Source organism: Lithobates pipiens, unplaced genomic scaffold (assembly GCF_037356315.1).
Source record: "Lithobates pipiens isolate NorthernLeopardFrog02 unplaced genomic scaffold, aLitPip1_a1.2 Scaffold_37, whole genome shotgun sequence".
Lineage (NCBI taxonomy): Eukaryota > Metazoa > Chordata > Amphibia > Anura > Ranidae > Lithobates > Lithobates pipiens.
Window position 1 is genome coordinate 1,023,387 of NW_027507825.1, and position 288,358 is coordinate 1,311,744.

Here is a 288,358-nt window from a genome sequence, read left to right on the forward strand (position 1 = left end):
GCCAGACTAGACTCATTTACACAACAGACAGGTGGCTGGAGTTGATGTCATTAGCATCTAACAGTTTGTGTCCCAACAGTGTGATTCAGTCTATTGCTAATATGGCAAATACATATCCAGAGTCGGTGTGTCTTGGGGGGGCATGGACTTGAATCCAAGTAACACCACCTCAGGGGTCCCCTCCAACAGTTGGAGGGGTCGCATTCTGTCCCCTCCAACAGCCTCTCTCCATAGGAGGACCTACCATAGACAGTCCATAGGAGGACATACCATAGACTGGTCCATAGGAGGACATACCATAGACTGGTCCATAGGAGGACATACCATAGACTGGTCCATAGGAGGACATACCATAGACTGGTCCATAGGAGGACATATCATAGACGGGTCCAGAGGAGAACATACCATAGAATGGTCCATAAGAGGACATACCATAGACAGTCCATAGGAGAACATACCATAGACTGGTCCATTGGAGGATATACCATAGACGGGTCCATAGGAGGACATACCATAGACGGGTCCATTGGAGGATATACCATAGACGGTCCATAGGAGGACATACCATAGACGGGTCCATAGGAGGACATAGCATAGACTGGTCCATAGGAGGACATACCATAGATGGGTCCATAGGAGAACATACCATAGACTGGTCCATAGGAGGACATACCATAGACGGGTCCAGAGGAGGACATACCATAGACGGTTCATAGGAGAACATACCATAGACGGGTCCATAGGAGAACATACCATAGACGGTTCCATAGGAGGACATACCATAGATGGGTCCATAGGAGGACATACCATAGACTGGTCCATAGGAGGACATACCATAGATGGGTCCATAGGAGAACATACCATAGACTGGTCCATAGTAGGACATACCATAGACTGGTCCATAGGAGGAAATACCATAGATGGGTCCATAGGAGAACATACCATAGACTGGTCCATAGGAGGACATACCATAGACTGGTCCATAAGAGGACATACCATAGACAGGTCCATAGGAGAACATACCATAGAATGGTCCATAAGAGGACATACCATAGACAGTCCATAGGAGAACATACCATAGACTGGTCCATAGGAGGACATACCATAGATGGGTCCATTGGAGGATATACCATAGACTGGTCCATAGGAGGACATACCATAGACTGGTCCATAGGAGGACATACCATAGACTGGTCCAAAGGAGGACATACCATAGACGGGTCCATTGGAGGATATACCATAGACCGTCCATAGGAGGACATACCATAGACTGGTCCATAGGAGGATATACCATAGACGGTCCATAGGAGGACATACCATAGACTGGTCCATAGGAGGACATACCATAGACTGGTCCATAGGAGGACATACCATAGACTGGTCCATAAGAGGACATACCATAGACGGTCCATAGGAAAACATACCATAGACTGGTCCATAGGAGGACATACCATAGACTGGTCCATAAGAGGACATACCATAGACGATCCATAGGAGGACATACCATAGACGGTCCATAGGAGAACATACCATAGACTGGTCCATAGGAGAACATACCATAGACTGGTCCATAGGAGAACATACCATAGACTGGTCCATAGGAGGACATACCATAGACTGGTCCATAGGAGGACATACCATAGACTGGTCCATAGGAGGACATACCATAGACTGGTCCATAAGAGGACATACCATAGACGGTCCATAGGAGGACATACCATAGACTGGTCCATAGGAGGACATACCATAGACTGGTCCATAAGAGGACATACCATAGACGATCCATAGGAGGACATACCATAGACGGTCCATAGGAGAACATACCATAGACTGGTCCATAGGAGAACATACCATAGACTGGTCCATAGGAGAACATACCATAGACTGGTCCATAGGAGGACATACCATAGACTGGTCCATAGGAGAACATACCATAGACGGGTCCATAGGAGAACATACCATAGACTGGTCCATAGGAGGACATACCATAGATAGGTCCATAGGAGAACATACCATAGACTGGTCCATAGGAGAACATACCATAGACTGGTCCATAGGAGGACATACCATAGACGGGTACTAACACAGAAAATTTTGGACACCTCCAAGGATCCCAAATAGCCAAACCACTTCAACCACCCAACAAGTCCACCATCCACAAAGGCAGGAGGGTGGGAAGCTTCTTCTTCGTTAATTTCTTCCAAGTGCCCCATCGAATTAACGGCCCTTCCTTACCATACATATTTACCCACTCACTGTCTCCACACGTTGACCCACTCCTGACGATATTCTATTAACCCTCTAATTGCCAAACTGCCCTGCTAGCCTAGGCCTGCCTGCCCTTTGCCTATTTATTGATTTTTTCCTTCGGTCCTTTCTCTCTCTGTAAATGTGTGTGACCATCCCCCGTGCTGCTACAGAATGGGCCTCAGGCGGTGTCGTATTGCAGGTGTGATGTACAGGATATCCGATCAGATCTGCTTCAATGGCATCATCCGCTCGATCGCTGAAACCGGCTCTGCTGACTGCACTAGATATATATATTTTTAGACAACTTTTGTCTAATTGGAACCTTAGTGGGGGGATGACAGAGAAGGAAGGGGAGGGGCAGCTCTGACATCTAAGTAATAATATATGTATATAATAATATGCATTTTAGTTTGAGCTAATGAGCTCTGTAAACAGGCTTTTTTTACATCAGACGGTAAGGAGATGTTCTGAAAGGGAGCTGAGAGCTCCACCTACTGGATTCATATGAAATTATATTCATATAATGACAGAATACAAATTCCCCAGTGTTCTAGATATATATTCATAGATAAGACGGGTCATGTGACTCTGCAGAGCAGGTTCTCCTCTAGGGGGGAGATAAGAGGGGTCATGTGACTCTGCAGAGCAGGTTCTCCTCCTGGGGGGGAGATAAGACGGGTCATGTGACTCTGCAGAGCAGGTTTCCCTCTAGGGGGGAGATAAGATGGGTCGTGTGACTCTGCAGAGCAGGTTCTCCTCTGGGGGGAGATAAGACGGGTCATGTGACTCTGCAGAGCAGGTTCTCCTCTGGGGGGGAGATAAGACGGGTCATGTGACTCTGCAGAGCAGGTTCTCCTCTAGGGGGGAGATAAGAGGGGTCATGTGACTCTGCAGAGCAGGTTCTCCTCCTGGGGGGGAGATAAGACGGGTCGTGTGACTCTGCAGAGCAGGTTTCCCTCTAGGGGGGAGATAAGACGGGTCATGTGACTCTGCCGAGCAGGTTCTCCTCTGGGGGGGAGATAAGATGGGCCATGTGACTCTGCAGAGCAGGTTCTCCTCTAGGGGGGAGATAAGACGGGTCATGTGACTCTGCAGAGCAGGTTTCCCTCTAGGGGGGAGATAAGACGGGTCATGTGACTCTGCAGAGCAGGTTCTCCTCTTGGGGGGGGGCTAAGATGGGTCATGTGACTCTGCAGAGCAGGTTCTCCTCTGGGGGGGAGAAAAGACGGGTCATGTGACTCTGCAGAGCAGGTTCTCCTCTGGGGGGAGATAAGACGGGTCATGTGACTCTGCAGAGCAGGTTCTCCTCCTGGGGGGAGATAAGACGGGTCATGTGACTCTGCAGAGCAGGTTCTCCTCCTGGGGGGGAGATAAGATGGGTCATGTGACTCTGCAGAGCAGGTTCTCCTCTGGGGGGAGATAAGACGGGTCATGTGACTCTGCAGAGCAGGTTCTCCTCTGGGGGGAGATAAGACGGGTCATGTGACTCTGCAGAGCAGGTTTTTCTCTAGGGGGGAGATAAGATGGGTCATGTGACTCTGCAGAGCAGGTTCTCCTCTGGGGGGGAGATAAGACGGGTCATGTGACTCTGCAGAGCAGGTTCTCCTCTTGGGGGGGGGCTAAGATGGGTCATGTGACTCTGCAGAGCAGGTTCTCCTCTGGGGGGGAGAAAAGACGGGTCATGTGACTCTGCAGAGCAGGTTCTCCTCTGGGGGGGGAGATAAGATGGGTCATGTGACTCTGCAGAGCAGGTTCTCCTCTGGGGGGGAGATAAGACGGGTCATGTGACTCTGCAGAGCAGGTTCTCCTCTGGGGGGGAGATAAGATGGGTCATGTGACTCTGCAGAGCAGGTTCTCCTCTGGGGGGGAGATAAGACGGGTCATGTGACTCTGCAGAGCAGGTTTCCCTCTAGGGGGGAGATAAGATAGGTCATATGACTCTGCAGAGCAAGTTCTCCTCTGGGGGGGAGATAAGACGGGTCATGTGACTCTGCAGAGCAGGTTTCCCTCTAGGGGGGAGATAAGACGGTCATGTGACTCTGCAGAGCAGGTTCTCCTCTTGGGGGGGAGATAAGACGGGTCATGTGACTCTGCAGAGCAGGTTCTCCTCCTGGGGGGGGGAGATAAGACGGGTCATGTGACTCTGCAGAGCAGGTTCTCCTCTGGGGGGGGAGATAAGACGAGTCATGTGACTCTGCAGAGCAGGTTCTCCTCTGGGGGGGAGATAAGACGGGTCATGTGACTCTGCAGAGTAGGTTCTCCTCTGGGGGGAGATAAGACGGGTCATGTGACTCTGCAGAGCAGGTTCTCCTCTGGGGGGGAGATAAGATGGGTCATGTGACTCTGCAGAGCAGGTTCTCCTCTGGGGGAGAGATAAAATGGGTCATGTGACTCTGCAGAGCAGGTTCTCCTCTAGGGGGGAGATAAGACGGGTCATGTGATTCTGCAGAGCAGGTTCTCCTCTGGGGGGGGGGGAGATAAGACGGGTCATGTGACTCTGCAGAGCAGGTTCTCCTCTGGAGGGGAGATAAGATGGGTCATGTGACTCTACAGAGCAGGTTCTCCTCTGACAGGGAGATAAGATGGGTCATGTGACTCTGCAGAGCAGGTTCTCCTCTGGGGGGGGATACGATGGACCATGTGACTCTGCAGAGCAGGTTCTCCTCTGGCAGGGAGATAAGATGGGTCATGTGACTCTGCAGAGCAGGTTCTCCTCTGGGGGGGGGGGGGATAAGACGAGTCATGTGACTCTGCAGAGCAGGTTCTCCTCTGGCAGGGAGATAAGATGGGTCATGTGACTCTGAAGAGCAGGTTCTCCTCTGACAGGGAGATAAGATGGGTCATGTGACTCTGCAGAGCAGGTTCTCCTCTGGGGGGGGATACGATGGACCATGTGACTCTGCAGAGCAGGTTCTCCTCCTCTGGCAGGGAGATAAGATGGGTCATGTGACTCTGCAGAGCAGGTTCTCCTCTGGGGGGGGGGGGGGGGGGGATAAGACGAGTCATGTGACTCTGCAGAGCAGGTTCTCCTCTGGCAGGGAGATAAGATGGGTCATGTGACTCTGAAGAGCAGGTTCTCCTCTGGGGGGAGATAAGACAGGTCATATGACTCTGCAGAGCAGGATCTCCTCTAGGGGGAGATAAGACGGGTCATGTGACTCTGCAGAGCAGGTTCTCCTCTGGCAGGGAGATAAGATGGGTCATGTGACTCTGAAGAGCAGGTTCTCCTCTGGGGGGAGATAAGACGGGTCATATGACTCTGCAGAGCAGGATCTCCTCTAGGGGGGAGATAAGAGGGGTCATGTGACTTTGCAGAGCAGGATCTCCTCTGGGAGGGATGATAAGACGGGTCATGTGACTCTGCAAAGCAGGTTCTCCTCTGGGGGGGGAGATAAGACTCGGTCATGCGACTCTGCAGAGCAGGTTCTCCTCTGGGGGGGGGATAAGATGGGCCATGTGACTCTGCAGAGCAGGTTCTCCTCTGGCAGGGAGATAAGACGGGTCATGTGACTCTGCAGAGCAGGTTCTCCTCTAGGGGGGAGATAAGACGGGTCATGTGACTCTGCAGAGCAGGTTCTCCTCTGGGGGGGAGATAAGACGGGTCATGTGACTCTGCAGAGCAGGTTCTCCTCTGGCAGGGAGATAAGACGGGTCATGTGACTCTGCAGAGCAGGTTCTCCTCTGAAGGGGAGATAAGACGGGTCATGGGACTCTGCAGAGCAGGTTCTCCTCTAGGGGGGAGATAAGACGGGTCATGTGACTCTGCAGAGCAGGTTCTCCTCTGGGGGGGGAGATAAGACGGGTCATGTGACTCTACAGAGCAGGTTCTCCTCTAGGGAGGAGATAAGATGGGTCATGTGACTCTGCAGAGCAGGTTCTCCTCTAGGGGGGAGATAAGACGGGTCATGTGACTCTGCAGAGCAGGTTCTCCTCTGGGGGGGAGATAAGACGGGTCATGTGACTCTGCAGAGCAGGTTCTCCTCTGGCAGGGAGATAAGACGGGTCATGTGACTCTGCAGAGCAGGTTCTCCTCTGAAGGGGAGATAAGACGGGTCATGGGACTCTGCAGAGCAGGTTCTCCTCTAGGGGGGAGATAAGACGGGTCATGTGACTCTGCAGAGCAGGTTCTCCTCTGGGGGGGAGATAAGACGGGTCATGTGACTCTACAGAGCAGGTTCTCCTCTAGGGAGGAGATAAGATGGGTCATGTGACTCTGCAGAGCAGGTTCTCCTCTGGCAGGGAGATAAGACGGGTCATGTGACTCTGCAGAGCAGGTTCTCCTCTGAAGGGGAGATAAGACGGGTCATGGGACTGCAGAGCAGGTTCTCCTCTAGGGGGGAGATAAGACGGGTCATGTGACTCTGCAGAGCAGGTTCTCCTCTGGGGGGGAGATAAGACGGGTCATGTGACTCTGCAGAGCAGGTTCTCCTCTAGGGAGGAGATAAGATGGGTCATGTGACTCTCCTCTGGGGGGAGATCTGTGCAATGCTTCTGCTGCGCTCCTTAGTGAATAGCACGGGGGAGCGCAGACTATTGCACATGTGTGGATATCGGCAAAGCAGTGGGTGATGTCTCACTATCTCTGCACAATGAATGAATGAGAATGCATTCAATAAAATCACACATTCCTCCTCATTCACAAACTGAAGCCTAGTAAACACAAATTCCTATGCTTCAGTTAGGAATGAAGACAAAGCGCAACTGGTAGAGATCACTCACTGTGTTCATTCAGAAGAGGAAGGATATTTAATTTCCCCCTCTCCATCCCAAAACATCCCCACAGCAGTCTGAGGGAGGGGAGAGGAGAGGAGAGGGAAGCTGGCAGCACGGGGGGGGGCGCCAGGAAGCAGGGGAAATCAATGCCCAGGCACACCCCGCACACCCTGTGCACACCTCTATGGTAAATAGACAGTAAGGGAGATTCGATTTACTGTTTTTAAAAGTCCTCTTTAATGTCATCCCTGAAGTCTTCATAGGAGGAGGAGCCACAATGATGTCATCCATCCCGGAGTCTTCATGGGAGGAGGAGCCGCAATGATGTCATCCATCCCGGAGTCTTCATGGGAGGAGGAGGAGGTGCTACAATGATGTCATCCATCCCCGGAGTCTTCATGGGAGGAGGAGCCACAATGATGTCATCCATCCCGGAGTCTTCATGGGAGGAGGAGGAGCTACAAGGATGTCATCCATCCCCGGAGTCTTCATGGGAGGAGGAGCCACAATGATGTCATCCATCCCCAGAGTGTTCATGGGAGGAGGAGCCACAATTATGTCATCCATCCCCGGAGTCTTCATGGGAGGAGGAGGAGGAGCTACAATGATATCATCCATCCCCAGAGTCTTCATGGGAGGAGGAGAAGCCACAATGATGTCATCCACCCCGGAGTCTTCATGGGAGGAGGAGGAGCCACAATGATGTCATCCACCCCGGAGTCTTCATGGGAGGAGGAGGAGCCACAATGATGTCATCCATCCCCAGAGTCTTCATGGGAAGAGGAGTCACAATGATGTCATCCATCCCCGGAGTCTTCATGGGAGGAGGAGAAGCCGCAATGATGTCATCTGTCCCTGGAGTCTTCATGGGAGGAGGAGGAGGAGCTACAATGATGTCATCCATCCCCAGAGTCTTCATGGGAGGAAGAGCCACAATGATGTCATCCATCCCCAGAGTCTTGATGGGAGGTGGAGCCACAATGATGTCATCCATCCCTGAAGTCTTCATGGGAGGAGGAGGATCCACAATGATGTCATCCATCCCCCGGAGTCTTCATAGGAGGAGGAGGAGCCACAATTATGTCATCCGTCCCCCGGAGTCTTCATAGGAGGAGGAGGAGCCATAATTATGTCATCCATCCCCGGAGTCTTCATGGTAGGAGGAGGAGCCGCAATGATGTCCTGAGCAAAGGGCAGATGGATTCCAGGAAGTAAATGCCCATTCGCAGCTGGAAATGTTAAAGGGGTGTTTTACAAAGTAATTTTTCAGGAGAATAAAGTATGGAGACATGGATGGATGGATGGATGGGTGGATGGATAGAGACGTGGATGGATAGAGACATGGATGGATGGATTGATAAAGACATGGATGGATGGATGGATGGAGACATGGATGGATTGATAGAGAAATGGATGGGTGGATGGATGGATGGATAGAGACATGGGTGGATGGATTGATGGATGGGTGGATGGATAGAGACATGGATGGATGGATTGATAGAGACATGGGTGGATGGATGGATGGATGGATGGATGGATGGAGACATGGATGGATTGATAAAGAAATGGATGGATGGATGGAGACATGGATGGATTGATAGAGAAATGGATGGGTGGATGGATAGAGACATGGATGGATGGATGGATGGGTGGAAGGATAGAGACATGGTTGGATGGATGGTGGATGGATAGAGATATGGATGGATACAGACATGGATGGATGGATGGATGGCTAGAGACATGGATGGGTGGATGGATGGATAGAGACATGGATGGATGGATGGATAGAGACATGGGTGGATGGATGGATGGAGACATGGATGGATGGATAGAGACATGAGTGGATGGATGGATGGATGGATGGATAGATGGATGGATGGATAGAGACATGGATGGATGGTTGGATAGAGACATGGGTGGATGGTTGGATAGAGACATGGATGGATGGATAGAGACATGGTTGGATGGATGGATGGATGGATGGATTGAGATATGGATGGAAGGATTGATAGAGACATGGATGGATGGATGGATGGAGACATGGATGGATGGATGGAGACAATGATGGATGGATGAATGGATGAAGAGAGACATGGATGGATGGATGGATGGAGACATGGATGGATGGAGACATGGATGGATGGAGACAATGATGGATGGATGAATGGATGAAGAGAGACATGGATGGATGGATGGGTGGATGGATAGAGACATGGATGGATGGATTGAGATATGGATGGAAGGATTGATAGAGACATGGATGGATGGAAACATGGATGGATGATGGAGACATGGATAGGTGGATGGATGGATAGAGACATGGATGGATGGATGGAGACATGGATGGATGGATGGATGGAGACATGGATAGGTGGATGGATGGATAGAGACATGGGTGGATGGATAGAGACATGGATGGATGGATGGATAGAGACATGGATGGGTGGATGGATAGAGACATGGATGGGTGGATGGAGACATGGGTGGATGGATGGAGACATGGATGGATGGATGGAGACATGAATGGATGGATGGATAGAGAAATGGATGGATGGATGGATAGAGACATGGATGGATAGATGGATAGAGAAATGGATGGATGGATGGATAGAGACATGGATGGATAGATGGAGACATGGATGGATGGATGGATGGATAGAGACATCGGTGGATAGATGGAGACATGGTTGGATGGATGGATGGATGGATGGATTAAGACATGGATGGATAGATGGATGGAGACATGGATGGATGGGTGGATGGATAGAGACATGGATGGATGGATGGATGGATGGATGGATAGAGACATGGATGGATAGATGGATGGAGACATGGATGGATGGGTGGATGGATAGAGACATGGGTGGATGGGTGGATGGATAGAGACATGGATGGATGGGGGTGTTTGAATGAATAAAATGGGGTTCTGAGATTGTGGTGCTCAGACGTTGGGTAGTTCCACTTTTTATTTTTTTTATTATAATTTTTATATTTATAGAATGAAGCGACTCCTTTAGGATGGCAGCCCTCTCTGGCCAATCAGTGGAGCTGGTTGCATTGTCCATGGAGGAGAAGGTGTCCGTGGTGTCCATGGAGGAGAAGGTGTCCGTGGTGTCCATGGAGGAGAATGTGTCCGTGGTGTCCATGGAGGAGAAGTTGTCCACGGTGTCCATGGAGGAGAAGTTGTCCGTGGTGTCCATGGATGGACCTGTGTCCTTGGTGTCCATGGAGGAGAAGGTGTCTATGGTGTCCATGGAGGAGAAGGTGTCTATGGTGTCCATGCAGGAGAAGGTGTCCGTGGTGTCCATGGAGGAGAAGGAGTCCGTGGTGTCCATGGAGGAGAAGATGTCTGTGGTGTCCATGGAGGAGAAGGTGTCCATGGAGGAGAAGGTGTCCATGGTGTCCATGGAGGAGAAGGAGTCCATGGTGTCCATGGAGGAGAAGCTGTCCATGGTGTCCATGGAGGAGAAGGTGTCTATGGTGTCCATGCAGGAGAAGGTGTCCGTGGTGTCCCTGGATGGATGGATGGACCTGTGTCCTTGGTGTCCATGGAGGAGAAGGTGTCCATTGTGTCCATGGAGGAGAAGGTGTCCATGGTGTACATGGAGGAGAAGCTGTCCATGGTGTCCATGGAGGAGAAGGTGTCCGTGGTGTCCCTGGATGGATGGATGGACCTGTGTCCTTGGTGTCCATGGAGGAGAAGGTGTCCATTGTGTCCATGGAGGAGAAGGTGTCCGTGGTGTCCATGGAGGAGAAGGAGTCCATGGTGTCCATGGTGTCCATGGAGGAGAAGGTGTCCATGGTGTCCATGGAGGAGAAGGTGTCCGTGGTGTCCCTGGATGGATGGATGGACCGTGTCCTTGGTGTCCATGGAGGAGAAGGTGTCCATTGTGTCCATGGAGGAGAAGGTGTCCGTGGTGTCCATGGAGGAGAAGGTGTCCGTGGTGTCCATGGAGGAGAAGGTGTCCATGGAGGAGAAGGTGTCCGTGGTGTCCCCGGATGGATGGATGGACCTGTGTCCTTGGTGTCCATGGAGGAGAAGGTGTCCATTGTGTCCATGGAGGAGAAGGTGTCCGTGGTGTCCATGGAGGAGAAGGTGTCCGTGATGTCCATGGAGGAGAAGGTGTCCATGGTGTCCATGGAGGAGAAGGTGTCCGTGGTGTCCATGGAGGAGAAGGTGTCCATGGTGTCCATGGATGGACCTGTGTCCTTGGTGTCCATGGAGGAGAAGGTGTCCGTGGTGTCCATGGAGGAGAAGGTGTCCGTGGTGTCCATGGAGGAGAAAGTGTCCGTGGTGTCCATGGAGGAGAAGGTGTCCGTGGTGTCCATGGAGGAGAAAATGTCCGTGGTGTCCATGGAGGAGAAGGTGTCCGTGGTGTCCATGGAGGAGAAGGTGTCCATTGTGTCCATGGAGGAGAAGGTGTCCGTGGTGTCCATGGAGGAGAAGGTGTCCGTGGTGTCCATGGAGGAGAAGGTGTCCATGGTGTCCATGGAGGAGAAGGTGTCCGTGGTGTCCATGGAGGAGAAGGTGTCCGTGGTGTCCATGGAGAAGAAGATGTCCGTGGTGTCCATGGAGGAGAAGATGTCCGTGGTGTCCATGGAGGAGAAGATGTCCGTGGTGTCCATGGAGGAGAAGCTGTCCGTGGTGTCCATGGAGGAGAAGGTGTCCGTGGTGTCCATGGAGGAGAAGGTGTCCGTGGTGTCCATGGAGGAGAAGGTGTCCGTGGTGTCCATGGAGGAGAAGGTGTCCATTGTGTCCATGGAGGAGAAGGTGTCCGTGGTGTCCATGGAGGAGAAGGTGTCCGTGGTGTCCATGGAGGAGAAAGTGTCCATTGTGTCCATGGAGGAGAAGGTGTCCGTGGTGTCCATGGAGGAGAAGATGTCCGTGGTGTCCATGGAGGAGAAGGTGTCCATTGTGTCCATGGAGGAGAAGGTGTCCGTGGTGTCCATGGAGGAGAAGATGTCCGTGGTGTCCATGGAGGAGAAGATGTCCGTGGTGTCCATGGAGGAGAAGCTGTCCGTGGTGTCCATGGAGGAGAAGGTGTCCGTGGTGTCCATGGAGGAGAAGGTGTCCATGGTGTCCATGGAGGAGAAGGTGTCCATTGTGTCCATGGAGGAGAAAGTGTCCGTGGTGTCCATGGAGGAGAAGTTGTCTGTGGTGTCCATGGAGGAGAAGGTGTCCGTGGTGTCCATGGAGGAGAAGGTGTCCGTGGTGTCCATGGAGGAGAAGGTGTCCGTGGTGTCCATGGAGGAGAAAGTGTCCGTGGTGTCCATGGAGGAGAAGGTGTCCGTGGTGTCCATGGAGGAGAAGGTGTCTGTGGTGTCCATGGAGGAGAAGATGTCCGTGGTGTCCATGGAGGAGAAAGTGTTAATACAAATTTATGGAAATATTTTCACATTTTCCTTCTTTTTTTTTTTTTTTATGGTAATTTCCTCCCACAACTCATTTTGCTGTGTTTTTTTTTTTTTTTTTTTTGGATGGTCGCCAATCTCCAATCGATCGCCTTTAGTACAGGCGGCTAATTGCATGGAGTCATTGAGACTAATTAAAACATGACCTTCTCTGATATCTGATTTTAAAAAGGCAAGTGCCAATTTTCCATTATGTGGCCAGGAATGAGCACACGGGGAGAGCGGTACACAGCGCAGGGTTCAGTGAGCGCGCACATTCCGTGTGACATTGATGATCAATACATCGGAGCTCCACCCAGAGACCATCAAAAGTCATTTCATTTAGACGGGAGGAAGCCAACGCTGAACCGCCTCTACAGTTGGGTTGGTGGCGTTCACATCATTGAGGCTGAGGTGGAAGTTCAGGATGTTGCTACCTTTGGTGTAGAGTTCCTTGGCCAACGATTGTCCTTGAGGACCTCCTCCCAGGTTCTGCATACAGATGACAAGGACAAGAATCTTCTCAACTTTTCCATCCGAGCTCCTCTTCCTCACAATATCCAGAGACAACAAAGTTGTTTTTTTCTCTAGTTCATGAAATTCTTTCTGGTGGATTTCTCCCGAGATACTGAGGAGACAAACTGAACCAAAAAGCAGAAAAACTTCAAACTAGATCCAAGAGACCTTTTCTAATTCTAAACCGAGACCTGGAGCGGTGAGTCTGAAAACGACAAAGGTTGCGGAACATCCCAAACAAGATGTTTCTGAGGAATAAAAGAGGAAAAATCAAATTTCGCCTCAGTTCCTCCTCTTCAGACATCAGCCAACAAAGCCAGGAGACATCCAACCTCAACTCCGCCAGGGAAGACGGCCGCCACAAACTCCAGTTTTCCAAATTTCTGGACGAAGTGACCGCCAGCGTCCTCAACCCAATAAATCAAAATTCGTTTGATGGCGAGAAATGTAAAGATACTCTGAAGTACAGCGCAAAAAGTCTGGAGGACGTCCACCGACCCAAAAACAGTACAAAGTGGAAAGAAGACGCCATTCATAAAGACTTTCTGGTGACAGATAAAAGTGGGGTGAGGATGGAGGAGTCCATGGCCCAGGCCCGGAAGGTTCTAGACTCTGACACTGGCCTGTTCCAAGGCGGCTTCACTTCCCGGAGAGTCGTATCCGGGAGCCTCTGCAAGCTGGACGGGACTTATGAGAACGACTTTCCGATGTACAGCAGAACATTCATCACCGAGGCCCCGAATATGGTGAGTCCAGAGATTGCCTATAGATTGAATATATACTGAATGTCGTATTGTGTGTGTATGAACCTATGGCTGGGTCTTCCTTCCTTCTTTCCCTTCCTCCCTTCCTTTCCTTTTCTTCCTTCCTTCCTTCCTTCTTTCCCTTGCTTCATTCCTTCCTTCCTTCCTTCTTTCCCTTCCTCCCTTCCTTTCCTTTCCTTCCTTCCTTCCTTCTTTCCCTTCCTCCCTTCCTTTCCTTCCTTCCTTCCTTCTTTCCCTTCCTCCCTTCCTTTCCTTTCCTTCATTCCTTCCTTCCTTCTTTCCCTTCCTCCCTTCCTTTCCTTTCCTTCCTTCCTTCCTTCCTTCCTTCTTTCCCTTCCTCCCTTCCTTTCCTTCCTTCCTTCCTTCTTTCCCTTCCTCCCTTCCTTTCCTTTCCTTCCTTCCTTCCTTCCTTCTTTCCCTTCTTCCCTTCCTTCCTTCTTTCCCTTCCTCCCTTCCTTTCCTTCCTTCCTTCTTTCCCTTCCTCCCTTTGTTTCCTTCCTTCCTTCTTTCCTTCCTTCCTTCCTTCCTTCCTTCCTTCTTTCCCTTCCTCCCTTCCTTTCCTTTCCTTCCTTCCTTCTTTCCCTTCCTCCCTTCCTTTCCTTTCCTTCCTTCCTTCCTTCTTTCCCTTCCTCCCTTCCTTTCCTTTCCTTCCTTCCTTCCTTCTTTCCCTTCCTCCCTTCGCTTCCTTCCTTCCCTTCCTCCCTTCCTTTCCTTCCTTCCCTTCCTCCCTCCCTTCCCTCATTTCATTTCCTTCCCTTACTTTCTTTTCTCCCTTAATTTCCTTCCTTCCTTTTTTCTTCCTTCCCTTTATTCCTCCTTTCCACCTTCCCTTTCCTTCCTCCTTTCTTTCCTCTCTTCCCTTCATTCCTTCTTCCTTCCTTTTCCTTTCCATATCTTCTTCTTTCTTCCCTCCCTTTGCTTCCTCTTCCTTTCTCCCTCCTTCCTTCTACTTCCTTTGTTTTCCTTCATTCCTTCTTCCCTTGTTCACCTCCCCCCCTTCCCTTCTTCCTTCCTTCCTAGTAATTGGTGATCCTGCCACAAAGGCACTTCCTGTTATCAGGTGACAACGCTCTGATTGTGCTCCTGTGTTGTCACCCTGTCACATGGTCTTCAAGCAGCTGGTTCAGGACACATGACACAGCCATGGGCCACCATCAGGAAACCTGCCTGAGAAATGCTGAGCAGCCACCACTGGAGTGTATGGGGACAGGAAGCGGCTACAAAGAGCCTGCAGGAGATCAGCAGCTCTGAGATGGAACAAGGTGGAAAGAAGTGTTTTATAAAAAGAAAAAACAAGACGATTGTTTGATACATAATGCCTATGCAAGCCGAACGTTCTCCAGTCAGGCCTTATTTCTGGGAGAACGTGGGAACTGGGAGTAACAGTGAGAAATGGGAGTATCAGTGAGAAATGGGAGTACTGGTGGGAACTGGGAGTATCGATGGGAACTGTGAGTACTGGAGGAAACTGGACGTTTTGGTGAGAACTGGGAGTACCGATGGGGAACGGGAGCACCGTCCGGAACTGGGAGTACTGATGGGAACTGGGAGTACTGATGGGAACTGGGAGTACTGATGGGAACTGGGAGTACTGATGGGAACTGGGAGTACTGATGGGGACTGGAAGTACTGATGGGGACTGGGAGCACCGTCTGGAACTGGGAGTACCGGTGAGAACTGGGAGTACCTTCGGGAACTGGGAGTACTGATGGGAACTGGGAGTACCGGTGGGAACTGGGAGTACCGGTGGGAACTGGGAGTACTGGTGGGAACTAGCAGTACAGTTGGGAACTGGGAGTACTGGTGGGAACTGGGAGTACAGATGGGAACTGGGAGTACAGGTGGGAACTGGGAGTACAGGTGGGAACTGGGACTACTGGTGGGAACTGGAAGTACAGATGGGAACTAGGAGTACTGGTAGGAACTAGGAGTACAGGTGGGAACTGGGAGTACTGGTGGGAACTGGGAGTACTGGTAGGAACTAGGAGTACAGGTGGGAACTGGGAGTACAGATGGGAACTGGGAGTACTGGTGGGAACTGGGAGTACAGGTGGGAACTGGGACTACTGGTGGGAACTGGGAGTACTGGTGGGAACTGGGAGTACAGGTGGGAACTGGGAGTACTGGTAGGAACTAGGAGTACAGGTGGGAACTGGGAGTACAGATGGGAACTGGGAGTACTGGTGGGAACTGGGAGTACAGGTGGGAACTGGGACTACTGGTGGGAACTGGGAGTACTGGTGGGAACTGGGAGTACAGGTGGGAACTGGGACTACTGGTGGGAACTGGAAGCACAGATGGGAACTAAGAGTACTTGTAGGAACTAGGAGTACAGGTGGGAACTGGGAGTACTGGTAGGAACTGAGAGTACAGGTGGGAACTGGGAGTACTGGTGGGAACTGGGAGTACTGGTAGGAACTAGGAGTACAGGTGGGAACTGGGAGTACTGGTAGGAACTAGGAGTACAGGTGGGAACTGGGAGTACAGATGGGAACTGGGAGTACTGGTGGGAACTGGGAGTACAGGTGGGAACTGGGAGTACAGGTGGGAACTGGGACTAGTGGTGGGAACTGGAAGTACAGATGGAAACTAGGAGTACTTGTAGGAACTAGGAGTACAGGTGGGAACTGGGAGTACTGGTGGGAACTGGGAGTACTGGTAGGAACTAGGAGTACAGGTGGGAACTGAGAGTACAGGTGGGAACTGAGAGTACAGGTGGGAACTGGGAGTACTGGTGGGAACTAGGAGTACTGGTGGGAACTGGGAGCACTGGTAGGAACTGGGAGTACTGGTAGTAACTAGGAGTACAGGTGGGAACTGGGAGTACTGGTGGGAACTGGGAGTACAGGTGGGAACTTTGAGTACTGGTGGGAACTGGGAGTACACGTGGGAACTGGGACTACTGGTAGGAACTAGGAGTACAGGTGGGAACTGGGAGTACTGGTGGGAACTGGGAGGTGGGAACTGAGAGTACAGGTGGGAACTGGGAGTACTGGTGGGAACTGGGAGTACTGGTGGGAACTGGGAGTGCTGGTAGGAACTGGGAGTACAGGTGGGAACTGGAAGTACAGGTGGGAACTGGGAGTACAGGTGGGAACTTTGAGTACTGGTGGGAACTGGGAGTACAGGTGGGAACTGGGACTACTGGTAGGAACTAGGAGTACAGGTGGGAACTGGGAGTACTGGTGGGAACTGGGAGTACAGGTGGGTACTGGGAGTACAGGTTGGAACTGGGAGTACTGGAGGAAATTGGGAGTACTGGTGGGAACTGGGAGTATAGGTGGGAACTGGGATTACTGTTGGGAACTGGGAGTACTGGTGGGAACTGGGAGTACAGGTGGGAACTGGGAGTACTGGTAGTAACTAGGAGTACAGGTGGGAACTGGGAGTACTGGTGGGAACTGGGAGTACAGGTGGGAACTGGGAGTACTGGTGGGAACTGGGACTACTGGTGGGTACTAGGAGTACTGGTAGGAACTGCGAGCACAGATGGGAACTGGGAGTACTGGTGGGAACTGGGAGTACTGGTGGGAACTGAGAGTGCTGGTAGGAACTGGGAGTACAGGTGGGAACTGGGAGTACTGGTGGGAACTGTGAGTACTGGTGGGAACTGGGAGTACTGGTGGGAACTGTGAGTACTGGTGGGAACTGGGAGTACTGGTGGGAACTAGGAGTACAGGTGGGAACTAAGAGTACTGGTGGGAACTGGGAGTACAGGTGGGAACTGGGAGTACTGGTGGGAACTGGGAGTACAGGTGGGAACTGGGAGTACTGGTGGGAACTGGGACTACTGGTGGGAACTAGGAGTACAGGTAGGAACTGCGAGTACAGGTGGGAACTGGGAGTACTGGTGGGAACTGGGAGTACTGGTGGGAACTGGGAGTGCTGGTAGGAACTGGGAGTACAGGTGGGAACTGGAAGTACAGGTGGGAACTGGGAGTACAGGTGGAAACTGGGAGTACTGGTGGGAACTGGGAGTACTGGTGGGAACTGGGAGTACTGGTAGGAACTGGGAGTACTGGTGGGAACTGGGAGTACTGGTGGGAACTGGGAGTACTGGTAGGAACTGGGAGTACAGGTGGGAACTGGGAGTACTGGTGGGAGCTGGGAGTACAGATGGGAACTGGGAGTGCTGGTAGGAACTAGGAGTACAGGTGGGAACTGGGAGTACTGGTGGGAACTGGGAGTACAGGTGGGAACTGGGAGTACACTTGTGAAACTGGGAGTACTGGTGGGAACTGGCAGTACAGGTGGGAACTGGGAGTACAGATGGGAACTGGGAGTACTGGTGGGAACTGGGAGTATTGGTAGGAACTGGGAGTACTGGTGGGTACTGGGACTACTAGTAGGAACTAGGAGTACTGGTAGGAACTGCGAGTACAGGTGGGAACTGGGAGTACTGGTGGGAATTGGGAGTACAGATGGGAACTGGGAGTGTTGGTAGGAACTAGGAGTACAGGTGGGAACTGGGAGTACTGGTGGGAACTGGGAGTACTGGTGGGAACTAGGAGTACACGTGGGAACTAAGAGTACTGGTGGGAACTGGGAGTACAGGTGGGAACTGGGAGTACTGGTGGGAACTGGGAGTACAGGTGGGAACTGGGAGTACTGGTAGGAACTAGGAGTACAGGTGGGAACTGGGAGTACAGATGGGAACTGGGAGTACTGGTGGGAACTGGGAGTACAGGTGGGAACTGGGACTACTGGTGGGAACTGGGAGTACTGGTGGGAACTGGGAGTACAGGTGGGAACTGGGACTACTGGTGGGAACTGGAAGCACAGATGGGAACTAAGAGTACTTGTAGGAACTAGGAGTACAGGTGGGAACTGGGAGTACTGGTAGGAACTGAGAGTACAGGTGGGAACTGGGAGTACTGGTGGGAACTGGGAGTACTGGTAGGAACTAGGAGTACAGGTGGGAACTGGGAGTACTGGTAGGAACTAGGAGTACAGGTGGGAACTGGGAGTACAGATGGGAACTGGGAGTACTGGTGGGAACTGGGAGTACAGGTGGGAACTGGGAGTACAGGTGGGAACTGGGACTAGTGGTGGGAACTGGAAGTACAGATGGAAACTAGGAGTACTTGTAGGAACTAGGAGTACAGGTGGGAACTGGGAGTACTGGTGGGAACTGGGAGTACTGGTAGGAACTAGGAGTACAGGTGGGAACTGAGAGTACAGGTGGGAACTGAGAGTACAGGTGGGAACTGGGAGTACTGGTGGGAACTAGGAGTACTGGTGGGAACTGGGAGCACTGGTAGGAACTGGGAGTACAGGTGGGAACTGGGAGTACTGGTGGGAGCTGGGAGTACAGATGGGAACTGGGAGTGCTGGTAGGAACTAGGAGTACAGGTGGGAACTGGGAGTACTGGTGGGAACTGGGAGTACTGGTGGGAACTGGGAGTACTGGTAGGAACTGGGAGTACAGGTGGGAACTGGGAGTACTGGTGGGAACTGGGAGTACTGGTAGGAACTGGGAGTACAGGTGGGAACTGGGAGTACTGGTAGGAACTGGGAGTACTGGTGGGAACTGGGAGTACTGGTGGGAACTGGGAGTACTGGTAGGAACTGGGAGTACTGGTGGGAACTGGGAGTACTGGTGGGAACTGGGAGTACTGGTAGGAACTGGGAGTACAGGTGGGAACTGGGAGTACTGGTGGGAGCTGGGAGTACAGATGGGAACTGGGAGTGCTGGTAGGAACTAGGAGTACAGGTGGGAACTGGGAGTACTGGTGGGAACTGGGAGTACAGGTGGGAACTGGGAGTACACTTGTGAAACTGGGAGTACTGGTGGGAACTGGCAGTACAGGTGGGAACTGGGAGTACAGATGGGAACTGGGAGTACTGGTGGGAACTGGGAGTATTGGTAGGAACTGGGAGTACTGGTGGGTACTGGGACTACTGGTAGGAACTAGGAGTACTGGTAGGAACTGCGAGTACAGGTGGGAACTGGGAGTACTGGTGGGAATTGGGAGTACAGATGGGAACTGGGAGTGTTGGTGGGAACTAGGAGTACAGGTGGGAACTGGGAGTACTGGTGGGAACTGGGAGTACTGGTGGGAACTAGGAGTACACGTGGGAACTAAGAGTACTGGTGGGAACTGGGAGTACAGGTGGGAACTGGGAGTACTGGTGGGAACTGGGAGTACAGGTGGGAACTGGGAGTACTGGTGGGAACTGGGAGGTGGGAACTGAGAGTACAGGTGGGAACTGGGAGTACTGGTGGGAACTGGGAGTACTGGTGGGAACTGGGAGTGCTGGTAGGAACTGGGAGTACAGGTGGGAACTGGAAGTACAGGTGGGAACTGGGAGTACAGGTGGGAACTTTGAGTACTGGTGGGAACTGGGAGTACAGGTGGGAACTGGGACTACTGGTAGGAACTAGGAGTACAGGTGGGAACTGGGAGTACTGGTGGGAACTGGGAGTACAGGTGGGTACTGGGAGTACAGGTTGGAACTGGGAGTACTGGAGGAAATTGGGAGTACTGGTGGGAACTGGGAGTATAGGTGGGAACTGGGATTACTGTTGGGAACTGGGAGTACTGGTGGGAACTGGGAGTACAGGTGGGAACTGGGAGTACTGGTAGTAACTAGGAGTACAGGTGGGAACTGGGAGTACTGGTGGGAACTGGGAGTACAGGTGGGAACTGGGAGTACTGGTGGGAACTGGGACTACTGGTGGGTACTAGGAGTACTGGTAGGAACTGCGAGCACAGATGGGAACTGGGAGTACTGGTGGGAACTGGGAGTACTGGTGGGAACTGAGAGTGCTGGTAGGAACTGGGAGTACAGGTGGGAACTGGGAGTACTGGTGGGAACTGTGAGTACTGGTGGGAACTGGGAGTACTGGTGGGAACTGTGAGTACTGGTGGGAACTGGGAGTACTGGTGGGAACTAGGAGTACAGGTGGGAACTAAGAGTACTGGTGGGAACTGGGAGTACAGGTGGGAACTGGGAGTACTGGTGGGAACTGGGAGTACAGGTGGGAACTGGGAGTACTGGTGGGAACTGGGACTACTGGTGGGAACTAGGAGTACAGGTAGGAACTGCGAGTACAGGTGGGAACTGGGAGTACTGGTGGGAACTGGGAGTACTGGTGGGAACTGGGAGTGCTGGTAGGAACTGGGAGTACAGGTGGGAACTGGAAGTACAGGTGGGAACTGGGAGTACAGGTGGAAACTGGGAGTACTGGTGGGAACTGGGAGTACTGGTGGGAACTGGGAGTACTGGTAGGAACTGGGAGTACTGGTGGGAACTGGGAGTACTGGTGGGAACTGGGAGTACTGGTAGGAACTGGGAGTACAGGTGGGAACTGGGAGTACTGGTGGGAGCTGGGAGTACAGATGGGAACTGGGAGTGCTGGTAGGAACTAGGAGTACAGGTGGGAACTGGGAGTACTGGTGGGAACTGGGAGTACAGGTGGGAACTGGGAGTACACTTGTGAAACTGGGAGTACTGGTGGGAACTGGCAGTACAGGTGGGAACTGGGAGTACAGATGGGAACTGGGAGTACTGGTGGGAACTGGGAGTATTGGTAGGAACTGGGAGTACTGGTGGGTACTGGGACTACTAGTAGGAACTAGGAGTACTGGTAGGAACTGCGAGTACAGGTGGGAACTGGGAGTACTGGTGGGAATTGGGAGTACAGATGGGAACTGGGAGTGTTGGTAGGAACTAGGAGTACAGGTGGGAACTGGGAGTACTGGTGGGAACTGGGAGTACTGGTGGGAACTAGGAGTACACGTGGGAACTAAGAGTACTGGTGGGAACTGGGAGTACAGGTGGGAACTGGGAGTACTGGTGGGAACTGGGAGTACAGGTGGGAACTGGGAGTACTGGTAGGAACTAGGAGTACAGGTGGGAACTGGGAGTACAGATGGGAACTGGGAGTACTGGTGGGAACTGGGAGTACAGGTGGGAACTGGGACTACTGGTGGGAACTGGGAGTACTGGTGGGAACTGGGAGTACAGGTGGGAACTGGGACTACTGGTGGGAACTGGAAGCACAGATGGGAACTAAGAGTACTTGTAGGAACTAGGAGTACAGGTGGGAACTGGGAGTACTGGTAGGAACTGAGAGTACAGGTGGGAACTGGGAGTACTGGTGGGAACTGGGAGTACTGGTAGGAACTAGGAGTACAGGTGGGAACTGGGAGTACTGGTAGGAACTAGGAGTACAGGTGGGAACTGGGAGTACAGATGGGAACTGGGAGTACTGGTGGGAACTGGGAGTACAGGTGGGAACTGGGAGTACAGGTGGGAACTGGGACTAGTGGTGGGAACTGGAAGTACAGATGGAAACTAGGAGTACTTGTAGGAACTAGGAGTACAGGTGGGAACTGGGAGTACTGGTGGGAACTGGGAGTACTGGTAGGAACTAGGAGTACAGGTGGGAACTGAGAGTACAGGTGGGAACTGAGAGTACAGGTGGGAACTGGGAGTACTGGTGGGAACTAGGAGTACTGGTGGGAACTGGGAGCACTGGTAGGAACTGGGAGTACAGGTGGGAACTGGGAGTACTGGTGGGAGCTGGGAGTACAGATGGGAACTGGGAGTGCTGGTAGGAACTAGGAGTACAGGTGGGAACTGGGAGTACTGGTGGGAACTGGGAGTACTGGTGGGAACTGGGAGTACTGGTAGGAACTGGGAGTACAGGTGGGAACTGGGAGTACTGGTGGGAACTGGGAGTACTGGTAGGAACTGGGAGTACAGGTGGGAACTGGGAGTACTGGTAGGAACTGGGAGTACTGGTGGGAACTGGGAGTACTGGTGGGAACTGGGAGTACTGGTAGGAACTGGGAGTACTGGTGGGAACTGGGAGTACTGGTGGGAACTGGGAGTACTGGTAGGAACTGGGAGTACAGGTGGGAACTGGGAGTACTGGTGGGAGCTGGGAGTACAGATGGGAACTGGGAGTGCTGGTAGGAACTAGGAGTACAGGTGGGAACTGGGAGTACTGGTGGGAACTGGGAGTACAGGTGGGAACTGGGAGTACACTTGTGAAACTGGGAGTACTGGTGGGAACTGGCAGTACAGGTGGGAACTGGGAGTACAGATGGGAACTGGGAGTACTGGTGGGAACTGGGAGTATTGGTAGGAACTGGGAGTACTGGTGGGTACTGGGACTACTGGTAGGAACTAGGAGTACTGGTAGGAACTGCGAGTACAGGTGGGAACTGGGAGTACTGGTGGGAATTGGGAGTACAGATGGGAACTGGGAGTGTTGGTGGGAACTAGGAGTACAGGTGGGAACTGGGAGTACTGGTGGGAACTGGGAGTACTGGTGGGAACTAGGAGTACACGTGGGAACTAAGAGTACTGGTGGGAACTGGGAGTACAGGTGGGAACTGGGAGTACTGGTGGGAACTGGGAGTACAGGTGGGAACTGGGAGTACTGGTGGGAACTGGGAGTACAGGTGGGAACTGGAAGTACAGGTGGGAAATGGGAGTAAAGGTGGGAACTGGGAGTACTGGTGGGAACTGGGAGTACAGGTGGGAACTGGGACTACTGGTAGGAACTAGGAGTACAGGTGGGAACTGGGAGTACTGGTGGGAACTGGGAGTACAGGTGGGTACTGGGAGTACAGGTTGGAACTGGGAGTACTGGAGGAACTAGGAGTACTGGTAGGAACTGCGAGTACAGGTGGGAACTGGGAGTACTGGTGGGAATTGGGAGTACAGATGGGAACTGGGAGTGTTGGTAGGAACTAGGAGTACAGGTGGGAACTGGGAGTACTGGTGGGAACTGGGAGTACTGGTGGGAACTAGGAGTACAGGTGGGAACTGGGAGTACTGGTGGGAACTGGGAGTACAGGTGGGAACTGGGAGTACTGGTGGGAACTGGGACTACTGGTGGGTACTAGGAGTACTGGTAGGAACTGGGAGTACTGGTGGGAACTGGGAGTACAGGTGGGTACTGGGAGTACAGGTTGGAACTGGGAGTACTGGAGGAAATTGGGAGTACTGGAGGGAACTGGGAGTACAGGTGGGAACTGGGATTACTGTTGGGAACTGGGAGTACTGGTGGGAACTGGGAGTACAGGTGGGAACTGGGAGTACTGGTAGTAACTAGGAGTACAGGTGGGAACTGGGAGTACTGGTGGGAACTGGGAGTACAGGTGGGAACTGGGAGTACTGGTGGGAACTGGGACTACTGGTGGGTACTAGGAGTACTGGTAGGAACTGCGAGCACAGATGGGAACTGGGAGTACTGGTGGGAACTGGGAGTACTGGTGGGAACTGAGAGTGCTGGTAGGAACTGGGAGTACAGGTGGGAACTGGGAGTACTGGTGGGAACTGTGAGTACTGGTGGGAACTGGGAGTACTGGTGGGAACTGTGAGTACTGGTGGGAACTGGGAGTACTGGTGGGAACTAGGAGTACAGGTGGGAACTGGGAGTACTGGTGGGAACTGGGACTACTGGTGGGAACTAGGAGTACAGGTAGGAACTGCGAGTACAGGTGGGAACTGGGAGTACTGGTGGGAACTGGGAGTACTGGTGGGAACTGGGAGTGCTGGTAGGAACTGGGAGTACAGGTGGGAACTGGAAGTACAGGTGGGAACTGGGAGTACAGGTGGAAACTGGGAGTACTGGTGGGAACTGGGAGTACAGGTGGGAACTGGGACTACTGGTAGGAACTAGGAGTACAGGTGGGAACTGGGAGTACTGGTGGGAACTGGGAGTACAGGTGGGTACTGGGAGTACAGGTTGGAACTGGGAGTACTGGAGGAAATTGGGAGTACTGGTGGGAACTGGGAGTACAGGTGGGAACTGGGATTACTGTTGGGAACTGGGAGTACTGGTGGGAACTGGGAGTACAGGTGGGAACTGGGAGTACTGGTAGTAACTAGGAGTACAGGTGGGAACTGGGAATACTGGTGGGAACTGGGAGTACAGGTGGGAACTGGGAGTACTGGTGGGAACTGGGACTACTGGTAGGTACTAGGAGTACTGGTAGGAACTGCGAGCACAGATGGGAACTGGGAGTACTGGTGGGAACTGGGAGTACTGGTGGGAACTGAGAGTGCTGGTAGGAACTGGGAGTACAGGTGGGAACTGGGAGTACAGGTGGGAACTGGGACTACTGGTAGGAACTAGGAGTACAGGTGGGAACTGGGAGTACTGGTGGGAACTGGGAGTACAGGTGGGTACTGGGAGTACTGGTGGGAACTGGGAGTACTGGTGGGAACTGGGAGTACAGATGGGAATTGGGATTACTGGTGGGAACTGGGAGTACTGGTGGGAACTGAGAGTACAGGTGGGAACTGAGAGTACAGGTGGGAACTGGGAGTACTGGTGGGAACTAGGAGTACTGGTGGGAACTGGAAGTACTGGTGGGAACTGGGAGTACTGGTAGGAACTGGGAGTACAGGTGGGAACTGGGAGTACTGGTGGGAGCTGGGAGTACAGATGGGAACTGGGAGTGCTGGTAGGAACTAGGAGTACAGGTGGGAACTGGGAGTACTGGTGGGAACTGGGAGTACTGGTGGGAACTGGGAGTACTGGTGGGAACTGGGAGTACTGGTAGGAACTGGGAGTACAGGTGGGAACTGGGAGTACTGGTGGGAACTTTGAGTACTGGTAGGAACTGGGAGTACAGGTGGGAACTGGGAGTACTGGTGGGAACTGGGAGTACTGGTAGGAACTGGGAGTACAGGAGGGAACTGGGAGTACTGGTGGGAACTTGGAGTACTGGTAGGAACTGGGAGTACTGGTGGGAACTGGGAGTACTGGTGGGAACTGGGAGTACTGGTAGGAACTGGGAGTACAGGTGGGAACTGGGAGTACTGGTGGGAGCTGGGAGTACAGATGGGAACTGGGAGTGCTGGTAGGAACTAGGAGTACAGGTGGGAACTGGGAGTACTGGTGGGAACTGGGAGTACAGGTGGGAACTGGGAGTACACTTGTGAAACTGGGAGTACTGGTGGGAACTGGCAGTACAGGTGGGAACTGGGAGTACAGGTGGGAACTGGGAGTACTGGTGGGAACTGGGAGTACAGGTGGGTACTGGGATTACTGGTAGGAACTAGGAGTACTGGTAGGAACTGCGAGTACAGGTGGGAACTGGGAGTACTGGTGGGAATTGGGAGTACAGATGGGAACTGGGAGTGTTGGTAGGAACTAGGAGTACAGGTGGGAACTGGGAGTACTGGTGGGAACTGGGAGTACTGGTGGGAACTAGGAGTACAGGTGGGAACTAAGAGTACTGGTGGGAACTGGGAGTACAGGTGGGAACTGGGAGTACTGGTGGGAACTGGGAGTACAGGTGGGAACTGGGAGTACTGGTGGGAACTAGGAGTACAGGTAGGAACTGCGAGTACAGGTGGGAACTGTGAGTACTGGTGGGAACTGGGAGTACTGGTGGGAACTGGGAGTGCTGGTAGGAACTGGGAGTACAGGTGGGAACTGGAAGTACAGGTGGGAACTGGGAGTACAGGTGGGAACTGGGAGTACTGGTGGGAACTGGGAGTACAGGTGGGAACTGGGACTACTGGTAGGAACTAGGAGTACAGGTGGGAACTGGGAGTACTGGTGGGAACTGGGAGTACAGGTGGGTACTGGGAGTACAGGTTGGAACTGGGAGTACTGGAGGAAATTGGGAGTACTGGTGGGAACTGGGAGTACAGGTGGGAACTGGGATTACTGTTGGGAACTGGGAGTACTGGTGGGAACTGGGAGTACAGGTGGGAACTGGGAGTACTGGTAGTAACTTGGAGTACAGGTGGGAACTGGGAGTACTGGTGGGAACTGGGAGTACAGGTGGGAACTGGGAGTACTGGTGGGAACTGGGACTACTGGTGGGTACTAGGAGTACTGGTAGGAACTGCGAGCACAGATGGGAACTGGGAGTACTGGTGGGAACTGGGAGTACTGGTGGGAACTGAGAGTGCTGGTAGGAACTGGGAGTACAGGTGGGAACTGTGAGTACTGGTGGGAACTGGGAGTACTGGTGGGAACTGGGAGTACTGGTGGGAACTGTGAGTACTGGTGGGAACTGGGAGTACTGGTGGGAACTAGGAGTACAGGTGGGAACTAAGAGTACTGGTGGGAACTGGGAGTACAGGTGGGAACTGGGAGTACTGGTGGGAACTGGGAGTACAGGTGGGAACTGGGAGTACTGGTGGGAACTGGGAGTGCTGGTAGGAACTGGGAGTACAGGTGGGAACTGGAAGTACAGGTGGGAACTGGGAGTACAGGTGGGAACTGGGAGTACTGGTGGGAACTGGGAGTACAGGTGGGAACTGGGACTACTGGTAGGAACTAGGAGTACAGGTGGGAACTGGGAGTACTGGTGGGAACTGGGAGTACAGGTGGGTACTGGGAGTACAGGTTGGAACTGGGAGTACTGGAGGAAATTGGGAGTACTGGTGGGAACTGGGAGTACAGGTAGGAACTGGGATTACTGTTGGGAACTGGGAGTACTGGTGGGAACTGGGAGTACAGGTGGGAACTGGGAGTACTGGTAGTAACTAGGAGTACAGGTGGGAACTGGGAGTACTGGTGGGAACTGGGAGTACAGGTGGGAACTGGGAGTACTGGTGGGAACTGGGACTACTGGTGGGTACTAGGAGTACTGGTAGGAACTGCGAGCACAGATGGGAACTGGGAGTACTGGTGGGAACTGGGAGTACTGGTGGGAACTGAGAGTGCTGGTAGGAACTGGGAGTACAGGTGGGAACTGGGAGTACTGGTGGGAACTGTGAGTACTGGTGGGAACTGGGAGTACAGGTGGGAACTGGGACTACTGGTAGGAACTAGGAGTACAGGTGGGAACTGGGAGTACTGGTGGGAACTGGGAGTACAGGTGGGTACTGGGAGTACTGGTGGGAACTGGGAGTACTGGTGGGAACTGGGAGTACAGATGGGAATTGGGATTACTGGTGGGAACTGGGAGTACTGGTGGGAACTGGGAGTACAGGTGGGAACTGGGAGTACTGGTAAGAACTGGGAGTACAGGTGGGAACTGGGAGTACAGGTGGGAACTGTGAGTACTGGTGGGAACTGGGAGTACAGGTGGGAACTGGGAGTAGAGGTGGGAACTGGGAGTAGAGGTGGGAACTGGGAGTGCAGGTGAGAACTGGGAGTGCTGGTGGGAACTGGGAGTACAGGTGAGAACTGGGAGTACAGATGGGAACTGGGAGTACAGGTGAGAACTGGGAGTACTGGTGGGAACGGGGAGTACAGGTGGGAACTGGGACTACTGGTAGGAACTAGGAGTACAGGTGGGAACTGGGAGTACTGGTGGGAACTGGGAGTACAGGTGGGTACTGGGAGTACAGGTTGGAACTGGGAGTACTGGAGGAAATTGGGAGTACTGGTGGGAACTGGGAGTACAGGTGGGAACTGGGATTACTGTTGGGAACTGGGAGTACTGGTGGGAACTGGGAGTACAGGTGGGAACTGGGAGTACTGGTAGTAACTAGGAGTACAGGTGGGAACTGGGAGTACTGGTGGGAACTGGGAGTACAGGTGGGAACTGGGAGTACTGGTGGGAACTGGGACTACTGGTGGGTACTAGGAGTACTGGTAGGAACTGCGAGCACAAATGGGAACTGGGAGTACTGGTGGGAACTGGGAGTACTGGTGGGAACTGAGAGTGCTGGTAGGAACTGGGAGTACAGGTGGGAACTGGGAGTACTGGTGGGAACTGTGAGTACTGGTGGGAACTGGGAGTACAGGTGGGAACTGGGACTACTGGTAGGAACTAGGAGTACAGGTGGGAACTGGGAGTACTGGTGGGAACTGGGAGTACAGGTGGGTACTGGGAGTACTGGAGGAAATTGGGAGTACTGGTGGGAACTGGGAGTACAGATGGGAATTGGGATTACTGGTGGGAACTGGGAGTACTGGTGGGAACTGGGAGTACAGGTGGGAACTGGGAGTACTGATAAGAACTGGGAGTACAGGTGGGAACTGGGAGTACAGGTGGGAACTGTGAGTACTGGTGGGAACTGGGAGTACAGGTGGGAACTGGGAGTAGAGGTGGGAACTGGGAGTAGAGGTGGGAACTGGGAGTGCAGGTGAGAACTGGGAGTGCTGGTGGGAACTGGGAGTACAGATGGGAACTGGGAGTACAGATGGGAACTGGGAGTACAGGTGAGAACTGGGAGTACAGGTGGGAACTGGGAGTACTGGTAGGAACTGGGAGTACAGGTGGGAACTGGGAGTACTGGTGGGAACTGGGAGTACTGGTGGGTACTGGGAGTACTGGTGGGTACTGGGAGTACTGGTGGGTAATGGCAGTACTGGTGGGAACTGGGAGTACTGGTGGGAACTGGGAGTACTGGTGGGTAGTGGGAGTACTGGTAGGAACTGGGAGTACTGGTAGGAACTGGGAGTACTGGTGGGTACTGGGAGTACTGGTGGGTAATTGGAGTACTGGTGGGAACTGGGAGTACTGGTGGGAACTGGGAGTACTGGTAGGAACTGGGAGTACTGGTGTGTACTGGTAGTACAGGTGGGAACTGGGAGTACAGGTGGGAACTGGGAGTACTGGTAGGAACTGGGAGTACTGGTGGGAACTGGGAGTACTGGTGGGAACAGGGAGTACAGGTGGGAACTGGGACTACTGGTAGGAACTGGGAGTACTGGTGGGGAACTGGGAGTACTGGTGGGTACTGGGAGTACAGGTGGGAACTGGGAGTACAGGTGGGAACTGGGAGTATTGGTGGGTACTGGGAGTACTGGTGGGAACTGGAAGTACTGGTGGGTACTGGGAGTACTGGTGGGAACTGGGAGTACAGGTGGGAACTGGGAGTACTGGTGGGAACTGGGAGTACTGGTAGGAACTAGGAGTACAGGTGGGAACTGGGAGTACTGGTGGGAACTGGGAGTACTGGTGGGTACTGGGAGTACAGGTGGGAACTAGGAGTACAGGTGGGAACTGGGAGTACTGGTGGGAACTGGGAGTACAGGTGGGAACTGGGAGTACAGGTGGGAACTGGGAGTACAGGTGGGAACTGGGAGTATTGGTGGGTACTAGGAGTACTGGTGGGAACTGGGAGTACTGGTGGGTACTGGGAGTACTGGTGGGAACTGGGAGTACAGGTGGGAACTGGGAGTACAGGTGGGAACTGGGAGTACTGGTGGGAACTGGGAGTACTGGTAGGAACTGGGAGTACAGGTGGGAACTGGGAGTACTGGTGGGAACTGGGAGTACTGGTGGGTACTGGGAGCACTGGTGGGTACTAGGAGTACAGGTGGGAACTGGGAGTACAGGTGGGAACTGGGAGTACTGGTGGGAACTGGGAGTACAGGTGGGAACTGGGAGTACAGGTGGGCACTGGGAGTACAGGTGGGAACTGGGAGTATTGGTGGGTACTGGGAGTACTGGTGGGAACTGGGAGTACTGGTGGGTACTGGGAGTACTGGTGGGAACTAGGAGTACAGGTGGGAACTGGGAGTACAGGTGGGAACTGGGAGTACAGGTGGGAACTGGGACTACTGGTAGGAACTGGGAGTACTGGTGGGAACTGGGAGTACTGGTAGGAACTGGGACTACTGGTAGGAACTGGGAGTACTGGTGGGAACTGGGAGTACTGGTGGGGTGTCTGCTGAGGAGACATGACAGGGACGATTTAATTGGATAAAATAAGAAATAATCAGGTAATGCTTCCAAAGCTAAATCTTTGCTTCCTCCGGACCATGGAGGAGGTTCCATGTGTTTTATTTTATAAATGATGTTGTAAAGCTCAACTGCACTATAGAAATCCTGTATAATAATCAGCATTAATCTTCAAGATTACCCCCTATGCATAAATCCCCCCTCCCAGTACAAATCCCCCCCAACACTCCCAGCTCAAATCCTTTCATTCCCCATATGCCCCCAGTACAAATCACCCCTCCCCCCAAAAATAATTGCCCACTCATAGTCGAAATCTTCTACCCCTCAAATTTCCCCTCTGAGCACAAATATTCTCCCCCAACATCAAATCAGCCCCACCCAGCACAAATTCTCCACAATCCCCCACCCTAGCACAAATACCCCCCCCCCCCCATCCCTCCATCACCACCATATTACCTTTTCTAGCTTAAACTCCCCTAAAAGTCCCCCTCCTAGCACATGTCTTCTTCCCCCATCCCCCCTCGCAACACAAATCCCCTCAAATCACCACTCCTAGCACACCTCCCCAAATTCCCCTCCTAACACAAATCCCCTCCCCTCAACCTCCTTGTGGTGCCCCCCCACCTCACATTATACCAAAGTGCCCAGGGCAACCTCCCCCCCTTGCCCCGTCCCTGAGAGCAGCTCATGGATGAGCTATGAGTGAGGACATTGGGGACTTAGTACAATGAATGGGACTTGTTTACAAACAAAGCCCAGAGAGATGTGCCCGGCGGGGGGGTAATTTGGGGAATCCCCCCCCCCCGTGATGAAGGCTTCTCATGGAGAAATTAGAGGACGATTGTAATGGAATTTCAGCAAACACTAAACTTTCCGCCTCCTTCCTACTCCTCAGGTGACATGCAGCCTGTTCATTCTGAGTTTGTCCCCCTTCAGCACAATTCAGAAAACCCAGGAAGGAAAATGGCGAAGGACCGGCGTGTTCCCTCCCCGCTGGCAGCAGCCGGACGCTCGCTGTCCGATCGAATCGCAAGCCGCGCGTTCCGTCCGGAGCGTCCCGGGAAAATCCAGCCATCGTTTCAGGAAGCGATATTTCAGCGGCCGGCGTTTCCTATTTTTAGAGTGATTAGGAATTGTGTCGTTGATCGGCGGTGTGGAAGGTAATTGGTTTTTTTCTACCTTCCACAATCCCCGGCCACATCCTGAGCCCCTCCCCCCCGCCGCTACCACCTCCGTCTCAGTGGTCGCCCGCTCGCCCGCCAGGCGGCTTTATTCTCAGACAATGGGGCGATTATTCCAAGCTGCTCAGATTTACAGAACATATTGCAGTCCTGGGAGGTCTTTATTCATTTCTTGGCTTCCACCACAATCAATCGAACGTTTAACATCCACTTTCCATTCAGCAAAATTTTATTTCATTCTTTTTTTGGGGGGGGGGGGGGGTGAAAACAGAATATTTCTGCCATTTCTCTGGTGCACAGTGCAGCTCACAGCAGTCTGAGGAGAGAAGCAGAACACCGAGGGGGGAGGCCCTCCGACCACTTCCAACACACACATACAATACAGACCAAAAGTATTCACAGAGCTTCACTTCTTCCACATTTTATAATGCTACAGCTTTATTCCAAAATGGATTCAATTCATTCTTTTCCTCAAAATTCTACAAAAGTTTGTTTGAAATCTTTGCACATGTATAAAAAAAAATCCCCATTTATATATATACAGTGGGGGGGGGAATAACGATCGTCTCCCCTGCGGATTGTGTACATTTTGCCCACTTACATAGAAATGAAGGTCTATCATTGTTATCAGAGGTGTATTTTATATGATGGAGACAGAATATCAACCAAAAATCCAGAGAAATCACACAATACAAATGTTATAAATGGAGTAAAAATAGGATTTTTATATACAGCTTACCTGTAAAATCCTTTTCTTGAGAGTACATCACGGGACACAGGAGCTTCATTACATAGTGGGTTATATAGGCACCTCTGGTGATTGGACACTGGTTGACCCAATTAAAGAGAATTCCTCCCCTATATAACCCCTCCCATCAGGGAGGCACCTCAGTTTTGTAGCAAAGCAATAAGAAACCACGTAAAACCCAAGAGGGGCGGGAGCCCTGTGTCCCGTGATGTACTCTCAAGAAAAGGATTTTACAGGTAAGCTGTATATAAAAATCCTATTTTCTTGATCATACATCACGGGACACAGGAGCTTCATTACATAGTGGGATGTCCCATAGCAATGCTCAGGTTGAGGGGAGGGAGACACAGATCATGAATCTAGACCGCCAGGGACCTGAGGACCTAAACTGCAGCCTGCAGTACACTGCGCCCAAAGGCGATATCCTCCTGCCCTCTGACATCCACCTGATAGAATCTGGTGAATGTATGGACTGATAACCAAGTCGCAGCCTTACAGATCTGAGCCAGGGAGGCCTGGTGATGCACTGCCCAAGAAGCACTTACAGCCCTAGTAGAGTGCGCTCTCACCTGAAAAGGAGGAATCTTCCCCTTTAAGTCATAGGCCTGAGAAATAACCTGTCTGATCCACCTCGAAGAGTGGACTTTGACGCTGCCTGACCCTTTTTAGGGCCTTCTGGCAGAATAAATAAACAGTCAGTCTTTCTTATCTGAGCAGTTGCCTGAAGATAAAGACTGATTGCTCTAACCACATCTAAAGTGTGTAAGGATTTTTCCTCTGTGGACTGAGGGTTTGGAAAAAAGGATGGTAGGATTACATCCTGATTCAGGTGAAAACCTGAAACTACCTTAGGTAGAAAGGACCTGTTGGGACGCATAACCACCCGGTCCTTATGGATAATTAAATAGGGCTCTTTACAGGAAAGAGCTGCCAATTCTGATACCCTTCTAGCCGTGGATATGGCTACTAGGAATACCAGCTTCTTTGTCAGGAGAGTTAAAGAAGCCAGATGCAGAGGTTCAAATGGTTGGGCTTCTAAGGCCGAAAGAACCAAATTCAGATCCCAAGGGCATACCGGAGGTTTGACTGGCGGTCTCATCCGCATAGCCCCCTGGATAAAAGCCCGTACTAGGGAATGTGATGCAAGCGATCTTTGAAAAAAGACCGATAGGGCCGAAATCTGCACCTTGATGGTGCTTATGGCCAAATTCATTTCAAGGCCTGATTGGAGAAAGGCCAAGATTCTGCTAATGACATACCTTCTAGGATGCCATCTCCTGGGTTCACACCAGGAAACATATGCCCTCCAGATCTTGTAATAGATACGCCTGGAGGCCGGTTTTCTGGCATTGACCAGAGTGGAGAGGACTGGCCCCGAAAGACCACGGCCTCTCAAAATGTGGGTCTCAGCAGCCAGACCGTCAAATTCAGACTGCGTAAAGCAGGGTGGTAAATTGGACCCTGTGAGAGCAGATCTGGCCGGAGAGGGAGGGTCCATGACCTGCCCACTGCCAACTTCATGATTTCTGCGAACCATGGTCGCCTGGGCCAAGCCGAGGCCACTAGAAGGACCGGCTTCGTCTCCCTCTTGACCCTTCCCAAGAACCTCGATAACAGCGGGTTCGGGGGGAAGGCATAGATCAGATTGTACTGATCCCAGGGAACTGTCAGAGCATCTGACCCCTGAGCAAGTGCATCTCTTGTCCTTGACACAAAGTTGTCCAGTTTCCTGTTGAATCTGGACGCAAACAAATCCACGTCTGGAGTGCCCCACTTGTGACATATGTCTTGAAACACATCGGGGTGCAGAGCCCATTCTCCTGGGCACAACTGCTGGCGGCTGAGATAATCTGCCTGCCAATTCTCCACTCCTGGAATGAAGACTGCAGAGAGGCACGGAACATGCTCTTCTGCCCAGACAAGTATGCGATTCACCTCGTTTTGGGCCACCAGACTTCTGGTACCGCCCTGGTGATTGATGTAAGCCACTGCGGTGGCATTGTCGGACTGAATCCGAACTGGGAAACCTCGCAGTCTGTGAGACCACTCTCTGAGTGCCATGTAAATTGCCCGAATCTCCAAGACATTTATGGGCAGCAGACTTTCGGTCGCAGACCATTTTCCCTGCGAGCATGTTTCCTGCAACACGGCTCCCCAGCCTGTCAGGCTGGCATCCGTGGTGACAATCTTCCATGAGAGGGGAAGAAAGGTTTTGCCTTTCAGCAAATTTTTGGTCTGTAACCACCAGACAAGACTTTTGCGTGCCCGAGGGGATAAACGCATAGGAAGATCCAGGGATTGGGGCTTCCTGTTCCAAATCGCAAGGATGCATCTTTGCAGGAGCCTTGAGTGGAACTGGGCAAATGGAACGGCCTCGAAAGAGGCGACCATCTTTCCCAACAGTCTCATGCACAACCGAATGGAGGAGAATCTTCTGCCCAGAATCAGGCGCACCAGATCTCCAATGGCCAAGGCCTTTGGCTTTGGAAGGAACACCCTGCCCTGAGCGGTGTCGATAATCAGACCCAGGTAATCCAACCTGGTGGTCGGTTGTAAAGACGACTTTTCTAGGTTTATAATCCAACCTAGGCGGCCCAGATGTTCTAGCGTTTTGGTGACGCTGCGACTTAGGCATGTTGCAGTTCTCTCTACGAGAAGCAAGTCGTCTAGGTAAGCCATGACGGCTATGCCCTGAACTCTTAAGATTGCTAAGAGAGGGTCTAGAATCTTCGTGAAGACTCGAGGGGCCGTGGCTAGGCCGAACGGCAGGGCCACAAATTGAAAATGGCGCTGCTCTACCGCGAACCTCAGAAACTTCTGGTGTGCGGGAAATATTGGCACATGGAGATATGCGTCTTTGATATCTATTGATGCCATGAATTCTCCTCCTTGCAGGGAGGAGACCACAGTGCGTATTGACTGCATCCGGAAGGTCTGGATGTGTAGAAACCGGTTTAAGTCTCTCAGATCCAAGATAGGTCTGACACTTCCGTTTGGTTTTGGAACGGTGAAGAGATTCGAATAGAAACCTGAACCCTGATCTCTCGGGCTCACCTCTACTATCACACCTTGGGATAGTAATTGATCTAAGGCCAGAAATAGCGGTTTCTGCTTTATCGGATCCCTGGGGATCCTTGACCTTAGAAAACGGGAAGGTGGAATCTCCTGAAACTCTAGCCTGTAGCCTAGAGATACTGAAGAGATCACCCATTTGTCCTGAATCTCTACCCGCCAGGCGCCTGCAAACTGCAGGAGCCTTCCCCCCACTCGGCCGAGCGGGGGCGCCCCTTCACAAGGATGTCTTGGAGGACTGCTTGGCAGGCTTCCGCCCCCAAGTCCTTTTCTGTCCCTGGGCTCGGCCCTGAGGCTTTGCAGCCGAGGAGGGCTGAGAAGGCCGTCGCCACTGTGAAGGACGTTTACTCTTCTTGACTGGAAGGAGTGTAGATTTACCTCCTGAAATATTTTGGACGAATTTATCTAATTCCTCTCCAAACAACCGTTCCCCTTTAAACGGGAACCCAGTCAAATGCTTCTTGCATGACATTTCAGCAGCCCAATTTTTTAGCCATAGAGCCCTACGCATATGTACCAGCATGAGGGACAAACGTGATGCTTGTTGGACAGAATCCAAAATCGCATCAATTATGAAACATAAGATGTGAGGCATCTCTGCATATTTCTCTACTTCCTCATTAGGAAGAAGTTCAAACATCTGTTTAACCTGTTCCTTAAGGAACTGACACAACCCCACGGCTGCGACTGTAGGTTGCACCACAGCGCCGGCCATGGAAAAGGAGGCTTTTAACAAGGTTTCCAGCCTTTTGTCAGCTGGGTCCTTAAATACCTGCGCATTATCCAAAGGACAAGTTAGGTTTTTATTCACACAAGAGATAGCCGCATCCACAGATGGGGCCCCCCATTTCTTGGTGAAGCTTTCCTCCACGGGATAATACATAGAAAACCTCTTGGGAGGAGTAAACAGTTTATCGGGATGTCCCCAGTCCTTATACATCAAGTCAGCCATTAAAGGATGAATTGGGAAGGAACAAGCAGTCTGTGGAGCTTTCCTGACTCCCAGGGAAGAGACAGAGGATGTAGCGACTTCAGCAGCTGGCATTCTGAACGTGGTACGCACCAATTCAGTATAATACTGCACCTGCTTTCTGAGTGCCTGGGAGGAGGGGACTGACTCCTCATCCTCTGACTGATCCGACTGCTCATGATCCCTTTCCAAAGATAGGGATCTCTCCTCATTTTCAGAACAGCTGTCTGAGAGAGGGATTTCAGCAGAGGGAGGGGATCTACCCCTTTTCTTGCTATCTTCTAGGGAAGCAGAAATAAAATTCATTATCCTCCCTTCAAAACTCTCCAATGAAGCCCTAAGGGAGTCCTCAGTGACATATACCGGGGCTGCGACATTAGGAGAGGCTGCAAAGCCTGAAAGGGGCACTGACTCGTCTTGAGATGCAGGCTCCACTCTTGCAGAGGGGGATGGTAATCTGCATGCACCTTTAGAACCCCTGGACCCAGGCGGTGACCTGCCAGTGCTTTTGTTACCTGCCCCTGAAACCCTCTTACGAGGAGACATAGTACTGAGCTACAAAGCAGAGTTACTAGTGTAAAATGCAATCACTTTGTTGTGCTTAAAGTCTCACAATAAATCAATATAAGCTTAACTGCACAATATGATGCCGAGTAGGTGTCTTAAGGTTCGCCTGGATCCAATCCCACGGATGCTTACAGCCCACAGCTCCTGTGTCTCACCTTACAGTCCCCTGACGCTCTGGGCTTTTAAAATCGGCCGTTTTGGCGCCTGCATTGCAGTCTGGAGCACTTGATTGTGCACAGCTGGCAACCACACCCCCCCCCCCTTTCCCTATTAGGCCGGGAGCGCGCCCGGCGCGCGTGCACGCGCCCGCGCGCGTGCACGAGGACCGCGGGATCCGGGGGGGGGAAGGGGAACCCAAAAGGAGTGACCTGAGACCCCCCGATCTGCGTGGGACCCCTTTTTTACTTATATTGTGGCAGGGACTGCAAGGAGACGTGAATAGCTGGGAGGACCAGGCATTTCACTGAGCGTGTTTTGTTTGAAAGGCATGTAAGTATGCATCAGGCTTGCTCTTACTCCCTCAAGTGGTGGAAACCAGGTAAGACATACAACTACTCAAAATGAAGAAATCCATTCATATATTAAAATATATAGGATGACTTCCCATACCTGTTCCCCGCCGCAGGAATTGCTGATTTCAGACCAATTCCAGCCTTCACCCATCACGGCGGGTATTGTTAGCCAACCTTCAGGCGTATCTGGGAATCTTACGAAAAGATTCTCCTACCTGGGCCTTGTAAAAAACTCTGCCAGAAACTTACGGGCGCCCTGAGTAAACAGTACCCCAAGTCTGGTTGTCCCAGAGTCCAGTCTTCCAATGGAGAGGACTTACAGGCAAAACCTCGTGTCTTCGGCAGACGAGGCCCGGGTACCATACCATCTTGGGAGTCAATTATCGGCCCGAGGTATGGATCCGGTTTGTTGTAGCCCTTCGGCCCTCGCCGGGACCCGCATAGAGCTAAGTTTTACGTGACCATCGACCAGACACTGGCGAAAAAACTGAGGTGCCTCCCTGATGGGAGGGGTTATATAGGGGAGGAATTCTCTTTAATTGGGTCAACCAGTGTCCAATCACCAGAGGTGCCTATATAACCCACTATGTAATGAAGCTCCTGTGTCCCGTGATGTATGATCAAGAAATAAGTATTTGATCCCCTCCCCCCACAGACTGGCTCCAGTAGGTGCTCATGTGGTGCACAGATCAGTCCTGACAATGTAAGAAGGTTCTCCTAATGACAACTCGTTATGTGTATAGAAGACTCCTGTCCACAGAATCCCTTCCCTCCAATCCTCACCATCATGGGGAAGAGCAAAGATCTGTCAGAGGACGTCGGGGAGAAGATTGGAGACCTGCACAAGGCTGGAATGGGCTACAAGACCATCAGCAAGAAGCTTGGTGAGAGGAGACGAGTGCCGGAGAGATTATTCACAAATGGAAGAAATACAAAATAACCATCAATTGTCCTCAGTCTGGAGCTCCATGGAAGATTTCTCCTCATGGGGTGAGGATGGTCATGAGAAAAGTGAGGGATCCGCCCAGAACTACATGGGAGGAGCTTGTGAAGGATCTCAAGGCAGTTGGGACCACAGTCACCAAACAAACCATTGGTGACACAATACACCACCATGGATTGAAATCCTGCAGCCCCCGCAAGGTCCCCCTCCTCAGGAAGACACATGTACAGGTCCTCCTCCTCAGGAAGACACATGTACAAGTCCCCCTCCTGAGGAAGACACATGGACAGGTCCCCCTCCTCAGGAAGACTCATGTACAGGTCCCCCTCCTGAGGAAGACACATGGACAGGTCCCCCTCCTCAGGAAGACTCATGTACAGGTCCCCCTCCTCAGGAAGACACATGTACAATTTCCCCTCCTCAGGAAGACACATGTACAGGTCCTCCTCCTCAGGAAGACACATGTACAGGTCCCCCTCCTCAGGAAGACACATGGACAGGTCCCCCTCCTCAGGAAGACTCATGTACAGGTCCCCCTCCTCAGGAAGACACATGTACAATTTCCCCTCCTCAGGAAGACACATGTACAGGTCCTCCTCCTCAGGAAGACACATGTACAGGTCCCCCTCCTCAGGAAGACACATGGACAGGTCCCCCTCCTCAGGAAGACACATGTACAGGTCCCCCTCCTCAGGAAGACACATGGACAGGTCCTCCTCCTCAGGAAGACACATGGACAGGTCCCCCTCCTCAGGAAGACACATGTACAGGTCCCCCTCCTCAGGAAGACACATGGACAGGTCCTCATCCTCAGGAAGACACATGGACAGGTCCCTCTCCTCAGGAAGACACATGTACAGGTCCCCCTCCTTAGGAAGACACATGTACAGGTCCCCCTCCTCAGGAAGACACATGTACAGTTCCCCCTCCTCAGGAAGACACATGTACAGGTCCCCCTCTTCAGGAAGACCCATGTACAGACCCATGTACAGGTCCCCCTCCATGGGAAGACACATTTACAGGTCCCCCTCCTCAAGAAGACACATGGACAGGTCCCCCTCCTCAGGAAGACACATATACAGGTCCCCCTCCTCAGGAAGACACATGGACAGGTCCCCCTCCTCAGGAAGACACATGTACAGGTCCCCCTCCTCAGGAAGACACATGTACAGGTCCTACTCCTCAGGAAGACACGTGTACAGGTCCCCCTCCTCAGGAAGACACATGGACAGGTCCCCCTCTTCAGGAAGACACATGTACAGGTCCCCCCTGTTTATTGTAAGTAGGTCTAGTGTGCCACCTAAGGGTCTTTCACCCATTGTTGTTTGTGCTAATTAACTCTGCTATTGTGTGAAGGCGTTCTGTGTTTATACTTATCATAATGTGTATTGTAGTTTGTGAGCTAGGAGACGGCAAGTCTGACCTGGAAGGTTAGACCTCGGAGTCTTCCAGGGGGTTAATTAACCTCATGTTTATAGTATATGTCTGTTGTAATTATATTCCTGTGTGCAGTTTGTATTGTTAGGGCTCTTTCACACATCCATGTCCGTTTTCACGGACTCCACTTGCTCAGCAGGGATCGCTCTGTTGATCCCCGCTGAGCTCACAGATGAAAGGTCCGTCTCTGCTCACTGTGCAGGGACGGACTTGTCAGAGCCCCGCTCACCTCTATGGGGGATCAGATGAAAATGTATCTGCCTTTCCATTTTTATCCTATCTGCCAGACGGATGGAAAATAAGGTTTCCATCCGTCTGGATCTAGCGTAGCGGATCAGATGTCAGCGGACATTTTCACCGCTGACATCCGTCGCTCCATAAAGAATGCATTGAGCATCCGTTCAGGCCTGCATGAAAAACTGACAGGTGGATCTGAATGTATGTGTGAAAGGACCCTTAGGGTAATCTGATCAGAAGGGGGAATGTCCTTCCCAAGTGTATAAAAGCCTGTATTCTTGTTCAAATAAACAGTTCTTATTCTGGTTTACTCCAAAACTGGTACTGCCTGGTTCTTGGGGTAACTTATCCAGATCCACTGGTCTCGTGTTCCAGAGCTTAGGACGGGATATACTGATGGAAGCACTCAAGCGGAGTGTGGGAAGTGATTCCGTCACATTGGTGGCAGTGGTCGGATGCTTCCTGAAGTATGGGATATCCAAACCTTCACCGGGATCCAAGATCGGGATAGCAGACTTCAGCCACCCCTCGGAGATATGGATCTGGCATCAGAATTCCCAAGGCTGCTGCAGTGCATCCTTTCAGCATACACCAGGACTGTGTCTGCGGATGAATACCTGGAGCTCAGGCAGCAGATTCCGGTAGGGCTCTGGATTAGAGCCCTCAAAGTCACTGATATACAGCAGGGCAAGTGCTTTCTAACCCCAGAGCAACAGGCCAGTGACCAACGGGATTTGTGGATGGAGCAATGGGTGACTGAGTTGGACAGGCTGGTCCAACAGGAGATAGAGCTGGACAAGAGCCTTACAAATGTTGGAGGTGAAAGGGAACCTACCCTTGAGGACCTGCAAGAATACAGAGAGGCTATGCTCAGTTTTGTAGAGGTCTCAGAGCTTAAACCAGATCTGGAATATCTGCTAAGGAAAGAACAGCATCTGGAAAGGGCATGCGGGGAACTGCTAGAACACGTTTAGCAGCATGCCAGAGAATCGGCAGCAGGAACTCCAGAGATGGCCACCCCCAAAGCTCAAGTGCTGACAACAGGGCAGAGCTCTGCTAACCTCTGCCCAGCACCAGTAACATCTTCTGGGTTGTAAGGACAGGAGATGGTGAACCTCTATCCCCAGACACCAGTTCCAGAGACTGGAGATTTCATCAACTTTTCCGCTGAGGAAGAACAACCTGGTGAGCCTCCAGAAGAAGGGGTGGCATCAGGGCCAAACAACACTGAGCTCTGCCCAGCACCAACAGTGGCTTCGGCCTTCTTGAGAGAAGAGGCAGTCAGCCTTTCTCCCAAAACACTGACAGGGACATGGGATTTCCCTAGCTGAAGCACCAGCGAACGGACAGAGGGTCCAAGACCTCTGCCCCACACCTGCGGCAGTTCCGGAGGTCCAGGGTGAGAAGAAGGTGGTCAGTTCCCAGCAGCGGATCAGGATCGAGGGGGATAAGGAGATGATCACTTCCCAGCAGCGGATCAGGATCCAGTGGGAGAAGAAGATGGTCAGTTCCCAGCAGCGGATCAGGATCCAGGGGGAGAAGAAGATGGTCAGTTCCCAGCAGCGGATCGGGATCCAGGGGGAGAAGAAGATGGTCAGTTCCCAGCAGCGGATCAGGATCCAGGGGGAGAAGAAGATGGTCAGTTCCCAGCAGCGGATCGGGATCCAGGGGGAGAAGAAGATGGTCATGTCCCAGCAGTGGATCAGGATCCAGGGGGAGAAGAAGATGGTCAGTTCCCAGCAGTGGATCAGGATCCAGGGGAGAAGAAGATGGTCAGTTCCCAGCAGCGGATCAGGATCCAGGGGGAGAAGAAGATGGTTAGTTCCCAGCAGCGGATTAGGATCCAGGGGGAGAAGAAGATGGTTAGTTCCCAGCAGTGGATCAGGATCCAGGGGGAGAAGAAGATGGTCAGTTCCCAGCAGCAGATCAGGATCCAGTGGGAGAAGAAGATGGTTAGTTCCCAGCAGCGGATCAGGATCCAGGGGGAGAAGAAGATGGTCAGTTCCCAGCAGCAGATCAGGATCCAGGGGGAGAAGAAGATGGTCAGTTCCCAGCAGCGGATCAGGATCCAGGGGGAGAAGAAGATGGTCACTTCCCAGCAGCGGATCGGGATCCAGGGGCAGAAGAAGATGGTCAGTTCCCAGCAGCGGATCAGGATCCAGGGGGAGAAGAAGATGGTCAGTTCCCAGCAGTGGATCAGGATCCAGGGGGAGAAGAAGATGGTCAGTTCCCAGCAGTGGATCAGGATCCAGGGGGAGAAGAAGATGGTCAGTTCCCAGCAGTGGATCAGGATCCAGGGGGAGAAGAAGATGGTCAGTTCCCAGCAGCGGATCAGGATCCAGGGGGAGAAGAAGATGGTCAGTTCCCAGCAGCGGATCAGGATCCAGGGGGAGAAGAAGATGGTCAGTTCCCAGCAGCAGATCAGGATCCAGGGGGAGAAGAAGATGGTCAGTTCCCAGCAGCAGATCAGGATCCAGGGGGAGAAGAAGATGGTCAGTTCCCAGCAGCGGATCAGGATCCAGGGGGAGAAGAAGATGGTCACTTCCCAGCAGCGGATCAGGATCCAGGGGGAGAAGGGAGATGATCACTTCCCAGCAGCGGATCAGGATCCAGGGGGAGAAGGGAGATGAGGATGTTGTCCTCCCTTCCCAACAGTCAGTCAGAGTGGAGGAAATTGTCTTCACTCCCCAGCCAGGAACCATGCACCTGGGAGACAGTGACAGAGAAATGTCATTACAGCCGCCAGATGAGGTAATGAAAGAGGAAGCAGTCGGCTCACCTCCCCAAAGGGAGCTACACATTTTGGAATAGACAGAGGTCTCCTTCTTCCCCAGCAGCAGATCCACAGTCTGGGAGTGGAGGAAGCCGGCCTCCCATCCCAACCGTTACTCAGAATGGATGATGTGGAGTTCCCAGCAGAAGTGCTGGCAACAGGGCAGAGTGCTACCAACCTCTGCCAAGCACATGCAACATGCAAATACTGCGGAGTTCCAGGGAGCCATGGCAGTCGGCCCCTCTCTCCAACGACAAGCTGATGTAGTGAAGCTTCTGCTCCCAGCTGAATCTCTGGCTACAGGGCAGAGCGCCGCTGGCCTCTGCCTAGCACCTATAGTGCCTCCACAACTTCAGGGAGCTGGGGCGATCGGCCCCTCTCCCCAGCAGACCAAGCCCCAGATTGTTAAAAACCACCCAACTGAAGCGCTGGCGGCCGGACAAAGAGTCAGGGTCCGTTCACACAGGGGCAACACGACTTGTAGGCGACTTGAGTCAGGCAACTTGGACACGACTTGAGTTGAGATCACAGCGCGACTTGGGACGACTTCAACACGACTTGTGATGACTTCAACGCGACTTACAAGTCGCCCTAGGCCAGGCGACTTTTGCCGCGGCCAATCAGAGAATGAGCTCTCAAGAGGGCACTCCACGCCAAATTTATGAATAAAAATTTGGCGTGGGTTCTCCCTCCGAGAGCATACCAGGCCCTTAGGTCTGGTATGAATATTAAGGGGAACCCCCTTCGCCGAAAAAAAAACGGCATGGGGGTCCCCCCCAGATCCATACCAGACCCTTAACCGAGCACGCTACCCGGCCGGCCAGGAAAGGGGGTGGGGACGGGTGGGCGGCCCCCCCCTCCTGAGCCGTACCAGGCTGCGTGCCCTCAACATGGGGGGGGTGCCTTGGGGGAGGGGGCGTGCGGCCCCCCCACCCCAAAGCACCTTGTCCCCATGTTGATGAGGACAAGGGCCTCTTCCCGACAACCCTGGCCTTTGGTTGTCGGGGTCTGCGGGCGGGGGGCTTATCGGAATCCGCGAGCCCCCTTTAATAAGGGGGCCCCCCGATACCGGCCCCCCACCCTATGTGAATGAGTATGGGGTACAATGTACCCCTACCCATTCACCTGTGAAATAAAGTACAAAAAAAAAACACAACACAGGGTTAAAATATTTTATTGCACAGCTCCGGGGGTCTTCCGTCTTCGGGGGTCTTCTCGCCGGACTCCTCCGCTATCTTCTTGTAGCTCTTTTGCTAGCGGAGGAGTCCGGCTTTCTTCCTCGCCGCCGGCCTCTTCTTCCGACTTCGGGGGTCTTGTCCCCCTCTTCGGTTCTTCTGCCGGGCCACCGCGCCTTCTTATAGCTCTTTTACAGGCCGCCGCCTTCCGTTCTTCTTCTTCTTCTTCTTCTCCAGGAGATGTTGACTCGACGCTCTCTCCGGCCACAATGCCAGGGACGCGCTCCGCTGCCACTTATATAGGGACAAGGGGCGGTGTCACATGGCTTTATGTCACATGGGTTGGTCACATGGGTTGATGTCACATGGGTTGGTCATATGGGTTGATGTCACATGGGGACTATGACATCGTAAGGGGGCGGGGTCACCATGTGACACCAACCCATGTGACATAAAGCCATGTGACACCGCCCCTTGTCCCTATATAAGTGGCCGTGCAGCGCGGCCCTGGCATTGTGGCCGGAGAGAGAGCATCGAGTCAACATCTCCTGGAGAAGAAGAAGAAGAAGAAGAAGAACGGAAGGCGGCGGCGGCGGCGACAGAAGACCGGGCCACCGCCTGTAAAAGAGCTATAAGAAGGCGCGGTGGCCCGGCAGAAGAACCGAAGAGGGGGACAAGACCCCCGAAGTCGGAAGAAGAGGCCGGCGGCGAGGAAGAAAGCCGGACTCCTCCGCTAGCAAAAGAGCTACAAGAAGATAGCGGAGGAGTCCGGCGAGAAGACCCCCGAAGACGGAAGACCCCCGGAGCTGTGCAATAAAATATTTTAACCCTGTGTTGTGTTTTTTTTTGTACTTTATTTCACAGGTGAATGGGTAGGGGTACATTGTACCCCATACTCATTCACATAGGGTGGGGGGCTGGTATCGGGGGGCCCCCTTATTAAAGGGGGCTCGCGGATTCCGATAAGCCCCCCGCCCGCAGACCCCGACAACCAACGGCCAGGGTTGTCGGGAAGAGGCCCTTGTCCTCATCAACATGGGGACAAGGTGCTTTGGGGTGGGGGGGCCGCACGCCCCCTCCCCCAAGGCACCCCCCCATGTTGAGGGCACGCAGCCTGGTACGGCTCAGGTGGGGGGGGGGGGGGCGCCCGCTCGTCCCCACCCCCTTTCCTGGCCGGCAGGGTAGCGTGCTCGGATAAGGGTCTGGTATGGATCTGGGGGGGACCCCCACGCCGTTTTTTTTCGGCGTTGGGGTTCCCCTTAATATTCATACCAGACCTAAGGGCCTGGTATGCTCTCGGAGGGGGAACCCACGCCAAATTTTTATTCATAAATTTGGCGTGGAGTGCCCTCTTGAGAGCTGATAATTCTGTCAGAGTCGCCTCCGTATAGACGGAGATCCGACTTGGAGGCGATCTCCATTGAAATCAATGGGTACCGGTCGCCTACAAGTCGGATAGAAGTAGTACAGGAACCTTTTCTGAAGTCGGAGCGACTTCAGTAGCGTGCATTAAGACGGCTCTCATTCACTTACATTGATTTTTAAATGTTGTCCGACCTGAGGCGACTAGGGGCGACCTGAAGTCGGATCCCAAGTTGCCCCTGTGTGAACCGGCTCTCAATGACCTCTGCCCCACACTTATTGACAACAACTATTCCCTAAACTATTCCTTGCAGCCAAGAATGGGGATCATGCGAACTGACTACCCTGTTTCCCCCAAAATAAGACCTGGCGTGATTGTCGGCGATGGCTGCAATATAAGCCCTACCCCCCAAATAAGCCCTAGTTAAAGTCCTTGTAGGTCTTATTTTCAGGGTAGGGCTTATTTTGGGGGAAACAGGGTATGTGAGTTCACTCTGCCCGACTAACACATGTCCAGACCAGGTGGAGGTCTGGGACCTTGTTAGTCAACTTTTGATGGGGGAGAAATGTGATAGACTCAGCCGGGACAGAGGCTTTTGGAGGGGACTGCATGCTAGCCTCTTGCCCACCGACTATGGGCCCGGGCATTTGAGGGAGCTGCAAGCATTTGGGAAGATGTTCTGTTATGTAATACAAAAGGACATTATTAAAGAGGCCATGATGGTCTCTGCCAGCTCAGGACTCATAGCTGATGTCCTCAGCAAGCCACCTGTCTGGGCCCCCCTGCCGTAATGCGTTTATTGTAAGTAGGTCTAGTGTGCCACCTAAGGGTCTCTTAACTCTGCTATTGTGTGAAGGTGTTCTGTGTTTATACTTATGATAATGTGTATTGTAGTTTGTGAGCTAGGAGACGGCAAGTCTGACCTGGAAGGTTAGACCTCAGAGTCATCCAAGGGGTTAATTAACCTCATGTTTATAGTATATGCCTGTTGTTGTAATTATATTCCTGTGTGCAGTTCGTATTGTTGATGATGATAATCTGATCAGAAGGGGGGAATGTCCTTCTCAAGTGTATAAAAGCCTGTATACTTGTTCAAATAAAGAGTTCTTATTCTGGTTTACTGCAAAACTGATACTGCCCGGTTCTTGGGGTAACTTAGCCAGATCCACTGGTCTCGTGTTCCAGAGCTTAGGAATTGATATACTGATGGAAGCACTCAAGCAGATTGTGGGAAGCGATTCCGTCACAGGGACTACCCCAGACAATTGGTATGAATGCAGTGGTAGCTTGTGTATTTCTGGTTTGAGGGTCCCATGAGCTCTGTAATGTGGGAGCTGGCGGTGCTCCATTACTTGGCGTGCCACTGACGGGGAGCCCCAACTTTCCTGGTTTCAGACATGCTTGGGATTAGTTGCTCGTGGACGAGGAGCTGTCTAATCTTTCCATGGAGGTGGTGCGAACCGTCCCAGCGGCATTTATACAATATGAAGGGTCGGCTTCTTCTGTTGTATGGAGCCCCCCGGCTACCCCAGTGACCCCAACTCTGCACTGAGCTGGCTTGTCTGTCAGATGCCTGTAGGTCAGGTTGCATCGGCCATTTTATTTATTTATTTTTTAACTTTACTAAAAGAATGTCACCACCACCAAACCTATTCAGGGCAAAGTAACCGTGTCTTTGCACAGGACCCCCTTGGCCCTCTAATGCACACCTTGCCAGAGGTCCCCCGCCGCTCACCCCCCCCCCCCCGCCCCCACAGCAGATGACAGAACCAGGTGCTTTCAGGTGTGAGGGATCATGTGACCTCCTACCAGCGCTAAAGTTGAGCAGCCAATCACTAGGCCTGAGCATTGAGGATAAAGGAAGTGACATCATCGCTCCCCCTAGTGGCTGACAAAGGAAGGAGCACTAGTAAGGTAAGTATATGGGGCCGGGGGAGTCCTTTATATAGACAATGAATGGGGGGGTCTCTGGCGAGAAGGGGGGGGGGGGACTGGGGTGGCAGGAAGGGGGAATTGAACTTTAACAGTGAACTTTTTTTTGCCATTTTACAAAGAGCAAAATTTTACCAAAATATTCAGATTTTTCACCCAATTTCAGGAAACAGAAGTTCTCTGATCTCTTCCATCCTCCTCTCACTTCCACCCTCCTCTCACTTCCACCCTCTCACTTCCACCCTCCTCTCACTTCCATCCTCCTCTCACTTCCACCCTCCTCTCACTCCCACCCTCCTCTCACTTCCCACCCTCCTCTCACTTCCACCCTCCTCTCACTTCCCCCTCCTCTCACTTCCACCCTCCTCTTCACTCCCACCCTCCTCTCACTTCCACCCTCCTCTCACTTCCACCCTCCTCTCACTTCCACCCTCCTCTCACTTCCACCCTCCTTCTCACTTCCACCCTCCTCTCACTTCCACCCTCCTCTCACTCCCACCCTCCTCCACTTCCACCCTCCTCTCACTTCCATCCTCCTCTCACTTCCCACCCTCCTCTCACTTCCACCCTCCTCTCACTTCCACCTTCCTCTCACTTCCTCTCACTTCCACCCTCCTCTCACTTCCACCCTCCTCTCACTCCCACCCTCCTCTCACTTCCACCCTCCTCTCACTTCCACCCTCCTCTCACTCCATCCTCCTCTCACTTCCACCCTCCTCTCACTTCCACCCTCCTCTCACTCCCACCCTCCTCTCACTCCCACCCTCCTCTCACTTCCACCTCCTCTCACTCCCACCCTCCTCTCACTCCCACCCTCCTCTCACTTCCACCCTCCTCTCACTTCCACCCTCCTCTCACTTCCACCCTCCTCTCACTTCCACCCTCCTCTCACTCCCATCCTCCTCTCACTTCCACCCTCCTCTCACTTCCACCCTCCTCTCACTTCCACCCTCCTCTCACTTCCACCCTCCTCTCACTTCCACCCTCCTCTCACTTCCATCCTCCTCTCACTTCCACCCTCCTCTCACTTCCACCCTCCTCTCACTTCCACCCTCCTCTCACTTCCATCCTCCTCTCACTTCCACCCTCCTCTCACTCCCACCCTCCTCTCACTTCCACCCTCCTCTCACTTCCACCCTCCTCTCACTTCCACCCTCCTCTCACTCCCACCCTCCTCTCACTTCCACCCTCCTCTCACTTCCACCCTCCTCTCACTTCCATCCTCCTCTCACTTCCACCCTCCTCTCACTTCCACCCTCCTCTCACTCCCACCCTCCTCTCACTTCCACCCTCCTCTCACTTCCATCCTCCTCTCACTTCCACCCTCCTCTCACTTCCACCCTCCTCTCACTTCCACCCTCCTCTCACTTCCACCCTCCTCTCACTTCCACCCTCCTCTCACTTCCACCCTCCTCTCACTCCCACCCTCCTCTCACTTCCACCCTCCTCTCACTTCCACCCTCCTCTCACTCCCATCCTCCTCTCACTTCCACCCTCCTCTCACTTCCACCCTCCTCTCACTTCCACCCTCCTCTCACTTCCACCCTCCTCTCACTTCCACCCTCCTCTCACTTCCACCCTCCTCTCACTTCCATCCTCCTCTCACTTCCACCCTCCTCTCACTTCCACCCTCCTCTCACTTCCACCCTCCTCTCACTTCCATCCTCCTCTCACTTCCACCCTCCTCTCACTTCCACCCTCCTCTCACTCCCACCCTCCTCTCACTTCCACCCTCCTCTCACTTCCACCCTCCTCTCACTTCCATCCTCCTCTCACTTCCACCCTCCTCTCACTTCCACCCTCCTCTCACTCCCACCCTCCTCTCACTTCCACCCTCCTCTCACTTCCATCCTCCTCTCACTTCCACCCTCCTCTCACTTCCACCCTCCTCTCACTTCCACCCTCCTCTCACTTCCACCCTCCTCCCACTTCCACCCTCCTCTCACTTCCATCCTCCTCTCACTTCCATCCTCCTCTCACTTCCACCCTCCTCTCACTCCCATCCTCCTCTCACTTCCACCCTCCTCTCACTTCCATCGTTTTGCTCGGAACATTTCTTTCTGTGGAATAATTGGGTCATTTCTGTAAAAAAAAGAAAAAAATGTAAAATTGTAGCAATGTCTCCTCCTTCTCTGGTCTCTGACCTCGGAGATTTTGCGGGAGGCTGACTGTGCGCCGGCCTGGGCCAAGCTCTGACCCCCCGGGGGGCGGTAATCCCCCCGGCAACATCTGCTCATCATTTCCCCCTTCTGGTCACATTTCTCTGAGGAATTCTTCAATCCCGGAACATCTGCTTTGTGAATTGTATGATTTCCGCACAATGCACAGGTCACGTTTCCAGAAAAATCGGGACGTTTTCAGTTTAATTTCCTCCTCACAGTCTCCATGGAATGTAGCAGTGTAATAGAGGTGTAGTAGAGATGTGGTAGAGGTGTAGTAGTGGTGTAGTAGAGATGTAGTAGCTGGGTAATAGTGGTGTAGTAGAAATGTATTAGCAGTGTAATAGCGGTGTAGTGGTGTAGTAGTAGTGTAGTAGAGGTGTAGTAGAAATGTATTAGCAGTGTAATAGCGGTTTAGTGGTGTAGTAGCAGTTTAATAGCAGTGTAGTAGAGGTGTAGTAGCAGTGTAATAGCTGTGTAGTAGAGGTGTGGTAGATGTGTAGTAGTAGGGTAATAGAGGTGTAGTAGAGGTGTGGTAGAGGTGTAGCAGTAGGGTAATAGAGGTGTAGTAGAGGTATGGTAGAGGTGTAGTAGCAGTGTAGTAGAGGTGTGATAGCAGTGTAATAGAGGTGTAGTAGAAGGGTAATAGAGGTGTGGCAGAGGTGTAGTAGCAGTGTAGTAGAGGTGTGGTAGAGATGTGGTAGAGGTGTAGTAGTAGGGTAATAGAGGTGTAGTAGAGGTGTGGTAGAGGTGTGGTAGAGGTGTAGCAGTAGGGTAATAGAGGTGTAGTAGAGGTATGGTAGAGGTGTAGTAGAGGTGTGATAGCAGTGTAATAGAGGTGTAGTAGAAGGGTAATAGAGGTGTGGCAGAGGTGTAGTAGCAGTGTAGTAGAAGTGTGGTAGCAGTGTAATAGAGGTGTAGTAGAGATGTGGTAGAGGTGTAGTCATGGTGTAGTAGAGATGTAGTAGCAGGGTAATAGTGGTGTCGTAGAGGTGTAGTAGAAATGTATTAGCAGTGTAATAGCAGTGTAGTGGTGTAGTAGCAGTGTAATAGCAGTGTAGTAGAGGTGTAGTAGAGTTGTAGTAGCAGTGTAATAGCGGTTTAGTGGTATAGTAGCAGTTTAATAGCAGTGTAGTAGAGGTGTAGTAGCAGTGTAATAGCTGTGTAGTAGAGTTATAGTAGCAGTAAAATAGCAGTGCAGTAGAGGTGAAGAAGAGGTGTAGTAACAGTGTAATAGTGGTGTAGTAGCAGTGTAATAGCAGTTTGGTAGAGGTGTAGTAGTAGGGTAATAGTGGTGTAGTAGAGGTGTAGTAGCAGAGTAATAGAGGCGTGGTAGAGGTGTAGTAGCAGGGCAATAGAAGTGTAGTATAAATGTAGCAGCAGTGTAATAGCGGTGTAGTAGTGGTGTAGTAGCAGTGTAATAGTAGTGTAGGTAGTAGAGGTGTATTAGTGGTGTAGTAGTGTAATAGCTGTGTAGTAGAGTTATAGTAACAGTAAAATAGCAGTGCGGAAGAGGTGTAGTAACAGTGTAATAGTGGTGTAGTAGCAGTGTAATAGCAGTTTGGTAGAGGTGTAGTAGAGGTGTAGTAGCTGTGTAATAGCGGTGTAGTAGAGTTGTTGTAGAGGTATAGTAGCAGTAAAATAGCAGTACAGTAGAGGTGTAGTAACAGTGTAATAGCAGTGTAGTAGAGGTGTAGTAGCAGGGTAATAGAGGTGTATTAGAGGTGTAGTAGCAGTGCGGTAGAGTTGTCGTAGAGGTATAGTAGCAGCAAAATAGCGTAGTGTAGAAGAGGTGTAGTAGTGGTGTAGTAAGGATGTAGTAGCGGTGCCTATACAAATTTGCAGGTCCGGTATATACATAGTTTCTCTAAGCTGGAACAATGTAAACGTGTGTAAGATTGGTGAGGTGATGGGGGAATCTGCTGAGGGGTGTATTGGGGAACTCCGCCATTCCCTTCTCTGGGTATTTGGTTGTGATTCTATAGATTACAAACCCCCCTCAGTGTCGGTATTTGGCAGAAGAAGAAATTCCGGATAGTTGAAAGAAACTTCGGAACAATATAAGAGCCCATCGTTCCTCCAACAACCCCGCCTTCCCTTCACCTTCTCCATGGACTTCGGTGCATCCTGTATCTTCCTCTCTACTCATTCAGCTCCTCGGTACTTCCTGGGCTCTGATTGGCCGGATTGTGAGCATCTCGTATTGTCTATTGAAGAGAGAATCAGAATGTTCTGAGATGATGATGATGAAGATGAGGATAATAATGATGATGAAGATAAAGATGGTGGTGATGATGAAGATGATGATGATAGATGATGGTGATGATGATGATGATAGATGATGGTGATGATGATGATGATAGATGATGGTGATGATGATGATGATATATGGTGGTGATGATGATGATGATAGATGATGGTGATGATGATGATGATAGATGGTGGTGATGATGATGATGATAGATGGTGGTGATGATGATGATGATAGATGGTGGTGATGATGATGAAGATGATGATGATAGATGGTGATGATGATGAAGATGATGATAGATGGTGATGATGATGAAGATGATGATGATAGATGGTGATGATGATGAAGATGATGATAGATGGTGGTGGTGATGATGAAGATGATGATGATAGATGGTGATGATGATGAAGATGATGATGATAGATGGTGATGATGATGAAGATGATGATAGATGGTGATGATGATGAAGATGATGATAAATGGTGATGATGATGAAGATGATGATGATAGATGGTGATGATGATGAAGATGATGATGATAGATGGTGGTGATGATGAAGATGATGATGATAGATGGTGATGATGATGATGAAGATGATGATAGATGGTGATGATGATGAAGATGATGATGATAGATGGTGATGATGAAGATGATGATGATAGATGGTGATGATGATGAAGATGATGATAGATGGTGATGATGATGAAGATGATGATGATAGATGGTGATGATGATGAAGATGATGATGATAGATGGTGGTGATGATGAAGATGATGATGATAGATGGTGATGATGATGAAGATGATGATGATAGATGGTGATGATGAAGATGATGATGATAGATGGTGATGAAGATGATGATGATAGATGGTGATGATGATGAAGATGATGATAGATGGTGGTGATGATGAAGATGATGATAGATGGTGGTGATGATGAAGACGATGATAGATGGTGGTGATGATGAAGATGATGATGATAGATGGTGGTGATGATGAAGATGATGATGATAGATGGTGGTGATGATGAAGATGATGATGATAGATGGTGATGATGATGAAGATGATGATAGATGGTGATGATGATGAAGATGATGATGATAGATGGTGGTGATGATGAAGATGATGATGATAGATGGTGGTGATGATGAAGATGATAGATGATGGTGGTGATGATGAAGATGATGATGATAGATGGTGGTGATGATGAAGATGATGATGATAGATGGTGATGATGATGAAGATGATGATAGATGGTGGTGATGATGATGATGATGATGATGATGATGATAGATGATGATAGATGGTGATGATGATGAAGATGATGATAGATGGTGATGATGATGAAGATGATGATGATAGATGGTGATGATGATGAAGATGATGATGATAGATGGTGATGATGATGAAGATGATGATGATAGATGATGATGAAGATGATGATGATAGATGGTGATGATGATGAAGATGATGATAGATGGTGATGATGATGAAGATGATAGATGGTGATGATGATGAAGATGATAGATGGTGGTGATGATGAAGATGATGATGATAGATGATGATGAAGATGATGATGATAGATGGTGATGATGATGAAGATGATGATAGATGGTGATGAGACGTTTCCGGGGTTGTTCAGATCAGGGGCCACAGGCTCAACCGTAAGCTTTCCATCCCAGAGTTTTCCTGGCTTTCGGTTATTTAGGGACATTACGGCCATTTTTGCTCATCACCAGGCGGTGATAATCTGGAGCAAAATTTGGGCATGAGCTGTTTTGCCGGCATTGCTGGGCTGATGTCGCCAGTTTGTGTGACCTGCCAGTTGTCCTCTCATACCATGTACTGGGGCCCCGAATACGGAACTTCCCATTGTACCGGGTACATCCAGAGCCAGCCTGTTCCAGAATTAAATTGCAGTCACTGTTCGGCATGCAAACGATTGCCATGGGGATCATTCCCCTGGGTCGGTCGTACATTTCCCGTTTGTTGGCCTTGTTATCCTTAGGCCCGGACTCATATTCTCGGGTCATGTTAGATTGTGCGGCTCTATCTGACTTGAGTATGTGGGACGAGTTCCTTCAACACTGGAAGGGGGTCGCCGTGTTCATCAATGCAGAGTCGTTTTTTTTCCTCCTGAAGGTTTTCGAGTCATGCAGCAGCCACCAAAGGCTATGCGGCTATTGGCACTCACTGGCAAGCTGGGCCATGGCCAATCGAGATCTTATATATTCCAGGGGTGCCGTGATATCATCTTTATTTGAGATTTACCCCATGGTGTCAGCATGGCCATCTTTAATATTGATTGGACCCTGGGCAAAATTTTTCTTGGGGGCCCCCCCCCATACAATTTCGCTCTCCACCTGCTCTGAGACATACAATAAATAGCAGCTAGACTCAAAATCAGTTTACTGAATCAGATCAGGCAGCTATTGCGATTGGTTGCCAGAGCTTACAGTGTATCATTACCGCTCACTGACTGGTTGCTAGAGGTTACAGCACATCATTTCTGCTTGTTAATTGGTTGCTAGAGATTACTGTTCATCAATACTGCTTATTGATTGATTGCTATAGGTTACTGTACATCATTGCTGCTTACTGATTGGTTGCCAGAGCTTACAGTGTATCATTACCGCTCACTGATTAGTTACTAGAGGTTACAGCACATGATATCTTCTTGTTGGCTGGTTGCTAGAGATTACTGTGAATATGACCTCAGGAGGGCATGGTATACATATCAATGCCGCTGCTATTTATGTATAAATGCCACCTTTATTTACATATGAATGCTGGTTATTTACATGTAAAAACAGAGTCTGCAGGTGAGTCATCTGTACACAACAATAGGGCTGAGCTGGGCAGCATTAGTAGCAGAACTTCACACTGAGATATTGGGACACAGCATGGGACTAAAACCTTAAGGGACCAGGGAATTTAAACCAGGATAGTTGACAAGTATGAGGCGCTGCTTTGGGCCCCACAACAATGACAGGGCCCAGGGCAGCTGCCCCTTTTGCCCTGCCTTAAAAATGGCCCTGGGTTTCGGCAGTGCCGGCGCGGGGTCACTTTTGGATTGGTGGAACAATGGCTTTCTCCACGGACAATCAGGCAACTTCAGAAATTGTTAAGAAAGGCAGATCCAGGTCTCGCTCATCATGTCTTCTGTAGGTAGGTTCATGTCTTTCCACACACACTGTAGGTTCATCAGCGGATGTTCTGTCTCGTTTTAAACTACCTGATATTTTCCCGACTGTCTCACACCGTCCCGCAGTTCTCGCTTCTAACTACGGACTGGATTCCCACTGGGCCGACGCAGCAGTTTTGATCAGCAAGTCGTTGTCAGTTACCACACCGTCCCGCAGTTCTCGCTTCTAACTACGGACTGGATTCCCACTGGGCCGACGCAGCAGTTTTGATCAGCAAGTCGTTGTCAGTTACAGTAAGGAAGGCGTATGACACGGCCTGGAGTACCGTCCGGGCTTTCCAGTCTAGGTATCCTACGAGTGATCGCCAACACTCATTATCTACTTGCTTTTGTTGCTTTCTGTCACTCACAGCTCAAGCTGTCCTACAGCACTATCAAGACATATCTGTCAGGTATCCAGCATTTCTGGTCCTTACGGGACCCTAATAGACCATCCATTTTGCAGCACATCCCATCAAGGCCATTCTCAAGGGGAATCAGATGAGTAGCCCCCCCCCACCCCCCACCCCCCACGTGGTTAGCAGACTTCCCATTAGAGGGTATATTTTCCGGAGCATGTCCGATTTACTCTCCAGGTCTCCTTTCGGGCTGCTACCCAGCTTGGTCCACAAGGAGGCCATGTATCTGGCCTTCTATGGTTTCCTCAGGCCAGGTGAGTTCACTCGTATGGGGACGAGGTTCCGCATGCTCTTGATCTATCAGTTAGTTAGGTACCCCGTTCATTTCCGGTTGCTTCTGGACACTTGCAAGACGAAGCAGACAGGAGCCGGTACTGACGTTAGATATTTCGAGACCAGCGATACCTGGTCCCTGTTCACCTAATCATGAAGTTAGGTAGGTGGAATTCAGCATGCTTCCCCCTAATATATATCCCGGATCCACGTGTGGAGAGGTCACGGTATTCATGCATTTGGCTGATTTATGCTGCATACGGTGACTTCCAATAAATCTGTTTGGCTAGCTCATCCTACTGTCTTTATTTTTGCCCCCTGACCACGTGATTATGGTACACCCCAAGTCACGTCCCGTTTTCCCTTCGTACCTTTCCTAATACGGTCTACTAGAGACTCCGAGTACAGGTGTATACTTGAATAAAACCACATCAAATAGTTTCTCCATAAAAGTCCATGTACAACCTTCCCCATCTCCTGGAGCTATCGTGCAAATAGGCCAACGCGTTTCGAAAAGTTCCTCTTCCTTTAGAGCCTCAGGCTGGATTCCTCCCCTCAGGGACAAGACCCAGAGCTCAGTGTGCTCTCATAATAAATACAGTCTCCCAGCATGCCTTCAGAGCCTGCCTCTCCGGGATAGGCCAGGGCTGTATTGATTTTCATGCTGCCATCTGCATAGCTCCACACCTATCATCCAGAAACTTTGGGGCTGTTTCTCTGATAAAGGTCCAGGCCGACTTTGTTGCATTGAGAGGCCAACGGACGGGACCATGTATCGTAAGATCTTGGAGGAGAACCTTCTTCCCTCATCCAGAACACTGAAGATGGGTCATGGATGGGTCTTCTAGCACGACAATGACCCAAAACATATGGCCAAGGCAACAAAGGAGTGGCTCCAGAAGAAGCACATTAAGGTCATGGAGTGGCCCAGCCAGTCTCCAGACCTTAATCCTATAGAAAATGTATGGAGGGAGCTGAAACCTTAAAGATTTAGAGAAGATCTGTAGAGAAGAGAGGAGAAAATCCCTCCTGAGATGTGTGGAAACCTCATCACCACCTACAAGAAACGTCTGACCTCTGTGATCGCCAACAAGGGTTTCTCCACCAACTACTAAGTCATGTTTTGTGAAGGGTTCACATACTTATTTTACTCACTGAACTGCAACTCCATTTATAACATTTGTATTGTGTGTTTTTTCTTGATTTTTGGTTGATCTTCTGTCTCCATCATATAAAATACACCTCTGATAACAATTATAGACCCTTCATTTCTATGTAAGTGGGCAAAACTTACACCATCCGCAGGGGAGACGATCGTTATTTCCCCCCATTGTATCTAGGAGAAGATCACTGCAAAGTATAGGGGGAGGGGCTGGTTCTTGGGACTCAATGTGAAGACCAACATTGTGATCACATGGCTTTGTTGTAAATAAAGTCGCCATCTCAGCACTGACTTGGCGATCGTGTTGCTTGTTTAGCGGACTCCTCCTATCAGCGATCGATGGGTGTGACCCCAGAGAGGAAAACTTTGCTTCAATTTTGTTAAAAAAAAAATTATTTAAAGAAATGTAAAGCTGACCAGCCAATGGAATGTCAGACGAAAAGGTTCTCCCCAAGTCCCTCCCCTGAGGTCCAGTAATGGGCGGGGCATATTCTCAGAGGAGGCGGTGCTGAGGGACCACCTGATTTTTACAGATAATTCTCGCTGTGGGCAGGAAAGTGGCCCTTTTATTTTTCTGAAGTGTGATTTGACAAATGAAGTGTGGGGTTTGATGAATGAAGAACGAGGTTTAATGGATGAACTTTGACATGGTTGGCCAGAGAAGTGCCGTAGTGCAAATGGTTAATGTTAGTTTGTTGCCATTCCACGATTGTGCGCAATTTTAAAGCGTGACGTTAAGTGCGGTTCATATCAGCACAGCCAATCAGAGGGTGAGGGTTCGTCATTAACAATTACTATTTATAATTTATCTTAGGTAGTATTTCATTTCATCTTTTTTTTTTTAATCCATCGTCGCATCTCAGCGCTGCTGATCTCCTGCATCCTCTTTGCAGCCACTTCTTACCTATATACACTCCAGTGATGGCTGCAGGGCATTTCTCAGGGCGGGTTTCCTGATGGTGACTCCGGTGGACCATCTCTGTGTGGTGTGTGCTAGAACGGCTGCCTGTAGTCCCCTCTGGAAGTCCATGTGATGAGGTGACAACACAGAAGCACGGCTGGTTGTGTCTTTTCTTCAACCTGACTATGTAAGTGGAGGAAAGGGACGGAGCGTTGTCACCGTATAACAGGAAGTGCCAAAACCTTCCTAGAGGGGCCCCCCCGGGGGACCGCCCTGAAATAAGAGATCTCTGGAATATCAGGATCGTGCTGAAGGTTGTGTGAGATTTTGGCGGTTGGTTTGTATCAACTTCAATAAAAGGAAACGCTATGTATCAATATATATAAATATGTACCAATATAGATCAATATGTACCAATATAGATCAATATGTACCAATATAGATCAATATAGATCAATATAGATCAATATAGATAAATATATATCAATATGTATCAATATGTATCAATATAGATCAATATGTATCAATATAGATCAATATGTATCATTATGTATCAATATATATCAATATGTATCAATTAGACATGCACACACTGAAATATTTTGTTTCAGAATTTTGTTTTCATCCAAAAAATACATTTATTTAGTTACTTCCGAAATTTGTTTATATTTAGTTTGTTTAGTTAAAAGATACATTCGTCCGAAAATCGGGAATAATGAAGGTGGAATCGATCACTGAAGGTTTATGGTGTCTGTGGAAAGTTCTAAGAAGATTCGATGGAGCGGCTGAACTGTAGGACGCGGCGATCGTCCATTTCCGGGCGAATGTTCCGCCTACAAGCTATAGTAGAATTCTAATGTTGGATGACATTAGTAATAATTATATTTATTAATCAGTCACCCAACATTAGAATTCTTCTATAGCCTGTGGGCGGAGCTTTTCCCCATAAATGTCCGCTCACGGCGTCTGCTTCATGGAATCTTCATGTGGAATCTTTTCTCTCTTTGTAGAATAATCCTGGACTAATAGAGATAAGGTTGGGCACATTCGAGCTCAGGTCCGATGGACACCGATCGTTATTGATCAGCGTCATGTGGAATCTCCTCTCTATATCCAACTTTTGTCACAACAAAAACAAAGATAAAGCATTTGTTTATGTCGGATCTTTCCGTTTTCGGATTCTGCACCTTTGTTATCGTTTGTTAAAACAATAACAAAAATACCTGAAATTCGAATGAAAACGAATGCACATGTCTAGTATCAATATAGATCAATATATATATATCAATATCTATGTGTCGATATATATGAATATGTATCAATATATATCAATATTTATGTATCAATATGTGTGAACATGTATCAGTGGGGTGGATTTACTAAAGGCAAATAGACTGAGCACTTTGCAAAGTGCATTTCCTCCGGAGCTTAGTAAATGAGGGAGAGCTGTGCTGACTTCCATCATCCAATCATGTGAAAGCAAAAATGCGTTTTTTTGCCCCCCCCCCCTTGTGTGTGATTGGCTATTCTTTGCAAAGTGAAGCTCCTCCTCCATTTACCAAGATCTGGAGCAACTGCAACTTTGCAAAGTGCCCAGTGTATTTTCCGTTAGTAAATCAACCCCAATATGTATCGCTATGTATAAATATGTATCAACATGTATCAATAGGTATCAATATGTATAAATATGTATCAACATGTATCAATAGGTATTAATATACATAGATATGTATCAATAGATATCAATATGTTTAAATATGTATCAATAGGTATCAATATGTATAGATATGTATCAATAGGTATTGATATGTATAAATATGTGTCAATATGTATAGATAGATGAGCAGCCCAACGGTTCCAGATAAAGTGCAAAAACAATCAGACCGTCCCACTGGTCATATATAGAAAATTCAAATAAGAATTTCTGCACTAATTATTATTATTATTATTATTATTATTGTTATTATTATTGTTATTATTATTATTATTATTATTATATTATTATTGTTATATACATTAGAAAGTGCAGCAATCCTTGTTTACATTTTCAATATATATCATTATGTATAAATATATAGCAATAGGTAAAAAAGTGTATCCTTATTTATTGATATGTATGGATATCTATCGATATCTATGGATATGTAATCAATACGTATGGCTATCTATGGATATGTAATCAATATGTATGGATATGTATTGATACGTATAGCTATCTATGGATATGTATGGATATGTATTGATACGTATAGCTATCTATGGATATGTATGGATATGTATTCATACGTATGGCTATGTAATCAATATGTATGGATAAGAAATTAATACGTATAGCTATCTATGGATATGCATGGATAAGTATCAATCCGTATGAAGTTTAGCTGGAGGAATGGACGAGCGCAGAACCTGTTACTCGCTCTCTCTCTCCTTTTTTTTTTTTCTATATTCCGTCTTTGCTCTACAACTGAGTCATTCGCCTGCTCTTGGCTCTGGGGTATAGATGGGTTGTGCAGTGTGGCGGCGGCGGCGGCGGCACTCCTGAGTTGAGCGGCACAGCGTTGCTCTCTGCTGATGCGGATGTGATTGTGTTCGCAGCTCTACAGAAAAAAAAAAAAAAGGAAAGAATCATCGGGGATCGTCAGTAGGGCTGGAGCGATGCATAAATGTGCGGAGTGAAGCTTCTCGCCATCATTCATATGATCCTCCTCTCTGCTTTCTTCTAGGCCTCCGTCACCGACATGGAGAAAATCAGGTAAGTGCCATTTTATTTCCATTTTCTGACCCAGCCGAGCGTTCCCTGGGAGTCCCCGGAGAGGGGGCTGATTATTCCAGGGGGGGGAGTCCCTGGGAGGGGGCTGATTATCTGGGGGGGAGTCCCCGGGAGGGGGCTGATTATCTGGGGGGGGAGTCCCCGGGAGGGAGCCGATTATCGGGGGGGGGGGGGGGGGGATTCATGGCCAGGACAATAGGCAGCCAAGTGTCCAACTCAATTCATTTCCTGCAATTTCAGGAGGAATGTTTTTTTTCATTGTGATAATCAGAGCACCAATCTGCAAAGTGGTTGCCACGGGATACGGCGAGCGGTTGAGCCTTCTCATTGGTTGCCGTGGGTGACGGCTCTTTGCAGATTCGCTCTCTGCTTTATTGAATGGGTTCAGTGCAGCCGATGTTTGAGGTTGGCTGCGTCCAATGGCGTGCTTTGCTTTGTGTGGCGTGTTTTCTGTACATGTGTGGCTTGGTGTTTGTGCCGGGTTGTCATCATAGCGTTGCCCGTGGAGACGCCAGCTCGCTTGTGCTGCTAATCATCTCACATGGTTGTCTCGGTATAAATCCGCCTCCTCGCGGTGCAGGGCGCAGGGGCCGGTGACCCCGGGAGTCCTCACAATGCAGTTCACAGCGGTATGCAAAGTGCGCAACCCCATGGCGACCAATCACGTTTCAGATCAGTTGGCTGAATGGTGGCCGGTTGCTAGGGGTTTCTGCACTTTGTCGCTGCTCTTGGTTACGTTGTTCCCGGTACGTTGGCGGTGCTCTTGGCATTACTTTACTGAATAAGGAAGCAATTGTGTCCAATGCCGAGGCGGGTCACAGCGAAGGAACAAAACAGAAATAGTTTCTCCTTATCGGACTGCCGTCATTGCTGAGTAACCAGCTGTGTAAAATCAGAGGAATTGTATTCTGTAGGAAAAACTCCCAAAGCGGAGTGTAGCCAGGAACAATGGGCACTGCGGGACGCCCCCTGAATTTATTGGGGTGTTCTAATAAATGTTATAATGGGCTTTAGATAATTATTGAGCTGCTGCAGGTCTGACCCCTTCTTGGTGAGTGATAGCCTGGAAACCTTCCTCTCATCTCAGGCTCAGTATCTTCAATTCTTCTGATGTCTTATCAATCACTTAAAGCGGAACTCCGGACACTGGAGTTCAGGGATACAGCCTGGTCCAGGACACACCTCTAGATTTTGATTGGACAGCTGGGGAGCAGCACACCACATCGCAGGAAGCACCTTGTGTTTGATGTACAGTGTAGAAGAACCTGATTGGCTGCTACTGCTGCCCCTCCCTCTCCCAGTCTGAGTGCTGCTGTGATGAGGATTGTAAGGAAGGAGGATTGTATCAAGAGAGGTTCAGGTGCTTAGACAATCTACTGCTCAATCTACGGCCCTCCAGCTGTTGTGGAACTACAAGTCCCATCATTCCTCTACCTTTGGGAGTGGTGCTTGTAACTGTCAGCTTTGCAATGCCTCATGGGACTTGTAGTTCCCCAAGAGCTGGCGGGCCGCAGGTTGAGCCCCCATGTCGGTGACTCTGTATTATCTTTCCAAATGTCTTTATATTTGACTATTTAAGAAACAAATGTTCCCATTGTAACCAAACAAAGTGCCCACCCAATGACAGCCGGGGGGGGGGGGGAGGGGGGCAAGGAAGGAATTTCCCACCAGGACCAGGGCAAATAATGTTCTAACCGCCCCCCTTATATAAAATCCCCCCCAGGATTTCAGAGTCATCACCGAACTGTCACTCTCCAGTATAAGAAAGAAAAAATCCAGGAACTGTCTGTGACCTCATAGATATAAAGACGAGGCCACGCCGGAACGGGTGAGCACCACGGACTGTCCCATCGAATTCTACTCCTTCGTTTTCCCAGGACACTCAGTGACCAAAGAATAAGGTCAGGGCACCCCTTTATCCCTGAGTCCAACTGTCACATGGCGCACCTTCAACGGAGACCTACCTCATCCCCAACATGTCCCCTTCAACGGAGACCTACATCATCCCCAACATGTCCCCTTCGACACAGACCTACATCATCCCCAACATGTCCCCTTCAACACAGACCTACCTCATCCCCAACATGTCCCCTTCAACACAGACCTACATCATCCCCAACATGTCCCCTTCAACACAGACCTACATCATCCCCAACATGTCCCCTTCAACACAGACCTACATCATCCCCAACATGTCCCCTTCAACACAGACCTACCTCATACCCAACATGTCCCCTTCAACACAGACCTACATCATCCCCAACATGTCCCCTTCAACGGAGACCTACCTCATCCCCAACATGTCCCCTTCGACACAGACCTACATCATCCCCAACATGTCCCCTTCAACACAGACCTACATCATCCCCAACATGTCCCCTTCAACGGAGACCTACCTCATCCCCAACATGTCCCCTTCGACACAGACCTACATCATCCCCAACATGTCCCCTTCAACACAGACCTACATCATCCCCAACATGTCCCCTTCAACGGAGACCTACATCATCCCCAACATGTCCCCTTCAACACAGACCTACCTCATCCACAACATGGCCCCTTCAACACAGACCTACCTCATCCCCAACATGTCCCCTTCAACACAGACCTACATCATCCCCAACATGTCCCCTTCAATGGAGACCTACCTCACCCCCAACATGTCCCCTTCAACGGAGACCTACCTCATCCCCAACATGTCCCCTTCAACACAGACCTACCTCATCCCCAACATGTCCCCTTCAACACAGACCTACATCATCCCCAACATGTCCCCTTCAATGGAGACCTACCTCACCCCCAACATGTCCCCTTCAACGGAGACCTACCTCATCCCCAACATGTCCCCTTCAACACAGACCTACCTCATCCCCAACATGTCCCCTTCAACACAGACCTACATCATCCCCAACATGTCCCCTTCAATGGAGACCTACCTCACCCCCAACATGTCCCCTTCAACGGAGACCTACCTCATCCCCAACATGTCCCCTTCAACACAGACCTACCTCATCCCCAACATGTCCCCTTCGACACAGACCTACCTCATCCCCAACATGTCCCCTTCGACACAGACCTACATCATCCCCAACATGTCCCCTTCAACACAGACCTACATCATCCCCAACATGTCCCCTTCAACACAGACCTACCTCATCCCCAACATGTCCCCTTCGACACAGACCTACATCATCCCCAACATGTCCCCTTCAACACAGACCTACATCATCCCCAACATGTCCCCTTCAACACAGACCTACATCATCCCCAACATGACCCCTTCAACACAGACCTACATCATCCCCAACATGTCCCCTTCAACACAGACCTACATCATCCCCAACATGGCCCCTTCAATACAGACCTACATCATCCCCAACATGGCCCCTTCAACACAGACCTACCTCATCCCCAACATGTCCCCTTCAACGGAGACCTACATCATCCCCAACATGTCCCCTTCAACGGAGACCTACATCATCCCCAACATGTCCCCTTCAACGGAGACCTACATCATCCCCAACATGTCCCCTTCAACACAGACCTACCTCATCCCCAACATGTCCCCTTCGACACAGACCTACCTCATCCCCAACATGTCCCCTTCGACACAGACCTACATCATCCCCAACATGTCCCCTTCAACACAGACCTACATCATCCCCAACATGTCCCCTTCAACACAGACCTACCTCATCCCCAACATGTCCCCTTCGACACAGACCTACATCATCCCCAACATGTCCCCTTCAACACAGACCTACATCATCCCCAACATGTCCCCTTCAACAAAGACCTACATCATCCCCAACATGACCCCTTCAACACAGACCTACATCATCCCCAACATGTCCCCTTCAACACAGACCTACATCATCCCCAACATGGCCCCTTCAATACAGACCTACATCATCCCCAACATGGCCCCTTCAACACAGACCTACCTCATCCCCAACATGTCCCCTTCAACGGAGACCTACATCATCCCCAACATGTCCCCTTCAACGGAGACCTACATCATCCCCAACATGTCCCCTTCAACGGAGACCTACATCATCCCCAACATGTCCCCTTCAACAGAGACCTACATCATCCCCAACATGTCCCCTTCAACGGAGACCTACATCATCCCCAACATGTCCCCTTCAACACAGACCTACATCATCCCCAACATGGCCCCTTCAACACAGACCTACATCATCCCCAACATGTCCCCTTCAACACAGACCTACATCATCCCCAACATGTCCCCTTCAACACAGACCTACATCATCCCCAACATGTCCCCTTCAATGGAGACCTACCTCACCCCCAACATGTCCCCTTCAACGGAGACCTACCTCATCCCCAACATGTCCCCTTCAACACAGACCTACCTCATCCCCAACATGTCCCCTTCGACACAGACCTACCTCATCCCCAACATGTCCCCTTCGACACAGACCTACATCATCCCCAACATGTCCCCTTCAACACAGACCTACATCATCCCCAACATGTCCCCTTCAACACAGACCTACCTCATCCCCAACATGTCCCCTTCGACACAGACCTACATCATCCCCAACATGTCCCCTTCAACACAGACCTACATCATCCCCAACATGTCCCCTTCAACACAGACCTACATCATCCCCAACATGACCCCTTCAACACAGACCTACATCATCCCCAACATGTCCCCTTCAACACAGACCTACATCATCCCCAACATGGCCCCTTCAATACAGACCTACATCATCCCCAACATGGCCCCTTCAACACAGACCTACCTCATCCCCAACATGTCCCCTTCAACGGAGACCTACATCATCCCCAACATGTCCCCTTCAACGGAGACCTACATCATCCCCAACATGTCCCCTTCAACGGAGACCTACATCATCCCCAACATGTCCCCTTCAACAGAGACCTACATCATCCCCAACATGTCCCCTTCAACGGAGACCTACATCATCCCCAACATGTCCCCTTCAACACAGACCTACATCATCCCCAACATGGCCCCTTCAACACAGACCTACATCATCCCCAACATGTCCCCTTCAACACAGACCTACATCATCCCCAACATGTCCCCTTCGACACAGACCTACATCATCCCCAACATGTCCCCTTCAACACAGACCTACATCATCCCCAACATGTCCCCTTCAACACAGACCTACATCATCCCCAACATGTCCCCTTCAACACAGACCTACCTCATCCCCAACATGTCCCCTTCAACACAGACCTACCTCATCCCCAACATGTCCCCTTCAACGGAGACCTACATCATCCCCAACATGTCCCCTTCAACGGAGACCTACATCATCCCCAACATGTCCCCTTCAACGGAGACCTACATCATCCCCAACATGTCCCCTTCAACAGAGACCTACATCATCCCCAACATGTCCCCTTCAACGGAGACCTACATCATCCCCAACATGTCCCCTTCAACACAGACCTACATCATCCCCAACATGGCCCCTTCAACACAGACCTACATCATCCCCAACATGTCCCCTTCAACACAGATCTACATCATCCCCAACATGTCCCCTTCGACACAGACCTACATCATCCCCAACATGGCCCCTTCAACACAGACCTACATCATCCCCAACATGACCCCTTCAACACAGACCTACATCATCCCCAACATGTTCCCTTCAACACAGACCTACATCATCCCCAACATGTCCCCTTCAACACAGACCTACATCATCCCCAACATGTCCTCTTCAACACAGACCTACATCATCCCCAACATGTCCCCTTCAACGGAGACCTACATCATCCCCAACATGTCCCCTTCGACACAGACCTACATCATCCCCAACATGTCCCCTTCGACACAGACCTACCTCATCCCCAACATGTCCCCTTCAATGGAGACCTACCTCATCCCCAACATGTCCCCTTCAACGAAGACCTACATCATCCCCAACATGGCCCCTTCAACACAGACCTACCTCATCCCCAACATGTCCCCTTCAACACAGACCTACCTCATCCCCAACATGTCCCCTTCGACACAGACCTACATCATCCCCAACATGGCCCCTTCAACACAGACCTACATCATCCCCAACATGGCCCCTTCAACACAGACCTACCTCATCCCCAACATGTCCCCTTCAACACAGACCTACCTCATCCCCAGCATGTCCCCTTCAACGGAGACCTACAATATCCCCAACATGTCCCCTTCGACACAGACCTACATCATCCCCAACATGGCCCCTTCAACACAGACCTACCTCATCCCCAACATGTCCCCTTCAACACAGACCTACATCATCCCCAACATGTCCCCTTCAACACAGACCTACCTCATCCCCAACATGTCCCCTTCAACACAGACCTACCTCATCCACAACATGTCCCCTTCAACGGAGACCTACATCATCCCCAACATGTCCCCTTCAACGGAGACCTACATCATCCCCAACATGTCCCCTTCAACACAGACCTACATCATCCCCAACATGTCCCCTTCAACGGAGACCTACATCATCCCCAACATGTCCCCTTCAACACAGACCTACCTCATCCCCAACATGTCCCCTTCAACACAGACCTACATCATCCCCAACATGTCCCCTTCAACACAGACCTACCTCATCCCCAGCATGTCCCCTTCAACGGAGACCTAACTCATCCCCAACATGTTCCCTTCAACACAGACCTACCTCATCCCCAACATGTCCCCTTCAACGGAGACCTACCTCATCCCCAACATGTTCCCTTCAACGGAGACCTACCTCATCCCCAACATGTCCCCTTCGACACAGACCTACATCATCCCCAACATGTCCCCTTCAACACAGACCTACGTCATCCCCAACATGTCCCCTTCAACACAGACCTACATCATCCCCAACATGTCCCCTTCAACACAGACCTACCTCATCCCCAACATGTCCCCTTCAACACAGACCTACCTCATCCCCAACATGTCCCCTTCAACACAGACCTACCTCATCCCCAACATGACCCCTTCAACACAGACCTACATCATCCCCAACATGGCCCCTTCAACACAGACCTACATCATCCCCAACATGTCCCCTTCAACAGAGACCTACATCATCTCCAGCATGTCCCCTTCAACAGAGACCTACATCATCCCCAACATGTCCCCTTCAACACAGACCTACATTATCCCCAACATGTCCCCTTCAACACAGACCTACATCATCCCCAACATGACCCCTTCAACACAGACCTACATCATCCCCAACATGATCCCTTCAACACAGACCTACATCATCCCCAACATGGCCCCTTCAACAGAGACCTACATCATCCCCAACATGTCCCCTTCAACACAGACCTACATCATCCCCAACATGTCCCCTTCAACACAGACCTACATCATCCCCAACATGATCCCTTCAACACAGACCTACATCATCCCCAACATGTCCCCTTTAACACAGACCTACATCATCCCCAACATGGCCCCTTCAACACAGACCTACATCATCCCCAACATGTCCCCTTCAACACAGACCTACATCATCCCCAACATGTCCCCTTCAACACAGACCTACATCATCCCCAACATGGCCCCTTCAACACAGACCTACATCATCCACAACATGTCCCCTTCAACACAGACCTACCTCATCCCCAACATGGCCCCTTCAACACAGACCTACATCATCCCCAACATGACCCCTTCAACGGAGACCTACATCATCCCCCACATGTCCCCTTCAATGGAGACCTACATCATCCCCAACATGGCCCCTTCAACACAGATCTACATCATCCCCAACATGTCCCACTCAACGGAGACCTACATCATCCCCAACATGACCCCTTCAACACAGACCTACGTCATCCCCAACATGGCCCCTTCAACACAGATCTACATCATCCCCAACATGACCCCTTCAACACAGACCTACATCATCCCCAACATGTCCCCTTCAACATAGACATACATTATCTCCAACATGACCCCTTCAACGGAGACCTACATCATCCCCAACATGTCCCCTTCAACACGGACCTACATCATCCCCAACATGATCCCTTCAACACGGACCTACATCATCCCCAACATGGCCCCTTCAACACAGACCTACATCATCCCCAGCATGTCCCCTTCAACGGAGACCTACATCATCCACAACATGTCCCCTTCAACGGAGACCTATATCATCCCCAGCAAGTCCCCTTCAACACAGACCTACATCATCCCCAACATGTCCCCTTCAACACAGACCTACATAACCAGCATGGCCTCTTCAACACAGACCTACCTCATCCCCAACATGACCCCTTCAACACAGACCTACATCATCCCCAATATGGCCCCTTCAACGGAGACCTACATCATCCCCAACATGTCCCCTTCAACACAGACCTACATCCTCCCCAACATGTCCCCTTCAACACAGACCTACATCATCCCCAATATGTCCCCTTCAACGGAGACCTACATCATCCCCAGCATGTCCCCTTCAACACAGACCTACATCATCCCCAACATGTCCCCTTCAACACAGACCTACATCATCCCCAACACGTCCCCTTCAACACAGACCTACATGATTCCCAACATGACCCCTTCAACACAGACCTACATCATCCCCAATATGTCCCCTTCAACGGAGACCTACATCATCCCCAGCATGTCCCCTTCAACACAGACCTACATCATCCCCAACATGGCCCCTTCAACACAGACCTACATCATCCCCAACATGGCCCCTTCAACACAGAGCTACATGATCCCAAACATGACCCCTTCAACACAGATCTACATCATCCCCAACATGTCCCATTCAACGGAGACCTACATCATCCCCAACATGGCCCCTTCAACACAGACCTACATCATCCCCAACATGATCCTTTCAACGGAGACCTACCTCATCCCCAACATGACCCCTTCAACACAGATCTACATCATCCCCAAGATGTCCCCTTCAACGGAGACCTACATCATCCCCAACATGTCCCCTTCAACGGAGACCTACATCATCCCCAACATGTCTCCTTCAACACAGACCTACATCATCCCCAACATGGCCCCTTCACCGGAGACCTACATCATCCCCAACATGTCCCCTTCAACACAGACCTACATCATCCCCAACATCTCCCCTTCAACGGAGACCTACATCATCCCCAACATGTCCCCTTCAATGGAGACCTACATCATCCCCAACATGTCCCCTTCAACACAGACCTACATCATCCCCAACATGTCCCCTTCAACAGAGACCTACATCATCCCCAACATGTCCCCTTCAACACAGACCTACATCATCCCCAACATGGCCCCTTCAACACAGACCTACATCATCCACAACATGGCCCCTTCAACACAGACCTACCTCATCCCCAACATGTCCCCTTCAACACAGACCTACATCATCCCCAACATGGCCCCTTCAACACAGACCTACATCATCCACAACATGGCCCCTTCAACACAGACCTGCATCATCCCCAACATGTCCCTTTCAACGGAGACCTACATCATCCCCAACATGGCCCCTTCAACACAGACCTACCTCATCCCCAACATGACCCCTTCAACACAGACCTACATCATCCCCAACATGGCCCCTTCAACACAGACCTACACCATCCCCAACATGGACCCTTCAACAGAGACCTACATCATCCCCAGCATGTCCCCTTCAACAGAGACCTACATCATCCCCAGCATGTCCCCTTCAACACAGACCTACATCATCCCCAACATGTCCCCTTCAACACAGACCTACATCATCCCCAACATGACCCCTTCAACACAGACCTACATCATCCCCAACATGATCCCTTCAACACAGACCTACATCATCCCAAACATGGCCCCTTCAACACAGACCTACATCATCCCCAACATGTCCCCTTCAACATAGACATACATGATCTCCAACATGGCCCCTTCAACACAGACCTACATCATCCACAACATAGCCCCTTCAACACAGACCTACATCATCCCCAACATGGCCCCTTCAACACAGACCTACATCATCCCCAACATGTCCCCTTCAACACAGACCTACATCATCTCCAACATGGCCCCTTCAACACAGACCTACATCATCCCCAACATGTCCCCTTCAACACAGACCTACCTCATCCCCAACATGGCCCCTTCAACACAGACCTACATCATCTCCAACATGGCCCCTTCAACACAGACCTACATCATCCCCAACTAAGCCCCTTCAACACAGACCTACATCATCCCCAACATGATCCCTTCAACACAGACCTACATCATCCCCAACATGTCCCCTTCAACACAGACCTACATCATCCCCAACATGATCCCTTCAACACAGACCTACATCATCCCAAACATGGCCCCTTCAACACAGACCTACATCATCCCCAACATGTCCCCTTCAACATAGACATACATGATCTCCAACATGGCCCCTTCAACACAGACCTACATCATCCCCAACATGACCCCTTCAACACAGACCTACATCATCCCCAACATGACCCCTTCAACACAGACCTACGTCATCCCCAACATGGCCCCTTCAACACAGACCTACATCATCCCCAACATGGCCCCTTCACCGGAGATCTACATCATCCCCAACATGTCCCCTTCAGCACAGACCTACATCATCCCCAACATGACCCCTTTAACACTGACCTACATCATCCCCAACATGATCCCTTCAACAAGGACCTACATCATCCCCAACATGGCCCCTTCAACACAGACCTACATCATCCCCAGCATGTCCCCTTCAACGGAGACCTACATCATCCCCAACATGTCCCCTTCAGCACAGACCTACATCATCCCCAACATGTCCCCTTCAACACAGACCTACCTCATCCCCAACATGGCCCCTTCAACACAGACCTACATCATCCCCAACATGGCCCCTTCACCGGAGATCTACATCATCCCCAACATGTCCCCTTCAGCACAGACCTACATCATCCCCAACATGGCCCCTTCAACACAGACCTACATCATCCCCAACATGGCCCCTTCACCGGAGATCTACATCATCCCCAACATGTCCCCTTCAGCACAGACCTACATCATCCCCAACATGGACCCTTCAACACAGACCTACATCATCCCCAACATGACCCCTTCAGCACAGACCTACATCATCCCCAACATGACCCCTTCAGCACAGACCTACATCATCCCCAACATGACCCCTTCAGCACAGACCTACATCATCCCCAACATGGCCTCCTTCAACACAGACCTACATCATCCCCAACATGTCCCACTCAACGGAGACCTACATCATCCCCAACATGACCCCTTCAACACAGACCTACCTCATCCCCAACATGACCCCTTCAACACAGACCTACATCATCCCCAGCATGTCCCCTTCAATGGAGACCTACATCATCCCCAACATGTCCCCTTCAATGGAGACCTACATCATCCCCAACATGGCCCCTTCAACACAGACCTACCTCATCCCCAACATGACCCCTTCAACACAGACCTACATCATCCCCAGCATGTCCCCTTCAATGGAGACCTACATCATCCCCAACATGTCCCCTTCAATGGAGACCTACATCATCCCCAACATGGCCCCTTCAACACAGACCTACGTCATCGCCAACATGGCCCCTTCAACACAGACCTACATCATCCCCAACATGACCCCTTCAGCACTGACCTACATCATCCCCAACATGATCCCTTCAACACAGACCTACATCATCCCCAACATGGCCCCTTCAACACAGACCTACATCATCCCCAACATGTCCCCTTCAACACAGACCTACATCATCCCCAACATGTCCCCTTCAGCACAGACCTACATCATCCCCAACATGACCCCTTCAACACAGACCTACATCATCCCCAACATGTCCCCTTCAATGGAGACCTACATGATCCCCAACATGTCCCCTTCAACACAGACCTACATCATCCCCAACATGTCCCTTCAACATAGACCTAAATGATCCCCATGACTCCTTCAACACAGACCTACATCATCCCCAACATGTCCTATTCAACACAGACCTACATCATCCACAACATGTCCCCTTCAACACAGACCTACATCATCCCCAACATGTCCCCTTCAACACAGACCTACATCATCCCCAACATGTCCCCTTCAATGGAGACCTACATCATCCCCAACATGTCCTCTTCAACACAGACCTACATCATCCCCAACATGTCCCCTTCAACACAGACCTACATCATCCCCAACATGACCCCTTCAGCACAGACCTACATCATCCCCAACATGACCCCTTCAGCACAGACCTACATCATCCCCAACATGGCCCCTTCAACACAGACCTACATCATCCCCAACATGTCCCACTCAACGGAGACCTACATCATCCCCAACATGACCCCTTCAACACAGACCTACCTCATCCCCAACATGACCCCTTCAACACAGACCTACATCATCCCCAGCATGTCCCCTTCAATGGAGACCTACATCATCCCCAACATGTCCCCTTCAATGGAGACCTACATCATCCCCAACATGGCCCCTTCAACACAGACCTACGTCATCCCCAACATGGCCCATTCAACACAGACCTACATCATCCCCAACATGTCCCCTTCAACACAGACCTACATCATCCCCAACATGTCCCCTTCAGCACAGACCTACATCATCCCCAACATGATCCCTTCAACACAGACCTACATCATCCCCAACATGGCCCCTTCAACACAGACCTACATCATCCCCAACATGGCCCCTTCAACACAGACCTACATCATCCCCAGCATGTCCCCTTCAACAGAGACCTACCTCATCCCCAACATGTCCCCTTCAACACAGACCTACATCATCCTGAACATGTCCCCTTCAGCACAGACCTACATCATCCCCAACATGTCCCCTTCAACACAGACCTACATCATCCCCAACATGACCCCTTCATCACAGACCTACATCATCCCCAACATGTCCCCTTCAACACAGACCTACATCATCCCCAACATGTCCCCTTCAACACAGACCTACATCATCCCCAACATGTCCCTTCAACACAGACCTACATCATCCCCAACATGGCCCCTTCAACACAGACCTAAATGATCCCCATGACTCCTTCAACACAGACCTACATCATCCCCAACATGTCCTATTCAACACAGACCTACATCATCCACAACATGTCCCCTTCAACACAGACCTACATCATCCCCAACATGTCCCCTTCAACACAGCCCTACATCATCCCCAACATGTCCCCTTCAACACAGACCTACATCATCCCCAACATGTCCCCTTCAATGGAGACCTACATCATCCCCAACATGTCCTCTTCAACACAGACCTACATCATCCCCAACATGTCCCCTTCAACACAGACCTACATCATCCCCAACATGTCCCCTTCAACACAGCCCTACATCATCCCCAACATGTCCCCTTCAACACAGACCTACATCATCCCCAACATGTCCCCTTCAATGGAGACCTACATCATCCCCAACATGTCCTCTTCAACGGAGACCTACATGATCCCCATGACTCCTTCAACAGAGACCTACATCATCCCCAACATGTCCTCTTCAACACAGACCTACATCATCCACAACATGTCCCCTTCAACGGAGACCTACATCATCCCCAACATGTCCTCTTCAACACAGACCTACATCATCCACAACATGTCCCCTTCAACACAGACCTACATCATCCCCAACATGTCCCCTTCAACGGAGACCTACATGATCCCCATGACTCCTTCAACAGAGACCTACATCATCCCCAACATGTCCCCTTCAACACAGACCTACATCATCCCCAACATGTCCCCTTCAACACAGACCTACATCATCCCCAACATGATCCCTTCAACATAGACATACATGATCTCCAACATGGCCCCTTCAACACAGACCTACATCATCCCCAACATGGCCCCTTCAACACAGACATACATCATCCACAACATGGCCCCTTCAACACAGACCTACATCATCCCCAACATGTCCCCTTCAACATAGACCTACATCATCCCCAACATGTCCCCTTCAACATAGACATACATTATCTCCAACATGTCCCCTTCAATGGAGACCTACATCATCCCCAACATGGCCCCTTCAACACAGACCTACATCATCCCCAACATGTCCCCTTCAATGGAGACCTACATGACACTACTTCAGTATCTGAGCACACAATCTGAATAACCGGGAGGAGCCGGTATGGGAGAAAAGTCACATCTATTTATATTTTATTATAAACTCTTTGGGCTTTAGCAGTAGACTAGAGGCAAAATGGGCAAGAGTCAATAATTAGGTAATGAGCAATGATTGGGTAATATTTGGGTAATATTTGGGTAAGTACTGTAAGTTGTATTTATTTAATAAGTGGGTAATAATTAGGTTAGAGGGCTGTGATTAGGAAGTCTGAAGCATAAGAATAGAAGAAAGATTGGGCTTGATGCCGCCGGCTCCATCTTGGGGTGTCTCGGTTGTTTGGGAACCTCTTTGCTGGTATCTGGTCCATGTACAGCCTGCACATTGGGCACATTGGTGGGTGAGGCTCTTCTACATCAGTTTCTTATGTCTCATTGCGGACTGACGCATCTTCCGTTATTGGGCCGCCATGTATAGAAGGTCCAAAGGATTTGTAGAAACTCAACTTTTTTCACTTTCATGAGATGAGTTGAAAGCCCAACCAAACGTTCGGTATAAATCAAATAACTACATTCCAGGTCATCCTTCCATCCATCCGTTCTTCCATCCATCCTTCCATCAGTCCATCCATCCTTCCATTTGTCCATCCTTCCATCCATCCTTCCATTCGTCCATCTATCCTTCCTTCCATCCATCCGTCCTTCCATCCATCCTTTCACCCATCCATCCTTCCTTCCATCCTTCCACCCATCCATCCATTCTTCCATCCACCCATCCATCCATCCTTCCATCCATCCTTCCTTCCATCCTTCCACCCATCCATCCATCCTTCCATCCTTCCACCCATCCATCCTTCCTTCCATCCATCCATCCTTCCATCCTTCCACCCATCCATCCTTCCATCTGTCCTTCCATCCATCCATTCTTCCATCCATCCACCCATCCTTCCATCCGCCCTTCCATCCTTCCTTCCATCCATCCTTCCATCCATCCGTCCTTCCATCCATCCTTCCTGCCATCCACCCTTCCATCCATCCATCCTTCCTTCCTTCCATCCATCCATCCTTCCATCCATCCGTCCTTCCATCCATCCGTCCTTCCATCCATCCTTCCATCCATCCTTCCATCCATCCTTCCTTCCATCCATCCATCCATTCCAGGTCCATCAGAACAAAAGGTGTGCAAAGTCTTACCATTCATATTTCTTTAGAAAGAAGCCACAGCCTGAGGAGGAATTCCGGCCCCCTGCCAGCATGCTGCAGAGTGGGACCCTGGCTGTTTGCGGGGAAGCAGTGGTCTCTCTGCAGCGGTCTGGTATGCCCCCTGCTAAGTCAGAATATAGCTCTCTAATCAGCTGAACTCCTGCTCCCTGCTGATTGGAGGACTGTAGCTTTAGGCATGTCAGACCTCTGCAGAGAGACCCCTGCATACAGACAAGTGACCACGGCTACATCTCTGCAGCTTGCTGGCAGTGGACAGGCTTTTCTGCTTTCTAGTGAATGGCTTTTGTTTTGATGCTCCTGGAATGAATTTGGTGGATTTATACTGAAGGTTCAGTTGTACTTTGGAGCAGTTCTGTGGTTTTCTTTGCCTCCCTCCCCTCCCCCATTCCCAGCAGTACATCCCTGCCTTCCCTTCCCCCATCGCTGTGCTCAGTGCTGAGAGATAAAGGAAACTTCCAGTACTTCCAGGTACAGAGGAGCATGTGACCTGCTCCATGTGACAGTGCTGGCCCAATCACAGCTGTCACACACGGAGCCCTGTGGGCTGCCAGTCATGTGACTTGCAATCTATACGGGATTCTGCTGTGTTCAGTATGACATCATCCAGGAAGGGGGTGGAGCTTACAGCACACCTATCAGAAGCTTTATTGTAATGCTGCTGTCTGGACAAATAGAGAAAATTGTCTTCTAGCCAGGAACAGGCTGATGGTTGCCAAATATCCGCGGAATATATAAATGAACCTGTATATGTACCGGTGTTCAGCCACAACCCGGCACCCCTGCCAGGCAGCACAGCCAGGTCCTCCACTGTCACTGCAGCAGCACAGCTCATGTAAGAAACCCCCATCACCAGACTAGCATGTGGGCACAGCGGGATTGTCCTTCCCTCCGCCAGTCTGCTTGGTTCAGGAGAGCCGGAAGAGCCGGATGTTAGAATGTATCTAAAGCCAACGTTTTCTTATTTTGGAGAGACTAAGGAAGAATAAAACCCATCGGATGTCTTTTTATTGATCTGGGTCCCATTGGGGAGATTTCTCCTCACTTCCTGTGCTAGAGATAAACAGGAAGTGAGAGGAAATGTTCCCAGTGTCCGTAAAGGCTCAGTCCGCCTTTCATACCATGTTACATGTTAAAGACATATTTAGGGTGTAAGAGGGGCACCAAGATGCACCCGACGGGACCCCCTCATCCCCTCATACAGGATTGCAGAGTCCCCCCCCCCCGGTCACTATTCACAATTTACATTGCTCCACCCACAAAGCTGCATCATCTATTATCTGTGAATGAATAAACTACAAATCCCATCCCCCCCACCCCTTCCCAATTGTAGTAGTAGTAGTAGTAGTAGTTCTCAGTGGAAGGCTTCACACTCATCGCCCCATTGACGGTTCCTCCTGTGATCTCTGTGAGGAGTGACACAGACACAATACTCAGCATGTTCCTCACATGAGAAGATACAGTATATCTAACACTTAGTCCTCCTTTTTTTTTGGATAAACTCTGTTTATTAGCGGCTTTTATATTCCAGATTTCAGCTTTGCTTCGATCCGGCCCTATCTTCCTGTCTCCCCTCCCCCCACTATGGGTTCCATGTTGTATAAAGTTGTATAAAGCTGGGTGAAGGCTTTTCATGGACTTGTCTGGAGGAAATATCTCCCTGGCATTCCTCAGGCCTCACCTCCTCCATAAAAAGTGATAAAAAATTCAGAGCGTTCTTCAATAATAGATGACGAGAACCTTCCGGATCAGAGACTTCGTTCCATCATAGACTTTGCCAACTTAATGGGCGTCTTTCCAGCTCCTGATCATACTGTGAGAGCTGGCAGACGCGGGGACCCCCATTCCACATTGGGGGCCACGCTGCGGGGACCCACCATTCCCCTCTAGTCCTGTTCTGGTGACAACTCATTTGGATTCTCCATCTCTTTCAGTCCCGTGACATTAGGACAATAAAGGGTAAATCTCCCTATCGGGGGCCACACAATATAAACCTGGTATGAAGAGTCTAATGAGAGCACCAGACCAAGGAGCCAAAACAAGAAGACATGAAATGGCCGATGTGATTTGGGGGCTCACAGACCTCCCCTCCTCCAGGGCTCTATGAAGTTAGGAGGCCTCGGAATGGCCCAGAAATAATGATTTGGTGGATGCAGAGTGATGAGTGGCAGGAGCCGTGTAGCAGCGGCATGCATTTTGGGCATTAGAACATTGCTGGAACATTTCATAGCACTTCTGTGTTTTAATTACACCGGCGCCTTCTGGGACCCTGTAGAATCATAGCACCCCCCTCCCTGCTGTCACACATCATGTCTGGGTGATAATTAGGTCAGAAAGGAGAGAAATGATGGTGAGATGAGATAAATGCCGGGACTCAACACAGGACCTTCATAAAACCAGCCGAGGGTGACAACTGACCAATGTCTGACCAAAACCGGCCAAGGGTGACAACTGACCAATGTCTGACCAAAACCGGCGAGGGTGACAACTGACCAATGTCTGACCAAAACCGGCGAGGGTGACAACTGACCAATGTCTGACCAAAACCGGCCAAGTGTGACAACTGACCAATGTCTGACCAAAACCGGCCAAGGGTGACAACTGACCAATGTCTGACCAAAACCGGCCGAGGGTGACAACTGACCAATGTCTGACCAAAACCGGCGAGGGTGACAACTGACCAATGTTTGACCAAAACCGGCCAAGTGTGACAACTGACCAATGTCTGACCAAAACCGGCCAAGTGTGACAACTGACCAATGTCTGACCAAAACCGGCCAAGTGTGACAACTGACCAATGTCTGACCAAAACCGGCCAAGGGTGACAACTGACCAATGTCTGACCAAAACCGGCCAAGGGTGACAACTGACCAATGTCTGACCAAAACCGGCCAAGGGTGACAACTGACCAATGTCTGACCAAAACCGGCCAAGGGTGACAACTGACCAATGTCTGACCAAAACCGGCCAAGGGTGACAACTGACCAATGTCTGATCAAACTGGCCGAGGGTGACAACTGACCAATGTCTGACCAAAACCGGCCAAGGGTGACAACTGACCAATGTCTGACCAAAATCGGCGAGGGTGACAACTGACCAATGTCTGACCAAACTGGCTGAGGGTGACAACTGACCAATGTCTGAGCTGCCTTTACAAGGTTCAGAAATGTGCTTCCATAACCCCTACATCTTACAACACTTATCTTAGGTCTCTGCCTTTCTCCAGCCATGTGAGGTCTGAGCTTCCCAAATCCATGGTGTCCCCATCAGTGCCATGTAGGTTTCTATTCCTCTTCCTGCCATCTCCCTGATTTTCCCATCAGGAAGGCACTGATGATGTAACTCCATACAACCGTAAGTTACATTATCTTCACTCCCGGCATCTAGATAAAGACAGGTGTTACAGTACTCATAGGATCCCTGCCGGTCTTCCAGGACTCCTAACAGGATCCCTAATGGGACTTCCAGGATTCTCACAGGGTCCCTAATAGATCCTCCAGGATTCCTCGTAGGATCCCTAATGGGTCTTCCAGGATTCCTCGTAGGATCCCTAATGGGTCTTCCAGGATTCCTAGTAGGATCCCTAATGGGTCTTCCAGGATTCCTCGTAGGATCCCTAATGGGTCTTCCAGGATTCCTCACAGGATCCCTAATAGGTCCTCCAGGATTCCTCACAAGATCCCTAATGCATCTTCCAGGATTCCTGTTGGGTCTTCAGGATTCTTTGCAGGACCCCTGCTGGGTTTTCCAAGATTCCTAAGACCTCCTCTACCTGCAGGACTTCCAGAGTTCCCAGTAATGACACTGGCCATGTTCTCTGATCAAAAAGGTATTTCAAGTAAAACTAAAAACTTACAAGAAAAAAATTGTTAGCAGGCTTTATATTGTAGGAGAGACTGGAAATGGAGCGAGTGCAAAGAAGGGCAACAAAGCTAATAAAGGGTCTGGAGGATATTAGTTACACGCTATGTATGGTGGTATGTAGTCAGGTTATGTATGATGCCTAGATAGACCTACTCCCTCTCCTTCCATGACCTCTGCATTAACCTGACTACCCACTCGCCTGCCTTCTGTATCAACCCGCGGCACAGTGGTGTAGTGGGCGGCACAGTGGTGTAGTGGTTAGCACTCTCACCTAGCAGTAAAGGTTGCTGGTTCGAATCCCAACCACGACACTACCTGCCTGGAGTTTTCATGTTCTCCCTGTGCCTGTGTGGGTTTCCTCCGGGTACTCCGGTTTCCTCCCACACTCCAAAGACATGCAGGAAGGTTAATTGGCTTCTGTCCAAAAATTGGCCCTAGTATATGAATGGGGACCTTGGATTGTGGCTCCTTGAGGGTAGGGACTGATGTGAGTGCAATGTACAGGGATGGGGACAATTGTAGACACTCACTCAGGTTGAACTGGATGGACTGGTGTCTTTATTCAACCTTACTAACTATGTAACTATGTAACCCCATCCCCTTGTTGGGCAATCCTAAGACCTGGTGCCAGATACATCAAAGAAAATTGCAACCACTAAGGGTTCCCGGCCATCTCCACCATCAAGAGCTCTGGTGAGGACTTCCCCTTATATTCTGCCTCCTCAGATTAGCCTGCATCACCCACCATGGGGTACGATATCTTCAGGATTGTATACTGTGCATGCACCACAATCGGCGTGCAGATATTAGGAAATTATTACCAGGTAAGTACATTTTTTGGCTGAAGAAACCTATAAAGTCCCTTCTATCAATAGACCTGACCCGCTGACAAGGTTTAGTTTTTCAGGTTTACTTCCACTTAAAATCCTTTGAAAAATGGTTGTAAGTTGTGTGTTCTATGGTTTGCCCCAAGCCCTGGGAGTTTTGCGGGACCTCTTGGCCTCCATGTAGATGTGGAGAACCTAAGGATGTGAAATAAACTAGGAATCCATGTAATGAAAGCTTAGATTGTGGCCCCGTACGGCTCCCGCATACAATATTCCTCTCTATAGTGCAGATCTTTGGCTGGCGTGCCTCGGGCTGCATCTGCTACACATCCATCCAACACCCCGGTGAGCGGCCTGTCAGGACATTGCGCCATATATCAGGCCGTTCCCAGGGTGAGGACCTTTAAGCAAGATGCAATTATTTGGAGCCTCCGGACAAAACCAAAAGCCCAGAATGCCAGAGAGATGTGCAATTTGTGGGCCACAGGTGGGAAAAAGCTTCTTCTGATCTGATGGTGCAACTGCAGAGGAAGCTTCTTCCCGGGTAATGAGCGAGCGTGTGAGCGAGCGTATTCTTGGTCGCCATGGCGATAGCTGTCACGAAGCTCCACTTGTTTATGCTGGAAGGATAGAGTGCGGTGCTAGGAAGCAGGATGGTGCTTTGCTGGGGGGGGGGGGGGATCATTAACGGTCAATCGCATTCATGTACCAAGTGCAGATTCTGTCCACCAATGCCACCCATCGCCAGCGCCCTCGTGTCACCTCTGCGGGTTCGGAAATTACATTTTTTTTTACTTCTCTCACCAATTGTTCGATTTTTCACATCAACAGTGTGTCTTCATTGAGGCCATCATTGGATGCCTTGCATTATACAACGTTCCTGCAGAGGAGCGGTCCTGTTGTGGAGCTCGTCCCCTGCACTTGGCATGGCCCGCCATCAAAGTCCGAGAGGGCAGGATCATGGGAAGGGACACCGGCTTTGGTTGTTGCATAGCAAAGAACCATGGTGTCCTGCTAAGTTAGCGTGTATGTCTACCATGGGGGGGGGGGGGGGGTATCTGCGGGTTTTTACTGCTATCTTAGGAGAGAGGTTTTTATTTACCGTTCTGGGACAATGGCTTTGCCAGACAGAACGTGGAGGAAAATCTTCAAGAGAAAAACAGAAATAAAAATATACAGTACTGTGCAAAAGTTTTAGGCAGGTGGTAAGAATGCTTTCAGAACTATATATGTTAGACGTTTCTTGTTTTATCACTTAAAAAAAAACACAAAGTGAGCAAACAGAAGAAAAATCCACATCAAATTAATATTTGGTGTGACCGCTCTTTGGTATCAAACCAGCACCAGTTCTTACACTTGCACACTTTGTACACTTGTACAGGGTCAGGGATTTTGTAGGATTGGAGTCAGCTGTACCATTAACCGATTAGACCAAGAGGGAGCTAATGATCATCAATTTCATATGTAGGTTGAAACGCAGTCATTAAATGAAACAAAAACTGCTGTGTAAGAGGCTAAAAACTGGGTGAGGAAAAGCCAAACTCTGCTACTAAGGTGAGGTTGTGGAGGACAGTTCCATGTCACATCACAGGTCGTACACCAAGACTGAGCACAGCAACAAGACACAAGGTAGTTATACTGTATCAGAAAAGTCTCTCCCAGGCAAAGCTTTCAAAGCAGACTGGGGTTCAAGATATACTGTGGTCGGTTAACTTTGAGGAGTGTAGATGTAGTGGTCAGGTAACGTTGAGGAGCATAGATGCAGTGTTTGGATAACGTTGAGGAGCCTAGATGCAGTGGTCAGGTAACGTTGAGGAGCATAGATGCAGTGTTTGGATAACGTTGAGGAGCCTAGATGCAGTGGTCAGGTAACGTTGAGGAGCATAGATGCAGTGATCGAGCAACGTTGAGGAGCCTAGATGCAGTGGTCGGGTAACATTGAGGAGCCTAGATGCAGTGGTCGAGCAACGTTGAGGAGCCTAGATGCAGTGGTCAGGTAACATTGAGGAGCGTAGACGCAGTCGTCTACTAACATTGCAGGGCGCAGACGCAGTGGTCAGGTAATGTTGAGGAGCGTAGATACAGTGGTCGGGTAACGTTGAGGAGTGTAGATGCAGTGGTTGGGTAACATAATGGGGCGCAGACGCAGTGGGTGAGTAATGTTGAGGAGCCTAGATGCAGTGGTCGGGCAACGTTGAGGAGCCTAGATGCAGTGGTTGAGTAACGAGGAGCCTAGAAGAAGTGGTCAGGTAACGTTGAGGAGCCTAGATGCAGTGGTCGGGTAACGTTAAAGAGCCTAGATGCAGTGGTCGGGTAACGTTGAGGAGCCTAGATGCAATGGTCGGGTAACGTTGAAGAGCCTAGATGCAGTGGTCGGGTAACATTGAGGAGCCTAGATGCAGTGGTCGGGTAACGTTAAAGAGCCTAGATGCAGTGGTCGGGTAACGTTGAGGAGCCTAGATGCAGTGGTCGGGTAACGTTGAGGAGCCTAGATGCAGTGGTCGGGTAACGTTGAGGAGCCTAGATGCAGTATTCAGGCAACGCTGAAGAGCCTAGATGCAGTGGTCGGGTAACGTTGAAGAGCCTAGATGCAGTGGTCGGGTAATGTTGAGGAGCCTAGATGCAGTATTCAGGCAACGCTGAGGAGCCTAGATGCAGTGGTTTGGTAACATTTCGGGGCGTAGACGCAGTGGTCGAGTAATGTTGAGGAGCGTAGATGCAGGGGTTGGGTAACATTGAGGGGCATACACACAGTGGTTTCGTAACGTTGAGAAGCGTTGCGGGGAGCAGACGCAGTGGTTGCGCACCGTTTAGGAGATATTTGCCCTGCATGCGGCCAGTGACATCATTGGTGCATGCGCTCTGAAGGGCCGGCATACCTTGCCGGAACTTCAGAGCTTCATTCCCGAACAGAGGGCTCCCACGCACCTGTGCGGGAGTGACGTCATTGTGGCTCCAGCCAATCACAACGCCGGAGCTCGCGAAACCCGGAAGAAAGAGGGGGGAAGATGTCAGACCTCTCAATGGTGACCTTACAGTGTTGGAAGGCTTCAATCCGAGGTGAGTATTTCATAGTGTGATAATATGCGATGCACCTCACACATTGTGACATTGCCTTGCAGGTTGTTTTTTTTTTACATCCACGGTTTACAACCGCTTTAACTAAAACGCAGGGTGAGCCCCTTTCATTTGGATGCCACGTTGAGCCCCTTTCATTTGGATGCCATGGTGAGCCCCTTTCATTTGGATGCCACGTTGAGCCCCTTTCATTTGGATGCCACGTTGAGCCCCTTTCATTTGGATGCCATGGTGAGCCTTGCGGTGTTTCTATGGAATGGCGATTAGGACTTTCTAGGATGGGGAATCATCCGGCACAGCAGGGACCGTTCGCTCCTGAAAACCGCAACTGTCACGCCAAAATAGATGGCTGAGCGGAACCAACAAAGGCGCACTGTGTTCCCCGAGTTAATTAGCTTCTGTTTCATATTAACCGTTGAGTTGCAATTCCACGCGCTGAGAAGACAAGAGAACAGAGCTTGCCTAACGTGGACCTGTTACTACAACGTGTCACCGCGGCAAAGTCACCGAGGAATTCGTATAATAAAGGAAAAGAATTCCGTCTTTCATTATTAATATTTAAGAAATGTGAAAGAAACCCGAAATCACTGAGACAGAAATCATTCCCATTTGCTTTTTCTTCATCTTTTGTTGTACCTCAGTCTGGCCGAATGGGGGGAGGGGTTCACCGGTGACATCTTTACCTATATATATATAGATATGACCATATATGATCAATGATGTCACTGGGGACAAAAAAATAAATATGTTAGCATTGGTACATGAGTCCATATTCCCACCGCACCCGTTCCTGGGGTACCGCTTGCTGCCCGCGACCACCAGCTGGACACTGGAGCATACACGGCACAACGTAAATATTCACCGCCACACCGCGGATCGTCAGTTACATCCAAAAGAGAGATCACATGACAGTGTGCTGCAACCTTTCAAAGCCGCAATCATCACATGCCTGACGGAGGGTCCGAAACGTGGCACTACACATACATGTTTGTGATGTGAACCTTCTTCAATAAAAAACGTTTGGAGGCAATTGAGGATCTGTGGTGATCTGGTGAATATATACAGTATCTCACAAAAGTCAGTACACCCCTAAGTGAAAATCTCCAAATTGGGCCCCAATTAGCCATTTTCCCTCCCCGGTGTCATAGTGTTACAAGGTCTCAGGTGTGAATGGGGAGCAGGTGTGTTAAATTTGGTGTTATCGCTCTCACTCTCTCATACTGGTCACTGGAAGTTCATCATGGCACCTCATGGCAAAGAACTCTGAGGATCTGAAGATAAGAATTATTGCTCTACATAAAGATGGCCTAGGCTATATGAAGATTGCCGAGACCCTGAAACTGAGCTGCAGCACCATGGCCAAGACCATACAGCGGTATAACAGGACGGGTTCCACTCAGAACAGGCCTCGCCATGGTACACCGAAGAAGCTAAGGTCACGTGATCAGCGCCATATCCAGAGGTTGTCTTTGGGAAATAGACGTATGAGTGCTGTCGGTGCTCAGACCATATGCCGCACACTGCATCAAATTGGTCTCCATGGCTGTCATCCCAGAAGGAAGCCTCTTCTAAAGATGACGCACAAGAAAGACCACAAACAGTTTGCTGAAGACAAGCAGACTAAGGAGATGTAAATATTCAATGGACTCCTGCGCTTAAATGGGATTTGTGAGGAATGCTCTTATTTAGTGGATGCCGCAAGCACTTTCATGAGACACCAGCTCATGTATATAGACTAAAAGAGAAAATGGTGGTGGTGGTCGTGTGTGGGGGCAACCAGGTGAGGAGGACAAAGACAAGTGTGTCTTGTCTACAGTCAGGCATGGTGGTGGGGGTGTCATGGTCTGGGGCTGCATGAGTGCTGCCGGCACTGGGGGGCTACAGATCATTGAGGGGACCATGAATGCCAACATGTACTGTGACATACTGAAGCAGAGCATGATCCCCTCCCTTCAGAGACTGGACCGCAGGGCAGTATTCCAACATGATAACCACCCCAAACACACCTCCAACACCACCACTGCCTTGCTAAAGAAGCTGAGGGTGAAGGTGATGGACTGGCCAAGCATGTCTCCAGACCTAAACCCTATTGATCATCTGTGGGACATCCTCAGAAGGAAGGTGGAGGAGGGGAAGGTCTCCAACATCCACCAGCTCCGTGATGTCATCATGGGGGAGGGGAAGAGGGCTCCAGTGGTGACCTGTGAAGCTCTGGTGACCTCCATGCCCAAGAGGGTGAAGGCAGTGCTGGAAAATAATGGCGGCCACACAAAATATTGACACTTTGGGCCCAATTTGGAGATTTTCACTTAGGGGTGTCCTGACTTTTGTTGCCAGCTGTTTAGACATTAATGGCTGTGTGTTGAGTTATTTTGAGGGGACAGGAAATTTACACTGTTATACAAGCTGTACACTCACTACTTTACATTGTAGACAAGTGTCATTTCTTCAGTGTTGTCATATGAAAAGAGAGAAGAAATGTGACTTAGGGGTGTACTTACTTTTGTCAAATACTGTGCATTGGTACATGTTCCCCAGGGCAGTGCCAACCAACCCCTTGCCTATTAGCCCAGAAAATAAGCATTTATAAAATGACAGTTCTGGCTCCTCTTGGTTTGGGTTTGCCGTACTTTTCTCAGCCCGTCGTCATCACTATAGGTGACTGCAGAACAGCCAATCCTGAGATACTTTGCAAGTCCCGGCTGTGGAAATAACATAGTGGCACAGGAGCAGTGGCGGGGGTAGGGAGAGCAGATTTTGGGGCATATCTCCTTCGCCCCAATGTCCTCAAGTATCTCATTTTTAAAGGCCGGCCTCCATGATGTGTTACATCTACCCTGATAGGACAACCGCAACCAATAGGAACCCTGGGATGGAAAACCCAGACCCTCCAGAGAATGGTGCTATTCCTTACTCTGTCTATATAAAGCCAACATCTTGTATTATTATTTATTCTATTATTAATAGTTATGGATGGAGAGGGGCTTTTTTCTTAGACAGTAGGTGCAGGAACTCAACCACATCTGTACCGCCTTCCCCCCTGGTGCATCAAATAGTGGGTGTGGCCAAATTGCTCTAAAAGTAGGATAATGGGAGTAAATTACACACAGGGTGCAGGGTTCAAGAGTGCACTACATACAGAATGCAAAGTTCAGGAGTGCATTGTGCACAGAGTGCAGGGTTGAGGAGCATACAGAGTACAGAGCTCAGGGTGTGCTATGTACAGCATGCAGGTTTCAGGAGTGAATTATGCACCGGGTGCAAGGTTCAGCAGTACACTACATACACAGTGCAGAGTTCAGGAGTGTGCTGCCTATGGTGTGCAAAGCTCAGGGGTGTGCTGCATACGGAGTGCAGGGTTCAGGAGTGTGCTGTGTGCAGAGTGCAGAGTTCAGGGGTGTGCTGTGCTGAGTGCAGGATTTGGAAGTGTGCTACATCTGCAGTGCAGAGTTTAGGTGCCTGCTATATACAGAGTGCAGAGTTCTGAAATGTGCTACATACAGAATGCAGAGTGCAAAAGTGTGCTATACACAGGGTGCAGATTTCGGGAGTGTGCTATACACGGGGTGCAGAGTTCAGGAGTGTGCTATACATGGGGTGCAGAGTTCGGGAGTGTGCTATACACGGGGTGCAGAGTTCGGGAGTGTGCTATACACGGGTGGCAGAGTTCAGGAGTGTGCTATACACAGGGTGTAGAGTTCAGGAGTGTGCTATACACAGGGTGTAGAGTTCAGGAGTGTGCTATACACGGGATGTAGAGCTCAGGAGTGTGCTATACACGGGGTGTAGAGTTCGGGAGTGTGCTATACACGGGGTGCAGAGTTCGGGAGTGTGCTATACACGGGTGCAGAGTTCGGGAGTGTGCTATACACGGGGTGCAGAGTTCAGGAGTGTGCTATACACGGGGTGCAGAGTTCAGGAGTGTGCTATACACGGGGTGTAGAGTTCAGGAGTGTGCTATACACGGGGTGCAGAGTTCGGGAGTGTGCTATACACAGGGTGCAGATTTCGGGAGTGTGCTATACACGGGGTGCAGAGTTCGGGAGTGTGCTATACACGGGGTCCAGAGTTCGGGAGTGTGCTATACACGGGGTGCAGAGTTTGGGAGTGTGCTATACACATGGTACAGAGTTCGGGAGTGTGCTATACACGGGGGGGGCAGAGTTCGGGAGTGTGCTATACACGGGGTGCAGAGTTCGGGAGTGTGCTATACATGGGGTGCAGAGTTCAGGAGTGTGCTATACACGGGGTGCAGAGTTCGGGAGTATGCTATACACGGGGTGCAGAGTTCAGGAGTGTGCTATACACGGGGTACAGAGTTAAGGAGTGTGCTATACACGGGGTGCAGAGTTCGGGAGTGTGCTATACACGGGGTGCAGAGTTCGGGAGTGTGCTATACACGGGGTGCAGAGTTCGGGAGTGTGCTATACACGGGGTGCAGAGTTCGGGAGTGTGCTATACACGGGGTGTAGAGCTCAGGAGTGTGCTATACACGGGGTGCAGAGTTCAGGAGTGTGCTATACACGGGTGGCAGAGTTCAGGAGTGTGCTATACACAGGGTATAGAGTTCAGGAGTGTGCTATACACGGGATGTAGAGCTCAGGAGTGTGCTATACACGGGGTGCAGAGTTCGGGAGTGTGCTATACATGGGGTGCAGAGTTCGGGAGTGTGCTATACACGGGTGCAGAGTTCGGGAGTGTGCTATACACGGGGTGCAGAGTTCAGGAGTGTGCTATACACGGGTTGCAGAGTTCGGGAGTGTGCTATACACATGGTGTAGAGTTCAGGAGTGTGCTATACACGGGGTGTAGAGTTCATGAGTGTGCTATACACGGGGTGCAGAGTTCGGGAGTGTGCTATACACAGGGTGCAGAGTTCGGGAGTGTGCTATACACGGGGTGCAGAGTTCGGGAGTGTGCTATACACGGGGGGGCAGAGTTCGGGAGTGTGCTATACACGGGGTGCAGAGTTCGGGAGTGTGCTATACATGGGGTGCAGAGTTCAGGAGTGTGCTATACACGGGGTGCAGAGTTCGGGAGTATGCTATACACGGGGTGCAGAGTTCAGAAGTGTGCTATACACGGGGTACAGAGTTCAGGAGTGTGCTATACACGGGGTGCAGAGTTTGGGAGTGTGCTATACACGGGGTGCAGAGTTCGGGAGTATGCTATACACGGGGTGCAGAGTTAAGGAGTGTGCTATACACGGGGTGCAGAGTTCGGGAGTGTGCTATACACGGGGTGCAGAGTTCAGGAGTGTGCTATACACGGGGTGCAGAGTTCAGGAGTGTGCTATACACGGGGTGCAGAGTTCGGGAGTGTGCTATACACGGGGTGCAGAGTTCAGGAGTGTGCTATACACGGGGTGCAGAGTTCGGGAGTATGCTATACACGGGGTGCAGAGTTCGGGAGTGTGATATACACGGGGTACAGAGTTTAGGAGTGTGCTATACACGGGGTGCAGAGTTCGGGAGTGTGCTATACACGGGGTGCAGAGTTCAGGAGTGTGCTATACACGGGGTGCAGAGTTCAGGAGTGTGCTATACACGGGGGGCAGAGTTCGGGAGTGTGCTTTACACGGGGGGCAGAGTTCAGGAGTGTGCTATACACGGGGTGCAGAGTTCGGGAGTGTGCTATACACGGGGTGCAGAGTTCGGGAGTGTGCTATACACGGGGTGCAGAGTTCGGGAGTATGCTATACACGGGGTGCAGAGTTCGGGAGTGTGATATACACGGGGTACAGAGTTTAGGAGTGTGCTATACACGGGGTGCAGAGTTTGGGAGTGTGCTATACACAGGGTACAGAGTTCGGGAGTGTGCTATACACAGGGTGCAGAGTTCGGAAGTGTGCTATACACGGGGTGCAGAGTTCAGGAGTGTGCTATACACGGGGTGCAGAGTTCGGGAGTGTGCTATACACGGGGTGCAGAGTTCGGGAGTGTGCTATACACGGGGTGCAGAGTTCGGGAGTGTGCTATACACGGGGTGCAGAGTTCAGGAGTGTGCTATACACGGGGTGCAGAGTTCGGGAGTGTGCTATACACGGGGTGCAGAGTTCGGGAGTGTGCTATACACGGGGTGCAGAGTTCGGGAGTGTGCTATACACGGGGTGCAGAGTTCGGGAGTGTGCTATACACAGGGTGCAGAGTTGTGTGTTGGGGTGGGTTGTCTTGAAAAGGCACGGTGGGCAAAAAAATTTAAATTTCCCTGAAAATTTCTGCAAAAATCTGGAGGCTTAAGAGAAATTTTCCCATTTTGGGAGTCAATGAGCAAACCGCAGGTCATCTTATTCCAGCTATCCAAGACCTTCTCTTGAGGGACTCCTATTTAGCTGTAGGGTTTACACTGGCGGCCAGGGAGCAGTAAAAACAGGCAGCTGAGCTGCGGTTGTATTGTTCCCCTTCCCGGCTGCCCACCGGAATTCTGACAGGCCGGCACACATGTAGTAGCTGAAGAATTTGACAGGCGGCACGACCTATCAGACTTGCCCCCTGAGATTCATGGGGCCACACCACAACCACGAAGGCAAGAACTACTGCCAGTGTGTGCAGCAGACGCGTCTTTGCTGGCGATGAGGAGGCGACTCTCAGAAAAGCTTCTGGGGACAGATGGAAGTTGGGAAGGGCCTTTTTCCATGAAGTATGGAGTGGAAGAATGAGGAGCTGAGCTGTTAAATCACTGCTGAGAGGGGGATCAGGGTGAACTGAACTAATGAATCCTTGCTGGGGGAAGGGCAGGGGGTCACAGTCTGAGCCACTGCTGGGGGGGTGGAGCTGGATTTGCTGAATGGCAGAGCTACTGCTGAGAGAGAGGGGAGCTGAGGATGCATCATTGCTGGGATGGGGAGCAGGAGGAGCTGAGCTGCTGAGACATTGCGGGGGGGGGGGGGGGCAGGAGGTGCTGAAGAGACATTGAGGGGGGCAGGAGGTGCTGAGGAGACATTGCAGGGGGAGGGCAGGAGGAGCTGAAGAGACATTGCAGGGGGGGCAGGAGGCGCTGAAGAGACATTGCAGGGGGACAGGAGGAGCTGAAGAGACATTGCGGGGGGGGCAGGAGGAGCTGAAGAAGCATTGCGGGGGGGCAGGAGGAGCTGAGGAGACATTGCAGGGGGACAGGAGAAGCTGAAGAGACATTGCGGGGGGGGGGCAGGAGGAGCTGAAGAAACATTGCGGGGGGGCAGGAGGAGCTGAGGAGACATTGCAGGGGCGGGCAGGAGGAGCTGAAAAGACATTGCAGGGGGGGCAGGAGGAGCTGAGGAGACATTGCAGGGGGGGGGGGCAGGAGAAGCTAAAGAGACATTGCGGGGGGAGCAGGAGGAGCTGAAGAGACATTGCAGGGGGGTAGGAGGCCCTGAAGAGACATTGCGGGGGGGGGCAGGAGGAGCTGAGGAGACATTGCGGGGGGGGCAGGAGGAGCTGAGGAGACATTGCAGGGGGGGGGGGGCAGGAGGAGCTGAGGAGACATTGCAGGGGGGGAGCAGGAAGAGCTGAGGAGACATTGCGGGGGGGGGGGGGTAGGAGGAGCTGAGCTGAGTCCCTGCTGGGTGGGGGAGAAGGTAAACTAAACTGCTGAAAGTAAACTGACTTACGTTCTGCTGTATACTTTGAAAAATAATTGCCCCCCCCCCCCCCAGTGATTCCTCTGTCAGGGAAGGTGGTGACAGTAGAGGGAGTTTGACTATAGATGGACAATACTTCTCTGGATGTAGTTAGAAGGATTGATGAAGGATTGATGATGGATTGACGAAGGATTGATGAAGGATTGATGATGGATTGATGATGGATTGATGAAGGATTGATGATGGATTGATGAAATTGATGAAGGATTGATGAAGGATTGATGATGGATTGATGATGGATTGATGAAGGATTGATGAAGGATTGATGATGGATTGATAATGGATTGATGAAGGATTGATGATGTATGGATGAAGGATTGATGAAGGATTGATGATGGATTGATGAAGAATTGATGATGGATTGATGAAGAATTGATAATGGATTGATGATGGATTGATGAAGAATTGATGATGGATTGATAATGGATTATTGAAGAATTGATGATGGATTGATGATGGATTGATGATAGATTAATGAAGGATTGATGATGGATTGATGATGGATTGATGAAGAATTGATGATGGATTGATGATGGATTGATGATGGATTAATGAAGGATTGATGATGGATTGATGATGGATTGATGAAGAATGGATAATGGATTGATGATGGATTGATGATGGATTAATGAAGGATTGATGATGGATTGATGATGGATTGATGAAGGATTGATGATGGATTAATGAAGGATTGATCCTGAATTGATTATCTGATCACTATCGGCTGGGTTAAAGAAGGATAACCCCACCCCCCAGTGGGAGGATTAATTGGCTGCTTGATTCCTCCCGGGGGGTTTTATATTCTTCAGGATTAGAATGGGGTGCGGTTGGTGAACTTTGATCTAATTTCATCATTCAGTGACATTCGATGGTTCTCCGGCTTGCGGTCCACATTATATATATATTATATAAACCCGTCTCCAGCATGGGTGGGATCATTTCTCACTGTGTACGCTTTTCCTTCTGCTGTAGATTTTCTTGCCCGGAGATCCTGCCAGTAACATCGCTTCCTGTTGCTCGGTGACAACGCTAATCCACCAACAGCGTTGTCACCGTCTTCACTTGTCCATTAAGGTCTGAGCGTGTCTCCGGGTCCCCTGATAGACAGTCTAATGGAAAACCACAACGGGGGAAACGGCAGGCTGACAACATTACTACTAACACTGAGTTGGCGTTGTCATCCTGCAACAGGAAGTTCTGTTACTGGCAGGATCTCTAGTAAGAAACTTTGTAACAGATTGACAAAAAATGATTTGCCTAAAGAATCTGTATATAGTGAGGCGTGTAGCCAAATATACTGAGAAATAGACTTGGGGTTTACACACACACTTTACCATTCGCACCATGTGGAGGGGCTTTATAGATCGGAGTTATTGCGATTGTTAATGTTTTAGTGAATGGGATTGGCCGTGTTTTTCCTTCTCCGTGCCTCGCTGTCGGTACAGCGGTTATTAGTATGCGGAGTCTGGTGTATAGCGTTGGAGCAGTGCTTAGAATTTGATGGCCTCGGTCACGCCGGCTTCTCCTGACTCCGATGTAATTGGCAGAGATTTTCCTGGAGCCGGAGAACAGGGTGAGTCATCCAGGGAAGCGATTGAGGGTTTCCCATGCAGACCCAGCGCAGCCCTCCAGTCTTCCCCTCTCCGCAGTCTCACATCTGACTAGCGTAGATCTGTGCTGCACTACCAGGGCCAGGAACACTCCCCATCCATGGAATGTATATCCATGGTGGGATCCTTGGGATGTATATCCATGGTGGGAGCCTTGGGATGTATATTCATGATGGCATCCTTGGGATGTATATCCATGTTGGGATCCTTGGGATGTATATCCATGGTGGCATCCTTGGGATGTATATACATGGTGGGAACCTTGAATTGTATATACATGGTGGGATCCATGGGATGTATATCCGTGGTGGGATCCTTTGGGATGTTTATCCATGGTGGGACCCTTGAGATGTATATTCATGATGGCATCCTTGGGATGTATATCCATGGTGGGATCCTTGGGATGTTTATCCATGGTGGGATCCTTGGGATGTTTATCCATGGTGGGATCCTTGGGATGTTTATCCATGGTGGGATCCTTGGGATGTATATCCATGTTGGGATCCTTGGGATGTATATCCATGGTGGCATCCTTGGGATGTATATACATGGTGGGAACCTTGGATTGTATATACATGGTGGGATCCATGGGATGTTTATCCATGGGGGGAGCCTTGGGATATATATACATGGTGGGATCCTTGGGATGTATATACATGGTGGGATCCATGGGATGTTTATCCATGGTGGGAGCCTTGAGATGTATATCCATGGTGGGATCCATGGGATGTTTATCCATGGTGGGATCCTTGGGATGTATATACATCCAACCTTTCCAGCTCTCAGCCAATAGCCGTCCGATCCTTTACTGCTCTCGGCCAATAACCGTCCAATCCTTTCCTGCTCTCGGCCAATAACCGTCCAATCCTTTCCTGCTCTCAGCCAATAACCGTCCAATCCTTTCCTGCTCTCAGCCAATAACCGTCCAATCCTTTCCTGCTCTCAGCCAATAACCGTCCAATCCCTTCCTGCTCTCAGCCAATAACCGTCCAATCCTTTCCTGCTCTCGGCCAATAGCCGTCCAATCCTTTCCTGCTCTCGGCCAATAGCTGTCCAATCCTTTCCTGCTCTCGGCCAATAGCCATCCAATCCTTTCCGGCTCTTGGCCAATAGCCGTCCAATCCTTTCCGGTTCTCGGCCAATAGCCGTCCAATCCTTTCCGGCTCTCGGCCAATAGCCGTCCAATCCTTTCCTGCTCTCGGCCAATAGCCGTCCAATCCTTTCCTGCTCTCAGCCAATAGCCGTCCAATCCTTTCCTGCTCTCGGCCAATAGCCATCCAATCCTTTCCGGCTCTTGGCCAATAGCCGTCCAATCCTTTCCGGTTCTCGGCCAATAGCCGTCCAATCCTTTCCGGCTCTCGGCCAATAGCCATCCAATCCTTTCCTGCTCTCGGCCAATAGCCGTCCAATCCTTTCCGGCTCTCGGCCAATAGCCGTCCAATCCTTTCCTGCTCTCAGCCAATAGCCGTCCAATCCTTTTCCTGCTCTCTGTCATGTTCCTCTGCAGTAGGCAGGCATGCTCTGCTGTTGTGAAGGTCAGAAAGAAATGATGTGCAGCTGACACTGAAGGGAAATCATCTAGACAGAAAATGGCTGAAAAAGACCAAAGGAAATCAGCAGCCCTGGGATGGAGAAAAAAACTGAAATGAGGTAAACACAGTAGGACTGTGAATTAGGAACTATGGACTATAAATTAGGGACTATGGGGTTTGTAGTATGCATAGAGCAGTGCACTTGACTGCGGTGAACCTGCGCTGCTCCTTGCAAACAAACAGAAGTGAGGGGGATATGAGAGGTTCAAGAGCTCACAGAGGATTTTACAAGACAGTGGAGGATCTTATGATCAGATTGATTTTCTAACTTGCATGAATGCCTACTTCAGAGGGTGCAGATCTTTTTTACATTTCTGAGTTAGATTGAATAATTAGAAGTACCGCTCTTCGTTGCAGTCAGGAGAGGAGCTCAACGCGCTAGTGTAGATGAGACCTACCTTCCAGATGTTCTTGGGGGAAGTATCTACCTGCCTTTGGCCAGCCTCAGTAACTATTCATTTTCAGGTATGGACAAAGAATGTAGATCCAGCCTCCCAATGATGGAGTTCAGGGGTCTCCAGTGAGGGGTCCTGTGATCCTCCATCATACAAAGACATTGCGGACAATTGTGCTCTTCCAATCTTGTGGTAACAGGTTGGTGAAGACCCTTTTCTGTTCCAGCATGACTGTGGCCGCCTTGTGTACAAAGCCAGCTCCATAAAGGCATTATGTGACCAGCTTGGTGTGGAGGAACTCAAGTGTCCTGTACAGAGCCCTGACCTCATCCCTACTGATCACCTTTTGGATGAATTGGAATATTAATGGCAAGCCGGGTCTTTTTTTTTGGTGCCCAACATGTGAGCCAGATCTTTTCACCCAACACTGCAGACACCCTCCAAAATCTTGTAGGAAGCCTTCCCTGAAGAGTGGAGGCAGCTCCATTAAGACATGGTGTGACCAGTCTGGTGTGGAGGAATAAGAGTGTCCTGCACAGAGTCCTGACCTTGCCCCTACTGGGGTGGTTTGTGAGCCAGGTCTTCTGGTCCATCATCAAAACCTGACCTTACAAATATTCCTTTGAATTATTGGACAAAAATGTTGACAGGCATACTCCGCAGTGTTGTGGGAAGGCTTTCCTGAAGAGCAGAGCCAGCTCCTCAAGACATGGTGTTACCAGTTTGGTGTGGAGGAACTCGAGTGTCCTGAGCAGAGCCCTGACCTCATCCCTACTGATCAACTTTGGGATGAATTGGAACCCCTATTGTGAACCAGGTCTTTTTATCCAACATGAGTCCTGTCTTTGCAGGCTCATGATAAAATAAATCTACTATTAGTAGTATTAGGGTCATCTATCTTCAAACTGATGCCCAAAGTCCATAAACCCCCCTCCAGATTAGAGTCTAGGTGTCTCCAGTGAAGGCTCCTGGTAATCACCCATCATACATAGACATTGTAGACAATTGTGCTCTTCCAGCCCTGTGGTTGGTGAAGAGACCTTTTTATGTTTTCCCCCCATGACTGTGCCCCCCCCCCCCCATGTACAAAGCCAGCTCCATAAATACATGGTGTGACCAGTTTGGTGTGGAGGAACTGACCTCATGCCTACTGAACACCTTGGGGTGAATTGAAACACCAATGGTGAGCCAGGCCTTATAAATGTAAAACAAATTCTCGCAAACCCCCTCCAAAATCTTGTGGAAAGCCTTCCCAGAAGAGTGGAGAATGTAAAAGCCACTAAGGGGGAGACTCCACATTAATGGGAGGGAGACGCTGAGCCCCGTCCTCAACCCTACTGAACACCTTTGGGATGGAATTGGAACACCGATGGTGAGCCAGGTCTTTTCATCCGACATCAGTACCTGACCTCACAAATGAACACAAGTTCCCATAGACGCTCTCCAACATCTTGGAGAAAACCTCTCCAGAAGAATGGAGGGTGTTACAGCCACAGAGGGGGCAACTCCTTATTAATGGTCATGCAGGGAGGGGCACCTCCATATTAATACCCTCGATTGGGAGGGAGGGGGGTGGGAACTCCACATTAATGGCCATGGTTTTGGAATTGAATGTCCTTCCGTCACGTGTGTCCGAAACTTTTGGCCATATTGTTAAGCCCCATACACACAATAAGTTTTTCTGCAGAGTTTTTCCTTCAGATTTACCAAAACCGTATAATATGAGGTCACACCTCAGGAGTTTCAATTTGTATGTAATCAGGCCGGCCCTTCACTACATGGTTTCTGTAAACCTGAAGGAAAAACTCAGCAGAAAATCTGATAGTGTGTGGGGGGCTTCACTCTTTTCGGGTGTAATAATTCATTTATTTTCAAGGTCTGGAATTTCTGCAGCAAAATAATGTCAGAGTTGTTGGCGCCACTCTCCGGCACCGGCAATACGTCTGCCCTTGGGGGAAGCGGAGCCATTCATTGGTTGCATTCGGAATTGTCGAGTGACCAGCAGGCTGATGATGACTTGGAAGGAAGAAGAAGGTAGATTTGGAGATGTGCGTCTATAGCGGGAATAATCAAACGCCTGAGAGCCTGAACAAAATCCAGCGTGAAACAAGATTATTTCTATGAAAGTGTTATGTGTTGTAAATACGGTAGTGTGGCGAGGGGACTCGGGGAGAGCCGTACCGACGCCTCTTATTCTATGCTAAGGAAATGCAAATCCTTGTAAGTGATTGTATCGGGGAAGTTTATTGAGCGCTGCACAAGAGATAAAAGGGATTGAGAACTAGCCAGGCTATGTTAAGATATCATCCTAATTCTTCACCGATAAGAACCACGACGCGTTTCACAAACATTTCAAAGGGAACCCTGTAAAGGCCAACACAATGGCTGCCGACTTGTTTTCTAAGGTGCCCAGCCCAGGGCTCATCCTTCTCCCTCACTGCTTAGTAATTAACTGGCTTGGTAACAAGCATGTGCAGAGATGTCCTAATAACTGATAATCTACAGACTCGGTTCCGTGATTCCTCGTGTGGAGAAGAAAGGATAAGAATCCCGAACCTCCAAAACGGTCAACATGGCAGCTTCCACATGTCCATCCTCACAAGTTCCTTTTTATATTTCAATATTTTTGTTGGAGTTACAATAGTAGAAAATGCAGCAATGATTTGTCAGGTCATCGTTGTAACAGAGAAATGAGATCTTTAATACAGCCAACAATAGCAAGTCAAACATCAGTCATCAGCAAAACGAAGCATGGAAGTATCCTCAGACAAGGACTGGCATAGGAGGAAAGGTTACGATCTTTGGCAGAGGAGGCACAAGGGGCCCAGACAGGGCCACCAATATGGCAGTGCAGCCAGTCCACCTGTTCCAGGCCCCATCAGTTCCAAAGGGGGGGGGGGGGGGCAGGTAGGGAGGAGCAACAGCTGTACTGCCTTATTGCCCATTCTTGTGGCTCTGCCAGCTTTTCCTCCTTTTTCTTCCCCTGGCTGCACTGCAGGGGGAATGGTATCTGCATTCCCACCCCCTGCTGTCCGGGCCCCCCCCGCAATGTCCGGGCCCCCCGCATTGCCAGCTTTCCTCTTCCTCCTCTCCCGCCAGCAGCTGTTGAGGGCACACAGGGGGGTGAGACCCAGGGTGTGCAGTAAATGTGCTCTATATGCCAGCCCCTACCTTTCCTGAATGAACCCAGCGAGCAATTGGCACCGATCATTCACTGTGTCCAATTATCACTGAAGCATTGTAAATTGTGTCTACTATGCTTCAGTCTGTGAATTAACAGGGAGCCTCAGAGCACTTTACATTCATTCTGTACTGTGCAGCTGGGGCTGCAGAGAAAGGGACCGGAGAGTCGCTGTCTTCAGTCCCGTTCTCTGTCCCAAATGTGAGAATTTGGGTCATTGTTGGGGGGCCCAAAGCAGCTGCCTCATACTTGCCAACTATCCCAGTTTAAATTCCCTTGAAGTTTTAGTCCCGTGCTGTGTCCTGGTATCTCAGTGTGAAGTGCTGCTACTAATGCTGCCCAGCTCGGCCCTATTGTTGTGTACAGATGACTCACCTGAAGGCCCTGTGTTTACATGTCAATTACCGGTATTCATATGTAAATAGTGGCGGCCGGCAGCATTGATATGTATATCATTGCCCCCCTGAGGTCATATCCACAGTAATCTCTAGCAACCAATCAACAAGCAGAAATCATGTGCTGTAACCTCTAGCAATTAACCAGTGAGCTGTAATGTGTGCTGTAACCTCTAGCAACCAGTCGGTGAGTGGTAATGATACACTGTAACCTCTAGCAACCAGTCAGTGAGTGGTAATAATACACTGTAACCTCTAGAAACCAGTCAGTGAGCGGTAATGATACACTGTAACCTCTAGCAACCAGTTAGTGAGCGGTAATGATACGCTGTAACCTCTAGCAACCAGTCAGTGAGAGGTAATGATACACAGTAACATCTAGAAACCAGTCAATGAGCGGCAATGACACCCTCTAACCTCTAGCAACCAGTCAGTGAGCGGTAATGATACACTGTAACCTCTGGCAACCAATCGCAATCGCTGCCTGATCTGATTCAGTAAACTGATTTTGTGTCTAGCTGCTCTTTATTGTATGTCTCAGAGCAGGTGGAGAGCAAAACTGCACGGGGGGGGGGCAAGAAACGTTTTGCCCAGGGTCCAATCAATATTGGAGGTGGCCCTGGCCATCACAAATAAATTAAACTGAGTGTCCAAAACCAAAATCTGGTCACTATAGGGCAGTGGCCATCATCTCCGGTCCTCAGGACCCACTAACAGGCCAGGTTTGCCGGATAACTGAAATACATGACAGGTGATCTCATTTGCTGCTCAGTGATTGCCATATTCTACTCTTCATCTCCCCCCAAGGAAATACATCATTCCTGGCCTGTTAGTGGGCCCTGAGGACCGGGGTGGTGACAACTGCTATAGGGCATTACCACCAGATATCATGCATGGTCCCCATTTGTCTGCACCGCCGGAGACAGGCGGGTGATGCGGTCGGGTGTATTTTTGCGATGCGGTTAGGGACCAAATACCATCACAATAGTGTCTTATAATTCGATTCTATTAAAGTTGTGTAAAGAGATATTTCAGACAAAGCGCGAGCAACGTCGGGCCAACTGAATTATTCACATAAGTGAGATTTAGGCCCCGTTCCTGCTGGACCATATGAGGCTTGTGCTGGAGACCGCACTGGACTGACTGGATTGGTCACTAGTCCTGAGTGGGTGTTCATGTAACCCGACTTCTCATCAAGAGCGATCTATACCGGGAACCTTATACCGTGTGCACATGACCGGACTTCCTGATGGACTTCCTGATGGACTTCCTGATGGACGTTCGGCAGAGTTACATAGTTAGTAAGGTTGAATAAAGACACCAGTCCATCCTGAGTGAGTGTCTACAAGGGGCGGACTGACCATTCAGCCACTCGGGCACTGCCCGAGGGCCCTGTGCCATTAGGGGGCCCCATCAGGGTTGCCAGCCTCAGTAAAACCAGGGACCGTATGTAAAAATCGGTGTTTTTTTTGTTGTTTTGTTTTTTTACATCTGTCTCTGAAATGTCCCTTACCAACATCCTTTTGGTCTAAAAATCCAGAGATTATAGCTGCCCCACCTCTCCAGTACCTTCTCAGCCAATAGAAACATGTCTGTGTATACTGTATGGCCCCATAATCTCCTATTGCCCAGGGGCCCCATGAGTTGTCAGTCCGCCCCTGGTGTCTACAATTGTCCCTATCCCTGTACATTACACTCTCATCGCTCCCTACCCTCAAGGAGCCACAATCCAAGGTCCCCATTCATATACTAGGGACAATTTTGGACAGAAGCCAATTAATCTACCTGCATGTCTTTGGAGTGTGGGAGGAAACCGGAGTACCCGGAGGAAACCCACACAGGCACAGGGAGAACATGCAAACTCCATGCAGGTAGTGTCGTGGTTGGGATTTTAACCAGTGACCCTTTCTACTTCTAGGTGAGAGTGCTAACCACTACACCACTGTGCCGCCACCCACTACACCGCTGTGCCGCCCACTACGCTGCTGTGCCGCCCCACTACACCGCTGTGCCGCCCCACTACACCACTGTGCCGCCCCACTACACCGCTGTGCCACCCCACTACACCACTGTGCCGCCCCACTACACCGCTGTGCCGCCCCACTACACCACTGTGCCGCCCCACTACACCGCTGTGCCACCCCACTACACCGCTGTGCCGCCCACTACACCGCTGTGCCACCCACTACACCGCTGTGCCGCCCACTACACCGCTGTGGCGCCCACTACACCGCTGTGCCGCACCACTACACCGCTGTGCCGCCCACTACAACGCTGTGCCACCCACTACACCGCTGTGCCGCACCACTACACCGCTGTGCCGCCCACTACAACGCTGTGCCACCCACTACACCGCTGTGCCACCCACTACACCACTGTGCCTCCCACTACACCGCTGTGCCGCCCCACTACACCGCTGTGCCACCCACTACACCGCTGTGCCACCCACTACACTGCTGTGCCACCCACTACAACGCTGTGCCGCTCTAAGTTCTGATGGACTTTCCGAATGAAAGGACTTGGCCACACACAATCACACCAAAAGTCCCACAAATTAGACCGTGATGAGGTATGACGAGACTAGAATAAGGAAGTTCACAGCCAGTATCCAATAGCTGTCCCGGCGTCGGTTTTTGGCCGTCAGACCAGCACACAGACAAGCAGATTTCTCCATAGGGACTGGGTCCGGCGGAAAGATTTGAAACTTGTTCTATTTCTAAAGTCCGTCTGATTTTTGGGCAGCGAAGGTCCGATGGGCGTGTCCACAGCCGCAATTCTACCCTTTTTTTGCTTTCAGCAGGTGTAGCGCTTCCTGACTGTGACCCATTCAAGTGCCCCACAACTCCGCAAGTACCCCACAACTCCGCAACTGCCCCACAACTCCGCAAGTACCCCACAACTCCGCAAGTACCCCACAACTCCGCAAGTACCCCACAACTCCGCAACTGCCCCACAACTCCGCAACTGCCCCACAACTCCGCAAGTAATCGCGCAAGTTGATATTGTGGTAATCCTATAAATAAATCCACCTGGTTTGCCATCAATATCACCCTCACGTTTATGATGGGGGGATGTGTTCAGATCAAAGTTATGATGTAATCCTACATGCCTACTAATGGGCGTTTCCATTTTACATTTGGAAATTAGGGAAACGTGGCCCCCAATCCTGCAGAAAAGGGGATGTCATTATGTATGTATACAGCTCCAATGGATGGGCAAGTGGTTCTGTATCTGGGAGTCCAAGTTGTGTTATTGGGAAGGAAAACACTGTTCCCTTTCAAAATAAAGGGACAAGAGTTACATTCTCCATATGGATATGAGCCTAGTGTCTTACCTATATCATTGGTTTTGTGGTGGCTGCTCACTGGTGTAAAACAAGCTCTGGACTGCCACACTCTTCAGAAAACCTCTTTCTTTTATTGGAAAATAAAAGAAAGTGTTCTTCTGAAGAGTGCGGCAGTCCAGAGCATGTTTTTCGTCTGTTGCTAGTGGTAATAGCCAGCACCTGTGGCTTCCCATCCGAAGAGACAGTTTACAGCCTGCATGTTTGCTCCTGGAGCTGTGAGATCCCTTCTCCTTCATATCACTGGTGTATCTCACAGGGATATTCATCTTTTATAAGTGATTTCGGGCTAAAGTTTAATAAATTTCAAAATCTTCTGGTCCACAGGTAAAAGATACCAACATTTTTTATATATGTACTGCGTACTTTGCCATGCTGTCGATTGTACTTGGTAATGATTTGTGTGGATGTTGTTGGTGTATCTCTTCTAGTTTTGTAAATGAGTGTCTATCCTGAATTGTAACCCTGTCTGAAAGCCTTTCCCGGGCATGTCTTGCTGTAGCCCCAACCAGGAGGCGTTTCTCGCAGCAGATCTGCTTCCTTCTGGAAGTCCTCATGCTGGGTACAGTTATGTTTTATTCTAAGGAATTGACTGTAAGGGATGCTCTTAATTGTTCCGGATGCCAACTACTTGCATGTAGCAAGCTGCTTCCAGCTGAAGGTTTCCTATATAGTGTGGAACACAGGACTCCCATCTCATTAGTAAAAATTTACACGTATAAGAATGGAATCCTTTTCTGCTCAAAAGTATACATAAACATAAGATTATATATGTTTTGCTGTAAGCTGTCCAAAAAATGTAATCAGATTGTCCTTTGATCCTGCCCATACCATGAAGACGTCATCGATATAGCTGTGCCAAGATAAAATTTGTCTGATTTCCACTGCTTTAGATTCACCTGCAAACAAGTCCCGTTCCCCCCCCACCCCCACCCCCAGGTATAGGTTGGCATACGATGGAGCACATTTCGCCCCCACAGCAACCCTCTGCACCTGGCGGTAATGGGAACCTTTAAAGACAAAAATGTTGTGTGTGAGAGTAAAACTCAACATTTGTGCAATGAATTTGTTATATTTCTATGAATCCAGATCTCGTTCGTCAAGAAATTCCCATACAACTGTAACCCCTCGTGTGTGTGTGTGTGTGGAATAGAGTTATAAAGGGTCTCGATATCTATTGCGACCAGCCAAGCCCTTTGCAGGACTTGTAGTCCATCTATAATCTTGAGTAATTCGATAGAGTCCTTCACATAAGAAAAGAGGCCTTTCACATGTGGATATAGGTACTCATCTATAAGTTGACTTACTTTTTCAGTGAGTGACCCACAGCCCGATATGATCGGTCGACCGGGGGGGGGGGGGGGTTTTGGCTATCTAAAAAAATTAAAAGTGTTCAAATCAATGAATCCCTTATGGTATGCCCCAGCTATAATGTGCTTTGTATTGTTTTGTATAATAATCAATATGGGACATTGGTACTGATCTGTACCATTGTGTGTTGCGAATTATATCGTAACACATCTTCTCATAGTTCTGCATGTCCATTATAACAAGGCTACGACCTTTATCCGAAGGTTTGACTATAATATTTTTTTTAGCATTAAGGGATTTTAAAGCCAGTTTCAAATGATTTGGCAAGTTGGAGAATGGGTCCTCATGGGTCCTCATCCCAATTTGTAGTTTCTGTTTTCTTAGTGACCTGAATAATGAAAGCCCATATGTTGGAATTTCCTTGCAGGATGGGAAATTTGGGTTTGTAAGATTTGGGTACACCGAATGTTGAAATGGGGGGGGGGAGAGGAGGAGGAACCTGAGACTCCCCAGTATTACCTCTTGAGGCGTTGAATGTCCATCCCTCCTCCTCTGGGTTGCTTTCATCCCAGAGTTCCATCAAGTCCTGGAGGGCCTTGAGATCTTCAAGGGTAAAGTTTTCCAAAGCTGAATTATCCTGTCCAGAGATTTAGGTAACACCTTGATCTTTATCATATAGAAACTTTATACATCAAATGCCTAGCAAACAGATGTCCTTTTTATGGATTCAAATTTGTCTGCCTCCACATCCAGATAGAAGGTAAGGCCAAGTTGCGAAACCCTGGACTCCTCTTATGATAGTGGATAGGAGGACAGATTAATAATATCGTAAGCTTCTCGATTCTCAACCTGTGTGGAATCAGTACAAACTTTGGGGGGGGGGGGGGGGGGTGTCTCGCTGTGCACATAGGTGAGGGTGAAGATTATGGTACCCTCTAAAGGCCCATACACACGATCAGACTTTTTGACAACAAACATGCAAATTAGCTGTTTTGGAGCAACATCCGACTGTGTGTACGCTCCATCGGACAAACTTTTTTGGTTTTCATCTGACTTTTGTTGGCTGTGCGAACGGACAAACTTTCTGGCAACAAAAGTCTGATGGAGCAAAGTCTGATCGTGTGTACAGAAAACCATAGGACTTTTGTACAAAGTGCAAACAGGCATGCTCAGAACCAATGCAAAAGATCAGACAACAATACAGAAGTTGACCAAAGGTGGCGGTAAAGAGCAGAAAAACCACGTGGTTTTGTGAAAGTTGGCTGAAAAAGTCCTGCTGTGTGTATGCAATACAAGTTCAGGGCCGACGCCCTTTGTACAAAAATCCAAGGGAAAGTTTGTACAAAGTCCTATCGTGTGTATGAGGCTTTAGGGTCGGTGAAAGTACTTAGGTGCCATACGTATGTCCACAGGGGGACCTTGTGTTTGTATACGTTGTTCTATCGTCTATTGAGACATTGGTCACGTAGGCAGTGAGTTAATAACAACTGTGGGTGAGGTAAGTGACATTAGTGAATGGTTTAGTACATTACCTGACATTGGTGTATTTGGTGTTCGGTTCTGTGAACGTTGGGAACACGATCTTTTATCTTTATGTGAAGCATGCTCTGTTTGGACTGCCCATGTGATCCACTTTCAACTTCATTCTTCCTTTTCTTTGATGCATTGCGTGTGCCATCAAAGCGTGTATCTATTGGGACGCTGAGGATGAAGATGAAGTATCTGATTCGACTATGTCAAGATTAGTCTCTATATAGGAAACCTTCAGCTGGAAACAGCTTGCTACATGCAAGTATTTGGCATCCGGAACAATTAAGAGCATCCCTTACAGTCAATTCCTTCGAATAAAACATAACTGTACCCAGCATGAGGACTTCCAGAAGGAAGCAGATCTGCTGCGAGAAACGCCTCCTGGTTGGGGCTACAGCAAGACATGCCCGGGAAAGGCTTTCAACAGGCTTAAAATTCAGGATAGACACTCATTTAGAAACCTAGAAGAGATACACCAACAACATCCACACAAATCATTACCAAGTACAATCGACAGCATGGCAAAGTACGCAGTATATGTGTAGCGGATGACATTTGGGATGAAATGTCACACGCATTGTAAATTTAGTTTTTGGCCTCGGGACAATAAAGGTTCTGAGGGTTAATTATTGTAGGTGGGCCTAACACCAGTCTGGCCAGGCTGTGTTTAGAAGTTCTGCCTGGTCATGTGAGCGGTGAGGTGTACATGACAGGCTAGAACCAGGCCTGGTTGGATGTTTGGGTATCAGCCTTCTCGGGGCCAATCAGCGGGAGTGACGGGGCTCGCTGAGGAGTCTGGGAGGGGTACTTAAACAGGTGTGGGTCACGTGTTCGGGGTTCTGGAGTTGTTCGTGAGGCCCGTGTGGTCTGTTCTGGTTCCAGGACCGGGGTAGCCCCGTGGGGGTCCCGTGTCACGGGGTGTTCGACATCCCACAACATGTTCCTGTTAGTGGCCCCTGATAGACCTGCCTGGTCTGGGGGAGGGATCCGTCTGTTCCCGAGTCTCGGAACCGGCTGGTCCGAGGAGAAGTAAAAGAGTCCGGGTGCGCTCTCGGCTTGGAGGGACACCACAGCTCGTGGAAGTGATCGGGGGAGGACTCTTCGGAGGAGGGCCGGCAAGTGGCATCCTGAGAAGTGCCTGGGTACTGAGTTGGGAAGGACATTGATGAATCCACAACTTTCCAGTACCATAAAGGAAGTGGGAAACGTTCCAGGTACGGTTGGAAAAAGATTCCTGTAAACCCTCAGTTGATCGAGTTTTGAGTCAACGTGCTGACTGCCATGACCTCTGGCTAGAGATCTGTTCAGCCTTGAAGGGCCCAGCTGCGAGTGGCTACTCTTTGGGTGGAAATAGAGACTTTACTAGACCTGCAGTTCAAGGTGCCTGAGTTCTTCACCCCGTGCCCCTCTGTTCCCTAAAGAGAGACTGTGTTTGTGAAAGTTCTACTGCAAAATAAACCTTTTTGAAAGGACTTCATCTGTGTCAGTGTACAAGTCGTTGGGTATCAACCCTGGGAACCCCTAGAGGAGGAGGAGCGGGCCAGGAGAAGGTAACCGGTAAGCCCATTAAGTCAAGGCCGCCCTGCAAAGGGAGTGGCCACTATATATATATATTATAATGTTGGTATATTTTACCTGTGGACCAGAAGATTGTGAAATTTATTAAACCTTATCCCAAAATCACTTATAAAAGATGAAGATCCCTGTGAGATACACCAGTGAGCAGCCACCACAAATGATATAGATAAGACACAAGACTCATATCCATGTGGAGAATGTAACTCTTGTCCCTTTATTTTGAAAGGGAACAGTGTCTTCCTTCCCAATAACACAACCTGGACCCCCAGATACAGAACACAACCTGGACCCCCAGATACAGAACACAACCTGCACCCCCAGATACAGAACACAACCTGGACCCCGAGATACAGAACACAACCTGGACCCCGAGATACAGAACACAACTTGGACCCCCAGATACAGAACACAACCTGCACCCCCAGATACAGAACACAACCTGGACCCCCAGATACAGAACACAACCTGGACCCCGAGATACAGAACACAACCTGGACCCCCAGATACAGAACACAACCTGGACCCCCAGATACAGAACACAACCTGCACCCCGAGATACAGAACACAACCTGGACCCTGAGATACAGAACACAACCTGGACCCCGAGATACAGAACACAACCTGGACCCCGAGATACAGAACACAACCTGGACCCCCAGATACAGAACACAACCTGGACCCCGAGATACAGAACACAACCTGGACCCCGAGGTACAGAACACAACCTGGACCCCGAGATACAGAACACAACCTGGACCCCGAGATACAGAACACAACCTGGACCCCGAGATACAGAACACAACCTGGACCCCGAGATACAGAACACAACCTGGACCCCGAGATACAGAACACAACCTGGACCCCGAGATACAGAACACAACCTGGACCCCGAGATACAGAACACAACCTGGACCCCGAGATACAGAACACAACCTGGACCCCGAGATACAGAACACAACCTGGACCCCGAGATACAGAACACAACCTGGACCCCCAGATACAGAACACAACCTGGACCCCCAGATACAGAACACAACCTGGACCCCGAGATACAGAACACAACCTGGACCCCCAGATACAGAACACAACCTGGACCCCGAGACACAGAACACAACCTGGACCCCCAGATACAGAACACAACCTGGACCCCCAGATACAGAACACAACCTGGACCCCCAGATACAGAACACAACCTGGACCCCCAGATACAGAACACAACCTGGACCCCGAGATACAGAACACAACCTGGACCCCGAGATACAGAACACAACCTGGACCCCCAGATGCAGAACACAACCTGGACCCCCAGATGCAGAACACAACCTGGACCCCCAGATACAGAACACAACCTGGACCCCCAGATGCAGAACACAACCTGGACCCCCAGATGCAGAACACAACCTGGACCCCCAGATGCAGAACACAACCTGGACCCCCAGATACAGAACACAACCTGGACCCCGAGATGCAGAACACAACCTGGACCCCCAGATGCAGAACACAACCTGGACCCCCAGATGCAGAACACAACCTGGACCCCCAGATACAGAACACAACCTGGACCCCGAGATACAGAACACAACCTGGACCCCCAGATACAGAACACAACCTGGACCCCCAGATACAGAACACAACCTGGACTCCGAGATACAGAACACAACCTGGACCCCGAGATACAGAACACAACCTGGACCCCCAGATACAGAACACAACCTGGACCCCCAGATACAGAACACAACCTGGACCCCCAGATACAGAACACAACCTGGACCCCCAGATACAGAACACAACCTGGACCCCCAGATACAGAACACAACCTGGACCCCCAGATACAGAACACAACCTGGACCCCGAGATACCGAACCACTTGCCCATCCATTGGAGCTGTATACATAATGACATATTATATAGGAAAGACGTGTCCCCTTTTCTGCAGGATTGGGGGCCACGTTTCCCTAATTTCCAAACGTAAAATGGAAACACCCATTAGTAGGCATGTAGGATTACATCACAACTTTGATCTGAACACACCCCCCCATCATGAACGTGAGGGTGATATCGATGGGCAAACCAGGTGGATTTATTAGTTACAAGAGACCCGATGCCCCCCCTCAATGAGGGAATTGGTTCTCAGCCGTTCCTGTAAAAGTTTTTTGGCAATTTGTGGTTTTCCACTCTACTGGACTCTATTTGATACCTGGTGGCGCTTTCTGTCCGTGTCCCCCGTTCTTCTCCCTTAGACTCGGCAATATCCCGGGATGGGTTTGCCGGTATCCGGTCCTTATAGCTGCTACCGTCTTTATTATCATTTTTGTCTGTTCTGTGCCGAGGTAAGTACAATATATTGTTTGTACTCCATATTCTTCTCTTTAATAGCTGTCATGGGTTGTATACCCTTGTCATATTTAGGGTGCTTTATTTGAATTTCTGTAATTGTGCATGGCTGCATTTGTCCATTTGGCGAGACCCCCCTAGAGGGCGCTATGCATTTCTGCTCTGCTTCGGCACCACTTTTTGTCCACTTGCTTTGGGTCCCGTACCGACACCCGAGGGCGTTCATGGGATCGCCCCGATTATCTTTGGGGTTCCCCTGTGCACGCCCGCTCCGAGGTGCCCCTGTGGCGTGGCCTTCCGGTTCCGTGGTGTGTGGTGGTGGCGTCCCACTTACACTCAGAGGGAGCAGTCTCTGGTCTCCGCCCTATGGGCGAGTATACCTTGACACCCTCTGTGTGTGGATGCAGTGCATTATGGGACCCCACTCCCACATGGTATGTACTAATGATGGGATTCTCCGTGTCGATCTCACGGTATGTACTAATGATGGGATTCTCCGTGTCGATCTCACGGTATGTACTAATGATGGGATTCTCTGTTTTCGATCTCGCGGTATGTACTAATGATGGGATTCTCCGTGTCGATCTCACGGTATGTACTAACGATGGGATCCTCCGTGTCGATCTCATGGTATGTACTAACGATGGGATCCTCCGTGTCGATCTCACGGTATGTACTAACGATGGGATCCTCCGTGTCGATCTCACGGTATGTACTAATTAAGAGTACATAACTACTGAAGAAGGGAACGGGGATAATTGCACTTTTCTTCCCGGGGATGTGCAAGGTTTTGTCTTGTGGAGCCGCCATGATATCACATGACCCCCGCTAGTCAACCGCTGTCAGCCATTGTCTTGTGAGATTATCTGCTGCCATGGCAACCGTAAATCATTATTCCACGGCTTTTGTTTAAAATAGGGTTACCCTAGTGACTGAGTCTATATCAGCGAGAGCTCAGGGAGCCGATCGCGGAGCGTACTCGGGATCCAGCGCTTCAGATTATGTACTGAAAATTGGGATCACCAGAGAACCGCCGATTGTCTTCATGAAGTGCCTTTTATTCCATTTCATCATCTCCTGGTAAAGAGAAGCCTAAAGAATCTGCCACCCGGGGCAGCTATACTGTATGGGGGGATAATATGGAGTATTATATGGGGTAATATACACTCCCCCGCCACTTTATTAGGTCCCCCTTACTAGTCCCGGGTTGGACCCCCTTTGGCCTTCATTCTTGGTGGCGTAGTTAAAACAAGGTGTTGGAAACGTTCCTCAGAGATTTTGCTCCATAGTGACATCATAACATCACACAGTTACTGCAGATTTGTTGGCTGCACATCCATCATGCCGAATCTCCCTTTTCACCACATCCCAAAGACTCTCTATTGGGTGAGATGTGGTGAGTGTGGAGGCCATTGGAGGACAGGGACCTCATTGTCCAGTGGTGAGATGATTGGAGGACAGGGACCTCATTGTCCAGTGGTGAGATGATTGGAGGACAGTGACCTCATAGTCCAGTGGTGAGATGATTGGAGGACAGTAACCTCATAGTCCAGTGATGAGATGATTGGAGGACAGTGACCTCATAGTCCAGTGGTGAGATGATTGGAGGACGGGGACCTCATTGTCAAGTGGTGAGATGATTGGAGGATAGTGACCTCATAGTCCAGTGATGAGATGATTGGAGGACAGGGACCTCATAGTCCAGTGGTGAGATGATTGGAGGACAGTGACCTCATTGTCCAGTGGTGAGATGATTGGAGGACAGTAACCTCATAGTCCAGTGATGAGATGATTGGAGGACAGTGACCTCATAGTCCAGTGGTGAGATGATTGGAGGACGGGGACCTCATTGTCAAGTGGTGAGATGATTGGAGGATAGTGACCTCATAGTCCAGTGGTGAGATGATTGGAGGACAGGGACCTCATTGTCCAGTGGTGAGATGATTGGAGGATAGTGACCTCATAGTCCAGTGATGAGATGATTGGAGGATAGTGACCTCATTGTCCAGTGGTGAGATGATTGGAGGATAGTGACCTCATTGTCCAGTGGTGAGATGATTGGAGGACAGGGACCTCATTGTCCAGTGGTGAGATGATTGGAGGACAGGGACCTCATAGTCCAGTGGTGAGATGATTGGAGGACAGGGACCTCATTGTCCAGTGGTGAGATGATTGGAGGATAGTGACCTCATTGTCCAGTGGTGAGATGATTGGAGGATAGTGACCTCATTGTCCAGTGGTGAGATGATTGGAGGACAGGGACCTCATTGTCCAGTGGTGAGATGATTGGAGGACAGGGACCTCATAGTCCAGTGGTGAGATGATTGAAGGACAGGGACCTCATTGTCCAGTGGTGAGATGATTGGAGGACAGTGACTTCATAGTCCAGTGGTGAGATGATTGGAGGACAGGGACCTCATTGTCCAGTGGTGAGATGATTGGAGGACAGTAACCTCATAGTCCAGTGATGAGATGATTGGAGGACAGGGACCTCATTGTCCAGTGGTGAGATGATTGGAGGATAGTGACCTCATTGTCCAGTGGTGAGATGATTGGAGGACAGGGACCTCATTGTCCAGTGGTGAGATGATTGGAGGACAGGGACCTCATAGTCCAGTGGTGAGATGATTGGAGGACAGTGACCTCATTGTCCAGTGGTGAGATGATTGAAGGACAGGGACCTCATTGTCCAGTGGTGAGATGATTGGAGGACAGTGACTTCATAGTCCAGTGGTGAGATGATTGGAGGACAGGGACCTCATTGTCCAGTGGTGAGATGATTGGAGGACAGTGACTTCATAGTCCAGTGGTGAGATGATTGGAGGACAGTGACCTCATTGTCCAGTGGTGAGATGATTGGAGGACAGGGACCTCATTGTCCAGTGGTGAGATGATTGGAGGACAGTGACCTCATTGTCCAGTGGTGAGATGATTGGAGGACAGTGACCTCATTGTCCAGTGGTGAGATGATTGGAGGACAGTGACCTCATAGTCCAGTGGTGAGATGTTTGGAGGACAGTGACCTCATTGTCCAGTGGTGAGATGATTGGAGGACAGGGACCTCATTGTCCAGTGGTGAGATGATTGGAGGACAGTGACCTCATAGTCCAGTGGTGAGATGATTGGAGGATAGTGACCTCATAGTCCAGTGGTGAGATGATTGGAGGACAGGGACCTCATTGTCCAGTGGTGAGATGATTGGAGGACAGGGACCTCATAGTCCAGTGGTGAGATGATTGGAGGATAGTGACCTCATAGTCCAGTGGTGAGATGATTGGAGGATAGTGACCTCATAGTCCAGTGGTGAGATGATTGGAGGACAGTGACCTCATTGTCCAGTGGTGAGATGATTGGAGGACAGGGACCTCATTGTCAAGTGGTGAGATGATTGGAGGACAGGGACCTCATTGTCCAGTGGTGAGATGATTGGAGGACAGGGACCTCATAGTCCAGTGGTGAGATGATTGGAGGATAGTGACCTCATAGTCCAGTGGTGAGATGATTGGAGGATAGTGACCTCATAGTCCAGTGGTGAGATGATTGGAGGACAGTGACCTCATTGTCCAGTGGTGAGATGATTGGAGGACAGTGACCTCATTGTCCAGTGGTGAGATGATTGGAGGACAGGGACCTCATTGTCCAGTGGTGAGATGATTGGAGGACAGGGACCTCATTGTCCAGTGGTGAGATGATTGGAGGACAGGGACCTCATTGTCCAGTGGTGAGATGATTGGAGGACAGTGACCTCATTGTCCAGTGGTGAGATGATTGGAGGACAGGGACCTCATTGTCCAGTGGTGAGATGATTGGAGGACAGGGACCTCATAGTCCAGTGGTGAGATGATTGGAGGACAGTGACCTCATTGTCCAGTGGTGAGATGATTGGAGGACAGGGACCTCATAGTCCAGTGGTGAGATGATTGGAGGACAGGGACCTCATAGTCCAGTGGTGAGATGATTGGAGGACAGGGACCTCATTGTCCAGTGGTGAGATGATTGGAGGACAGGGACCTCATTGTCCAGTGGTGAGATGATTGGAGGACAGGGACCTCATTGTCCAGTGGTGAGATGATTGGAGGACAGTGACCTCATTGTCCAGTGGTGAGATGATTGGAGGACGGGGACCTCATTGTCCAGTGGTGAGATGATTGGAGGACAGGGACCTCATTGTCCAGTGGTGAGATGATTGGAGGACAGGGACCTCATTGTCCAGTGGTGAGATGATTGGAGGACAGTGACCTCATTGTCCAGTGGTGAGATGATTGGAGGACAGTGACCTCATTGTCCAGTGGTGAGATGATTGGAGGACAGTGACCTCATTGTCCAGTGGTGAGATGATTGGTGCTTTGTGACATTATCCTGGTGGGAGGAGCCATTGGAAGATGGGGACACTGTACCCCCCCCCCCCCCCCGAGTTTTGTTACATTGTATCATTGCTGGGATAGGCAGATTCCAGTGAATGATATTTGTAGCAATCTATGAGATCTCCGATTCCAACATTCACTTTTATACTTTGTAGCAGACGGAGGACATGAAGTTCACCGGGTAAAAGATGAAATTCTATGACATTTTTGGCTGCGTTTCCTCATCTGGCCGGATATGTTTCAGACAATAAATTATTGCCATTAACGAGTGTCAGTAGCAATATGAGTCTGCATCTGGCTGCGGGCGTCTCCGCAGTCACAGCCTTGTTTTATATAATGACTTGTGAAAAGCCAAGATTTGCACCTTCATTCCGGCTGATGAATTGCCAAGGAAATCTGCAACAAAGCGAAGACATGTCAGAGCGGCCGATCGTTACAGCCCCCCCCCCCCCGAGCGTTCACAGCGCCATTCCACAAACGGCGATAGAAGAGGTTGTGACATCACCGTGTCCCCCCCCCCTCCCTGGACAAGGCTGAGCTGTCACCTCCTGGAATGAGCTGCAGGGACTCCTCCGAACAAAGTCCTTCCAGAGATTAGAGCTGAGCTCCGGGCAGATGGGAGGGACACAGATGAATGGACTTCCATGTTTATTCATTTCATTGTGTTTTCTGGATTTGCCCCTGAATTTGACTTGGTGCTCCCAAATACACCAAGCGCTATTGGCTCATTCCTGCTGGACATGTGTAACCCGGGGTGACGCACTTTAATACTAACCGTCGATCTTCAGTTCTGCTGGGACTACGAATGTTCTCAGTCCACTTACCTGCTGTAAGATCTCAGGAACATTTCTCGGAGCGGTTCCTCTCTGGATGTTCAGAATGATGGGCGCCACTAACTTTAGAAGACTTTAAAGGAGAAGTACGGGGGAAGCTCTTTTGGCCATACTTCTCCGGGGGGTCCCATGAGGGCACTTTGTTCTGCACTCCGGTGACTCAAATTTAGCCTGTCATTGGCTGATATCACTCAGCCAGTCCAGACTCTGGAGCAATCCCAACTTTATTGTTGGGATCCACCCAGATGCCTGGACCAGCAGCTGGCTCAGCTTCTTCTCAGCACCTGAGCCAGCCACTCCCACCTCCTCCACCGCCTGGAGCTCCAGTGAGCTCTGGAGGGGCTGAGTACAGAGTGGTGACTGACCATCGCGGCTCTCTGCTCACTAAAGATGAAGAACTGAGCGATCAGGAGGTTATGCCGCGTACACACGATCGGACTATCTGGCAGACTTGGTCCGCCGAAAAATCCACCCGTCTGTGTGCTAGTCCGCCGGACTTTTGAAATGAACGGACTTGCCCACACACAGAGAAAAGTCCGTTCATTTTGAACGTGGCTCCAGGTAGATGGGACTACTGAAGGAAGTGAATGTCACCACCTCCATCGGCGAGATTGACAACTCGCTGGCCCCGTCACCTGGTATGGACTTAAAGGGGAAGCCCTATGCTGAAAAAAATTTGTGGGGGCGGTTTGTCCATCGGATAGTCCGATCATGTGTGTGGCATTAGTGTCACCTACATCAGGAGGCCAGATGAAATAAACCAATCCCCACAGATATGGGAAATAATTGAACACGTTAATATAAGATCTGTGGAAGTCTGTGGCTTCCTGGGGACTCCTTGGTTACAGTGTTGGTGACCATGCTCCTTCTGTATCTGCAGTAATTGGAAATGGCCTCAGTCACCTTAATGAAGAAGCATAGTTTACCCCGTGAAACGCGTAGATCCCTGGTTCAATCCCGTATTAGCCAATTGATAATGTGACCAATGAATGTTCTTCTGAACAGGGGTACACATATTGTATTATGGTTGTATTTAATGGGTGCTGGGTAGGGATCTGTTTGTGATGGAGGGATTACAATGACTGTTGGTGGCCGTACACCTTTTTATAACAGAAACTTTTTATGTGTAGCGCACCCCCTAAGGAGCCGCAGGTAAACTGGGATCCCCCACCCTGCACAGGCACTCCGAAGACAGAGAACAGTCCATGACTTTGTTTTTGTGTTTTACTGAGGGTAATAACTTGGATAGGGATGGAAGGTTATGGGATGCCCACTTGACTATAGCAAAACTTCAGGGACACTCTTCCTATATACAGTCTATATACAGCTCCGACCTCTTCCTCCAGCACTCGCTTGCTTGCAGAACCCAGCGGAATCCCTGTTTGGATATCTGACAAACTCTCAGTCAGACTAGTGGAGCAGGGAGCTGACTATCTTATCTGCAGTATCAGAAGACACTCTGCAACATTGTTACATTTCCCTCTAGTGCCAGCTAAGGCTCTGTGTCATCACATCCTGTCAGCAGAGTGATTACCATCAAGGAGCAAAGAATAAAGGAAATTTAGCTCCAGCACTCAAGTTTCACATTCAGATTGAACTGTATGGAACTACAAGAGCCAGCATGCTCTGGAGAAGAGGAACTAAAGACTCCATCTTGCTTTTCTGCGAGATTTTCCGACAACACAAGGCAAGGGAAGAGATTAGTCCTAGAAGGAGGGGGTCTGCCTCCCAGGTCAGCCCACCGCGTAAATTTCAGGCATCCACAGACAGTCGGGACAGCCTGAGAGAGGGGATCCCAGGTGCATATCCAGATGCACCTTCACCGACGGTGTGACGCGTCCCAGTGTGAGGTGACCAGTCGGGCCACTAGAAGAGCCTGTCTGTTCCAGGACCTGGGTTTGGGTCTTGACCGCAGGATTCGGTGAGAGGGCTTTTGCCCATTTGCAGGAAACAAGGACACTACACACAGAGTTGTATGGACACTGTATACAGACATCATTGCTCTTAGTCACCTTGCTGACACCTGTAGTCCCGCTGGACACAAAGCCATTCAGATACAGAGACACTATATATAGACATCATTGTCCTTTCACCGTGCTGGGGAAGATCCTGCATTCTTTCCTTGATAATCTGGGCCTGCTGTGATGTTTGGCCCTGCTATTCAGGAGTTTAAGTGCACCAACGAGAGTGACTAGCTGAAGATACACCTCACCTTTCTTCAAAAGAACTGAAGCTATTAGTGCCATACAGACCCGCACCCACAAAGTCAGGGCTCTGTATATGCAGTGGGTGTGCAGGGTAGTTTTGGGGCTCGATCCATTGAATGTTGATTTGAATACAGTGCTTGTAGTTGGGCCTGTGGTGTCAGGGGACAGAAGAGAGAGGTCTGACATAGAGGGTCCTGCCTCTGCTCTCCTCCTGTCTGGTCTCATAGAGCCACATTTGAGTAGAGGTAACCAATCCGATACAAAGCGTCATATTGGGATTTATTTGGCATTTATTTGTGCCTCTGCTCTTGGGGACATTCTCAGGTTTGGAATGGCCTGAAAGCAGCCTGAATATACTATTGGGCTATATTGTTCCTAATCACAGTTATTGCTCTCCAGTTGATTACTTGAATATATATATATATATATATATATATATATATTGCTACTGTCTGTTATTCTTCCACAGAAATATTGCAGTAAAGACAATTTCTATGGTTTATCATCATGTCTGTTTCTGATTGGCCATTGCACTTACACTATTACCAGGTGTGCCAAGAGGGGCGGAGACTGTCATTTGGGTTATTGGGGGTGAGAGGCAGAGTACGCAAAAAACATACTTAAGCGGCTCCTGCGGGGATAGTGATACATGTGGGGGCTCGTCCGGGATATTACCGCTACTCTGCAATCAACTTCTCAAGACAGCACCCCTAAAGACACCAAGATGGACCCTGCTGCTGTGACCCAGTAGTGTACAGAAGAAAACAGCCAAGTGGAGCTGTGTGCGGGGATTGAAGTTCCTGGCAGTGGCTGGACTGAGGATCCGGTCCATGAAGCCCTGGATGCCTTGGATCTGGGCCAAAGAGTAAGCATTTTGGATATGAAGGCAGATCATAGCTCAGATACTACCTCTGTTTTGACAGAGTGGAAGAAGGGAGTTCCCAACGCCTTGTGGGGGAGTTGTCCTCCAACTAACGGCGAATGTCAACGCCTTGTTGATCCGTCCAGTTGATTACTTGAATATATACACTGTTATTGGCTGTTACATTTCTACCGAAATATTGCAGTAAAGAAAATTTCTGTGTTTTATCATAAGGTGTGTTTCTGATTGGTCATTGCACTTAAGCCCCATACACACTATCAGTTTTTCTGCTGAGTTTTTCCTTCAGGTTTACCAAAACCATGTAGTGAAGGGCCTGCCCTATTTGCATACACATTAAATGCCTAAGGTTTGACCTCATATTATATGGTTTTGGTAAATCTGACCTCATATTATACGGTTTTGGTAAATCTGAAGGAAAAACTCAACAGAAAAACTGATAGTGTGTATGGGGCTTCACATTATTACCAGGTGTGCCAAAAGGGTTCACACTATGGTGAACCCTTGAAGGCCACAGCACTACATCTCCATATCTGACTCCTCTTCTGCTGGTATGACTCATGTCTATCTATGAGGTGCCCTACCCCCTGCCAGCCCTTTATTGGGGGGTTGGCTGAGGCCCCTTATAAATGTTCCAAACAGTTCCTCCTAACCTCCACCCACTACCTCTAGAAGTTTTTACAACCTTCTAGTCCAGGGGGAGGCACCAGAGGAGCTGTCAGGAAGAGTCCATCAGATTTTATATGAATGTAGGTTGCAGTGTCTCGATACCGGAAGTGTCTGTCCTTCGTTTCCATCTATAAAATCTACACTTAGCATACATGGTATGAGATATGCTGCTGGTATCTCTGCGGGGCAGAACTTGGCGTTAGGTTCATCTATAAAACTTGACGTTTAGGTTCATCTATAAAACCTACACTTAGCGTATGAGATATCTGCCGGTATCTGAGCAGGGCAGAACTTGGAGTTTGTTCACAATAGGTGCGGTGTGCAAAAATTGCCTTCTGCGGAGGGTCGTGGATGCCATTGATCCCCATTGGCACCCCCCACACATCTTTATTTACACCCATCAGACTGCACCGCGGTACTATGCGGTTCGGTACGGCGCAATTTTAAAAAAAAATGAGCCCTTAGCAGCAGAATTCAGGCACCAGTCAGGAGGCACAGGGGAGGGGACACTGCTAGAGGAATAATAACAGCAAAGACTGGATGGAGATAAGATGACGGACAGATCCGATCTATGAGTGGGACGTCTCACCGACCACTAGACTGTATTTTACGACCGGACTGCGACGTTCGCTGACAACGTACTGACACTCCATTGAACTGAGTAACGTTCGATGATGATGGGGTTCTATTGATAGGTGTGTTAGTCCCTCTTCCCTTCCTAGTCCCTCAGTGGATTCTGTGAGTGCGACATGGCAGGTGTTCCCATAGTTCCCTCATTAACTATTGATGACTCAATCTACATCATGAATCTCCAGCCTGGAAGAGGTGGCGGCGAATGCTAAGCCGGGGGAGCGCGGCGTTCCCGGGCAATACATCATCTTAATGATGGCACTCTGATGAGGTGCCAGAACAAACGCATTGATTTCATAAAGTGATCTGCAAACCTGGGTGGTTATTACCGCTCTTCATCATTATGGGAGATCAGGAACAGTTCTCAGGTGCTGTATCCGCTCGGGCGTGCGGGGGTGGGGCGGGGGGGATACCAGATATGTGCTGGACCAACAATAACATTTTATTACAACTCCACTTAGCAATCCTTAATTAGTTTTCTTGTTGCAGGTTTTTTTCCCCTTTAATCCTGTAAACAAAGCACTTCCTGTCCTAAGGTGACAACGCCCACTTCACTATATCCATGGAGGGAACCATGGTTGTCACCCCAGGCTGCTCTCCTGATTCAGACTACTAACACGTCTTTCTCTCAAGGTCTATTAAATTGGGAGGGGGGGGGGGGTGATTAGTAGTTTACATTAGATAGTTCAGAGTAAAAAAAAGTTTGTGATGATTTCATCACAACTCGCAGGAAGTGACAAGGACACGTCATTTCTGGCAGGATCAACCATTTTTCTCTGTATATGATGTTCTTAGCCTTAAAAAGAAAAAAAAACGAATGCAGCCGACACATCCAGGGTGTCATGTACCTAGTTAGAGACCAAAGTGATGAGAGGGTTTCCCTTGCAGCTCTAGTCTGAACCCCCCTGGAGGTGGTGACAGGGAGTGTAAGTCACAAAGCGGTGCCGAAGGCTCAGTTCATCATTGGCTCCTCCTGGAGGTGGTCAGCAGGGTGGTTCTCTAGGCAGAAGATGGGAGCCTCAGCGGGATCATGGAGAGACACTGGTTGGGCCCAGCCGATGGGAGCATGCTGACACCCACCACAGGCACAGATGATGCAGGATATGGCCAAGGTCTTACATAGGTGGTCAGTAGGAATTGGATGAGAGTCATGGCTGGGAGGCAAGACAAGATCATACATAGGAGGTCAGTTGGATGGAGATGGGAGAGTCATGGTTGGAAGCCAAACCAAAAGGTATACACAGGTGGTCAGTAGTAATGGAGATGTGAGTGATGGTTGGGAGCCAAGACAAGGTCATTCATAGCTGGTCAGTAGGAATGGAGATGAGAGTCATGGCTGGGAGGCAAGCCAAGGTCATACACAGGTGTTCAGAAGGATCGAAATGATAGAGTGATGGTCGGGAACCAAGCCAAGGTCATACACAGGTGGCCAGTTGGATGGAGATGGGAGAGTCATGGTTGAAAGCCAAACCAAAGGTATACACAGGTAGTCAGTAATATTGGAGATGGGAGTGATGGTTGGGAGCCAAGACAAGGTCATGCACAGGTGGTCAGTAGTAATGGAGATGGGAGTGATATTCGGGAGTCAAGCCAAGGTCATACACAGGTGGTTAGTTGGATGGAGATCAGAGAGTCATGGTTGGAAGCCAAACCAAAAGGTATACACAGTTGGTCAGTAGTAATGGAGAGTGATGTTCGGGAGCCAAGACAAGGTCATACACAGGTGGTCAGTAGGAATGGGGATGACGGAGTGGTCAGGAGCCAAAGAGTGTTTGGTGCCAGATCTGGAATTGTGCTCTCCTGTACATTCAGATCTCTGTGCAATGCACCTGAATGTGTTTCGGAAATGGGCGTGTCCACACAGGATTCTGCGGGGAGTTCCTAGTCTTTTGCTGGCCATACACTATATGAAAAATCGACCCGAAATTCGGTTATTTGGACAGTTGATTCATTTTTCGGACAGTTAATGGGTACAAATCGGTAATCGGTTGGGACATTTTTAAGCCAAAAAAACAAAGGACAAGGTTGGAAATTTTCTGCCAAGTGAACGATAAATTGAAAAGTTAATGTCTTCCCCGTCTAAACTGTTTGCACCGGATGTATGTGGAAAAAATGAACAAAAAATGGATTTATTTATGTCTGTTGAAGGATTTATCGGTCATTACGTGATGCCATTATCGCTTGCTCTCATGGCAGAACGTTCTTTGAAAATGGGTTTGAACGATTTTCCGCATAGTGTATGGCCAGCAGTTGTTTTTGCAGGTCCTGACACAAAGACGAATAATCTTCAGAATGTGACCTCCTTGGGTGAAGAGCGCTCACACGCCCCGGCGCTGAGTCTTGCGCTGACCTAAAATCCAGATAGCCGCCCAAAATCTGCGAACTCATCACCCGGGAGGGAAGAGATCCGACCCCCCCGACCGATCTTATGTCACGCTCGGATATCTCCCTCCCACCGCTCTCCATAAAACATACAATCTCCTCTCTATGTTCTGTTTGTATGACCCCCCAACCCGCGTTCCACATGGCGCCCGATATCAGGGAAGATCACAGCCGCTCCCAACTGACAAATATTTTCTCATTTCCTGCTGTGAACACATTTCCACATCGGCATTTCTGGGAGCGTTTATTTCACCCGAACCACGCAATTTACATTTCAAAGACGACTTTACATCGAAGTTCATAGAAAACGCTGCTTTCCGCTGTGAGGAGGTGAGGAGGGGCCCTTCCCAGGATGGCGGTCTGCCCTGAACAAAATACACGTCTGTACGTACATACAGTATCTGACAAAAGTAAGTACACCCCTCAGTGACATTTCTTCTCTCTTTTCATGTGACAACACTGAAGAAATGACACTTGTCTACAATGTAAAGTAGTGAGTGTACAGCTTGTATAACAGTGTAAATTTCCTGTCCCCTCAAAATAACTCAACACACAGCCATTAATGTCTAAACCGCTGGCAACAAAAGTCAGGACACCCCTAAGTGAAAATCTCCAAATTGGGCCCATTTAGCCATTTTCCCTCCCCGGTGTCATGTGACTCGTTAGTGTTACAAGGTCTCAGGTGTGAATAGGGAGCAGGTGTGTTAAATGTGGTGTTATCGCTCTCACTCTCTCATACTGGTCACTGGAAGTACAACATGGAACCTCATGGCAAAGAACTCTCTGAGGATCTGATATAAGAATTGTTGCTCTACATAAAGATGGTCTAGGCTATAAGAAGATTGCCAAGACCCTGAAACTGATCTGCAGCACGGTGGCCAAGACCATACAGCGGTATAACAGGACAGGTTCCCCTCAGAACAGGCCTCGCCATGGTCCACCAGAGAAGTTGAGGTCATGTGCTCAGCGTCATATCCAGAGGTTGTCTTTGGGAAATAGACGTATGAGTGCTGCCAGCATTGCTGCAGAGGTTGTAGGGGTGGGGGGTCAGCCTGTCAGTGCTCAGACCATACGCCACACACTGCATCAAATTGGTCTGCATGTCTGTCGTCCCAGAAGGAAGCCTCTTCTAAAGATGATGCACAAGAAAGACCACAAACAGTTTGCTGAAGACAAGCAGACTAAGGAGATGGATTACTGGAACCATGTCCTGTGGTCTGATGAGACCAAGATAAAGGTATTTGGTGTCAGATGGTGTCAGGCGTGTGTGGGGGCAACCAGGTGAGGAGGACAAAGACAAGTGTGTCTTGTCTACAGTCAGGCATGGTGGTGGGAGTGTCATGGTCTGGGGCTGCATGAGTGCTGCCGGCACTGGGGGGGCTACAGATCATTGAGGGGACCATGAATGCCAACATGTACTGTGACATACTGAAGCAGAGCATGATCCCCTCCCTTCAGAGACTGGACCGCAGGGCAGTATTCCAACATGATAACCACCCCAAACACACCTCCAACACCACCACTGCCTTACTAAAGAAGCTGAGGGTGAAGGTGATGGACTGGCCAAGCACGTCTCCAGACCTAAACCCTATTGATCATCTGTGGGACATCCTCAGACGGAAGGTGGAGGAGGGGAAGGTCTCCAACATCCACTAGCTCTGTGATGTCATCATGGGGGAGGGGAAGAGGACTGTGAAGCTCTGGTGACCTCCATGCCCAAGAGGGTGAAGGCAGTGCTGGAAAATAATGGCGGCCACACAAAATATTGACACTTTGGACCCAATTCAGACATTTTCTCTTAGGGGTGTCCTGATTTTTGTCAGACTGCATTCTCAGTGATGTCATCACTCTCTAGTGAATGGATAGGCTGCATTCTCCGTGATGTCATAGGTCTCTAGTGATTGAATAGGCTGCATTCTCAGTGATGTCATAGGTCTCTAGTGATTAAATAGACTGCATTCTCAGTGATGTCATCACTCTCTAGTGAATGGATAGGCTGCATTCTCCGTGATGTCATAGGTCTCTAGTGATTGAATAGGCTGCATTCTCAGTGATGTCATAGGTCTCTAGTGATTGAATAGGCTGCATTCTCAGTGATGTCATCGCTCTCTAGTGATTGGATAGGCTGCATTCTCAGTGATGTCACCACTCTCTAGTGATTGGATAGGCTGCATTCTCAGTGATGTCACCGCTCTCTAGTGATTGGATAGGCTGCATTCTCAGTGATGTCACCGCTCTCTAGTGATTGGATAGGCTGCATTCTCAGTGATGTCATCACTCTCTAGTGATTGGATAGGCTGCATTCTCAGTGATATTCTGGATATATTTGGCTTCCATTGATATATTCTGGTGAAGATTTAGCGGTTAGCAGTGAGAAGCAGGGATATCTCTGCCGAGGTCCTTCTTGGTGGGTATTTCGGATCCTCGGCTCTATCATCCTGGAGTCGCACTGAGTTTGGCTCACATATGAATATTTTGCATTGCTAATTCTGTGGCCTCCAGCTGCCCGTGTTCTGCATTATTTATCGCTCGCCTTCTTCTAGTAGTGTTCTTGTTAAATCAGCGCACCTCTCTTGTCATACCGCAGGAAGTTGGATTTTGCCAGCTGCCCTTAAGGATTTCTTGTGCTGCCCCGGGGAGGTCTAATATGTCTGAACCTCCAGTGATTGCTCTTCGGGGCCTGGCGAGGAGACTGGAGGAGATCGCAGGATAAACCTTCAGACAAGATCAGCTTCATTTAAAGGGGAACCCCAACTTACCCCGTTCCGGGGTCACGTTCACAATATTGTTGACCGCCATGCAGTGCCAGTCACCTATAGCCGAGGGCGAACATGCCAAACTGCACCCCCCCCCGTTAAAGATTTATGAGCATTATGTGTCAACAAAAATACCCCCCAAAACAGCACTAATCTGCATGCTTACCCCTAAGCATAAATTTCCCCCTCCTCCCAGGAAATATCCGCCCCCCCCAAGCTGGAATCCCCCATAACAGTACAGCTATTTGACCCCCCCCCCAATCTTTCTTCTACCCATAAAATGTCCTCTCCAAGTGTACATCTTCTCATATATCCACTCTAAATCATCCCCCCCAATCCCCCCTCCTAGCACAAATCTTCTTCCCCGCATCCCTCCTCCCAACACAAATCCCCCCAAATTGCCCTTCCTACAACAATAATTACCACCTGCCACCCCTCGAATTCCCCCTTACAACACAAATCTCCTTCAATATCCTTGTGGCACCCTCCGCCCCCCCCCCCCCCCCCAGTGCCCAACAAGAAGTGTGAGGAATACTCTTGGTTGTCACCATAATGTGCTGCTATTTGAACATTCCCCCCCCCCCCATCTGTAACATTTCATATTTCTCATCACTTTGTGATTGAAGGATTATTCTCTCAAGCCGGAACACAGAAGGCCATAAAGATCTGACAGAGGCTCTAACCCCCCCCCCCCCCGCCACTCTGTCCAAATTTTGATCCCTATAAACATTTAGATACAATTTAATGAGTGTTTTTTCGTTCCTTGTAGAGAGTTTATTCTATAGATCTGATTTATAAATTAATTATGACCCCCTGTACACTGCCTTGCTGCCCCCCTGTACACTGCCTTGCTGACCCCCTGTACACTCCCCTGCTGACCCCCTGTACACTGCCCTGCTGACCCCCTGTACACTGCCTTGCTGACCCCATGTACACTGCCCTGCTGACCCCCTGTACACTGCCCTGCTGACCCCCTGTACACTGCCTTGCTGACCCCATGTACACTGCCCTGCTGACCCCCTGTACACTGCCCTGCTGACCCCCTGTACACTGCCTTGCTGACCCCATGTACACTGCCCTGCTGCCCCCTGTACACTGCCCTGCTGACCCCCTGTACACTGCCTTGCTGACCCCCTGTACACTGCCCTGCTGACCCCCTGTACACTGCCTTGCTGACCCCCTGTACACTGCCTTGCTGACCCCCTGTACACTGCCTTGCTGACCCCCTGTACACTGCCTTGCTGACCCCCTGTACACTGCCCTGTTGACCCCCTGTACACTGCCCTGATGGTCCCCTGTACACTGCCATACCGACTCTTGTATACCCCTCTGCTGATCCCCTGTATACTGCCATACTGACTCTTGTATACTCCTCTGCTGATCCCCTGTATACTGCCATACCGACTCTTGTATACTTCCCGGCTGACCCCTATCCTCTGCCCTACTGACCCCTATCCTCTGCCCTGCTGACCCCGCATCCTCTGACCTCCTGACATTTTCTACTGCACCCCCACATCAGAAAATCTAGATCCAGCCCTGATGCCTACTTTCTTCTATAATCACTGATGACTTCCACGGAGAGCTGAGTTCCTTAATACAAAGAAATGAGCTCAGCGGTCCTTATAATGAAGGTGGTCTTGTGTCTAATGACGCCCACGTTCTTCTATAGTCTCTGATGGCTTCCAAGGAGAGCTCAGCTCTTTCACTTTCAGCTGGCTCAGCATTCTGGGAGCAGCGGTGGCACCTGCGCCTCATAATAAGTCACTCAATACGCCGGGATCATTACCTGACAGAGCCGTGCCGAGCCTCGCATTCATCTCTGCCGGTGACAGCTGACAGCCGCCTATGGCAGCCAGGAGGCCTCACGCAGATCTCCAGTCACCGGCACCCATTGTGTGATTACAGACTCTGAGCGCTCACATTCTAACTCAACTTTTCTGCCGACGAGGGGAAAAGAAAGAGAATGAGGCTTAAATTTCGCCCTTCGTTGTATTTATTTATAACACGTGTACGTAGATCTGGAACAGACGTGGCGGCGGTGATAAGGAATGCTTTGTACCTCTCACCGGGGGAACGGCTTCACACTGAATGCGGGGGAGAACGCCAAGTGCCATGCTGGGTCTAAGTACAAATCATGTCTTTGTGCCTTAAGACCTTGTTCATCGTTCACATTGCCCGTCTGCCACATCCATCCATAGGATACACAGGTTCCCCTCCTCCAGCCTTCAGGAAGAGTGTGACCCCCCCCCCCCATCTCCCCTTCTGTGGCCTTTATTTGGTCCAATAGACAAGGTGGCCATCTTTTGTGGATGTGCAGGTGGAGGTCACCCATCGTAGATGGTGTTTTTTGGTCTTCAGTAAGTCAACCCTGATAGGTGGGGAATCTGTGACTGGAGGAAAATGGGGGGGGGGGGCACTATATGCTGCATGAGAACAAAAGTGTCCTGGTACGGGGTCTGTAGGGCTCGATCAGTGACCCTTTACCTTGAGGCATGAGCAGTCCATCTACCATAAACATTTGATCCACCTAAATCCCTCTGTTAAGGGACAGTTTCCTCTCCTGCTAGTCTTTTGGAAGATTGCAGCCTCCCATCTCCCCTTCAGTGGCCTCTACATGGTCAATAGGCAAGGTGGTCATTTTCTGTTGATGTGGAGCCTTAGAAGGTCACTATTCATAGAAGGCATTTTACAGTCTTCGGTAAGTCCGCCATAATAGGTGGTGGTGCTCCAGATGGGGACTCTGTGACTGGAGGAGGATGGGGGGAACCCACTGCATGCTGCATAAGAAGAAAGTGTCCTGGTAAGGGGTCTGTAGGGTTCAATGAGTGAATCTTCACCTTGAGGCATGAACATCCACCATGAACATTTGATCCACATATCCCTTTCATTTCACTCCTTCTAACCACCTAACATCCAGCCTTTGGCTCACAGCCACATATCAGACTCCAGGGTGGGTATACAACGTGTATAGGAGCCGTGTGTACAGAAATCTTTTCCTAAGCATTCGCAAAGCTTTCAGCAAGCTTCAGACACCATTGTTGTGTAAAGCACCCTTCAGGTCCAGGTGGAAGATGCTCAATGCAGATGGAAGCAGAGGTGGTGTAGTGGTTAGCACTCTCACCTAGCAGAAAAAAGAGTCACTGGTTCGAATCCCAACCACGACACTACCTGCATGGAGGTTGCATGTTCTCCCTGTGCTTGCATGGGTTTCCTCCAGGTTGTCTGGTTTCCTCCCACACTCCAAAGACATGTCAATTGGCTTCTGTCCAAAGTTGACCCTAGTATATAATTGTGAGTTGGAGACCTTGGATTGTGGGCTCCTTGAGGGTAGGGACTGATGTTAGTGTGCGGAGTGCGGTGCTATATGGGTGCCTTAAATAAATAATAATACGTTTTCTCTTTGCTGAAGGAGATCCAGTTTTCTGCCTATCCTTAGAAACTTACCAAACCCCTGGAAGTATCTGTTGAAGCCTCTTCTCCAAGCATTTTCTTAAAGCGGAGGTTCACCCTAAAATGTACCTTCCGCTCATCGGATTCCTCCCCCCCTCCGGCGCCACAATTGGCACCTTTCAGGGGGGAGGGGGGTGCAGTTACCTGGATAATCCAGGTAAATGCACCCACTTCCGGGCTAGCTCTCTGCGGAAAGGGGCGTACATTACGCCCCTTTCCGCAAGTGCCCGCCCCCTTCCGCAAGTGCCCCGCTGCCTGCTGGGAAACACACAGATCCCAGAGGCAGCGGGGACCGTCCTCATTGCGCAGCGCGGCTCGCGCATGCGCAGTAGGGAACCGGGAAATGAAGCCGAAAGGCTCCATTTCCTGATTCCCATACCCAAGATGGCGGCGGCAGCACTCAAGTGTCGATCTAGAGATCGGCTTCGGGTGCCGACATCGCGGGCGCGCTGGACAGGTAAGTGTCACTATTTTAAAAGTCAGCAGCTGCAGTATTTGTAGCTGCTGACTTTAAAAAAAAAAAAAAACGCGGAGTCCCGGCGGACTTCCGCTTTAAGTGTCCTCTCTCTACTATATCTACAAACCCCCCTACTAAATTTGTATAACATCCCTACCTCACGGACCAGGCCCTACACACTCCACCGGGAAGCCGATTCTACTTTTGGTAATATAGTGTGTACTGTGTACTGACCCCGGGCCCCGGTGGTTAGTGGGAGTCCTGGGCCACCATGGGTTAGTGGGAGTCCTGGGCCACCATGGGTTAGTGGGAGTCCTGGGCCGCCATGGGTTAGTGGGAGTCGTGGGCCGCCATGGGTTAGTGGGAGTCGCTGGCTGCCATGGGTTAGTGGGAGTCGTGGGCGCCATTGGTTAGTGGGAGTCGTGGGCCCCAATGGTTAGTGGGAGTCGCGGGCCCCAATGGTTAGTGGGAGTCGTGGGCGCCATTGGTTAGTGGGAGTCGCGGGCCCCAATGGTTAGTGGGAGTCGCGGGCGCCATTGGTTAGTGGGAGTCGCTGAGACCAAAGGGCCCCTAGGACTGCAGATTGAGAAACTCATTCAGTAATATTCCATCTCTGCACCCTGATGCTGTATAGTCGCTGCGTGTGTTCCATGTCTGTCACATGCAGAACGCTGAGCCTGTCGTCCCGCTAAACGCTGACGTTGGTCGCCAATGACCGCCATGTGTCTGCTTTATTCTTCAATGGGCTTGAAATCTCCGTGGCTTTGTTTGTTTGTGGCGCATCTTTTGCAGATTTCCTTCAGAATGTGAAATAATTGGTGATAGAATTTTCAGAATCTCTAGAATTATCCTGATGATTGCAATTCTTTGATCTGCTTACCATTATCATTGAAATGAAAAGAAAATCACAAATTAGGAGTCACCAGAACACTAATAGAGGGGAAATCTTCCAATGGGGACACTAGTTCTTGTCTTTTAGTTGCATTTTCAGTAAAAACTGCATGTCAAAAAAAGATGCAGAGATATGGGCAGCTGAAGTCATGTGAAAATCTCCTCTTTCTGCAAAAGTCAGACTTGGCCGTGCATCTCAGGTCTTCCCATTGTTCTGCTAATATAATGGGCAAACTTAGTGACCAATAGGGAGGCTCGGAACAGGAGGGTATAGGGGCCAGGCTTCTTTCCATTGACCTGCTAATAAAAGGGGCAACCTCAGTGACCAATATGAAGGCTTAGAGCAGGAGGGTGTGGGGGCCAGGCTTCTTCCCATTGGCCTGAGAATATAAAGGGCAACCTTAGTGACCAATAGAAAGGCTTGGAGCAGGAGGGTGTGGGGCCAGGCTTCTTTCTATTGGCCTGCTAATATAAAGGGAAACCTCAGTGACCAATAGGAAGGCTTGGAGCAGGAGGGCATGAGGACCAAGCTTCTTCCCATGGAGGGTGTGAGGGCCAGGCTTCTTCCTATTGGCCTGCTAATATAAAGGGCAACCTTGGTGACCAATAGGGAGGCGGAGCAGGAAGGCATGAGGGCTAGGCTTCTTCCTGTTGGCCTGCTAATATAAAAGCAACCTTGGTGACCAATGGGGAGGCTTGGAGCAGGAGGGCGTGAGGGCCAGGCTTCTTCCCATGGAGGGTGTGAGTGCCAGGCTTCTTCCTATTGGCCTGCTAATATAAAGGGCAACCTTGGTGACCAATAGGGAGGCTTGGAGCAGAAGGGCGTGAGGGCCAGGCTTCTTCCCATGGAGGGTGTGAGGACCAGGCTTCTTCCTATTGGCCTGCTAATATAAAGGGCAACCTTGGTGACCAATAGGGAGGCTTGGAGCAGGAGGGCGTGAGGGCCAGGCTTCTTCCCATTGAGGGTGTGAGGACCAGGCTTCTTCCTATTGGCCTGCTAATATAAAGGGCAACCTCTGTGACCAATAGGAAGGCTTGGAGCAGGAGGGTGTGAGGCCAGGCTTCTTCCCATTGGCCTGCTAATATAAAGGGCAACCTTGGTGACCAATAGGAAGGCTTGGAGCAGGAGGACATGAGGACCAAGCTTCTTCCCATGGAGGGTGTGAGGGCCAGGCTTCTTCCTATTGGCCTGCTAATAAAAAGGGCAACCTTGGTGACCAATAGAAAGGCTTGGAGCAGGAGGGTGTGAGGGACAGGCTTCTTCCCATGGAGGGTATGGGGCCAGGCTTCTTCCTATTGGCCTGCTAATATAAAAGGCAACCTTGGTGACCAATAGGAAGGCTTGGAGCAGGAGGACATGAGGACCAAGCTTCTTCCCATGGAGGGTGTGAGGGCCAGGCTTCTTCCTATTGGCCTGCTAATAAAAAGGGCAACCTTGGTGACCAATAGAAAGGCTTGGAGCAGGAGGGCGTGAGGGCCAGGCTTCTTCCCATTGAGGGTGTGAGGACCAGGCTTCTTCCTATTGGCCTGCTAATATAAAGGGCAACCTTGGTGACCAATAGGGAGGCGGAGCAGGAAGGCATGAGGGCTAGGCTTCTTCCTGTTGGCCTGCTAATATAAAAGCAACCTTGGTGACCAATGGGGAGGCTTGGAGCAGGAGGGCGTGAGGGCCAGGCTTCTTCCCATGGAGGGTGTGAGTGCCAGGCTTCTTCCTATTGGCCTGCTAATATAAAGGGCAACCTTGGTGACCAATGGGGAGGCTTGGAGCAGGAGGGCGTGAGGGCCAGGCTTCTTCCCATGGAGGGTGTGAGTGCCAGGCTTCTTCCTATTGGCCTGCTAATATAAAGGGCAACCTTGGTGACCAATAGGGAGGCTTGGAGCAGAAGGGCGTGAGGGCCAGGCTTCTTCCCATGGAGGGTGTGAGGACCAGGCTTCTTCCTATTGGCCTGCTAATATAAAGGGCAACCTCTGTGACCAATAGGAAGGCTTGGAGCAGGAGGGTGTGAGGCCAGGCTTCTTCCCATTGGCCAGCTAATATAAAGTGAAACCTTGGTGACCAATAGAAAGGCTTGGAGCAGGAGGGTGTGAGGGCCAAGCTTCTTCCCATGGAGGGTATGGGGCCAGGCTTCTTCCTATTGGCCTGCTAATATAAAAGGCAACCTTGGTGACCAATAGGAAGGCTTGGAGCAGGAGGACATGAGGACCAGGCTTCTTCCCATGGAGGGTGTGAGGGCCAGGCTTCTTCCTATTGGCCTGCTAATATAAAGGGCAACCTTGGTGACCAATAGGGAGGCTTGGAGCAGAAGAGCGTGAGGGCCAGGCTTCTTCCCATGGAGGGTGTGAGGCCCAGGCTTTTTCCTATTGGCCTGTTAATATAAAGGGCAACCTCTGTGACCAATAGGAAGGCTTGGAGCAGGATGGCGTGGATGCCAGGCTTCTTCCCATTGGCCTGCTAATATAAAGGGCAACCTCGGTGACCAATAGAAAGGCTTGGAGCAGGAGAGCGTGAGGGCCAGGCTTCTTCCCATGGAGGGTGTGAGTGCCAGGCTTCTTCCTATTGGCCTGCTAATATAAAGGGCAACCTCGGTGACCAATAGGGAGGCTTGGAGCAGGAGGGTGTGGGGCCACACTGTACTTTTCCTTGAGGCATAGAACTTCGTCTGCTTATATCTCTGGATCTGCTGGTCACTTTACATGCAGTGTTCTCTGGAGATGCCCTCTGCTTCCTCATATTTTATTTGTACACTCTATGTGAATTGCCCCGCTTTGTGACAGATTTACCCTTTATATGGCTCAGGTGCTTTACTACTAAAATAAGACCATACCCCTCCCCCCCTGGTGGGATGTAAAGGACAGGTTCTCATGCACAGTGTTGACGTTGAGGGTAGACGGTGGTGTTCTGATATCTGTTATGTATGTCCCACATTTAGCCATGGTTTATCCTTTATGCTGCAGGGTACGAAATTCCTGGGTGCCCACCTGTCTGTGGCAACCTAAAATTCTCCAAGACAGTCACGCCAAATCTTCTCCTAGCTTCTGGGACAGGTAACTACATGTGATGTTCTGTGTATTTCTGTCATTCCAGGGCTCTAGTAGAGAGACTTTCTGCACCTATTATCCATACATACAATAGAGACCGAAGGACGCTGACCGGGAAATCCGGCACTTTCTATAAGATCAGGTCACATGTTGGGTGGGCACAAGTGTGGGGGGGGGGGGTCAGGCTTCCACATCTAATATAGACATGTGCAATACGTTTCGGTCTGAATATAAATTTAGACACATTTTGGGTAATTCGGAGATTTGGATGTATCTGAATTCCTGAATAAAATAGTAATAAACTCATCAGCTGTCAGCGGTCTTCCCCTCTGACAGCTGAAATTTTAAACAATGGGAAAATCTAAAAAAAAAAAAAAAAAAAAAAAACTGTGTGGGGCCCCCCCCCAATACAATGCATTTTAATGGTAAAAAAATTGTGTGCCCCACCCCCCAAAATCAATACCAGACCCTTATCTGAGCATGCAGTCCGGCAGGCCAGGAAAGCATGGCGATGAGTGAGCGCCCCCTCCTCAAACTATACCAGGCCATATGTCCTTAACATGGGGGTGTTTCGGGCAGAGGGGCCTTCCCCCCCAAAGCACCTTGTCTCCCTGTTGATGGGGACAATGGCCTCTTCCCCACAACCCTGGCCCGGTGGGTGTGGAGGGTGACCCATTGTAATCTGGAATCCCAGATCCCGCCCCTCCCACCCATGTACCCCACCTATTCACCAAAAAAGTAATAAACACAACAGCAGTTTTTGATAATTCCTTTATTACAGAACAAAAAAGATCCCACAAAAATAAAAGTCTCCCACAGTAAATCCATCGTCAATCATGATGCCGCCGCCCCAGAACAAAAAAAAAGCTCCGCACCCGAAAGCTCCCACCAAGTGCCAGCTCCGCCCTCTGACAGTTCTTAAATAACTAAGGGGCGGAGCCATCCAATGATGTCATTGAGTGTCCCCCGCCCCCTTGTGACGTATTTGACTGGGGCATGCTGGTTTGATGGCGTCACAAGGGGGCAGGGCGTCACACCATGATGTCATCCAGTGGCCACACCCTTTAGTAGATAAGAGCTGTCAGAGGGCGGAGCTGTCAGACGGTAGGAGCCTTCAGGTGCAGAACTTTTTTCAGGTCGGGGGACATTCTTTTATTTTTTAATAAAATAAATTGTCAAAAACTGTTTTTATTAACTTTTTACACTTTTTTGGTGGGGGGGGGGCCCTTGTTAAATGGCACTTCCAGATTCCGATAAGTCACCCCCACAACCACCGGGCCAGGGTTGTGGGGAAGAGGCCCTTGTCCTCCTCAACAGGGGGACAAGGTGCTTTGGGGGGAACCCCCCTACCCCAGAGCACCCCCCCATGTTGGGCGCATGTGGCCCGAAATGATTCAGGAGGGGGGACTTGCTCACCCCCCCCCCTTTCCTGACCGGCTGCAAGCTCAGATAAAGGCCTGGTATAGATTTTGGGGTGTGACCCCACGCCAATTTTTTTTTTTTTTATGGTGTGGGGTACCCCTTAAAATCTCTACCAGGCCTTAGGGCCTATTAGGGATTATTAGGGATTGGGGGAGGCCCCACATTGTAGAAAAAAAATGAATGCTATTCTGAATAAACAATGCTAAATATACAAAACAAATTCAAAAATTCTGAAAACAAATTGGTCCGTTATCGGAATATTGGATCGTTAGTTTTGCATCGGCTTTCCTTTTGTATGTTCAGAAATCAGAATAGCTGGTTGTTAAGGAGAGGGCGGCCGCCGGCGTCCCTAACAACCATAACTCGTCTGCTGTCAGGGGGATTCCTCACAACACATGGAAAAAAACTGTGGGGGTCCCCCTCCCAAACCATACCAGGCCCTTCGGGTCTCCTATGAATTTTAAGGGGAACCCCACACCGAATTGTTTTAAAAAAAAATTATGTGGGTCCCCCCCCCAAAATCTCTGCTCTGCCCCCTCCACAAAGCACCCTGTCCTCATGTTGGGGCAGGGGGGGGGCTTTTATTGGAATCTGGCAGTCCCCTTTAACAAGAGGGCCTCCGGATCCCGCCCTCTCCCCCCCCCCATGTGAATGAGTATGGGGTACATACTACCCCTACTCATTCCCCAAGAAAAAGTGTAAAAAGTAAATAAAAAAACAGACAGTCCTTTATTAAAAATAAAAATATAAACGTCCCCAGAATTAGATCCGTCATCAATCAACACCGCCGACCCACCAACGAAGGCTCCCGCCTTCTGACAGTACTTAAATAACTAAGGGGCTGGGACCACCCGATGGTGACCCTGCCCCCTTGTGACATCATCGACTCAGCATGCCCTGGTCAATGATGTCATTGGGTGGCCCCGCCCCTTAGTTATGTAAGAACTGTCAGACAGCAGGAGCCTTCGCCGGGTGCAGAACTTTCTTTTTTACTTTGGCGTTAATCTGGATCTACTTCGAGGGACGTTTATCTTGTGTTTTTTTAAATAAAGGACTTCTCAAAGTGTTGTGCTTGAGGGGGCTTCTGGATTCTGATAAGTCACCCCCCCCCGCACCCCCATTAATGGGGGGGAAAAGGTGCATTAGGGGGCTGAGCCCCCTGCCTCAAAGCACCCCCCTATGTTGAGGCATGTGGCCTGGTATGGCTCAGGAGGGGGGTGCACTATTCCTCCCACTGACACCAATGATGGGGCACTATTCCTCCCACTGACACCAATGATGGGGCACTATTCCTCCCACTGACACCAATGATGGGGCACTATTACCCCCCACTGACACCAATGATGGGGCACTATTACCCCCCACTGACACCAATGATGGTGCACTATTCCTCCCACTGACACCAATGATGGGGCACTATTCCTCCCACTGACACCAATGATGGGGCACTATTCCTCCCACTGACACCAATGATGGGGCACTATTCCTCCCACTGACACCAATGATGGGGCACTATTCCTCCCACTGACACCAATGATGGGGCACTATTACCCCCCACTGACACCAATGATGGGGCACTATTCCCCCCACTGACACCAATGATGGGGCACTATTCCTCCCACTGACACCAATGATGGGGCACTATTCATCCCACTGACACAAATGATGGGGCACTATTCCTCCCACTGACACCAATGATGGGGCACTATTCCTCCCACTGACACCAATGATGGGGCACTATTCCTCCCACTGACACAAATGATGGGGCACTATTCCTCCCACTGACACAAATGATGGGGCACTATTCCTCCCACTGACACCAATGATGGGGCACTATTCCCCCCACTGACACCAATGATGGGGCACTATTCCTCCCACTGACACCAATGATGGGGCACTATGCATCCCACTGACACCAATGATGGGGCACTATTCCTCCCACTGACACCAATGATGGGACACTATTCCTCCCACTGACACCAATGATGGGGCACTATTCCTCCCACTGACACCAATGATGGGGCACTATTCCTCCCACTGACACCAATGATGGGGCACTATTGATCTTTTATTAAAAAGAATCAAGTGACCAATTTTATACAAAAGTAAAAAACAAAACCATATTATAAAACGTCAACAGAAAACAAAGGAATACACATCAACGTCCAGAATATATACAATATATACATAGCCAATAGCAAAACATGAAAACTATTTACATAAAGCAGCAGAGAGGGCCTGAGAGGCACAACCCATCACCTATGTACACAGCTATTTATCAAACATGAATGATAAGTGATAAAATCTCGGGTGATAAGAGACAGACGGCCACACCCGGGAAAGAGACTCCTGGCAGTCAGGGAGGCTTGAAACCCCTCCACACCTTCACCCAAGCCCCCCGACTCCGCTTGTCTCTCTCAAGCCCCCCGACTCCGCTTGTCTCTCTCAAGCCCCCTGACTCCGCTTGTCTCTCTCAAGCCCCCCGACTCCGCTTGTCCCTCTCAAGCCCCCCGACTCCGCTTGTCTCTCTCCAGCCCCCCGACTCCGCTTGTCCCTCTCAGGCCCCCCGACTCCGCTTGTCTCTCTCAGGCCCCCCGACTCCGCTTGTCTCTCTCCAGCCCCCCGACTCCGCTTGTCTCTCTCCAGCCCCCCGACTCCGCTTGTCTCTCTCCAGCCCCCCGACTCTGCTTGTCTCTCTCAAGCCCCCCGACTCCGCTTGTCCCTCTCAAGCCCCCCGACTCCGCTTGTCTCTCTCAAGCCCCCCGACTCCGCTTGTCTCTCTCAAGCCCCCTGACTCCGCTTGTCTCTCTCAAGCCCCCGAATCTTCTCCACCTCATGCAGAATGTCATACACCACCACCTCAACAGGAAGGATTTTATGCCGAATGCTGACCTGACACCGTGCGTTCCAGGTGACATAACGGACTACTAGGCTAACTAGAAAAAGTGTATCCAAACAAAAACCCCCCCAGTATTGAATGCTCCGTACCCCCACTCAGCATAACCCAGCCTGGAGAGGAAAGGGACACCGAGGGCCCGTCCCACCTGGTTGTACACCTCTATGTTAAAGGGGCAATGAAGCAGAAAATGGTCCATAGTCTCCTCCTCACCTGCACACTCCTCCCAAGGACAGCTACCATCCACCCCACTGCGGAATTTCAAATTGCCCCGAACATAGAGCCTCCCATGGAAGCACAACCAGGCCAGATCCCTAAATTTAGGGGGGACTCTGTCCAAATTAATCAATCTTAACCCCACCCTCAAAACTGGGCCTGGGCAATCCCTCAAGGCCAGTGGGTCATGAAAGACTTCGCTCAAGACTCGACTCATAAGGACTTTCCTCGGAACCGATCTGAGATCTTCAGCTGACAATCGCCACTTCAGGCACGGAGCAACATAGGCTGGTAGCTGACCACCATGACCCCTGAGATTCTTCACTTGGCCACCTTCTTCCCAAAGTCGTAGAAAAGGCCTAAACCAAGATATAAATATGCCTACCCATCCAGGAGGTTCCACTGCAAGCATATTACCAATGTTACATTTGAGAAATAGCAGTGAAAAGAAAAGAACTGGGTTGACCATACCTAAGCCACCCTCCCTCCTGGATAGATAGGTGACATTCCTCTTGATGGGGTTCAGTCTGTTCCCCCACAGCATCTGGAAGAACACACTACTGACCCTAGCATAGAAAGACACTGGCAAGATGCAGACAAAGCTGACATACAAGAAGATCGGAATCAGGTAAGTCTTAATCAGATCAACCCTTTCCCTCAGAGATAACTTCCATCTCTTCCAGCTGACCACCTTAGTATTGGCAATTTCCAGTCTGCCTTCCCAGTATTTGAGGCCATAATCGCCGGGTCCAAATTCAATGCCTAGAATCTTAATTCTTTCCTGGGGCACTGGAAAGGTGTCCGGGAGATCAAACCCCTCACCTTCCTTTCCCATCCAGAAAACGTCACTCTTTTCCTGATTGATCTTGGAGCCTGATGCTTCAGAATACCGTGATGTCAGAGAGACCACCTCCTCTGCTTCATCTGCCCCAGTGACAATCACCAACACATCATCCGCATAGGCAACAACCCTCAAAGGCGCCTCACCCGGGAGCCACACTGGCACCCCACAAAACATGCCGCTCTCTAGCCTCCTGATGAAGGGGTCGATTGCAAACACATAGAGCAGGGGACTCAGAGGACAACCCTGGCGCACCTCGGAGCCAACCTCAAAGGACTGCCCAACCCAACCATTAACAAGAGGAGAGCTTTCTGCCCCCTTATACAAGACCTTTAACCAATCGACAAAACCACCCGGCAGACCGTACTTACTAAGGAGCAACCACAGGTACTCATGGTTAACACGATCAAAAGCCTTTGCCTGATCCAATGTCAGCAAATACTTTCCCCAGCCTGCAGCCCTGCACCGCTCCAAGGCCTCCCGGACAGCTAAAACCGCTGTGAAGGTGCTTCTACCCTGGACCGAACAGTGCTGATGGCGAGAAAGCAAAGACTCTGCTACTGACGATAGGCGCCAGAAAATAATCTTTGCCAGTATCTTTCTATCGACATTAAGAAGGCTGATGAGGCACTATTCCTCCCACTGACACCAATGATGAGGCACTATTCCTCCCACTGACACCAATGATGGGGCACTATTCCTCCCACTGACACCAATGATGGGACACTATTCCTCCCACTGATACCAATGATGGGGCATTATTCCTCCCACCTAGACCAATTATGGGGCACTATTCCTCCCACTGACACCAATGATGGGGCACTATTCCTCCCACTGACACCAATGATGGGACACTATTCCTCCCACTGACACCAATGATGGGACATTATTCCCCCCACTGACACCAATGCTGGGGCACTATTCCTCTCCTCCCTCTCCTCCCACTGGCACCAATGAATGTGGCACTATTCCTCCCACCTACACAAATTATGTGGCACTATTCCTCCCACCTACACAAATTATGGGGCACTATTCCTCCCACTGACACCAATGATGGGACATTATTTCCCCCACTGACACCAATGATGGGGCACTATTCCTCCCACCTACACAAATTATGGGGCACTATTCCCCCCACTGACACCAATGATGGGGCACTATTCCTCGCACTGACACCAATGATGGGGCACTATTCCTCCCACTGACACCAATGACGGGGCACTATTCCTCCCACTGACACCAATGATGGGGTACTATTACTCCTCCTGCTGACTATAGGTGCTAGGCCACATTATTTTTTGCAGCTGACCATAGTGTGACCCCTTTGTTTCGGAGGTTTGGAGACCCCTGATATAAGGTATCTCAGCTCAGTGAATATAGTCTGGGGGGTTGTCATCAGAGAAGAGAGATACAGTGTATATATATCGTATTATGTTTTATTGTACAGTTTATATATATATATATATATAAACTGTACAATAAAATAAAATCTTTTGAGGGGGAGTAAAAATAAAAAACTACAAAAAATGTAAGTAATGGGGGTGTGTACATGGGGGGTGTCGATATGGGGGGTTGTATATGGGGATGTACATGGGGGGTTGTATGGGGGTGTGTACATGGGGGGTTGTACATGGGGGGGTGTAGATATGGAGGTGTGTACATAGGGCGTGTAGATATGGTGGTGTAGATATGGGTGGTTGTACATGGGGGTATGTACATAAGTGTATAGATATGGTTGTGTGTACATGGAGGTGTATACATGGGGGTGTAGATATGGGGGTGTGTAGATATGGAGGTGTGTACATGGGGTGTGTAGATATGGTGGTGTACATATGGGGGGTTGTACATGGGGGTGTAGATATGGGGGTGTGTACATGGGGGTATGTACATAAGGGTATAGATATAGGGCTGTGTACATAGAGGTGTATACATGGGGGGTGTAGATATGGGGGTGTGTACATGGGAGGGTGTAGATATGGGGGTGTGTACATGGGAGGGTGTAGATATGGGGTTGTGTACATAGGGGGTGTAGATATGGGGTTGTGTACATGGAGGCTGTACATGCGGGTTGTACATGGGGGTGTAGATATGGGGGGTATAAATATGGGGGTGGTGTATAACAGGGCAGCACAGTGGTGTAGTGGTTAGCACTCTCACCTAGCAGTAAGAAGGGTCGCTGGTTCAAATCCCACCCAGGACACTACCTGCCTGGAGTTTGCATGTTCTCCCTGTGTCTGTGTGGGTTTCCTCCGGGGTACTCTGGTTTCCTCCCACAATCCAAAGACATGCAGGTAGGTTAATTGGCTTCTGTCCAAAATTGCCCCTAGTATATGAATGGTGACCTTGGATTGTGGCTCCTTGAGGGTAGGGACCAACATGAGTGTGCAATGTACAGGGATAGGGACAATTGTAGACACTCACTCAGGTTGAACTGGATGGACTGGTGTCTTTATTCAACCTTACTAACTATGAAACTATGAAACTATATGGGGGTGTACCTACAGATGAGGTTGGTGATGTAGCTGGGGGCGATGTTGTGGATGACTTTGTATGTAGGGATGAACCGAACACCCCCTCTCGGTTCGGTTCGAACGGGCAAAATATTTGTGCGAACACCATTAAAGTCTATGGGACACAAACGTGAAAAATCAAAAGTGCTAATTTTAAAGGCTAATATGCAAGTTATTGTCCTAAAAAGGGTTTGGGGACCCGGGTTCTGCCCCCAGGGAAGTGCTTGGGGACCCGGGTCCTGCCCCCAGGGGAGTGTTTGGGAACCCGGGTCCTGCCCCCAGGGGATATGTATCAATGCAAAAAAAGTTTTGAAACAATAAAAGTGAAATATTCCTTTAAATTCTGTGCCTGGGGGGTGCCCTTAGTCTGCCTGTAAAGTGGCTCATCTTTCCCGTGTATATAACAATACCGCAGCAAAATGACATTTCTAAAGGAAAAAATTGAATTAAAAACCGATTGTGGCTATAATGTATTGTCGGATCCCGGCAATATAGATAACAATACAAAAAATACATAAAAAAAAAAAAATACATACCCTTCAGGTCTGGTATGGATATTAAGGGGAATCGCACCCAAATTTTTAAAAAAATTGAGTGGGGGTCCCCCAGGCACTATATACTCTGAACAGCAGTATATATACTATATGGCCTGCCCTATATACTCTGCAGAAAATTGAGCCTTGGGTGGTGGTGGTACCAGAACACTGTAACCCCTCACAGATACTCTCAGTGGGCACAGGAACGGGCCCTGCTGTGAAATATTATATCAAGAATTGTAATTACATGTCCCTGTTAAACGGGGGCAGAAAAAATGGGCCTTGGATGGTGCCCTAAACCAAATATATTGTTGGAAGTTATCATCATCATGATTGAGGAGGAACAGGATAGTCTTCAAGGGATCCCCCATCCATAGCAAATTCAATCAGTTACATCAGCATCAGGTATCGTATTTATCGGCGTATAACGCGCACCCCTAGTTTAGGAGGAAATTTTAAGGAAAAAAAACATACATTTAAATGCCCATCAATGCCGCCTTATCAGTGTCCATCTGAAGCCTTGCCAGTGTCATTTGCAGCCTTCTCATGCAGCCTGTCCTCATTGCAGCCTTGTGTGAGAAGGGCCGAAGGTGGCTGAAAGCCGCCCAGAGCCCAAAAATCGCTGAGAAATCACGGAGGATCGGCGTATAATACGCACCCGTGATTTCCCCCTGATTTTAAGGGGAAAAAAGTGTGTGTTATACGCCGATAAATACGGTACTTGAAGAAGTGAATACGCTGTTTCATGGTGTTGTTAGTCAGGGGCAGATTCTTGGAAGGACAGAGCCTTGGAAGGGAGGACAGAGCCTTGGAAGGGAGGACAGAGCCTTGGAAGGAAGGACAGAGCCTTGGAAGGAAGGACAGAGCCTTGGAAGGACAGAGCCTTGGAGGTGAGCACAGAGCCTTGGTAGCAGGACAGAGCCTTGGCAGGAAGGACAGAGCCTTGGCAGGAAGGACAGAGCCTTGGAAGGACAGAGTCTTGGAAGGAAGGACAGAGCCTTGGTAGGAAGGACAGAGCCTTGGTAGGAAGGACAGAGCCTTGGAAGGAAGGACAGAGCCTTGGAAGGAAGGACAGAGCCTTGGAAGGAAGGACAGAGCCTTGGTAGGAAGTAGAGAGCCTTGGTAGGAAGGACAGAGCCTTGGTAGGAAGGACAGAGCCTTGGGGGTGAGGACAGAGCCTTGGTAGGAAGTACAGAGCCTTGGTAGGAAGGAAAGAGCCTTGGAAGGAAGGACAGAGCCTTGGAAGGACAGAGCCTTGGAAGGAAGGACAGAGCCTTGGAAGGAAGGACAGAGACTTGGAAGGACAGAGCCTTGGAAGGAAGGACAGAGCCTTGGAAGGACAGAGCCTTGGAAGGAAGGACAGAGCCTTGGTAGGAAGGACAGAGACTTGGAAGGACAGAGCCTTGGAAGGAAGGACCGAGTCTTGGAAGGACAGAGCACTGGAAGGAAGGACAGAGCCTTGGAAGGACAGAGCCTTGGAAGGACAGAGCCTTGGTAGGAAGGACAGAGCCTTGGTAGGAAGGACAGAGCCTTGGAAGGAAGGACAGAGCCTTGGCAGGACAGAGCCTTGGAAGGAAGGACAGAGCCTTGGAAGGACAGGCAGAGCCTTGGAGGGAAGGGCAGAGCCTTGGAGGGAAGGGCAGAGCCTTGGAGGGAAGGACAGAGCCTTGGAGGGAAGGACAGAGCCTTGGTAGGAAAGACAGAGCCTTGGTAGGAAGGACAGAGCCTTGGTAGGAAGGACAGAGCCTTGGTAGGAAGGACAGAGCCTTGGTAGGAAGGACAGAGCCTTGGAAGGAAGGACAGAGCCTTGGAGGTGAGGACAGAGTCTTGGTAGGAAGTACAGAGCCTTGGTAGGAAGGACAGAGCCTTGGTAGGAAGGACAGAGCCTTGGGGGTGAGGACAGAGCCTTGGTAGGAAGCACAGAGCCTTGGTAGGAAGGACAGAGCCTTGGTAGGAAGGACAGAGCCTTGGGGGTGAGGACAGAGCCTTGGAAGGAATGACAGAGCCTTGGTAGGAAGGAAAGAGCCTTGGAAGGAAGGACAGAGCCTTGGAAGGAAGGACAGAGCCTTGGAAGGACAGAGCCTTGGAAGGAAGGACAGAGCCTTGGAAGGACAGAGCCTTGGCAGGAAGGACAGAGCCTTGGTAGGAAGGACAGAGCCTTGGAAGGAAGGACAGAGCCTTGTCAGGAAGGACAGAGCCTTGGAAGGACAGAGCCTTGGAAGGGCAGAGCCTTGGAAGGACAGGCAGAGCCTTGGAGGGAAGGACAGAGCCTTGGAGGGAAGGACAGAGCCTTGGAAGGAAGGACAGAGCCTTGGTAGGAAGGACAGAGCCTTGGAAGGAAGGACAGAGCCTTGGAAGATAGGAAAGAGCCTTGGTAGGAAGGACAGAGCCTTGGTAGGAAGGACAGAGCCTTGGTAAGAAGGACAGAGCCTTGGAAGGAAGGACAGAGCCTTGGAGGTGAGGACAGAGCCTTGGAGGTGAGGACAGAGCCTTGGTAGGAAGTACAGAGCCTTGGTAGGAAGTACAGAGCCTTGGTAGGAAGGACAGAGCCTTGGTAGGAAGGACAGAGCCTTGGGGGTGAGGACAGAGCCTTGGAAGGAAGGACAGAGCCTTGGAAGGAAGGACAGAGCCTTGGTAGGAAGGACAGAGCCTTGGTAGGAAGGAAAGAGCCTTGTCAGGAAGGACAGAGCCTTGTCAGGAAGGACAGAGCCTTGGAAGGACAGAGCCTTGGAAGGGCAGAGCCTCGGAAGGACAGGCAGAGCCTTGGAGGGAAGGACAGAGCCTTGGAGGGAAGGACAGAGCCTTGGAAGGAAGGACAGAGCCTTGGTAGGAAGGACAGAGCCTTGGAAGGAAGGACAGAGCCTTGGAAGATAGGAAAGAGCCTTGGTAGGAAGGACAGAGCCTTGGTAGGAAGGACAGAGCCTTGGTAAGAAGGACAGAGCCTTGGAAGGAAGGACAGAGCCTTGGAGGTGAGGACAGAGCCTTGGAGGTGAGGACAGAGCCTTGGTAGGAAGTACAGAGCCTTGGTAGGAAGTACAGAGCCTTGGTAGGAAGGACAGAGCCTTGGTAGGAAGGACAGAGCCTTGGGGGTGAGGACAGAGCCTTGGAAGGAAGGACAGAGCCTTGGAAGGAAGGACAGAGCCTTGGTAGGAAGGACAGAGCCTTGGTAGGAAGGAAAGAGCCTTGGAAGGAAGGACAGAGCCTTGGAAGGAAGGACAGAGCCTTGGAAGGACAGAGCCTTGGAAGGAAGGACAGAGCCTTGGAAGGAAGGACAGAGCCTTGGCAGGAAGGACAGAGCCTTGGAAGGAAGGACAGAGCCTTGGCAGGAAGGACAGAGCCATGGGAGGAAGGACAGAGCCTTGGAAGGAAGGACAGAGCCTTGGAAGGAAGGACAGAGCCTTGGAAGGAAGGACAGAGCCTTGGCAGGAAGGACAGAGACTTGGAAGGACAGAGACTTGGAAGGACAGAGCCTTGGAGGGAAGGACAGAGTCTTGGAGGGAAGGACAGAGCCTTGGAAGGAAGGACAGAGCCTTGGTAGGAAAGACAGAACCTTGGTAGGAAGGACAGAGCCTTGGTAGGAAAGACAGAGCCTTGGAAGGAAGGACAAAGCCTTGGAGGTGAGGACAGGGCCTTGGTAGGAAGGACAGAGCCTTGGGAGGGAGGACAGAGCCTTGGAAGGAAGGACAGAGCCTTGGCAGGAAGGACAGAGCCTTGGTAGGAAGGACAGAGCCTTGGTAGGAAGGACAGAGCCTTGGAAGGAAGGACAGAGCCTTGGAAGGACAGAGCCTTGGCAGGAAGGACAGAGCCTTGGAAGGACAGAGCCTTGGAAGGAAGGACCGAGCCTTGGTAGGAAGGAAGGACAGAGCCTTGGAAGGAAGGAAGGACAGAGCCTTGGAAGGAAGGAAGGACAGAGCCTTGGAAGGAAGGAAGGACAGAGCCTTGGAAGGAAGGAAGGACAGAGCCTTGGAGGTGAGGACAGAGCCTTGGTAGGAAGGACAGAGCCTTGGTAGGAAGGACAGAGCCTTGGAAGGAAGGACAGAGCCTTGGAGGTGAGGACAGAGCCTTGGAAGGAAGGACAGAGCCTTGGTAGGAAGGACAGAGCCTTGGTAGGAAGGACAGAGCCTTGGTAGGAAGGAAAGAGCCTTGGAAGGAAGGACAGAGCCTTGGAAGGAAGGACAGAGCCTTGGAAGGACAGAGCCTTGGAAGGAAGGACAGAGCCTTGGAAGGAAGGACAGAGCCTTGGCAGGAAGGACAGAGCCTTGGCAGGAAGGACAGAGCCTTGGCAGGAAGGACAGAGCCTTGGAAGGAAGGACAGAGCCTTGGAAGGAAGGACAGAGCCTTGGCAGGAAGGACAGAGACTTGGAAGGACAGAGACTTGGAAGGACAGAGCCTTGGAGGGAAGGACAGAGCCTTGGAGGGAAGGACAGAGCCTTGGAAGGAAGGACAGAGCCTTGGTAGGAAAGACAGAACCTTGGTAGGAAGGACAGAGCCTTGGTAGGAAAGACAGAGCCTTGGAAGGAAGGACAAAGCCTTGGAGGTGAGGACAGGGCCTTGGTAGGAAGGACAGAGCCTTGGGAGGGGAGGACAGAGCCTTGGAAGGAAGGACAGAGCCTTGGCAGGAAGGACAGAGCCTTGGTAGGAAGGACAGAGCCTTGGTAGGAAGGACAGAGCCTTGGAAGGAAGGACAGAGCCTTGGAAGGACAGAGCCTTGGCAGGAAGGACAGAGCCTTGGAAGGACAGAGCCTTGGAAGGAAGGACCGAGCCTTGGTAGGAAGGAAGGACCGAGCCTTGGTAGGAAGGAAGGACAGAGCCTTGGAAGGAAGGAAGGACAGAGCCTTGGAAGGAAGGAAGGACAGAGCCTTGGAAGGAAGGAAGGACAGAGCCTTGGAGGTGAGGACAGAGCCTTGGAGGTGAGGACAGAGCCTTGGTAGGAAGGACAGAGCCTTGGTAGGAAGGACAGAGCCTTGGAAGGACAGAGCCTTGGTGGGAAGGACAGAGCCTTGGAAGGAAGGACAGAGCCTTGGAAGGAAGGGCAGAGCCTTGGAAGGAAGGAGAGAGCCTTGGAAGGAAGGAAGGACAGAGCCTTGGCAGGAAGGATAGAGCCTTGGAAGGACAGATCCATGGAAGGACAGAGCCTTGGCAGGAAGGACAGAGCCTTTATGTATATAAATCCGATCGAAGTCTCTCTATTTTTACTTCTCTCTGTGTCTGGGGAGGTTCCCCTTCTCTATTGTCCTGGTGACCGTCTTCCCTGGACAGAAAGTGAGAGGAAATTGTCCAATGGGGACTCCTGTTACAGGGACGATCTTCCTCTCACTTCCTGTTGTGTCTTTGGGACAGGAAGTGAAGGGAAATCTCCCCAATGAAGGACCACCCAGAAGTAGATTGTACGGTGGTGCCCAGAGACCCCCCCCCGGCACTCGCCTCCCCAATGAGAAATGGCGTTTCATTCCAAGATTTTCTGTCTCGGATTGTACAGATTTGTTGGATTGTTTGGAAACTTCTTCAGCTTCACTCATTTATTTAATCATTAATAATATCGCCGGTCCCTGGAAGTCCCGGGAGGTCCCTGGTGGTCCTCCTGACACGTAGCGGACTTCTCTCCAAACACAAAATATAATGTGAGGCTGAAATTCAAATCAATAATGTAGAAGTCTCCGGAACATTCTTCCAGGCTTGTCCCTCCTCAGTTGGTCCTTCCACCTTTTCTGCAGACTGCAGGGGGGACTGCAGAGGGGAGCGGGGACTGCAGAGGGGAGAGGGGACTGCAGAGGGGAGCGGGGATTGCAAAGGGGGCTGCAGAGGGGTGCGGGGGCTGCAGAGGGGACTGCAGAGGGGAGCGGGGACTGCAGAGGGGAGAGGGGACTGCAGAGGGGAGCGGGGATTGCAAAGGGGGCTGCAGAGGGGTGCGGGGGCTGCAGAGGGGACTGCAGAGGGGAGCGGGGACTGCAGAGGGGAGAGGGGACTGCAAAGGGGGCTGCAGAGGGGTGCGGGGGCTGCAGAGGGGACTGCAAAGGGCAGCGGGGACTGCAGCGGGGAGCGGGGACTGCAGAGGGGTGCGGGGGCTGCAGAGGGGACTGCAGAGGGCAGCAGGGACTGCAGAGGGGGCTGCAGAGGGGTGCGGGGGCTGCAGAGGGGACTGCAGAGGGGAGCGGGGACTGCAGAGGGCAGAGGGGACTGCAGAGGGGAGCAGGGATTGCAAAGGGGGCTGCCGAGGGGTGCAGGGGCTGCAGAGGGGACTGCAGAGGGGAGCGGGGACTGCAGAAGGGAGAGGGGACTGCAAAGGGGGCTGCAGAGGGGTGCGGGGGCTGCAGAGGGGACTGCAGAGGGCAGCGGGGACTGCAGCGGGGAGCGGGGACTGCAAAGGTGGCTGCAGAGGGGTGCGGGGGCCGCAGAGGGGACTGCAGAGGGCAGCAGGGACTGCAGAGGGGACTGCAGAGGGCAGCGGGGACTGCAGAGGGGAGCGGGGACTGCAGAGGGGAGCGGGGACTGCAGAGGGCAGCGGGGACTGCAGAGGGGACTGCAGAGGGGAGAGGGGACTGCCGAGGGGACTGCAGAGGGGAGCGGGGACTGCAGAGGGCAGCAGGGACTGCAGAGGGGAGCGGGGACTGCAGAGGGGACTGCAGAGGGGAACGGGGACTGCAGAGGGGGATGCAGAGGGGTGAGGGGACTGCAGAGGGCAGAGGGGACTGCAGAGGGCAGAGGGGACTGCAGAGGGCAGAGGGGACTGCATAGGGGAGCGGGGACTGCATAGGGGAGCGGGGACTGCAGAGGGGAGCGGGGACTGCAGAGGGGAGAGGGGACTGCAGAGGGGAGAGGGGACTGCAGAGGGGAGCGGGGACCGCAGAGGGGACTGCAGAGTGGACTGCAGAGTGGACTGCAGAGGGCAGAGGGGCCTGCAGAAGGGAGTAGGGGCCTGCAGAGGGGAGTAGGGGCCTGCAGAGAGGAGCGGGGACTTCCGAGGGGACTGCATAGTGGACTGCAGAGAGGAGCGGGGACTGCAGAAGGGAGAGGGGACTGCAGAGGGGACCGGGGACTTCAGAGGGGACTGCAGAGTGGACTGCAGAAAGGAGAGGGGTCTGTAGAAGGGAGAGGGGACTGCAGAGGGGAGCGGGGACTGCAGAGGTGAGCGGGGACTGCAGAAGGGAGAGGGGACTGCAGAGGGGAGCGGGGACTGCAGAAGGGAGAGGGGACTGCTGAGGGGAGCGGGGACTGCAGAAGGGAGAGGGGACTGCAGAGGGGACCGGGGACTTCAGAGGGGACTGCAGAGTGGACTGCAGAAAGGAGAGGGGTCTGTAGAAGGGAGAGGGGACTGCAGAGGGGAGCGGGGACTGCAGAAGGGAGAGGGGACTGCAGAGGGGACCGGGGACTTCAGAGGGGACTGCAGAGTGGACTGCAGAAAGGAGAGGGGTCTGTAGAAGGGAGAGGGGACTGCAGAGGGGAGCGGGGACTGCAGAGGTGAGCGGCGACTGCAGAAGGGAGAGGGGACTGCAGAGGGGAGCGGGGACTGCAGAAGGGAGAGGGGACTGCTGAGGGGAGCGGGGACTGCAGAAGGGAGAGGGGACTGCAGAGTGGACTGCAGAAGGGAGAGGGGACTGCAGAAGGGAGAGGGGACTGCAGAGGGGAGCGGGGACTGCAGAGGGGAGAGGGGACTGCAGAGGGGAGCAGGGACTCCAGAGGGGACTGCAGAGGGGAGAGGGGACTGCAGAGGGGAGTGGGGACTGCAGAAGGGAGTGGGGACTGCAGGGGGGACTGCAGAGGGGAGCGGGGACTGCAGAGGGTAGAGGGGACTGCAGGGGGGACTGCAGAGGGGACTGCAGAGGGTAGCGGGGACTGTAGAGGGGACTGCAGAGGGGAGAGGGGACGGTAGAGGGGACTGCAGAGGGTAGAGGGGACTGCAGAGGGGACTGCAGAGGGTAGAGGGGACTGCAGAGGGTAGAGGGGACTGCGGAGGGTAGAGGGGACTGCAGAGGAGAGCGGGGACTGCAGAGGATAGAGGGGACTGCAGAGGGTAGAGGGGACTGCAGAGGGAAGCGGGGACTGCAGGGTTAGGATTATGGTAGGTACCCCAGACCATGTGTAACAGTGACAGGTTCCCCCGGTCAGGATGTGTGGGGATCATTCCTTACAGAACTTTACCCATAACAACCTGATCTAAAATAATATTCTTTAGCCAGGCCCACACATTCCACATTAATATTCATTCTACAATAATCAGTGTGTGCTATAAATCTCCTCCAGCATGGCTCCTGCTGCTTCTTGCTGGAATCAGCCATTTTGTTGAAGCCCAGAGCAGATACTTTCTTATTGGGAACTCTCCTCTCTCCTTGGACTCGGAAATTACGTCACCTTTCGTATATAAAATGTGTGCATTTCCAGCTAGGCTCAGCTAGAGAGGAAGGCTGACAGGCCGTGGCTCAGCTAGAGAGGAAGGATGACAGGCCGTGGCTCAGCTAGAGAGGAAGGCTGACAGGCCGTGGCTCAGCTAGAGAGGAAGGTTGACAGGCCTTGGCTCAGCTAGAGGAGAAGGCTGACAGGCCTTGGCTCAGCTAGAAGGGAGGGCTGACAGGCCGTGGCTCAGCTAGAGGAGAAGGCTGACAGGCCGTGGCTCAGCTAGAGAGGAAGGCTGACAGGTCTTGGCTCAGCTAGAGAGGAAGGTTGACAGTCCTTGGCTCAGCTAGAGAGGAAGACTGACAGGCCGTGGTTGAGGAAGAAAGGAGAGAATGTCAGGGAAAGAAGACACTCTCATAGCCAGCCATAAATCAGATTTAAGCTGTTTCAGCAGGGACCAGCCGAGATTTGATCCATCTATGGGCAAGCTGGTTGTACTGAAGTAGACAACCAGGCTGTCAGATGTTTTGCACGGGATTACTGCTAGTGGCTACAGCACCACCAGTAATCATTATGCTCTGCCAGCAGGAAAGGCTCCCTGTTAGGGTTGCCGTCTGTCCAGGATTCACCCAGACAATCTGGGTTTTCAATCATGTGCCCGAGTTTGACTGCCTAATAACCAGACTGTTTTGACTGTGGCTCCCCAGCAGGGCTGCTGGCTGCAGTTGTAAGATAAGAGTATCTGTGACTCTCACACACGCTACCCAGAGCCAGTGCTGACCCCCCCCCCCCACACTTCTCCTACTCGATGTGCTTCTCCTCCTCCCGTTCCTCCCATCCTGTGTCTGCCCCGCCCACACTCCAATCTCCAGCAGTGCTGTGCCTCAGTGGATGAGTGGGCAGGAAAATTGAAGACCAGCAGCCGGAAGGGGGAGGGGGCTCTGATGTAAGGGGTGCTCTGTGTACTCTGGTGTAAAGGTGCTCCCCTTATATCAGAGCCCCCTGTACAGTGTAAGTGGAAATTCTGCAGACTTAGATGTAAGGGGGGCTCTGTGAACCCTGATTAAAGGGGAATGCTGGGAACTGTGGTGAAAGTGGGGATTCTGGTTCCCAGAGACCCTCTTACATCAGAGTTCTCCTTTACACAAGAGTCTGCAGGGTAACATCGGAGTTACCTCCTTACATCAGATTTCTCAGTGTTCCTAATTTAATTCAGACTCCCCAGAGTTCTCCCTTACAGTAGATTCTGCAGAGTAACGGAACTCTGCGTATTCAGATGTAAAAGGGGAACTCTGCGTATTCAGTTGTAAAAGGGGAACTCTGTGGATTCTGATGTAAAGGGGAACTCTGTGGATTCTGATGTAAAGGGGAACTCTGCGGATTCTGATGTAAAGGGGAACTCTGCGGATTCTGATGTAAAGGGGAACTCTGCGGATTGTGATGTAAAGGGGAACTCTGCAGATTCTGATGTAAAGAGGAACTCTGCGGATTTTGATGAAAAGGGGAACTCTGCGGATTCTGATGAAAAGGGGAACTTTGTGGACTTAGATGTAAAGGGGAACTCTGTGGATTCTGATGTAAAGGGGAGCTCTGTGGATTCAGATGTAAGGGGAGACTCTTGTGATTAACTCCCATATGATTAGAAAAAGTATTTAATCACAAAATATTATCCTCATTATATAAATCCCCAGTAAATTTTGCTGTGTTCAGGTTTGGCTTGAAGGAAATGTGGGAACCTCACTCCCTGCACCCCTCCCCCACATCTCCCCTGGCAGTGCCCCCCATATCCTCTGGCAATGCCCCTCCCCATGTCTGCCCTAACAGTTCCCCCCACCCCCCATGTCTCCCCTGGCTGTGCCCCCTCCTCCATGTCTCCCCTGGCAGTGCCCCCTGCATGTCTCCCCTGGCAGTGCCCCCCTCAATGTGTCCCCTGATGGTGCCCCTCCCCCATGTCTCCCCTGGCTGTGCCCCCTCCCCCATGTCTTCCCTGGCAGTGCCCCCTGCATGTCTTCCCTGGCAGTGCCCCCTGCATGTTTCCCCTGGGAGTGCCCCCCTCAATGTATCCCCTGATGGTGCCCCTCCCCCATGTCTCCCCTGGCAGTGCCCCGCCACCCCCTATGTCTCCCCTGGCTGTGCCACCGCCATGTGTCCCCTGGCAGTGCCCCTCCATGTCTCACCTGGCAGTGCCCCTCCATGTCTCACCTGGCAATGCCCCCTCCTCCATGTCTCCCCTGGCAGTGCCCCCCTCAATGTATCCCCTGATGGTGCCCCTCCCCCCATGTCTCCCCTGGCAGTGCACCTCCATGTCTCCCCTGGCAACCAGGATTTGCTTCCCATTGACTTCAGTGGGGTTCACATGAAAGTCTGCAGATTTTTAGATGTATTTGCAGGAAGTGCCGGTCAATCCCACCCAATCAGATCTGCCCGTCACTAATCTCCCGCTAATGTGACACAAATGGGGCACAAATCCCATCCACCATCCCCCGACTGCAGACATGGAGGAGGGGGAGGGGGGGAGGAATTTTCTGTGAAGTAAGTCTGCGTCGTGCCAATTAAAGGCGAGGAAGGGATGAATAGTTAATGAGCGTTGTGCATGGCGGGGAGCGCGCAGCGAGCGTCGGGCAGACGTCTTGTGCCCAGCCATTCGCTGCCTCTGATAATCCCATTTCTTGGAATTTCTCGTCTTTCTCCAGCAGCTTGCAGGACCAGAAGGAGGAAGTTCAGAAACGATTGTCCTACACGACGCACAAGCTGGAGATGCTGGAGAGCGAATTCGATTCCACCCGCCAATACCTGGAGACGGAGCTGAGGAGGGCGCAGGAGGAGCTGGAGAAAGTCACCGAGAAGCTGCGCAGGTCAGTCCGCCAACCTACCGCCCTTCTGTGTGGGTGGAGTCACATCACTTCTGGGCGGAGTCTGGAATCACATATCTATATGGGCTCTAATGACATGAAACCCCCACAAGGCACCCCATACACAGATTTGGTTCCTTCCTGACCAGTTACCCATGGGCACTCCCCCTCCCCCTTCCTGACCACCTACCCGCGGGCATTTCCCTCCACCTTCCTGACCACCTACCCACCGGGCACTCCCCTCCCCCTTCCTGACCACCTACCCACAGGCATTTCTCTCCACCTTCCTGACCACCTACCCACCGGGCACTCCCCTCCCCCTTCCTGACCATCCTACCCACGGGCGTTCCCCTCTAACTTCCTGACCACCTACCCACCGGGCACTCCCCTCCCCCTTCCTGACCACCTACCCACCTGGCACTCCCCTCCCCCTTCCTGACCAGTTACCCACCGGGCACTCCCCTCTACCTTCCTGACCACCTACCTGCTGGGCACTTCCCTTCCCCTTCCTGACCACCTACCTGTGGGCACTCCCCTTCCTGACCAACTACCCACGGGCATTTCCCTCTACCTTCCTGACCACCTACCCACCGGGCACTCCCCTCCCCCTTCCTGACCACCTACCCACTGGGCACCCCCTCTACCTTCCTGACCACCTACCCACCGGGCACTCCCCTCCCCCTTCCTGACCACCTACCCACCTGGCACTCCCCTCCCCCTTCCTGACCAGTTAACCACCGGGCACTCCCCTCCCCCTTCCTGACCACCTACCTGCGGGCACTCCCCTCCCCCTTCCTGACCACCTACCCACGGGCATTTCCCTCTACCTTCCTGACCACCTACCCACCGGGCACTCCCCTCCCCCTTCCTGACCACCTACCCACCGAGCACTCCCCTCCCCCTTCCTGACCACCTACCCACCGGGCACTCCGCCCTACCTTCCTGACCACCTACCCACCGAGCACTCCCCTCCCCCTTCCTGACCACCTACCCACCGGGCACTCCGCCCTACCTTCCTGACCACCTACCGACCGGGCACTCCCCTCCCCCTTCCTGACCACCTACCCACTGGGCACTCCCCTCTACCTTCCTGACCACCTACTGATGAGCACTTACCGATGGTCACTTTAGTGGCACTGTAGAGCACAGATGTGGCACTGATCGGGCATTGCTGGGGACTGACGTGGCACTAATGGGACACAGATGGGGCATTTTAGAGCACTGATGCGGCACAGATGTGGTACTACAGGGCAGGGCCGGTGCTAGACTATTTTGCACCCTATGCAAGACCAGCTATTTTGGGGCCCCTTACATCAGAGTTTACCCCTTTCATTAGGGTCCACAAAGTTGCCCCCCCCCTTGAATCAGGGTTCCCAGAGTTCACCCTTACAACAGAGACCCCACTTTCAATAGGATCCTCAAAAGTCTTCCCTTACTGTAGAGTCCAAAGTCCCCCCTTACATTATGGTTCCCAGAGTCCCCCTGGCCGTGGCTGTGCCCTGGCCAGCAGGGCACCCTAGGCGGCTGCCTAGTGGTAACACCAGCCCTGCTGCTGGGCACAGATGTAGCACTGTTGGGTACTGATGTAGCACAGATCTGGCATAGATGGGCACTTCTGGGGCACAGATCTGGCACATATGGGCACTGCTGGACACTTGCGATTTGGGGAACAAATCCCCATTTCGGTGTGAGCAGCGGAGAGACCCGGACATAATGCCACCGGTTTGTTGACAGTGATCGCTCCGTCATTGGACAGAGCCATCACATGGTAAAGGGCTGCTCTCATTGAGCTCCGTGTGCGCACCATGGGGGGGGCGCGATTCTGGGAGGACGTCATAGTATTCCCTCCCAGAGTTATTAAGCCAAGCTGTAGCCGTCATTCGGCTGTGACTCGGTTATCAAGTGGTCAAGGAAGATAATGATTTCAGGTCATTCCGAGTCATTTTATACGTATATCATAGTTGCCAACTGTCCCCGCCGGCCGCCATTTTAAAGAAGACCAAAAGCTGGTCTTTAATAGAGATGCTGCTGTGCCGCCCACCCCCGCTGCCAGTGTCTGTGAAGTGCAGTTCAAAGTCTCCGCACGGCAACGACGGCATGCCACGTCTGGAGGATGTGTCGGGGGGCCAGTCTGAATGTCGGGGGCCAGTCTGTGTGTGTCGGGGACCAGTGAGTCTGGATGTCAGAAGGGGCAGTCTGGATGTCAGAGGGACACCAGATGTAAGGAGGGGCTCCGCTGATGGACACAGATGTGAGGAAGGTACCTCTGATGGGGCACCTGATGTAAGGAGGGACTCTGCTGGGGCACCTGATGGAATCTGGTGGCAGGCAACGTGGCTAGTGACAAGCTCAGGGCTCCCACTGATTTATGGTGAGTTGAACGATTTCATTTCATTTTAAAATTTAATAATAGAAATAATGCGCTTCAATCATCCTGACACCATAACAATCATGGCGCCGGGATGATTGAAGCGCCAACACCAGGTATTTGGAGTATCTTTAGCTGCTGATTGTCAAACTCTGGAAAGCACACATTGCTATTGTGGTGTAGGATCTGGGGCTGCTGTCCCTCCACCCCCCCCCCCTTCCCTCTCCATCCCGCATTTATCTCAGACTATAACCACACCCCTTTGAGCCACACCCCATGTAAGCCACGCCCACTATTTTACATAAACCAACCCCAGATTTTGCAGAATTTTCACCTTTTCCTATGCCACACTTATAACCGCATGCCACGCCCCCTAATTATAACACAACTCCGCCTACTGCCAAAAAAGTGCCCCAACATTTTTTTTTACAATGTTGGCAACTATGGTATATATCTGTTTTGAAATTGAGAAGAGAGCAGGAGGAGCTCCATTTCAGACTCTCTGTCTCTAATTGACACTTTAGATGGAGCCCTAAAGAGAGGGGGAGGAGTCACTGTTCTGATTAATACAAATATGTGTTATAACCCAACTCCAATATAAAAAAAGTGTAATTCCCCCTCCCATCCCCCACTCCTTGCACGGTGCAAAATGACAGCCGGTAGGTACTTTGAATTACACAGCCGGAGCTGTCAAAATGCAGCCACTCCTGTAAGTGTCACCCGCAGAGAGCCTGCAAGTGTCACAGAGGAAAGAAATTATATGTAAATGAGGTGTGGCCCTCACTATGACATCACTGGAGGAATCTGTACGTTTCACAACTGCTGCATAGTACCGCGCCATAGTACCGCCCTATAGTACCGTGTCATAGTACCGCCAGTGTTGCCAACCTAACAGATTGAAATTTACTGACATGACACCCAAAATTTACTGGCATTTCCAAAAGTTACAAAATTACAGTTTTAAGTACAAATTTCACTATTTAGACTACAAACAAGTACAATATATAATTAGCAATGTGAATCAAGGTAAATAAGGAAAAAACATATTTCTTATTTTATTTTCGATATAGTAAGTAGCTCAGGGACAGGACTCAGGAGGGCAAGAAATTAGAATGGGCGGCACACACATGAAATTGACTCTCACAGTGATACTGACAGCCAGGGGCATTACTAGGGGTCTACAAGAGATCTGGGGCCAGAGCCAATAGCAGCGTAGTAAATAAAGTCATACGCTTGGGCGGGCATACACATCTATATACAGTAATATATGTGTGTGTATATATGCCCAAAGAGCTCCCCACTTACATCAGGGTTCCCAGAGAGCCCCCCACTTACATCAGGGTCCCCAAAGAGCCCCCCACTTACATCAGGGTTCCCAGAGAGCCTCCCCCTTGCATCAGGGTCCCCAGAGAGCCTCCCCTTTGCATCAGGGTCCAGAGAGAGCCCCCCTATGCTTCAGGGTCCAGAGAGAGCCTCCCCCTTGCATCAGGGTCCCGAAAGAGCCTCCCCTTGCATCAGGGTCCCCAGAGAGCCCCCCCTTGCATCAGGGTCCAGAGAGAGCCTCCCCCTTGCATCAGGGTCCCCAGAGAGCACCCTCTGCATCAGGGTCCCCAGAGAGCCCCCCCCCCCTTTGCATCAGGATCCCCAGAGAGCCTTTCCCTTGCATAGGGGGGCCCAGAGAGCCCCCCTTACATTAGGGTCCCCAGAGAGCCTCCCCTCTCCTTGGGGTCCCCTGCAGAGGCTATGGCCCCAAAAGCCACCCCCTAGTGACACCACTGCTAACAGCAGTGTGCAGTAGTACAGATTACCGACAAGACACGTCCCCTCTGTGATGTCATACGTTTCCCCATCACCTCTTCTCCTCCCTCCTCTGTGATGTCATACGTATCCCCATCACCTCTTCTCCTCCCTCCTCTGTGATGTCATACGTTCCCCCATCACCTCCTCTCCTCTGTGATGTCATACGTTTCCCCATCACCTCTTCTCTTCCCTCCTCTGTGATGTCATACGTTCCCCCATCACCTCTTCTCCTCCCTTCTCTGTGATGTCATACGCTCCCCCATCACCTCTTCTCCTCCCTCCTCTGTGATGTCATACGTTCCCCCATCAGCTCCTCTCCTCCCTCCTCTGTGATGTCATACGTTCCCCCATCACCTCTTCTCCTCCCTCCTCTGTGATGTCATACGTTTCCCCATCACCTCTTCTCCTCCCTCCTCTGTGATGTCATACGTTTCACCATCACCTCTTCTCCTCCCTCCTCTGTGATGTCATACGTTCCCCCATCACCTCCTCTCCTCCCTCCTCTGTGATGTCATACGTTTCCCCATCACCTCTTCTCTTCCCTCCTCTGTGATGTCATACGTTCCCCCATCACCTCTTCTCCTCCCTCCTCTGTGATGTCATACGCTCCCCCATCACCTCTTCTCCTCCCTCCTCTGTGATGTCATACGTTCCCCCATCAGCTCCTCTCCTCCCTCCTCTGTGATGTCATACGTTCCCCCATCACCTCTTCTCCTCCCTCCTCTGTGATGTCATATGTTCCTTCATCACCTCTTCTCCTCCCTCCTCTGTGATGTCATATGTTCCCCCATCACCTCCTCTCTTCCCTCCTCTGTGATGTCATACGTTCCCCCATCACCTCTTCTCCTCCCTCCTCTGTGATGTCATACGTTCCCCCATCACCTCCCTCCTCTGTGATGTCATACGTTCCCCCATCACCTCTTATCCTCCCTCCTCTGTGATGTCATACGTTCCCCCATCAGCTCCTCTCCTCCCTCCTCTGTGATGTCATACGTTCCCCCATCACCTCCTCTCCTCCCTCCTCTGTGATGTCATACATTCCCCCATCACCTCCTCTCCTCCCTCCTCTGTGATGTCATACGTTCCCCCATCACCTCCTCTCCTCCCTCCTCTGTGATGTCATACGTTCCCCCATCACCTCTTCTCCTCCCTCCTCTGTGATGTCATACGTTCCCCCATCAGCTCCTCTCCTCCCTCCTCTGTGATGTCATACGTTCCTCCATCACCTCTTCTCCTCCCTCCTCTGTGATGTCATATGTTCCCCCATCACCTCCTCTCCTCCCTCCTCTGTGATGTCATACATTCCCCCATCACCTCCTCTCCTCCCTCCTCTGTGATGTCATACGTTCCCCCATCACCTCCTCTCCTCCCTCCTCTGTGATGTCATACGTTCCCCCATCACCTCCTCTCCTCCCTCCTCTGTGATGTCATACGTTCCTCCATCACCTCTTCTCCTCCCTCCTCTGTGATGTCATATGTTCCCCCATCACCTCCTCTCCTCCCTCCTCTGTGATGTCATACGTTCCCCCATCACCTCTTCTCCTCCCTCCTCTGTGATGTCATACGTTCTCCCATCACCTCCTCTCCTCCCTCCTCTGTGATGTCATACGTTTCCCCATCACCTCTTCTCCTCCCTCCTCTGTGATGTCATACGTTCCCCCATCACCTCTTCTCCTCCCTCCTCTGTGATGTCATACGTTCCCCCATCACCTCTTCTCCTCCCTCCTCTGTGATGTCATACGTTCCCCCATCACCTCTTCTCCTCCCTCCTCTGTGATGTCATACGTTCCCCCATCAGCTCCTCTCCTCCCTCCTCTGTGATGTCATACGTTCCCCCATCACCTCTTCTCTTCCCTCCTCAGTGATGTCATACCTTCCCAAATCACCTCTTCTCCTCCCTCCTCTGTGATGTCATATGTTCCCCCATCACCTCCTCTCCTCCCTCCTCTGTGATGTCATACGTTCCCCCATCACCTCTTCTCTTCCCTCCTCTGTGATGTCATACATTTCCCCATCACCTCTTCTCCTCTGTGATATCATACGTTCCCCCATCACCTCCTCTCCTCCCTCCTCTGTGATGTCATACGTTCCCCTATCACCTCTTCTCTTCCCTCCTCAGTGATGTCATACATTCCCCCATCACCTCTTCTCCTCCCTCCTCTGTGATGTCATACGTTCCCCTATCACCTCTTCTCTTCCCTCCTCAGTGATGTCATACGTTCCCCTATCACCTCTTCTCTTCCCTCCTCAGTGATGTCATACATTCCCCCTTCACCTCTTCTCCTCCCTCCTCTGTGATGTCATACGTTCCCCTATCACCTCTTCTCTTCCCTCCCCAGTGATGTCATACGTTCCCCTATCACCTCTTCTCTTCCCTCCTCAGTGATGTCATACATTCCCAAATCACCTCCTCTCCTCCCTCCTCTGTGATGTCATACGTTCCCCCATCAGCTCCTCTCCTCCCTCCTCTGTGATGTCATACGTTCCCCCATCACCTCTTCTCTTCCCTCCTCTGTGATGTCATATGTTCCCCTATCACCTCTTCTGGTATTGGTCATTCATTGGTGTCAGTGGGAGGAATAGTGCCCCATCACTGGTGTCAGTGGGAGGAATAGTGCCCCATCATTGGTGTCAGTGGGAGGAATAGTGCCCCATCATTGGTGTCAGTGGGAGGAATAGTGCCCCATCATTGGTGTCAGTGGGAGGAATAGTGCCCCATCATTGGTGTCAGTGGAGGGAATAGTGCCCCATCATTGGTGTCAGTGGGAGGAATAGTGTCCCATCATTGGTGTCAGTGGGAGGAATAGTGCCCCATCATTGGTGTCAGTGGAGGGAATAGTGCCCCATCATTGGTGTCAGTGGGAGGAATAGTGCCCCATCATTTGTATCAGTGGGGGGAATAGTGCCCCATCATTGGTGTCAGTGGGGGGAATAGTGCCCCATCATTGGTGTCAGTGGGAGGAATAGTGCCCCATCATTGGTGTCAGTGGGGGGAATAGTGTCCCATCATTGGTGTCAGTGGGAGGAATAGTGCCCCATCATTGGTATCAGTGGGAGGAATAGTGCCCCATCATTGGTGTCAGTGGAGGGAATAGTGCCCCATCATTGGTGTCAGTGGGAGGAAGTGAAGCACATGGTTAGAGCCAGGGAATCTAGTAGGCTTCAAAAAAGGGTGGGCTCGGGGCATAGAGCACTGACCTCTGAGCCCACCCATTTGTGTGATAATAGCAAATGAGTAACACTGATTCTGCTTCTCAGCCAATCGGGAAGCGGGTCCTGAGACCCATTTCCAAATTGGCCGAGGGAGGAGACGCACATGATACAGAGTAGGAAACACAGGGGAATCCAGCAACCCATTGCCCGGAGGGAAGCACTGGCCATGGCAAGTTTTGTGGTTGACAACCGGGGGTGGTGCACTATTTGCCACCACTGCTTGGATCTATAACTACAGCCATTGGAGGGGATACAGGTGTGATCATTGGAGGGGATACAGGTGTGACCATTGGAGGGGATACAGGTGTGACCATTGGAGGAGATACAGGTGTGACCATTGGAGGGGATACAGGTGTGACCATTGGAGGAGATACAGGTGTGATCATTGGAGGGGATACAGGTGTGACCATTGGAGGGGATACAGGTGTGACCATTGGAGGGGATACAGATGTGACCATTGGAGGGGATACAGGTGTGACCATTGGAGGAGATACAGGTGTGATCATTGGAGGGGATACAGGTGTGATCGTTGGAGGGGATACAGGTGTGACCTTTGGAGGAGATACAGGTGTGATCATTGGAGGGGATACAGGTGTGACCATTGGAGGGGATACAGGTGTGATCATTGGAGGAGATACAGGTGTGACCATTGGAGGGGATACAGGTGTGACCATTGGAGGAGATACAGGTGTGATCATTGGAGGGGATACAGGTGTGACCATTGGAGGAGATACAGGTGTGACCATTGGAGGAGATACAGGTGTGATCATTGGAGGGGATACAGGTGTGACCATTGGAGGGGATACAGGTGTGACCATTGGAGGGGATACAGATGTGACCATTGGAGGGGATACAGGTGTGACCATTGGAGGAGATACAGGTGTGATCATTGGAGGGGATACAGGTGTGATCGTTGGAGGGGATACAGGTGTGACCTTTGGAGGAGATACAGGTGTGATCATTGGAGGGGATACAGGTGTGACCATTGGAGGGGATACAGGTGTGATCATTCGAGGAGATACAGGTGTGACCTTTGGAGGAGATACAGGTGTGATCATTGGAGGGGATACAGGTGTGATCATTGGAGGGGATACAGGTGTGATCATTGGAGGGGATACAGGTGTGACCTTTGGAGGAGATACAGGTGTGATCATTGGAGGGGATACAGGTGTGACCATTGGAGGGGATACAGGTGTGATCATTCGAGGAGATACAGGTGTGACCATTGGAGGGGATACAGGTGTGACCATTGGAGGGGATACAGGTGTGATCATTGGAGGGGATACAGGTGTGATCATTGGAGGAGATACAGGTGTGATCATTGGAGGGGATACAGGTGTGACCATTGGAGGGGATACAGGTGTGATCATTGGAGGGGATACAGGTGTGACCATTGGAGGAGATACAGGTGTGACCATTGGAGGGGATACAGGTGTGACCATTGGAGGGGATACAGGTGTGATCATTGGAGGGGATACAGGTGTGACCATTGGAGGGGATACAGGTGTGACCATTGGAGGGGATACAGGTGTGACCATTGGAGGAGATACAAGTGTGACCATTGGAGGGGATACAGGTGTGACCATTGGAGGGGATACAGGTGTGACCATTGGAGGGGATACAGGTGTGACCATTGGGGGGGATACAGGTGTGACCATTGGAGGGGATACAGGTGTAATAGTATATGACAGTTTGTATACATTGTAGTCCCCGGTATAGTATATTATGGGATGTCGTCCTCCTGTGTATAGGACAGTTTGGATACATTGTAGTCCCCCCTGGGACGGGAGTCACTTTGGACAGGGGACCTGTGGAACCCGGAATCCCTTGGGGTGGTTGGGAAATCCTTGTTTCAGCTCCTCATGCTCCTCCTATGTCTAAGTCACTCTGTGTCTCTAATAGGGGCAACAGGGTGACCGAGAACCCCAAACTGATCTGTACTAATCGGACTTGCTGTACAGCCACACTGGAATGTTGTGTGTGTGTGTATATATATATATATATATAGTATATTGTCTGATTTTGTTGTGTACTGTGTTGGGTTGTTGGGGTGTGGCTGTTTTCCAATGTTCTATTGAGTCTGCCTGCCTTGGATATTATGGGATGTGTATGTAGACTAGCTGTGAGAATGGTGGGGGGGATTCCTCCTACAGCTCTCACTGCTGGTTGGACAGTCTACCCCACCTGGAATTCAAAGGGGGGGGGGGGGGGAATGGGGAATTGTCCAGAGTATTACCTGTGTACCTGTGCTTTCAATGAACAGTCCATGTTTAGCAACCAAACGAGTCTCGTCTTGTTTTGTGGTTGTCAGCGGTTGGAATATCTGATATCTATATTCAGACTGGGAGGAAGTGGTATATGACGGAAGCACTCAGGCGGAGTGAGGGACGTTTCGTTACACCCCCCCCCCCCCCCCCTGTATAGTATATTATGGGATGTCCCCTGCTATGGTATATTATGGGATGTCCCCGTATAGTATATTATGGGATGTCCCCTGCTATGGTATATTATGGGATGTCCCCTGCTATGGTATATTATGGGATGTCCCCGTATAGTATATTATGGGATGTCCCTGGTATAGTATATTATGGGATGCCCCCTGCTATGGTATATTATGGGATGTCCCCTGCTATGGTATATTATGGGATGTCCCTGGTATGGTACATTATGGGATGTCCCCGTATAGTATATTATGGGATGTCCCTGGTATAGTATATTATGGGATGTCCCCTGCTATGGTATATTATGGAATGTCCCCGTATAGTATATTATGGGATGTCCCCTGCTATGGTATATTATGGGATGTCCCCTGCTATGGTATATTATGGGATGTCCCCGTATAGTATATTATGGGATGTCCCTGGTATAGTATATTATGGGATGCCCCCTGCTATGGTATATTATGGGATGTCCCTGGTATGGTATATTATGGGATGTCCCCGTATAGTATATTATGGGATGTCCCTGGTATAGTATATTATGGGATGTCCCCTGGTATGGTATATTATGGGATGTCCCCTGCTATGGTATAATATGGGATGTCGTCCTCCTGTGTATAGGACAGAGCTGAGCTCTTTAACAGTAATTCGCTTTATTTTATGCCCATGTGGCATTAAGCCGCCAATAAAAGTGCAAATCAAGGTGAAATGTTTACGATGGCCCCGCGCCCCTCATCTGTCGCAGAGTCCGCGTTTATTATCCGTCCCAGGCTGCCTGCACCTTAATGATCCCCGTCTGGCGGAATTTTTCAGAGCTGACAGGCCCGTCGGTGATTCATTGTTTCTGCGGCATTTGGAATAATTGGTGGACACAAGAACTCATTAAGGAACCAGCGAGAAGTATCGCTGCCGTAACCCCCGCCAGAAAGATTTCCCCGCGCCGCAATGAATATTCATCACCTAAAGCAGGTTTGTCAACAGAGATTACGCGGGACATTTATATCGGCTCAGCTGTGGCTTCACCGCCCTGACACCGCGGCCCGGGCGGGCACAGCTCGTCGCCAGGGGCGGGGCTCAACGTCAGGGAAATCAATCCGTTCGTGAGAATGTGAAACCAGATCATAGAGGAGCACGGGGGAGGGGGGGGGGGGGGGGTTTGGTAATACAGATATCAGCATATTAAACATTTAGAAATGTCTGACACGATCGCTTTACATATAAAATGGAAGTTCTTATTTCTGATCGATTTTTCTTTTTTTTCAGAATACAAACCAATTACATGTCCCTGCAGAGAATAAATCAGGAGCTGGAGGAGAAGCTGCACCGGATGGTGAGAGAACCTTCTATGGATTTATCGCTGTTGCTGCATTTTTAATATTTGGAATATTTTTACTGCATTTGATTTTTTTGAGAAGCACAATTATGGGGGCTGACTCGCTTTCACTGGTGCCGGTTCCGGGGCTGCCACTGACCTGGAACAAGCATGTAGACAGGAAAGTCTGAGCTCCCCTGCGGTCTGCTTGCTCTGGGTCAGGGTACGGCTGACAGCACAGAGCCTGCACATAAGTCAGGTGCAGCCCCTGTATATCCCCGCCCCCACCCTGTGATTGGTCTGTGAAGGAGCAGCAGAACACTGATTAGTTCTCCCTCTGCTCTGTATGTTGCACACTTGATTCTTCTGCTATACAAGAAGCTGATACTGAGACATTCAGGGAACTTTGTATTTAAAAATGATCTCCATGGAAGTTTCTGCTACATAAAGTAAGAAAAGGCGGAAATGAAAAGTATCAGCTGGAGAATTTTTATATCTCTCTAGAGATGAGCTTTAAAGGATATTTGTTTTTCTGTAGTTATTCTTTAAGTTAGCCCTTCGATGTGCAGCAGTACATATACATTCACAAAAGTCAGTACACCCCTAAGTGAAAATCTCCAAATTGGGCCCAAAGTGTCAATATTTTGTGTGGCCCCCATTATTTTCCAGCACTGCCTTCACCCTCTTGGGCATGGAGGTCAGCAGAGCTTCACAGGTCACCACTGGATTCCTCTTCCCCTCCCCCATGATGACATCACAGAGCTGGTGGATGTTGGAGACCTTCCCCTCCTCCACCTTCCCTCTGAGGATGTCCCACAGATGATCAATAGGGTTTAGGTCTGGAGACATGCTTGGCCAGTCCATCACCTTCACCCTCAGCTTCTTTAGCAAGGCAGTGGTGGTGTTGGAGTGGTTATCATGTTGGAATACTGCCCTGCGGTCCAGTCTCCGAAGGGAGGGGATCATGCTCTGCTTCAGTATGTCACAGTACATGTTGGCATTCATGGTCCCCTCAATGATCTGTAGCCCCCCAGTGCCGGCAGCACTCATGCAGCCCCAGACCATGACACCCCCACCACCATGCCTGACTGTAGACAAGACACACTTGTCTTTGTCCTCCTCACCTGGTTGCCCCCACACACGCCTGACACCATCTGACACCAAATACCTTTATCTTGGTCTCATCAGACCACAGGACGTGGTTCCAGTAATCCATCTCCTTAGTCTGCTTGTCTTCAGAAAACTGTTTGTGGTCTTTCTTGTGCATCATCTTTAGAAGAGGCTTCCTTCTGGGACGACAGACATGCAGACCAATTTGATGCAGTGTGCGGCGTATGGTCTGAGCACTGATAGGCTGACCCCCCCACCCCTACAACCTCTGCAGCAATGCTGGCAGCACTCATACGTCTATTTCCCAAAGACAACCTCTCGATATGACGCTGAGCACGTGACCTCAACTTCTCTGGTGGACCATGGCGAGGCCTGTTCTGAGGGGAACCCGTCCTGTTATACCGCTGTATGGTCTTGGCCACCGCGCTGCAGCTCAGTTTCAGGGTCTTGGCAATCTTCTTATAGCCTAGGCCATCTTTATGTAGAGCAACAATTCTTATCTTCAGATCCTCAGAGAGTTCTTTGCCATGAGGTGCCATGTTGTACTTCCAGTGACCAGTATGAGAGAGTGAGAGCGATAACACCAAATTTAACACACCTGCTCCCCATTCACACCTGAGACCTTGTAACACTAAAATGGCTAATTGGGGCCCAATCTGGAGATTTTCACTTAGGGGTGTACTGACTTTTGATGCCAGCGGTTTAGACATTAATGGCTGTGTGTTGAGTTATTTTGAGGGGACAGGAAATTTACACTGTTATACAAGCTGTACACTCACTACTTTACATTGTAGACAAGTGTCATTTCTTCAGTGTTGTCACATGAAAAGAGAGGAGAAAAGTCACAGAGGGGTGTACTTACTTTTGTCACATACTGTATGTATGCGTGTGTGTATATATCAATATATATATATATAGTTCTCCCATCCCCCACAGTGTACAGACCCCTGACCGGTCTACATACGGAGACTGCTGTGTATTTCTCTTGTATAGAGGATTGGGGTTTTTCGGTAGTCCTGGCATTGAACCGGCACACGATGTTCCTTCACTTTCCATCCTCTCGCTGTACAGAAGGAGTTGGAAGGGATCCCCTCCCCCCGGCTCCTTCTTCTCCGGTCTGGGATTGGCTCGGAGTGATGAAGGTATCTAAGTGAAGATGTGAGACGTCTTCCTGGCTGGAGATGCGGTCAGAAGGCCCCGGAAGCTCTGAATTTTGTTCTGAGGGATCGTCTTCCACCTTCTCATCTCCTGACTGCGGCTTCCAATCTTCTGTCCTTTGAGCCGCTCGCCTTCCATTCCGTCATGTTTTAGCTTTGGATAGTGAGGAAGGGTTAGAACCTCAGTCCCCTTCTGCTGCTGTCTATCCCCACTCTCCGTCATAGAGAACAGGAAGAGATAGAAAATTTCCCTGTGACAGCAGCGGGTCAGATCTCCATGTGCCACCCATATGTGATGACGTCACCCTCAGCCTCACCCGCAACAAAGACTTTCCAGCTCGCGGGACTGCAATCTAAGAGAATGGTTGTCACCGGGGTCACCACAAGTTTTATTGGAAGTGCAATCCGTTCACAATATCTGAAATAGAATGTCATCTGTGATACAAACTGCCACACCAGACAGGGAGCGCTCAGAGGTCACAATGTAGCGGCGCTCTTCCAGAGACGCGGATTCTCTAGTCATGCCATATACAGGACCATGTCATATACTGTACAGGACCATGCCATATACAGGACCATGCCATATACTGTACAGGACCATGCCATATACAGGACCATGCCATATACAGGACCATACCATATACAGGACCATCCCATATACAGGACCATGCCATATACTGTACAGGACCATGTCATATACTGTACAGGACTATGCCATATACAGGACCATGTCATATACTGTACAAGACCATGCCATATACAGGACCATGCCATATACAGGACCATGCCATATACTGTATAGGAGCATGCCATATACAGTACCATGCCATATACTGTGCAGGACCATGCCATATACTGGACCATGTCATATACTGTACAGGACCATACCATATACAGGACCATGCCATATATTGTACAGGAGCACTCCATGCCCAGTATAGGACCGAGCCATAACCTCAGTGTGATCGGTACCAAATGACTCTTGGTCCACAACATTTTCCCCTCCCATTTTGTATCTACACCTCCCCTGGTGATTGGATGGGGGTGTTGGGGCCCATGTGTGTAGATATTGGGAGAACTTTCTGACACTCATTAGAAATGAAGATGTGGAAGGAGTTGTGGGGGGATGGAACTCGGCTTCATGGAACGCGTTCTTCCCTTGCTGATGCCCGACGCGTTTTGTTGAGAGGTTTTAAGTGGCGGCACAATTATGGGTGACAAGTACTCAGCGCAATCAGCTGCCTGATGTCCTGTTCTGCCCCTCGCCGCTCGCTCCTCCGCCGTTTCTTGGTCTGTGATGAGGCGAGAGGAGCGCCGGGATGGAAATGGGAACGTTCCTGGGTGCGCTCTCGGACTTGGGTGCTGTAGCAACAACCAGCTGGATACGGGTTCAGGTCACGGTGAAGATATTTGCCGGCACACCATGGAACGACAGAAATGGCGTCCAAACGGGTGATTTATTGCATGATCACAACACGAGGCTTGTGCAACGTTCCGGAGCCACGCAGGGCCCCTTCATCAGGCTTGTGATGACATGTGATGACCTGCCTGATGAAGGGGCCCTGCGTGGCTCCGGAACGTTGCACGAGCCTCGTGTTGTGATCATGCAATAAATCACCCGTTGGGATGGAAATGGGAAGTACTTCCGTGAAATCGGTGAATTTGGGGAAGTGATGAGGAAAATGGTGAGCTTTGAGTTCTTATTGCGGAGATGTGGATTTCTGGCGGGACGCCTGTCTGGGGGTTTCCTGCCTCCTTCTACGGCTTTGAAATGTCTGTTATAAAAATCGATCGCTGAGATTTGATGAATGTCGCTGACAATTGAGCAGCTCCAACAAAAGATTTTTGCCTCAAGCCGGCCATACATGGATGACAGTCCTGCGGGGAGCGCACAATTTCCATGTGTGTGGGCAGGCTGGTTGTACACAAGTCTTCCTATTCATCTATCGATCGACTTGTGTACAACCAGCCTGTTGGGAAATGATCTTAGTCAGAACCGCCGCCGCCACTGGCTATATGGTATTTACAGTGCTGTGAAAAAGTATTTGCCCCCTCCTGATATTTTATTGTTTTTTATATTTGTCAGACTTCAAGGATTGCGATCATCAATGTTATGATTACACAGAGATACCCGAGGAAATACAAAATGCCGTTTTTTTATACAACGATTTCATTTATTAAAGGAAAAAAAATCTCCAAACCTGCCCGGCCCAAAGTGATAAAATAACCCCCACCCCCACCCCAAACCTAAAAACCGGTTGGGCCACCCTTGGCGACAACAAACTGCAATCCAGCGTTTGCGATAACTGGCGATGCGTCTCTCACATCGCTGTGGAGGGATTTTGGCCGACTCTTCTTTGCAGAATTGTTTTCACTCGGCCACACTGAAGGGTCTTTCAGCATGAACGGCCCGTGTGAGGTCATGCCACAGCATCTCAATGGGATTTAAGTCAGAACTTTGACTAGGCCACCCCAAAACCTACATTTGTTTTTTTTTAACCAATCAGAGGTGGACTTGCTATTGGGTTTTGGATCATTGTCCTGCTGCATAACCCGAGAGAGCTTGAGGTCAGGAAGTGATGGCCGGACATTCTCCTTCTGGATTTTCTGGTAGAGCTCAGAATTCATGGTTCCATCAATGATGGCAAGTCGTCCAGCCCCAGACCATCCCCCTTCCACCACTATGTCTGACTGTTGGGATGATGTTCTTGTTATGAACTGTTGTGTTAGTTTTACACCAGATGTATCGGGACGCTCCCACCTTCCAAAAAGTTCAACTTTTCTCTCATCAGTCCACAGAATATTTGCCCAAAAGTCTTGGGGATAATCAAACGTGAGATGAGCCTTGGTCTTCTTTTTTTTTGGTCAGCAGTGGCTTTGGCCTCGGAACTCTCCCATGGACGCCATGTTTGCCCAGTCTCTTTCTTATTGGTGAATCCTGAACACTGACCTTACCTGAGGTAAGTGAGGTCAGCAGGTCTTTTAGATGATGTTCTGGCTTCTTTTATGACCTCCTGGATGAGTCCTCGTGCTCCTTGCAGTCATTATTGGTTGTCCGGCCACTCCAGGGGAGGTTCACCCGTTCCAAGTTTTCTCCATTTGTGGATAATGGCTCTCCCTATGGTTCGTTGCAGTCCCAAAGCCTTATACCGCGTACACACAATCGGACTTTCCAGGGGAACAATCTGACTAAGGCCGCGTACACACGGGCGGATTGTCTGCCCAACTTAGTCCGCTGAACCGTGTTTCAGCGGACAATCGGCTCGTGTGTGGGCTTCAGCGGACTTTTTCAGCGGACAGTCTGGCGGACTTTGTCTTTCGGAATTTCCGTAATTTTGTCTGCTGAAACTTGGTTTTGCCCGTCCAAACTTGGTTTCAGCGGACAGTCCGCTCGTGTGTAGGCAAGTTGGACGGACTAAGTATGGCGCATGCTCAGAAAGGATTTACACGGCCGAAGGTTGCATTGCAGTGTATTGGACGTCGTTTTTCTAGTCCCGTCGTACGTGCTGTACACGTCATCACGCACGTTTTCAGCGGACTGTCTGTTCATCGTGTGTGGTCAAGTCTGTCGGATTGTCTGACGAACTTAGTTGGGCAGACAATCCGCCCGTGTGTATGCGGCCTAACTTTGCAGCTGAGGTCCGCTGGACTTTGAAACGAACGGACTTGGCCACACACGATAACTCCAAAAATGTGATGACATAGAATAAGGAAGTTCATAGCCAATAGCTGCCCTAGCATCAGTTTTAGTCCATTGGACCAGCACACAGACGAACGGATTGTCCGCTAAAAGCCAAGTCCGGCGGACAAATTTGAAGCCAGTCTTATTTCTAAGTCCACCGGACATTTGGGAAGAAAAAGTCCACTGGAGCCCACACGCGATCGAATTGTCCGACAGCCTCTAGTCCACGGGACCAAGTCCACGGAAAGTCCAATCGTGTGTATGCGGCATTAGAAATGCCTCTGTTACCCTTTCCAGACTGATACATGTTAGTTGCTTTGTAACTTTATCTTTTATTGTGCTTCACTTTGTCAGACAGCTTCTATTAAAGTGACTTCTTGATTCAACAGGTCTGGCAGTAATCAGGTCTGGGTGTGGCAAGTGAAATTTTAATAGACGTGTGCAGAATGAAAAATATGTGTTTTGTTTTTCTTCGGATAGATTTGTTATGTCACTAATTTCGTTAAGTTGGAATGGAATTTGTTTAGTTTGGTTTCGGAATTTGTTTAGTTTTATTTTGTTTCCGTTAAATTTCGTTTTGTTTTCATTAAAATTTGTTTCATTTATAAATTTTCCAATGAGTTACAACTTTTCAGAATGATTAGAATTCTGGTCGGTCGAAAAACAATCACCAAAAAAAGTATCAAAAAAGAAACACAGGAAACAGTTTTTGACCTTTATTAAAAGAAAAAAACAACAAGTGTCCCTCGATGTCCTCGGCCATCACGACGCCCGCCGACCTGAAACATAGAAGAATGTCAAAAAGTGCTTCACCTCCTAAGAGGCTACCCGCCGACTGCCCTCACTTCACAGCTCTTATATAGGGGGTGTCACCCTGCAGCACTGCCCCTTCTGACATCACATGAAATCACGTCAGAAGGGGGCAGTGCCACTGGGTGGCGCTCCTTGCCTATATAAGAACTATCAAAGCCAAAGTGAGGGCAGTCGGAGGTGAAGCGTTTTTTTTTTTGCTATTTTTTCTATTTTCCGGGTCGGCGGGCGTTGTGATGGGTGGACATCAAGGGACACAAATATTATTATTATTATTTTATTAAAGGACTTGCCAAAAACTGTTTCCTGTGTTTCTTACTTTTTGACACTTTTTTTGGTGAATGAGTACGATGTACCCCGATACCCATTCACATGGGGGGGGATCGGGATCCGGGGGCCCCTTTGTTTAAGGGGGCTTCCAGATTCTGATAAGCCCCCCGCCCGCAGACCCCGACAACCACAGCCCAGGGTTGTCAGGAAGAGGCCCTTGTCCCCTCCAGAGGCTGCATACTCAGATAAGGGTCTGGTATGGATTTTGGGAGGACCCCACGCCATTTTTTTTTTTCATTTTGACGTGGGGTTTCCCTTAAAATCCATACCAGACCCGAAGGGCCTGGTATGGACTGGGGGGGACCCTACGCCATTTTTTAAAACTTTTTTTTTATTGCCGGCAATTGCCGAGATTCTTTATCTTTCTATTCTTCTGTCGGTGGAGAAGCCCGCTGACAGCTGATAACTGATGGTCGCTAAGGACACGGGAGGCCGGCTTCCCGGGCCGCTGCTCAACAACCAGCTATTTCTTCACACAGAATTTGAATCGTTCGATCGTTTCAGACCGATCTGAATTCGAATTAATTTTGTTGTCTTCAACAATTGGGAAAAAAAGTGAAACCTCCCAGAATAATCGTCTTTCACCATGTATTGGGGGAGGGGGCTTTTCTTATTGGTGTTGTGCAGTTTGGTGGATGTCGGGTGATGTGGATGGAGCTTTGGGGTTCACGCGGCGCATTGTCTGTCTCGAGGCGTCTACACAGGAGATGCTCCAATATACATACCTCGGGGAAGGGGTGAGAGTGGAAGTATTATACATGAGGCGGTCTCCAGGATCGTTGGTTTTCCAGCAGACTGCAGCACATTAGGTGTCCCTGGTGCTTCAGGAGATGGGGGGGGGGGGGTGTTCCTGTATCTGACTCCCCCCTTATAACTACATTGTGTCCCCAGGGGATGGTGGTGCCATTGGACCATGTAACACAATTGTACAGTCCAGCTTCAATGATTGCATAGATACTGAACATCTGCAGAGTGGTTGCTACCAATGGGAAATCATTTACCACAGATTTAACTGCACCTTGATAGCACCAAACCCGCCCCACCCCCATCTTCTACTCATCTTTCCCAGATCCTGTGAGATATTGTCCATGAAGACGCCAGGCCCACCACACATACGAAGGATCTCTCTATTCATTCTTAGGATGGGTTTGCCAAGTCCCCTAAAGAGGCAGGGTGAGGGTCCCAAACCCAATGACTCCATGACCTCAAACCTACAAAACACCCTTTGGGAAGACTTCATCCTAAAGGTGTTCAGTAGGGTTGAGGTCAGATACTAATGTTGGATGAGAAGACCTTATACATCTTCCAAAAGTAGGAATGAGGTCAGGGCTCTGTACAGGACACTAGAGTTCATCCTTGACCTCAAACCTACAAAGCCTTTTGCGACGGCTTCATTCTGAAAGGTGTTCAGTAGGGTTGAGGTCAGGTACGAATGTTGGATGAGAGGACCTTATACCAAAGATCTTCCAAAAGTAGGGATGAGGTCAGGGCTCTGTACAGGACACTTGAGTTTCTCTACACCAAACCGGTCACACCGTGTCTTTATGGAGCTGGCTTTATACATGGGGGAAGCAGAAAAGGGTCTTCACCAAATTGTCACCACAAGCCTGGAAGTGCACAATTGTCTACAATGTCTTTGTATGATGGAGGATTACCATAACCCTTCACTGGAGACACCTGAACTCATCATTGAAGGGGGTTCACATACTTTTTACAACGTACGTTACGGTTGCTCCTTGGAAAAAATCAATGTACAGTACATGTTCTCTTTAATGCCAGAATCTCTTCTTGCAAGACGTAGGAGCTAATTATTTTCTTGCATTGACTTGCTTCCCAAATCTGCCTTCTCTTTCTTCCCTTTCTGTGCGCCGAACGATACGTGCGAAATAGAGCAGCTGCTCCTCTTCCTTCTTGGCCCGGCGCAGATGGGCTTCATGAAAAGCCAGAGAAGCCAATCAAGCTGAATATTTGTTAAAGTCGTAGAAGAAGACAATCCTCCTTTTTTGCATCCTTCTTCTTCTGTGCAGTGGAGGAGCTGCATAATGAGGTTTGGGATGGAAGACATGAATATTGAAGTCGGAGATAAAGACGCAAAAGGGGGGGAGGGGGGCAGAGGAGAAGAAAGAGGTCCGGCAGGACTTAATTGGATGACAAGTCTTGTTGCCTTATAAGGTCGGCACAGCTGTGCGTAGACAAACGCTGTCACAACAAAGAGCGAGCAAATCGGCATCCCGGTATTCAGTGTGGAAATATGATAATTCGAGGGAGCGCTGTGTTCTTCACGGGAACCGCTTGAAAGGAAACACTGTCTATCTCCAATGCGGCAGCACCACACGGGGATAATGAATCTAAACGGAGAGCGAACAAAGGAGAAAGATGTGCGATTCATGACTTTGTATCTCTCCTCAGAGGAAGACTTGAATATTCCGACCTCATTATCATGGGGACTTGAGGAAGAACTCCAACTCCGCTACAACTTGTATATTGTGAAGTCCCTCTTGTGGCCGGGGCCCTTTTCTATAAGCTCCACCCCTTGTGTCATGTGATTATATTGATCCATAGGGACCGGCAAACAGAAGAATGGAGAGTTTTCTTAGTTTTAGGGTTAGTGTAGATGTTTCCAGCACACCTCGGATCTTCAGATTGAGTCCAATCCGCCTAACTGAAGTATGACCACAAACAAGAGCGTGACGCGTTTCGGAGTCAGGCATGTGATAAGTGATTTGATGTTTGACAGTTTTTGTTGAGAGCACAAGCAACTGTGAAAGTTAGTACTCCTGCCATGCCAGGAAAGTATTTTTGAAACTGTTAAATCGATGGGTTTAGTTCCACTTTAAGTGAAAGAAATGAAAAAACATTGTAGGGTTGTCAGTCGTAGACGTGTGGAAGAGTTCCTATAAATGTATCTGTCTGGTCACTCTGCTGTGCCACGGCTACCTGCGATTGGCTGGCTTTTCTCTGCGCTCCGCCCTGCTGACATCACAATGAAAGTTTAATCTTCCTCAATATTCCCCAGACCACAAAGACCCAACAGAGGTCCTTCCACCCCCCCGTCCATCTGTGTCCTTCCACCCCCCATCCATCTGTGTCCTTCCACCCCCCGTCTATCTGTGCCCTTCCACCCCCCCGTCCATCTGTGTCCTTCCACCCCCATCTATCTGTGTCCTTCCACCCCCCCCATCTACCTCTGTCCTTCCACCCCCCGTCCATCTGTGTCCTTCCACCCCCCCGTCCATCTGTGTCCTTCCACCCCCGTCCATCTGTGTCCTTCCACCCCCCGTCTATCTGTGTCCTTCCACCCCCCCGTCCATCTGTGTCCTTCCACCCCCATCTATCTGTGTCCTTCCACCCCCCCCATCTACCTCTGTCCTTCCACCCCCCGTCCATCTGTGTCCTTCCACCCCCCCGTCCATCTGTGTCCTTCCACCCCCGTCCATCTGTGTCCTTCCACCCCCCGTCTATCTGTGTCCTTCCACCCCCCCGTCCATCTGTGTCCTTCCACCCCCGTCCATCTGTGTCCTTCCACCCCCGTCCATCTGTGTCCTTCCACCCCGTCCATCTGTGTCCTTCCACCCCCCGTCCACCTCTGTCCTTCCACCCCCGTCCATCTGTGTCCTTCCACCCCCGTCCATCTGTGTCCTTCCACCCCCCGTCCATCTCTGCCCTTCCACCTCCATCCATCTGTGTCCTTCCACCCCCCCGTCCATCTGTGTCCTTCCACCCCACGCCCATCTCTGCTCTTCCACCCCCGCCCATCTCTGTCCTTCCACCCCCGTCCATCTCTGCCCTTCCACCCCATCCATCTGTGCCCTTCCACCCCCCCACCCATCTCTGCCCTTCCACCCCTCGCCCATCTCTGCCCTTCCACCCCCATCCATCTGTGTCCTTCCACCCCCCTGTCCATCTGTGTCCTTCCACCCCCCTGTCCATCTGTGTCCTTCCACCCCCCCACCCATCTCTGTCCTTCCACCCCCCTCTCCATCTCTGCCCTTCCACCCCCGTCGATCTGTGTCCTTCCACTCCCCCGCCCATCTCTGCCCTTCCACTCCCCCGCCCATCTCTGCCCTTCCACCCCCCACCCATCTCTGTCCTTCCACCCCCTGTCCATCTGTGTCCTTCCACACCCCTGCCCATCTCTGCCCTTCCACCCCCCGCCCATCTCTGCCCTTCCACCCCCCGTCCATCTGTGTCCTTCCACCCCCCACGCATCTCTACCCTTCCACCCCCGTCCATCTGTGTCCTTCCACCCCCCCGCCCATTTGTGTCCTTCCACCCCCCGTCCATCTGTGTCCTTCCACCCCCCGTCCATCTGTGTCCTTCCACCCCCCGTCCATCTGTGTCCTTCCACCCCCCGTACACCTCTGTCCTTCCAATGTGGTATGTGAGGATCGTCCTTGGCGGGTAATGAGAAAAGCTGCATCTAGATATTCCATCCTCTTAGAATAGAGGGACGTCATCTGAAATGTTCTATTTAAAGATGATTTCTCCTCATTTACATGGAAGATTTTTTGATTTAATTGACTTTGATTTTCTGTAGATTAAATGCATCAAATCTGTCATTAAACGGCACTCCGAGCCGCACGCTGAGCTTTTAATATTCAATTAGAAGCCATTAGCGCTGTTAATGAATCCAGTCCGGACGTAACCCTCCATTTTACCATGAAGTGGGGTCAGATGTGGAGGGGACGCCGGTGACGTCTGCACTGTGCAGGGATATGGAGGTGCGTGGCCCCTTCTGTGTGGGGCCCCATCTGTGTGGGGCCCCGTGTGTACGGGGCCCGTAGTGCCTCCATGATGGTAATTATATAGGATACATCAAGCGGAGATGAGTGCTGCCTGTGGCCATCAATTAGATTCCAGCTGTCCTGGTTTTACCTCGGGATGCGGCAGCGCTCTGGTTGCCACGGGCAATGCTGATGGGCTTTCTGGTGGGCGGAAATTTATAAATCTCTCCATATCTCCGGTGATCAGGATCCAACGTTCACAAAATCTCCCAGCCCAACCCTCAGAACATTATTTCCACTTAAAGCAGAAAGTGATAAAACAAGAAAAGAAGCTCCGGCTGCCATCTTCACCTTAAATTCAGAGCTGTCCCTGCAGTACCTCTCCTTCATGACAAGATGTCCTTTCCTCAGGGTAGAATGACATCCAGCATCAAAATCATTTCTGACATCTTCTCAGTTGTTACTCTGAGGACTCATTTCCATTCTTGTGTTCTGCAGTAATTTACTTCTTTCCTGTCCCGGTGACGACATTTCTCTTCTTTCTTGTCCTGGTGACAACATCACCCTTCTTTCTTGTCCTGGTGATGACATCACCCTTCTTTCTTGTCCTGGTGATGACATCACCCTTCATTCTTGTCCTGGTGATGACATCACCCTTCTTTCTTGTCCTGGTGATGACATCACCCTTCTTTCTTGTCCTCATGATGACATCACCCATCTTTCCTGTCCCGTGACGACATTTCTCTTCTTTCTTGTCCTGGTGACAACATCGCCCATCTTTCTTGTCCTCATGACATGACATCGCCCTTCTTTCTTGTCCTCATGATGACATCGTTCATCTTTCTTGTCCTCATGATGACATCGCCCTTCTTTCTTGTCCTGGTGATGACATCGTCCATCTCTCCTGTTCTGGTGACAACATCGCTCTTCTTTCCTGTTGGTGACAACATCGCCCTTCTTCTTTCCTGTCCTGGCGACATCACCACCATCAGGACACAGTCTGGTGAGGGGCTGGATGAGTCTGCAGAGGACAGCTCTGGAAAGGAGGTGAGTACAACAGCAAAATCAGCATTTGTTTAATTATTTTTGGCCACTTACCTTTAAATCCTGTAAAATGGAGAGTTGAGTTTTGGGAAGCCGCGTCTCTCGGATCCTGCAAAGGTCTCGGGGGCGGCGCCTCCTCTTGGAGTTTAATGTGGCCTGAAGCTCCATTCCGCTAGAACTGTCAGCCAGATGATGAATTGTTGTAAATAGAGCAAATCTAATTAAACGGCCGTTCCCGGCATCTGTCAGTCAAACGCTCCGTCTTGTGCCGCAATCAGTGGATGCGGTGCCGCCTGCTTCACACTGAGGACCTATAGACTCCTCCATAAAGGGGAACTCTGCCCACACACCTCCTTTAATATCCGAGAATTCCATCAAATATTGAGAACACTTTCCGGGCAGTACGGCGCCTTAACCCCTTCATCACCAAAGTCCTATCCAACGTCACAACTCTGACATGTGTTAGTAAATCGCACATTTCATCATATCCAATTAGTGTACCCGGGCGGATTATACCGCCTTTCCTCCAGGACAGATCGGCTTTCATTGGCTGGAAAATTTTAATAGATGTCTCCTGATATTATTTTATTATCAAAGGAAAACTGACCCAAAATCGATCGCGGCGATACCATACACGTGTGTGCGATATTTGGAGGCCCAAGAAACAATAGTATGCATTGTGTCTTTGTTCTACCTAAAGACACTGACACCAACTGACACTGAAATACTGACACCAACTGACATTTAGACTGACACTGACAGCAGCACTAACACTAAACTAGATCCAGGCCTGATGGAGTTAATGTTTATTGTTGGACAGACTCCTCCTCCTCCTCTGGATACAATGTACAGACTCCTCCTCCTCCTCTGGATACAATGTACAGACTCCTCCTCCTCCTCTGGATACAATGTATCCTCTTCATAGAGGAGAAGCAGCACTGGGCGGGTCATCACACAGTTCCACTAATGATCACATGATCAGGATCCGGTTCCCCCAATTCCGATCATTAGATCCGGAGTTCTCACCAACAGTTCAGTCTCAGTGCTGGGAGTGAGCGATCGACTGCAATTCCAGCACCATCACAGGAACTATATGACCCCCAGGAATGAAGGCCACTTCCTGTGTGCTAGGTGTTCATAAAGGCATGCCAGTTTTGGCAACAGTACTACCGCCAGATTCAAAAAGAATTACCGCCAGTTTGCTTATTTGCAAAGTCTAGAAGGACAAACTCTGAGCTGCCAAATGGAGAGACTCCGGTGCTCACAGCTGAGCCCAAGTCACTACCATCACTGATTCCCATTCCTGGTTCTTAGGACACTGGCGGCTGCCATACTGAAGCCTGTTTCTCTTTGTTGCTGACCTGGACCACCTGACCCCTCCCTCATCTTCTCCCTTGCCTTCTACTTGTTGCTGACCTGGACCACCCAACCCCTCTCCCATCTCCTGCCTTGTCTCCTTATTTGTTGCTGACCTGGACCACCCGACCCCTCTCCCGCCTTGTCTCCTGCTTGCTTTTTGCTGACCTGGACCACCCGACCCCTCTCCCGCCTTGTCTCCTGCTTGCTTGTTGCTGACCTAGACCACCCGACTCCTCTCCCATCTCCTGCCTTGTCTCCTGCTTGCTTGCTGCTGAACCAGACCACCCGACCCCTCTCCCATCTCCTGCCTTGTCTTCTGCTTAATTGTTGCTGACCTGGACCACCTGACCCCTCTCCCATCTCCTGCCTTGTCTTCTACTCACTTGTTGATGACCCGGACCACCCAACCCATTTCCTGTCTTGTCTTCTGCTTACTTGTTGATGACCTGGACTGTCTACCTATTTTCTGCTTGCTGCCTGTTGGGACCCCTTTCTTGATCCTGCCTACACGCCAGTCTCCTATCTCTACACCATGGCTTCCTTGTCCAAACTCCTCCAAAACTTATCTCCATCATCAGGGGCTCTGGTGAGAACCAGCTGGTACTTAGACTCCACATTTCCAGTGAATCCCACATCAGCCACCAGGGGGTGTAGACTTAAGAAAAGGCTCCCATGATTGACAGTCAAAGGAGAATGGCCAGAAAGGATGTCCACAACTGCCCCGACTCCTTCTTTTTACAGCAGTGCTGAGCAGAAAGGTTTTTCTGAATAGAGGAACCTTGAGGACACAGTACACTACAGATCCCAGCAAGCTGCACAGTCTGGGCACTAAGGATGGGAAAATGAGACTTCGGGGGAGGGCACAGGGTCACCAAAACCGGATGAGTCCAGACTGGAGAAAGGTTTGCTGGTCTCATTTTCTGCTGCAACTTGCAGATGGCCAGCTTGGAGTTTGGTGAACCCTTTGGGATGGGGTGGAGTCAGAAGTTCACCAATGTGAAGCCAACAAACCTTGCAGGATCTGAATTGACGCTCTATGACTCAGGATGGAGGAAAGCCCCTAAAGAACATTTTCTGCTCCTGGCTGAATTTTCGGGGCCTATTCACCTTGGAGCGTTCCTTTGTTACACACTGAATATGAAGTCTGGGCTTTAGATACACTCTGTGAAGAATTCCCCTAAACAGAAACCTGTGGTAATGGAGATGTATGTGGTCTCCTTTACTGATATTCTTCCTCTAACATCCTGGTTGCCTGGCTTTCACCATTCTAGAACAAATAGGAAGCCACAGACTGTCAGGCAAGCAGCATTATCACCAGGGCTTCAAGTGCACAAAGGTGTTGCTTTAACCCCAAATTCCGGGATAATAAATCCATCAGTCATGTGACTTCTGGAATCTTCTCCCAGATCTGTGCCGTCATCCAGTGTGAGACTTCCTGGAATAAGGACTGCTGCCCTCTCTCCTTATGCAGGGGGACCGGTCTTGTCTCCGCCCCCTCCTGTAGTGGGTGGAGCCTGCTGGGCCCCTCCCACAGCTCTGCCCTCTCCTTGTGCAGTGGAACTGGTCTTGTCTCCGCCCCCTCCTGTTGTGGGTGGAGCCTGCTGGGGCCCCTCCCACAGCTCTGCCCTCTCCTTGTGCACTGTGACTGGTCTTGTCTCCGCCCCCTCCTGTAGTGGGTGGAGCCTGCTGGGCCCCTCCCACAGCTCTGCCCTCTCCTTGTGCACTGTGACTGGTCTTGTCTCCGCCCCCTCCTGTAGTGGGTGGAGCCTGTTGGGGCCCCTCCCACCTTTCTGCTCTCTCTCTTCTTGTGCACTGTGACTGGTCTTGTCTCCACCCCCTCCTGTAGTGGGTGGAGCCTGCTGGCCCCTCACACTTCTGCACAGGCAATGCTATATTTACAAGCTGATATCTGGGTTTGCAGAGGTGTTTGGTGGAATTCTGGATGTTTATTGAGGAATGGATGTGAATGAACGCTGTGCCCCCGTAGTCTGTCCTCTCTGAAGTTGGGGTTGAACCCCATAAACTGACCGTTGGCCTCCCGTGTCTCCGGATTATCCCCCAGTGATGGCGGCACCAATTATCTCTCACAATGAATATTGGATGATGACTTTGAATAATTTAGTAGAATTGACGTTCCATGACACGCGGCAATCCGTCACTGAGAATGGCGGACAGCGGAGCGCGGTGTAAGGAGCAATCATTGGATTCATTATAGAGAAATGTCTCCATCTTCCCCGAAATATCCCGGTGTTCTGGATCTATAATACAGGGGACACACGGGGGACACGCAGGGGACACGTGATCAGGGGACACACACAGGGGACATGTGATTGGGGGACACACAGCGGACACGTGATCGGGGGACACATGGGGGACACACAGGGGACACGTGATCAGGACACACTGGGGATGGATGATTTGGGCACACAGGGGAAACGTGATTTGGGGGCACACAGGGGACACATGATTGGGGCACACAAGGGACATATGATCGGGGGAACACACAGGGGGCACATGATTGGGGCACACAAGGGACACATGATCAGGACACACACAGGGGGCACATGATTGGGCACACACGGGGGCACGTAATCAGGGTACACACAGGGGACACATGATTGGACACACACAGGGGACACAGGATTGGGGGACACAAAGGGGACACATGATTGGGGGACACAAAAGGGACACATGATTGGGGGACACATGATTGGGCACACACAGGGGACACATGATTGGAGGACATAAAGGGGACACATGATTGGGGCACACACAGAGAAAACATGATTGGGGCACACACAGGGGACACATAGAACACGTACTGGCACAGCACACATACAATCAGAACATAATAGACATATTACCAGATTTTAAATCAAAATGTATACAGCGCTGAGGTATAAACAAACGTTTTGTAGTGAATTGTAGCAGCAACTAATTATGTGAAAAGTTTTGGTGACATATAATACATCAATAACAAAATCAATAATCCATAAAAGTCCATGAAGGAAGACATCACATAGGACGAAACATGCCGGGCGGAGCTACATGCCGAAGCTGTCACATCCCTCATTAACTTGGAAGTGTGGGTGGAACTGATTGTGTGCCGGCAAACACATTTTACTAAAGGCTCGCTTTTGATTTTACAATTGTAAGTAGGTTTTTGACTTTTATAGAAACGTAGTTCTTATTGTAGTACACTGCTGGAACCCCTTCCTTCTTCACAGACCCATCGTATCTGCTCATCAGCTTATCAGCTCCTCAGCCAAGGGAGTGGGGGGCTCCTAAGAACACCACCATGAATAAAGAATGGTCCAAGAACCTCCTCCAAGAGCAACTTCTCCCAACCATCCAAGAACAGTTTGGTGAGGAACAATGCCTTTTCCAGCATGATGGAGCACCTTACCATAAGGAAAAAGTGATAACTGTCTTGGAGAACAAAACATGGAAATTTTGGGTCCATGGCCAGGAAACTCCCCAGACCTTAATCCCATTGAGAACTTGTGGTCAATCCTCAAGAGGCGGGGGGAACAAAAAAAAACACAAATTCTGACAAACTCCAAGCATTGATTATGGAAGAATGGGGGGGGGGTGCCCATCAGTCAGGGTGCGGCCCATCAGTCATGGTGTGGCCTGTCAGTCATGGTGTGGCCCATCAGTCATGGTGTGGTCCATCAGTCAGGGTGCGGCCCATCAGTCAGGGTGTGGCCCATCAGTCATGGTGCGGCCCATCAGTCAGGGTGCGGCCCATCAGTCATGGTGTGGCCCATCAGTCATGGTGCGGTCAATCAGTCATGGTGCGGTCAATCAGTCATGGTGCGGCCCATCAGTCATGGTGCGGCCCATCAGTCAGGGTGCGGCCCATCAGTCAGGGTGTGGCCCATCAGTCAGGGTGCGGCCCATCAGTCAGGGTGTGGCCCATCAGTCATGGTGCCACCCATCAGTTAGGGTGTGGTCCATCAGTCATGGTGTGGCCCATCAGTCATGGTGTGGCCCATCAGTCATGGTGTGGCCCATCAGTCATGGTGCGGCCCATCAGTCATGGTGCGGCCCATCAGTCATGGTGCGGCCCATCAGTCATGGTGCGGCCCATCAGTCATGGTGTGGTCCATCAGTCATGGTGAGGCCCAGAAGTTGACTGACAACATGATGGCATGCGAACTGTAGAGGTCTTGAAAAAGAAGGGTCACCACTGCAAATATTGACTCTTTGCATAAACTTCATGTCATTGTCAATAAAAGTCTCCGACACTCACGGAATGCTTGTAATTATACTTCAGTATCCCATAGTAACATCTGACACTTATGATGTCATAATACTTCAGTATCCATAGTAACAACTGACAACACTAAGCAGCAGACTTTCTGACAATGAATATTTGGGCGGTTCTCCGGCCCCAGCTGTACCCCCCTCTTCTGTATGTCTGGGTGGGCGGGGGTGGGGGTTCCTGGTCGCCCCCCAGCCTGCGATACGTAGAAATCGAACGATATTACACGAAGGTGTATTTGTCTTCTCGCTGGGAATTTCAGGCCCCTCATTAGGCCTGATGCTAATTCCCAGGTACGTTTTATACAAGTATCTCCCCGCCGTTGGCGTTTGGATCTCGCGGGGGATTGGAGGCGCCCCCCTGCACAGAGCCGGTGAGGAGAAGTCAATTCTGACAGAATCAAGTCGGAAGATCTTCTGCGGCTCGGAGCGCCGAGGTGAATTAATGAGCGGGATTCCGGGAAAAGCGGCTAATTTTAGAGCAAGACTGGCAGAGCTTTTGGCAGGAAAAATAAACCTTCCATCTTCCTGGAGGGCTTCAGGTCCTTTTATGAGCGGTGATGAATGCTGCGCAGGCTCTGGAAGTGACCAGGCCGGCCTGAGGGGGATTTTGTGGGTCAAATTAAAGTGCAGCCAAGGCCAAGAACTTTCTATTTTCATTTTGGCTCCAGAAAGGAAAAGAGAAAACCTGTCAGATTTTTGTACAATTTATTATACTGGATCACATGTCAGACTTGTATTGGGTTGTGGGGCCAGGGCTGTGGCACCCCCTGCAGGGCTAATGGAGAACTCAGGAATATCACTGTATTGGAGTTCTGGGATGTCCCTGGTGAAGACGGTAAACACAGAGAATGGGGTGCAATGTCATTGGATGAAAAAATAATGATGTCATGTGGCGGGCTGAGGGACAATAGAATAATGGAGTGTGGGATCCTTGGCAAAGCCGTAAGTCACTGACCCGCAGCAAACGATCCATCCCAACACCCCTGTGCACCTTCCCGGAGAGCAGACTCCAATGTCACATGACAGCTCTGGGTCTGCCTGGTGTACAGGAACCAATCAGCATTATTGACGACCGCGAGAAATATGACTGTCATCACATGTCAGAGCTTCATCCGTAGAGGATCGCTGGAGCTGAGGGGCGGCGCCCTCTGTTACGTGAAAATAGGATTTTAAAACATTAATAAAAAATTTTTTTCTAATTTTCCTTCTATAATAAAAACCTGAGCAGAGTAATTCTTACCCACTGGCTTATGGAGCGTCGCCCCTCCCCCCTTCCTGCCCAGACCAATTTTCAGCTTTCAGCACTCTCACACTTTGAATGACAATTACTCCATCATGTGAACCCATATGACATATTTTTCATTTTTTTCCCACAAATAGAACTTTCTTTTGGTGGTATTTGATCACTGCTGGGGTTTTATTTATTTTTTGCTAAATACAGTATCTGACAAAAGTAAGTACACCTCTCAGTCTCCAGACCTAAACCCTATTGATCATCTGTGGGACATCCTCAAACGGAAGGTGGAGGAGGGGAAGGTCTGCAACATCCACCAGCTCCGTGATGTCATCATGGGGGAGGGGAAGAGGACTCCAGTGGTGACCTGTGAAGCTCTGGTGACCTCCATGCCCAAGAGGGTGAAGGCAGTGCTGGAAAATAATGGCGGCCACACAAAATATTGACACTTTGGGCCCAACTTGGAGATTTTCACTTAGGGGTGTCCTGACTTTTGATGCCAGCGGTTTAGACATTAATGGCTGTGTGTTGAGTTATTTTGAGGGGACAGGAAATTTACACTGTTATACAAGCTGTACACTCACTACTTTACATTGTAGACAAGTGTCATTTCTTCAGTGTTGTCACATGAAAAGAGAGAAGAAATGTCACCGAGGGGTGTACTTACTTTTGTCAGATACTGTAAATGAAAAAAGATTTTTCTTAATTTCTGTTATAAAATTTTGTAGAGAAGTCATTTTTCTCCTTCACTGATAGGAGGCAATGGTGGGCACTGATAGGTGGCAATGATGGGTACTGATAGGTGGCAATGATGGGCACTGATATGTAACAATGATGGGTACTGATAGGTGACAATGATGGGCACTCTTTATTATTATGCTGATTATCAGTGTAGATGTCCCCTGTGTGGATTTGCTGGTTATCGGCTCTCCTTTTCTCATATGGTGTCAGTGTGAGGAGAAGACTTCCAATAACTGGCAAATCCTGTGTGCACTGTGATCAGATTGGCTCTTTACCCCGGTCTGTGATGAGCAGTGATTGGCTCTTTACCCCGATCTATGATCAGCAGCGATTGGCTCTTTACCCCGGTCTGTGATCAGCAGTGATTGGCTCTTTACCCCGATCTATGATCAGCAGCGATTGGCTCTTTACCCCGGTCTGTGATCAGCAGTGATTGGCTCTTTACCCCGATCTATGATCTGCAGTGATTGGCACTATACCCCGATCTGTTATCAGCAGTGATTGGCTCTTTACCCTGATCTGTGATGAGCAGTGATTGGCTCTTTACCCCGATCTGTGATGAGCAGTGATTGGCTCTTTACCCCAATCTGTGATCAGCAGTGATTGGCTCTTTACCCCGGTCTGTGATCAGCAGTGATTGGCTCTTTACTCCGATCTGTGATCAGCAGTGATTGGCTCTTTACCCTGATCTGTGATGAGCAGTGATTGGCTCTTTACCCCGATCTGTGATAAGCAGTGATTGGCTCTTTACCCCGATCTGTGATGAGCAGTGATTGGCTCTTTACCCCGGTCTGTGATCAGCAGTGATTGGCTCTTTACCCCGGTCTGTGATCAGCAGTGATTGGCTCTTTACCCCGATCTGTGATCAGCAGTGATTGGCTTTTTACCCCGGTCTGTGATCAGCAGTGATTGGCTCTTTACCCCGATCTGTGATCAGCAGTGATTGGCTCTTTACCCCGATCTGTGATCAGCAGTGATTGGCTCTTTACCCCGATCTGTGATCAGCAGTGATTGGCTTTTTACCCCGATCTGTGATCAGCAGTGATTGGCTCTTTACCCCGATCTGTGATCAGCAGTGATTGGCTCTTTACCCCGATCTGTGATGGTCTGATCTATATAGTTGTATATTGTGACGGGGGGCCTGTGGAACCCAGAATCCCTTGGAGAGGTTGGGAAACCCGTGTTTCAGATGCCCATGCACCTCCTATGTCTAAGTCACCATCCTGGCACAGGGTGATTGAGAAAATATGACTTGGATTATTTAAAATGGGACAGTAACATGTATCCACAATATCTCCCAGGATATATGTAAAGAATATTCTTGGTTTGTTTGATTCTGAACTCAACATGTTAGTTGAGAGAGCCGATCACCTCTGTACAATGTAGGAGACGGGCGACTCCTGCTGGAGCTCCTGCTATTGTGAGCAGGTGTCCTGTGTTTATACCTATGATAATGTATAATCTATTGTGTGAAACTCGGTGACAACAAGTCTGACCTAAACAAGTCTCGTCTTGCTTTGTGGTTGTCAGCGGTTGGAATATCTGATATCTATATTCAGACTGGGGGGAAGCGGTATATGATGAAAGCACTCAAGCGGAGTGTGAGACATTCCGTTACATATATAAAATGCACTTTTTATCTATCAAAAAGTGTTCTCCAGCACTAAACCATTCATCTGATTTCTGAATTGTTGCATTTGTAAATTGCAAAAGCAATATAAAGTGATATTAATGGTAAAAAAAGCATTTTGTGGGTTTAACCAATCTTGTTTTTTTTTTGTACAATTCTCCTTTAATGGGGTGTGGCAGGGGGTGTGTCCTATGCCAGCATACTTTTACTGATAGGTGTCCCTCATTCCCATCTCAGAATGTTGGGAGGTGTGATTACTGTCAGTTACTGAGTGAGCAGATAAGTCTCTCCACTTGTTATATGAAAGAATCAGCAAACTCTGCTTTCGAGATCATCGGGGGGGTTGAATCGAGAACGCATTTTTTTTTTTAACGATTAATTGTGCAGCTCTAGATGTATTATAGTTCCAGGCACTGTGAATTGCATGAGAAGCAAACAGACTTTGTCACATTTTTATCTTGATATTTTTACAGATTTTATAGGAGAGAATTCTCTATTGTTTGCTTACTTTATTGATTGGTTACAGTTTTTTACAGATGGGAGATTTTGTGATGTCATAATTGTGTTATTTACAGACAAAATGAAATCACTTCTCCATAACCATCAGCAAGTGTGCGGCTGCATCCCTACCTCTAGAGTACAGGGGGCACACTGTGCATGGTGGAGGGGGCTCTCAGATCCAGAGGGGGGTATGTATAGGAGGTCATTGTGGGAATGTTGGAGGGGGCTCTCAGATCCAGAGGGGGGGGGTATGTATAGGAGATCATTGTGGGAATGGTGGAGGGGGGGATCTTGGATCCGAGGGGGGGTGTATAGGAATTAATTGTGGGAATGGTGGAGGGGCTCTCAGATCCGAGGGGGGCTATGTATAGGAGGTCATTGTGGGAATGGTGGAGGGGGCTCTCGGATCCGGGGGGTTTATAGGTAGTCAATGTGGGATTGATGGAGGGGGCTCTCAGATCCGGGGGGGGTATGTATAGGAAGTAATTGTGGGAATGGTGGAGGGGGGTCTCGGATCCGAAGGGGGGGTATGTATAGGAAGTCATTGTGGGAATGGTGGCTCAGTTATCAGTGGATGTTATGGAGTGGTGGGGATTGAGAGGATGTTCGGTGTCCCCGGCTCATATCTTGCAGATGTTTGGTTGAAGAACACATTAATGATATTGTAAGCCAAGACTTGACCTACCTCCATCTTTTAGAAGGTTAGTCGGGCACAAGCAAGAATTGGTTGCATTACCAGCACCTTATAGTCCAGTAGCACATTGCCCCTCCCCATTGGTCAGCCTTCAGATATGAGGAATGTTTCTAGATCACCAGATTGTTGGGGGAACAAAGATCCTCACTGGCTGTAGCCCCGTCCGGTTGGACATTCTTTCTATACAGAACAAGGACAAGAACAGGAATGTAGAACCAAAATAAATAGACTAAATCACATATAAATTATGATGAAACGAAAAAAAAAAAGTCCAATATGTGAAGAGAAAAACAGAAATGATCTTCCTCTTCTATATTCAATTATTTGTAAATGTGCAATAAATCTCCACTACCAACAAAGGTCATTGGACCCGTGAGGCCACCAGCACATGGGAAGAGTACACACTCACCAGCTGTAGTCTGACCTCCAACTGCGCTTCCAATAGGGCACCCAGCCCCGGATCGCCTAATGGTCACTCCCCCGGCTCCGCCTCGTGTGGGCGGTTATAACTGGTTCTCAGTTGGGCATCGCCCCGTATATGTGATCAATGAGAGTATATAAAGAAAGGAGAGGGTCCGATCGTGTAAAATGTGAGTTATCTGTGAGCTGATCAAAGATGGGCCGTCCTTCTGACCTCTGATCACGTGCGGATGACTTCTCTTTAATTAGGGGGTCACAGTACAGCTGGTGAGTGTGTACTCCTCCCATTTGGTGGCCTCACAAGTCCAACAACCTTTGTTGGTAGTGGAGATTTATTGCACCTTTACCAATAAATGAACATAGAAGAGGATCATCTCTTTCTCTTCACATATTAGACTTTTTTATTTTATTTTTTCATTATAATTTATATATGATTTAGTCTATTTAGTTTATGGTTTTTTTTCTTATCGCTTCTCAGTGCGACTCCTTTGCTATAAGAGTTGGACTGTGTATGGTATATCACGGGGGATTTGCTGCTCAGATCCACATTTATCTCACACGGGATTTCTTTTTTGGAATTTAGGAATGGAGATTGTCTTCCTGAGTATGGAGCTCCTAGGAGAGCCGAGCTTCTCCCTCCTCTGGGGTTCCAGGCTTTCAATGTAAATTAGGTTTCTGTGTCCGGATTGGACGCAGATCTCCATCCATCCCCATCCACCATTAATTGCCTCATTTTACCTCGATTGCAGCGGAGGGACAACCCATTCTCTAATGCCAGTGTATTTCCAGGGACAGCATTATGAAGAGGAGAAGAGAGCTTTGGGTCACGAGGTGATCGCGCTCAATAATCATCTGCTGGAGGCCAAGGTGACCATCGAGAAACTCTCCGAGGACAACGTAAGTGGACAACCAATAAAATCGAATCCTCCATAGACAGATAAAACATTACCAATCATTAATCACTAAATATAAGAAATGAATGTCTCTTATCTTTGTCTGCCATAGAAGATACAGGAACAGTGTGGCTGGAGGTGTGACCGGGGGGGGGGGGGGGGGGGGGATTTATTAAAACTGGAGAGTGCAAAGTCTGGTGCAGCTCTGCATAGAAACCAATCAGCTTCCAGGTTTGATTGTCAAAGCTTCATTGAAGAAGCTGAAGTTATAAGCTGATTGGCTGCACCAGATTCTGCACCCTCCAGTTTTGTAGTAAATCCGAACTGCAAAAACATGGATGAAAGTCGCATATGGGAGATGGTTTTTACCTGTAAAAAGGTTTGTATTTCTGTCCATTCAGTCCTGAGATTTACACAGGTCTGCCACAAAGCTTAGCCATGCAAAGTATTCCAATTTCTCCATTTGCTTTATATCGAGTCTTAGAGCTGCACCATGACACCATATAATGGGGTACAAGGCGGGTCTTAGAGCTGCACCATGACACCATATAATGGGGTACAAGGCGGGTCTTAGAGCTAAACTATGACACCATATAATGGGGTACAAGGCGGGTCTTAGAGCTGAACCATGACACCATATAATGGGGTACAAGGCGGGTCTTAGAGCTAAACTATGACACTATATAATGGGGTACAAGGCGGGTCTTAGAGCTGAACCATGACACCATATAATGGGGTACAAGGCGGGTCTTAGAGCTAAACTATGACACCATATAATGGGGTACAAGACGGGTCTTAGAGCTGAACCATGACACCATATAATGGGGTACAAGGCGGGTCTTAGAGCTAAACTATGACACTATATAATGGGGTACAAGGCAGGTCTTAGAGCTGAACCATGACACCATATAATGGGGTACAAGGCGGGTCTTAGAGCTAAACTATGACACTATATAATGGGGTACAAGGCAGGTCTTAGAGCTGAACCATGACACCATATAATGGGGTACAAGACGGGTCTTAGAGCTGAACCATGACACCATATAATGGGGTACAAGGCGGGTCTTAGAGCTGAACCATGACACCATATAATGGGGTACAAGGCGGGTCTTAGAGCTAAACTATGACACCATATAATGGGGTACAAGACGGGTCTTAGAGCTGAACCATGACACCATATAATGGGGTACAAGACGGGTCTTAGAGCTGAACTATGACACCATATAATTGGATACAAGGCGGGTCTTAGAGCTGAACTATGACACCATATAATGGGGTACAAGACGGGTCTTAGAGCTGAACTATGACACCATATAATGGGGTACAATGCGGGTCTGATCCATTATAGAGAATACAGAATAGGAAGGAGATCTGGGCACTCGTCATTGCAGGTCTGTATTCATTAATACAAGCATCTAAGATTACCTTGTATCAGTCTCCTGCAATCTTCTTTACAGCAGAGCTCAAACTAGGGTAGGGAGAAGCAGCACAGGGAGCCAAACAATTTCACTGCAGTGCGCAGAGCATGCTGATAGGAGGAGAAAGCAGAGTGACAGAAAGATGAGGTACTGTCCAGGTCCACATGGGTTAGGAGGGACTTCTAATGGCAGAAAAAAGTATTACATGGCAAAATCTCTGACCTGAATGTAAATATTGCAGCAAAAGCTGTTTGCTCCCATGTACAGCAATATTGCCTTTGATCTTGTTGTGTGACCTTCGATCTTGCTGTGCAATCTTTGATCTTGCTTTGTGACCTTCAATCTTATTGTATGTTCACTCTTTAGGAGCTGTATCGAAAAGACTGCAACTTGGCCTCTCAGTTACTGCAGTGCAGCAAAGGCTTCTACAGAGCACACAAGCTGTCTGAGGTTGGTGGTTCATGACTAAGTGATAGGGGGTGGAAGCATGCGGGTGGTTTTTCTTGGCATTGGGGTGGAGGATGCGGGTGGTTTTTATTGGTATTTAGGTGGAGAATGCGGGTGGTTTCTCCTGGAATTGGGGTGGAGGATGCGGGTGGATTCTCCTGGTATTGGGGTGGAGGATGCGGGTGGTTTCTCCTGGTATCGGGGTGGAGGATGCGGGTGGATTCTCCTGGTATCGGGGTGGAGGATGCCGGTGGATTCTCCTGGTATTGGGGTGGAGGATGCCGGTGGATTCTCCTGGTATTGGGGTGGAGGATGCGGGTGGATTCTCCTGGTATCGGGGTGGAGGATGCGGGTGGATTCTCCTGGTATCGGGGTGGAGGATGCGGGTGGATTCTCCTGGTATCGGGGTGGAGGATGCGGGTGGATTCTCCTGGTATCGGGGTGGAGGATGCGGGTGGATTCTCCTGGTATCGGGGTGGAGGATGCGGGTGGATTCTCCTGGTATCGGGGTGGAGGATGCGGGTGGATTCTCCTGGTATCGGGGTGGAGGATGCGGGTGGATTCTCCTGGTATCGGGGTGGAGGATGCGGGTGGATTCTCCTGGTATCGGGGTGGAGGATGCGGGTGGATTCTCCTGGTATCGGGGTGGAGGATGCGGGTGGATTCTCCTGGTATCGGGGTGGAGGATGCGGGTGGATTCTCCTGGTATCGGGGTGGAGGATGAGGGTGGATTCTCCTGGTATCGGGGTGGAGGATGCGGGTGGATTCTCCTGGTATCGGGGTGGAGGATGCGGGTGGATTCTCCTGGTATTGGGGTGGAGGATGCGGGTGGTTTCTCCTGGTATCGGGGTGGAGGATGCGGGTGGATTCTCCTGGTATCGGGGTGGAGGATGCGGGTGGATTCTCCTGGTATTGGGGTGGAGGATGCGGGTGGTTTCTCCTGGTATTGGGGTGGAGGATGCGGGTGGATTCTCCTGGTATTGGGGTGGAGGATGCGGGTGGATTCTCCTGGTATTGGGGTGGAGGATGCGGGTGGATTCTCCTGGTATTGGGGTGGAGGATGCGGGTGGTTTCTCCTGGTATCGGGGTGGAGGATGCGGGTGGATTCTCCTGGTATCGGGGTGGAGGATGCGGGTGGATTCTCCTGGTATCGGGGTGGAGGATGCGGGTGGATTCTCCTGGTATCGGGGTGGAGGATGCGGGTGGATTCTCCTGGTATCGGGGTGGAGGATGCGGGTGGATTCTTCTGGTATCGGGGTGGAGGATGCGGGTGGATTCTCCTGGTATCGGGGTGGAGGATGCGGGTGGATTCTCCTGGTATCGGGGTGGAGGATGCGGGTGGATTCTCCTGGTATCGGGGTGGAGGATGCGGGTGGATTCTCCTGGTATCGGGGTGGAGGATGCGGGTGGTTTCTCCTGGTATTGGGGTGGAGGATGCGGGTGGATTCTCCTGGTATCGGGGTGGAGGATGCGGGTGGTTTCTCCTGGTATCGGGGTGGAGGATGCGGGTGGTTTCTCCTGGTATCGGGGTGGAGGATGCGGGTGGATTCTCCTGGTATTGGGGTGGAGGATGCGGGTGGTTTCTCCTGGTATTGGGGTGGAGGATGCGGGTGGATTCTCCTGGTATTGGGGTGGAGGATGCGGGTGGATTCTCCTGGTATTGGGGTGGAGGATGCGGGTGGATTCTCCTGGTATCGGGGTGGAGGATGCGGGTGGTTTCTCCTGGTATTGGGGTGGAGGATGCGGGTGGATTCTCCTGGTATTGGGGTGGAGGATGCGGGTGGTTTCTCCTGGTACCGGGGTGGAGGATGCGGGTGGATTCTCCTGGTATCGGGGTGGAGGATGCGGGTGGATTCTCCTGGTATTGGGGTGGAGGATGCGGGTGGATTCTCCTGGTACCGGGGTGGAGGATGCGGGTGGTTTCTCCTGGTATCGGGGTGGAGGATGCGGGTGGATTCTCCTGGTATCGGGGTGGAGGATGCGGGTGGATTCTCCTGGTATCGGGGTGGAGGATGCGGGTGGATTCTCCTGGTATCGGGGTGGAGGATGCGGGTGGTTTCTCCTGGTATCGGGGTGGAGGATGCGGGTGGATTCTCCTGGTATTGGGGTGGAGGATGCGGGTGGATTCTCCTGGTATTGGGGTGGAGGATGCGGGTGGATTCTCCTGGTATTGGGGTGGAGGATGCGGGTGGATTCTCCTGGTATTGGGGTGGAGGATGCGGGTGGTTTCTCCTGGTATCGGGGTGGAGGATGCGGGTGGATTCTCCTGGTATCGGGGTGGAGGATGCGGGTGGTTTCTCCTGGTATCGGGGTGGAGGATGCGGGTGGATTCTCCTGGTATTGGGGTGGAGGATGCGGGTGGATTCTCCTGGTATCGGGGTGGAGGATGCGGGTGGATTCTCCTGGCATCACACCGATCTATTTTAGGAAGAAGGTGACCTGACAGAAAATAATTTCTTTTCCCCTCTTCCAGCCTGTGGTCTGTATGCGGAGCTCCATGCTGAGGATACATTAATAAATGTTTTGACAGCCATCAGATGGCACATTGCATGGCTGCTACTGACAGTTTTGTCCCCTCTAACAATCAGGAACCAATCAGATTCTTCTTGATCATGTGATCACTATGTCAGCTACTCTATGACATATTGGGATCATATTTAACCTGAGGCTTGATTAAGGAAAAGGTCTTTTAGATGGCAGTGTGCTTCTGTTCAACATTGTCATTTTCTGATACAGAGAGGGAAAAGTATTCGATCGGCTGCTGATTTTGTACATTTGCCCCACTGACAAAGAAATGATCAGTCTATAATTTTATTGGTCGGTTTATTATAACAGAGAGAGAATAACAACAAAAATATCCAGAAAAACACATTTCAAAAAAGTTATAAATTGATTTGCATTTTAATGAGTGAAATAAGTATGTGAACCCTGATCAATCAGCATGATTTCTCCCTCCCAGGTATCTTCTATACAGGTAAAAAGCTGAGATTAGAACTCTCTTAAAGGGAGTGCTCCTAATCTCAGCTTGTTTACTGTATAAAATGCACCTGTCCACAGAAGAAATCAATCAAATTCCAATCTCTCCACCATGACCAAGACCAAAGATCTGTCCAAGGATATCGGGGAGAAGATTGGAGACCTACACAAGGCTGGAATGGGCTACAAGACCATCGACAAGCAGCTTGGTGAGAGGTGACAACAGTTGGTGGGATTATTCACAAATATAAGAAACACAAAATAATGGTCAGTCTCCCTCGGTCTGGGGCTCCATACAAGATCTCACCTTGTGAAGGTTCAATGATCATGAAAACGGTGAGGAATCCACCCAGAACTACACGGGAGGATCCTGGAGTTCCCGCAAGGTCCCCCTGCTCAGGAAATCACATGTACAGGTCCGTCTGAAGTCTGCTAATGAACATCGAATGCTGCCTATGACCCCAAGAACACCATCCCCCACCTTCATACATGAAGGTCCTATGACCCCAAGAACACCATCCCCCACCATCATACACGGAGGTCCTATGACATATGTGAAAATCCTTAGTTGGAGAGATTAGTCGCAGAGTCCAGGGAAGAGATGTTTACTGTCCCTGTTACATTTTGGACAACCAGACTCCGCCCCCACATCATTTACAATGTTTGGTAGGTGGAGTCAAGCCGCCGTGTATTTACAATGATTTCCACAGACAATCCTGTGACGGGAGTCACTTTTGGGTGGGGGGCCTGTGGAACCCAGAATCCCTTGGGGAGGTTGGAAACCCTTGTTTCAGCTCCCCTCCTATGTCTAAGTCACCCTGTGTCTATTCGGGGTACAGAGAGTCAGATTAGTGCAGATCAGACTGGGTCTCTCGGTCACCCTGTGCCCCTAATAGACATGGGGTGACTTAGACATAGAAGGTGCATGTGGAGCTGAAACAAGGGTTTCCCAACCTCTCTAATGGATTCTGGGTTCCACTGGGCCCCCCCCCCCCCGTCCAAAGTGACTCCCGTCACAAATCCTATTTTACCAGACGATGCTTCTGCCAGTAATTTGTAGAACTGCAGAACTCCAAGCCCCAAAACCTCTGAGATTTATTACTATTCAACAACCCCGGATTTACAGGTTTCTGGAAGATCTGCTTTATTGGGTAAGTGTGCTTTTTAGACAAAGTGGACTTACTCCGGCCCCCCCCCCCGTGTCTGGGGCGTAAACCTACACCCCCGGCTGCTTACCTAACCCATCCACAGCCTGCCCGATGTGTACATCCCAAGTACCCACACCTGAATAGTGAACCCTAAAAACAGTGTAGAGCCACCCCCAGAGAAAACAGAGAAGAGTGACGGCAGAAAGAAGACCAAGTCCTCCATCCAGTCTGCCTCATTTCCAAGCATAAGATGCAGACAAGCATATAAAGAAAAAAAGGTTGCATGGTGGTTACCCACCAAGTATATTTTTAGGGTTATCAGAGAAAAGCAACTTATGAGGAGAGAGTCCATATCAATGGGAAAACATGGAAACTGCAAGCAAAGCCACTGACTAGGAATCTGAGGACCGGAAACTACTCCACTTATCACAGAAGTCCATCAGACTTCAAGTGTTTAGAAACCTCAGACATGAAATCTGAACAAAACGTATCCATAGTGTATACTGGTCTCATTCCGGAGCATTAATTCGGCGTACACACCACCGGACTTTCCGGCAGACTTTCGGCGGAGTTCCGACGCACTTTCCGAACAAACGGACTTGGCCACACACAATCACACCAAAGTCCTACGGATTCCAACGTGATGACGTACGACCGGACTAGAATAAGGAAGTTCATAGCCAATAGCAGCCCTAGCATCCATCGGACCAGCATACAGACTCGAGTCCGTCTGAAAAATTTGAAACGCGTTCTAAATCTAAAGTCCCTCTGATTTTTGGACAGCAAAGGTCCGATGAAGCCCACGCCACACGGTCGAATTGTCCGCCAGGTTCGTTCCATCTGACTTTTACTGTCAAAGTCCGGTCGTGTGTACACGGCATAAGTGTCATTTCTGTCTGCTCCCTCCTTCCTCTGCTATCTGCATGAGTCTCCTCCTCCCCCTCTGCGTTCTGCATGAGTCTCCTCCTCCCCCCTCCCGCTCCTTCCTCTGCTATCTGCATGAGTCTCCTCCTCCCCCTCCCCCCCTCTGCGTTCTGCATGAGTCTCCTCCTCCCCCCTCCCGCTCCTTCCTCTGCGTTCTGCATGAGTCTCCTCCTCCCCCCCTCTGCGTTCTGCATGAGTCTCCTCCTCCCCCTCCTTCCTCTGTGTTCTGCATGAGTCTTCTCCTCCCGCTCCTTCCTCTGCATTCTGCAGGAGTCTCCTCCTCCCGCTCCTTCCTCTGCGTTCTGCATGAGTCTCCTCCTCCCCCTCCTTCCTCTGCGTTCTGCATGAGTCTCCTCCTCCCGCTCCTTCCTCTGCGTTCTTCATGAGTCTCCTCCTCCCGCTCCTTCCTCTGCGTTCTGCAGGAGTCTCTTCCTCCCCTCTCCCCCTCCTTCCTCTGCGTTCTGCATGAGTCTCCTCCTTCCTCTGCGTTCTGCAGGAGTCTCCTCCTCCCGCTCCTTCCTCTGCGTTCTGCAGGAGTCTCCTCCTCCCCCTCCTTCCTCTGCGTTCTGCATGAGTCTCCTCCTCCCGCTCCTTCCTCCGCGTTCTGCAGGAGTCTCCTCCTCCCCCTCCTTCCTCTGCGTTCTGCATGAGTCTCCTCCTCCCGCTCCTTCCTCTGCGTTCTGCAGGAGTCTCCTCCTCCCCCTCCTTCCTCTGCGTTCTGCATGAGTCTCCTCCTCCCGCTCCTTCCTCTGCATTCTGCAGGAGTCTCCTCCTCCCCCTCCTTCCTCTGCGTTCTGCATGAGTCTCCTCCTCCCCCTCCTTCCTCTGCTATCTGTATGAGTCTCCTCCTCCCCCTCCCCCTCCTTCCTCTGCGTTCTGCATGGATCTCCTCCTCCCCTCTCCCCCTCCTTCCTCTGCGTTCTGCAGGAGTCTCCTCCTCCCCCTCCTTCCTCTGCTATCTGTATGAGTCTCCTCCTCCCCCTCCCCCTCCTTCCTCTGCGTTCTGCATGGATCTCCTCCTCCCCTCCTTCCTCTGCATTCTGCATGAACTGCTGCCTCTGGCGGAACTTCTCCTCCGGTTCTTGACTTGCTTGTTCATAAGTAAGGTCCCTCATTGAAGTACTTGATAGATGTGAAGAGAGGCTGCTGGGATCAGGCTTTTCCAGCACCTTAGCAATGACACAAGTAGGAACGCTGTCAGCATATGTAGTGTTAGAGAGGGGCACACTTAGTTTACACCCATGCTTTTCCAAGTGTTCACTTACTCTTTCCTCCGCCCCTCTCCCCCTCCTTCCTCTGTGTTCTGCATGAGTCTCCTCCTCCCCCCTCTGCGTTCTCCATGAGTCTGCTCCTCCCCCCTCCCCCTGCGTTCTGCATGAGTCTCCTCCTCCCCCCTCCCCCTCCTTCCTCTGCGTTCTCCATGAGTCTGCTCCTCCCCCTCCTACCTCTGCGTTCTGCATGAGTCTCCTTCTCCCCCTTCTGCATGAGTCTCCTCCTCCGCCCCTCTCCCCCTCCTTCCTCTGCATGCCCCTCTCCCCCTCTTTCCTCTGCAATCTATATGAGTCACTTCTGACAAGTTTTCCTGACACCAAAAGATAAAAGGTGACAGGAAGGAGCTCCAGCACACAGCCTGTGATCAACAGCCTCAGCTCTGTTCCTGTGTGCTGTGTGAAGGAGGGCGGGGGGGGGGGGTTGTCCCTTCCCTCCAACCAACTCTCAGCCCCTTCTTTTTAGAGAGATCCTGTGTAAATTCTGCACTTTGAATGTAGGGGGAAGATGGCTTCAGAAAAACAGGTACAACTTATGTAGGAGGGTTTGTTTCCTCTCTGTGTATGACCTGAGGCCGGTCACTTCACTGGGTATGTGGAGGGTTTACAAACACTTTAAATGTGTTTTTCTATGGAAGATGTCCCTCGTTAGTAATCCTCTAAGCAGAATGATGATGAATCAGCAAAGATATATTTATCAGCCGGAAGTCTGAGGTTCCACGCATGGAGGCCGGTCATCTCCCGGGCAGACACAGCGACAGACACAGGATTAATCATGGAGCTAAAAATATGATTGTGAAAAGAATTCCTCTGTTGGTTATCACGTCTGATGTAAATGTTTCCAATGGAACGTGTTTTTCTTTATTTCATAACATTTAATACTAAATTTTGACACTTTTTTTTTTTTTTTGCCTGCAGCTGCCAGCCGACTTCCAGGAAAGAGTAAGTGAACACTTGGAAAAGCATGGGTGTAAACTAAGTGTGCCCCTCTCTAACGCTACATATGCTGACAGCGTTCCTACTTGTGTCATTGCTAAGGTGCTGGAAAAGCCCGATCCCAGCAGCCTCTCTTCACATCTATCAAGTACTTCAATGAGGGACCTTACTTATGAACAAGCAAGTCAAGAACCGGAGGAGAAGTTCCGCCAGAGGCAGCAGTTCAAGTCGGAGATCTACTGTAGTGACACGGCCCTGTACTGCCCAGAAGAAAGGAGGAGAGACCGGAGGCAGAGTTTTGACGTACAGGTCAAAGGCGAGGTCTTCCTGAGATCTCAGAACTCCACAGACAGCACGGTAGAAGACGGCTTCCACTCAAGTTTTTCACACGAAGCCTTCAATGAATATGTAGCATCTTTACCAACATCAAGTTCCTACTCCAGCTTCAGCGCTACTTCCGAAGAGAAAGAGAACAACCAAGCCAATACGTTGACCGCTTCCCAACAGGCCATATACATGGGAAACCGAGATGACCTCTTCGAAAGGAAGTCCACCACCGGCTACGAACATGCAGCCAGTCCTCGCTTTGTAAAGTCCAAGTCTGTCCAGCACATGGAGCACAGTCCCGAAAACGCGGTATCTCCAAACTTCATAAGATCTTCTTCCTACGTAGAGGAACCATTTCACTTCTCCAGACTCCGTACTCAACAGGGATCTCACAAGTCACACAGCGAGTGTAGAAGCTCAAACCTTTCCGAAGAAGACTTGCCGACAAGGTGGAGGCAGCTGAGCGTAGAAGATATCGGCGCATACTCTTTCAGCAACGATGGCAGAATATCGCAGTGTAGTTTTACAGAACAGTATTTTGCACCAAGTCCAGTTAAACAGCTGGAGAGCCCCATAAGCCCGCTGTATGCCAGTTACAAGCAGGATAGCTTTTCGGAAGGAGAAGAGGTTTGTCAAAGCAGAATGGGAGACTCTTGCTTCCTAAGAACGGACTCTGGCTTGAAAATCGACATCAGCGCCAGTTGTAAACAAGAAATGCTATCTTCTTTTAAGGCAAAAGAAACAAGAGACCAAAAAAGTGAGCGGATGTCGGTCCAGCTAGGGAGCAAAAGCTTGGATTCCAACTCGTCGGTCAAGAGGGAATATGTAGACGTCAGCCCAAACAGTTCAGCAGAATCTCTGAATCAAAGCCCCATCGAGGCCTCAGACTTACACCAGTCTTCCATTGACCAAGGACACGCCAGTTTCCACGGCAAGCCCCAGCCATTCCAAAGAACTGGGAGCATCGGCTTAACTAGGAAAGACAGTCTTACAAAAGCACAATTGTACGGCACCCTCTTAAATTAATGATCTTCCAGATTGCAATAAGCAACATTGCAGCGTACGCATTGACACAAAGGATGATGGGAACGCCGTGGGGTTCTGATGATGCTAGCGTGCCAGTATTACCAGTTGTTTTATTCCATGTTCGTGTAACTTGCACTTTTTTTGTGGAAAGCTTCCAGTTTAAGAAGAAGAAAAAAACAAAACAAATGTTAATGACCTTGTACATATAAAGATTACCTCATATTAAAGTAGAACTCCACTTTTCTAAGAAATCTGATCTGGTGAAGTCGGGCATTTTCATGTATTGTCTCCTTTTATCTGCTCATGTTTGTACAAGCCTTGGAGGTGACCATTATTTCCAGAGGAACGTGTGAGTAAACTCCAAGCAAACTCTGAACGTCTGCTGGACCAGGTGGTGACCCGGTTGTATTTGGCATTGGCTTTACGGAATTATTTTAGTATTATGTAGGTTGTAAATTTCTTGTTCATAGGTGGCTGAGGATTGAGGCTCAAGTCACTGGTTCTAGATCTATGGCTTTTGTATGGTAGGTACAGGTAGGTAGGTGTAGGTATGTGTAGGGATGGCAGAGTGACCAGGAAATTTTTCTTGAAATTTTATTTGCAGGATGTAGTTATTTTTTTGTTTGTGTATTTCTGGTAGTTTCGATTTTTTCAGAGCCCTTCACACCGGTACATTGTATTAAGGTGGCCTCTTCCTTGGCATGGGTTGGCGATGCGCAGAGAAGACAGCCTGCCCCATTTTCAACAAGGCAGAACACCTCAATGCACCCTTGTGTGCCACCATACTTCGTTCTTCTGGTGTATTGGCCAGGTGTGTTGAAGTGTCATTAAGAATGAATTGCACCGCAGCACACCATTGTGTGTTATGCACCCTACAATACCAGGAGCATTACTGCACTGCATCGGTGTAAATGGGCTTTTAGGGGTGTTATATTTGGGGTTTTTCCACCCTTTTTTGTGTATTTCATTATTTGTGTACTTGTACTTTAATTTTTTTTTTTTTATATTTCTGTGAAGACGAGTGAGGAGGCCAGTGAGAGGCCTTTAACTGGCCCGGGTTACCTTGACTGGAGCTTCTGTAAGCCCCCATTGCCACTGAAAGCGCCACCATTTTGTGTTTTTTGAAGCCATTATACCTATAAAACCCCCAGGAAGCACTGTCATTCACCTCCCCCATTGATTCCAATCATAGGTGTGCAAAGCCTATTGCATTAGGGTGTGCACCCCAAAGCTCAGACACACGTGTGTGTGCGTGTGTGTCTGTATACTGTATATGTGGCCCTGGCACATTGACCTCCCTGCCAGCACAGGGAAAGAGAAGCGAGTAAGCCAGTGATTCTCAACCAGGGTTCCTCCAGAGGTTGTAGGGGTTCCTTCAGCATTCGGCCATTTCTGCCTCTCAGATAAGTTCCCACTGACACCATTGATCTTTTTAGCTCTCTGTAAGGAGGTAATTCTTCCCAATGACCACAAGTGTGAGGACCATTCTTCCCAATGACCACAAGTGTAAGGACCATTCTTCCCATTGACCACAAGTGTAAGGACCATTCTTCCCATTGACCACAAGTGTAAGGACCATTTTTCCCAATGACCACAAGTGTAAGGACCATTCTTCCCAATGACCACAAGTGTAAGGACCATTCTTCCCAATGACCACAAGTGTAAGGACCATTCTTCCCAATGACCACAAGTGTAAGGACCATTCTTCACACTGACCACAAGTGTAAGGACCATTCTTCCCAATGACCACAAGTGTAAGGACCATTCTTCCCAATGACCACAAGTGTAAGGACCATTCTTCCCACTGACCACAAGTGTAAGGACCATTCTTCCCAATGACCACAAGTGTAAGGACCATTCTTCCCAATGACCACAAGTGTAAGGACCATTCTTCCCAATGACCACAAGTGTAAGGACCATTCTTCCCACTGACCACAAGTGTAAGGACCATTCTTCCCAATGACCACAAGTGTAAGGACCATTCTTCACACTGACCACAAGTGTAAGGACCATTCTTCCCAATGACCACAAGTGTAAGGACCATTCTTCCCAATGACCACAAGTGTAAGGACCATTCTTCCCACTGACCACAAGTGTAAGGACCATTCTTCCCAATGACCACAAGTGTAAGGACCATTCTTCCCAATGACCACAAGTGTAAGGACCATTCTTCCCAATGACCACAAGTGTAAGGACCATTCTTCCCACTGACCACAAGTGTAAGGACCAGTCTTCCCACTGACCACAAGTGTAAGGACCATTCTTCCCAATGACCACAAGTGTAAGGACCATTCTTCCCAATGACCACAAGTGTAAGGACCATTCTTCCCAATGACCACAAGTGTAAGGACCATTCTTCCCAATGGCCATCCCACTAATGTATCATGAGTTGTAGAGTTCTAATTTTTAGCAGAGGGTTCCTCCAGACCGGAGAACCATTTCAAGGGTTCCTCTGTGTTGAAAAGGTTGACAAAAGGCTGGTGTAAGCATTTCCTTTATGGCAGAGCCGGTAAAAAGGAGATCTTTCCCGTTTCCCCGCTGCTAATGCTAGTGCATTAGGTGATTAGGGTATGCTCAGGCACACCCGGCACACCCTGTGCGCATGCCTATGATTCCAATGCATTGTCCATTCTGTGGGATCAGGGTTAAGTTAAGGGTTCAGGCAGATTTATATTTAATTGCTATTAGCGTCAGTTCCATATACGTATGGCTAGTACTATGCTTGTGTAGAATTTCTGAGGTGCCAATGCAGCAAATACAACCGCTCCAATGTTCCCTCCACCATGATGGATACCTCTAGAGCCTGTCCAATCATTGGGAGAGCAGTCTTCTGCCATACCTTACCAGATCAGGTTTGTCAGGAAGGGAGCGGCGGCCTCGCAGTCACATTTCAAAGGCCAGGAGACAAATAATTGAACCAAAGCCCGAACGATCGTTTACATTTAGCCATAAAAATCTAAAGTTAAAGGGAAAACGTTCTTTTCAGTAAGTTTGAGTTGTTATTATTGTTACCTGAAAGTGATTTTTGATGTGACCTTCACTTTTTTTTTTTACATGCTTGCTTGTTCCATATTTTTCATGACGGCACTTGACACATCGCAGATCCTCCTTCTAGCGTCAGTCTGTCTGATTGGCCACACAAAACTACGACTGCTGGAGAAAAGCATTGCGAGTCCATCATTGTGTTCTCAGCCTGAGCAGACGGACTGACCTGCATGGAGTGAGGAGCAGTACAACCACTGTGCAGCACTACCAAACGGGGAGCCGGCGTGGAAATGGGACAAACAAACCTTCCCAATGATAGAAACTCCACACAGACACAACGATATTACAGCAAAGAAATCGCTCATGATTGGGCTGATGCAAGAACCTCGATGTTATTGGTAGATTGTGGCTGCTTACAGAAGATTTGCCTCTGCATCTACCGGTTCAGCTTTCCCCCGTTTGGGGGTCACAGAGCACATTTACCGTCCTGTCAGCTCCTGACTTGTGTAGCGGTGCCAGAAAACAAGCAGCGGGCTAGGATAGGTGACACTGCTGTGCACACTCAGGAGCTGGAAGACAATATTTGCGGTCAAACAAAGCAGCATGTGCAGATCACATAGAAGGACTCCAATATCCCATAAATTGCAAAGAATCGCATATAGGACTTTTACCGGCACCCCAACATTTATACACTGTACACCACAGGTAAGTCTTCTACATTTTCATTATTGTTCCTCTATATCAGGGGTCTCCAGACTTCTCAACCAAAGGGCCAGTTTACTTCCCTTCAAACCTTAGGGGGGGGGGGGGGGGGGGGCAAGATTGTGGTCAGTGAGGGTAGAAAATATCTCAGCATCAGTGAGAGCAAAACAAAATTGCACCATTTGTGTCAGTGGGGGGAATAGTGCCCCATCATTGGTGTCAGTGGGGGGAATAGTGCCCCATCATTGGTGTCAGTGAGAGGAATGGTGCCCCATCATTGGTGTCAGTGGGGGGAATAGTGCCCCATCATTGGTGTCAGTGGGAGGAATGGCGCCCCATCATTGGTGTCAGTGGGAGGAATGGTGCCCAGTCATTGGTGTCAGTGGGAGGAATGGCGCCCCGTCATTGGTGTCAGAGGGAGGAATGGCGCCCCATCATTGGTGTCGGTGGGAGGAATGGTGCCCAGTCATTGGTGTCAGTGGGAGGAATGGTGCCCCATCATTGGTGTCAGTGGGAGGAATGGTGCCCCGTCATTGGTGTCAGTGGGAGGAATGGTGCCCAGTCATTGGTGGCAGTGGGAGGAATGGTGCCCCATCATTGGTGTCAGTGGGAGGAATGGTGCCCCATCATTGGTATCAGTGGGAGGAATAGCGCCCCATCATTGGTATCAGTGGGAGGAATAGCGCCCCATCATTGGTGTCAGTGGGAGGAATGGTGCCCCATCATTGGTGTCAGTGTCTGGATACAGGTCCCACTGCTTCAGGTTGGAATGCCCTTAAGCACATATCCTCTGGTGGCTCGGTCTCACTCAGGCATAGGGACATACGATTCTGCCACATGACTTAAGGTTGTTGTATAATTATCATGAGTCTCTTCCCCACGGGTAGTTGACTGGCCTGGGATAGCAGAGGGGCAACATTATTACTTTCTTTCTTACAGAACCTGAAGAAGTGGGACCTGTAAAGCCCATTAAACGTGTTGTGTAATAGCTGCTGAAACCCCCTGATCTTATCACCAAGTAGGACTTTGGAAAACACCCTGTTCAGAAATGATGAAGAGATGAGCCATTGGCTGAAGGGTGGGAAGCACAAGGGTTGCCTGTGAGACCATTACGAGCATGTACTGTAATATCTACTGTTGTATGTCCATTAACGGGCCGTCTTTTGCCTAAGTGTTATGTATTTTAATGGATCTGAAGAACAATCTTATAGAGCAGTGTTTCTCAACCAGGGTTCCTCCAGAGGTTGTAGGGGTTCCTTCAGCATTGGGCAATTTCTGCCTCTCGGATAAGTTCCCACTGACACCATTGATCTTTTTAGCTATCTGTAAGGAGGTAATTCTTCCCAATGACCACAAGTGTAAGGACCATTCTTCCTACTGACCACAAGTGTAAGGACCATTCTTCCTACTGACCACAAGTGTAAGGACCATTCTTCCCAATGACCACAAGTGTAAGGACCATTCTTCCCACTGACCACAAGTGTAAGGACCATTCTTCCCAATGACCACAAGTGTGAGGACCATTCTTCCCACTGACCACAAGTGTAAGGACCATTCTTCCCAATGACCACAAGTGTAAGGACCATTCTTCCCACTGACCACAAGTGTAAGGACCATTCTTCCCAATGACCACAAGTGTGAGGACCATTCTTCCCACTGACCACAAGTGTAAGGACCATTCTTCCCAATGACCACAAGTGTAAGGACCATTCTTCCCAATGACCACAAGTGTAAGGACCATTCTTCCCAATGACCACAAGTGTAAGGACCATTCTTCCTACTGACCACAAGTGTAAGGACCATTCTTCCCAATGACCACAAGTGTAAGGACCATTCTTCCCACTGACCACAAGTGTGAGGACCATTCTTCTCAATGACCACAAGTGTAAGGACCATTCTTCCCAATGACCACAAGTGTAAGGACCATTCTTCCCAATGACCACAAGTGTAAGGACCATTCTTCCCAATGACCACAAGTGTAAGGACCATTCTTCCCATTGACCACAAGTGTAAGGACCATTCTTCCCAATGACCATCACACTAATGTATCATGAGTTGTAGTGTTCTAATTTTTAGCAGGGGTTCCCTGAGACCGGACAACTATTTCAAGGCTGTGTTGAGAAAGGCTGTTATAGAGGAACAGAAATGAGAAGGTTGAGGTGTTACCGGTGGTGTACAGTGTATAAAGGTTAGGCCACCCGTAGAAGTCCTATATGTGTTTAATGTTGTATTTGTGGTCACAAAGTAGACAGAACAGTAATTTCCAAAGTTCTGGTGCCCTCTGACCCTTGCCTGCCACGCTGAAGAGCCAAGCTCAGAGAATGTAAAGCTAAATAAGAGGGCAAAAATCAAACCTTTCCCGATGACACACAAGTCTATTTCTTCAGGCTGACTTCCTCCCTATATGCATGGCGGAGCATTGTGAATACGATTAGAGTGATGCCCATTTATTTCAGTGGAGCTCCCTAGACTTCCATGCAGTAACACACCTGACTTTTTACCACACCATAGCGGCAAATGCACACGAGCAGTGCTCCATTGAGTGTTGGGAGAACAAAGGGTCTTTGCCTTTTGTACAACCATTTGTATTCTTGCATCAGCCCAACAATGACTGGTTCTCTTTAAGCTGATTGAGTTCAGTTGCATAAATGAAATTAAAGATTCCCTTTAGACTGAAGTGTTCAGGAGAGGGAAATGGGTTGATTCAGGTTTTATGAAGGAGATCTTGTCCCATCATGCAGTACCGGAAAGGGGAGCAGAGCCAAGAATGACCCTTCTTTAGGTGACCCCATAGTCTGGATCTCTACATCATAGTCACAGAGCCGAGCCAAGAATGACCCTTCCTTAGGTGACCCCATAGTCTGGATATCTACATTGTAGTCACAGAGCAGAGCCAAGAATGACCCTTCTTTAGGTGACCCCAAATTCTGCATCTCTACATCATAGTCACAGAGCCGAGCCAAGAATGACCCTTCCTTAGGTGACCCCATAGTCTGGATATCTACATCATAGTCACAGGACAGAGCCAAGATTGACCCTTCTTTAGGTGACCCCATAGTCTGGATCTCTACATCGTCATCACAGAGCAGAGCCAAGAATGACCCTTCCTTAGGTGACCCCATAGTCTGAATCTCTACATTGTAGTCACAGAGCAGAGCCAAGAATGACCCTTCCTTAGGTGACCCGATAGTCTGGAACTCTACATTGTAGTCACAGAGCAAAGCCAAGAATGACCCTTCCTTAGGTGACCCGATAGTCTGGAACTCTACATTGTAGTCACAGAGCAAAGCCAAGAATGACCCTTCCTTAGGTGACCCCATAGTCTGGATATCTACATCATAGTTACAGAGCAGAGCCAAGATAGACCCTTCCTTAGGTGACCCCATATTTTGAATCTCTACATTGTAGTCACAGAGCAGAGCCAAGAATTACCCTTTCTTAGGTGACCCCATAGTCTGGATCTCTACATAGTAGTCACCAGTGTGGGAAGGCGGGTAACTCTTTATGCTGCTTTGAATGAAAACGGGATACGGGCCAATCAATGTGAACAAGCAGAGACCCAATGTTGAGGCATTTGGGCAAGTGAATGGCCATCTACACACCCCATGGAGGCAAATGGCTGCGAATGACACACTTTGTGCAGGTGTGGTCCACTGTTGTCACCTTCAGGAAGCTGATCTCCAACAATGATGTGCAGCCAATGTTGACATGGGGATAGGAAGAGGCTGGAAAAGGTTGGAGGAGATCAGTGTCACTGAAATAAAGGTAAAAACAGTGTTCTCTGGGGGAAAAAGGGGCAATTATTTGATTCACAGTCCTTCATTAAACTAAATGTCACCCAGTGAGGGGTTAGATCAACTTTTGTGGAGTGGAATAGGCAGGTTGGAGGAATTTCCCATTCAGAATTTTAGAATGCGAGTTTGTTGACGGAGAGCAGAGTAGGAGACCAGTGCAGGCAGATGCTGAATGCACTACCTATCTCAAAACAGATTTTCTAACCATGTCCGTCCCTCCCCCACTGACCAAGAGCGGTCAGCTGGCACTACATTTACTGCCCCCCCTGGACAATACTGACATCCAGCTATCATCTCATGTCTTCTAGAATCCTTAGGCTCCACCCACCATGACTGTGGTCACATGCATAGCAACCGCTTGCTCACAGCCGTTATACTGAAGTGTGAATGTGAGTGCAGGGGCACGGGCATTTTATAAACGTAGCATAGATCTAAGCCCCAGTGTGGGAATGAGGATGTGAAGTTATAGGAGCTGGTCAGTAAGGGGTTAAAAAGTGTACATTAAAACAAAAAAAAATTGCACTGTATATATTTGAATAAATTTGCAAATTTATAACTGTGACTGTCGTAGCTGCACATGTCGTACCGCGGGGCCCCACCACTATCTGCAACCAAATTAAGAACGTCGTCTACGCTGCGGTGCTTCCCGGGAATCAGTGAAATGTTTTCAGCCTAAACGTATCACCAACTATGCCCAGCTTCCTAAACCAGGGTGGTTGATCGTAGGGGTGGCACAGAGGGGGGCTCCTCATGGCTACCTTACAAGAGGGGCGATTTGTTGAGAGGATTTTTTTTCTATAGGCTTGCATTTATATTGGTAATAACGCATGAACTGTCCTTACTAGTGTCGTATTTTGCATTCTCCAATGAAAGCAGCAAGTTGGACTCTTTTTATTTTCTATGAGGATTGTGTTTTTAAAAACGTGTTTCTAAATGGGAAAAAAAAAATCTACAGATGATTTCCTGTCTGTCAAGACGATGGATCCGCCATGGAGGACGCTCTGCGGATTTAATGCACACTGGCGCCTTGCTTAAAATGTTCACTCTTCTCAGGAATACGTTTCCCCTTCAGACATTTTGGAACGGTGAGAAATGTGAGAAGCAGGACAAGAGTCAAACATTTTCTATTCATTCCGCTGATTCTGTTTTCTTGGATTAGAGATGGAGCATTGCATGGGTGATGTGTTCACAACGCTCAGGGGGTATTCTACTACGTTGCAGCAAGGATTTATTGCGTCTTTTTTTACCAACTGAGGTTCTTAAAGTATCTCTTTTGTAGTTTTTGGATGGATTGGGGAAGGATTAGTACCTCTGTCAGGTTTTTACTGCTCTGTGTCCCTGCTCTGGAGGTTTACTCTATTGGTCCTCCATGTCACCGTGAAGTGCCACAGTGTGATATTCGAGTCCAGATAAAAGTTTATTCCAATAACAGACTCTTTGCAAATCCAATATGTTTCATGTAATACATCGAAATTTAAAGTATATGTGAACCCTTACAGGCAGACGGTGCTCCCAAGTATAATGCAAAGAAGCAAACTGACCACGCTGGGATGCATGTGCTTCCATGTCCTGGCGTGGTCAGTTTAAAATAGAAAGCAGAGGGACTGGCAGGATCATCGGGTATTTCACACAAAGGAAGCAATGCAAAGAGAACAGGAGACTTCTTCATACCAGTACATGGGACAACTGACATTTATCAGGGATGAGAAATGCTGGGGTAACAATGTACATGGACTCGGTAGTAAGGGTACTGTTGGGTGTTTAGACAATGTTGTGGGTCTGCTCAGCATAGTAGCCCTACTAGAACCATCTGCTGATGGATGCTAAGCAAACCCACATTGACCCAACAATACCCTTACTACAGAGCCTGTCTACCTCCAACAAACCAGGCATGGGAAAGAACTTGTATCTGGACTTGAATATCACACTCTGGTGCTTCCATTCTAGATTCCTCCCATCCCCATCACAACCCAGAGTGATAACGGAAATCCCCTGATGTGTGGAGGCAGCTGGCCCAATATTCGATGCTTACACCACACCAGACTGTCGGATGATAGTATAAAATGAATAAAAACATCTCTGGGTTTCAGCTCTACGGTCAGAGTAATGAGAAATCTAAAACTCTCCTTTGGTCCCCAGAATGGGAGGTGAGGGGAACATTTTTCAGGAAGGACCCCTGAGAGGACATTTCTCCTCCTTGCTTTTTTTGTGACAAGATGTAGAAGAAAATCTCCCCAATGGGACACAGGAAAAAAAAAGACAGCAGGTTTCCCAATCCATAACTGACTCAAAACGTTTGGGCTGGAGGTGCACTCCACTGTTCTTTATTTTCACAGCTAAAACCTTCCACCATTATTCATTTTAGAAAATAAAGTGAACCTCAAAATTCAAAGTAGAGACAGAATTACACAACCGAATACCTTCTCACTGTGGTGGACAATCCCACCATCCCTCATCTACATACAAATGAAAAGTCTTCATCAAATATGAGGACTGGAAAGTATGACTGAAGCTCGGCTCCTTTCCATAACGTGGCGAGAATACCCCCTACAAGGCAAGGTCACATACAAGGTCCATGTACAAGGATACCCAATCACTTGAGGGCGAAGTCCTGTCTAAGGTCCATGCACATGGACACCCGATCACTGGAGGGCAAAGTCCCATCTTAAGTCTATGTAAAAGAGCACCCAATCACTGGAGGGCGAGGTCACGTCTAAGATCCATGTACACGGGCACCCAATCAGTATAGGGCCAGGTCACATCTAAGGTCCATGTACATGGGTTCCCAATCACTTGAGGGCAAGGTCAAGTCTAAGGTCCGTATACATGGGCACCCAATCACTGGAGGGTGAGGTCAAGTCTAAGGTCCATGTACACTGGCACCCAATCACTGGAGGGCAAAGTCACGTCTAAGGTCCATGTACATGGGTTCCCAATCACTTGAGGGCAAGGTCAAGTCTAAGGTCCGTATACATGGGCACCCAATCACTGGAGGATGAGGTCACGTCTAAGGTCCATGTACACGGGCACCTGATCACTGGAGGGCAAGGTCCATGTACACGGGCACCCGATCACTGGAGGGCGATGTCAAGTCTAAGGGCCATGCACATGGGCACTCAATCACTGGAGGGCGAGGTCACATCTAAGGACCATGTACATGGGCACCCGATCACATCCTAATGATGCAGTTTTGCTGGGTTTAAATTGCTGGTGAGCCGATGTACTGGTACATCCAGGTCAGAGATGCACTATGGAAGACCAGAAAGATTGGGAGATGCACCCTTCAGTCTGTCAAAGGTGCTGCAGTGGTAAACTGCTCTGTTTTTTCATAATAACCTCCATAAAACATTATATGTTAAATGGAGCCATTAAAAGAAATATTCCAAGTAAGTAAAGGTTCCGGCCTCTCCTTCAGTCTTGCACAGTTGTAGCGGCTCCTCTCCTGGACTGAAACGGCTTCCTCTGATTTCACTGAACACTCTGAGCTTCTCACAATGTGCATTAGAAGCTGCAGAAAGTCAGATAGAGTCCCGCCCCATTTCCTGTCTGGAGGACATCCAGCATCATCTAATACATGAGTCTCCAAACTTTCTAAAAGAAAGGGCCAGTTTACGGTCTTTCAGACTTTAGGGGGCTGGACTGTGGCCATTGGGAGTAGAAAAGGTCCCAACATCAGTGAGAGAAAATAATGCCCCATTGTTTGTTTCAGTAGAGTAATTGTTCCCCATCGTTGGTGTCACTGGCAGGAATTGTACCCCATCATTGGATGCCATTGTTGGTTGTCATTGGGGAGAATTATCCCCCATTTTAGGTATCAGGGGATAAAATAGTGCCCCAAGGGCCGGATCATAGCCCCTTTCTCCCCAGCCTGACTGTCCCTGGCCCCACCCCTTTCATTCATTAGATTTCAGTTCTGTCAATCATGGAGGTTCAGTATCACATGTGGGCGTTACCTATGCAAACACAGCCTGCCTAGGACCGCCCACTCCTCCAGACTGACACCCACCCATCAAAGCATTGTGATATTTCCATAACTCCTCCCACTGCTTGCATCAGGACTGAGGACTCTGGAGATGAGTACTAAGGTGGGGGGTGGGGGGTGGGGCTGCGATATTTCCAGGAAGCTATGTACAGCCCCCTACCAGCCATGATCTGCCTGCATTGCAAAGAGAAGCACAGAGACCCGGTGATGACATCACTGGATCTAAAATAGGTTATGGAATGAAAACAGATAGATTTAATGTAAACATTTTTTCAGCATTTTAATGAGGGGGAAACCAGGGAAGGCAAAATATAACCAGACTAAATGTCCGCTTTAAACAAGCCTTCATTGGGGCGCTCGTGTTCATTAGGCTTCAGGGTTAAGTATTGGAGTTCTGAATGGAGTAAAAAGCTTTAGCTGAAATGCTGTTGAAGGAGAACAATGTTCTAGGTCAGTGATGGCGAACCTTGGCACCCCAGATGTTTTGGAACTACATTTCCCATGATGCTCATGTACTCTGCAGTGTAGCTGAGCATCATGGGAAATGTAGTTCCAAAACATCTGGGGTGCCAAGGTTCGCCATCACTGTTCTAGGTGAACTTTGTGAAAGGACCACAAGGACAAGTCAACCCAAATTTATTAGAATCACCAGCTTGGTAGAGCTTTCCAGGACTCCAAAGCAAAGATAATACATACTGGGAACCAACCAGTCAAAGGCCTTTAGGCAAGTCATGGGGCATTATGGGGGACAGTTGGGATCTTAGAAGTGGTCACATATGTTGGCATCTTGGTGAGTTTCTAGGAAGCTTTTGAAGATTTTTTTCAGTCGTTTTTAAGTTGGTCTGACGTTGTGAAGGTCAACTCCAGCAAGCACTCAGTCCTAAAAAACGAATACACTCACCTCCGTACCCCGAGATTAAAACTCTGCTCTAGGACAGCCTCCAGGTAAAATGCCATGCCCGATGTACAATACCCACAAAATATCGAATGTGAGTATTGTGGGGGTCCTTACTGATGAATGTACTAAAGGGATGGTTGGTGCCAGTGTGAGGAAGCATTGGAAGATGAATGATATCATGGTCTTCATTCATAAATTTCCTGTTCTATTTTACTTGCGAAAAATGCTATGACCCCCCTGTTGATTGACCCCTCCGAACTGACAATTTGAGAGATTTGGTGTCCGTTTTCAGGACATCTCGCCAACAAATCTTTGTGTCAATCCTTTCTTACACCTCTATACATCCCAGCAAAGCCATCTCCCTTCCCACTCAAAAAACTGACACCACTCCTCTCCTCCCCGACACAACTTCAGATCAGAGATTGAACAAGAGAGCAGCAGGTACGCTATATGACCAAAAGTATTGGACACCTGACTATTAGACTATTACACCTATGTGGGCATTCCTCCAAGTTATAGACATTGTAGACAATTGTGCTCTTCCAACCTTGTGTTAACACTTTGGTGAAGATCCTTTTCTGTTCCACCATGGCTGTACCCCCCCCTCCCCCTCCCAGTGACCAGTTTGGTGTGGAGGAACTCAAGTGTCCTGCACAGAGCCCTGACCTCATCCCTATTGACCACCATTGGGATGAATCTGAACAAGGATTATGAGCCACGTCTTCTCATCCAACATCAGTACCTGTCCTCACAAATGGACTAAATTCCCACAGACACCCTCCAAAATCTTGTAGGAAGCCTTCCCAGAAGAGTGGAGGATGTTGTAGCTATAAGGACGGGGGGAGTCCCTATTAATGCCTATAGTTTTGGAATGGAGTGTGTAACATGTTCACATAGGTGTGAAGGTCAGGGCTGCACTAGCTTTAGGCCATATGGTGTATGTGGTCATTGTAGACCTTAGTTACGAGTTAGTCCAGTTAATTCAGTGCTAGATGTGGCTATAGAAATGTCATTACCTATTTCACCATGATAGGAGGACAAGGATTTTTATTTATTTTTTATACTGGAGACCCCTGGAGGTTTCCAAAGTTTGTTTTCATTTCTTTTCACCGGGTGTCAATCCCAGAACAGTCCATAAAGAATATTCCTGCACTGAGAGGAAGCGTGGCACGGCTAGTTGTCCAGCTTTTTACTTCAGAGGAACCCTTAAAATAATTTTCAGGTCATTGGGAACTCCCGCTAAAACCAATTCTTTTGGGAGCCAGTATAAAAATGTCCCTTATTTTAAGAAGAATGCTCCCCTTATAGTGGTGGTCAGAGTTCTACCCTTAGAGACAGCTAAAAAGATTATTGGTGTCATGCAACTGGCTATGCCATGGGGAGTTGCCCCACGGAATTATGCAGGCAACATCAAATAGGAGGTCAACCAGCCATAGCTTAAGGAACCCCCAGCAATCTCTGGAGGAACCCTATTTTAATGGTTCATTTGGACCTTCACAAACCAGAAGGGTATGGAGGTGAGTGTATAATAAGACTGGCTGGATTTTGATGTGCGTTGAAGTTACACGTAAGTCAAGCAAACCTAATCCAGTGTTAAAGAGGAAGTAAACCCTGATGAGTTTACTTCCTTTTTTTTTTCCCTGCAAAGGTAAAGCATAATGGACTACTATGCATCGCATCGCATCGCATAGTAGCCCATTATGTGTCACTTACCTGACACAGGAGCCAGCGAAGTCGCGCTGTCCCCTGTAGTCCGCCGCATCCATCTTGCTGGTGGCGTCTCGCAGCTCCGCCGCTGTCATTCGGCGAAGCCGCGATGACGTCACTCCCGCGCATGCGCACGGGAGTCGACAAATGCGGCAGCTCCATTTTTGGAACTGCCGCGTTCAGTGCGCCTGCGCGCCGCTGTCTACGGCGCATGCGCCGTAGACAGCGGTGCCCGTTTTCGGGCAAATATCTCCTAAACCATATAGGTTTAGGAGATATTGCTTGGACCTACAGGTAAGCCTTAATCTAGGCTTTCCTGTAGGTCACAGTGGTTTGTAAGGGTTTACAACCACTTTAATAGCACAGAGAAGAAGGAAGCACAGTTTAGAAATTAGGGCGCCCCCTCCTGCACCAATCACTCAATAGACCAGACTTCTACAAAGATTTGGGAAGGAGGATATGTCCACCTCTGTGATATAATAATGTTATATTGCTCCTCATACCTGGTTACTTCAATGCTAGGAGCCATAAAATTATTTCCAAACATTACATGCCCTCTGGGAACTTCTACAGACGGGAAATGAGAGGAAGTGGGCGGAGCTGCAGAAGACAGCGTCCCCAGAGCCGGCCTCTGTCCAGGTGCAGTGAGCCTTTAGACGCTAACAGTCCACGGGAGCCTTCTTTAACACATGCGTGTGTAGGACTAATGTAAGGATAAGGAGGATATATAGACCAGGCGGGTCCTTGATGACCGCTCTTTGGAACTGTAAGGAAAGGGATAAGGACATTGGCCAAATCTGCAAACATGCTTGATTTCATGTTGTAAAGCGCTGCGCAAACTGTTGGCATGATATAAATTCTGCCTGATAATCATTTACCTGAATTTATTCAATGAGCTAATGAGTTTTAAAAGTGCACTTATCCTTTAAACACAGCAAACAGCATTTCCTTCATTTGAAAAACAATGAAAAAAAAGAAAAAAGAAAAAAAAGAGCGGACTGACCTCGCCCCGCCGGCGGAGCACATCCCCCGATTTCTGCGCATGGATGAGATTGATGCAGGTGCATTGTACATTTTAGTTTTTGGTGTTTTTCTTTCTTTTTCTTCCCCCTTGAAGGTTGGTTTCATCCTCATCCCAGATTTTGCTGCTGCCCTTTTTCTTCATCCCGTCACCTTTAAAATTTGTCTATTCTTCTAACTGTGACATTTCCATTTTTTGGGAAAAAAAAGAAGAATGCATTTATGAAATATTTTGTAATTTTCAATGATGAAAGCTCCTAAATGAATAAAAAAAATCTGACTTAATGATGATTAGTGTGATTGTTTGGTGTTGTTATTGGTTGGGGTTGAAGGTATCCAATGTATGAGGATGGGGGGGGGGGGGGGGTTATTACTGGACTTCAGCCATTCGGAACTTAGGCAGTATTTAAACTCCTTATACCTCGGTGCACACAAATGTTTTAATGAATTAGAATTGTTATGGGGGGGGGGGGGGGGGGGGGTCGCTTCTCTGTGTTTATTATTGCTGTCTGTGATTCCTAGGCATATTTCCCCTCATTTCCTGTCCTGGCATCGGGTGGTCACCGAGGAAGGAAATGACGTGAGATCTTCTCGTTGGATACACAGTAATAAAAACCACTGATATACAGGAGGTCTAGCCCTCCACCCCATCACATCCACTCTATTACTTTTATCAAGAACCCCCTGGAAGATACAACATGGTGGTGTTCACATACTGATTAGACATTCAAAATCATGAAATTACTTTTTAGTATTGGTAGTTTAAAGTGGTAGTAAACGCTTACAAACCACTTTGACCTACAGGTAAGCCTAGATTAAGACTTACCTGTAGGTCCAAGAAATATCTCCTAAACCTACACGGTTTAGGAGATATTTGCCGAAAGACAGGCACCGCTGCATGCGCCGTAGACAGCGGCGTGCACTGAGCGCGGCACCGTCAACGGCGAATATGCAGCACGTGGCGGCTCCCGTGCGCATGCACGGGAGTGACGTCATCGCGGCTTCGCCGAATGACAGCGGCGGAGCAGCGAGACCCACCGAGAAGATGGATGCGCCGGACTACAGGGGACAGCGGTGACTTCGCTGGCTCCTGTGTCAGGTAAGTGACACATAATGGACTACTATGGGATGCGATGCGATGCGATGCATAGTAGTCCATTATACTTTACCTTTGCAGGGAATGAAAGAGGAAGTAACACTCATCAGGGTTTACTTCCTCTTTAATGTCTACATATAGTATATGGCCAAACATTTGTAGACACCTGACCTTCACATCTACCATATGGGTGAGAGAATGTGGAATCCCCTCCAATGATGGGGTTCAGCTGTCTCCAGTGAAGGGTCCTGGTAATCCTCCATCACAAAGGCATTGTAGACAATTGTCTTCTTCTGTTACCTTGTGGTGACAGTTTGGGGAAGACCCTTTTCTGTTCCAGCATGACTGCCCCCCATGTATAAAGTCAACTCCATAAAGACATGGCGTGACCAGTTTGGTGTGGAGGAACTCAAGTGTCCTGTACAGAGCCCTGACCTCATCCCTACTGATCACCTGACCTCATCCCTACTGATCACCTGACCTCATTCCTACTGATCACCTTTGAGATGAACTGGAACATTAACAGTGTTCTAATGCCGCGTACACACGGTCGGACTGTATGGCGTACTTAGTCCGTCGAAACACATTTCAGCGGACAGTCCGCTCGTGTGTGGGCTTCAGCTGACTTTTTCAGCGTGCAGTCTGGCGGACTAAGTATTTCGGATTTTTCGAAATTCTGTCCGTCGTACTTTGGTTTCAGCGGACAATCCGCTCGTCAGTAGGCTAGTTCGACGGACTAAGAATGGCGCATGCCCAGAAAGGATTTACACGGCGGAAGGGTGCTTTGCTGTGTATTGGACTTCCTATTTCTAGTCCCGTCGTACGTGCTGTACACGTCATCGCGCAAGCTTTCGACGGACTGTTTGTGCATCCGTGTGTGGTCAAGTCCGTTCATTCGAAAGTATGACGGACTGTCCGTCGGATTGTATGACGGACTAAGTATGCCATACAGTCCGCTCGTGTATACGTGGCATAAGTCATCTCACCCAATATCAGTGCCTGACCACAACCATATTGAACACCTTTAGGATGGATTGGTGAGCCAGGTCTTGTCATTCGGCATCAGTACCTGACCTCACAAATGGGCCAAATTCCCACAGATACCCTCCAAAATCTTGTGAAAAATGTAACCAGATAATGAAGGATGTTATAACCACAAAGGAGGATAACTGTTAATAACCATGGGTGTGGCAATGACACATTAATGGCTATAGGGGCACTACATAATAATGGCTATAGGGGCACTACATAATAATGGCCATGGATTTCATAAATGAGATGTCCAGCTCCATAAAGACACGGTCTGTCCAGTTTGGTGTTTAGGAACTCAAGTGTCCCCTACAGAGCCCTACTGAACACCTTTGGGGTGAATTGGAATGGTGATGGTGAAGCCAGGTCTTCTCATTTAACACCAGTACCTGACCACACAAATGGACACAAATTCCCAGCCACCTTCCAAAATCTTATGAAAAGTCTTTCTGGATGAGTGGAGGATGTTAGAGACACAAAAAAGCCAACTATTCAGTGGAGTCGGCTCCATAAACATATGGTTTGACCAGTTAGGGATGGAGGAACTTGCATGTCCTGCACAGAGCCCTGACCTCATCCCTACTGAACACATTTGGGATGAACTGTGATTTATTTGGTGCCCAATAAGTGAGGCATCAATCTGTAAGTCAGGTCTTCTCATCCAACATCAGTACATGACCTCCCATATGGGCTCATTTCCCATAGACATCCTCCAAAATCTTGTGGAAAGTCTTCCTAGAAAAGTGGAGGATATTATAGCTGCAAAGTAGGGTATGTTAGTGGCCATGGGGGGGGGGGGGGGGGCAGGAAAGGGGGCAACACAATATAAATGACCATTGGGAACTCCATAATAAAGGCCATGGGTTTTGAAATCCGATGTCCAGAGACAAGGTGTGACCAGTTTTGTGTGGAGGGACTCGAATGTCCTGTACAGAGCCCTGACCTCGTCCCAACTGATCACCTTTGGGATGAACTGGGACACTGATGGTGAGCCAGGTATGACTGGTCTGTACCTGTAGGTATCTTTAATCCCAATGACCTGCATATACACGGCTCAGTTTTAGGTCACATAGGCAAGAGGAGGACAATAGCAGCTGAATATACACCAAACAGGGCAGATGGGCAACATCAATGGCGGAATGATAGTTAAAAGCCACCTACCAGGTAAGACTTTAGTCTTTTTACTCTACATGAAAAACCTGCTACTTTGTTTGGAAACTTTAATGAATATTAAGCATTTTCATTTATTTATTTTTATTTTGGAGGTTTACAGATTAGGTTTTATATACTATATATTAATCATTTGGGAACTAAACATTTTACACAGATTAACAATTATGACATGGAACCTCCGCATACGCAATTTGCAAAGGATGCTGGGATTTTTACTAAGAAAGCTTACAGCAGACTTTTACCATTTGTCTTCTCAATGAACAGTTGAGTTAAGTGAACTCCGAGATAATAAATCCATCGGTCATGTGACTTCTTCTGGAATCTTCTCCCAGATTTGTGCCGTCATCCAGTGTGAGACTTCCTGTAATAAAGACCGCCCACTGCTGATCTCTCTCCTTGTGCAGGACTGGTCTGGTCTCCGCCCCCTCCTGTAGTGGGTGGAGCCTGCTGGTCCTCTCCCACAGCTCGGTTCTCTCTTTGTGCAGGGAGACTGGTCACGTCTCCACCCGCTTCTTTAGTTTTCTGTAGTGGGTGGAGCCTGCTGGCCCCTCCCATACCTCTGCTCTCTCTTCTTGTGCAGGGGGACTGGTCTTGGTGATATGGAAGGCCCTTAGGGGGCCTGTCCTCAAAGCTTTGCCATTGTCCTATCACCCGATGGTCCAGGGTCTATGAATACCCTGTACTGTATGATATTATAAAAGAAAGATACAGATGTGGCCCAAGAAACGTATTTTTGGGGCACATGCACATCATAAATGCACACCCCAAACATCGGTATCATGCCAAGAACAGAGCCAGGTGTGGTAGTGGTGGATAGACCCATGAAGGGGAGAGCAGACCAGGAGAAGATGGCGGCAGTGGTGGAAGGTTAGACGAAGGGAAGAGTGGTCCATGAGACGATGGCGGCATTGGTGGATGGATCAATGAAGGGGAGAGTGGTCCATGAGACGATGGCGGCATTGGTGGATGGATCAATGAAGGGGAGAGTGGTCTATGAGACGATAGCGGCAGTGGTGGATGGATCGATGAAGGGGAGAGTGGTCTATGAGACGATAGCGGCAGTGGTGGATGGATCGATGAAGGGGAGAGCGGACCAGGAGAAGATGGCGGCAGTGGTGGAGTGATTGATGAAGAGTAGAGCGGACCAGAAGATGGCGGCAGTGGTGGATGAAGGGGAGAGCGGACCAGGAGAAGATGGCGACAGTTGTGGATGGATCGATGAAGGGGAGAGTGGTCCATGAGACGATGGCGGCAGCAGCAGATGGAGTGATGAAGGGGAGAGCGGACCAGGAGAAGATGGCGGCAGTGGTGGATGGATCGATGAAGAGTAGAGCGGACCAGAAGATGGCGGCAGTGGTGGATGAAGGGGAGAGCGGACCAGGAGAAGATGGCGACATTGGTAGATGGATCGATGAAGGGGAGAGTGGTCCATGAGAAGATGGCGGCAGTGGTGGATGGATCCATGAAGTGGAGAGCGGGCCAGGAGAAGATGGCAGCAGTGGTGGATGGATCCATGAAGGGTAGAGTGGTCTATGAGATGATGGCGGCAGTGGTGGATGGATCGATGAAGGGGAGAGTGGACCAGGAGAAGATGGCAGCAGTGGTGGATGGATCGATGAAGGGGAGAGTGGACCAGGAGAAGATGGCAGCAGTGGTAGATGGATCGATGAAGGGGAGAGTGGACCAGGAGAAGATGGCAGCAGTGGTGGATGGATCGATGAAGGGGAGAGCGGACCAGAAGATGGCGGCAGTGGTGGATGAAGGGGAGAGCGGACCAGGAGAAGATGGCGACATTGGTAGATGGATCGATGAAGGGGAGAGTGGTCCATGAGAAGATGGCGGCAGTGGTGGATGGATCAATGAAGTGGAGAGCGGGCCAGGAGAAGATGGCAGCAGAAGCAGATGGAGTGATGAAGGGGAGAGCGAACCAGGAGAAGATGGCGGCAGTGGTGGATGGATCCATGAAGGGTAGAGTGGTCTATGAGATGATGGCGGCAGTGGTGGATGGATCGATGAAGGGGAGAGTGGACCAGGAGAAGATGGCAGCAGTGGTGGATGGATCGATGAAGGGGAGAGCAGACCAGGAGAAGATGGCAGCAGTGGTGGATGGATCGATGAAGGGGAGAGTGGTCCATGAGACGATGGCGGCAGCAGCAGATGGAGTGATGAAAAGGAGAGCGGACCAGGAGAAGATGGCGGCAGTGGTGGATGGATTGATGAAGAGTAGAGCGGACCAGAAGATGGCGGCAGTGGTGGATGAAGGGGAGAGCGGACCAGGAGAAGATGGCGACAGTGGTGGATGGATCGATGAAGGGGAGAGTGGTCCATGAGACGATGGCGGCAGCAGCAGATGGCGTGATGAAGGGGAGAGCGGACCAGGAGAAGATGGCGGCAGTGGTGGATGGATCGATGAAGAGTAGAGCGGACCAGAAGATGGCGGCAGTGGTGGATGAAGGGGAGAGCAGACCAGGAGAAGATGGCGACATTGGTAGATGGATCGATGAAGGGGAGAGTGGTCCATGAGAAGATGGCGGCAGTGGTGGATGGATCAATGAAGTGGAGAGCGGGCCAGGAGAAGATGGCAGCAGAAGCAGATGGAGTGATGAAGGGGAGAGCGAACCAGGAGAAGATGGCGGCAGTGGTGGATGGATCGATGAAGGGGAGAGCGGACCAGAAGATGGCAGCAGTGGTGGATGGATCGATGAAGGGGAGAGCAGACCAGGAGAAGATGGCAGCAGTGGTGGATGGATCCATGAAGGGTAGAGTGGTCTATGAGATGATGGCGGCAGTGGTGGATGGATCGATGAAGGGGAGAGTGGACCAGGAGAAGATGGCAGCAGTGGTGGATGGATCGATGAAGGGGAGAGTGGACCAGGAGAAGATGGCGGCAGTGGTGGATGGATTGATGAAGGGGAGAGTGGACCAGGAGAAGATGGCGGCAGTGGTGGATGGATCGATGAAGGGGAGAGCAGACCAGGAGAAGATGGCAGCAGTGGTGGATGGATCCATGAAGGGTAGAGTGGTCTATGAGATGATGGCGGCAGTGGTGGATGGATCGATGAAGGGGAGAGTGGACCAGGAGAAGATGGCGGCAGTGGTGGATGGATTGATGAAGGGGAGAGTGGACCAGGAGAAGATGGCGGCAGTGGTGGATGGATCGATGAAGGGGAGAGCAGACCAGGAGAAGATGGCAGCAGTGGTGGATGGATCCATGAAGGGTAGAGTGGTCTATGAGATGATGGCGGCAGTGGTGGATGGATCGATGAAGGGGAGAGTGGACCAGGAGAAGATGGCAGCAGTGGTGGATGGATCGATGAAGGGGAGAGTGGACCAGGAGAAGATGGCGGCAGTGGTGGATGGATTGATGAAGGGGAGAGTGGACCAGGAGAAGATGGCAGCAGTGGTGGATGGATCGATGAAGGGGAGAGCAGACCAGGAGAAGATGGCAGCAGTGGTGGATGGATCCATGAAGGGTAGAGTGGTCTATGAGATGATGGCGGCAGTAGTGGATGGATCGATGAAGGGGAGAGTGGACCAGGAGAAGATGGCGGCAGTGGTGGATGGATCGATGAAGGGGAGAGTGGACCAGGAGAAGATGGCAGCAGTGGTAGATGGATCGATGAAGGGGAGAGTGGACCCGGAGAAGATGGCAGCAGTGGTAGATGGATCGATGAAGGGGAGAGTGGACCAGGAGAAGATGGCAGCAGTGGTGGATGGATCGATGAAGGGGAGAGTGGACCAGGAGAAGATGGCAGCAGTGGTGGATGGATCGATGAAGGGGAGAGTGGACCAGGAGAAGATGACAGCAGTGGTGGATGGATAGATGAAGGGAAGAGCGGACCAGGAGAAGATGACAGCAGTGGTGGATGGATAGATGAAGGGAAGAGCGGACCAGGAGAAGATGGCGGCATTGCTGGATCGATGAAGAGGAGAGAGGACCCGGAAAAGATGGCAGCAGTGGTGGATGGATCGATGAAGGGGAAAGTGGTCCATGAGATGATGGCGACAGCAGCAGATGGAGCGATGAAGGGGAGTGCAAACCTTCCATTGCTGGAGGGCACAGAAGAAAGTCGGCCGAAATCAGCAAGTGCTGTACGAGGACCTACAGCGCCTTTAATTCTGCTTTAAGGCCCCCTTCGTACCTTAGTGTTCTGGGCGGTTACTGAAACCTTCGACACAACGCAGGTCCATCAATACTTACTGTTCTGGTGTATTGGATTGTCACGGCAGAACACTACATAGACTGCCATACGTTGCCGTGAATTTACACATAATTTAGCACAGCGAGGTCGATTTACTAAAGGAGATGAGCAATGAACGCAATGATCCAGTCCAGTGCGGATGAAATAAGAGTACTTGGCTTGTCACACAATGTGTTCAGTAAATCGGCCTCCATGGACGCGGCATGCGCGGTTCTCAGCACTGGACTGCTCTGCTGAGACGTCGGATCTCATTAGACAAGGAAATGTCATCATCTAATGCCGGCAAATGTCACGGCTTTCAAATCACTGGCCAGCCTCGTCTCCCAGGGCAACCCCGGCCTCTCCTTTGATAGCGTTTGTTTTGCAGTAATAGAATTCTGATGAGGCAGTCAGTGCAGCCAGCGCACGTTCTTTCCTTGTGATTGAAGTCGGCGCTCCTGCTGTTTGTTTGTCCTCCTCGGTGTCTTGGGGGATTTTCTCCAGCAGATGGTGAAACAAAGTGAGTCACGGATCTTTACTCTCTAAACAACGTCACTCTTCCTGGCCTTGTGCCGCCTCGTCAGGGAGCCAGGACCGATACAGCCCAGGAATTCTCTTCTAATATCTGAGCCCCTCCAAAGTCACCATAGACAACAATGGGGGGGGGGGGTCATATCGGGGGACCCCAGTAGATTTATGAGAAATTTTCAGTGGGAAGAGTTTTCAGCGGTTTTGTTTCCACTGAATCAGATGTAAAGTGTAATGTAAAGCAGATGGAAACCAGAACTGGGTGAGAAATTTTTCATCCTTTTTTTTTAGCTCATTGCTGCTGATCTCCTCCAGCTTCCTTCAGCCACTTCCCATCTACATGCACAGGCTCCAGCAATGGCAACACATCACTGCGCCTACCAGTGGTGACAACAGCGGACCACACCTGTGCAATGGGTTGGCTGTCTGTCGTTTCTCCAACATGGGAGCATGTGACAACACAGGAGCACAACTGGGAGACAGGGGCACAGGGTTGTCCCCCTATAACAGGAAGTACCTGGACAAGGACCTCCAATGGCGGGATCACTGGGGGGACAACACAGGGGCACAACTGGGAGACAGGGACAGAGGGTTGTCCCCCTATAACAGGAAGTACCTGGACAAGGACCTCCATGGCGGGATCACTGGGGGGACAACACAGGGGCACAACTGGGAGACAGGGACAGAGGGTTGTCCCCCTATAACAAGAAGTACCTGGACAAGGACCTCCATGGTGGGATCACTGGGGTGACAACACAGGGGCACAACTGGGAGACAGGGACACAGGGTTGTCCCCCCATAACAAGAAGTACCTGGACAAGGACCTCCATGGCGGGATCACTGGGGTGACAACACAGGGGCACAACTGGGAGACAGGGACACAGGGTTGTCCCCCTATAACAGGAAGTACCTGGACAAGGACCTCCATGGCGGGATCACTGGGGTGACAACACAGGGGCACAACTGGGAGACAGGGACACAGGGTTGTCACCCTATAACAGGAAGTACCTGGACAAAGACCTCCATGGCGGGATCCCCATGGATTAATAGTAATTAAAAGTCGCTTGAAATTACATTAAATCTCAAAAAATTTAATGAAATTTTAGTGATGGATGTAAATCTGACAAGGCTGGGGACAAAAGGGTGAACAGGAGGGGTGTGAGGTGGGGGAGGGGTTTGGGGAGATTGGGGGGAGGGGTATTTGTGCTAGGATTGGTGATTTAGGGGGATATGTTTTGTAAGGGATGACGGGGAAGAGGATTTGTGCTCGGAGGGGGGATTCGTAGGGGTCTAGAAAAGGTGATGTGGGGGGGGGTAATTTTTTCTTTGAGTGGAAGGGATTTGTGCTAGTAGGGATGATTGGGGGTATTTGTGCTAGGATGGGGAATTTGGGGGGGGGGGGGTTGTCCCCTCCCCTCTAATCGTCTGTTGCTCGGGTGTCTTGGCAGAAGTACGGGGATTGCATTAGGTAGCTACCCCTCCCCCCATCTGTATTACTGCTCACCTCGACTTATAGCAGACCTTTTACCCCAAACTGGGTCCGTCATCCTGATCCTCATTTCTGGAAATCTCTATAGAAAAGTGATCACAGGACCCAGGCGGATCTCAGGAATAGAATAACGGCATTCATAGCGATGCACATTGATGGTTTTTCTCCTTGGTTGGGAACATTTTGTATATTCCTGAACTCTTTGCGATGTGGGAGCACTGAACCTTATGGAGATGCGATGGGTGGTTTGTGGTCCTAGAGGCTGCTCACCAGCAACTTTGGGGTTGTGCTGGACCCCCAGAGGAGTTTGTTGAAGTTTTAAAAGGTTGGGAGCGCCACACCGGCTTGTACAGAATTTTTATGTTCTAACAGCCGACGCGTTTCGGAGGGGGGTCAGCACCCCGCCTTCATCGGTGCTAAAAAACAGACTATGTGACCGATGCCTAAACCAGAGGCCTGATCAGTGGGGGGAAGGGCTGATCAATGTGGAGATTTATTAGATATAGGCTGTATATTTACAAAGATTGTCAGATAGAGTATCAGGATGAAGAAGATTCCTCCAGTTCGGGGTGACGGGTCCTCTGTGAGGTCAGCCTTCCATTCTACACCAGAATTCAATGTCTCCTCTGGTGCGGAAAGTTCTGTATACGGGTCCGAAGGTGACACAGCGCACAGATATGGAAAGAGCTGACGCAGTTCATTTTATTAAATATCAATCTGCTTCTCCCGCTATCACTGACAAAGGGGGGGGGGAATGCCACAAACATGATTGAGCCGCTGTCACAGTGACACCAAATCCATTCTACTCCAATCTGTGGTCTCAGGGAAGTCCCTCTTATGGCTTTCAACCTCTGCTGCTGGGATCAGACTAACTGGTAGAGGGTGGCTACATTCGTCCTCCGTGTTGTGGTCCCCCTGAATGTAGGATGGTAGCCACCCTCTCTCCACTGCTCCCGAGATGGACTATTGAGAATGGAGTATGGTCTGAGGACTATGGAGAACGGAGTATGGTCTGACTATGGAGAACGGAGTATGGTCTGAGGACTATGGAGAACGGAGTATGGTCTGAGGACTATGGAGAACGGAGTATGGTCTGAGGACTATGGAGAACGGAGTATGGTCTGAGGACTATGGAGAACGGAGTATGGTCTGAGGACTATGGAGAACGGAGTATGGTCTGAGGACTATGGAGAACGGAGTATGGTCTGAGGACTATGGAGAACGGAGTATGGTCTGAGGACTATGGAGAACGGAGTATGGTCTGAGGACTATGGAGAATGGGATATGGTCTGAGGACTATGGAGAACGGAGTATGGTCTGAGGACTATGGAGAACGGAGTATGGTCTGAGGACTATGGAGAACGGAGTATGGTCTGAGGACTATGGAGAACGGAGTATGGTCTGAGGACTATGGAGAATGGGATATGGTCTGAGGACTATGGAGAATGGGATATGGTCTGAGGACTATGGAGAACGGAGTATGGTCTGAGGACTATGGAGAACGGAGTATGGTCTGAGGACTATGGAGAACGGAGTATGGTCTGAGGACTATGGAGAACGGAGTATGGTCTGAGGACTATGGAGAACGGAGTATGGTCTGAGGACTATGGAGAACGGAGTATGGTCTGAGGACTATGGAGAACGGAGTATGGTCTGAGGACTATGGAGAACGGAGTATGGTCTGAGGACTATGGAGAACGGAGTATGGTCTGAGGACTATGGAGAACGGAGTATGGTCTGAGGACTATGGAGAACGGAGTATGGTCTGAGGACTATGGAGAACGGAGTATGGTCTGAGGACTATGGAGAACGGAGTATGGTCTGAGGACTATGGAGAATGGGATATGGTCTGAGGACTATGGAGAGCAGAGTATGGTCTGAGGACTATGGAGAATGGAGTATGGTCTGTGGAATATGGAGAATGGAGTATGGTCTGAGGACTATGGAGAATGGGATATGGTCTGAGGACTATGGAGAATGGAGTATGGTCTGAGGACTATGGAGAATGGAGTATGGTCTGAGGACTATGGAGAATGGAGTATGGTCTGAGGACTATGGAGAACGGAGTATGGTCTGAGGACTATGGAGAATGGAGTATGGTCTGAGGACTATGGAGAATGGAGTATGGTCTGTGGAATATGGAGAATGGAGTATGGTCTGAGGACTATGGAGAATGGGATATGGTCTGAGGACTATGGAGAATGGAGTATGGTCTGAGGACTATGGAGAATGGAGTATGGTCTGAGGACTATGGAGAATGGGATATGGTCTGAGGACTATGGAGAATGGGATATGGTCTGAGGACTATGGAGAATGGGATATGGTCTGAGGACTATGGAGAACGGAGTATGGTCTGAGGACTATGGAGAATGGAGTATGGTCTGTGGAATATGGAGAATGGAGTATGGTCTGAGGACTATGGAGAATGGGATATGGTCTGAGGACTATGGAGAATGGAGTATGGTCTGAGGACTATGGAGAATGGAGTATGGTCTGAGGACTATGGAGAATGGGATATGGTCTGAGGACTATGGAGAATGGGATATGGTCTGAGGACTATGGAGAATGGGATATGGTCTGAGGACTATGGAGAATGGAGCATGATCTAAGGACTATACTACAGAGCAGTACACATGGCCACATCTAACAAATTGCTTCTTCCAAACAAATGGAAGTGAGGGGGGAAAAGGAGATGTTTGGGAGCCAATCCTAAGGAGGAAGAAAAGAAGCGATTTCATGCAGAATAGATTGAAGGACATCAGATATGGATGAGTGATTCTCGGAGGAGATTAGTGTGTGATGTGCAGAAGCTCTTCGCTGGTAGGGGGTGGGGTGGGAGGGGGTTGCCGGGACACTGGGTGGGGTCGATCGTTGACTGATTGAGCTGTATACTGGAGGTCCGGAGGAATGACCCCCTGCTGGGGCAGTTTCACTGGTTTTGTCTGCCAATCAGATGAGCGGGTTGGAAACTCAGAACAGTGGAGGAGCATCCCCCGACCTCTCCAACATGAGCACATCCTTCCCGCATTGTACACATAGCAGGGGGCGGGGCGTAGACAATGCGGCGAAATGTCAAGTCATCCCCAGGAGAGGATTAGAACCTCTGTCTGGTTTTTATGACATCAGAGGATCTGTAAGGCTGCCAGTACACTGGTCACCCCTAAACAGAACTCTCCTGGCAGCAGAAAAACTATAAACCGGTGCCGGGTCATTGCTGCATTAAGTGCTTGGAGTTCATTCATTTCATTGGGCAGAGCCCCTGCCATTGAATAAACACCCAAGCGATAAACGTGGCTCGCGCTCAGCTGCGTTTACACAGTTTTTCCACGTTTGTTTTTTTCCTGAAGACGATTCTTCTGCACTCAGGTGTGGGGCGGCCCCTGAACTCTGAAGAAAGTCTCTGGAGACATCCACTTCTATTGAGTTGGGTTCAGGGGCAAAAAAACAAAACAAAAGAGATTTCCGGTCACTGTGACAAAAAATTCATCAAACAGGAAGTGAGAGAAATCTACAAGAGGAAGTGAGAGAGGGGGCTCTCTGAAATGTGTGACACAGCAGTGCCTCCCGACAGGTCATAGTGACTCCGTGTCCTAGAATTCAATGTGTGGGGTCTTCTTCAGAGGAAGCTGGAGATGATTGGAGGACAATGTAGGGGTGAAGATCTGATTTAATTTCCTCACCAGGGACATCCCATAATAAAGTCCACTCCACTCCTCTTCTAGGACTCCCCTCCCCCCCCCCATCCTCTTTCAGATGAAGCATCATGAAGAGTCTCTTCTTGTGTAAAACCATCAAAGCAATTTATTCAAAGATGAAACAAAGACTGACATCCTGTGCACCAATCACCTTCCAGGAGAATCAGCAGCTGATCACTTCCTGGTAACATGATGATGTCACCAAGCCCCGCCCACTGAGTGTTCTGTCTGCACTGACTTCCTCAGGAGCTGAGTCCCCCCCCCCCCCCACCCCCTGAGGAAGTCCATTCAGGCAAAATGTTTAGAAATAATTTTTATGTCACATGAGATTTGTACAATTCTTTATCGGACCGACAATATGTCTTCAGGAAAAGATTTCTTGTTTTTTTTTGCATTTAGTTTATTACATTTTCATAGTATTGGCAGGTGACAGGTCCTCTTCCAGACCCCTCCTGTCTCCCCTGCCCTCTGCTTGTTATGAGATCACATATATGTGTATATATATATATATATATATATATATATATATATATATATATATATATATATATATATATATATACACACATATACACATGCGCCCTGATGAAGGGAAGTGTCTGCCGGAACGTGTCGGCTCTTATTCCATACAAAACATTCTGTTCTCTGACCACCAGGGGGAGAAGGGTGATCTCTGGGACAGTAGATACACAATCCGTCCTCACTACAGGAAGGTGGCTTTGGCTGGGCGTGGTCATACAGTCAGGTGGTCGGGGTCACAATACGGCTATTGCCAGACTCGGATCTGTCCATCCCAATGAGCCGTGGCCAGCAGGGAGGTGAGAACAGGGTGGCAGGAAACGCTGACGCACGCGGTGCCGTCACCAGGCAGCGATCTGATCATCTTGGAAGTGTGATAATTGTAAAAATACACGGAGCCGTCCGAACTTCCCGTGACGATAAGTGACCCATCGGGGGACACCTCACATCCCACAGAGAACCCCTCAACCTAGAAGAGGCAAGAACAGAGATTAGTGAGAGTATCATCCCCATCATACACCACCAAATGTGGTATAAATCATACACAACCAACGAGGAACAAATCATACACCCCCCCCCCCCCCCCCCAACGAGAAACAAATCATACACCACCCAACGAGGAACAAATCATACACCTCCCAACGAGGAACAAATCATACACCCCCCCAACGAGAAACAAATTATACACCCCTCAACGAGGAAAAAAATCATACACCTCCCAACGAGGTCCAAATCTTAGATCACCCCCCGAGGAACCAATCATACACCTCCCAACGAGGAACAAATCATACACCTCCCAACGAGGAACAAATCATACACCTCCCAACGAGGAACAAATCATACACCCCCAACGAGGAACAAATCATACACCTCCCAACGAGGAACAAATCATACACCTCCCAACGAGGAACAAATCATACACCACCCAACGAGGAACAAATCATACACCCCCCAACCAGGAACAAATCATACACCACCCAACGAGGAACAAATCATACACCCCCCAACGAGGAACAAATCATACACCTCCCAACCAGGAACAAATCATACACCTCCCAACGAGGAACAAATCATACACCTCCCAACGAGGAACAAATCATATACCACCCAACGAGGAACAAATCATACACCCCCCCAACGAGGAACAAATCATACACCTCCCAACGAGGAAACAAATCATACACCTCCCAACGAGGAACAAATCATACACCTCCCAACGAGGAACAAATCATACACCCCCAACGAGGAACAAATCATACACCCCCAACCAGGAACAAATCATACACCCCCCAACGAGGAACAAATCATACACCTCCCAACGAGGAACAAATCATACACCCCCAACGAGGAACAAATCATACACCTCCCCAACGAGGAACAAATCATACACCTCCCAACGAGGAACAAATCATACACCTCCCAACGAGGAACAAATCATACACCTCCCAACGAGGAACAAATCATACACCTCCCCAACGAGAAACAAATCATACACCTCCCAACGAGGAACAAATCATACACCTCCCAACCAGGAACAAATCATACACCTCCCAACGAGGAACAAATCATACACCTCCCAACGAGGAACAAATCATACACCACCCAACGAGGAACAAATCATACATCACCCAACGAGGAACAAATCATACACCTCCCAACGAGGAACAAATCATACACCACCCAACGAGGAACAAATCATACATCACCCAACGAGGAACAAATCATACACCTCCCAACGAGGAACAAATCATACACCTCCCAACGAGGAACAAATCATACACCTCCCAACGAGGAACAAATCATACACCTCCCAACGAGGAACAAATCATACACCCCCCAACGAGGAACAAATCATACACCTCCCAACGAGGAACAAATCATACACCTCCCAACGAGGAACAAATCATACACCTCCCAACGAGGAACAAATCATACACCCCCAACGAGGAACAAATCATACATCACCCAACGAGGAACAAATCATACACCCCCCAACCAGGAACAAATCATACACCCCCCAACCAGGAACAAATCATACACCACCCAACGAGGAACAAATCATACACCCCCCCAACGAGGAACAAATCATACACCTCCCAACGAGGAACAAATCATACACCTCCCAACGAGGAACAAATCATACACCACCCAACGAGGAACAAATCATACACCTCCCAACGAGGAACAAATCATACACCACCCAACGAGGAACAAATCATACACCCCCCAACGAGGAACAAATCATACACCTCCCAACGAGGAACAAATCATACACCTCCCAACGAGGAACAAATCATACATCACCCAACGAGGAACAAATCATACACCACCCAACGAGGAACAAATCATACACCCCCAACGAGGAACAAATCATACACCTCCCAACGAGGAACAAATCATACACCCCCCCAACGAGGAACAAATCATACACCTCCCAACGAGGAACAAATCATACACCTCCCAACGAGGAACAAATCATACACCTCCCAACGAGGAACAAATCATACACCTCCCAACGAGGAACAAATCATACATCACCCAACGAGGAACAAATCATACACCACCCAACGAGGAACAAATCATACACCTCCCAACGAGGAACAAATCATACACCACCCAACGAGGAACAAATCATACACCACCCAACGAGGAACAAATCATACATCACCCAACGAGGAACAAATCATACACCACCCAACGAGGAACAAATCATACACCTCCCAACGAGGAACAAATCATACACCTCCCCAACGAGAAACAAATCATACACCACCCAACGAGGAACAAATCATACACCTCCCAACGAGGAACAAATCATACACCCCCCAACGAGGAACAAATCATACACCTCCCAACGAGGAACAAATCATACATCACCCAACGAGGAACAAATCATACATCTCCCAACGAGGAACAAATCATACATCACCCAACGAGGAACAAATCATACACCACCCAACGAGGAACAAATCATACATCACCCAACGAGGAACAAATCATACACCTCCCAACGAGGAACAAATCATACACCTCCCCAACGAGAAACAAATCATACACCACCCAACGAGGAACAAATCATACATCACCCAACGAGGAACAAATCATACACCTCCCAACGAGGAACAAATCATACACCACCCAACGAGGAACAAATCATACATCACCCAACGAGGAACAAATCATACACCTCCCAACGAGGAACAAATCATACACCTCCCAACGAGGAACAAATCATACACCTCCCCAACGAGAAACAAATCATACACCACCCAACGAGGAACAAATCATACATCACCCAACGAGGAACAAATCATACACCTCCCAACGAGGAACAAATCATACACCACCCAACGAGGAACAAATCATACACCACCCAACGAGGAACAAATCATACACCTCCCAACGAGGAACAAATCATACACCTCCCAACGAGGAACAAATCATACACCACCCAACGAGGAACAAATCATACACCTCCCAACGAGGAACAAATCATACACCTCCCAACGAGGAACAAATCATACACCACCCAACGAGGAACAAATCATACACCACCCAACGAGGAACAAATCATACACCTCCCAACGAGGAACAAATCATACACCACCCAACGAGGAACAAATCATACACCTCCCAACGAGGAACAAATCATACACCTCCCAACGAGGAACAAATCATACACCTCCCAACGAGGAACAAATCATACACCCCCCAACGAGGAACAAATCTTAGATCACCCAACGAGGAACAAATCATACACCACCCAACGAGGAACAAATCATACACCTCCCAACGAGAAACAAATCATACACCCCCAACGAGGAACAAATCATACACCACCCAACGAGAAACAAATCATACACCACCCAACGAGAAACAAATCATACACCTCCCAACGAGAAACAAATCATACACCACCCAACGAGAAACAAATCATACACCACCCAACGAGGAACAAATCATACATCACCCAACGAGGAACAAATCATACACCTCCCAACGAGGAACAAATCATACACCACCCAACGAGGAACAAATCATACACCACCCAACGAGGAACAAATCATACATCACCCAACGAGGAACAAATCATACACCTCCCAACGAGGAACAAATCATACACCCCCCAACGAGGAACAAATCATACACCACCCAACGAGGAACAAATCATACACCTCCCAACGAGGAACAAATCATACACCACCCAACGAGGAACAAATCATACATCACCCAACGAGGAACAAATCATACACCTCCCAACGAGGAACAAATCATACACCTCCCAACGAGGAACAAATCATACACCACCCAACGAGGAACAAATCATACACCTCCCAACGAGGAACAAATCATACACCTCCCAACGAGGAACAAATCATACACCTCCCAACGAGGAACAAATCATACACCCCCCCAACGAGGAACAAATCATACACCTCCCAACGAGGAACAAATCATACACCTCCCAACGAGGAACAAATCATACACCTCCCAACGAGGAACAAATCATACACCACCCAACGAGGAACAAATCATACATCACCCAACGAGGAACAAATCATACACCACCCAACGAGGAACAAATCTTAGATCAGCAAACGAGGAACAAATCATACACCTCCCAACGAGGAACAAATCATACACCACCCAACGAGGAACAAATCATACACCTCCCAACGAGGAACAAATCATACACCTCCCAACGAGGAACAAATCATACACCTCCCAACGAGGAACAAATCATACACCTCCCAACGAGGAACAAATCATACACCTCCCAACGAGGAACAAATCATACACCACCCAACGAGGAACAAATCATACACCTCCCAACGAGGAACAAATCATACACCTCCCAACGAGGAACAAATCATACACCTCCCAACGAGGAACAAATCATACACCTCCCAACCAGGAACAAATCATACACCTCCCAACGAGGAACAAATCATACACCCCCCAACGAGGAACAAATCATACACCTCCCAACGAGGAACAAATCATACATCACCCAACGAGGAACAAATCATACATCACCCAACCAGGAACAAATCATACACCTCCCAACGAGGAACAAATCATACATCACCCAACCAGGAACAAATCATACACCTCCCAACGAGGAACAAATCATACATCACCCAACCAGGAACAAATCATACACCTCCCAACCAGGAACAAATCATACACCTCCCAACCAGGAACAAATCATACATCACCCAACCAGGAACAAAATCATACATCACCCAACCAGGAACAAATCATACACCTCCCAACCAGGAACAAATCATACACCTCCCAACAAGGAACAAATCATACATCACCCAACGAGGAACAAATCATACACCTCCCAACCAGGAACAAATCATACACCTCCCAACCAGGAACAAATCATACACCACCCAACGAGGAACAAATCATACACCCCCAACAAGGAACAAATCATACACCTCCCAACGAGGAACAAATCATACATCACCCAACGAGGAACAAATCATACACCCCCAACAAGGAACAAATCATACACCTCCCAACGAGGAACAAATCATACACCTCCCAACGAGGAACAAATCATACACCTCCCAACGGGGAACAAATCATACACCTCCCAACGAGGAACAAATCATACACCTCCCAACGAGGAACAAATCATACATCACCCAACGAGGAACAAATCATACACCCCCCAACGAGGAACAAATCATACACCTCCCAACGAGGAACAAATCATACACCCCCAACAAGGAACAAATCATACACCTCCCAACGAGGAACAAATCATACACCTCCCAACGAGGAACAAATCATACACCCCCAACAAGGAACAAATCATACACCTCCCAACGAGGAACAAATCATACACCTCCCAACGAGGAACAAATCATACACCCCCAACAAGGAACAAATCATACACCTCCCAACGAGGAACAAATCATACACCTCCCAACCAGGAACAAATCATACACCTCCCAACGAGGAACAAATCATACACCTCCCAACGAGGAACAAATCATACACCCCCAACAAGGAACAAATCATACACCTCCCAACGAGGAACAAATCATACACCCCCCAACGAGGAACAAATCATACACCTCCCAACGAGGAACAAATCATACACCTCCCAACCAGGAACAAATCATACACCTCCCAACCAGGAACAAATCATACACCTCCCAACGAGGAACAAATCATACACCTCCCAACGAGGAACAAATCATACACCTCCCAACCAGGAACAAATCATACACCTCCCAACGAGGAACAAATCATACATCACCCAACGAGGAACAAATCATACACCTCCCAACGAGGAACAAATCATACACCTCCCAACGAGGAACAAATCATACACCTCCCAACGAGGAACAAATCATACACCCCCCAACGAGGAACAAATCATACACCTCCCAACGAGGAACAAATCATACACCTCCCAACGAGGAACAAATCATACACCTCCCAACGAGGAACAAATCATACACCTCCCAACGAGGAACAAATCATACATCACCCAACCAGGAACAAATCATACACCTCCCAACGAGGAACAAATCATACACCTCCCAACGAGGAACAAATCATACACCTCCCAACGAGGAACAAATCATACACCCCCCAACGAGGAACAAATCATACACCCCCCAACGAGGAACAAATCATACACCTCCCAACGAGGAACAAATCATACACCTCCCAACGAGGAACAAATCATACACCCCCCAACCAGGAACAAATCATACACCTCCCAACGAGGAACAAATCATACACCTCCCAACGAGGAACAAATCATACACCCCCCCAACGAGGAACAAATCATACACCTCCCAACGAGGAACAAATCATACACCTCCCAACGAGGAACAAATCATACATCACCCAACGAGGAACAAATCATACACCTCCCAACGAGGAACAAATCATACACCTCCCAACGAGGAACAAATCATACATCACCCAACGAGGAACAAATCATACATCACCCAACGAGGAACAAATCATACACCACCCAACGAGGAACAAATCTTAGATCAGCAAACGAGGAACAAATCATACACCTCCCAACGAGGAACAAATCTTAGATCAGCAAACGAGGAACAAATCATACACCACCCAACGAGGAACAAATCATACACCTCCCAACGAGGAACAAATCATACACCTCCCAACGAGGAACAAATCATACACCTCCCAACGAGGAACAAATCATACACCACCCAACGAGGAACAAATCATACACCTCCCAACGAGGAACAAATCATACACCTCCCAACGAGGAACAAATCATACACCTCCCAACCAGGAACAAATCATACATCACCCAACGAGGAACAAATCATACACCTCCCAACCAGGAACAAATCATACACCTCCCAACGAGGAACAAATCATACACCACCCAACGAGGAACAAATCATACACCTCCCAACGAGGAACAAATCATACACCTCCCAACGAGGAACAAATCATACACCACCCAACGAGGAACAAATCATACACCTCCCAACGAGGAACAAATCATACACCTCCCAACGAGGAACAAATCATACATCACCCAACCAGGAACAAATCATACATCACCCAACGAGGAACAAATCATACATCACCCAACGAGGAACAAATCATACACCTCCCAACGAGGAACAAATCATACACCTCCCAACCAGGAACAAATCATACACCTCCCAACGAGGAACAAATCATACACCTCCAACGAGGAACAAATCATACACCTCCCAACGAGGAACAAATCATACACCTCCAACGAGGAACAAATCATACACCTCCCAACGAGGAACAAATCATACACCACCCAACGAGGAACAAATCATACACCTCCCAACGAGGAACAAATCATACACCTCCCAACGAGGAACAAATCATACACCTCCCAACGAGGAACAAATCATACACCTCCCAACGAGGAACAAATCATACACCTCCCAACGAGGAACAAATCATACACCTCCCAACGAGGAACAAATCATACACCACCCAACGAGGAACAAATCATACACCTCCCAACCAGGAACAAATCATACACCTCCCAACGAGGAACAAATCATACACCTCCAACGAGGAACAAATCATACACCTCCCAACGAGGAACAAATCATACACCTCCCAACGAGGAACAAATCATACACCTCCCAACGAGGAACAAATCATACACCACCCAACGAGGAACAAATCATACACCTCCCAACGAGGAACAAATCATACACCACCCAACGAGGAACAAATCATACACCTCCCAACGAGGAACAAATCATACATCCCCCAACGAGGAACAAATCATACACCTCCCAACGAGGAACAAATCATACACCTCCCAACGAGGAACAAATCATACACCTCCCAACGAGGAACAAATCATACATCACCCAACGAGGAACAAATCATACACCTCCCAACGAGGAACAAATCATACACCTCCCAACCAGGAACAAATCATACACCCCCCAACGAGGAACAAATCATACACCTCCAACGAGGAACAAATCATACACCCCCCAACGAGGAACAAATCATACACCTCCCAACCAGGAACAAATCATACACCTCCAACGAGGAACAAATCATACACCTCCCAACGAGGAACAAATCATACACCTCCAACGAGGAACAAATCATACACCCCCCAACGAGGAACAAATCATACACCTCCCAACGAGGAACAAATCATACACCTCCCAACGAGGAACAAATCATACACCTCCCAACGAGGAACAAATCATACACCTCCCAACGAGGAACAAATCATACACCTCCCAACGAGGAACAAATCATACACCACCCAACGAGGAACAAATCATACACCTCCCAACCAGGAACAAATCATACACCTCCCAACGAGGAACAAATCATACACCTCCAACGAGGAACAAATCATACACCTCCCAACGAGGAACAAATCATACACCTCCCAACGAGGAACAAATCATACACCTCCCAACGAGGAACAAATCATACACCACCCAACGAGGAACAAATCATACACCTCCCAACGAGGAACAAATCATACACCACCCAACGAGGAACAAATCATACACCTCCCAACGAGGAACAAATCATACATCCCCCAACGAGGAACAAATCATACACCTCCCAACGAGGAACAAATCATACACCTCCCAACGAGGAACAAATCATACACCTCCCAACGAGGAACAAATCATACATCACCCAACGAGGAACAAATCATACACCTCCCAACGAGGAACAAATCATACACCTCCCAACGAGGAACAAATCATACACCTCCCAACGAGGAACAAATCATACACCACCCAACGAGGAACAAATCATACACCCCCCAACGAGGAACAAATCATACACCACCCAACGAGGAACAAATCATACACCTCCCAACGAGGAACAAATCATACATCACCCAACGAGGAACAAATCATACATCACCCAACGAGGAACAAATCATACACCTCCCAACGAGGAACAAATCATACACCTCCCAACGAGGAACAAATCATACACCTCCCAACGAGGAACAAATCATACACCACCCAACGAGGAACAAATCATACACCTCCCAACGAGGAACAAATCATACACCACCCAACGAGGAACAAATCATACACCTCCCAACGAGGAACAAATCATACACCTCCCAACGAGGAACAAATCATACACCTCCCAACGAGGAACAAATCATACACCCCCCAACGAGGAACAAATCTAAGATCACCCAACGAGGAACAAATCATACACCACCCAACGAGGAACAAATCATACACCTCCCAACGAGGAACAAATCATACACCTCCCAACGAGAAACAAATCATACACCACCCAACGAGGAACAAATCATACATCACCCAACGAGGAACAAATCATACACCTCCCAACGAGGAACAAATCATACACCACCCAACGAGGAACAAATCATACACCACCCAACGAGGAACAAATCATACATCACCCAACGAGGAACAAATCATACACCCCCCAACGAGGAACAAATCATACACCACCCAACGAGGAACAAATCATACACCCCCCAACGAGGAACAAATCATACACCCCCCAACGAGGAACAAATCATACACCACCCAACGAGGAACAAATCATACACCTCCCAACGAGGAACAAATCATACACCTCCCAACGAGGAACACCTCCCAACGAGGAACAAATCATACATCACCCAACGAGGAACAAATCATACACCTCCCAACGAGGAACAAATCATACATCACCCAACGAGGAACAAATCATACACCCCCCAACGAGGAACAAATCATACACCTCCCAACGAGGAACAAATCATACACCACCCAACGAGGAACAAATCATACACCTCCCAACGAGGAACAATCATACACCTCCAACGAGGAACAAATCATACACCCTCCCAACGAGGAACAAATCATACACCCCCAACGAGGAACAAATCATACACCTCCCAACGAGGAACAAATCATACACCTCCCAACGAGGAACAAATCATACACCTCCCAACCGAGGAACAAATCATACATCACCCAACGAGGAACAAATCATACATCACCCAACGAGGAACAAATCATACACCTCCCAACGAGGAACAAATCATACATCACCCAACGAGGAACAAATCATACACCCCCAACGAGGAACAAATCATACATCACCCAACGAGGAACAAATCATACACCTCCCAACGAGGAACAAATCATACACCCCAACGAGGAACAAATCATACACCTCCCAACGAGGAACAAATCATACACCTCCCAACGAGGAACAAATCATACATCACCCAACGAGGAACAAATCATACACCTCCCAACGAGGAACAAATCATACACCACCCAACGAGGAACAAATCATACAACCCAACGAGGAACAAATCATACACCCCCAACGAGGAACAAATCATACATCACCCAACGAGGAACAAATCATACACCTCCCAACGAGGAACAAATCATACATCACCCAACGAGGAACAAATCATACACCTCCCAACGAGGAACAAATCATACACCCCCCAACGAGGAACAAATCATACATCACCCAACGAGGAACAAATCATACACCTCCAACGAGGAACAAATCATACACCTCCCAACGAGGAACAAATCATACACCACCCAACGAGGAACAAATCATACACCTCCCAACGAGGAACAAATCATACACCACCCAACGAGGAACAAATCATACATCACCCAACGAGGAACAAATCATACACCTCCCAACGAGGAACAAATCATACACCACCCAACGAGGAACAAATCATACACCCCAACGAGGAACAAATCATACACCTCCCAACGAGGAACAAATCATACATCACCCAACGAGGAACAAATCATACACCTCCCAACGAGGAACAAATCATACACCCCCAACGAGGAACAAATCATACATCACCCAACGAGGAACAAATCATACACCCCCAACGAGGAACAAATCATACACCTCCCAACGAGGAACAAATCATACACCACCCAACGAGGAACAAATCATACACCACCCAACGAGGAACAAATCATATACCACCCCAACGAGGAACAAATCATACACCTCCCAACCGAGGACAAATCATACACCTCCCAACGAGGAACAAATCATACACCACCCAACGAGGAACAAATCATACACCTCCCAACGAGGAACAAATCATACACCACCCAACGAGGAACAAATCATACACCACCCAACGAGGAACAAATCATATACCACCCAACGAGGAACAAATCATACACCTCCAACGAGGAACAAATCATACACCTCCCAACGAGGAACAAATCATACACCTCCCAACGAGGAACAAATCATACACCACCCAACGAGAAACAAATCATACACCACCCAACGAGGAACAAATCATATACCACCCAACGAGGAACAAATCATACACCTCCAACGAGGACAAATCATACACCTCCCAACGAGGAACAAATCATACACCACCCAACGAGGAACAAATCATACACCTCCCAACGAGGAACAAATCATACACCACCCAACGAGGAACAAATCATACACCTCCCAACGAGGAACAAATCATACACCTCCCAACGAGGAACAAATCATACACCACCCAACGAGGAACAAATCATACACCCCCAACGAGGAACAAATCATACACCTCCCAACGAGAACAAATCATACACCTCCCAACGAGGAACAAATCATACACCTCCCAACGAGGAACAAATCATACATCACCCAACGAGGAACAAATCATACACCTCCCAACGAGGAACAAATCATACACCCCCCAACGAGGAACAAATCATACATCACCCAACGAGGAACAAATCATACACCACCCAACGAGGAACAAATCATATACCACCCAACGAGGAACAAATCATACATCACCCAACGAGGAACAAATCATACACCTCCCAACGAGGAACAAATCATACACCACCCAACGAGGAACAAATCATACACCTCCCAACGAGGAACAAATCATACACCACCCAACGAGGAACAAATCATACACCCCCCAACGAGGAACAAATCATACACCTCCCAACGAGGAACAAATCATACACCCCCCAACGAGGAACAAATCATACACCTCCCAACGAGGAACAAATCATACACCACCCAACGAGGAACAAATCATACACCCCCAACGAGGAACAAATCATACACCCCCCAACGAGGAACAAATCATACACCTCCCAACGAGGAACAAATCATACACCTCCCCAACGAGAAACAAATCATACACCACCCAACGAGGAACAAATCATACATCACCCAACGAGGAACAAATCATACACCTCCCAACGAGGAACAAATCATACACCTCCCAACGAGGAACAAATCATACATCACCCAACCAGGAACAAATCATACACCACCCAACGAGGAACCAAATCATACACCTCCCAACGAGGAACAAATCATACACCTCCCATTGAGGTACAAATCACACACTATCCAACGAGGCCCAAATCATAAACCACCCGAGGAACAAATTATACACCCCCCAACAAGGTCCAAATCATACATCACCCCACGTGGCACAAATCATAGTAGTGTTACTTTTCCATTTCAAAGGTGATCTCCGGTCGCAGCATACACTCTCATTGTATAACATCAGCATTGTAACAACAATACATCAATACTTATCACTGACAATCCAATATAAGATGACTGGAAGAATCTCCTTTCATGGTGTGAGTGCTGCCTGACTACTGGCCTTCTCTTTCCACAACTTCCTGAACTCCCAGCATGCTTTGCAGCTTCTCCTCCATTTCTAAGGACTACATTTCCCATGATACCTTGCTGATTCCTGTACAGACTTCGCCTGAAGCTCCTCCCCTCAGAAGGCGGGCTCTGAAATGTGTGACACAGCAGTGCCTCCTCACAGGGCATAGTGACTCCGTGTCCCAGAATTCCAGGAAGGACATGTGTGGGGTCTCCTTCAGAGTGACAGGAGGAGGCTGGAGATCATTGGAGGACAATGTAGGGATGAAGATCAGATTTTGATACGAGATATTTAACTAAAGACATGAATTTCCACTGCTCATTACTCGGCTGCTGTGTGATGGGTATAAGGAATGGAGATGAGTAGCGCAGTCTGCGTATAAATTAAATATTTCTTCACTTCAATCCATCAAACCAAATATTCGGTCGTATTGCCGCTCACATCAGACGCGTCTCCCATCGCGCTCAGGAAGAGGACAAAAAGCTGAACATGAATGATAGATGAGCGCGCCGCCGATGGCGGTACAAAGCGCAGCTGATATGGGGGCGCTCTGTCTATATCCTCCAGGCGCTCATCTCATCTTCTGTCACATTTCAGGTGTGAAGTATAAACGATCAATTCTAATGGAGGAGACTCCCAGATCTCATTTATCTGGGATTGTGTCTGAACTGGGGGAGCAGAGCGACGCGTTTCACAAACAGCGGACCGGATTCCAACATACCCACATCCTCATATCTGTACCCCAGAATTGTATCTATTCTCTGTACCCCAAAACCGTATCCGATAAATTGTATCTATTGTAAGCCCCTCCACTGGAGCCGCACATTGTATTGGCTGCTGGGACTGGATGCCGGATCTCCGGGACTGTAAATTCACCTCCCCCTGATTGAGACATTATCCATAACTCCCCTACCGGGGCATATTCACTGGAGGGATCACCACACTGATCCCCATCACCCCTCCCCCGGACGCCATGACCCACCTTTGCCCTAAAACTGACCTCCTGGCCCCCCAATGGTCTGGCCTCTCTATGGTCCTATACGGACAGAGTGTGTTACCTTGTGTCCTTCATATCTCTTCCTCTTGTTCATCTTGTAGGGGGGATGGGCGGAGAATAAAGCGATGTAGTTCCCATTGGTCTGTGCGATAAAAATGTTCTCCTGGGGGTGCAGGGCGAGGCTGGGACAGGTGTAACCGCTCCTGAAATACCCGAGAAATAATCTTACTGCACAATGCCACATTATCCATCCATCCCTCCATCCCGATCTCCATCTAGTCATCCATCCATCCCGATCTCCATCTAGTCATCCATCCATCCCGATCTCCATCTAGTCATCCATCCATCCCGATCTCCATCTAGTCATCCATCCATCCCTCCATCCGATCTCCATCTAGTCATCCATCCATCCCTCCATCCCGATCTCCATCTAGTCATCCATCCATCCCTCCATCCCGATCTCCATCTAGTCATCCATCCATCCCTCCACCTAGTCATCCATCCATCCCTCCACCTAGTCATCCATCCATCCCTCCATCCCGATCTCCATCTAGTCATCCATTTATCTATATCACCTTCCCTCCATCCATCCTCTCTATCTCCACCTATCCCTCCATTTATCTATATCACCTTCCCTCCATCCATCCCTATCGCCATCTATACATCCATCCATCCATCCCTCTGATCCATATCACCTTCCCTCCATCCATCCATCTATATCACTTGATCTCCATCCACCACTCCTCTCATCTCATCCTCCTCTGATCCATTCATATCTCTACCTCCATTCATTCTTCTCTCTATCCTCACCCATCCCCCTACATCTCTCTGCAGCACCACCCTCCTTCTCCTCCTCCATTCATTCCCTCATTCTCATATATAACCCCCCCCCCCCCCAGGACTGTATAGCAGTCGGATTCATATACCCCCACAATTATTTATATATAAACACAACAATGATAACTTTATTTGTACAAAACCATATATACATAACACATCACCTGGATATGGAGTTATATGAAACCGACTATCACCCCCTCCCCCACCCTTCATATATCACTGACAGGTTGATATAAATAATAATTAGAATTAACCCCATCATGTCCCCACTACTCTGATCAAAGCTCTTCTTCAGGGATAATATAAGACGTATAATCAGAGGTCTCATCATGGACATAAGCCCGGGCTTCTTTATAAACGTACTGTGTTTGTATCGGATGAGTAAACAAACATCGGAATGGGGGCATCACCCCCTGGGACATGTGAGGGGCCACCGCCAACAATGGAGGAACCACAGGAGAGGACCAAGCCTATTCCAGCAGATAGAAAAGTCTCTTAGTTGTGTGGAATGTTCTCCAGAAGGTTTCCACCGAATGGATCCTCGATGGGCTGTTATGACGAAAAAACACTTCCTGCATGAAACGCGTTAACACCTACTGCTGTCATAATAGACGTGGGATCTGTGCTTACTCTGTGTACAGATCTTATCTAATAAAGTTTATGTTTTCTGTTATAATGGGAGTGCGGTCAACCCATACGTTCTACAGATGGGGAATCTTGCATGGGCTGCCTTAGTTCCAATAGGAGAATGGCCCAAGGGAGGGGGGGAGGGGTTGTAGAACCCCCTGCTAGGAGGTCTGAAGAAGACCAGAGATCAAACTGAATGGATAGACTTGGCTGCAGTCTGGCTCCAGGTCGCGGCCTCTAGGGTCTCACAGCTCACAGTAGACTACAGGAGAAGGAAGCAGCAGGCTGGAACGACAAGGATAGTAAGGGGATAAGGCAGAGGTCAGGGCAACTAGCAGACAGGAACAACAGAGGACACGTCAAAGGTTCAGGGTCACAGGCAGACAGGGATGGTCAGGGACATGCAAAAGGTCAAGGTCAGAGCAGACAGGAATCATAGAGAACACGTCAAGGTCAGTAATAGAGACAAACAGGAAACAGGAAGTCAAACACACAAAGGAATACACAATGGTTGATCAGCACCGCTGGCTTGCAGTGCACAGGTTAATATAGAGCTCCCTGATAGGGCCTGGGGTGGAGCCATGCTTAGAAGAGAGGTTATAAAAACCACCAGGTGGAAGTGGCTGGCCTCTTAGTCTGAACACATGAGGAGAGGTAAGCAAACACAGGAAGATCACTGCATAACCATGACAGTACCCTCCCTCTTACGAGGCCTCCCCCTCCCCCGCCTGGGTCCAGGCTTAAAGGGAAACTCCAGATGGAACCTCCTCAACAGACGAGGAGCAAAGACCTCAGATGCAGTGATCCAAGACCTCTCCTCAGGGCCAAACCCTTTCCAATGTACGAGGTCACCTGTATTGGAGGGGGGGGGGGGGGGGTGGCAATGGCAGCCCAGTCTCACCTCATCTGTATGGGGGGTGGGAATGGCAGCCCAGTCTCACCTCAATTGTATGGGGGGGGGCAATGGCAGCCCAGTCTCACCTCATCTGTATTGGGGGAAAGGTGCAATGGCAGCCCAGTCTCACCTCACCTGTATTGGGGGATGGGGGGTGCAATGGCAGCCCAGTCTCACCTCACCTGTATGGGGGGTGCAATGGCAGCCCAGTCTCACCTCACCCGTATTGGGGGGAGTGCAATGGCAGCCCAGTCTCACCTCACCTGTATGGGGGGGGGGGGCAATGGCAGCCCAGTCTCACCTCACCTCTATGGGGGGGGGAGTGGCAATGGCAGCCCAGTCTCACCTCACCTGTATGGGGGGGGCGGCAATGGCAGCCCAGTCTCACCTCACCTCTATGGGGGGGGGCGGCAATGACAGCCCAGTCTCACCTCACCCATATGGGGGGGGTGGCAATGGCAGCCCAGTCTCACCTCACCTGTATGGGGGGGGCGGCAATGGCAGCCCAGTCTCACCTCACCTCTATGGGGGGGGGGCGGCAATGACAGCCCAGTCTCACCTCACCCGTATGGGGGGGTGGCAATGGCAGCGCAGTCTCTCCTCACCTGTATGGGGGGGTGGCAATGGCAGCCCAGTCTCTCCTCACCTGTATGGAGAGGACGGCAATGGCCGCCTCCTTGTTCCCTTCAAGGCGCTCTATTCAAGCAATGTTGACATGAAAGTCAAGGCGGCCTCCTCCGTCTCCTCCATCCTCTGGTTGACTCGCGCAGAATGTACACATTTAATAGACCCTCAGGGATCACAATCAACAAATAATCCTCAGCACAGCGTCGCGCTCCGCGCAGAGAGACGGGAAATATTAATGGGTTCTACTAGAAGAACACGAGTTATTTTCCACATGGCAGACTCCAGAGAACTGCTCATTATATGGAGGACCATCGCCGCGCCTGATTGGGAGGACATCTTTCTAAAAGATTTTCTTTTTAACGGGGGATGTTCTAGAAATGGAGCAGACACCAACCATGGAAGCCTCCAACACTGAGGTGGGGATAAACAAAGATGGCGGCACCTGTGTCATGGTGCCACGGACATCGTCATGATAGAACAGAACACACCGCCCTCGGACCCCCCGCATTACATAGAACACTGGGGGTGGGGAAGGTACCCGCTGATGAAAATTTGAGTCCGGTGGTTCCCTTTTTTTCACTCGGGTACTCCTTGGCATACCATTACCATTACCTTAAATTATACCCCCCTTGGGGGTGGGGTGGGGCAGAGTAGGGGGGGAGGGTTGATCGCACCAAAACATATTTAACAGGTCCTAATGTCAGTGCAGACTTCTGCTCAGACCACGAGAGGGGGGGGGGGGGACTCCATCTTAAGCCCAGCTCAGCCAATCAGAGAGTGGACAGGAGGTGGGGCCCCGAGCAGGAGGAGGCCCCAATACATTGAATTTCCACATTTGGGTGCGGTACACCAATCTTCTCATCCAACTATGGCAAACAGTCCGTCGGAAAGCAAACCCTGGCCAGCCAATCAGGGGGAGGCCAAGAGGTGACCTCACTATATATCTGAAAGCTGGGTCCAGCTCTCTGCATCCGACCGCAGCTTCTGTGTGAATGAAGTCTGCAAACATCAGCTGCGGGCTTCATTCATAAAAACCTATGTTGTAGCACCACTTGTGTGCAGAGAAACCATGATGAATTCCTCGCCCTCTCCCCATTGGGTGCCACTTCCTGTCTCTCAAATCTCCCCAACCACCGGGACAGGAAATGAGGAGAAATATCCCCCATGAACACACAGCAATCAATACCAGGGAATAAAGAAGAGCACCGCACCATCGGCTTTGAGTCTAAACCTATTCTATATGGCACCTCAAGCCCCGATAATGGGGCTACCTTTTACCCCACCCCCTTCCCAAAAACACGCGACTGATTTGTCATCTTGGATCATTTAATTACTTCTGTTCTTCACGATCCACGGCCAATCGATCTTCTTCTCTCATAATTCCTGAATTCTATCAGAGGACGTCGAATCGGCCATTTCAGGCTCAAAAAGTGGCCCACTGGAGCCTCCATAAGAGACCTTCCCGGGCAAGACCCCCAGATCCCGTCCTCATAGTACACCAATCAAAGCCTGCCAGGGGGTCTGACCCCTCCACCCTTCTTTTTAAAAGCCCGTTATATACACCAAATAAAATGACAACGTGAAAACAAAAAAACTTACATGGAATATCTGATTAGATATTTTGGCAGCTGTGCCGAAATCCCAGGCAATAACGGTGCGGTCAGCGGAGTCCCGGCTCACGCAGTCTGTTGTGCTGACAAATTCCTTCCCCCCGGGGAGGAAGAGGACAGCGAAGTGTTGCTGCACCGAGGCTTTATACACATGGATCACCTGAAAGAGGAAGATCTCATTATTAGCTGCTGTTCAGAGCACTGAGGTTTATACCCCGTACCCCGCATTGTGTTCCAATTCATGGTGTTCAGTATGGATGAGGTCAGGACTCTGTGCAGGACACTCGAGTTCCTCCACACCAAACTGGTCGCACCATGTCTATGTGGAGCTGGCTTTGTACACGGGGGGGGGGGGGGCACAGTCATGTCTTTATGGAGATGGCTTTGTACATGGGGGGGGGGCACAGTCATGTCTATGTGGAGCTGGCTTTGTACACGGGGGGGGGCACAGTCATGTCTTTATGGAGCTGGCTTTGTACATGGGGGGGGGGGGGCACAGTCATGTCTTTATGGAGCTGGCTTTGTACACGGGGGGGGGGCACAGTCATGTCTTTATGGAGCTGGCTTTGTACACGGGGGGGGGGGGCACAGTCATGTCTTTATGGAGCTGGCTTTGTACACGGGGGGGGGGGCACAGTCATGTCTTTATGGAGCTGGCTTTGTACATGGGGGGGGGCACAGTCATGTCTTTATAGAGCTGGCTTTGTACATGGGGGGGGCACAGTCATGTCTTTATAGAGCTGGCTTTGTACATGGGGGGGGCACAGTCATGTCTTTATGGAGCTGGCTTTGTACATGGGGGGGTACAGTCATGTCTTTATGGAGCTGGCTTTGTACGGGGGGGGGGGGCGCAGTCATGTCTTTATAGAGCTGGCTTTGTACATGGGGGGGCACAGTCATGTCTTTATGGAGCTGGCTTTGTACAAGGGGGGGGGCACAGTCATGTCTTTATAGAGCTGGCTTTGTACATGGGGGGCACAGTCATGTCTTTATAGAGCTGGCTTTGTACATGGGGGGGCACAGTCATGTCTTTATGGAGATGGCTTTGTACATGGGGGGGCACAGTCATGTCTTTATGGAGATGGCTTTGTACATGGGGGGGGGCACAGTCATGTCTTTATGGAGATGGCTTTGTACATGGGGGGGGCACAGTCATGTCTTTATGGAGATGGCTTTGTACAAGGGGGGGGGGCACAGTCATGTCTTTATAGAGCTGGCTTTGTACATGGGGGGGGCACAGTCATGTCTTTATGGAGCTGGCTTTGTACACGGGGGGGGGGCACAGTCATGTCTTTATGGAGATGGCTTTGTACATGGGGGGGGTACAGTCATGTCTTTATGGAGATGGCTTTGTACATGGGGGGGGGGGCGCAGTCATGGTGGAATAGAAAAGGGTCTTCACCAACCTATTACCACAAGATTGGAAGAGCACCATTGTCTGCAATGTCTTTGTATGATGGAGGATCACAGGACCCTTCACTGGAGACCCCTGAACTTGGGTGGGGGTAGGGGGGGTTCACATACATTTGGTCACATTATATACAATATATAGATATTCTTTTATACGGACACATTTTGCTTCCTCAGCGGAAATGAAGAAAAATGACTCTTCGGGGCCTTCAGTGTAAACTGTCCACACTGTACATTCAACCCGCAAGTAAATGGATGACACTAATAAGCACTTTAAGACGGAGCGATCGTCTCTGCCTTTCAGGGGAGTATCGCTGCTCATCGCTTTCATCCACAGCCAATTACAGGCTATGATATTTCCAGGAATGACAGTTGGACTTCTGTCTAGGGAAGCAATAAAGGAGCGGGAGAAAAATACCACCGCCGTGTGACAGAGCGCTGGCCGAGACTGCGATCGACCTTCACCACATTCACCACCTTCACCACATTCACTACCTGCATCACATTCACTACCTGCATCACATTCACCACATTCACCACCTGCATCACATTCACCACATTCACCACCTGTACCACATTCACCATTCACCACCTGCATCACATTCACCACATTCACCACCTGCATCACATTCACCACCTGCATCACATTCACCACATTCGCCACCTTCACCACATTCGCCACATTCACCACCTGTCCTGCCGCCATACAATTCACAACCACTGGCCGGAGACCAAGCAGCAGGATCAGGCAATAGAAAACAAAGCACATCTCTGTCACTGGATAAAGTGGACCCGTCACATCCCAGGACTATTCACAGTATATGAAAAAGATATACAGTGCCTGGAAAAAGTATTCATACCCCCCGACATTTCCCCACATTTTGTTACAACCAAAACCATAAATGTATTTTATTGGGATTTTATGTGATGGACCAACACAAAGTGTCACATAATTGTGAAGTGGAAGGAAAATGATAAATGATACAAATAAATATGTGAAAAGTGTGGGGGGGAGGGGCATTTGTATGGCGCCCCCTTTACTCTGATACCCCTCACTAAAATCTAGTGGGACCAATTGCCTTCAGAAGTCATCTAATTAGTAAATAGAGCCCACCTGTGTGTAATTTAATTTCAGTATAAATACAGCTGTTCTATGAAGCCCTCAGAGGTTTGTTGGAGAACCTTAGTGAACAAACAGCATCATGAAGGCCAAGGAACACACCAGACAGGTCAGGGATGAAGAAGTATAAAGCAGGGTTGGGTTATAAAAAGATCTGAGCTCTGTTCAATCCATCATCGGAAAATGGAAAGAGTATGGGCACAACTGCAAACCTACCAAGACATGGCTGTCCACCTAAACTGACCGGGCCGGGCAAGGGGAGCATTCATCAGAGAAGAGCCAAGAGGTCCATGGTAACTCTGGAGGAGCTGCAGAGATCCACAGCTCAGGGGGGAGAATCTGTCCACAGGACAACTATTAGTCGTCTCTCCACAAATCTGCCCTTTATGGAAGAGTGACAAGAAGAAAGACATTGGAGGAAGAAAGTCATAAGAAGTCCTGTTTGTAGTTTGTGAGAAGCCATGTGGGGGAGGGGGCAGCAAACATGTGGAAGAAGGTGATCTGGTCAGAGGAGACCAAAATTCTACTTTATGGCCTAAAAGCAAAACGCTATGTGTGGGGAAAACTAACACCGCCCATCCCCCGAACACACCATCCCCACCGTGAGACATGGTGGTGGCAGCATCATGTGGTGGGGATGGTTTTCTTCAGCAGGGACAGGGAAGCTGGTCAGAGGTGATGGGAAGATGGATGGAGACAAATACAGGACAATCTTAGAAGAAAACCTGTTAGAGTCGGCAAAAGACTTGAGACCGGGGCGGAGGTTCCCCTTCCAGCAGGACAACGACCCGAAACATCCAGCCAGAGCTACAATGGAATGGTTTACATCAAAGCATATTCATGTGTTAGAATGGCCCAGTCACAGTCCAGACCTAAATCCCATTGAGAATCTGTGGGGAGACTTGAAAATTGCTGATCACAGACGCTCTCCATCCAATCTGACAGAGCGCGAGATATTCTACAAAGAAGAAGAATGGCCAGAAATGTCCTCTCTAGATGGGCAAAGCTGGTAGAGACATCCCCAAAAAGACTTGTAGAGAAAGGGGGTTCTACAAAGTATTGACTCCGGGGGGCGCCATACAAATGCCCCTCCCCCACACTTTTCACAGATTTATTTGTATCATTTATCATTTTCTTTCCACTTCACAATTATGTGACACTTTGTGTTGGTCCATCACATAAAATCCCAATAAAATACATTTATGGTTTTCTGGATGTAACAAAATGTGGGGAATGTCAGGGGGTATGAATACTTTTTCACTATATAAACAAAGATTACATATAGTGACATCCACAACAGAAGAGATCTCCGGTGTCTCTTACCTCCCCTCCATTCCCTTTAATAGAAGAGGTATTATACCCCCCTCTCCGGTGTCTCGTACCTCCTCTCCATTCCCTTTAATAGAAGAGGTATTATACCCCCCTCTCCGGTGTCCTGTGTCTCCTACCTCCTCTCCATTCCCTTTAATAGAAGAGGTATTATACCCCCCTCTCCGGTGTCTCGTACCTCCTCTCCATTCCCTTTAATAGAAGAGGTATTATACCCCCCTCTCCGGTGTCCTGTGTCTCCTACCTCCTCTCCATTCCCTGTAATAGAAGAGGTATTATACCCCCCTCTCCAGTGTCCTGTGTCTCCTACCTCCTCTCCATTCCCTTTAATAGAAGAGGTATTATACCCCCCTCTCCGGTGTCTCGTACCTCCTCTCCATTCCCTTTAATAGAAGAGGTATTATACCCCCCTCTCCGGTGTCCTGTGTCTCCTACCTCCCCTCCATTCCCTGTAATAGAAGAGGTATTATACCCCCCTCTCCAGTGTCCTGTGTCTCCTACCTCCTCTCCATTCCCTTTAATAGAAGAGGTATTATACCCCCCTCTCCGGTGTCTCGTACCTCCTCTCCATTCCCTTTAATAGAAGAGGTATTATACCCCCCTCTCCGGTGTCTCGTACCTCCCCTCCATTCCCTGTAATAGAAGAGGTATTATACCCCCCTCTCCAGTGTCCTGTGTCTCCTACCTCCCCTCCATTCCCTGTAATAGAAGAGGTATTATACCCCCCTCTCCGGTGTCCTGTGTCTCCAACCTCCCCTCCATTCCCTGTAATAGAAGAGGTATTATACCCCCCTCTCCGGTGTCCTGTGTCTCCTACCTCCCCTCCATTCCCTGTAATAGAAGAGGTATTATACCCCCCTCTCCGGTGTCCTGTGTCTCCAACCTCCCCTCCATTCCCTGTAATAGAAGAGGTATTATACCCCCCTCTCCGGTGTCCTGTGTCTCCTACCTCCTCTCCATTCCCTTTAATAGAAGAGGTATTATACCCCCCTCTCTCCGGTGTCCTGTGTCTCCTACCTCCTCTCCATTCCCTTTAATAGAAGAGGTATTATACCCCCCTCTCCGATGTCCTGTGTCTCCTACCTCCCCTCCATTCCCTGTAATAGAAGAGGTATTATACCCCCCTCTCCGGTGTCCTGTGTCTCCAACCTCCCCTCCATTCCCTGTAATAGAAGAGGTATTATACCCCCCTCTCCGGTGTCCTGTGTCTCCTACCTCCTCTCCATTCCCTTTAATAGAAGAGGTATTATACCCCCCTCTCCGATGTCCTGTGTCTCCTACCTCCCCTCCATTCCCTGAAATAGAAGAGGTATTATACCCCCCTCTCCGATGTCCTGTGTCTCCTACCTCCCCTCCATTCCCTGTAATAGAAGAGGTATTATACCCTCCTCTCCGGTGTCCTGTGTCTACTACCTCCTCTCCATTCCCTGTAATAGAAGAGGTATTATACCCCCCTCTCCGGTGTCCTGTGTCTCCTACCTCCCCTCCATTCCCTTTAATAGAAGAGGTATTATACCCCCCTCTCCAGTGTCCTGTGTCTCCTATCTCCCCTCCATTCCCTGTAATAAAGAGGTATTATACCCCCCTCTCCGGTGTCCTGTGTCTCTTACCTCCTCTCCATTTCCTGTAATAGAAGAGGTATTATACCCCCCTCTCCAGTGTCCTGTGTCTCCTACCTCCCCTCCATTCCCTGTAATAGAAGAGGTATTATACCCTCCTCTCCGGTGTCCTGTGTCTCCTACCTCCCCTCCATTCCCTTTAATAGAAGAGGTATTATACCCCCCTCTCCGGTGTCCTGTGTCTCCAACCTCCCCTCCATTCCCTGTAATAGAAGAGGTATTATACCCCCCCTCTCCGGTGTCCTGTGTCTCCTACCTCCCCTCCATTCCCTGTAATAGAAGAGGTATTATACCCCCCTCTCCAGTGTCCTGTGTCTCCTACCTCCTCTCCATTCCCTGTAATAGAAGAGGTATTATACCCCCTTCTCCAGTGTCCTGTGTCTCCTACCTCCCCTCCATTCCCTGTAATAGAAGAGGTATTATACCCCCCTCTCCGGTGTCCAGTGTCTCCTACCTCCTCTCCATTCCCTGTAATAGAAGAGGTATTATACCCCCCTCTCCGGTGTCCTGTGTCTCCTACCTCCTCTCCATTCCCTGTAATAGAAGAGGTATTATACCCCCCTCTCCAGTGTCCTGTGTCTCCTACCTCCCCTCCATTCCCTGTAATAGAAGAGGTATTATACCCCCCTCTCCGGTGTCCTGTGTCTCCTACCTCCTCTCCATTCCCTGTAATAGAAGAGGTATTATACCCCCCTCTCCGGTGTCCTGTGTCTCCTACCTCCTCTCCATTCCCTGTAATAGAAGAGGTATTATACCCCCCTCTCCGATGTCCTGTGTCTCCTACCTCCCCTCCATTCCCTGTAATAGAAGAGGTATTATACCCTCCTCTCCGGTGTCCTGTGTCTCCTACCTCCTCTCCATTCCCTGTAATAGAAGAGGTATTATACCCCCCTCTCCGGTGTCCTGTGTCTCCTACCTCCCCTCCATTCCCTTTAATAGAAGAGGTATTATACCCCCCTCTCCAGTGTCCTGTGTCTCCTATCTCCCCTCCATTCCCTGTAATAAAGAGGTATTATACCCCCCTCTCCGGTGTCCTGTGTCTCTTACCTCCTCTCCATTTCCTGTAATAGAAGAGGTATTATACCCCCCTCTCCAGTGTCCTGTGTCTCCTACCTCCCCTCCATTCCCTGTAATAGAAGAGGTATTATACCCTCCTCTCCGGTGTCCTGTGTCTCCTACCTCCCCTCCATTCCCTGTAATAGAAGAGGTATTATACCCCCCTCTCCGGTGTCCTGTGTCTCCAACCTCCCCTCCATTCCCTGTAATAGAAGAGGTATTATACCCCCCCTCTCCGGTGTCCTGTGTCTCCTACCTCCCCTCCATTCCCTGTAATAGAAGAGGTATTATACCCCCCTCTCCAGTGTCCTGTGTCTCCTACCTCCTCTCCATTCCCTGTAATAGAAGAGGTATTATACCCCCTTCTCCAGTGTCCTGTGTCTCCTACCTCCCCTCCATTCCCTGTAATAGAAGAGGTATTATACCCCCCTCTCCGGTGTCCTGTGTCTCCTACCTCCTCTCCATTCCCTGTAATAGAAGAGGTATTATACCCCCCTCTCCGGTGTCCTGTGTCTCCTACCTCCTCTCCATTCCCTGTAATAGAAGAGGTATTATACCCCCCTCTCCAGTGTCCTGTGTCTCCTACCTCCCCTCCATTCCCTGTAATAGAAGAGGTATTATACCCCCCTCTCCGGTGTCCTGTGTCTCCTACCTCCTCTCCATTCCCTGTAATAGAAGAGGTATTATACCCCCCTCTCCAGTGTCCTGTGTCTCCTACCTCCTCTCCATTCCCTGTAATAGAAGAGGTATTATACCCCCCTCTCCAGTGTCCTGTGTCTCCTACCTCCTCTCCATTCCCTGTAATAGAAGAGGTATTATACTCTCCTCTCCGGTGTCCTGTGTCTCCTACCTCCTCTCCATTCCCTTTAATAGAAGAGGTATTATACCCCCCTCTCCGATGTCCTGTGTCTCCTACCTCCCCTCCATTCCCTGTAATAGAAGAGGTATTATACCCCCCTCTCCGGTGTCCTGTGTCTCCAACCTCCCCTCCATTCCCTGTAATAGAAGAGGTATTATACCCCCCTCTCCGGTGTCCTGTGTCTCCTACCTCCTCTCCATTCCCTTTAATAGAAGAGGTATTATACCCCCCTCTCCAGTGTCCTGTGTCTCCTACCTCCTCTCCATTCCCTGTAATAGAAGAGGTATTATACTCTCCTCTCCGGTGTCCTGTGTCTCCTACCTCCTCTCCATTCCCTGTAATAGAAGAGGTATTATACCCCCCCTCTCCGGTGTCTCGTACCTCCTCTCCATTCCCTTTAATAGAAGAGGTATTATACCCCCCTCTCCGGTGTCCCGTGTCTCCTACCTCCCCTCCATTCCCTGTAATAGAAGAGGTATTATACCCCCCTCTCCGGTGTCCTGTGTCTCCTACCTCCCCTCCATTCCCTGTAATAGAAGAGGTATTGTACCCCCCTCTCCGGTGTCCTGTGTCTCCTACCTCCTCTCCATTCCCTGTAATAGAAGAGGTATTATACCCCCTCTCCGGTGTCCTGTGTCTCCAACCTCCCCTCCATTCCCTGTAATAGAAGAGGTATTATACCCCCCTCTCCGGTGTCCTGTGTCTCCTACCTCCCCTCCATTCCCTGTAATAGAAGAGGTATTATACCCCCCTCTCCGGTGTCCTGTGTCTCCAACCTCCCCTCCATTCCCTGTAATAGAAGAGGTATTATACCCCCCTCTCCGGTGTCCTGTGTCTCCTACCTCCTCTCCATTCCCTTTAATAGAAGAGGTATTATACCCCCCTCTCCGGTGTCCTGTGTCTCCTACCTCCTCTCCATTCCCTTTAATAGAAGAGGTATTATACCCCCCTCTCCGATGTCCTGTGTCTCCTACCTCCCCTCCATTCCCTGTAATAGAAGAGGTATTATACCCCCCTCTCCGGTGTCCTGTGTCTCCAACCTCCCCTCCATTCCCTGTAATAGAAGAGGTATTATACCCCCCTCTCCGGTGTCCTGTGTCTCCTACCTCCTCTCCATTCCCTTTAATAGAAGAGGTATTATACCCCCCTCTCCGGTGTCCTGTGTCTCCTACCTCCTCTCCATTCCCTTTAATAGAAGAGGTATTATACCCCCCTCTCCGATGTCCTGTGTCTCCTACCTCCCCTCCATTCCCTGAAATAGAAGAGGTATTATACCCCCCTCTCCGATGTCCTGTGTCTCCTACCTCCCCTCCATTCCCTGTAATAGAAGAGGTATTATACCCTCCTCTCCGGTGTCCTGTGTCTCCTACCTCCTCTCCATTCCCTGTAATAGAAGAGGTATTATACCCCCCTCTCCGGTGTCCTGTGTCTCCTACCTCCCCTCCATTCCCTTTAATAGAAGAGGTATTATACCCCCCTCTCCGGTGTCCTGTGTCTCCTACCTCCCCTCCATTCCCTGTAATAGAAGAGGTATTATACCCTCCTCTCCGGTGTCCTATGTCTCCTACCTCCCCTCCATTCCCTTTAATAGAAGAGGTATTATACCCCCCTCTCCGGTGTCCTGTGTCTCCTACCTCCCCTCCATTCCCTGTAATAGAAGAGGTATTATACCCCCCTCTCCAGTGTCCTGTGTCTCCTACCTCCTCTCCATTCCCTGTAATAGAAGAGGTATTATACCCCCTTCTCCAGTGTCCTGTGTCTCCTACCTCCCCTCCATTCCCTGTAATAGAAGAGGTATTATACCCCCCTCTCCGGTGTCCTGTGTCTCCTACCTCCCCTCCATTCCCTGTAATAGAAGAGGTATTATACCCCCCTCTCCAGTGTCCTGTGTCTCCTACCTCCTCTCCATTCCCTGTAATAGAAGAGGTATTATACCCCCTTCTCCAGTGTCCTGTGTCTCCTACCTCCCCTCCATTCCCTGTAATAGAAGAGGTATTATACCCCCCTCTCCGGTGTCCAGTGTCTCCTACCTCCTCTCCATTCCCTGTAATAGAAGAGGTATTATACCCCCCTCTCCGGTGTCCTGTGTCTCCTACCTCCTCTCCATTCCCTGTAATAGAAGAGGTATTATACCCCCCTCTCCAGTGTCCTGTGTCTCCTACCTCCCCTCCATTCCCTGTAATAGAAGAGGTATTATACCCCCCTCTCCGGTGTCCTGTGTCTCCTACCTCCTCTCCATTCCCTGTAATAGAAGAGGTATTATACCCCCCCTCTCCGGTGTCCTGTGTCTCCTACCTCCTCTCCATTCCCTGTAATAGAAGAGGTATTATACCCCCCTCTCCGATGTCCTGTGTCTCCTACCTCCCCTCCATTCCCTGTAATAGAAGAGGTATTATACCCTCCTCTCCGGTGTCCTGTGTCTCCTACCTCCTCTCCATTCCCTGTAATAGAAGAGGTATTATACCCCCCTCTCCGGTGTCCTGTGTCTCCTACCTCCCCTCCATTCCCTTTAATAGAAGAGGTATTATACCCCCCTCTCCAGTGTCCTGTGTCTCCTATCTCCCCTCCATTCCCTGTAATAAAGAGGTATTATACCCCCCTCTCCGGTGTCCTGTGTCTCTTACCTCCCCTCCATTTCCTGTAATAGAAGAGGTATTATACCCCCCTCTCCAGTGTCCTGTGTCTCCTACCTCCCCTCCATTCCCTGTAATAGAAGAGGTATTATACCCTCCTCTCCGGTGTCCTGTGTCTCCTACCTCCCCTCCATTCCCTGTAATAGAAGAGGTATTATACCCCCCTCTCCGGTGTCCTGTGTCTCCAACCTCCCCTCCATTCCCTGTAATAGAAGAGGTATTATACCCCCCCTCTCCGGTGTCCTGTGTCTCCTACCTCCCCTCCATTCCCTGTAATAGAAGAGGTATTATACCCCCCTCTCCAGTGTCCTGTGTCTCCTACCTCCTCTCCATTCCCTGTAATAGAAGAGGTATTATACCCCCTTCTCCAGTGTCCTGTGTCTCCTACCTCCCCTCCATTCCCTGTAATAGAAGAGGTATTATACCCCCCTCTCCGGTGTCCTGTGTCTCCTACGTCCTCTCCATTCCCTGTAATAGAAGAGGTATTATACCCCCCTCTCCGGTGTCCTGTGTCTCCTACCTCCTCTCCATTCCCTGTAATAGAAGAGGTATTATACCCCCCTCTCCAGTGTCCTGTGTCTCCTACCTCCCCTCCATTCCCTGTAATAGAAGAGGTATTATACCCCCCTCTCCGGTGTCCTGTGTCTCCTACCTCCTCTCCATTCCCTGTAATAGAAGAGGTATTATACCCCCCTCTCCAGTGTCCTGTGTCTCCTACCTCCTCTCCATTCCCTGTAATAGAAGAGGTATTATACCCCCCTCTCCAGTGTCCTGTGTCTCCTACCTCCTCTCCATTCCCTGTAATAGAAGAGGTATTATACTCTCCTCTCCGGTGTCCTGTGTCTCCTACCTCCTCTCCATTCCCTTTAATAGAAGAGGTATTATACCCCCCTCTCCGATGTCCTGTGTCTCCTACCTCCCCTCCATTCCCTGTAATAGAAGAGGTATTATACCCCCCTCTCCGGTGTCCTGTGTCTCCAACCTCCCCTCCATTCCCTGTAATAGAAGAGGTATTATACCCCCCTCTCCGGTGTCCTGTGTCTCCTACCTCCTCTCCATTCCCTTTAATAGAAGAGGTATTATACCCCCCTCTCCAGTGTCCTGTGTCTCCTACCTCCTCTCCATTCCCTGTAATAGAAGAGGTATTATACTCTCCTCTCCGGTGTCCTGTGTCTCCTACCTCCTCTCCATTCCCTGTAATAGAAGAGGTATTATACCCCCCCTCTCCGGTGTCTCGTACCTCCTCTCCATTCCCTTTAATAGAAGAGGTATTATACCCCCCTCTCCGGTGTCCCGTGTCTCCTACCTCCCCTCCATTCCCTGTAATAGAAGAGGTATTATACCCCCCTCTCCGGTGTCCTGTGTCTCCTACCTCCCCTCCATTCCCTGTAATAGAAGAGGTATTGTACCCCCCTCTCCGGTGTCCTGTGTCTCCTACCTCCTCTCCATTCCCTGTAATAGAAGAGGTATTATACCCCCCTCTCCGGTGTCCTGTGTCTCCAACCTCCCCTCCATTCCCTGTAATAGAAGAGGTATTATACCCCCCTCTCCGGTGTCCTGTGTCTCCTACCTCCCCTCCATTCCCTGTAATAGAAGAGGTATTATACCCCCCTCTCCGGTGTCCTGTGTCTCCAACCTCCCCTCCATTCCCTGTAATAGAAGAGGTATTATACCCCCCTCTCCGGTGTCCTGTGTCTCCTACCTCCTCTCCATTCCCTTTAATAGAAGAGGTATTATACCCCCCTCTCCGGTGTCCTGTGTCTCCTACCTCCTCTCCATTCCCTTTAATAGAAGAGGTATTATACCCCCCTCTCCGATGTCCTGTGTCTCCTACCTCCCCTCCATTCCCTGTAATAGAAGAGGTATTATACCCCCCTCTCCGGTGTCCTGTGTCTCCAACCTCCCCTCCATTCCCTGTAATAGAAGAGGTATTATACCCCCCTCTCCGGTGTCCTGTGTCTCCTACCTCCTCTCCATTCCCTTTAATAGAAGAGGTATTATACCCCCCTCTCCGGTGTCCTGTGTCTCCTACCTCCTCTCCATTCCCTTTAATAGAAGAGGTATTATACCCCCCTCTCCGATGTCCTGTGTCTCCTACCTCCCCTCCATTCCCTGAAATAGAAGAGGTATTATACCCCCCTCTCCGATGTCCTGTGTCTCCTACCTCCCCTCCATTCCCTGTAATAGAAGAGGTATTATACCCTCCTCTCCGGTGTCCTGTGTCTCCTACCTCCTCTCCATTCCCTGTAATAGAAGAGGTATTATACCCCCCTCTCCGGTGTCCTGTGTCTCCTACCTCCCCTCCATTCCCTTTAATAGAAGAGGTATTATACCCCCCTCTCCGGTGTCCTGTGTCTCCTACCTCCCCTCCATTCCCTGTAATAGAAGAGGTATTATACCCTCCTCTCCGGTGTCCTATGTCTCCTACCTCCCCTCCATTCCCTTTAATAGAAGAGGTATTATACCCCCCTCTCCGGTGTCCTGTGTCTCCTACCTCCCCTCCATTCCCTGTAATAGAAGAGGTATTATACCCCCCTCTCCAGTGTCCTGTGTCTCCTACCTCCTCTCCATTCCCTGTAATAGAAGAGGTATTATACTCCCTTCTCCAGTGTCCTGTGTCTCCTACCTCCCCTCCATTCCCTGTAATAGAAGAGGTATTATACCCCCCTCTCCGGTGTCCTGTGTCTCCTACCTCCTCTCCATTCCCTGTAATAGAAGAGGTATTATACCCCCCTCTCTGGTGTCCTGTGTCTCCGACCTCCTCTCCATTCCCTGTAATAGAAGAGGTATTATACCCCCCTCTCCAGTGTCCTGTGTCTCCTACCTCCCCTCCATTCCCTGTAATAGAAGAGGTATTATACCCCCCTCTCCGATGTCCTGTGTCTCCTTCCTCCCCTCCATTCCCTGTAATAGAAGAGGTATTATACCCTCCTCTCCGATGTCCTGTGTCTCCTACCTCCCCTCCATTCCCTGTAATAGAAGAGGTATTATACCCTCCTCTCCGGTGTCCTGTGTCTCCTACCTCCTCTCCATTCCCTGTAATAGAAGAGGTATTATACCCCCCTCTCCGGTGTCCTGCGCCTCCTACCTCCCCTCCATTCCCTGTAATAGAAGAGGTATTATACCCCCCTCTCCAGTGTCCTGTGTCTCCTACCTCCCCTCCATTCCCTGTAATAGAAGAGGTATTATACCCTCCTCTCCGGTGTCCTGTGTCTCCTACCTCCCCTCCATTCCCTTTAATAGAAGAGGTATTATACCCCCCTCTCCGGTGTCCTGTGTCTCCTACCTCCCCTCCATTCCCTGAAATAGAAGAGGTATTATACCCCCCCTCTCCGGTGTCCTGTGTCTCCTACCTCCCCTCCATTCCCTGTAATAGAAGAGGTATTATACCCCCCTCTCCAGTGTCCTGTGTCTCCTACCTCCTCTCCATTCCCTGTAATAGAAGAGGTATTATACCCCCCTCTCCAGTGTCCTGTGTCTCCTACCTCCCCTCCATTCCCTGTAATAGAAGAGGTATTATACCCCCCTCTCCGGTGTCCTGTGTCTCCTACCTCCTCTCCATTCCCTGTAATAGAAGAGGTATTATACCCCCCTCTCCAGTGTCCTGTGTCTCCTACCTCCCCTCCATTCCCTGTAATAGAAGAGGTATTATACCCCCCTCTCCGGTGTCCTGTGTCTCCTACCTCCTCTCCATTCCCTGTAATAGAAGAGGTATTATACCCCCCTCTCCGGTGTCCTGTGTCTCCTACCTCCTCTCCATTCCCTGTAATAGAAGAGGTATTATACCCCCCTCTCCAGTGTCCTGTGTCTCCTACCTCCTCTCCATTCCCTGTAATAGAAGAGGTATTATACTCTCCTCTCCGGTGTCCTGTGTCTCCTACCTCCTCTCCATTCCCTGTAATAGAAGAGGTATTATACCCCCCTCTCCAGTGTCCTGTGTCTCCTACCTCCCCTCCATTCCCTGTAATAGAAGAGGTATTATACCCCCCTCTCCAGTGTCCTGTGTCTCCTACCTCCTCTCCATTCCCTGTAATAGAAGAGGTATTATACTCTCCTCTCCGGTGTCCTGTGTCTCCTACCTCCTCTCCATTCCCTGTAATAGAAGAGGTATTATACCCCCCTCTCCAGTGTCCTGTGTCTCCTACCTCCTCTCCATTCCCTGTAATAGAAGAGGTATTATACCCCCCTCTCCGGTGTCCTGTGTCTCCTACCTCCTCTCCATTCCCTGTAATAGAAGAGGTATTATACCCCCCTCTCCAGTGTCCTGTGTCTCCTACCTCCTCTCCATTCCCTGTAATAGAAGAGGTATTATACCCCCCTCTCCGATGTCCTGTGTCTCCTACATCCCCTCCATTCCCTGTAATAGAAGAGGTATTATACCCCCCTCTCCTGTGTCTCCTACATCCCCTCCATTCCCTGTAATAGAAGAGGTATTATACCCCCCTCTCCGGTGTCCTGTGTCTCCTACCTCCTCTCCATTCCCTGTAATAGAAGAGGTATTATACCCCCTCTCCGGTGTCCTGTGTCTCCTACATCCCCTCCATTCCCTGTAATAGAAGAGGTATTATACCCCCCTCTCCTGTGTCTCCTACATCCCCTCCATTCCCTGTAATAGAAGAGGTATTATACCCCCCTCTCCGGTGTCCTGTGTCTCCTACCTCCTCTCCATTCCCTGTAATAGAAGAGGTATTAGACCCCCCTCTCCAGGTGTCCTGTGTCTCCTACCTCCCCTCCATTCCCTGTAATAGAAGAGGTATTATACCCCCCTCTCCTGTGTCTCCTACCTCCCCTCCCTTCCCTGTAATAGAAGAGGTATTATACCCCCCTCTCCTGTGTCTCCTACCTCCCCTCCATTCCCTGTAATAGAAGAGGTATTAGACCCCCCTCTCCGGTGTCCTGTGTCTCCTACCTCCCCTCCATTCTCTGTAAAAGAAGAGGTATTATACCCTCCTCCCCCATCCTCTATCTCCTGCCCGGGTGCGATCTGCTCCATAGGCTGGTGACCATTGAAGGAGAGGAGATCTGGGGATACTCGTAGGGCTCGTGTTGGGGTGCCGATGAAGACATTGTGCCGTGTGATTGGTCACCCCGGCAGTACGATCGATGTTGGAGGGTTTATCCCGCTCTTCTCTCAGACGATCCGCCGCCGTGTCCTATTTACACTAACAAGCCGAGTCCTTTAATTCGGAGATCCGGCGGGGCCGGCGCTCGCCGGCGGGGCTATAATTAGACGCAGAACAATTGCTGTGGAAGTCGCTTTGTGTGCGTCTATTGATCCGGCGGTAATTGGAGGTCAGCGCTTCTGTCTGGCTTTCGATTGGCAGAGCTCATGAAGGTCAGAAGTTCCGGCGACTTTCCATCTACAATTCTCGGATCACCAGCCTTCCGTCGCTTAGAAACCGGCGCGGCAAAACTCCCGCCAATTTTTTTTGGGGGGGGAGTTTATTGTATAGAGTGCACACCGCGTCGGCACAACCCGCCTTCCTCAAGGGCAGACAACGGACGCGCTTTATAAAACGCACCATGAAGACCGGCGCCAAGGCTCCCGAATCTACAGAACTCAAATATGGGAGCCGCCGACTCCGACTTACGAGACCCCAAATCCAGGCTGTGTGTAAAACGGGACAAGTGTGGGGGATGGGCGGCCTCTTCCCGCGTCTCATGAGACGGCGCAGTCCGGGGGTGGCTTATGCTTGTTTTACTCCCAGCGGACGTTCAGCAAGGATGCAGACTGCACTGTCAGATGTATGAAATTCAAGGATTAGAAAATAGATGATAAGAAATCATTTCTATTCATCTGCTAAATAATAAAGTGCATGTCAAGACAACGCTTTTTACATTTTGGATAGAGTGGGGAACCACTACAACCCCTGTCGGGTTTTTACAACTTTGTTACACGGTGTCGGCCTCCTGCAGTCCCTGTACAGAAGAGCTTAAACTTGGAGGGGGGGGAGGAAGCAGCACAATGAGCCAATCAGTGCAGACAAGAAGCATGCTGATAGGAGAAGAGATCAGAGTGACAAAAAGATGAGCTCATCACTGCGCTGCTTCTCCCTTCACTGTCCAGTCACAGGCTGGGGGCGGGCTTCGGGGGGGACCCGGGCTCAGAGGCAGTGGGTTGAATGGTTCTGGCCATCAGACTGAGGACATCTAGTGGCAGAAAATAATTACTGCGGGGGAAATCTGTGGATTGAAGGTGAATTCTGCAGCAAACGCAGCTTTTCCCTTATGGATAATGTATTGTGATCTTGTCATTTGCAGCCGGAGTTCTGCTTTAAGATTTCTCCCCGTTTCCAGTCGGGACAAAAGTGATAGAAAATCTCACCAATAGGAATAGATGGCGGGAAGGAGGGAGGGGGGGGTGTTAAAACCTCTTTCATTGCCGTCTAGGCGGGTGACAGCCACACACCTCATTCATTTAACAGGTGTCACCAGGACAGGAAGTGAGGGAAAATCTCCCCCATGGTGTCAGGGACGGACGTGTTCCCTCCCCCGGGGGATTTGATTGAAGTGTACAGCGAACAATAAAAGTTGCGTGTTTTGGCGTTTTTCATGTCGCAGGCGGGCGGCGCGCCCGACTTCCCGTCACGGTAAATTACCTCTCTGCACCTTATTTGGTGGATTTTAATGGTAAATGTAATTACTGCAGCAGATGGAAGAGCTGGAAATAATGAGGTCAAACAAAGGGAGGCTCAGGGGGGTGACCGGAGGCTCCTACTAGAAACAATTACCTCCCGCCATTTACCCCGGCGGAATATCACTCGCTATCCGGCCCTAATGTGCACAAATGGTTGCCATGGAAACTAAGGATTTGGTACTTGGCTTAGTAAACCATTATCCTGTTATTGCCGCTTAAATTCCCCGTATTGTATGATAAACTGTTGACGAGCCCCTCTGCCTCCTTCCTCCCCACTAATGCGCGGCGCAGAGCTCCGTACAATGAGTTCCTATAGAGAGCAGTTACTGCAGAGCTCAGCCAAGACATTGAATATTACCCCCCGGAGCCAGAATACAAACTGCCCCCGAGGACCGGACACCGTCCTTCTATACAGGGACCTGATGGACACAAAGTATATATATATATATATATATATATATATATATATATATATATATATATATATATATATATATATATATATATAATACACACACATGTATACATATACACATCATAATTCGTTCCAGAAGAATGCTTGTACTCCAAAGAACTCGTATATCACAGCAAGTTTCCCCACTGCTGGTGTATGCAGTACTGTATGTGGCCAGAGGTGCGGGGGGGGCGCTGGTGTGTGCAGTACTGTATGTGGTCAGAGGTGCGGGGGGGGCGCTGGTGTGTGCAGTACTGTATGTGGTCAGAGGTGCGGGGGGAGCCTGGTGTATGCAGTACTGTATGTGGTCAGAGGTGCGGGGGGGGGGGGGGGGCGCTGGTGTATGCAGTACTGTATGTGGCCAGAGGTGTGGGGGGCTCTGGTGTATGCAGTACTGTATGTGGCCAGAGGTGTGGGGGGGGGTGATGGTGTATGCAGTACTGTATGTGGCCAGAGGTGCGGGGGGGGGGGGTGATGGTGTATGCAGTACTGTATGTGGTCAGAGGTGCGGGGGGGGGGCGCTGGTGTGTGCAGTACTGTATGTGGTCAGAGGTGCGGGGGGGGGGGGCGCTGGTGTATGCAGTACTGTATGTGGCCAGAGGTGTGGGGGGCTCTGGTGTATGCAGTACTGTATGTGGCCAGAGGTGCGGGGGGGGCGATGGTGTATGCAGTACTGTATGTGGCCAGAGGTGCGGGGGGGGGGGGGGTGATGGTGTATGCAGTACTGTATGTGGTCAGAGGTGCGGGGGGGGGGGGGCGCTGGTGTGTGCAGTACTGTATGTGGCCAGAGGTGTGGGGGGGGGGCGCTGGTGTATGCAGTACTGTATGTGGCCAGAGGTGCGGGGGGGCGATGGTGTATGCAGTACTCTATGTGGCCAGAGGTGCGGGGGGGGGGGGGGTGATGGTGTATGCAGTACTGTATGTGGCCAGAGGTGCGGGGGGGGGCGATGGTGTATGCAGTACTGTATGTGGCCAGAGGTGCGGGGGGGGGGGGGGTGATGGTGTATGCAGTACTGTATGTGGTCAGAGGTGCGGGGGGGGCGCTGGTGTGTGCAGTACTGTATGTGGCCAGAGGTGTGGGGGGGGGGGGCGCTGGTGTATGCAGTACTGTATGTGGCCAGAGGTGCGGGGAGGCGATGGTGTATGCAGTACTCTATGTGGCCAGAGGTGTGGGGGGGGGGGGCGCTGGTGTATGCAGTACTGTATGTGGCCAGAGGTGCGGGGGGGCGATGGTGTATGCAGTACTCTATGTGGCCAGAGGTGCGGGGGGGGGGGGGTGATGGTGTATGCAGTACTGTATGTGGCCAGAGGTGCGGGGGGGGGCGATGGTGTATGCAGTACTGTATGTGGCCAGAGGTGCGGGGGGGGGGGGTGATGGTGTATGCAGTACTGTATGTGGTCAGAGGTGCGGGGGGGCGCTGGTGTGTGCAGTACTGTATGTGGCCAGAGGTGTGGGGGGGGGGGCGCTGGTGTATGCAGTACTGTATGTGGCCAGAGGTGCGGGGAGGCGATGGTGTATGCAGTACTCTATGTGGCCAGAGGTGCGGGGGGGGGGGGGTGATGGTGTATGCAGTACTGTATGTGGCCAGAGGTGTGGGGGGCTCTGGTGTGTGCAGTACTGAAAGTGGCCAGAGGTGTGGGGGGGGGGGGGGTGATGGTGTATGCAGTACTGTATGTGGCCAGAGGTGCGGGGGGGGGTGATGGTGTATGCAGTACTGTATGTGGTCAGAGGTGCGGGGGGGGGGGCGCTGGTGTGTGCAGTACTGTATGTGGTCAGAGGTGCGGGGGGGGGGGGGGCGCTGGTGTATGCAGTACTGTATGTGGCCAGAGGTGTGGGGGGCTCTGGTGTATGCAGTACTGTATGTGGCCAGAGGTGCGGGGGGGGGGGGGGTGATGGTGTATGCAGTACTGTATGTGGTCAGAGGTGCGGGGGGGGGGGGGGCGCTGGTGTGTGCAGTACTGTATGTGGCCAGAGGTGTGGGGCGCTGGTGTATGCAGTACTGTATGTGGCCAGAGGTGCGGGGGGGCGATGGTGTATGCAGTACTCTATGTGGCCAGAGGTGCGGGGGGGGGGGGGGGTGATGGTGTATGCAGTACTGTATGTGGCCAGAGGTGCGGGGGGGCCATGGTGTATGCAGTACTGTAAGTGGCTAGAGGTGCGGGGGCGCTGGTGTAGGCAGTACTGTATGTGGCCAGAGGTGCGGGGGGGGGGGGGGCGCTGGTGTGTGCAGTACTGTATGTGGCCAGAGGTGTGGGGGGGGTGATGGTGTATGCAGTACTCTATGTGGCCAGAGGTGCGGGGGTGATGGTGTATGCAGTACTGTATGTGGCCAGAGGTGTGGGGGGGGGGGGGTGCTGGTGTATGCAATACTGCATGTGGCCAGAGGTGTGTGGGGGGGGGGGGGGGCGCTGGTGTATGCAGTACTGTAAGTGGCTAGAGGTGCGGGGACGCTGGTGTATGCAATACTGTATGTGGTCAGAGGTGCGGGGGGGGATGGTGTATGCAGTACTGTATGTGGCCAGAGGTGTGGGGGGGGGCGCTGGTGTATGCAGTACTGTATCACAATCACATTCCTCTCAGGACAGGAAGTAGTTTGAATTGCTCTTATGGGGACACAGACAAAAAAAAAACCCGCTTAGTTGAGTGGGGGAGGGGCCGAGCCTGGTGACAACCCTCCTAATGCAGAGATAGGAAGTGCGGGAAAATCCCCCCAAATGAGACAGAAATAGAGATTTTTATCTTCGGCTCTTTCGGCCATTGCTGTGTGTAGGGAAGAGACGCGCTCCCATCCCCCGCTCATCGATTGGGATTCGCGCACTTTCACATTAAATGAAGTATTAGAATGAAGGACCGTCCTGATCGATGGCGGCATTCTCCATGTCACATCAGCGGCTGAGCTCTCGGGAAGATCGATAGGAGCACACAGGAAAAATCCATACGTTATAAGACGATGTGCGGGGGAGGCGGAGGGCGGGATTCCCAGCCCTGTCCGCCGGATTGGGCACTTAGAGAGGTGCTGAGATCTGGAAAGGCTGAGGCCCCAGCTGACCTTCCAGGAAAATGCCCCTCCCCCATTACACATCACTTACTGCTGGTGTAAAATGAAGGCAGATGTACACCCCCCCCTCCGACCTTCCTCATGGTGGGGTGTGATGTCACCCTCCTTCCTGGAAGATTTCTGGAGAGCCGGTAAAGCCTCCAGTCCATTGGAGGAATCTCTTCCCACCGGATGTGGTCTGCTCCGTATTCCCCGGGATCTCCCCGGGAAGAAATGTGATGTCATCAGCATCCAGCATAAAGGGGAGGAGACAACGCAAACCACAGGCTCAACAGGTGGAGAGGAATGCCTGAAACTCCTCCCAAGCCACGCCCCTCTGATGAATTTAGCCCCACCCACCAGGGTCATAGAGAGAAAGGAGTGAGGAAATAATTATATCAGCCACAGATGAGACAGAAGACGGATTGTGAAAGCAACACACGGAGATGGGACTGAAAAAGATGGACTCCGGACACCCCGTCGGGTATCTCCACTAAGAAGCTGCTTCCCAAGTTCTGGAACACGAGACCCGCAATACTTACCCCAATGAGCAGGCAGTACCAGTTTTGGAGTAAACTAGAATAAGAACTGTTTATTTGAACAAGAATACAGGCTTTTATACACATGAGAAGGACATTCCCCCCTTCTGATTATATTACCCCAACAATACAAACTGTAACCAGAAACATAAATTATCATGGAGCTAATAAACTAGTCAATTACCCCGCCTAGGAGACTCAGATATATCACCTTTCAGGTCAGACTTGCTGTCTTCTGGCTCAGAAGACACAATACACATTATCAGAAGTATAAACACAGAAGTCCTTCACAAATGTTTGTAGTTCCCTCAAATGCCAGGGCCCATAGTCATGTATCCAGGTCCTCCAGGGCCCACAGTCCTGTATCCGGGTCCTCCAGGGCCCATAATCCTGTATCCGGGTCCTCCAGGGCCCACAGTCCTGTATCCGGGTCCTCCAGGGCCCACAGTCCTGCATCCGGGTCCTCCAGGGCCCATAGTCCTGCATCCGCGTCCTCCAGGGCCCATAGTCCTGCATCCGGCTCCTCCAGGGCCCATAGTCATGCATCCGGCTCCTCCAGGGCCCATAGTCATGCATCCGGCTCCTCCAGGGCCCATAGTCGTGTATCCGGCTGCTCCAGGGCCCATAGTCGTGTATCCGGGTCCTACAGGGCCCATAGTCCTATATCCGGGTCCTACAGGGCCCATAGTCCTGTATCCGGGTCCTACAGGGCCCATAGTCCTGTATCCGGGTCCTACAGGGCCCATAGTCAATATGTAAGAGGCTAGCATTCAGTCCCCTCCAAAAGCATCTGTCCCAGGAGAGCCTATCACAGATAGCTCCTCCCACAATGATGTCATCAGATGGGCGGGTCAGCCCTGGAACGATTCCCTTTTAGAAGTGGGACAGGAGCCCTTTTCTTAGAGCCGGTCTGAGCTGGAGGTCCGTCAGTGTAATCTTCCACTTCACACCTGACAACATTCAGGGACTTTAAACATTCCTAGGACAAACGCAGATCTATATTCAGACCAATAGAAACAGCCCCCCCCCCCCGAAATGGGCGGGCTCAATGGATGGCTGAGACTTTTTTGCCGTCACTCTTCTATATTAGAAAAGTATCATCTGCTGGATATCACAGAGTGTCAGTAAAGTGAACCTGTCATCTTACAATGGAAGGAAGGAGAGTGGAGAAGGTGGAGAGGTCCTTTTACCCCACTATGAGGAATTCTGGAGGATCCAACCCCCTTCCTTTACCGGTCCCTTCACCCCCGCACTTACAGGGGACCTAGCAAAAGAGACCTTTCATTCATGGTAACTGGCGCATGCTCAGTACTAGGTCACCGCGACCCCTCCAGGTATTTATTCCTTCCCACAGACATCACAGGACCCCCCCTGACAATGCCTCCATCTACTTTTCTCTCCAGAAGGAGGGCGCCATCTTTGTTCGGGGCATCACCGGGGGTCGCCCTGCTTCCTGGCGTCATAACTTCAGACCCAAATACTTATTTTGGGTCATCAATCAGTGAAGCGAGGATAAAGATGACAGTCCTGGACCTCACCCTGAAGACAAGTATTTCAATTTGGACCGGTTCCCTCCAAAGGTTGTCTATAAGAGTGAGATTGGAGGAGAACACTCGGAGGAGAAGTGTGAGGATCTGTCACAGAGGCAATCATCTGCAGGGTGGTTACCACGGTAACACCGGCAATAAAAGATTGACTGAAACTCAGCGGAACGACGAAGGCGTCAACTCTTCTCACTCCACATTGAGGGAAAGGAAAACAAAGGCGGAATCTCTACCTGGAGGAAGAACAGACCGATCGCTTCCGCCGTCATTGGATTCCATTCACACCATCGCATTGCAGGAACAATATGTGGGTATGTACAAACCTCCCTTCATCAGGGCTTAGATTTATTGTGCAGGAGGGATCTGGACGGGGTGAGGTGAGGAGTTACATTCTTGTTGAGCTGCGGTTAGAAGCTCATTCACTCAAGTTGTCTAATGGATACTTCTCACCACAACCCAGAAAGAAATTAAATCCCGGATCATCCCCCATCCAGATCCCACTCAGATAATAAATCCAGCCCCGGTGAAGAGAGGTTTGTGCATAACCAACACAATGCTCTCAGCTCTTCACGGTCCTTTTTAGGATGACGAATGCAAATTTCTGTCTGGACCGATCCCTACAACTTGCCGCTCTTGTCCTTTCTCTCCATAAAAACCTGACAGGGGTTCTAACACTTTCCTATTCTATCCAGAACTAAAAATAAATGTATTTACATAAAACATCATGAAAAAAGCGATCTCACTAACAAGAGTGCTCAGAAGATGGGACCAGACCCAACCGTCAGAGAACTCGTCAAGATCTGTCTCATTTTTATTTTAATCTCTACCTATCCAGATTGTTCATTTTACAAAACACCACCACCTTCAAACCCAACCCCACAGGGCAACAGGTCCTTCAGACCCAACCCCACAACAACCCCACAGGGCAACAGGTCCTTCAGACCCAACCCCACAACAACCCCACAGGGCAACAGGTCCTTCAGACCTAACTCCACAACAACCCCACAGGACAACAGGTCCTTCAAACCCAACCCCACAACAACCCCACAGGACAACAGATCCTTCAGCCCAAACACCACAACAACCCCACAGGACAACAGGTCCTTCAAACCCAACACCACAACAACCCCACAGGGCAACAGGTCCTTCAAACCCAACACCACAACAACCCCACAGGGCAACAGGTCCTTCAGACCCAACACCACAACAACCTCACAGGGCAACAGGTCCTTCAAACCTAACACCACAACAACCCCACAGGACAACAGATCCTTCAGACCCAACACTAAAACAGCCTCCCAGAGCAACAGGTCCTTCAAACCTAACACCACAACAACTTCACTGTACAACAGATCCTTCAGCCCAAACACCACAACAACCTCCCAGGACAACAGGTCCTTCAAACCCAACACTAAAACAGCCTCCCAGAGCAACATGTCCTTCAGACCCAACACCACAACAACCTCACAGGACAACAGGTCCTTTAGTCACAACTCCACAACAGCCTTACAGGGCAACAAATTCTTCAGACCCAACTCTAGAACAACCTTAGAGGACATAATCTCCATGGAATTTGTAACAGTGGTCGAAGTAAGCAAGTCTCACCATTATCTTTGAAGAGAATGCTTCAAGCTCTAGCTTGAGATTGAGTGGGCATAAGAGGTTTGCCTGGGCCAGGAATTACTGCCAGTGGAATACTGAAGACTGGAAGTATGTTTAATGGACCAATTAAAAATTTGAAATCTCTGGTTCATCACACAGGGTTTGTGTCTCAAGTCAGCAAAAGGATGGGGAACGGTGTCAAATGCTTTTGCAAAATCCAGAGACACCACGTCTACGGGCCTTCCTTTATGTAGATACACCGTGTCTACGGGCCTTCCTTTATCTAGATACACCACATCTACAGGCCTTCCTTTATCTAGATACACCACGTCTACGGGCCTTCCTTTATGTAGACACACCACATCTACAGGCCTTCCTTTATCTAGATACACCACGTCTACGGGCCTTCCTTTATCCAGATACACCACGTCTACGGGCCTTCCTTTATCCAGATACACCACGTCTACGGGCCTTCCTTTATCCAGATACACATGTACGGGCCTTCCTTTATCCAGATACACCACGTCTACGGGCCTTCCTTTATGTAGATACACCGCGTCTACGGGCCTTCCTTTATCTAGATACACCACATCTACAGGCCTTCCTTTATCTAGATACACCACGTCTACGGGCCTTCCTTTATGTAGACACACCACATCTACAGGCCTTCCTTTATCTAGATACACCACGTCTACGGGCCTTCCTTTATCCAGATACACCACGTCTACGGGCCTTCCTTTATCCAGATACACCACGTCTACGGGCCTTCCTTTATCCAGATACACATGTACGGGCCTTCCTTTATCCAGATACACCACGTCTACGGGCCTTCCTTTATGTAGATACACCGCGTCTACGGGCCTTCCTTTATCTAGATACACCACATCTACGGGCCTTCCTTTATCTAGATACACCACGTCTACGGGCCTTCCTTTATCCAGATACACCACGTCTACGGGCCTTCCTTTATCCAGATACACCACGTCTACGGGCCTTCCTTTATCTAGATACACCACGTCTACGGGTCTTCCTTTATCCAGATACACCACATCTACGGGCCTTTCCTATATCTATATACACCACGTCTACGGGCCTTCCTTTATCCAGATACACCACATGTACGGGCCTTCCTTTATCCAGATACACCACATCTATGGGCCTTTCCTATATCTATATACACCACATCTACAGGCCTTCCTTTATCCAGATACACCACGTCCACGGGCCTTCCTTTATGTAGATACACCACGTCTAAGGGCCTTCCTATATCTATATACACCACATCTACGGGCCTTCCTTTATCCAGATACACCACGTCTACGGGCCTTCCTTTATCTAGATACACCACGTCTACGAGCCTTCCTTTATGTAGATACACCACGTCTAAGGGCCTTCCTTTATCTAGATACACCACGTCTACAGGCCTTCCTTTATCTAGATACACCACGTCTACGGGCCTTCCTTTATCCAGATACACCACGTCTACGGGTCTTCCTTTATCTAGATACACCACGTCTACGGGTCTTCCTTTATCCAGATACACCACATCTACGTGCCTTTCCTATATCTATATACACCACGTCTACGGGTCTTCCTTTATCCAGATACACCACATGTACGGGCCTTCCTTTATCTAGATACACCACGTCTACGGGCCTTCCTTTATCTAGATACACCACATCTACGGGCCTTCCTTTATCCAGATACACCACGTCTACGGGCCTTCCTTTATCTAGAGACACCACGTCTACGGGCCTTCCTTTATGTAGATACACCACGTCTAAGGGCCTTCCTTTATTTAGATTCACCACATCTACGGGCCTTCCTTTATTTAGATACACCACATCTACGGGCCTTCCTTTATCTAGATACACCACGTCTACGGGCCTTCCTTTATCTAGATACACCACGTCTGCGGGCCTTCCTTTAACTCACCTCCTCATAGAAGGTTAGTAGATTGGTTTGGAAAGAACGATTCTTCATGAATCCATGCTTATTACTACTAATGATACCGTTCTCATTACTAAAATCTTGTATATAGTCCCTTATCATCCCCTTTACATACTATTGATGTTAGGCTGACTGGTCTGTAATTCCCAGGGATGTATTTTGGGCACTTTTTTTAAATATTGGTGCTACATTGGCTTTTCTCCAATCAGCTGGTACCATTCCAGTCAGTAGACTGTCAGTAAAAATTAGCAACAATGGTCTGGCAATTACTTGACCGAGTTCCCTAAGTACCCTCGGGTGCAAGCCATCTGGTCCCGGTGATTTAATAAGGTTAAGTTTCCCAAGCCTAATTGTAATTCTGTCCTCTGTGAACCATGGAGGGGCTTCCTGTGATGTGTCATGGAGGATAAACACTGCAGTTTTGGTTACTGAAGCCCCCCGATTCCCTTGTGAAGACTGAGGAGAAGAATAAATTCAATACCTTCACCATCCCCCCATCCTTTGTAACCAGATTCCCTTCAAATCTGGCAAGTATCTAGGTCAGTATCTTTTTATTTTTTTTACTTAAACTCAAACTTCTCTTTTAATAAAAAGTGTAATTTTTAGAACTGGAAAAGCACTATGATGGCTTTTTAATCCTTTTTTGAGCTGAGGAGCTTACTGGAGGAGCGAGGAGTTCTATTGCTGTAACTAATAAGAAGATCTGGAGAGAAGCGAGAGATTGACGATACATCCGGAGATATCCTGAGGAGATGGTTGGAATCCATGAAAGGGGAAAAGCACATGGCGACCTATTTATTTGAGGTCAATTCGTTCAGGTGAGCGCACTTCCAGTGAAAGGTGAAGGCGGCGGAAACTCAGGTGGGAATTAATATAGGAGAGTAATCACAAGCTCACGAAGGAGACACGATTTCTGAAAGGACTTATGAAGGTGTATAAGATCACATACATGTGCGCCTGAAGCAACCCGACCACCGAGGTGCCACATCCGCAATGTACAGTGTACCAAACTTACACCAAGAAGAAGGAACATCGGACCTTATATAAATAATAATGCAGAAATAAGTCACGGGGGGTTATTTACTAAAGGAAAATCCACTTTGCACTTGGAAGTGAAGTCGCTGTAGATCGGAGGGGGACATGCAAGGAAAATAAAAAACAGCATTTTAGCTTGCACACGATTGGATGATAAAATGAGCAGAGCTTCCCCTCATTTCAGATCTTCCCCTCAGGTCTGCAGCGACTGCACTTTCCATTACACTTGCAGTGCAAAGCGTATTTGCCTTTCATAAAATACTCCAGTGGTCGTCCTTTAGGCTGGGTTCACACTGCAGCAGTTTATGAGAACGCATGTAATTCGCACCGCACTGCAGTGCAAATCACATCCGATCTCTGTGCGATGCGAGTTCAGCCATACAGATAGTATACAGATAGTTTGGCTGAATTTGCATCGCACACGGCCAAAACTCGCACAGGACCCTTTTTTTGGTCCGCAGCAGAATCGGATCGCATGGGTGTTCACACCATGCGATCCGATTCCTGTCCGAGTTTGCAGATCGCACTGCGATATGCGAACTGATCTGGGGGTGTCATTAACATTTCACTGACACTCCCAGCAGTTCGCATAGGGCAGTGTGAACTGCCGCCGGGAGGTATGCAATGCGGGAACCCACGGCCGATTCGCGGCGTTCCCGCATCGCTGCAATGTGAACCCAGCTTTATGATGATTTACTGACATTTACAGTGTGATGTGGAAGTTGTTTCTCATGAGGTTTCCTTTATTTGTATAGAAGGGTTGTGGTTGTGCAGAACTTTGTAAGTAGAAAACTTTTGGTGCAGAGTTGGGAAGACTTTTCGCCGAGGCTCACGCCATTGCGGCTTTGCGCACAGCCCATTCATTTGAAGCGCACAAAAAGCAAAGAAAAATTCCAACTCTACCTACCGACCAGCCTGACACCAAACACATTATCCTTTCTAATGCCGCGTACACGCGATCGGAATTTTGGTCGGAAAAAGGTCTGAGGGTTTTCCCAACAGAATTCCGATGGGATTTCGCTCAAGCTGTCTTGCCTACACATGGGTCACACCAAATTCTGAGCGCCAAGAACGCGGTGACGTACGACACGTACGACGGGACTAGAAAAAGGAAGTTCAATACCCAGTAGCCAATAGCTTCCGTCTCGTAGTTGAATCTGAGCATGCGTGAGATTTTGCGTGTCAGAATTGAATACACACGATCGGAATTTCCGATAGAAAGTTTTTCCATCGGGAAAATTGAGAACATGCCCTCAAATTTTTGCTGGCGGGAATTCGGCCAGCGAAATTCCGATGGAGCGTACACGTGGTTGCGTTTTCCGATCAAAAGCTCTCATCAGTCTTTTGCTGCCCGAAATTCCGATCGTGTGTACGCGGCATCACAGTTTGTTTGTTTTCACACATTTGCAAATCCATGCGTAAGCTGCAGAGCCGCTCCGAGGCACCCCGCTATTATGTGCAATCCTAACTCTAAATTGTGAGAGTCTCCATAGGAGGAGCACATTTCTAATAATGGTGAGGCTGGAGGCATGCCACCCCCACATTAACCACTTCTGGATCAGGCCTATTTCTGACACTTTTTGTTTACAAGTAAAAATCTGTATCTTTTGCTAGAAAATTAATTTAGATCCCCAAACATTACATATGTTTTTTTTTTTTTTTTTAGAAAAGACTCTGGAGAATAAAATGGTGGTCGTTGCAATAGTTTATATCACATGGTATTTGCACAGCAGTCGGGCGGAGCGGTGGGATGGGAGACTCGGGCGGAGGGGTGGGATGGGACACTCGGGCGGAGGGGTGGGATGGGAGACTCGGACGGAGGGGTGGGATGGGAGACTCGGGCGAAGGGGTGGGATGGGAGACTCGGGAGGAGCGGTGGGATGGGAGACTCGGGCGGAGCGGTGGGATGGGAGACTCGGGCGGAGCGGTGGGATGGGAGACTCGGGCGGAGCGGTGGGATGGGAGACTCGGGCGGAGCGGTGGGATGGGAGACTCGGGCGGAGCGGTGGGATGGGAGACTCGGGCGGAGCGGTGAGATGGGAGACTCGGGCGGAGTGGTGGGATGGAAGACTCGGGCGGAGCGGTTGGATGGGATACTCGGGAGGAGCGGTGGGATGGGATACTCGGGAGGAGCGGTTGGATGGGAGACTCGGGCGGAGTGGTTGGATGGGAGACTCGGGAGGAGCGGTTGGATGGGAGACTCGGGCGGAGCGGTGAGATGGGAGACTCGGGCGGAGCGGTGGGATGGGAGACTCGGGCGGAGCGGTGGGATGGGAGACTCGGGCGGAGCGGTGGGATGGGAGACTCGGGCGGAGCGGTGGGACGGGAGACTCGGGCGGAGGGGTGGGATGGGAGACTCGGGCGGAGCGGTGAGATGGGAGACTCGGGCGGAGTGGTGGGATGGGAGACTCGGGCGGAGCGGTGGGATGGGAGACTCGGGCGGAGCGGTGGGATGGGAGACTCGGGTGGGGCGGTGGTGGGATGGGAGACTCGGGCGGAGCGGTGGGATGGGAGACTCGGGCGGGGCGGTGGGATGGGAGACTCGGGCGGGGCGGTGGGATGGGAGACTCGGGCGGAGCGGTGGGATGGGAGACTCGGGCGGAGCGGTGGGATGGGAGACTCGGGCGGAGCGGTGGGATGGGAGACTCGGGCGGGGCGGTGGGATGGGAAAATCGGGCGGAGCGGTGGGATGGGAGACTCGGGCGGAGCGGTGGGATGGGAGACTCGGGCGGAGCGGTGGGATGGGAAAATCGGGCGGAGCGGTGGGATGGGAGACTCGGGCGGAGCGGTGGGATGGGAAAATCGGGCGGATCGGTGGGATGGGAGAAAGCCGACTGGCAGCTCTAAAAAGACGGTACCTGGGTGAAGTCTGCAGCTCCATATCATCCCGCTACAGCCACTTCCTCCAAATAAGGTAGAGGTGTGAAGTTTTGTGGGAAGGGCGCACCGGACACCCAGCATATAATGGCAGCAAAGGTGTCCAATACTTCCCCTCACCTGTATGCCAACAGTACGAAGGCCACTTATAGGTGGGGGCAGGGGCCATTTGTACTTTCATGCCTGTGCTTCAGGAAAAAGGTTCCAGCAGCATTTTGAAAATGCAGTGGTTGTGAAAAAAAATTAAAAAATAAATAAAAAATCGCATGGTGCATGCAAAATGCCCTTAGACGCGTGGGGCACCAATAGGGATGAACGGCTGCGGGTGCCGGAACAGATGTGAGTCCATAATAGTGTGAATGTAGTGCTGTACGGAATATCCGATCAATAAATTGAATGTTAGGAGGGAGATGATCGCCTCTTATATCTCCAAAGGTGGCGACTTTCACAAGTCAGAAATTTAAACATAAAAATTATTACAAAATTTCATTTTAATCTCCAATTGTTACCTTGTTTTACAATATATTTCAATATTACAATACATACACAAACTATTTATATATATATATATATATATATACACACACACATACATACAGTTGTGCTCATAAGTTTACACACCCTGGGGGCAGAATTGATGGTTTCTTGGCCATTTTTCAGAGAATATGAATGATCAAATCTTTCCTCACTCGTGGTCAGTGATTGGCTGAAGCCATTTCTTATCAATCATCTGTATTTACTCTTTTTATATCACAACAGAAACTCCCCAAATGCCCCTGATGAAAAGTTTACACACCCCGGTTCCTAATACCGTGTATTGCCCCCTTGGAGTCTTCTGTGGTATTTGTGGACGAGGCTCTTTATCTTCTCAGATGTTCCTCTTGGTAAAAGTCCTCCAGTTCCTGGAAATTCTCGATGTGTCTTCCATGAACGGCACGTCTGAGATCTCCCCAGAGGGGCCCAATGATATCGAGGTCAGGAGACTGAGATGACCAATCCAGAACCTTCACTTTATTCTGCTGTAGCCAATGACGGGACGACTTGGTCTTGTGTTTGGATCATTGTCATGTTGGAAGGTCCAAGTACCTCCCATGCACAGCTTCCTGGCTGAGGAATGAAATGTTCCTCCAGTATTATTTGATAACATTCTGCATTTATCTTGTCATCAATATTGACCAAATTTCCTGCGTCTTTGTATCTCACACATCCCCAAAACATCAGCGACCCACCGCCGTGTTTCACAGTAGGGATGGTGGACCTTTCATCATAGACCTTGTTGTCTCCTCTCCAAATGTAGAGTTTATGGTTGTGGCCAAAAAGCTCAATTGGTCTCATCCCTCCAAATGACTTTGTGGCGGAAGGTTGGAGTCTTGTCTCGGTGCTGTTTGGTGTATTGTAAACGGATACTTTGTGGCATTTGTGTAGTAATGGCTTCTTCTGGAGACTCGGCCATGCCGCCCATCTTTCTTCAAGTGCCTCCTTATTGTGCATCTTGAAACATCCACACCACACGTTTTCAGACAGTCCTGTATTTCACCTGAAGGTATTTGTAGGATTTTTTTTTGCATCCCGAACAATTTTCCTGGCAGTTGTGGCTGAAATTTTAGTTGGTCTACCTGACCGCGGTTTGGTTTCACCAGAACCCCTAATTTTCCACTTCTTGATGAGAGTCTGAACACTGCTGATTGGAATTATCAATTCCTTGGATATCTTTTTATATCTCTTTCCTGTTTTATACAGTCCAACTACCTTTTCCCGCAGATCCTTTGACAATTCTTCTGCTTTCCCCCATGACTCAGAATCCAGAGAGGTCAGTGCAGCACTGGATGAAAGATGCAAGGGTCTGTCAGGAGTCCAGAAACTCATTGACCATTTAAATACACACAATAATTACAAACAGATCACAGGTGAGGATGGGGACCTTGACTACCTTTGCTGGCGCTGCCCCATAGTTTTCAATGGGAAGGGGCACTTTAGGAGCGGCGTATAAATCACTTTTACAGCACTGCAAAGACTTTTTTTTACCGTCCTGCCAGCGCACCGCCCAGTGTGAAAGCACTCGGGGCTCTCACACCGGGGAGACAGGAGAGGCGCTTTACAGGCTCTATTTTTAGCGATGTAGCGACTAAAGCGCGGTGTGAAAGTAGCCCGATAGCCATTCAAACCCCTTTGTGTCACCTTGTGTGCATGTGATCAGGCTCAAATCACCGGGGTATGTAAACTTTTGATCAGGGGCATTTGGGTAGTTTCTGTTGCGATATAAAAAGAGTAAATACAGATGATTGATAATAATAGCTTCAGCCAATCACTGACCACGAGTGAGAGGAAAGGTCTTGTGTTATCATTCATATTCTCTGAAAAATGGAAATCATCAATTCTGCCACCAGGGTGTGTAAACTTATGAGCACAGCTGTGTATATATATATATCTCCACACGGTATATACACACACCAGCCACTGGCTGTATATACTCCCACGTACACCCACCTTGTTCATCCTGGCATCCCACGCCTTCACGGTCGGCGAGAACCCCCCACATATGAAAAGATTCGGGTCAATTGGGTGAAACTTGACTGCGCCAATCTTCCATTCATTGTTTGCGCTCAGAAGGTCTTTTCCTAAAGAAAGAGAAAACAATCGCCTGATAAGTTATCAGTAAAAATAGTGAGAAATGATGGATTGCCCCGCCCCTATAATCACCACATGGGGGGGGGGAGGGGGGGACGCGTGTAAATTAGGGGTCCCGCTCTGCGTCCTGCGAAATAATCATCAGCAAATTGTAATTATTCTCCTTTCTAATACACGACATGAAACATGTGAAAGAACGCATTTTAATTTCCCCACGGAAAATAATGTTGAGATATTAAGCCGGGGGAGGGGAGGGCGGTGGTTACCATGGGGATGCGGTTTAAGATGTAATTATATATGGAATTATTGCCACCAGTAAGACACAAAATTTTATTAACAAAACCTTTGTCAAAACTCTCCGACAGCTGGGAGGAAAAAAAAAAAAAAAACGCACGTGTCTGCGTAAACGATCGGCGTGCGCACTGCGATGTTATCAATGTTTCCAGCGCTAATTACAACTTCCACTGGAAGCGACGCGTTCCGTGCCATCTCGAGAGAGCGGGAGAAGGGCGGGGGAAGGGCTGGAGAAGGGCGGGGGAAGGGAAGGATAAGGGCAGGGGAAGGGAAGGATAAGGGCAGGGGAAGGGCGGGATAAGGGCGGGGGAAGGGCTGGAGAAAGGCCGGAGAAGGGCGGGGGAAGGGCGGGATAAGGGCTGGGGAAGGGAGGGAGAAGGGCCGGAGAAGGGCTGGGGAAGGGAGGGAGAAGGGCAGGCATGTCTGCGGGGTGGGTTTGGTGTGACCCCATCTGTCCGCTTTACAGACACGACCCGCCCCCTGGCACCCGGAATGCATTAGGCGGGGCAGGTTGGTAGATACACTGCGAGACCCGATCACACAATCCTAGAAGATGACACATCACATCTTCCTCTAGAGAAAGTGACTTCCCTTCACTTCCTGTCCTGCAGACCCCACAGGAAGTGGGCGGATCTCTCCCCTCAGTTGTCATGGAACCAGCGTCCCCATTGGAGGATCCCCCCCCCCATATTCCTGATAGTAACTCCCAATCATGGATTCACCCATCAATTTCCCGGTGACAGTTACAGAGAATCTCCCTAATGGGATCCACACCACGCCGCCATCTATAGGTGACCCTCGCCGGGCGGGGGGGGGGGGGAGGGGAGGGGAGGGGTTACTGTACAAAATAGGAAACATCATTAAAGTGTTTCTAAACCTCAGACATGAAATCTGAACAAAGCACATCCCTCTATAGTGTGTGTTTGCCTCAGTCCAGAGCACTGAGTGCCATTTCTGTCTGCTGCCTCCCCCCCCCCCCCTCCGCTACATGAGTCTCCTCCTGCCCCCCCCCCTACATGAGTCTCCTCCTTTCTCCCTCCCCCCCACTGCATGAGTCTCCTCCTGCCCCCTCCCCCCCCTCTGCATGAGTCTCCTCCTGCCCCCCCCTCCGCTGCATGAGTCTCCTCCTGCCCCCCCCCCTCTACATGAGTCTCCTCCTGCCCCCTCCTCTCCCTCCGCTGTATGAGTCTCCTCTTGCCCCCTTCTCTCCCGCCGCTGCATGAGTCTCCTCCTGCCCCCTCCTCTCTATGAGTCTCCTCCTGCCCCCACCTCCCCCTCCGCTAAATGAGTCTCCTCCTGCCCCCACCTACCCCTCCGCTAAATGAGTCTCCTCCTGCCCCCTCCTCTCCCTCCGCTGCATGAGTCTCCTCCTGCCCCCTCCCCCGCATGAGTCTCCTCCTGCCCCCTCCCCCCTCCGCTGCATGAGTCTCCTCCTGCCCCCTCCCCCCCTCCTCTTCGTGAGTCACCTCCTGCCCCCCCCTCCGTTGCATGAGTGTCCTCCTGTCCCCCCCCCTCCGCTGCATGAGTCTCCTCCTGCCCCCTTCGCTGCATGAGTCTCCTCCTGCCCCCTCCTCTCCCTCCGCTGCATGAGTCTCCTCCTGCCCCCTTCGCTGCATGAGTCTCCTCCTGCCCCCTCCTCTCCCTCCGCTGCATGAGTCTCCTCCTGCCCCCTCCGCTGCATGAGTCTCCTCCTGCCCCCTCCTCCCGCCCCCCCTCCTCTGCATGAGTCTCCTCCTGCCCCCTCCCCCCCCTGCATGAGTCTCCTCCTGCCCCCTCCTCTCTCTCCGCTGTACGAGTCTCCTCCTGCCCCCTCCCTCCACTGCATGAGTCTCCTCCTGCCCCTTGCGCTGCATAAATCTCCTGCTGCCCCCTCCTCCCCCTCCGCTGTATGAGTCACTTCCAACAGTCTACGGGGACACCATACAATCCCAGGAGATCCCCCCCCCCTCATCTCCAGCACACAGAAGGTGATGGACATCCTTAACAGTACATGTTTCCCTATGAGAGCGTGTATTTGGAGAGGAGTATGGAGAGGGAGCACTATATGGAGTGCTATATAGAGGGGGGATGGAGGAATATATGAAGGGGGTACATGGTGGGGTATATGGAGGAGGTATATAGAGGGGAGGTGGAAGGGTATATGAAGGAGGTATATAGAGGGGTGTGGAGGACATATATAGGGGGTGGGGGGTGAAGGGGTATATAGAGGGGGGGTATATGCAGGGTTATATGAAGGGGTATATGGAGGAGGTATATAGAGGGGGGTGGAGGGGTATATGAAGGGGGTATATAGAGTGGTGGTATATGCAGGGGTATATGAAGGGGGTACATGGGGAGATATAAGGAGGAGGTATATAGAGGGGGGTGGAAGGGTATATAGGGGGGTATATAGAGGGGGTACATAGAGGGGGTTATATGCAGGGGTATATGGAGGAGGTAGATAGAGGGGGGTATATGGAGGGGTATATAGAGGGGGTATATAGAGGGGGTATATAGAGGGAGTACATAGAGGGAGTACATAGAGGGAGTACATAGAGGGGGTTATATGCAGGGGTATATGGAGGAAGAATATAGAGGGGGTATATGGAGGAGGTATATAGAGGGGGTATATAGAGGTGGTATATAGAGGGGGGTTATATGCAGGGGTATATGGAGGAGGTATATAGAGGGGGGTATATGGGGGGAATATAGAGGGGGTATATAGAGGGGGGTTATATGCAGGGGTATATGGAGGAGGTATATAGAGGGGGGTATATGGGGGGCATATAGAGGGGGTACATAGAGGGGGTAGAGAGGGGGGTATATGGAGGGGTATATAGAGGAGATATTTGGAGGGGTTACATAGAGAGGGGTATATAGAGGAGATATATGGAGGGGTATATAGAGGGGGGTATATAGATGAGGTATATAGAGGGGGCACATGGGGGGTTTACAACCACTTGAAGCACTGATGAACGGATTTGATCGTAGTGTGCAGACCTTGGCGGATGACGGTGAGGATGGAGCGCGGCGTCACGCCCTCCTCTGAAGGCCGATATTAAAGTGACACAGAAGACGAGGCCCTTCAGAGGACAGTAATTGGTGAAGTGATGGGAACTCTATAAGAGGAGAAATGGAGACAGTAATTGTGTGCGGAGAATTGGATGTGATCAGAGATGAGGGGGAGAGTTCAGGACCAGTTCAGTCCTATAATATGTACATCATACCCCCCCTCCCCTCCCCCTCCCCCATATTATTTTAAAACATCCTGAAATTCCCTACAGGTACATTTCACTGACTCAGATATTCCCCCCCCCATTTGATTTATGTGTCACACTTAAAGGAGAAGCTCACCTTTTACAAAAATAATAAATGCCGAAGATTTTCCGGTGAAAAGAAAAAAAATATGTATTATTTGACATTTGTTTAATTTTTTTTCCTCAGGAACCTTCAAAGCATTGTGAATGGGCGGATCGGGGGAATGGGAGGATCGGGGAATGTGGGGGGATTGGGGAAATGGGCGGATCGGGAAATGGGCGGATCGGGGAATGGGAGGATCTGGGAATGGGCGGATCGGGGAATGGGCGGATCGGGGAATGGGCGGATCGGGGAAATAGGAGGATCGGGGAATGTGGGGGGATTGGGGAAATGGGCGGATCGGGGAAATAGGAGGATCGGGGAATGTGGGGGGATTGGGGAAATGGGCGGATCGGGAAATGGGCGGATCGGGGAATGGGAGGATCTGGGAATGGGCGGATCGGGGAATGGGAGGATCTGGGAATGGGCGGATCGGGGAATGGGCGGATCGGGGAATGGGCGGATCGGGGAATGGGCGGATCGGGGAATGGGGACTGCATCTTCCGCGTTGTTCTGGGTGGATTCCAGGAATGGGAAGATCGGGGAATGTGCAGATCTGGGAATGGAAGGGTAAGGGAATGGGCGGATCGGGGAAATAGGAGGATTGCGGAATGTGCAGATCGGGGAATGGGGACCGCATCTTTCGCATTGTTCTGGGTGGATTCCAGGAATGGGAGGATCGGGGAATGTGCAGATCAGGGAATGGGCGGATCGGAGAAATAGGAGGATCGCGGAATGTGCTGATCGGGGAATGGGCGAATCGGGGAATGTGCTGATCGGGGAATGTGCTGATCGAGGAATGGGGACCGCATCTTCCGGGTTGTTCTGGGTGGATTCCAGGAATGGGAGGATCGGGGAATGGGAGGGTCGGGGAATGTGGGTGGATCGGGGAAATGGGAGGATCGGGGAATGGGCGGATCGGGGGATGGGAGGATCGGGGAAATGGGAGGATCCGGGAAAAGGGAGGATCCGGGAAAAGGGAGGATCCGGGAAAAGGGAGGATCGGGGAATGGGGACTGCATCTTCCGCGTTGTTCTGGGTGGATTTCAGGAATGGGAGGATTGGGGAATGTGCAGATCGGGGAATGGGAGGGTCTGGGAATGGGCGGATCGGGGAAATAGGAGGATCGCGGAATGTGCAGATCGGGGAATGGGCGGGTCGGGAAATGGGAGGATCGTGGAATGTGCAGATCGGGGAATGGGCGGGTCGGGAAATGGGAGGATCGTGGAATGTGCAGATCGGGAAATGGGCGGGTCGAGGAAATGGGAGGATCGGGGAAATGGGAGGATCAGGGAATGGGCGGATCGGGGAATGGGCTGATCGGGGAATGGGCTGATCGGGGAATGGGCTGATCGGGGAATGGGGACCGCATCTTCCGCGTTGTTCTGGGTGGATTCCAGGAATGGGAGGATCGGGGAATGTGCAGATCGAGGAATGGGAGGGTCTGAGAATGGGCGGATCGGGGAAATAGGAGGATCGCGGAATGTGCAGATCGGGGAATGGGCGGGTCGAGGAAATGGGAGGATCGGGGAAATGGGAGGATCAGGGAATGGGCGGATCGGGGAATGGGCGGATCGGGGAAATAGGAGGATCGCGGAATGTGCAGATCGGGGCATGGGCGGGTCAAGGAAATGGGAGGATCAGGGAATGGGCGGAACAGGGAATGGGCGGATCGGGGAATGGGCGGATCGGGGAATGGGCGGATCGGGGAATGGGCGGATCGGGGAAATAGGAGGATCGCGGAATGTGCAGATCGGGGAATGGGCGGGTCGAGGAAATGGGAGGATCGGGGAAATGGGAGGATCAGGGAATGGGCGGATCGGGGAATGGGCGGATCGGGGAATGGGGACCGCATCTTCCGCGTTGTTCTGGGTGGCTTCCAGGAATGGGAGGATCGGGGAATGTGCAGATTGGGGAATGGGAGGGTCGGGGAATGGGCGGATCGGGGAAATAGGAGGATCGCAGAATGTGCAGATCGGGGAATGGGCGGGTCGGGGAAATGGGAGGATCGGGGAAATGGGCGGATCGGGGAATGGGCGGATCGGGGAATGGGCGGATCGGGGACCGCATCTTCCGGGTTGTTCTGGGTGGATTCCAGGAATGGGAGGGTCGGGAAATGTGGGCGGGTCGGGGAAATGGGAGGATCGGGGAATGGGGACCGCATCTTCCGAGTTGTTCTGGGTGGATTCCAGGAATGGGAGGATCGGGGAATGGGAGGGTCGGGGAATGGGCGGATCGGGGAATGGGAAGGTCGGGGAATGGGAGGGTCGGGGAATGTAGGCGGGTCGGGGAATGTGGGCGGGTCGGGAATGGGCGGATCGGGGAAATGGGCGGATCGGGGAATGGGCGGATCGGGGAATCGGAGGATCGGGGAATCGGAGGATCGGGGAAATGGGCGGATCGGGGAATGGGCGGATCGGGGAATGGGCGGATCGGGGAAATGGGCGGATCGGGGAATGGGCGGATCGGGGAATCGGAGGATCGGGGAATCGGAGGATCGGGGAAATGGGCGGATCGGGGAAATGGGCGGATCGGGGAATGGGCGGATCGGGGAAATGGGCGGATCGGGGAATGGGCGGATCGGGGAATGGGCGGATCGGGGAATGGGGACCGCATCTTCCGCGTTGTTCTGGGTGGCTTCCAGGAATGGGAGGATCGGGGAATGTACAGATTGGCGAATGGGAGGGTCGGGGAATGGGCGGATCGGGGAAATAGGAGGATCGCAGAATGTGCAGATCGGGGAATGGGCGGATCGAGAAATGGGCGGATCGGGGAATAGGGACCGCATCTTCTGGGGCGGCGTACACACGGGCGGACTGTCTGCCGAAAACTAAGTTCGTCAAACAGTCCGCTCAAACTTTTGAATGAACGAACTTGCCCACACACGGCACTTTTTGAGCGGACTAAGTTCGTCGTACTAAGTCCGCGCAACTTTTGAAATGAACGGACTCGCCCACACACGAGGAGGACAGTCCGCTCATTTCGAGCGCGTGTCAAGGTAGGCGGGGCCCGCGACGGAGACGTCGCGGGGTCTGCCGCCTGGAATGCGCTTAAAGGGGAACCCCAACGCCGAAAAAAATCGGCGTGGGGGTTCCCCCAAAGTCCACAACAGACCCTTGTCCGAGCACGCTACCCGGCCGGCCAGGAAAGGGGGGCGAGCGAGCGCGCCCCCCCCCTCCTGAGCCGTACCAGGCCGCGTGCCCTCAACATGGGGGGTGCCTTGGGGAAGGGGGGGCCGCGCGGCCCCCCCCCACCCCAAAGCACCTTGTCCCCATGTTGATGAGGACAAGGGCCTCTTCCCGACAACCCTGGCCGTTGGTTGTCGGGGTCTGCGGGCGGGGGGCTTATCGGAATCCAGGAGCCCCCTTTAATAAGGGGGCCCCCGGATACCGGCCCCCCACCCTATGTGAATGAGTATGGGGTACAATGTACCCCTACCCATTCACCTGTAAAATAAAAGTACCCAAAAAAAAACACAACACACGAGATAAAATATTTTATTGCAAAGCTCCGGGGGTCTTCCGTCTTCGGGGGTCTTCTCGCCGGACTCCTCCGCTATCTTCTTGTAGCTCTTTTGCTAGCGGAGGAGTCCGGCTTTCTTCCTCCCCGGCGCCGGCCTCTTCTCCCGACTACGGGGGTCTTGTCCCCCTCTTCGGTTCTTCTGCCGGGCCACCGCGCCTTCTTATAGCTCTTTTGCAGGCGGTGGCCCGGTCTTCTGTCGCCGTCGCCTTCCGTTCTTCTTCTTCTTCTTCTTCTTCTTCTTCTCCAGGAGATGTTGACACGTCGCTCTCTCCGGCCGGAATGCCAGAGCCGCGCTGCGCGGCCACTTATATAGTGACAATGGGGCGGTGTCACATGGTATATGTCACATGGGTTGGTCACATGGTGACCCCGCCCCCTTACGATGTCATAGTCCCCATGTGACATCAACCCATGTGACCAACCCATGTGACATATACCATGTGACACCGCCCCATTGTCACTATATAAGTGGCCGCTCAGCGCGGCTCTGGCATTCCGGCCGGAGAGAGCGACGTGTCAACATCTCCTGGAGAAGAAGAAGAAGAACGGAAGGCGACGGCGACAGCGGCGACAGAAGACCGGGCCACCGCCTGCAAAAGAGCTATAAGAAGGCGCGGTGGCCCGGCAGAAGAACCGAAGAGGGGGACAAGACCCCCGAAGTCGGGAGAAGAGGCCGGCGGCGGGGAGGAAGAAAGCCGGACTCCTTCGCTAGCAAAAGAGCTACAAGAAGATAGCGGAGGAGTCCGGCGAGAAGACCCCCGAAGACGGAAGACCCCCGGAGCTGTGCAATAAAATATTTTATCTCGTGTGTTGTGTTTTTTTTTGGGTACTTTTATTTTACAGGTGAATGGGTAGGGGTACATTGTACCCCATACTCATTCACATAGGGTGGGGGGACGGTATCCGGGGGCCCCCTTATTAAAGGGGGCTCCCGGATTCCGATAAGCCCCCCGCCCGCAGACCCCGACAACCAACGGCCAGGGTTGTCGGGAAGAGGCCCTTGTCCTCATCAACATGGGGACAAGGTGCTTTGGGGTGGGGGGGCCGCGCGGCCCCCCCTTCCCTAAGGCACCCCCCATGTTGAGGGCACGCAGCCTGGTACGGCTCAGGAGGGGGGGCGCGCTCGCTCGCCCCCCTTTGCTGGCCGGCCGGGTAGCGTGCTCGGACAAGGGTCTGTTGTGGACTTTGGGGGGACCCCCACGCCGATTTTTTTCGGCGTTGGGGTTCCCCTTTAAGTCCATACCAGGCGGCGGAGCCCGCGACGTCTCCTTCGCGGGCCCCGCCTACCTGGAGACGCGCTCGAAATGAGCAGACTTTTCTCCGGGCGGGAACAGTCCGCTCATTTCGAAAGTACAGCGGACTGGCACACACACGGGCGGACTGTCCGCTGAAACCAAGTTTCAGCGAACAGTTTTACGGAAATTCCGTAAGACTTTGTTCGTCAAACAGTCCGCTGAAACTGTCCGCTGAAGCCCACACACGAGCGGACTGTCGGCTGAAACACTGTTCAGCGGACAAAGTTGGGCGAACAGTCCACCCGTGTGTACGCGGCCTGGGTTGTTCTGGGTGAATTCCAGGAATGGGAGGGTCGGGAAATGTGGGCGGGTCGGGGAAATGGGAGGATCGGGGAAATGGGAGGATCGGGGAATGGGGACCGCATCTCCCGAGTTGTTCTGGGTGGATTCCAGGAATGGGAGGATCGGGGAATGGGAGGGTCGGGGAATGGGAAGGTCGGGGAATGGGAAGGTCGGGGAATGGGAAGGTCGGGGAATGGGAAGGTCGGGGAATGGGAGGGTCGGGGAATGTAGGCGGGTCAGGGAATGTGGGCGGGTCAGGGAATGGGCGGATCGGGGAAATGGGCGGATCAGGGAATGGGCGGATCGGGGAATCGGAGGGTCGGGGAAATGGACGGGTCAGGGAAATGGGCAGATCGGGGAATGGGCGGATCGGGGAATGGGGACCGCATCTTCCGGGTTGTTCTGGGTGGATTCCAGGAATGGGAGGGTCGGGAAATGTGGGCGGGTCGGGGAAATGGGAGGATCGGGGAAATGGGAGGATCAGGGAATGGGGACCGCATCTTCCGAGTTGTTCTGGGTGGATTCCAGGAATGGGAGGATCGGGGAATGGGAGGGTCGGGGAATGGGCGGATCGGGGAATGGGAAGGTCGGGGAATGGGAAGGTCGGGGAATGGGAGGGTCGGGGAATGGGAGGGTCGGGGAATGTAGGCGGGTCGGGGAATGGGCGGATCCGGGAAATGGGCGGATCGGGGAATGGGCGGATCGGGGAATGGGCGGATCGGGGAATGGGCGGATCGGGGAAATGGGCGGGTCGGGGAAATGGGCGGATCGGGGAAATGGGCGGGTCGGGGAAATGGGCGGATCGGGGAAATGGGCGGATCGGGGAAATGGGCGGATCGGGGAATGGGCGGATCGGGGAATGGGTGGATCGGGGAATGGGGACCGCATCTTCCACATTGTTCTGGGTGGATTCGGTGAATTGGACTGACCTGTTTCCACGTCAGTTAAATGTAAAGTGGAGTCAAAGCCGCCGGTGAGAATCTTCTGGCCGCAGGAAGACCACTGTGCGTCTCGGACCGCCAGCCGGTGACTTGTGATTGTGCGCAGACACTTCCCGCTGTCCACCCCGTCCCACACCTAGAGAGATATCGATCAGATCATCGAGCAACACACACAGGGGAATGGCAGTTCATCGTTATCTGCAGATCAATACACAATCTCATATAGATAACCCAACATTGTGACCAGTCCTGGGGGGGGGGAGAGAGAGGGGGGAGAGAGAGGGGGGAGAGAGAGGGGGGAGAGAGAGGGGGGGAGAGAGAGAGGGAGGGGAGAGAGAGGGAGGGGCGAGAGAGGGGGGAGAGAGAGAGAGGGGGGAGTGAGAGGGGGAGAGAGAGAGAGAGAGGGGGGGGGGAGAGAGAGAGGAGAGAGAGAGTGGGGCGAGAGAGGGTAGTGAGAGGAGAGGAGAAAGTGGGGGAGAGAGAGAGAGTGTGGAGGGGGGGAGTGAGAGAGATGAGAATGATTTACTTCCTGCCATTTGTAAAGCCCTTCGACGCGTTCCGCTCGGCACCCGCTGTTACTGCATACAGAAGAAAACAAGAAATGTATTCTTCATTGCCCCTGAATGCCGAGCTATTAATCACTACCCCACCCCCGATGCCAAAGTTCTACCCCCCCCCCATCCCCCGTATGACAGATCGCTCAGTCCTCACATCGCTGATCAATGTACGCAGAGGAACCGAGGTGATGCCGAGAAGCTGAGGAGTGAAAACTGATTGTTATGGGAGACCGACAACGGCGTCCATCCCCCGCACTCCCAGCACAGGAAGGGTACAGAGGGAGGCAAGGTGTCCGTGTGACACCACCAGACATTTATTACTTCTCACATCCGGGGTCACCATCCACTTCCTGGCCTGAGACGTCATCATCATGTAAATCCTGGTGCATGTGCAGTTCTTAACAAATGTCTGACACAGATCAGCCCTGATGCTGCCTCTCCCCTACAAATTTACAATGTACAGTCTGATCACTGGGGGAGGAGACTGAGGAAATGACCCCTCCCACTTCTACAAAGTTACAATGTACAGTCTATGGGGGGAGGGGAGACTGAGGAAATGGTTCCTCCTGCATGCAGCAGACTGGTGACATCATCTCAGTGTGGGTGGAGTCAATGACTGGAGCTCAGGACGGCTTTTTAATAATAAAGGGAAGAGATTTGTGCCTAGGAGAAGATAACGCAATCAGCATCAGGTAGTAGAAGATGAGGAATGCACAAATTGTTCGTATGAAGAATTGTTTGATCAAAAGCAAGTTCAGCAATAATGACCCCTGGACTGGGATGAACGCTCCCCTCCCCCGTAGTACCCCCCCCCCCCCGCTGGGGTCTCAGTCCACACCCCCCCCCGCTGGGGTCTCAGTCCACACCCCCCCCCCGCTGGGGTCTCAGTCCACACCCCCCCGGGGTCTCAGTCCACACCCCCCCCCCCCCCGCTGGGGTCTCAGTCCCCCCAATCTGTTTGGAACACTTAAAGTGAAACTCCTCTTTATAATAAATAATGGATAGCTGTGTTAGAGAATAAGAACTTGGCTGCATTCCTCTCCCGATCTCCAGAGCTGCCTCTTACCAGACGTTGGTCCTCTTTCGGAATCTGCCCCGATCCTCCCCCAATATACCTCCGAGGACCAGCCACAGTCTCCACTTCCTCATTGGTGGACGGTTCCCACCGGCCGGCCACACCCCCGCTCTGCTCTACAGGCTCTAATGCTCCACATCTGCAGGACCTGCCCCATGCTGGACCAAAGTATTTACCCCCCTCGGTGCCGGATCATTGTAGATAAACTCCCGGGGACTGGAGGACATGGATACAGTGCCTGGAAAAAGTATTCATACCCCGTGATATTTCCCACATCTTGTTACATCCAAAAACATAAATGTATTTTATGTGATGGACCAACACAAAGTGTCACATAATTGTGAAGTGGAAGGAAAATGATAAATGATACAAATAAATATGTGAAAAGTGTGGGGGAGGGGCATTTGTATTCAGCTCCGTTTACTCCGATACCCCCAACTAAAATCTAGAGGAACCAATTGCCTTGAGAAGTCACCTAATTAGAAATTAGAGTCCACCTGTGTGTCATTTAATCTCAGTATAAATTCAGCTGTTCTGTGAAGCCCTCAGAGGTTTGTAAGAGAACCTTAGTGAATAAACAGCATCAT

General features: G+C 50.3%; 3 protein-coding genes and 1 long non-coding RNA gene across 7 annotated transcripts in view; 2 read left to right on the forward strand and 2 right to left on the reverse strand.

Moving 5' to 3' along the window:
• Nucleotides 1-60,042: 60,042 nt before the first annotated feature.
• Nucleotides 60,043-200,358, forward strand: BEGAIN (brain enriched guanylate kinase associated). 4 transcript variants are annotated; one of them, XM_077466651.1, is made up of 8 exons: nt 60,043-60,209; nt 130,682-130,771; nt 150,211-150,372; nt 161,452-161,518; nt 185,995-186,102; nt 187,883-187,966; nt 195,198-195,221; nt 195,318-200,358. In XM_077466651.1, exons 1-8 carry the CDS (start codon nt 60,196-60,198, stop codon nt 196,566-196,568), a joined length of 1,800 nt encoding a protein of 599 aa, XP_077322777.1. In that variant the 5' UTR covers nt 60,043-60,195; the 3' UTR covers nt 196,569-200,358. The 4 variants fall into 4 exon arrangements, with proteins under 4 accessions (XP_077322777.1, XP_077322775.1, XP_077322776.1 ...); XM_077466649.1 differs by having other exon boundaries at nt 195,198-200,358; XM_077466650.1 differs by lacking the exon at nt 130,682-130,771 and having other exon boundaries at nt 195,198-200,358.
• Nucleotides 200,359-201,881: 1,523 nt separating this feature from the next.
• LOC143956470 (uncharacterized) lies at nt 201,882-210,588 on the forward strand. The gene is made up of 3 exons (XR_013269928.1): nt 201,882-207,098; nt 207,148-208,481; nt 208,626-210,588. It is a non-coding gene; the product is annotated as an uncharacterized LOC143956470 (long non-coding RNA).
• Nucleotides 210,589-214,605: 4,017 nt separating this feature from the next.
• Nucleotides 214,606-224,807, reverse strand: LOC143956467 (uncharacterized). The gene has a single exon (XM_077466647.1). It carries the CDS (start codon nt 218,863-218,865, stop codon nt 216,811-216,813), a length of 2,055 nt encoding a protein of 684 aa, XP_077322773.1. The 5' UTR covers nt 218,866-224,807; the 3' UTR covers nt 214,606-216,810.
• A 120-nt stretch (nt 224,808-224,927) lies between these two features.
• Nucleotides 224,928-288,358, reverse strand: part of WDR25 (WD repeat domain 25) — a 92,366-nt gene continuing 28,935 nt past the window's right edge. Inside the window, exons 3-7 of the mRNA XM_077466812.1 lie at nt 286,128-286,275; nt 276,329-276,459; nt 244,125-244,299; nt 239,602-239,843; nt 224,928-225,835 (exon numbers count right to left, since the gene is read on the reverse strand). Of these exons, the coding sequence (XP_077322938.1) occupies nt 225,614-225,835; nt 239,602-239,843; nt 244,125-244,299; nt 276,329-276,459; nt 286,128-286,275 (918 nt within the window). The 3' untranslated portion in view covers nt 224,928-225,613. The remainder of the gene's footprint in view (nt 225,836-239,601; nt 239,844-244,124; nt 244,300-276,328; nt 276,460-286,127; nt 286,276-288,358) is intronic.

Excerpts from the sequence above, each read along its gene's own strand:
- BEGAIN (XM_077466648.1), top strand. The coding sequence starts at position 130,638 with ATGTATGTCCCACATTTAGCCATGGTTTATCCTTTATGCTGCAGGGTA. Across the intron at positions 186,103-187,882 it reads AGAAACTCTCCGAGGACAAC|GAGCTGTATCGAAAAGACTG; the intron begins GTAAGTGGACAA and ends TTCACTCTTTAG. Across the intron at positions 187,967-195,197 it reads GAGCACACAAGCTGTCTGAG|CTGCCAGCCGACTTCCAGGA; the intron begins GTTGGTGGTTCA and ends TTTTGCCTGCAG.
- LOC143956467 (XM_077466647.1), bottom strand. The coding sequence starts at position 218,865 with ATGCCGCCATCTTCTCCTGGTCCGCTCTTCCCTTCATCTATCCATCCA.